Source organism: Dromiciops gliroides, chromosome 2 (assembly GCF_019393635.1).
Source record: "Dromiciops gliroides isolate mDroGli1 chromosome 2, mDroGli1.pri, whole genome shotgun sequence".
NCBI lineage: Eukaryota > Metazoa > Chordata > Mammalia > Microbiotheria > Microbiotheriidae > Dromiciops > Dromiciops gliroides.
The window spans coordinates 214,704,135-214,992,492 of NC_057862.1; the positions used below are offsets into that span (position 1 = coordinate 214,704,135).

General features: G+C 36.7%; 3 protein-coding genes and 1 pseudogene across 3 annotated transcripts in view; all 4 read left to right on the plus strand.

The window, feature by feature from the left end:
• The first annotated feature begins 10,013 nt into the window (after positions 1 to 10,013).
• On the plus strand, positions 10,014 to 230,744 carry RPS6KA5 (ribosomal protein S6 kinase A5). Its single transcript, XM_043982310.1, is given in 21 exon segments — positions 10,014 to 10,344; positions 56,852 to 56,923; positions 69,343 to 69,561; positions 116,057 to 116,172; positions 119,435 to 119,542; positions 145,617 to 145,700; positions 151,403 to 151,506; positions 169,669 to 169,819; positions 173,466 to 173,627; positions 174,985 to 175,110; positions 175,549 to 175,682; positions 177,251 to 177,344; positions 182,177 to 182,347; positions 204,526 to 204,571; positions 204,574 to 204,671; positions 204,673 to 204,695; positions 206,448 to 206,469; positions 213,506 to 213,529; positions 213,531 to 213,669; positions 223,334 to 223,497; positions 225,728 to 230,744. Coding segments are annotated over 21 exon segments (2,400 nt in total). The 5' UTR covers positions 10,014 to 10,238; the 3' UTR covers positions 225,965 to 230,744.
• LOC122741708 lies at positions 215,566 to 220,293 on the plus strand (annotated as a pseudogene).
• Positions 230,745 to 257,490: 26,746 nt separating the features above from the next.
• On the plus strand, positions 257,491 to 257,811 carry LOC122744275 (40S ribosomal protein S24-like). The gene has a single exon (XM_043989717.1). The coding sequence runs from the start codon at positions 257,491 to 257,493 to the stop codon at positions 257,809 to 257,811; it is 321 nt and encodes a 106-aa protein (XP_043845652.1).
• Positions 257,812 to 286,611: 28,800 nt separating this feature from the next.
• TTC7B (tetratricopeptide repeat domain 7B) overlaps positions 286,612 to 288,358 on the plus strand; it is a 334,803-nt gene continuing 333,056 nt past the window's right edge. The window contains 1 exon segment of the mRNA XM_043985520.1: positions 286,612 to 286,834. Within this exon segment, the coding sequence (XP_043841455.1) occupies positions 286,714 to 286,834 (121 nt within the window). The 5' untranslated portion in view covers positions 286,612 to 286,713.

The window sequence follows — 288,358 nt, forward strand, 5'->3', positions numbered from 1 at the left end:
GCCCAACTATATGTCAATAAAATTGTCACTCTAAATGAAAAGGATGAATATTTTTAAACAATATAAATTTCTCAGATTAACAGAAGAGGGAAAAGAATAGTTAAATAACCCTATCTTAGAAAAAAGAAATTGAACAAGACATAAATGAGCTCCCTAAGAAAAAACCCTAGGATCAGATATATTTACAAGTAAATTTTACCAAACATTTAAAGAACAATTAATTCCAACATTATATAAACTGTGGGAAGATAGGTAAAGGAGTGCTACCAAATTCCTTCTATGACACAAATCTGATGCTGATAAACTAAACCAAAGACAGGAAAATCAGAGAAAGAAAACTATACATCAATTTCCCTAATGAATCTTCATGTAAAAAATTGTAAATAAAACACTAAAACTGAAAGGAGATTTAGAATGGAAAATTATAAAAGGCAAAACATATAAGCTTATAACCAAGAATAACTTACCTTGGAAAGCTGAATATCATCCTACAAGGGAAAAATGGATCTTTGATGGAATAGTGGAATTTCAAGCATTCCTGATATAAATACCAGAACTGGGTAGAAAGAAACCTAGAAATATAAATTTATTTTTGGCAATTGGGAAATGCTGTATGGTGATCAATAGCTAGCATTCTAATATGGAACAAAGAACAAGTGTCCCTTCAGAACCTTAATGACTTCAAATAGAATTGAGGAGGTTAAATAAAAAAACCAGAGGTCCTGGGGGTGAGTTGGTTCTTATCTGAGGGTTTGAAGAAGAGAAAAAGAAGGAAGGGTAAAAAGAGGAATATACTAGTGTAGAAAGGAGGAAGAAAAGAGTGAAACTTGTTATCTCATAACTGTAGTATATGAGAAGAATATATAAATATGGAATAGATGAGGGGAGTGAGCACCAGATGAACCACACTTATATGAAGTGAACAAAGAAGGGTTGAACACATACATATACACACATAGTCTAATGTTGAAATAACACAAACTTAATAGGAAAAAAAGCAAGCAGGGAAGAGGTAATGTGTAAAAGGCAAAAGATGGGGTATTTTTTTCAATTAAAAAAATTACTTAAGATTTTGAGTTCCAAATTCTATTTCTCCTTTCTTTACCCCCTCCCTGAGATGGCAAGCAATCAGATATAGGTTATACATATGCAATTATCAAAACATTTCCATATTATTCATCTTAAACAAGAAGTCTCAAATAAAAGGGAAAAAATGAAAGAAAGTGAAAAATAGCATGCTTCAGTCTGTATTCAATCAGTATTAGTTCTTTCTCTGGAGGTGGATAGTACACTTCATCATTAGTTCTTTAGGAATGTCTTGGCTGATATTGCTGAGAATAGTGAAGTCATTCACAGTTTTTCATCAAACAGTATTGCTGTCACTGTGTACAATGTTATCCTGGTTCTGCTCACTTCACTATATGTAAATTCATATAAGTTTTTACAGGTTTTTCTGAAATCATCCTGCTTGTCATTTCTTATAGCATAAGAATATTCCATCACCATCATATACCACAGTTTATTTAGCCATTCCCTAATTGATGGGCATTCCTTTGATTTCAAATTCTTAGCCACTGAGAAAAGAGCTGCTATAAATATTTTTGTACAAATAGGTCTTTTTCTCTTTTTTGGATGTTTTTAGGATCTTAACCTAGCAGTGGTATTGCTGGATCAAAGGGTGTGCACAGTTGTATAGTCCTTTGGGCATAATTCCAAATTGCTCTCCAGAATGGTTGGATTAGTTCACAACTCTGTCAACAGTGCATTAATGTTCCAGTTCTCCCACATTCCCTTCAACATGCAACATTTCCTTTTTTTTTCTTGTCATATAATTCACTCTGATAGGTGTGAGGTGGTACCTCAGAATTGTTTTAATTTGCATTTCTCTGATCAATAGTGATTTAGAGCATTTTTTCAGGGGGCAGCTGGGTGGTGCAGTGGATAGAGCACTGGCCTGGAGTCAGGAGGACCTGAGTTCAAGTCCAGCCTCAGACACTTGACACTTACTAGCTGTGTGACCTTGGGCAAGTTACTTAACCCCAATTGCCTCACCAAAAAAAAAAAAAAAAGCATTTTTTCATATGACTGTAGATAGCTTTGATTTCTTTGTCTGAAAATAAGGCAAGAGAGAGTACCAGGCAAAACAAACTTCCTGATCAGGAAAGAATTAAGGTGGGGGTTTTGAGAAGAACAGAAAAGAACTAAGTTCTAAGGGGATTCCTTAGATTGACTCTTAGACAATATGTGAATAGTAGAACAAATTATACTATATAAATAAAGTGGAATATTGTTAAGCCATAGGAAAGGACAAGAGATGATTTCAAAGTATCCCAGGTAGTATGAACTAATGCTGAAAGAAGTGAATCAAAACAGAAGAACAATTTATAACAGGACAGCATCATGGTAAAGAAAATCAACTCAGAAAGACTGATCAAAGCAATAGCCAACTGTTGTTGCTGCTGCTGCTGCTGTTCATCCTTTGTTCATACAATGACATCAGGTGGGTGAAGTCTTGACTTGCAAGTGAATTGGATTTAAGTAAGGCAGAGCTGTGCAGTCATCAGTTTCACTCTCTCCTCCAGAGTCATTGGAGTCTAGTGGTAGCCAGTACAACTCACAGATTGTTGTTCCTCCTTCAAAGAGAATCAATGACATCAGGAAGGTGATGTCTTGACTTGCAAATGAATTGGATTAAGTGAGGCAGAGTTGTGCAAAGTCATAACCTTCACTCTCTCCTCCAGTCATTGGAGTTCAGTGACAGTCACTACTACTCACAGATTGTTGTTTGTCCTTGAAAGAGAACCAATGACATCAGGAGGGTGATGTGTTGACTTGCAAATGAATTGTATTTTAATAACCAACCTATGATGAAGCATATTGCCAAACTCTGGACAAAGAGATGATGTTCTCAAGGTGCAGAGATATACATTTTTGGTTAAGGCTCTTTTGTAGATTCATTTTGTTTGACTATGCTTATTTATTGCAAGAGTTTCCCCAGCCCACCCCACTTCCCCTTAGTCAATTTGCAAGAGGAGAAGGAGAGGTCATGAGGAAGAGAAACTTAGCAATAGGGATGCCAAAAAAAGAAGGCTATTAAAAAAATTAATGCATGGAGGAGAACAGAAGAAAGTTGAGAAAGAAGCACAAACAAGTAGGACAGCCTTGAAAGTATCATGAAGAGGGGCAGCTAGGTGGCGCAGTGGATAGAGCACCGGCCCTGGAGTCAGGAGTACCTGAGTTCAAATCCGGCCTCAGACACTTAACACTTACTAGCCGTGTGACCCTGGGCAAGTCACTTAACCCCAATTGCCTCGCTTAAAAAAAAACAAATAAAAAAAAAAGTATCATGAAGAACTTATCATGTATTTTTAAAAAAGCAATTGGTGTGAAGATGAGATTTATGTTTTTGTATATAATTCTGATTTTGTGTTCTACTGTTTGGGAAACTCTTTTTTTGATATATAAGTTCAAAATAATATAATAAAATATTAAAAAATGTACCCCCACAGGCTCTTTTACAACAAGATATATCCATCTTTATATCAAGATCATTTAAGATTATTTGAAAATTGTGACAATAGAAATAAACATGTTAAATCACCCTCTGGTAATAATCATCAGTGGAAGTATAAAATGGAGATGTTCACTAAAAGTTTTCACCTCTATAGAGAGCAATGGGAACAAGCATTTATATAGTACTTTCTATGTGTCAGGCACTGTGTTAAGCACTTTGGAGTTCCAGAACAGAGTTGAGGTCAAGGAATAATTCTCTGTGGATAGTGAAGTCCTCCATCTACTACTAATTTCTAATTACATGGTACTGATTGCACTACTCCTCAAGACACTGCAGGATCTCCTGGAAGAGATCTATAATCATTCACTGGAGTTTGACCTATCAATCCACATAGAAGACCAAATGGATGAAGAATGTCTATTACCCAGGTTTTAATATATTCCTGAATGGACAACCTATAGAGCTCATGTAACTATGTATATGTGAGACAGACTACAGATGGAGGAGTTGGGTCCAGAGTTAAAAGAAGAATGAGGTAGATGGTATTTGGAAAATTGTAAAGGTCTTTTCCCATGACAGCAAAGGCGATCTTTTTAACACAAACATTTTGCTGATGTTGCTGTATGGCAGCAAGCCTTGAAATACCACTATTTCTAAAGAACTAAAGATGGCAAAATGTATAGGTGGTGTAAGTAGACCATAACATAATAAATGAAGAACTCTGAAGATCAGGAATAAAGGAAGCCATCAAGGAATTGTAGGACAGAAAGATAAAATGGTTGCTAATGTGGTGAGTGACAGATGACAGGTGATGGGCGAATGGTGAGAGTGCTCCTTCATGATGTTGGGAGAAATCAAGGAAAGCCTGCAGCATAGAGGGAAGCCCCTTTGATGACTATTTGGTAAGACATGGAGGAGAGCTGTAGAGAATGGTCAGGTATGAATGAGTTGCAATCTGCATCAATTCCTGAATCAATGATATCACAGATCCATTTGAGCATTTTCAACTGGGGCTGTCACTTGTTGCATACTAATTCTTTTATGCATCCTGAATTAAATTTTTTTCCATTCCCTTCAGTTTATTCCTTTAATCCTCTATCCCTAATTTTTATGTCTTTTTTCTACTTGCTTCTTATAAAAATGGCCAGATCTCCCTTATCCTAAGAAAACAAAATGAAACTTCACTTGGTTCTACCATTCTCTCAAGCTACCATTCTATAGCTTTCTTCCCTTTCATAGCCACACTCCTAGAAAAACCTTTCTGTATTTGCCTACATTTATTTTTCCCAAACATATTTGTCAAACCCTTGTGATCTGGTTTTTGACTTTACCACCCAACTGAAATTATTCTCTCAAAGATTACCTGAATCTATTAATTGGCAGGTCTGATGGGGGATTTTTACAGTACTCATTCTTCTTGACCTCTCTGCAGAATTTCACTCTATTTGACACCCTTTCTTCTGAGACACCACCTCTTCCCTGGGTTTTCACAATTTTGTTCTCTCCTGGTTCTCCCCTGTCTGGCCACAGTTTCTCAGTCTCCTTTGCAGAATCATCATCTTGTCCCCACCCAGACCTATGTATATGGGTATTCCAAGACTTTGTCTTAAGTCCTTTTCTATTCTCTAAACTCTTTTCTTGGTAATGTTATCAGATCCCAGAGATTCAACTCTCTATTCTGGATTTATATAGCCTACTCCAGGATCTCTCTTAAACTCTAGCACTACATCAACATTGTCTAGTTGACATTTCTGCCTGGATGTCCCATAAACATCGATTTTGCTTTATTTTGCCTGTAACCTAAACACCACAACTCTTTCCAGACATTTCCTTCCTTGCACTCTGACCACTCTACTCTTACCCCCTCCCACCAGGACTTGGACTCTTGTCTCTGGGACCCTGGGCTCTATTAGTTGAACTTTCACCTGGCCATTTTCAACCTCCCCCCGCCCCCCCCCCCCAGCTCTTCTTCATGGTGTCTCCCTGAAGCTGTTAAACTGTTATTCCTAAAGCAAAGTTTTTACCACTGCTCCCTTGCTCAAGAGATTCTGGTGGCTCCTTCATGCCCCTTAATATAAAAAACAACAACATTATTTTATTTGGTGTTTAAAACCCTTCACAATCCGGCTCCGGCCTTACTTTGAGGATTATTCCTTAATAATTGTCCTTCGTGCACAATACATTCCTGACAACATGGCCTATTGTGCCTAACATTCCATATAGGTTTCTCTGTCTTTACACAAGCAGTCCCTCATGCTTGAATCGCACTTTCTAACCATCTCTGTTTCAGAGAATTCACAAATTCCTGTAAAGATTAGCTTAAATGCCACTTCCTACAGGAAGTCTATCGTAATGCTCCTAGTAACTATTGCCCTTTTCTTGGAAATTACTTTGCATACATTTTGTTTTTAATTTTCTATGCATATGCCTCCCTTCCTCTCCCAATAGAGTGTAAGCTCCTTGATTGTAGAAACTGTTTTATATCTGCCTGTGTATCCTTAGTGCCTAGCACAGTGCCTGGCATATAGTAGATGTTTGATAAAAACTTGTTGAATTAAAAACATAATAGTAGAAAAATTCTAAACAACCTATATGTACAGCAGTTGTGTAATAGCTGAATAAATTATAGTTTATTAATATAATGGAACATTACTATGCCATAAAAAGTGATAAGTAAAAAGATTCCAGAGAAATATGGGAAGACAAATGAAATGACACAGAAGAAAGCCAATTCAGAACAAAATATAAATACTATGACTACATAAAAAAATAACAGCAACAAAACCATATACATATAAAGAAGGAAAAGATATTAGAAAAATAAGATGCTATTTTGTAAAAATGTATATTTTTTATAAACATTTAAATAGTTTTAGAGTTTATGCTTTTATTTTTCATCCGGCTTGTTTGATTGCTCATTTTTGTTAGGATCATTAACATTCATAATTTTTTAAAGGAAAACCTCCAGTGGCTCCCATTGCTTATAGAATAAAATACAAATTCCTTATCCAAACATTCAAGATTTCCTAGCATCTGGTTCCAATTTACTTCTCATATCTTATCTCATACCATTCCCTTTAACTCTCCATTCTAGCCTATCTGGATCACAAACTACTACTACTAACAATTATATAGTGCCTACTATGTGCCAAGTACTGTGCTAAGCATTTTGCAAATATTATCTCATTTGATCCTTACAACAACCCTGGGAGGTAGATATGATTATTTTAACGAGGAGGAGACTGAAGTAAACAGAAGCTAAATGACTTGCCTAGGGTCACATGGCTAGTTAGTGTCTGAGGTCAGATTTGAATTCAGTTCTTCTTGACCTTAGACTTGGAGCTCTATCCACTGTGCCACCTAGCTGCCCCTAATTTCATTATGCTTTTTTCCACTTCTATTCATTTGTACATTCCATCTTCATTTGTATTCTCCTTCCTCCCCATCTGCACCTATTGAAATCCATTTATTTCCTCCTTCAGTATCCAGTTCAGTTACAACTTCCTCCCTTAAGACTGCCCTGATACTCTTAGCTAGAAGTGATCCCTTCCCACCTAGTCTTTCATCATTCTTCTGGCCTTCCGTGCATTTATCACATTCTAACCTGTATAAGAATTTTTGGGGAGTAAATCTTACCCCCTGCTACATTAGGATTGGGATTATGCTGTTTTTAGCTTTGTTTAACATTCATTTTATCGATGAGGAAACTATGACCCAGAGAGGTTATGAAGTATCAAAGCTTGAACAGGCAGAAGTAGCAGAGTCCAGATTTTAATCCATCCTGATTCCAAAGCCTCTTTCCTCTTTCTTTCTGTACTTTTATTTCTACTGTCCTTTTGTCAGCAGTCAATCAATCAATATTTATTAAGTGACTACTATGCACCTGCTAATATCCAGGTCTGTCATTGCCACTTCTGTACATCTATCTGTCCGATGGTTTAGCACCTTTGATTACTACATATCCTTTAAGCCTCCCTTCCAGAATTCCATATGATTTGCTACATTATTTGAAGTTGGGCTTCAGGGTGGTCTCATCCATTTGTTGTGTCCATTCTTCTTGGTTGTCTCATGTCAATTTCCCTTATGGCAGTGAGTAAAGAATCTACCTTCAGAACAAGTCTGAGTTAGAAAAACTGTTAGAAAGTTGCGTCAAAAATCATCAATGATGGCAATTCTATATAATTTAATGTAAGTATAACTTGTAGGCGACATTCATGAAATCAAATAAGGAGGCAGATAAATCTCACAGCCATAAAATTGGACTGTTCTATGATCTACTTTTCTATAAACCATTAAGCAGTAATATTCGTCCATTGAACAAATAATAATTGCCTAACACTTTAAAGTTTGCAAAAACCTTTAAATAAACTATCTTCTTTGATTCTCACATTTGTTAACTATTTATTATGTACAAGGCATTTTATTAGGTAATGGGTTGGCAAATGATTAGACATGGGAATGGAAGGGTTGGGGCAGAGTGATCAAGAAAAAACAGAGATGGCCAAGATATGAAGTATGTAGTCTTTAGTTTGATAGCCATTTGATTCTCCATAACTTTTATGTTTAACTTGATTAACAGGTTATGAGGTAGGTTTCTATAGTTTGTTCCCTTTATCTCCTACCAAATAGAATTCAAGCTTCCAGAGAGCAAGAACTATTTTATTTTAGTCTTTGTAAGCACTTAATAATTTGTCAGTGTCATAAGAAATTTTGGAATATTGACAATGAGAATTGCTTTTTTGACACTAGCTCTTTGGTATGTCATTTTTATCTAACCAATTGTGTACTGACTTCCAATGATACTTCCAAATGTTGGGGCCTTAAGCTTGTTTTTTATTTTAAAAAAATTTTTATGAAAAGGGTAAGGTCTCCTCCTCTTTTTATCAAATAGTTAAAAGCTTTTCTGTCAACATATTAGTGAAAAGTCATTATTTGAAAAGTTAGATTAACCCACATATTACTGGCATATATAGAGCCCAAGTTACTTCTCTTTGGGCAATGGAGAACTATAGAAAGGGAAACCAAATTTTGACCACATAGGAACTAGCACTGATAGAAAAGGAACAAGACTAGAAATCACAGAACAGATGGCCATTCTGGTTTGGGTCACAATCACATAGGGTGATTTGTTGTTGAACAAAACGTGTAGGCTACATCCTTGTACAATTTAGTTTTTTGTCTCCCCATTTGTGAGTTTTATTATAAACTATAATATTTCCTAACTAAAGAGGTAGAGAAATAAGCATATGATGAAATAAAATTTGAAATACCTAATATTTTATATATAAAGTACTCCTTGGGTCAATTTGAACATATGCACAAATTTTGAGCTTCAACATACATGTTTGAGGGTCAGTGACTGAAAAAACTCACAAAGGAAAGGGACATGCTTAACTATTTTCAGTTTTCATATTTTGCCCTTTGGGCCTGTTGTGAACTAATACAGCAAAAATAGGCAGTATTTGAATATATCTAGTAGTTGTATATTTCTTTACTCTTTTTTTTTTTTGGTCAGGCAATGGGGGTTAAGTGACTTGCCCAGGGTCACACAGCTAGTAAGTGTTAAGTGTCTGAAGCCGGATTTGAACTCAGGTACTCCTGACTCCAGGGCCGGTGCTCTATCCACTGCCACCTAGCTGCACCTAGTAGTATATTTCTAATAGTTATTTCTAGTCGGTAGGGAAGGCCCAGTTCTACTGTATCTTTGTTTTGTTGTTTTTTTCATTTTCGATCTCATTTATTAAATATTCAGTAAATAATGTTACCCACTCTGGGCTCAACATTTTTACTTAGGATTTTGAGCGGGCTTCAGGCCAAAGATAAACTGTATCTACGTGTGTCAACCAAAGCTAATTCGTTTACACTGCTTAATCGTTTCCGCTTTGCCTGTTTACTTAAAAGAAGTTAACACTTTTCGGCAGTGAAATACCTTCTTCCAGCAGTTCACTTAGGACATGTGAATTTGGAACCTTTTTGCTAAAAGGGCACACACGTGGGCCAGGGGTGCTGGTTTTGTGAGTCTTTCCCGCCTTATAGTGATTGACAGGCCATACACTCCAATCAGTTTTCATCGTACCTCCCCAACAAAGACCAATCGTAAAACCCGAACGCCTCCAGTTAACAGTACTAGAGAATGTTTACTAACAGAGCCGGGTGGGGGAAGTTGGGGAGGTGTGGCCTGGGAGGGGTGATGGGCGGGGGAAGAGCAAGATGTAGGTACGCCTGCGCACCAGGAAAAAGGAGGCTTGGGCGAGAGCGGGGTTGAATCTCTCAGCTCGCTTATCCAAGTGGTGGAGCTCCTCCCTTCTTCGCCTCCCCGCGAAGCAACAACAATTTGCGGAGCAGGGCGGGGCGTCTGATGCGATTGTCCAATACAGGCTCGCCTTGGCGGACGCGCGCGCCCCGAGCCCAATGGGCGACGGTGGTTCCAGCGGCTTCCCTACCTTGCTGGCTGGGGGGGGAGGGGAGAGGGAAGCTGGAGACTATGCTTTGAGGGAGGAGGCGGAGGGGACGGGGTGAGTTTGGTTGCGCCGTACTCGCAGTGCCCTCGGTAGGGGGAGGAGGCAGAGGAGGGAGTCGAACGGACAGAGCGGGAAGAGCCCGGTCTCTCCGTCCAAGTTCAGGAGCTGACACGCGGCGTCGGCCTGAGCTGTCAGCTTTCTGGGTGTTCTGTGTCGCCCGAGGTTCTCCACGTAAACGTCCCCGGGAGAACGAGAAAGAGAAAATGGAGGAGGGTGGCGGCGGCGGCGGCAGTGGCGGTGTCAGCGCCGCGGGCACCAGTGCGGACGCAGGGGACCAGCTCTTAACTGTCAAACACGAGCTGCGGACCGGTGAGTGACCCCGCCCTCCGCCGGCTCGGGCGCTGTGGGGAGGCCGGGGGGCGGGGGCTCGAGTTGCGGGGAGGCTGGGGGGGAGAGGAGGAGGAGGGAGGAATGGGACGCCGCGCGACGCTGGGCAAGGAGGAGAGAGGGGGAGGGGGAGGAGGCTGCAGCGGCGGCGGCTGAACAGAGCCGCGCAGCACTGGTCGGAGTGCGACCGTTCGGTCCGGGCGGAGGGCGGGGGAGGGGGGAGAGAGAAAGCCCCGGCGGGTTCCGAACGCCGGGCGCGAGGGGTGGGAGGAGAGAGGAGAGGAGGGGGCGGGGGATAGAGGAGGAGGCGGGGCCTAGGGCGGAGCCCCGCGGGAGATTGGTGGAGAGATCCGAGAATGGGGTCGAAGGCAGTAGAAAGTGGTCCTCTTGGGGAGGGGCTGCGGGGGCCTGGGATCAGGTGTTCTGGTGGAAGTTTTTGGGAGCAGTCTCTCGTTAAAACGCCTCTAAAGTGTCTTAAATGTCTTTATCTTCCTCTTTCTACGTGTTTTCCGTAGTTGACATGTGTTGGAGCTCCTTGTAGTCTTTCCACTGTGGTGACACTTGTGTCACAATGTCTTACCTAGAGTGAAGGGGACATTTTAAAATAATAATACAAAAGTTAAATTGTCACATGGCATTTTAATGCGTCTCTTCAAAAACACCTTGCGACTGTGTTTGTGGTCACGAGGTGCTGTGGTCCAGAGAAAAGATGATGGGTACTCTCTCCTTCCTCCTCCCTCTAGTTTTAATAAGGCAGAGAGACTAGTCCCTAGGAGTGACCTGATTTTGTTTACGATTAAAATAAAACCCTATACTTAGATCTTGAGTAATTTAACTAAGACTTTTAAGCTTCTATAAATTATAAGAGCTGTGTAAGGCAATTAAAACAGCAAGATTTAGTGGCAAAATGCCATTAAGCTTCTTGCTTACAACTTCATGTCAGTGGTTACTCTAGGATTTGTCCTGGCTACTGCATTTTCTTATCTGCCGAGAATCTCCATTTTTAAAAACATCCGAATTGAATAATTATTAAATAGTGGCAATTTGGATTTATGAGTTTGAAGATAATCTCTGGTCATATTGCAGAAACACAAAATAATTGCAACCAGTAATTTTTATTAGAATATTTGCTAGTGGTGTTTAAGTGTCTATGGAGCTTCCTATTTAGCACGTTGGGCTGTTCCTTATGTAGCTGCAGAAGCTATGTATTAGGTTTTTGGTGTATTGCAATAAGCAGTATAAAGCTATTGTTTCGTTTCTGTTTTTGTTTTCCCCTAACAGGTCATAGAGTTAACTATGTCTCCCTGCTTGTTAGTTTCTGATTGTTTCTATGACACTTTGTTCAAGGTGTTTGGGTCAGTATTCAACCTAGTGCCAGGTGTGGTAACAGAATAATGCCTATATTCCTCTCTCATTTCCATTGAATCCCAATTATGGTGCTTTTCATTGTAATTGCTTTGGGTTACTATTAGACTAAAATGTATTTCTTGAATTAATTACTCTATTATTTTGGGTTCTAAAGTCAACCTATATTTAATCTTAATGCTTGTTCTATGTATCAGTTCTAGTATATGAATAGTGTATTTATCAGTTCTAGTATATAAATACAAATGGCATTTCAAAAAGGCTACAGTAGGTTTTAAGAGTATATTGATTTTATCTTTCAATATTTTAATCCTTCTGTGTTTTTATGTGAAACATAGATGGTATGCTGCAAATGCTACTTGAGTGAAGTTAAGATCATCAGATATTTACCATGACAAAAGTCAGGAAGAAGTTTTGTGCTAAATGACTAAAGAATAACCCACTTATTTGTATTCAAAAAATTGCTCGGTTTTATTTCTTGCAAACAATGTTAGTTTTGTAGAAAACGAAGACTGCCTTTTTTTTTTTTGGCCTTACTAGCAGCATATGAATCTTTTGCTGGAATTTTATATTGTAGAAATATTTTTGACTGATGGTGTAGATTATAATGAACTCACTAGTACTACTAGCTGTGAAAGGAAATGAGCATTCACCTTGAGCTCTGGTTGAAAGAACAACTAGTCAGAAAATGTAGTAAAAAACACTACTGAAATCTAACTTACAAGAATTATTCATTTTAAGCCTATGTAGTATGGTACTGTAAAAGATGCTAGAGCAGGAATTCTTTTTTTCTTTTCTTTTTTTTTGGGGGGGGGGCTGTGAGGCAATTGGGGTTAAGTGACTTGCCTAGGGTCTCACAGCTAATAAGTGTTAAGTGTCTGAGGCCGGATTTAAACTCAGGTCCTCCTGAATCCAGGACTGGTGCTGTATTCACTGCGCCACCTAGCTGCCCCTAGAGCAGGAATTCTTAATCCCCCAAGGATAAATTTCAGAAGATGAGAGAACTTGGACAGCAAAAAATTACCTATTTATTTTCACTATGCTCTAATTGAAATTTAGCTTTCACTTCACTTATTAATGTGGGCAACAAAACATTCTAGGAAGGGATCCATAGATTTTACCAGATTGCCAAAGGGGCTCATGACACACAGAAAGGTAAGTCTCCCTTCACCAGAGTAATTCAGTTAGATGTGGTCCCTTTTCTTATTAATGTAGACATTATGTATGGTATTTGTCTGCATTTAATGATTGTTTACTTGTTGTTGAGTACTATATATTAGGTGCTACAGGAATGAAAGGGCAGCTGGGTGGTGCAGTGCCTGGAGTCAAATTGGCCTCAGACACTTACTAGCCTGTGATCAAGGGCAAGTCACTTATCCCTGTTTACCTCAGTTTCCTCATCTTTAAAATGGAGAAGGAAATGGCAAACCACTCCAGTATCTTTTCCAAGAAAACCTCAAATGAGGTCAGAGTCCGATGAAACAAATGGGAGTGAAATGAATCAGAAACAAGCATTTATTAAGTGCCAGGTATTATAAGTACTTGAGGGGGAAAAAAGTCATACTATCCTTGTCCTTGAGGAAATTAAAATCTTGTAGTTGAAAAGACAGAATACTCCTGAAAACTACTTAAGAATAATAAGAAAACAGTATATTTTAAGGTGCCAAAAAACCTTCAACCTTTAGTGTCTATATACTCATTTGGCATTTAGTATATGCTATCTTCTATTATTATCTTTTTTATGTTTATGCTCAGCCTAAACAACTAGATTTTACACTCCTTGAGAGCTGGGATTTTACTTCTTTTTCTAGTTCCAGTACCTGTATATAGTAGACACTTAATATATGTATGCTGATGGTGACTATATAATCTGAAGGAATGAAGAGAATAAAGAAGCAATAAGAATTAGAGAGATTGATGAATACAGTGTTTGTATTATTAATGTTGTCCATACATTGATCCATTTCTTAACTAACTTGTCTCCTGTCTCTACTCCTCTGTTCTGATTCTGAAGTTAAAAGTAATTTATCTTCTATCATTGTTTTGTATACATAGTAGATAAAAACAAGATAAATGTACTTCTAAATTTAAGAATTTTTTTCCACTAAATAGCATTTCATTTTCCCCAATTACGTGTAAAGATGAACTTAAGAACTTTTAAAAGTTTTTAGTAGATTTCATTTCTGTTTTTTGGTTTTTTTTAGTGAGGCAATTGGGGTTAAGTGACTTGCCCAGGGTCACACAGCTAGTAAGTGTTAAGGTCTGAGGCCAGATTTGAACTCAGGTACTCCTGACTCCAGGGCCAGTGCTCTATCCACTGCGCCACCTAGCTGCCCCATAGATTTCATTTCTAAAGCAGCATATCAGATAAGGTGGCCCTTTTTGATTAGTATATAGATTTACCTTAGACATATCTATAGTGTAGTGGAAATAATACTGGATAAAGATTTAGGATACATGGATTCTAGTCCCACTGTCTTTTGTGTTCTTGCACAAGTCATTTCACTTCTATGGGCTTTCTGTTCCTTGTTGATAATGTCAGACAGTTGGACTGATTAACTTCTAAGATTATGAAAGTATAGATTTATGTAAAAGATAAATTCAGGAGTGGTTTTGCTGTACAAAAGAATTCATAAGTTCATCCTTTGAATAAGAGCAATTTCTTTAGGGCATTTAAATAGGATTCCATTTGCAGTAAAACAACAGTATTCTTATCTTAATCTAAAATTTTATTAGCAGAAAAACTTATTAGTTAATTAATAAACTTTGGGTACCATAACAGCTTCTTTCTTAGCAAAGATTGTCTTGAAGCTTAAGCTTTTGGCTGTGTAAAAATACCTGTTATCTTATAATTCCTTACTTTTATGGAAGCAGGTAGAATTTTTTTCTTTTTCTATGTAAAGGCCTATTGGCCATGGTTGACAAAGATCTAAGAAGTATACATGGATAGTTGCCCTGTTTAAAAAAACAGATGATATATTTTTGGTAGAAATTTAATTTAGTTTCTGTAGGCCTCATACCTTCTTGCAATTACGAGCTTTTTTCACACTGTACTACTAGTTGTTGCTTAATTTTGTTCTGCCTCTTGTTTCACCCTCCATTTTCTAAAGCTTTCCTCTATATCTGGTACATTTACACCTTTAAAATCCTTCTTTCTGTAAGGTTTCCCTTATATAGCACTTTATCCATGAAGGTTTCCCTGATTTTCCCTCCCTCTTAAATTTTGATACATTTTGTTAACTAGTTTATACTTATTATATTTCAGAACTGCCTTGTCCTTATTACATTTAACTTTTATTACACTTATTTGTGTATGTGTATTATCTCTTTTATTAGACTGTAAGCATCTTGAAGGTGGAGAATATGTTTTTCAACTTTGTATGCCCAATTTAGTGCCTTGATCTACTCAGAACTTAACTATTGAATTGAATTAAATTGCTCCTTTAATATCTTTCCACCTCCCCCTTTCCTCATCCAAGGCCCACTAATGAAAATCGTACAAATCTGAAATTACTATGATGGACCTGTTTGGTTTTCAGTGCTACTTGAAAAGGTATATGAACTTTAGAGAACCAGTAAACTTTACATTGAACATAGACCCTTTCAGTCAGGGAGAGAGAGAAGAGGAAGCACAAGCAAATCACTCTCTACTCTCTGGTATCAATTCTCCAGAATGGAAATTTAGCAACCCAGACACTCTATCAGAGACTTATGCCAAGAGTCCTGCTTACCTCCATCCTCTCAGTATTTTTGTAGGCCAGATATCTGAGCCACCCAATGGCCTATGCACATCTGGCCTCTTAAGAAACTTCACTTCCAGGGGAAGGGATAGGTAACCATGTCTTCTTAAGGCATAGTATCTCTTTAGTCAGTGGTTCAAAAACAAACTGAAGGTTTCTGTTCTCTCCTGTCCAGCAGGCTTCACTACAGCTACTCTAAATGCTTTGTTAGAGGGGGTACTAGATTCCAAATAGTTGAGTAGTAAAAACACACCAGTTTTTAATGGAGTTTTACATTATTTTATGCAGTAGCTCATCCCGAAAATTTGTATATAAGTAGAATTTTTCTGCTGTAATATCACAGGATTTGTAGTCTTATTGATATAGAAATTCTTTCAATCATAAAGATTCCAACTTATTCATGCCCTGCCTGTCATCATCAGTGACTCTTGACTATATCTTTCTGTAAGTCCTTCATTTGCAATCCACAACATTCTGAGGCCTTCCTCTAGATCTTTTGACATAATGTCTCTACAAATGGAACACATAGGCAATCTGGCAATACTTTTCTTGCCAAGTGACTGGCTCATCTTTTTTTTTTCCTGGTTATATCACATCATATATCCTAGCAAGCCTGTGAGCTAGTTAACAACAAAGATTATTATGCCCATTTTATAGTTGAGAAATTGAGATCCAAAATATTTAAGTGACTTGCTGAAGTTCACATATCTAGTTAGTGGAAGAGCTGAGATTTGAATCCAGGTCTTCTGACTTTAAGTCTCATGATCTGTATACTACACCATGCTGCCTTTAATCCCACTACTCATCACCTTCTTGCAACTTATTATTTCTTAACTCTTTCAAGTAATTTTGGTAATACTACGTATTTCCTGCTTTACTTGAAATATCAGCTAGAACTACTGTTCTATCTGCCTTAAGAGCCATGCTCCGTTGAGAGTTCAGAAAAAGCAAAGGTATTCAGAAGTTAAAAGACAGAGATATTGAAAGGTAAAGGATAGAATCTTCAGATGGAAAATAGAGATTTCTCACTTTAGAAACAGTAGGCTTTTGGGGTAGCTAGATGGCGCAGTGGATAGAGCACCGGCCCTGGAGTCAGGAGTACCTGAGTTCAAATCCGGCCTCAGACACTTAACACTTATTAGCTGTGTGACCCTGGGCAAGTCACTTAACCCCAATTGCCTCACTAAAAAAAAAAAAAAAGAAAGAAACAGTAGGCTTTTGTGACTATGAAGAGGCTAGCAAGGCAGTGAATGAGTCTTCAGGGGAAAGACTGCCTTCACACCTTTGTTTCTAGCTACTCGTCTATACGACAGTTCCAAAGGAGTATGGTATTTGAAAACTGACTAATCATACTAAGATTACCATGGAATGGCTTAAAGAAGGAAGAGACTTTTGAGTAAGTAAAAATTTGTCAAAAACTTGTCAAAAAGCTTGCCCTATATGAAAGAGTTTAATAACACTCCAGCTGAATAAAGCATAATTCCTACCCTGCATCCCCCTCTCTCTGCCAGCCCAGTCAGTAACTGAAGGTGGAAAAAAAGACTGCAACTACTCATTGAGGAGGGAGCCCAGGAGACCAACAGATCAACCTGTGTAGTACAGAAGCAGTAGAGCCTTGTGAACAGCAGCACAGCCACCAAGTGACCTGTTCCACCCAGCTAGGCAACAGATCGACTCTTCTAGCTATTACACTGCTTCCTAGGAAGAATAAGTATAGCTGAGACACTGCTCTAATGGAGACACCATGTCCAGCAAAAAGCCAGCCCAGCTGAAAAGTAGAGACTCTTATAATGAACTTTGTGAGAACGGGAGAGAGAAAGAAAGTTCATCAAGCCTCTGTAGTTTCTAGAGTAGTAAGTTGCTTTGGCCATGTGTATCTCCTACATTGAGGCAGCTAGGTGGAGGAGCAGATAGTGTGCTGGGCCTGGAGTCAAGAAGACTCATTTTCCTGAGTTCAAATCTGACCTTAGACACTCACTAGCTGTGTGACCCTAGACAAGTCACTTAATCCTGTTGGCCTCATTTTACTCATCTGTAAAATGAACTAACTGGAGAAGGAAATGGCAAATCACTCCAAATGAGATCACAAAAAATCTTACACAACTGAAAAAGGACTGAATAACAAAGTCCCCTACCTCACTACCATTATACTTCAAATTAATGCGTACTTCACCCTTTTTTGGATTGTGTGTGTGTTTATGAAAGAGTGAGCCCCTGTTTAGGGGCTTATCTCCTTGCTATGTCATTTGAGTGCCTTTGCTAAAGAACTAATAGAGTCAACTGGCTGATTGAGGTGAAGCACACTGGTGGGGGCTTGTGCATTAGTATTTCCAAGGATAGCTAGTTGACAAGGTTACCTCTAAAATCCTGGAGGTAGTAACAGCTACCGCTCTGGGCACTCAACTTGCCAAGAAGTGTGTTTGTACTTGTCTTGAATGAGAGGAGTGATTATTCCCACTGTGTGTTTATAAGGAAGTGTGGATTCCCATAGCTCTTTGTAAAACCCTGACTTTTTTTTCATTGTCCTCTTCTAGTTTTCTTCCTATCTGCCTTAAATCTTCTCAGTCTTCTTTGGTGGTTCATCTTTTACTTCCTGTCTTAATTGTATGAGTATATATTAGGGCTTTACCCTGGGCCTTTTTTGTCTTCTACAATCTCTGTTATCTCAACAAATTCAATCATTGCCTTGATGCATATGACACCTAAGTTTACATATCCAGCCTTCATCTGAGTGGCAGAGTTACAAGTTGGCACCTCTTCCTGTTCCTGAACAAGTTTAGGCATCTCTGTGCTGGATTTGGGACCTCTTCTTGCCCTGATACATAGTCTTTCCCTGTACTGGAATGCTCCTTTCTGCTACTCCTGGCTAGTTCTCAAGCTCATTGTCAACAGACCCTTATCTCTATCTCCCTTTCCTGACCTGGTTTGGAAAAACAACTCATGGTGACTTTTCTTGGATTTTCTCAATCAGGTGTAGTACAAAATACACTAGACTAATATCTTTTTGGAGGATTTGTGGGGTAGAACTTGGCTGTATTTCCTTCTGGTACTTTACCATCTTGACTGCTAAAACTCATTCCTTCCTCTGAAATCTACTTCTTTTCCCAACTTCCATATTTCTATTGAAGGTATTGTAATTCTTCTAGTTGCCCAGGTTCATAACTTTAGGACAATGTTAAACTCTTCACTTTGTCTTACTAGGCCTCATATTTAATCAGTTCTTACACCTTATCAATTGTATCTGTGTGCTTAAGTCCTGTATTACTACTTGCCTGAATTATTGCAATAGTCTCCTTTTTGAGGGAAGTGTGAGTGGAATAAGTAGCCACTGAAGGCTTTTAAAAGAAAAAAACAAAACAAAACTATTATTTTCTCTCCATCCTACCTCTACCTCAATTTAAAGGAAAAAGAAAAAAAAAACAGACACTTGGCAAATAAGCATATTCAGTTGAAACAAATTCCTACATTGTCCATGTCCAATGTATATGACATTCTGAGTCTTGACCATCACCTCTTTGTCAGTAGGTGGGTAGCATAGTTCATTATTACATAATTCATCTGGAATCATGGTTGGTCTTTGAGTTGATAAGAGTTTTTAAGTCTTTCTAAATTGTTTGTCTTTATAATGTTGTTACTATTGTGTAAATTCTTCTCCTGGTACTATACACCTTATTCTTTTTAGGTCTATATCTTCCCAGGTTTCTCCAAATCCAGCCTAACCCTTTTCATTTCTTATAGCACAATATTATTCTATTACATTGATATACCATAATTTGCTCAGCCATTTTGCAGTTTATGGGCATCCCCTTAGTTTCTACTTCTTTGTGACTACAAAAAAAGCTACTATAAATATTTTTATACACATGGGTCCTTTCTTTGATTACTTTGGGATATATGACTATTAGATCTTTCACTGGGTCAAAGACTCTGCACATTTTATTGATTTTTTTTTTGTACAGTTCCAAGTTGCTTTCCACAGTGAATGAACCATTTTATAGTTCCACCCATAGTGCATCATTATGCCTGTTTCCCACAGCCCCTTATAGTATTTGCTGTTTTCCTCTTTTTGTTGTCTGCTAATCTGATGGGTGTGATGTGGAACCTCAAAGTAGCTTTAATTTTCATTTCTCTAATTATTAGTAATTTGGGGCATTTTTTTATATAGCTTTTGATGGCAGCAGTGTCTTTGAAAACTTTGTGTTCATATCTTTTATCTATTTATGACTTGAGGAATAGCTTTTATTCTTATAAATTTGAATCAGTTCCTTGAAATATCTTGAAAATGAGACCTTTATCAAAGAAACTTTTTATAGTATCCTCCTAATGTCCTTGCCTCCAGTCTCTCCTAATTAATCCATATTTCAAATAACTGTTATGTATGAACCGCATCATTTCCCTGCCCAACTTGTGAAGCTTTAGGTTCCATATTGTCTCTAGAATAAACTAATGTGACACTTAAAGCCTTTCACAATCTGACTATAACTTATCTTTTCAGATTGTTTTCACATGATCCCCCCACCCCTTTATATACCCTGTATTTTAGCCAAACTGGCCTACTTGTTATTCCCATTACTTGGCATTCTGTCTCTCACCTTTGTGCAGAGTCCTCCATTCCTGAAATACTCTCCCTCTTCACATCTACCCCTTGGAACTCAGCTCAGATGCCACCTCCTCCAATTGAGGCCTTTCCCAATATCTTCCTCCATTCATTGTTGCTACTCCCCTTCCTGTTGAGATATGTGTGTGTGTGTGTGTGTGTGTGTGTTTATGTATTGTTTATTGCCTTACCTCTATTAATGTTGCTTTCCCCACTAAAATGTAACAAGAACAAGAGCTGTTTTTATTTTTATCTTTGAATGCATGTCATATAGTAAATACTTACTAAAGTCTTTTTGACTTAATCTTTTCAAATTAGAGAAATTCTTAATTTTAGAACTAATAGAAAGCTTAGAAGCTATCTAGTCCAACCCTTACCTGATAGACGAGGAAATTAATGATTTGCCCAAAGTCACAGTTACTACATGACAGAAGGAGGAATTTGGATTCTTTTTTTTTTTTAATCTCTTGCCTAATTTCTTTTTTTTTTATTTGTTTGTTTGTTTTTGCAGGGCAATGGGGGTTAAGTGACTTGCCCAGGGTCACAGAGCTAGTAAGTGTCAAGTGTCTGAGGCTGGATTTGAATTCAGGTCCTCCTGAATCCAGGGCCAGTGCATTATCCACTGAGCCATCTAGCTGCCCCAGGAATTTGGATTCTTTAAATGAAAATATACTTCTTTCTTCTGTATCATACTATTCCTTCCCATTTCTTTAGTTATTCAGCAAACATATATTTCAGTGCCTATTATATACTAGGCCCTTGAGATACAAAGAAAAAAAAAGAAACTGACCCTGTCGTCTTGGAGCTTACATTCATTTTGAGGAAATCAGCATGTATACGGATAAGTAAATACTTGACATAAACAGAATAATTTCCTGGGAGGGATAGCATTAAAAATTGTGAGGACTAGGTTAGGCTCCAAATATAGGAAATGGCACTTGAGCTATGCCATGAAGGAAATTAGGGATTTTCCAAGGTGAGGAGGAAATGCATTTCAGGTAGGGGAAAAAACTTGCAGAAACACATTGACAAAGGCATGAAACACCATATATGGGGAACAAATGTAGGTCACTTTAACTGGAATATAGATTGTGTGAAAGAAAGATGTGCATTTAAGCTTAGAAAGTCTCCACTTTACATCTGTTACCCGGCCTGGTTTCAACTCCATGGAACATGATGCCCCTCCCAGGATGTAGATCACTTCTAAACTCCCCTCTATGCTGCTAACTCAAGCCTTGATTGACACTCTCGGCTTTCTCTTCTCTTTGCTTGAAGGGCTGGAGAGCAGAGTACCAAACTCCTCTCAACGGATTCTTTTAGAGAGGGCAGAAGCTAGACTCAGCTCCCTCCACTTTGCATCTGCTGCCCTGCCTGTTGTCAGTCATATAGAACAATATGCCCTTGTGAGGTACTCCCTGATATCTCCTTCCTCTCTACCTTTCCTGTCTTTTTTTGTGTGTTGTTTCCCCCTTTAGATTGTAAGCTCCTTGAGAGCCAGAACTAGCTTTCTTTTTAATTGTATCCACACCTTAGCACAGTTCCCTAGTACATAGTAGGCACTTAATAAATGTTTATTAGAAAGTAGTCCAGAGCCAGACTGTGAAAGGCTTTCAGTGCCCCATAGAACAGTTTTTATTTAATCCCAGAGGCAATAGGGTACCATTGGAGTTTCTTGAGCAGGAGAAGGATATAGGCAGATCTGTGATTTAGAAATATCACTTATATAGTTGTGTGAGCAGATAAAAAATTGGAGAAAGGAGAGACTGGTAGTAGGGAAACTAATTAGGATGCTGTTGTAGTTTAGACAAAAGGCAATGAGGATTGTGGCTATGTGAGGGAAGAGAAAGGGATGAATATAAGAGATCCTGAACCAGAATAAAAAACAAATGTTAAATATAATGTGAAATAATGCAAGGAGCACTAGATTTGGAGTCAGAAGACCTGGGTTTGAATCCTGGTTCTGCTGCTGACTACCATTGTGACCTGAGACAAGTCATTAAATTTCTCTGTAAGCCTTAGTTTTCTCACCAGCAAAATAACAGTTAGACTAGTTAATGTCTAAGAGTTCTTCCAGTTATAGATCCTGTGAAATAGCTAAGATTATTTCTCCATTCTAGCAGTTTTACAGCTTCTTTCTGAACTTGGATCTTTTTTTCTCAAGGGTACTAAGTTCTTTTTTCTTTATATTACTTATCTTAAAATATAGATAAGTGGAATATGCTTAAAATACATAAAAGCAAATTTGTTTTCTTTTTTGTGAATCTATATCTTTGAATATTTGATGCATAAATCAGAGGGTACCATTTTTGGAGTTTAATTTGATGGCTACTTGAATGTCCAGGTTTAGAAATGATTTTGCAGGGTCTTTATAAACATACACATTGACAATGGATAGTGTATATGAATAATTAAATGCAAAAGAGGGTAACTCAGTACTCTAGTCTCAAACTTGGTGAAATTGTTAAAAGATGCTTGTAAGAACATTTGCCACATATAACAACACTTTCTCTGTAAAATTAAAGATGTTGATTTTTAATATGTGTATGTTCAATTTGGAAATGATAGAATTAGGTGTTACTGTATTTTTACTTTTAAATCATAATATAGTTCCAGTGATTAAAATCTTTAAGTAAATAATATCTTTTTGCACACATCTTTGGTACTTCGGCAAATTTGTGATTTTATCAGTGTAGGCATTCCATGCCTCCCCATCCTGTGCAATACTTGAATGTGTATTTTTATCTTCCATAAAGAATCAAACTAACACAATGGAAACCTTTTGCTCCTTCTTTTAATGTCTGGGGATAGGAATGAACGATATAAAAAGACATAAATATAACATTTTCCACATTCCCTATATTGGAACTCTTACCAAAGCAGACTGACAACTGGTCTGTGATGTATCTACAAAGTTGCCTGGTGACACTGAAAGATGAAATGACTTGCCTTCATAGTATCATAGCCAGTATGAGTCAAGACTTGAGGGTCAGCTAGGTGGCACAGTAGATAAAGTACTGGCCCTGGATTCAGGAGGACCTGAATTCAAATCCAGCCTCAGGCACTTGACACTTAGTAGCTGTGTGACCCTGGGCAAGTCACTTAACCCTCATTGCTCCACAAATGAAAAAGAAAAGAAAGAAGACTTGAACCCAAGTCCAGTTCTTTATGACACAGAGGATAATCTTCTATTCACTATATCATGTATTTTTTATTAATATATTTTCAAAAAAGAGAAGTTTTCCTTGAGAATTATTTTATTACATATCTTATATTTTGGTGTTATTACCATTATTCTCTTTAAGATATTAATTTTTTTATTTCTAAGATTTATTCTTGAAGTCACTTGAAGTCACTTATTTAGGCTAGTGTTGGTAGGCCACAATTTAGCTTTACTACTATTATTGTATTGTGATCTGTAAGGGATTAGAGGAACATGTTACGAACTTAGAAAAATCAATATTGATTAGGGACATCAGTCCCTTGTTTTCTTCCTCCATTTTTTAGACCATATTTGTTTCATGAAAAGTGTTTGGTAGTTATAACTGTTAAATGTGAGTTTTCTTCAATAAAATTCTCTTATATTAAAATATTTCTCTCAAGTCAGCACTAAGTCTTTTGGACTTGTTTTGATTTCTGTTCTTATTTCAGTCTGACTCAGATTGTCCGCTGGTTCAGTCTAGTAATTGAAATAAAATGAGACACTCAAATATCCCACTACCTTTAAAAAAAGGAAATTGACTCGAAAATACTTTGCAAAGAATATTCAGCAAAGATATACTGTTAATTCACTGGGTTCAGTTCTCTTTGTCTTGATATTTACCATAGTGCTGCACTTTCTCAAAAGGGTATGTTCACTTAGTTGGCGCTGGGAAGACTCAAACTTGAGGAATGCCAACTGCTCTGTACTTGGACTTTTATTCCTTAGATCAGTATCAGTCATCTTCAAAATGGAGGGAGGTGATGGCATGATCCCAAAGGTTATGTGATAGATAGCCAACTGAAGGGTAGAAAAATGGACTCTCCCTTTGTTACCTAATGAGGGAGTTGTCTCCAACACAATTATAGTGCCCCTTTCACTCTTTTTTATTCAACATCCAGCAAATCTCTTTTACATCATTGGTTTCCTGTGGCTATTCCAGGCATAGACCCTTCAGGACTCTTAGGAAGTAAACAGTCAGTCAGTAAACATTCATTAGAACCTACTATGTGCTAAGCACTGTGCTAAGGCCCTCACTGAAGTACCTGTAGGGATTATGAAGGCAAATTATTATACTCTACCCTCCCAGTGTAAGATACTTCTTCCTACACACAATCTACACTGTTCATTTTTAGCAGGAATCAGTGAATAGCATAGCATAAGCTGGACAGGTTACAATTTGCATTGCAAATCTTATTATTTTACCTTTCTCTTCAAATCTACCTTTCTTCAAAACTTCCCTGTTTCTGCCAAGGGTACCACCATCCTAGTCTCTCAGGTTCTCAGCCTCTTCATTATCATTGACTACTCACTCAACTGAAACTGCTTCTTTCAAAGTTGCCAGTGATTTCTTTCTTTTTTTAAAAAGGTAATAAATAATTTTATTTATAGTTTTGAGTTCCAATTTTTATTCCTCCCTCCCCTGATCCCTCCCTGAGGTGGCAAGCAATCAGACATGGGTTATACGTGTATGATTATTTAAAACATTACCATATTTGTCATTTTGTACAAAAAACATGAATAAAAGAAAAAATGAAAAGTGAAAAATATCATGCTTCAGTCTGTTCCATCAATATCAGTTCTTTCTTTGGAGGTAGATAGTATGCTTCATCAATAGTCCTTTGGGGTTGTCTTGAATCATTGTATTGTTGAGAATAGTTGCCATTCACAATTCTTCATCAAGAAATATTGCTGTCTCTGTACACAATGTTCTCTCTCTCTCTCTTTTTTTTTTTTTTTTAGTGAGGCAAGGGTCACACAGCTAGTAAGTGTTAAGTGTCTGAGACCGGATTTGAACTCAGGTACTCCTGAATCCAGGGTCGGTGCTCTATCTACTGCGCCACCTAGGTGCCCCTCACAATGTTCTCTTGATTCATAAGTCCTTCAGGCCTTTCTGAAATCATCCTGCTTGTCATTTCTTATAGCACAATAGCTAATGATTTCTTCATTGCCAAATTTGATGCTCTTTTCTATGTCTTCATCCTTTTTGCCCTCTCTGCAATAGCATTTAACACTATTGGCCATTTTCCCTTCCTGGATACTTAGAGCAACCCATAGAAGAAGGAATAAGTGTGTCACTTAACAGAACTTTCATATATTCACACTTAAGGGAAAAGCTTGGAAATGGAATTTTCTAACCTGTTTAAAAATCTAAATGGTTTTGGTGGGTTTTCAAGATTATTTGCTAAAAATATAAAAATTCAACACTTCCAATTAATTTGTAAGAACAACTTATTGACATTGGGGAAGAAGGAAATTTACTGACTGAATTTAAATGAAAACCTTCACATAATTGATGGGTGGGATTAAAAAACAATAAATGCAATAATTTATTAAGTACAGCCAATGATGGACTTTTCCCATTTGGATCAGTATCTCTTTGTGAACTAATTTTTTTCAAGTAAGATAGCTATTAAAACCAAATTATGAGGGGGCAGCTAGGTGGCATAATGGATAAAGCACTGGTCTTGGATTCAGGACATGAGTTCAAATCTGGTTTCAGACACTTTACACTTATTAGCTGTGTGACCCTGGGCAAGTCACAACCCTCATTGCCCTGCTGTCCCCCCCCCCAGAACCCCCAAACAAACCAAGTATTAAAATAAACTAAACTTGGAACCAGACCTTCAAATCACTGAATCACAAAGTGTTAAAGAGGATTTAAAAAAATAATAAAGCAGGGGGCGGCTAGGTGGCGCAGTGGATAAAGCACTGGCCCTGGATTCAGAAGGACCTGAGTTCAAATCCGGCCTCAGACACTTGACACTTACTGGCTGTGTGACCTTGGGCAAGTCACTTAACCCCCATTGCCCTGCCCCCCCCCCAAAAATAATAATAAAGCATACTTGATTGCATTGTTCGCTTCCACATATTTTCTCTTAATTTTTAATTTATATTTTATTTGTTTTATAATGTGTATATTATTAGTATAATCATATATATGTGGTATTTTAAAATTAAGTAAATATACATATTTTAGGAGTACAAAAAAAAATGGTAGTCTCGGCCTTAGGCAAGCATGAAGCTATGTTGTTGGTTTGAGCTATAGTCCCATGGACCAGTTGAGTCAGGATGACAGTTTCATTGCCTTTTTTTTGTTTTGTTTTGTTTTGTTTTGTTTTGTTTTGTTTTGTTTTTGTTTTTTTTTGTTTTGTTTTTTTCGGTAAGGCAATTGGGGTTAAGTGACTTGCCCAGGGTCACACAGCTAGTAAGTGTTAAGTGTCTGAGGCCGGATTTGAACTCAGGTACTCCTGAATCCAGGGCCGGTGCTTTATCCACTGCGCCACCTAGCTGCCCCTCATTACCTTTTTAGGGAAAAACTAGCCTAAGAGGAAAGGACCTTTCAGTTGTACTGCCCTGCACCCCAACAAGATAAGTCGTAGATCTTGGTTACTTGCAAGATTTGTTGTTTGACTTCGGAATTTTGTAATTTAACTATATTTCAAGGGCTGTTGTACTAAGAATTTCTGTCAGACAATTTTGAATTCTAGAAAGCTCCCCTTCTCCCTTTGTTTCCAACACTTTGGGGCAATTTTCTTGTATGATTTCTGGAAGTAATCTATTTAAGTTTTTTATTTCATTGTGTTTTTTCTGGAAGATCAATTATTCTCAGATTTTTCTACCACACGTTGTCTTCAAGATCAGTTTCTTTGGGTTGTAAAGGACTCACATGTTCTTCCAATCTTGCCATTAAAAAATTTTTTTTTCATTTCCTCTTTGACAATTCCTTAATCTGAAGTTTTGGGTTTTTTGACTGTTTTTATCTCTATATTTTTCAGTTTCATAGCTGTCAATCTTTTTTCTCCCAGACAATTCAGTTTTAGAGAAATTTTAAACTATGTGTTTCTTGCTCCATGTTTTTATTTGCATATTTCAGTTATTCGTTGAGATCCCAAATTTCTTTCCTGATCTCCTTTCTTATTGCTTTTTCAAAAATTGATTTAAAAAAAGAGAGTGGCAGCTAGGTGGCACAGTGGATAAAGCACCAGCCCTGGATTCAGGAGTACCTGAGTTCAAATCCGGCCCCAGACACTTGACACTTACTAGCTGTGTGACCCTGGGCAAGTCACTTAACCCCAATTACTTCACCAAAAAAAAAAAGAGAGAGAGAGAGACTGACAGACAGACAGATGGACACTGGGTCTCTATATTGTCCAGGCTGGAAGTGATATTTTTCTCATTGCAGTATCTTCCCTTTTACATATTTTGAAAATTCTTGTGTTAAAAATGTAATTGCTTCTTGCACATATTTTTGCTGAACTTGATCTAGTCCAGTTGTTCTACCCAACATAATTTTTTTAATTTTAATTTTAAATTTTTTATTTTTTTGGTGGGGCAATGAGAGTCAAGTGACTTGCCCAGGATCACACAGCTAGTAAATGTCAAGTATCTGAGGCCAGATTTGAACTCGGGCTTCCTAAATTCAGGTCCGGTGCTTTATCCACTGTGCCACCTAGCTGCCCCCCAACATCATTTTCTTAAGTACAATCAGACATTAAGTTCTTAGAGTTCAAATGTGGATCCCCTATCATCAGTAATGAAAATAGTCTTGCAGTTTAAATTTGTTCCATTTTTTTCCCCCGTTACCTACTTTTCCAATTTCATCACCTATTCTTGGCATGGCCTGGATTAGATGGATCTCATTCTTTTAGCTTTACTTTATTCTCTACTGCTTTTCTTTATTTTGTTAGGTGATACTCTTTGTAATATTATACTGTCTTCTTCTGCAGAGCTCTGCAAACATCTTCATGTTCTAAACCAGTGTCTCTTGATTGACATGTTCTGCTTAACAAAGAAGATAGATATTTTCAGGCTGAAGCCATTTGGGGGACCTTGGCCTCCTTGTTGTAGTGATTATTTTGACATAGATTATCACCATTTCCTATTGTTTACCTAATATTTTTCTTTTTTCATTTCCTGTTTTTCAACTTAAGTACTTTATCTGAATAGATTAGGTTGGAGCCCTAATAATTAGATACACTATCATCTTTATTTGGTCCCCTTCTTAGTCTTCCTGTCTTGATACTTTGACTCTTGATGAACTCATTTGTTCCCACAGCTTCATTTATCCCTTCAATGATTTTACTTGAAGTTCAGGTTTCAATATTTTCCCCCAGCTTCAGGTAATGTTTTCATTTGTCTCTGAATATCTGTATCTAGATGCCCCACTTGCACTTCAAACACAACATAACCAAAACTGAATTAATTATTTTCTTCCCAGACCTGCGAAATAGGGAATGTGTTGCTGACTTTCGGGTTCAGAATAAAGACCTCATTGAGAGCATGTCACATAAATGGATTTATAGAGAAAAGAGAACCACAAAAATGTTTTTTGATGAAAATTTTTAAAAACGCAAAAAAGGGATTCCCCCCCTCCCTTTACCACATAATTTTCACCTTCTGACTGAATCTAAATTAGCTCAAGAAGCTCATATTTTAGAATGCCAAGTAAAGGCAAGGTTTCATGAGAAAAGTTATTTTATAACTTTAATGATTAGGTTAGTTCCAGTAAATGAGATGCCAACCACATATTCCTAGGTTAGAGTTTTTAGGGGGAAAACATGCTGAATAAAAGTGATTGTGTCCAATTTCTTAAAGACAAATATATACTTTACAAAGTTTGCATTTAGTTGGTATTTGCATCATCTGCTCTGAATCAATTTGAATTTTTCTTGTGCATCTTTTTTTTTTTTTTGGTGAGGCAATTGGGGTTAAGTGACTTGCCCAGGGTCACACAGCTAGTAAGTGTTAAGTGTCTAAGGCCAGATTTGAACTCAGGTCCTTCTGAATCCAGAGCCGGTGCTCTATCCACTGTGCCAACTAGCTGCCCCTTCTTGTGCATCTTAGTGAGATATACTCGTTCTATGTTTTGTTTAGCTTTCTTCTAGTTGTATTGAGTAAATTAAATTGAATTTTTGAATAGTACCTAAGTTTTCATTAAGAGGATTAAAGGTCATTTCTCCCCATGGTATAAGTTGCATAACATTCTTTTTTCTTAAAATTTAAAAAATTGAATACTATATTCATATATCATTTTTATATTATTGAGTAATCTTAACTTCTGAATATTGGAATGAGTCATGATTTTTTCCTACATCACCTTGACTGTGAAAGGGCTCTATAAAAATACAGTTTTTAATTGAGGAAGTTAAGTATACAATTAAGATTTTATGTATTTATTCTACTGCTATATTGAAAACTGATTCCCCACATTATCTTACCTTGCATGTAGATAAAATTCCAACCATGTACATTACAAAGTTATATTCTTTAGTACACAATTTTTGAAGATACTTAGAGTAGGTGATTGGTTTCATATGTGCCTGTGCTATATATTCCTTTTTATATTAGTAATTTTGTTTTTCAGTGTCCTGGAGATGTCACATCTGTGCTTTTCTTTAACTAGTTTTGGAATAAAGCAGTTGAAGATAAAGGTATATTTCTTTTTTTTAATTCAATACATGGAAATTCAAATATAAATCAGATAATTTTGGTGGTGGTTATTTGCTTTACAAAGGAATTTTTCACATTGTTAAGGATCCAAGTCATTACCGTATAAAAAATTAAGAATAATTATATTTGAAGAAAAAAGTTTCTCACAGATTTCCAGTATTGTATATTAAGAGCCACATGGTATAGTGGGACACATTCAAATAGGAGTGAAGAGAACATAACATGCCTTTTAGTCTTAGCTTGTCCACTAATGGGTTGTGTGATCCTGGATCTCACCTCTGTGCCTCAGTTTCTTTGTGTCTAAAATAAGGGAGTTGAATTAGATGATTTCTGAGCTTCCCCCTGCCCCCAATGATTATCTGGCTCCCTAAGGTGAGGTTCACCTGTATACATACTGATAGAGAGATAAGCTTACTACTTTTTGTGTATATGGTGTTTTTTCAGTCGCCTGTGGTGATATTCACATACACAGAGGTCAGAATTTTGGTATGTTGAAAGAAATGTATATAGGAGATTTTTTTTTTCACAATACAGGAAACTTTTAAAATGAAATTGCTCACTTTTTAGCCAGATCTTAAACATTTCTTAAGTACCTGCTATATGCCAGGGACAGTGTTAAGTATTAGTATCGCTAACTTTTTATATTTAGAATTCAGTGTTATATCAATTTAAAAAATTTTTAGATCCCATTATTTTACTACATTGAAGCCATCTCTGACTGATTCACACATGCAGGTGATTATTCAGAAGATGAACTTTAGTAAAGAAAACTTGTCAGCTTTTTGCATATAATAATGTGCAAAAATCCCTAATCCCATTTTATTTAAATCTCTACAAGGACCCAGAATGAAGGTGCGTTTGATTTTTGACTGTTATATAATTTTTAATGAAGATGGACTTTCATAATTTCTATTATTTTATTATTGGTTATTACAAACGTCATCTTAAAAATATTTTTTTGAAGAATTCTCCAAATCTTTGATCTTTGTGCGTTTCATGCTTTTATAGTCAAATGAAACCAGATGAAATGGGCAGTTTGTGTGAAGATGTTTTACCTCTACATATACAATATATCTGAGAATGGTATTTATTCTTTATATTTGGCACCATATATGTAATTTACATAGTTACTCTATTACCATGCCTGTAGTCTAAGCCCTTTTAGGTTTGATTTTTGTGTTGTAGTAGAATAAATAATAACTTTGCAGTTTTTGAAAAGGGATGGGATCCATGTATTCTTTTTAAATTATAAAAATATTTCATTATTTTCCAGTTACATGTAGAGATAGTTTTCAACATTTGTTTTTACGAGATTTCTAATTCCCAATTTTTCCCTCTCCCTTCCTTCCCTCCTCTTCCCCAAAACAGTAAGCAATGTAATATAGGTTATATATGTACAGTCACATTAAACATTTCTGCATTAGTCCTGTTGTGAAAGACGAATCAGAACAAAAGGAAAAAACCTCAAAAAAGAAAAAAAAAACAGTAGAACCAGTATGGTTCAATCTGCATCCAGATTCCACAGTTCTTTTTTCTGGATTTGGAGAGCATTTTCCTTCATGAATCCTTTGGAATTATCTTGGATCATTGTATTGCTGAGAAGAGTTAAGTTTATCACAATTGAGGATCCATGTATTTTTTTTAAAAGCCTTGAAAAAATTATAATGAATGAAGAAAATTTAGACATTCATTTGATATATTAAAAATATTTCTTAATATCACGAACTTGACAAACATTAACATGTGGACATTTTCCTATAGAAAGAATACAAAAAAAGAGAACTCTACTATTTAAGTTTTCATTCAATATTGATGTAAAAGTGTTTTCTCTTTCCTGAGCTCATTTATTCTCAATGCCATATTGTTTCAACCCCATATTTTCTACTAGAATTCTATTCTATATTAGATGTTATTTTATATATTATAATAATTATCCTAACTATCATAAGTTCTATTAATTTAGCCAAAATAGTGTTCTGTCTGTAGATTTTTTCACTTACAAACATAATGGATAATGTTTGCCATTCTTTCTGTCAGAAAAAAAAAAAGCTTCCCCTTATGGAGAGGATATGGGTGGAGGGAGATGAGTATCTTCTTTTGTCTATACTCTTCTTACCATCTTGAACTTTAGAGTCATTACCCTTGAGTTAAATAAACCACAAAACTGGTTAAATTGAGAACATTTTATAAGAGAGAGGAGATAACTTCAGGGGTTAGCCAGATTTACCCATTACTTTATAGCTGAGGAAATTTCTTTGCTGTAAAAGGAAAGTAATTGCCCAGAGGTAGCAGATTCAGAATTCACACAAAGGAATTCCAAATCCATTGTTATTTCTAGTACTCCATGTAGCTAGTAGCAGAGCCGAACTTTGAGTCAGAGAAGTTCATATCCTTCCTTCAGGCCCTTAGTCACCCTGCCTGCTCCAGTTTCTCATTCTGTAAAATGGGAATAACAATAACACCTACCTCCCAGGGTTGTTGTGAGGATCAATAGAAGTCTTTGTAAAGAACTTTGCAAACCTTAAAATACTGTATGAATGATAGTTATAGTTGTTATTATTTGATAATACGTATTCATTGTGCTTCAGTTAAAGAAGGGTTTTTGGATTTGCTGATTAAAGTAACCCCTACCAAAGGGGAAGTTCTCATTTGAGCAATGGAAAACTAGAATATCACTGTGCCTCTGGAAGAATATGAACAAGAATATGGATTGGAGATAGAGAATACCAGTCTGGGTCGGGTATTAGCACAAATTAACATAAAGGGAAAAGTCATAGTCAATATATTGGGTCTGAAAAAAATTAACCAAGTGTATGTTATATTTTTTAAACGTGTGACAAAATTTTGAAACAAGAGTTGTAGTCTATATAGTAAAACATTTACCAGTCTTGAAAAATTCAAGTACAGTATGTTTCTGGTATCTTCAGGAGGCAATATGAGATATTCTACATAAGAAATGTTTTCCAATTAAATGGGTTTTGTTCTTCTGGCTAGATTTTTTTAAAGAGACTGCTCAAAATTTATTAGTTTCTATTGAGTACAAATTAAAGAAAGTTACTGAGCCTGCTGGAAAGCACATAGGTGACTTGGATAGGTATTTCAAAGTGTAGTTTCTTGTCTTCACTTTTAGTGTTTTGCTTTTATTTTCCTTTAAAACAACACACAACACAAATTACTTCTACCTTAAGCAGCCTGCCTTATCTAAGGGTAAGAGTGGGGAAAGAGAGGGTATGGGGGAAATGGGGTGCACTGATGCACTGATTGCCATTGCACTTCAGAAGGAGGAAAGCCCCAGGGACAGTAAGTAGAGTACTCCTGATCTGGCAGAAGGCCCAGTCTGGTTTTGCTGGACTGGCTGACAGGCTGCTTCCTCATGGGCTTCTGAGACAGGTCACAGGTGATTGTGCCATGAACAACCTGGAAAGTCCCTGAGTGTTCTGGAGATTCCAATACAGCTGTCATGAATGGGTGACTCAACTTCCCAAAGAAGCGTGCCTACTAAAGGCCTGGATCAGATTCTGGAGGACTAGGAGGGTAGGCGATCACTTCCTCAGGGTACTTGGTACTTCCACAGAAGCTGTCCTTGGAAGTGGAACTTTGGTTGTAGTCATGGATTGCTACAAGTGAACCATAGTGTGGGACTGCTACAATTTGCTTATCATTTTGTAATGATGCAAATCTTAGATTAGGTGCAAAGTAGCTCCTGACTTCCCTGTCAGAAAGTGGGGAATGTGGCTGATGATCACTGGTGACCTGGCCATCACTGGGATCCTAAGAGACCATTTGTACTGGAAATCATTGGAAGATACTTCACAGCAATGGGAAATGTGGGAATTCTTTGGCTATCTTCACTTAGAAATTTAATAAAACTTTTATTTTAAATATTGTTGATAACATTTTGATCTTCTTAAACCAAATTTACAGAACTTAATTTAATATTTTCTTGATGACTCAGTTAGCATTAGTTATAATAGTCTCTGCCCAAATCTTTGTTTCTTTTGTAATGCCTAGCATAGTACTTTGCACACATTAAGTATTTAATATATTTGAATGAGTGAATCATTATTATCAGTCATTGTGTTGTACAGTAAGATAGTCATAGCCTCATGTACTGTTGAAGATATATAGCTGTTTGCCTTTATGCTAAATGGTCCTGGATGATCGTGTTTTTTATAGTTTACTGTGGGATAAGCTTTTTTTTTTTTTTTTTTGGAGGGGGGCCCTTTAGTCAGCAAGTATTTGTTCATTGCCTGTTATGTTGCAGGCATTCTTTTAGGTGTTGAGAATAGAAACACAAATGTGAGAGTCCCTATCTTTAAAGAGCTTCCACTGTATTAGAGAGATGCAGAATGTCCACAGTTAAGTAAGCAGAAAATATGTACAAAACAAATACAAAGTGAATACTTTAGCTGCAGATGGCAGAAATTTTAATAAATTAAAGTGACATGTTGAAAGGAAAGGGTACATGCATAAGAGGTTGGTGAGATGGTAATTTTTCCTGAGAAAATTAGATATTTTTAATAAGCAAAAAGGCATTTTAAAAACCCAAACCCGTCTATGACATGAAGATTACTGAGTTGCCAAGTGTAAAAATCCTCATTGGATAAGAGAATCATTGGTGCCACCTGTAGCCATTGATATGGTTGAAAACAATGCTTGGTGAATCACATGCAAAATAGCTTCAAATAGTGAAAGAGAATTGTTCATTTAAGATCCCAGATCTCAAGATATATGGTATTCCAGAGGCCATCCAGTGCATCCCTCTCACTTTACAGATGAAGAAATTGAGGCCTAAACTTGAGTCACTCAAGTATTAAGGATTAGAAGAAGAATGTGGGCTCAGGTTTTCTGACTCCAGAGCCAGTGCTCTTTCTGCTTTACCATGCTGCCTTTTCTTTGAGTTTATTGAGAAACTAAACTCTTGAATTGTAAGTGGATTAACAGTAGGTATCATTTAAAAGACAATCACTTGATTATATATTTAGGATATGCCATTGAGACTCATATTAGTGAAGATTTATTGATAACAGTGTCACATTATAAAATCTTCCATTTCAATGAAAATTATATAATGTGGGTAAATTATATTGATGGAACTTTTTAATGTCAGAACTAAACATGTCTACAGCCAGTAGTTAAAAATATGCTTTTAGTGCAGTTTGGATATGTTGCAAGCTTGAGAGTCACTTATATCAAGAAATATGAGTAAGGAGTTACATATACTTTTCCAAGTTGTGTTATAAGAGTAATCAGCTTTATGTAAAAAAACCCCAAAACAACAACAACAAAAACCCAGTCCGTTAAAAGAAAGGATCTTTGAAAAATTGTGTGACAAAGTGGAGACAGAGCCCAGGACACTTCACTATTATTTTGAAATATGCTGGCTTTCTAATGCCAAAGTACTTCAAAGGATATTTGAGCTGAAAGAATAAATTGCAATTTTTCTTAGTGGATAATATTAAAGATCAAGGAAGTACATTTTCTAATAAAAATTTCCTCCTGAAACTTGAATATTTGTTGGATAATTGTGAAAAACTAAGTAGTACTATATAAAGAAATGCAAGATGTTCAAATTCATACCCTGATCCAAGAAGATAAAGTGATTGCATTTATGAAAAAGTTAAAGCTTTAGACACCAAATTTATCATTTAACATTTTATTTGTTTTCTGACTTAAAAAATTTGCCCTTCAGGGGCAGCTAGGTGGCACAGTGGATAGAGCACCAGCCCTGGATTCAGGAGGACCTGAGTTCAAATCCGGCCTCAGACACTTAACACTTACTAGCTGTGTGACCCTGGGCAAGTCACTTAACCCCATTTCACTCACACACACACACACACACACACAATTTGCCCTTCAAAAATTAAATTTTAAAAATGTCTATTAGTTACTTAAATGGCTTGCAAAAACAGTTCTCTCTTTTATTTTGAAGACCTACATGCTTCTAAATATGAATAGATAAGGAACCCATTTACCAGGGACAAATATGATTATTTGGTCTTGATCTGTCTGATCAAAAGTGGTTCATAGACTTATCTTGTGGTGTTAGGTTGAATGAAACATTTGAACCTGAAAATCATTAATTTTATTTGAAAAAAAGTGCTTTGAACATTATTGTATAAGCTATTTTATGAAAATTATACAGAACTAAGTATTTTGTTTGAAAAAGGAAAGGAGCATATTACTATAAAATTTGGAAGCTACTTTATTTTAAAGTGCTTTTTCTTTTTCTTTTTTTTAAAGTATTTTTTTCTGATAAGCTTGTACAAAATATATATGCAACTAATGTATACTTTACAATTTCAGGGGCAGTATGGCAAAGTCTGAAAGAGTACTAGTCCTGAAGTTAGAATTGTGTTTGTATCTGTCACAGTACTATGTGGCTCCAGACAAGTCATTTAACCTCTCTGAGCCTTTATTTCCTCATCTATAGGATGGGAATGATAATTCTTGCACTATTTACTTCAAAGCATTACTGGGAGGAATGCACTTTGTAAATCTTCACATACTATATAAATGCAAGCTGAGTTCAGGTCATAGCTATTTCATTTACTAGTTTGTGATCTTTGGCAGATTATTTAACTGCTCTTGTACTCTTCAGCCTGGAGGTGTATTAGTTGATCTCAGAGGTCCCTGTTCAAAAATTATGTGACTGGATAATTTGTAGGATATATCATTTTTAGAAATATCTGTGGGGGCGGAGCTAAGATGACAGAGGAAAGGCTGTAACTTTCCGAGGTCTCCACACCATCCATCTACATACTCCAAATAATGTCTTAAGACAATTCTTGAAGCAGCAGAACCCACAAAAGAACAGAGTGAGATCATTTTTCCATCCAAAGATGGCTTAAAAGGGTAGCAGGGGAAGTCTGCTATACCAGGCTGAGAGGGGGCACAGCCATGCCACACAGATCCAGCCTCAGGCAGGCCACACCTCCAGAGCCTCAGAATCATCAGTGTTAGCAGCTACTTCTGGAACTCAACTCACAGATCGGTGAAAGGGTCCAGCAGCTGACCAGGGGAGATAGCAGGGATCTCTGCTGGAGCTGAGGTGGAGCATTGCTGTGTTGCCCAGGAAGCAGACTTGAGTGGTAGTGGCCCAGTCAGGGTGGGGCACAGGCATGCCAAGCTTGCTACCACAGTGAATCAGATTTCTACTTCTGGGTTAAAGAGTAAGCAGACCTGTGGTTACTTACAGAACAGAGCACAGGCCAGGTGAGCTGAGAATGTGCCTCTCATTAAATCATACCACCTGGGAACCCTTGAAGCTTGGGACAATGTTTCCTAGAAGCAGTTCCCCACTTTAAGAAGGAGTTAAAAGCCAAGAAATAGGCCGGCAAAATGAACAGGCAGAAAAAGATGTGGACCATCGAAAGTTTGTTTGGTGACAAGGTAGATCAGAAATATTTGTAGGGGCAGCTAGGTGGCACAGTGGATAAAGCCCCAGCCCTGGATTCAGGAGTTCAAATACGGCCTCAAACACTTGACATTTACTAGCTATGTGACAAAAATACAGTTCAGCATAGATAATGTTAATTTGTGGTTTTCTAAGTCAGAAGTAACAGGGTCTGTTTCTTTTTGAGTTTGACACAACTGGCCTAGAGTAATGCAATAGCCTTCTAATTGGTCCCTCTGTCTAATGTCTTCTTATACTTTATTCCCTCAATTTGCTTTGTGATAGATACAGCAACACTGGCCTACTTGCAGTTCCTTAGACATGGCCCTTTATCTCCAGTCTCTGTGCCATTCCATTGATTGTCCCTCATGCCTGAAGTGCTCTGCCCACTCACTTCTGCTTCTTAGTTTCCCTGGCTTCCCTCAAGACCTTATGACTTTCAAATCCTTTCCCAAATTATCTTCTATCTACTGTCTATATGTACATAGTTATTTTCATGTTATCTACCCCATTAGAATGTAAACTTTTAAAAGACAGGATGTTTTTTGCCTTTCTTTTGTAATAAAATAATTTCTAGCTTAACTTTGTTAACATCATTTACTTAGGATGAGCAAGTCACATAACTAGCTAGAATCTGCAAAAACAAGCTGAGATATCAACTATAGCCTGGGTGTTAACTGGTTAGTTTCTGCTATGTCTGCAAATTTATAGGTTGAGTTATCAGCTATAGTTCCAGTGTTCATCAGCTAGTTTTCTATTTTACCTGATAATCTTCCCCTTCTCTCATCTCTTCTTTGGTCTGTAAATACTGTTCTTTTATTGACTCTTTGAAATTCCATTGTTCTCATCCTGCTTATGTAACCTATATAGAGTTGCTAAAACTGCTGTGTAGGGATTGCTGATTTTTGTATGTAGTGATGCTTATGCTCTAAACAAAATACACTGGTTTCTCCATATGTCATTTATTGGTGTGATTGACAGCAGTACCTGCCAACGGATCATCAGACAATTTTCATCACATTGTAATCCATAGTGCTTGGTGTAATGCCTGTCTTGTAGCAAGGGTTTAATAAATGCTTATTAACTGATGGACTGATCCTTTAATGCTATGATTTTCATTATTCTCTACTTTTCCCTACCTAATGAAGTGCAGACACTTTAGCCTGGTATTCAGGGTAAATTTCTCAGTGCTCCTTTTTGTATACTCTGTACATCAACTAAATTATTTTATTTGCTATTTCCTTGTCATTATGCTCTTTTCTGCTTGTACATGCTATTTCTCATGGCAGAAACAGACTCTTTTTCTCCTATCTTAGGAGATTCTCATTAATGAGATCCTTTAAGGTACTACTTATTCTGTAAAGTCTTCCCTTTTTCCCCCAGGAAGAAGTGAATCCTCCCACCCTCCTGTATTCTTTCAAGCTACTCTCACCTTTTCTAACTGGTATTATAGTTATTTGTGTATCTCTCTGATTTTCCAATTCAATTATAAGCTCCTTGAGGGAAGCAGCATTTCATCTACTATAGCAGATATATAGCATTTTCATTTTTGTATTACTAATACCTAAAGCAACACTTTTTGTACATAATAGGTGCTTAACATTTATTGATTTGAATTATGTTTTTTAATTAAATTATTGTACATATCCTGCCTTATTAAACTCATTTCACTAAGGAAATAAGTATTTTTTTCCTTACTAAAAACCAATGTATTTTTCAAAGGTAGATTTAAAATTATTTCACTTAGTAACAAATCAAGAACCATTGTGATTCTTTTCCAAGTGTTTGTAGTAAATGTCTTACTCAATATAAAGGGAATTAAGTTAAAAATTTTAACGGAACTTATTTTTAATGCCTCTTTAGACAATACTTAATACTCCCCATATAACTGAACATGTTGAACCTTTGGAAAGGAGGTTGGATATGCTTTACTTCATGGCAAATAGTTTGTAACTGAGAGTTTTTTTTAAAGTTGTTTGCATTTTGAGAAATAGTAGATGTTCATAAGCTCCTTGGCCTCTGTGGTCTAGGGACAAGATGTATAGTGTCAATTAAGCATTTATTAAGAAGCTACTATGTGCCAAGCATTCTGTTAGATACTAGGAATCTGATGAAATAAATGAAATAGTCCCAGGTCAAAAAACTTAACATTCTATTGGAGGTGGGGGGGCAGCTAGGTAGCACAGTGGATAAAGCCCCAGCCCTGGATTCAGGAGTACCTGAGTTCAAATACGGCCTCAGACACTTGACACTTACTAGCTGTGTGACCGTGGGCAAGTCACTTAACCCTCATTGCTCTGCAAAAAAACAACAAAAAAACAACAAAAACCCCATTCTATTGGGGGAGGCAACATGTGCATATTAAAATACAGTCTGAAAAAAAGAAAAAGAAAAAAGAAAAAAATACAGTCCAAATTCTTTATATGATATATTGGGGATCCACCATACTATATCCATCTTTGAATGTATATTGTACTTAACCTATCTTCACTGTAATCTTCCCCATTTGCAAAATGAGAGTGACCTGATGTGATGGTTAATAACATGATGATATTTTTTCCTTTTGCAAAACCTTTTCCTTGGGAAATAGACATTTTCAGGAAACTTTGTTAACTCTTCTGAGTTTCTAAGTGTTCTGAAATAGTAAATGACTAGCTAAAAAAGTGGCTGAATGGAATTAAAGACTTTTAGTCTAGCTTCCCAGCCTTTTTGATTACATAAGTTGAATGCTAAAATCCTGTAATTTTGGAAGTGAGCCATTTTTGCACAAACTTGATACCTTAGTAAATGGAAGGAGTGGGCAGAGGCAGCCAGTTGGGGGTGGTGGGTAATATTTTCCATAGAAACCAAATCTGGGTTCTGGAAATGAGCATTATGATGAGGTTTGCCTTTTTCTTGGAGCCCTCTAGGGATGAGTAGATGGTAATGAAGTTTTGCCTACTTGTAAGAAAGTAAAATGTACCTGTTAATTCTGGGGGACTCTAAAAACTGGATGTTTCTTCAAAATGATTAGAAACCTCTGTTAAGTATTTGTGCAAAACTTTGAATTCCTCAACATGGCTGTGGAGAGGTACAAATAACTTCCTAAGCACAGTATATACTTTCCAAGGCTTGATTTAATTTGATTTAGTGTCTCCTTGAAACTTACTTTAACAAAGATTGAGTTCAGGTGCTACTAGAGATACCTTCCCCAGACCACCAAGCTGACATTGTGACAAAGCTACAGGTCTTTTTCTAAGAAATTTAGGTAGTGACCGTACCAACCTTATCTTGGTGAGAGAGTTTTTCATAATTATTATTTGAGGTGAAGAAGAACAAAGGGAACAATGGAACAATCCTTACAGTATACTTATTTTGCCTTCCTTTTCTTCTTTCTCCAAAGCCTAAGTTTCTTTGTTGATAGGAGAACGTGGTATTGGTGGAGAGAACATGATTCATGTTAGGAGAAGTGGGAAGGGTGGGACAAGACTGTGCTATGTTCTTTTTACCCTCAAGATATACTGAGCATTTAAGTTTGGTGTATATTAAACAAGTATTGTTATTGAACTATTTACCACTTGTAATGCATTGGAAAGATTCTTTCATGTGACCCTAGTGGATAGAAAATTTGGAGGAAATGGATAAAATGAACCTAGCCTTCTAGGTATTTTCTTTCTGCAAGTTTGGACAGGGAAGCTGGAATAGAGAGGTATGAATAAGAGAATAATCCAGTTAGGTGCATTCAGAGCTAGTTGAATGGCAGGCCCCAAAGAGTAGGCATTAATGATTTAATGTCAGTTGGGAAGGAATTCTCTAGTGTAATGCCTGGGGCATTTTTATAAATTATTATTTTTAAAAGATATAGATATCATGGTTATCAAATTAGCCAATGATATAAAGCCAGAAAGGACAGTTAAGACATTGAATCATGTTAGAAATCTGATAATGTTGGGCCAATTAAGTAAGATGAAATTTAATTAAGTTAAATTTAAAGTCTTATGTCGGTTCAAAAAATCAATTCCACAAATATATGTTGGGAGAACTGTTGCTGGATAACAGTTCACCTGAAAAAGAACTCAAGATTAATTAATATGGGGCAGCTAGGTGGCACAGTGGATAGAGCACCAGCCTTGGAGTCAGGAGGACCTGAGTTCAAATCCGGCCTCAGAAACTTAAAACTTACTAGTCGTGTGACCCTGGGCAAGTCACCTAAATCAAATTGCCCCCCCCAAAAGATTAATTAATATAAGTCAATGGCAAAGGTAATGTGATCTTTGGCTTGAGTAAGAAAAGCATAGGACCCAAGAATAGGAAGGAGATAGTTCTGCTATATTCTGCCCTGGTCAGACCACATTAGGAATATTGTTTTTAGTTCTATGTGCATCAGTTTAGGAAGGAATTGAGCATCCATAGGAAGTCAGCCATAATGATAGAGCCTTGAGATCATGCCATAATGAGGATTGGTTGAAGCAACTAGGGGTATATAGCCTGGATAGAAGTAGAATGGTGAGGAGGGCAAGAAGGAGAGGTTGGAAGATGACAGTTATTTTGAAGTGCTTGAGAGGTTGTTGTATGGAAGAAGACTTGCACTTGTTCAGCTTGACCTTACAGGGTAGGCTAGGATTTCTGGAAAAACAAATTGTACTTATTTGGTAACATCTTTTGAATACTTGGACCTAGCCAACCATAGAATGTTACCATGGGAAATGGTTTTTTTCTCACTAGAAAAGCAATGGCTGGAATACTTCTTGTAAGGTATAGTGTTAGTGTGGGGATTCTTGCTCAGGTACAGCTTGTACTGGACAGTTAAGTGGTACAGTGGATAGAGCACTGGCCCTGAAGTTGGGAGGATCTGAGTTTAAATCTCACTTCAGACTTACTAGCTGTGTGACCCTGGGCAAGTCACTTATCATCAATTGCCTTAAAACATCTGGGGCCATCTCTAGTCACACTGATATATATATATATATATATATATATCTTGCTACTGGACCCAGATAGCACCATAGGAGAGAGTGAGGTTGGTGACTCTGCACAGCCCTCCCTCAATTAAATTCAAGTCATTGCAAGTCATGACATCACTTTGGTGTCATGGTCCTCTTCAAGAATGAAGGACAGGGGCAGCTAGGTGGCGCAGTGGATAGAGCATTGGCCCTGGAGTTAGGAGGACCTGAGTTCAAATCCGGATTCAGACATTTAACACTTACTAGCTGTGTGACCCTGGGCAAGTCACTTAACCCCAATTGCCTCACCAAAAATAAAAAGAATGGGGGCAGCTAGATGGCGCAGTGAATAGAGCACCGGCCCCGGAGTCAGGAGTACCTGAGTTCAAATCCGGCCTCAAACACTTAACACTTACTAGCTGTGTGACCCTGGACAAGTCACTTAACCCCAACTGCCTCACTAAAAAAAAAAAAATAAAATAAAATAAAAAGAATGAAGGACAAAAACAACTACAACAAAAACAACAGGTTGTATTAGATGACTTCTCACTTTCCTCCTAACTTTTAGGTTCTGTGACCTTGTAAAAGTTTGCAGGCAAAGGAACAAGTTATCACAGAGTGATGTTTGAATGAAGGCAGTTATGTCTATGATAATGAAACCAAATTAGCAGTGTAACTATATGCATTTTTTAAAAAATAAAAAGAAAGGGTGTTAATAAAATACATTCTCAAAATAAGTGTAGTGGTGACAATAGCTTTTGAGGTGAAAAAAATGAAGCTAGTGCCTAGGAAAAACAAAGCTTTGATGTATTTTTTCACATTAAGCTGAAATCTGATGCTCAAAATGTTACTTTTGACTTTTAATGTATTCTATTTAAAATTTTGTACCTTATATTAAATGTGTGGTTTTTTTCTTGAACACCTACTGACAAGTAGCAAAAGCACTGAGGTAACACTTAGGAAGCTGAAAAGTTTGCCTTGCCAATAATGGCTTAAAAATTTTTTTTAATGTCTTATTTTTTTCTTGATCTAGATCTGTGATTTCATTGGTCTAGGGACCTATGATTGGGAAACACCTTCTGGTGCAGATCAGCTATAACTTAGAGTTCTAGAGAGTTGTGTACTCCATGTAAGAGACTTGCCCAGTGTCAAATAGTTATTATGTGTCAGAAGCTGGATTTGAATCCAAGGCTTCCTGACTCCAAAAATGGCCCTCTGTCTAATATGCCATAATGTCTTTTTATATTTTAACTTGACAATCTTAACCTAACTTGTTAATTAATAGCATGTATTTTGATTACATGTAAAACCATATGTTGCCAATTATCCACTGGACATACTGAACTATAATTTCCATAGGCATCTAAAATTCGGCATTTCTAAAACAAAATTAATTGTTTTCTCCCCCAAACCCATCTATCATCTGAAATTACCTATTGTTGTCACAGACTTGACCATCCTTCCAGTGATCCTAGGTTTGCAACTTTTTTGTGTCATCCATAACTCCTCATGCTCAATCACTCCAAATATCCTATCAGTTGCCAAATCTTGTTTCTATCTCTACAATATCTCCTACAAACTTTTAACAGTACAGCTACCACCCTAAATTCAGACCTTTATCACCTCTTATTTGGATGGTTGCATTAAGCTCCTAATGGATTTCCCTTCAAGTCTGTCCTCACCCCGATCAATCTTCTACACAATGGAATCTTCTACATTGGCACACATTGCCAAAATGATTTTCTTAGAGTCTGGGTTCAACCATGTCACTACCTTACTTAGTAAACTATAGTGACTTCTCATTACCCCTAAGATCCCAAATACAAATTTTACAGTTTGATATATTTAGAGATCTCCCCACCTTGCTCCATCCTACCTATTCAACCTCATTACACATTAATCCCTTCCATGAAATCCAAGGTTCAGCCATACTGATAACTTATTTATTATTGTTGTTGTTATTGCTATCTTGCATGAAGCCTTTCCTTCTTTGCTCCACTGGTCTGTCTTCTTTCTAAGGTTACCTTGTATCTGATTTGTATGTCTTTTTAATATACTTTATATGCATGCTTTTTCTCATCCTTTAGAATGTAAGTTCCTTGAGGATTTAGACAGTTTCACTTTTGTTTTTGTATTCCCCTCATCTCATACAGTGCTTTACATAGTAGGTACTAAATAAATGCTCTTCAACTTATTTTTTAAATGCTTCCACAAAGTTCTAGTCCAATATCTCACTGTGTTATGGAAGTTGCCATGGGGTCTTGCATGTTATGTCAGCATGTTTTAAGTTTTGGCAGGTTCTGCCACATTGCAAAGGTTTCAAGTATAGCCTTTCCTTCTGAGGACTAGCTTTAGTTAAGTACAGGGAGATTTATCACCAGATCACTTGGTAATGAATTCTTTAACCAAAGCAACCTCCAAAACAAAGAAAAATACAAAATGCCCTTCAAATTGTGGTGTTTCTCTTCACTTTCTGCAGTGATGATGGCAGAGTTATAGAAAGGGGGCCAGAATGCTAAGAATCATATCATTATGTGACTAAACTTTAACAGTTAGCTTCTAAGATCCTTTTCTTTATTTCCAAAAAATTGTCAGGGAAAATTGCCCTGATATTCTAGAAGCAGATGGTAAAATAGACATTGAAAGAATCCATTGATCACCTCCTGAAAGAGATACAAAAATGAAAAGTTCCAAAAATATTATAGCCAAATTCCAGAGCTCCCAGGTCAAGGAGAAAATACTGCAAGCAGCCAGAAAGAAACAATTCAAGTGTTGTGGAGCCACAGTCAGGATAACACAAGATCTTGCAGCTTTTGCATTAAAAGATCAGAGGGCTTAGAATATATTATTCCAGAGAGCAAAGGAACTGGGATTACAACCAAGAATGACCTACCCAGAAAAACTTTCCTTCAGAGGAAAAAAATGGAAATTCAATGAAAGAGAGGACTTTTGGGTATTCTTGATGAAAAGACCTGAGCTGAATAGAAAATTTGACTTTCAAAAACAAGACCCTAGAGAAACATAAAAAGGTGAACAGGAAAAGGAAATCATATGGGATATTAAAAGATTAAACTGTTTACATTCCTACATGGGAAGATGATAATTGTCACTTATAAGAACTTTCTCATTATTAGGGTAGCTGGGTGAAGTATATTTAGACAGAAGGCACAGGTGTGAGTTGAATATGAAGGGATGATGTCTTTAAAAAATAAAATTAAAGGGTGAGGGGAGTGCACTATGAGAAAGAGAAAGTATCTCACATAAAAGAAACAAAAAAGAGTTTATACAGTGGAGGGGAAGATGAGGGAGGTGCTGGGGAATGAGTGAACCTTACTCAAAAGAATTGACTCAAAGAGGGAATAACATACAAACTCAATTGGGTATAGTAATCTATCTTACCCTGCAGGAAAGTAGGAGGGGAAGGGGCTAGGGCGGGGGGGTGGTGGTGAAAGAAAAGGGAGGGCAGATTTTGGGAAGGGGAGGCAGTCAGAAGCAAAACACTGGGGGCAGCTAGGTGGCGCAGTGGATAGATCACTGGCCCTGGATTCAGGAGGACCTGAGTTCAAATCTGGCCTCAGACACTTAACACTTACTAGCTGTGTGACCCTAGGCAAGTCACGTAACCCCAATTACCTCACCAAAAAAAAAGAATCAAAACACTTTTGAGGAGGGGTAGGGTAAATGAAGATAGAAAATAGAGTAAATGTCATGGAGAGAGAATAGGAGGGAGGGAAATACAGTTAGCAGTAGTAACTGTGAAAAAAATTTGAAGCAAGTTTGTCTGACAGGCCCCATTTCTCAAACACATAGATAACTGAGTCAAATTTGTTAAAATAAGAGTAATTTCCCAGTTGATAGATGATCAAAAGATATGGAGTTTTCAGATGAAATAATCAAAGCTACCTATAGTCATATGAAAAAAAATGTTCTAACTCACTATTGATTGGAGAGATACAGGTCAAAACAATTCATACCTATTGGATTGGATAATAAGACAGCAGAGGAAAATGACAAATGTTGTAGGGAACATGGGGGAAATGAAACATTAATACACTCTTGGTAAAGTTATAAACTGATCGAAACATTCTGTAAAGCAATTTGGAACTATGGCCAAAGAGCTCTAAAACCATGCATACTTTTTGACCTAGTAATGCCACTAATTGGTTGGTATCCAAAAAGAGATATTTTTTTTAAAGTTGATTCGAAATTGAGGAGATGCCCATCAATTGGGGAATGGCTGAACAAATTGTGGAATGAGATTATGATGGAATACTGTTGTGCTATAAGAAATGTTGAGTAGGATGCTATCAGAAAAACTTAAATGAGCTGATGCAAAGTGAAATGTACTGTATACAAAATAACAGCAATATTATAAGATGATCAATGCATTGTTGGTGGAGCTGTGAACTGATCCAACCATTCTGGAGAGCAATTTGGAATTATGCCCAAAGGGCTATAAAGCTGTGCATACACATTGACCCAGCAATACCACTATTGGGTCTTTTCCCCAAAGAGATCATAAAAAAGGGAAAAGGACCTACATGTACAAAAATGTTTATAGCTGCTCTTTTTTGTGGTGGCAAGGAATTGGAAATTGAAGGGCTGCCCATCAATTGGGGAATGGCTGAACAAGTTGTGGTTTATGAATGTAATGGAATTCTATTGTGCTGTAAGAAATGATGAGCAGGCAGATTTCAGAGAAACCTGGAAGGACTTGCATGAACTGATGATGGGTGAGATGAGCAGAACCAGAAGAACATTGTGCAAAGTATCATAAACATTATGTGTTGATCAACTATGATAGACTTGATTCTTCTCAGCAATACAATGGTATAAGATAGTTCCAAAGGACTCATGATGGAAAAAGCTCTCCAAATCCAGGAAAACAAAAACAACTGTGGAATATGGATGCAGATTGAACCATACTATTTCTTTTTTTTTTTTTTTGGTGAGGCAATTGGGGTTAAGTGACTTGCCTAAGGTCATACTATTTCTTTTGTTTTTGGTGCTGTTTTTCTTTTTTGAGGTTTTTTCCTTTTTCCTCTGATTCTTCTCTTAAAATATGACTAATGCAGAAATATGTTTAGTGTTATTGTACATATACAACCTATATCAGATTACTTGCTGTCTTGGGGAGGGGAAGGAGGGAGAAAAATTGGAAACTAGAAATCTTATAAAAACAAATGTTGAAAACTATCTCTACATGTAACTGGAAAATAATAAAATACTTTTATAATTAAAAATATATTATATGACGATCAGCTATGAATGGTTGAGCTATTTTCAGAAATACAGTGATCCAAGACAACTCTGAAGAACTTAGGAAAAATGTGGTCCATCTCCAGGGAAAGAACTGATGGTGTCTGAATACAGATTGAAGCATATTTTCTTTAGTTCCTTTTTCTTAAGGTGTTTTTTTTTTGTCAGTTTTCTTTCACAACCTGGCTAAGGTGGAAATGTTTTGCATGACTACACATATGTAACTTATATTAAATTGTTTGTATTCTTAATGGGGTATGGAGAGGGAGGGAGGAAGAGAATTTGGAACACAGAGTTTTAAAAATTGATATTAAAATGGTTTTTACATGTAATTTGGGGAAAAATAAAATTCTAAAGAAAAAAGACAGTTTTCAAAAGAGCAAAAAAATTTTCTTCAAAGGACAAATGATCGCAATGGAAGAAAGAAATGAGAAGAATATAAAGCCTTACTGAATAAACTCCTTGAAAATTGGATTTGGCCAAATGGAAGCAAATGATTCTGTGAAACATCAAGAAATAATAAAACAAAGTTAAAAGCCTAGAAAAATAGAAGAAAATGTGAATATTTCATAGGAAAAAAAACTGACCTGGGAAACTAATTGAGGAGAGATAATTTAAGAATCATTAAGAAGTTATGAACAAAAAAAGAGCCTAGGCATCATATTTCCAAAAAAATAATAAAAGAAAACTTCCTAATTGTCTTAGAATCAGAGGGCAAAGTATAAATGGAAAAAATTCACTGTTCACCTCCTGAAAGAAACCCCAAAATGAGAACTCTCAGGAATATCATATATAAAATCCAAAGCTCTCAGGTGAAGGGAAAAAATACCTGTAAGCAGCCGGAAAGAAAGAATTCAAGTACCAGGGAGCCACAGTCAGGTTCACACTAAGAGAGTTTGGGATAATGATATTTCAGAAGGCAAAGGATATGGACTTGGAATCAAGAACAACCTATGAATGGGGTAGGTAGGTGGCACAGTGGATAGAACACCGGCCCTGGATTTAGGAGGACCTGAGTTCAAATTCGACCTCAGACACTTAACACTTACTAGCTGTGTGACCCTGGGCAAATCACTTAACCGCAATTGCCTCACCAAAAAACAAAACAAACAAAAAAAACCAAAAAGAGTAACCTATGGGAAAAAACTGAATATAGTACTACAGGAGAAGAAATGGATATTTCATCAAAAAGAGAAATTCCAAACATTCCTAATGAAAGTACAAAATTTGACAGAAACATAGGAAGCATAAAAAGGTAAACATGAGTGAGAAGTCATAAAGGACTAAATAAGATTGAAATGTTTATATTTTTATAGGGCAAAATGATACATATAACCTCTTGTAACTTTATCATCGCCCGGCATCATAGAAAGAGTCTAATTCTAAGGTTTGAGTGTGATTCCATTATTTTAAATCATCTTAAGAGAAGAATAGAAAAGAAGGGAAGAAGAATGCACTTTGAGGAGAGGAAGAGTGGAGAAAATTATCTTCCATAAATGAGGTGCTCAAGGAGGTGTTTATGCACCTGCAACAGAGAGGGGGGGGGAGTGGAAAACACTTGAATTTTATTCTCATATGAACTAGTTAAAGGAATCAAGAGTATACAAACACACATAACTCAGTACAGAAAATTCATCTTACCTAGTAGGGGGAAGTAGGACAGAAAAAGGTTATGGGAAAGGAAGTGGGGAGAAGTAGGGTAGATTAAGGCAGGCCATGATCAAAAGTCAAATAGATTTTTGAAAAGGGCAAGTAAAAAAAAAGAGAGAAGGTTATATGGAAGAGAATAGGATGGAGGGAAATATACATTTATCAGTCATAATTGTGATTGGAAATGGGATTAACTCACCCACAAAACAGAAGAGGATAGCAGAGTGGATTAGAAACCAGCATCCAATACTATGTTCCTTACAAGAAACACACTTGAAAACAAAAGACACACACAAAGTTAAAATAAAGGATTGGAGGAGAATTACATACTTTAGCTATAACAAAAAAAGGCAGGGGTGACAATCATGATCAGAGACAAAGCAAAAGCAAAAATAGACCTAATTAAAAGAAATAATTGGGGGCAGCTAGGTGGCACAGTGGATACAGTACTGGCCCTGGATTCAAGAGGACCTGAGTTCAAATCCGGCCTCAGACACTTGACACTAACTAGCTGTGTGACCCTGGGCAAGTCGCTTAACCCTCATTGCCCACAAAATTTTTAATTAAATTTTAAAAAGGGGGAGGGGGCAGCTAGGTGGCACAGTGGATAAAGCACTGGCCCTGGATTCAGGAGGACCTGACACTTGACACTTACTAGCTGTATGACCCTGGGCAAGTCACTTAACCCTCATTGCCCTGCAAAAAAAAAAGAGAGAGAGAGAGAGAGAGAGATAATCATGGAAACTACACTTATACATCAAATGTCTTGTCATCAGTTATAGGAAGAAATAGTAAAATTATAATACCAGGAAACTTCACTTTACCCCTCTTAGACATAGATAAATCTAACCTTAAAAAAAAAACAAGAGAAGTTGAGGAGAAGAATAGAATTTAGGGAAATTAGATATGATAGACCTCTGGAGAATATTAAATGGAAATAGGGGTATACCTATTTTTCTCACTTGTGCATGGCACCACCAAAATTCATCATGTGTTAGGACCCCAAAACCTTACAAAGAAATGCAGAAAGGTAGAAATACTAAATGCAATGAAAATTACATTTAATAAATGACCTTTGAAGGAAAGACAAAACAATAATTGGTAACTAAATATCTTAATCTTACAGAATGGATAGGCCAAAGAACGAGTTATAGAATCAGTCGATAATTTCATTAAAGATGACAACCATGAGACAATATACCAAAATTGTGGGATGTACTCAAAGCAGTACATATGGGAAATTTTATATCTCTAAACACATCAATAAAAACAAGAAAGAGCAGATCAATGAATTGGGCATGCAACTAAAAAAAAATTTTAAGAACTCCAATTAATAGAAATCTCCCAAAATCAGAGGAAAGATTAATAAAATTTAAAGTAGAAAAAGCCATTGAAATATTAAATAAAACTAGGACTTTGGGTGGGGAGTGTGGAGGAGAAACAGAATAAATAATCCATTTGCTAATTTGATTTAAGAAAAAAAAATTGCCAGTATCAAAAATGAAAAGGGTAACTACATAACCAGTGAAGAAGAAATAAGAGCAATTATTAGGAGCTATTTTGCCCAAGTATATGCCAATAAAACTGACATTCTAGATGCAATGGATCTATATTTAGAAATATACAAGTTGTCCAAATTAGTAAAATAAGCAATAGAATACTTAAATAATCCTATCTAAGAAAAATGAAATTGAACAAGCCATAAATGAACTCCTGAAGAAAAATCCCCAAGACCAGATGGGTTTACAATTGAATTCTACCAAACATTTAAATAAATCATTTCAATACTATAGAAACTGTTTGAAAAAAAATAGGTTAAAAAGGGGTCCCATCAGATTATTTCTGTCACAAATGTACTTTTGATACCTAAACCAGTGAGAGTCAAAACAGGAGGAAAACTATAGACCAACTTCCCTAATGACTATTAATGCAAAAATTTTAAATACAATACTGTTAAGGAATGGTAGCTTAAAAAATTTACAAGAAGGTATCTATTCCCATATGGAAAAATGCTCTAAATCTCTAATGATTAGAGAGATGCAAATTAAAACAACTCTGAGGTACCACCTGACACCTATCAGATTGACTAAAATGACAAAAAAGGAAAATAATAAATGTTGGAGAAGCTGTGGGAAAATTGGAACACTAATCCATTGTTGGTGGAGCTGTGAACTGATCCAACCATTCTGGAGAGGAATTTGGAATTATGCCCAAAGGGCGATAAAGCTATGCATACCCTTTGACCCAGCAATACCACTTTTGGGTCTTTTTCCCAAAGAAATCATGGAAAGGGGAAAGGGACCCACATGTACAAAAATATTTATAGCTGCTCTTTACGTGGTAGCAAGGAATTGGAAGTTGAGGGGGTGCCCATCAATTGGGGAATGGCTGGACAAGTTGTGGTATATGAATACAATGGAATACTATTGTGCTGTAAGAAATGATGAGCAGGAGGAGTTCAGAGAAACCTGGAGGGTCTTGCGTGAGCTGATGATGAGTGAGATGAGCAGAACCAGAAGAACATTGTACACAGTATCATCAACATTGAATGTTGATCTACTGTGATGGACTATATTCTTCTCACCAATGCAATGGCACAGAAGAGTTCCAGGGAACTCGTGATGGAAGAGGATCTCCAAATCCAAGGGAAAAAAAACACAAAAAACTGCGGAGTATAGATGCTGAATGAACCATACTATTTCTTTTGTTTTTGATGCTGTTGTTTTTTTCTATTTTGAGGTTTTTCATCATTGCTCTGAGTTTTTCTCTTATAACATGACTAATGCAGAAATAGGATTAATGTTATTATGTGTATATATAGACATATAGATAGATATATAGATAGATATAACCTATATCAGATTACCTGCTGTCTGGGGGAGGGGGGAGGGAGGGGAGGGAGGGAGAAAAATCTGAAATTGTAAAGCTTGTATAAACAAAAGTCGAGAACTATATTTACATGTAACGAAATAAAATAAAATACTTTATTAATGAAAAAAATTTACAAGATTAGCATTGATGAAAGGAAACAAAGCTATCACTTTTTGCAGGTGATATGATGGTTTACTTAGGCAATTAAGCTAGTTGAAATAATGAATAATTTCAGCAAAATTGCAGAATATAAAATAAACTCATCCAAAACATCTATGTTTCTGTTTACCACCATCAAGTAGAGATAAATTCCATTTAAAATAAACCTCTTCAGATAATATAAAATAAGTGGGAGTCTACATGCCAAGACACACAGAAGAACTTTATAAACACAAATTACAAAGTAGTCTTTACACAAATAAAGGAGATCTAAATAATTGGAGAAATATTAATTGTTTGTGGGCAAGTCAAGGCTATAATGCCTTGTTTTTATTATAATATAAATATGACCATACCACCTAAATCAGTTTACATATTCAGTTCCCTACCACTCCAGTTGCCAAAAAGACTACTTTATAAAGCTATAAAAAATAATAACTAAATTCATATGGAGGAACAAAAGGTCAGGAGTATCAAGAGAATAAAAAAAATGGAAAGGAAATGGACCTACCAGTACTTGATGTCATACTCTACTACAAAGTGATAATTGTAAAAACAGTTTTTATTGGGCAAGAAATATTAGGCACACAGTAAACAAAAGCATATGAGCACAATAAACTAGTATTTGATAAACTCAAAAGATGCCCACTACTAGGGCAAGAACTCACTATTTAACAAAACTGTTGGGAAAACTGGAAAACAGTCTAGCAGAAACATGTAGACCAACATCTCACAACATACACTAAGATAAGCACTAAATTGATACACAATTTAGACCAAAAAACATGGTATCATAAATAAAATAGGGGAGCATGGAAGAAATTACCTGTCAGATCTATGGCTAGAGGAAGGGTTCATGACCAAACAAAATAAATGTTTATTGACTGACTGACCAAATGATATAGAGAAATAAAATGATAATTTTGATTACATAAAATTAAAGGTTTTGTACAAAGAAAATGAATGCAACTAAAGTTAGAAGAGAAACAGGAAATTGGGAGCAATTTTTTGCAATGTTTCTCTGATAAAGATCTCATTTCCAAGATATACAGTGAACAGAGTCTAATATTTAAGAATAAGAGCCATTCTCTAATTAGTAAATGATCAAAGGATATGAATAGGTAATTTTCTTTTTTTTTTTTTTGTGAGGCAATTGGAGTTAAGTGACTTGCCCAGGGTCACACAGCTAGTAAATGTTAAGTGTCTGAGGCCGGATTTGAACTCAGGTACTCCTAACTCCAGGGCCGGTGCTCTATCCACTGTGCTACCTAGCTGCCCCTGAATAGGTAATTTTCAAAGGAAGAAATCTATGTTAAAATAACTTTGAAGTAGCAGCTCACACCCATCATATTGGTTGTGGTGGTTGTTGAGCTTTCATTTTCATGTTTTTTTTTTGTTGTTTGCTTTTTTCAAGACAGTGAGGGTTAAGTGACTTGCCCAGGGTCACACAGCTAGTAAGTGTCAAGTGTCTGAGACCACATTTGAACTCAGGTTCTCCTGAATCCAAGGCTGGTGCTTTATCTACTGTGCCACCTAGCTGCCCCATAGCTTTCATTTTCAAAGAGAACCAGTGGCATCACAGGGTGATGAACTTACATATGAATTATATTTAAGTGAAACAGTTATACAAAGTTGTCAGCCTTATTCTTTCTTCCAGAGTCATCAAAGTCCAGTGGCAAGGCAAAAGGCAAGATGACAAGATGACTGATGATGACCCAGGATACAGGGGGATGACCTTAGCTTTTTTGATGCCTGACTAAGCCCTAAGTGCTCCACAGTGCCTGCTTCAGCTGCCTTCATGGCCATTGGAACAAACTGTTCTCATCCACTCATTCCACTGTGGGGGAAGTCTTCATGTGCTTGGGGTAGATATCTCCCCAACTCACTGATGAGTTTGAGGGCCTGTGAGGTTACCCTCAATCTGGTTTAACCCATCTGTTGAGATAGTTTACCAGAGTGTGGCTGCTATACATGCTACTATTGGGTAGCACAGTGGATGAAGTACCAGCCTTGGAATCAGGAGGACCTAAGTTCAAATCCAGCCTCAGCTACTTTTTAGCGGTGTGACCCTGAGCAAGTCGCTTAATGCTCTTTGCCTTAGTTTCCTCATCTGTAAAATGAGCTGGAGAAGGAAATGGCAAATCACTCTAGTACTTTTTGGGGAGGGGGGTTAGCAGTTGGGGTTAAGTGACTTGCCCAGGGTCACACAGCTAGTAAGTGTCAAGTGTCTGAGGCCAGATTTGAACTCAGGTCCTCCTGAATTCAGGGCCGGTGCTTTATCCACTGTGCTACCTAGCTGCCCCAACTCTAGTATTTTTGCCAAGAAAATCCCAAATGGGGTCACAAAGAGTCAGACATGACTAACCAAAAAACCCCAACAAAACTCAGATTGGTAATATTCACAGAAGTGGAAAATTACTACCCAGACTGCTGAGGAAAAACAGGTACACTACGGCACTGTTAGTAGAATTGTAAACCAATTCAACCATTATAGAAAGAAATTTGGAACTGTGTCCTCCAAACTATTGAACTGTGCGTACCTTTTTACCCAGCAATACTGCTACTAGGAATATACTCCCAAAGAAATTAAAGAAAGAGGAAAAGGACCTATATGTGCAAAAATATTTATGACAGCTTTTTTTTTTTTTTTTGTAGTAGCAAAGATTCAGAAACTGAGGGATGCTTGTCTTTGTTGGTGCTAAGTAGCTGATATATTTTGCCATTATTATTTCCTTATGTTCTTCATAGATGTGAGTAGTAATATAGACATGCTGATTTTTTTTGTGAGTTTATCTTATGTCCTGCTCCTTTTCTGAAGACATTTCTTACCTCAGTTTAATTTTTTGTTGTTGGCTAGCTGGAATTTTCTGGTTACAATTGTATATTAGCATGGACATTCCTAGAGTATGTCGGTAACTTAAGACTATGTGTGTATGTATATATATATATGTATGTATGTATGTATGTATATATGTATGTATGTATGTATATATGCACATATATGTATATAAGATCTATGTATATGTTATTTGACCTAAATTTTTTTTTTTAGTGAGGCAATTGGGGTTAAGTGACTTGCCCAGGGTCACACAGCTAGTAAGTGTTAAGTGTCTGAGGCCGGATTTGAACTCAGGTCCTCTTGAATCCAGGGCCAGTGCTATATCTACTGAGCCATCTAGCAGCCCCAAGGGTTTTTTAAAAACAGAATTTCACTAGCCATCATTTTAGAGTTATCTTGATGTCTAGTAAACTTCTGAGGTTTTTTTCAGTTATAAATCTATGATCCTATAAACCCCTAGACAGGAAAGCTATGTGCTCTGCACACAGTGCAGTCTCAATAACTATACTTGTTTTCTGCCCAACAAAGCATATGTTAGCAGCTGAACTATGCAAAGCCACTTAAGAACTAGTTTTTCCTTAAAAGACATAGTTTTGAGAACTTTTCTGAGAACATAGTTTTTGGAACATTTAGGATCAAATGCTTTGTTAAAATTAATTTATAGTTATAGGAACTAATTAATAGTTATGTAGGCATAGATGGAGACATCTGTAGGAGTTAGGAATTTATTAATAGTTATAGGAATATGTTATTGTTACAACATGACTAACGTGAAAATATGTTTAACATGATTGCATATATGTGTGTGTTTGTGTATCTCCTCTATCAGATTGCTTGCCATCTTTGGGGGGTGGTATCAAAATCTTATAAAAAATGAATGTTGAAAACTATCTTTACGTGTAATTAGAAAAATAAAATTCTGTTTACTAGGGAAAAAAAAAGAAAACATAAGTTGCAGAGAAAGGTGTCAACATGCAATGGTAGCGTAAGTTTCTCACTCTAACCCAATGAAGTCACAGATTCAGTGCAGAGAAAAATAGCAGCAGAGTGTGCATATACATAAATTTAGCAAAATATAGAATGATATACGATACAAGTAAAAAGAGAAATCCAGGACTGATACTTTAAAAAATGTATACCAGAAAATATATTTTCTCATGACGTAGGCTGGTATTATAATGAAGGTTTAGCACCACGCAAAAACATAGTTATAGGAAACTTTTAGCAGGTTTGTGTGGTTTTTTGGTTTGTTTGTTTGGTTAGTTCTGGTTTGTTTGTTGTTGTTGGGGTTTTTTTGGTGAGGCAGTTGAGGTTAAGTGACTTGCCCAGGGTCACACAGCTAGTAAGTGTTAAGTGTCTGAAGTCAAATTTGAACTCAGGTCCTCCTGACTCCAGGGCTGCTGCTCTATCCACTGCGCCATCTAGCTGCCCCGGTTTGTGGTTTTTTTTTTTTTTTAATAGAACATTTGACTGGATCACGGTGTTTAAGAACAGCAATAACGTGCAATGAGACTGAAGAAGTACCCTCTATTCTCTGAGACTTCTCCCTCCTATTTAAACGATTTAAGTCTAGCAAGTCTGAAGTAGCAAGAAATATTTTAAAAGTACTTATCCAAAATAAGTGAGTTCATATAGGTTATTTTTAAAATAGTCTTTAGTGCCTTTTTTCATAGGATTTTAGAAACTGAAAAGGACCTTAGAGATCACATAGTTCAACTCTGGCATAATTTTACAATTAAAGAAATGAAATCCCATCATTAACATGTCACAAATTAAATAACTTGTTAAGGTCACACAGCAAATTATTAGTAAAATTGGGACTAGAATTTAGGAATCCTAGTCCAGTGTCTTATTTATTTTTGTATTTACCCCTATGTTAAAATACATTTTAAAATATTTAAAAGTTTCAGATAAGAGTAACCAGTTTAAATGTTTTTATGTATTTATGTTAAAATCAACAGACTTTTGATATCTGGTTGTTAAAAGCTTAATTTGCTAAATCAAGATTTTTAACATTTTTTTTTCTTGATTTTATATTTTAGCTAATTTAACAGGACATGCGGAGAAAGTGGGAATTGAAAATTTTGAACTTCTCAAGGTTCTAGGAACGGGAGGTAAGATTTTTAGGTTGCTTTTTCAGAATGATACTTTTTTGTATATATTTTTCCTGCATTAGATAGCCAAGTTATCAATGAATAGACATTTATTAAGTTTCTGGTAGGTTCCAGGGACTTTTCTAGTCATTGGGGATAATAGTACAAAAAAATGAAACAATCCCTACTGTCAAGAAGTTTACATTGAAACAGGAGAGACAAGAAAAACATAGCTGTATATACAGAATAAATATAAATAAACACAAAGTAGTTTGTAAAGAGAGCACTGGGAATTGTAGAGGGTAGGCTTCATATAGATGATTGTGTTTAACAATGAGTCTTGAAGGAAGAGAGATATTCTATAAGGAAGGTGTACATGGTGGATGGCCAGTGCAAAGGCATTGATGGAGACATGAAATTGAGTATTTTTTTATGAGGAACCCATGTTCCTTCTCTCTAGAAGGACACTGCCTGGATCTCAGTGTGTATAGTTTTGTTTTGGTGCGTTTTTTTTTTTCCTAAATGCTTTAAGTCTAGGAACTTCTGAGATAACAAGGAATATTTAAAGCATTAATGCAAAAGTATTTTTTGTGGATGCATTAAAAAAAATTTTACCTTATATATACAAAAAAGAGCACATATATACAACATAACACGGAAAGAGAATTGTGAATCTCCATTTCATGCTGCTTATTTTTTAAAGCATATAGTAAATTCCATATATTACTTTTTAAAATGTCCTGCTTGCAGGTCAGCTAGGTGGTGCAGTGGATAGAGCACCAGCTCTGGATTTAGGAGAACCTGAGTTCAAATTTGGCCTCAGACACTTGATACTTACTAGCTGTGTAACCCTGGGCATGTCACTTAATCCTCATTGCCCTGCCCCCCCCCCCAAAGTCCTACTTGTCTTTGCTTCCTTCTGACTTTCTTAATATTCTCTTCTGTGTATTTTTATAAGTGTTTCAGTGGCCTTCTCTTAGTTTTTTTTAAATCAGTATTGATAACTTTCCTTCTCCCCGAATGTCAAGAGAAAGAGAAGAAAAAACCCTTACAACAAATAAACATAGTTAAGCAAAACAAATTTACATAGTAGCCGTGTCCCAGAATATGACTCTTTATAGATTTTGTCTCTCTAATTTCTCTGTTAGTGAGGGGTAACATGTTTCATCATAGGTCATTGCATTGATGAGAGTTCTTAAGTCTTTCAAAGTTGTTTTTCTTTATAATCTTGTTTTCCTTATATAAATTGTTTTCCTGATTCTCATCTCTTCGCTTTTTTGGGGGGTGGAGGGTAGGACAATGAGGGTTAAGTGATTTGTCCAGGGTCACACAGCTAATAAGCGTCATAGTATTTATGTAAATATAAGATAATTAAAATAATTTAAAATATAATAATTAATAATAAATAAAAGTGCTCCATTACATATATCTGAATTTAATTCATATATTTAATGGCTAGATAAGGTAAGAACTTTTAAACAATAAATATAATGAAGGCTAAATTTATATTAAAAATTTTAACTATTTATCTTTATTTTTTCCTCAGCAAACATTTATTTTATTTTCCATTTACATGTAAGGGTAGTTTTCAACATTTATTTTCATAAGATTTAGAGTTCCAAATTTTTCTCCCTCCCTCCCTCCCTTTCCTCCCCCCTCCACAAGATCACAATCAGGTTATATATGTACAATCCACAAGTGTTCTTTTTATCAGTTTTTTCTATAGCAGTGCATACATAGTATGCTTCCTCATTAGTTCCTTGGGATTGTCTTGGATCATTGCACTGCTGAGAGTAGCTAAGTCATTCACAATTACTCATTGAACAATACTGCTGTCACTGTGCACAATGTCCTCTCAGCTCTGCTCACTTCACCATACATCGATGTTCATTAGTCTTTCAAGGTTTTTTGGGGATCATCCTGTTTGTCATTTCCTGTAAGTCCATTCCACTACAATCATATAACATAGCTTTTTTCATCATTCCTCAACTGATGGACATTCCGTCGATTCTCAATTCTTAGCCTCCACCAAGAGTTGCTATAAATATTTTTTGTACAGCTTTTCTGATGAGTGTAAAATTCATTTACTGCCCTGCTCCTCTCCCATCTCTTCCATCACTCCATAAGCCTTTTCCTGTTACTTTCATGTAGGCCTTCTAGACCACAAAACTTGGTGGTGTCCATTTTTTCTGTTTTTCATCCCCTTTATTTAATTCCTCTCTTATGGAAATAATGTCTCCCATTCTTCTTCCCTTCTTAAGTAAAGTCTTGGGGGATAGAGGAGAGTTCATTAGATCTCATGAGTTTTATCTCAGGTTTTGTGGGCCAACTTCCATTGCCATTCACAATCTACCTGTAGTGGCTATCATTCTTTAGTTAAGATTTTTTTTTTTAAGTCAGGCAATTGGGGTTAAGTGACTTGCCCAGGGTCACACATCTAGTAAGTGTTAAGTGTCTGAGGCTGGATTTGAACTCAGGTGCTCCTGACTCTAGGGCCGGTGCTCTATCCACCGCGCCACCTTGCTGGCCCCTTTAGTTAAGATTAATGCAGAATCTGGTCTTCTTGCCCTTAGCCAGAGCCTCGTCCATATTGTCCCTTTCCATTGTTTCCCATCTCCTGCTGTCAGTCTAGTTCTCTCAAAATATAATTTGCAACATGTTATTCCCTTACTAACAAACTTAGCATAATTCCATACCTAAACTCTAGGAGAGTGGTATAATCTAGGGTTCCCTGCCTCTAACAGTGTCTAATGAACACTTCATTTTCAGGTGCCTTCATGGGAAGATCTCCATTCCCTTGCCATTATTCATTTAGATTATATATATAGCCTTATAATTGATCTTACTATTTCCAGGCCCTTCCCTCTCCAATCCTTTTATCACCCAGCCCCAAAATTGATATTTCACTCCTTTATTCAAAATCTTTTTTTTTTCAGGGCAGTGAGGATTAAGTGATTTGCCCAGGGTCACACAGCTAGTAAGTATCAAGTGTCTGAGGCTGGATTTGAACTCAGGTCTTCCTGAATCCAGGGCCGGTGCTTTATCCACTGTGCTACCTAGCTGCCCCCTTTATCAAAAATCTTCCAAGATTCTCTGTTGCCTCTAGGATAAAACACAAACTTCCCAATCTAGTAATAAGACATTCTGGTCTTATGTCACATTATTTACTACCTTTATTAAAATTGGATTTTATTTAATTTTCAATTCTAAATTCTCTTCCTTAACCTTTTCCTCCCCAACTCATTGAAAAGAAAAGCAAAGCTCAGTACAAATATGTATAGTCATACAAAACAAATTCTCTCATTAACAATGTCCAAAAAAAAGGAAAAAAACCGAAAAGAAACTATGCTTCAATCTATTTTTGAGTCTATCAGCTCTATATTTGGAAGTGGATAGCATGTTTCGTCACAATTCCTTTAGAATTGTAGTTGGTTATTATGATGATCACAGTTACTAAGTCTTTTATAGTTGATTATCTTTATACTATTATTATTACATATTCTCCTGATTTTACTCTCTTTATTTGCACTAGTTCATATGAGTCATCTCAGGTTTTTCTGAAATCATTTTCTTTATCATTTTTACAGCACAATAGTATCCCATCACAATCATACCGTAACTTGTTCAGTCATTCTCCAATTGATGAGCATCCCCTCAGTTTTCAATTATTTGTTACCACAAAAAGAGCTGCTATCAGTATTTTATATATGGGTCCTTTTCCTATTTTTAACTTTTTGGGATATAGATCTAGTGGCAGAATTGCTGGTCAGATTGTATGCATAGTTTAATAGAGCTTTTGGCACAATTCCAAATTGCTTTCCAGAATGGTTAGATTAAATCACAGTTCTACCAACAGGCCATTAATATACCTGTTTTCTCACAACTTCTCCAGCATTTGCCATTTTCCTTTTTTGTCATCTTAGCCAAACTGATGCATGTGAGGTCATACCTCAGAGTTTCCGTTTATCTTCTGGGGAATGGCTTTTAGTTTTGTGCATTGGAATGTATATCATAGAAATGAGACTTTTATCAGAGAAACTTGCTGCAAAAAAAGATTTTTTTCCCATGTGCCTGTTTCTCTTCTAATTTTAGCTGCATTGGCTTTGTGCAAAATCTTTTTTAATTTTGTGATCAAAATGATCCATTTTGGATTACTATCCAAGGGATAATATCTATTTGGTCATGGACTCTTGCCCTATTCTTATATATGACATTATGCTGCCTTATTAAAGTTTTTGAGCAGTTCACTTTTCTTTCTAGTCTTATATTCCTAAATATGATTCTCAGTATACTTTGAGGCTAGGCTTTTTATGGGAACTCACCTCAGAAATTATAATGAAAACACAATGGAAAAATTAGATATGATTTATAAGAATTTATGTTTTAGGCAAATTTGGAGTCCTTTGGTAAAAAAAAAAAGTATAAAGTAAACAGTATATGAATAGGGAGCTCTCAAAATCCCAGGGAACTTCCTTGACTACCATTTTTCTCTTCTAGGTAGGGTCTTTGTGTTTATCAAACACCAGGCTAATGTGTTCATTTTCTTCTGGTTTGTTGTGGCCCTGATCTGTTCCCCCCTCCTCCCCATCAATCTCTTCATTACTTAACTAATAACAAATTATTTTAATGATTACTGCTTTGTAGTGTAATTTGAGATCTGTTACTGTTAGACCCCCTTCCTTGCCATTTATGTCATTAATTCTTGTGAGGCCCTTTAATTTTTGTTCCACTATAAAAATTTGGCTCATTTTTTCTAGCTCCATTACTTGCTTTTTTGGTAATTTGATTGTTATGGCACTCTAGGTAGTAATATAAATTTTATTATCTTAGCTTGGCCTATTCATGAACAATTAATATGTCTCTAGTTATTTGGGTCTGTAGTTATGTAAAGTATATTTTACAGTTCTAGTCATATAGTTCCAAGTATACTGGCATGTACTCCTCAGTATTTAATACATTCTGTAATTATTTTAAATGGGATTTTTCTTTCTATTTCTTCATACTGAATTTTTTTGGCTAATATAAAGTAACAATGATTTATATAGATTTATTTCATATCCTATAACTTTGCTGAAATTATTTGAATTAATTTTAGTTGCTGTTATCATGCATTTATATAGTGCTTATTATATGTCAGGCACTGTGCTTAGCAGTTCACAAATATCTCATTTTGTCCTCACAACTATGCAAGGTAGGGTTATTCTCCATTTACAATTGAAGAGACTGAGGCAAATAAAGATTTAGTGACTTGCCCAAGGTCATACAGCTAGTGTCTTAGGCCAGATTTGAACTCTTGTCTTTCTGACTCCAGGCGTAGTACTTACTTAGCTGCTGCACCACCTAGCTGCCTTCCAACTCTCTGTTGTTCTCTAAGCAAATTAGATTGTCTGCAAAAAAAAAATTGATAATTTTATTTCTTTGTTTTCTCTGCTTATTCCCTCAATTTCTCTTTCTTGCCTCTTATTATGGGTAATTTTTTAAGCTCTACATCAAAGAGTTGTGATAATGTACATCTTTACTTTATACCTAATCTTATTGGAAAGGCTCTACTTTATCCCCATTATTTATAATAATGGCTCTTGGTTTTAGTTAGGCACTTACTGTATTAAGGAAAAATCTGCTTATTTCTGTGTTTTCTAGGGTTTTGGGTGTGTGTTTAACAAGAAGGGGGGGGGGCAGCTAGGTGGCTCAATGGATAGAGCACCGGCCCTGGATTCAGAAGGACCCGAGTTCAAAGCCAGCTTCAGACGCTTAACACTTACTGACTGTGTGACCCTTGGCAAGTCAACCCCTAATTGCCTCTCAAAAAACAAAAAACAACACACTGTTGCTTTTTTGCATTATTATAAAGGCACCATGAAGAGTTGAGAAATATGTAAACTCTTTATTTTCTCCTCGCTTTTGGGGGTGGGGATATCTCTAATGCATATCCTGATAACATTCCCTCCAAGTCCCCCAGTCAAACAAGGTAAGGAAAGGAATGAAAAATCTTCTAACAAATAAGCCCTCTCAAGCTGAATGAAATCATACAGTGGCCATGTCAAAATTTTTTTTTATCTCTTTCTGTCCCTGTGTTTATTCCTGTCAGAAAGTGGGTAACATGCTTCATCATAGGTTCTTTAGAGCCTAGCTTCTTAAACTGTGGGTTGCAACCCCACATGGAGTTGCATAACTTGGGGGGGGGTCATGAAAAATTTGGCAACAGTAAAAAAAAAAGTTAATGTATACCTATTTTATATACTATATAACTGGGGTCATGTAAAAATTTCTTGGGTGAAAAGGAGTTGTGAGTGGAAAAAGTTTAAGAAGCCCTGCTCTATAGCAAGGTTGGTTATTGCTTTTATCAGAGTTCTTAAGTCTTTCAAGGTTGTTTTCACTATAATATTGCTGATCTTGTATCCTTTTCCCCCCTAGGATCTGTTTACCTTACTGTGCATCAATTCCTGTTATCCAGGATTATGTGAAACTATCTCATGATAGTATTCCCTTATATTTATATACTTCAGTTTAATTAGCCACTCCTCAGTTGCCTAAGAAGCAATCTAAGGGACTTCCTTAGATTGTAGGGTTTTTTTTCCCTCTTTTCTCTCCTTTTCATTTTCTTTCTTTTTCTTTTCTTTAACTTTTTTTCTTTCCCCTTTTAATCTTCCCTTCAGGATCAGGATGTTTATTTTGCTTGCAACTCTTCCCTCCCCAGCATTATCTTCCCTCTTCTCCTCTTTCATTTCCTTGTTGAGTTTATTGTATATTTACAACAATCTGTTCATGTGTGTAAGAGTGCCCACTCAACCACCACTTCCTTCTTATTTTATATTTTCACATACACTAATTAGGAAAAATAGTGAGTGATAAAATAATTATTAATAATGGATTTCTTGGGGGGACTCAGAGATCAGTTTCAGTCCCCTCTCCCCCCTAGAAAGTTCAGCTCTTGTGTGGGACAAACCCAAGAGAAAAAAAAAAAATGGAGGTTGATTCTTTTGTCTAGGTCAATGAACTTGATGGGTCAAACCAGACCTAGATACTGGACTTTTGCATACCCTTCCCTTATTTCATCTATAGAATTCATTTTAATTTAGACCACCCTCAAGTCATGTCAACAAATGGAACTGAATGATGCTAACCAATTAGCTTTGATCAATGTATAATGACCCACCTCTATCTAAGGAGGATAAAATCCTTGGCCATGACAGGGTCACGCTCTCTTTACCCGCTCCCTTGACTTGGAATGCTTTCTCTTGGTGCAGGTCTTCCTCTTAGGACAATGGAAGTCTGAAGGCCTGAGACCATGAAAAGTTAGGGAGACGCATGGTCAAATACTTTACTGATATACAATATTAATTAGTAATAAATGCTTACTGCCAAAACTGGTATAATAGCCATTAATATATAAATAGCAAGCAATTAATTTATAAAGTACAGTAGTAATAATAATTAAAAAAAACACTCATGGGACTGTTCATACTCTTTGACCCAGTAATACCACTACTGGGTCTGTATCCCAAAGAGATGATAGAAGAGAGAAAAAGATCCACACGTACAAAAATATTTATAGCAGCTCTCTTTGTGGTGGCAAAGAATTGGAAATCGAGGGAATGCCCATCAATTGGGGAATGGCTGAAGAAGATGTGGTATATGAATGTAATGGAATACTATTATGCTATAAGAAACAAGGAGCAGGAGGATTTCAGAGAAACCTGCAAGGACTTACATGAAGTGATGCTGAGTGAGATGAGCAGAACCAGGAGAACATTGTACACAGTAACAGCAACATTGTGTGATGATCAACTGTGGTAGACCTGGCTCTTCTCAGCAGTGCAGTGATCCAAAACAATTTCAAAGTACTCATGATAGAAAATGTTCTCCACATCCAGAAAAAAAGAATTGTGGATTTTGAATGCAGAATGAATCATATGGTTTCTACTTTTTTGTTTTTTTTTTCTTTTTTCAGGTTTTTCCCTTTTGTTCTGATTCTTCTTTCTCAATCTAACTAATGTAGAAATATGTTTAATGAGATTGTACATATATAACCTATATCAGATTGCTTTCCGTCTTTGGGAAGGGGGAGGGGAGGGGAGGGAGAGAAAAATTTGGAACTAAAAATCCTATGAAAACAAATTTTGAAAGCTATCTTTACATGTAACTGGAAAATAATAAAATACTTTTAAAAACCATACTCCTCCCATTCTTCCCTTCTACACTAGGGTATTCTTTTCATCCCCTGTCCCCTTCTGTCATCACTTCATTCTGGTTCTAAAAAATATAGTCAGTTTTCATTTGGCTTTTTAAAATATAGTGTACAGGATTTAAAAAAAATGTTTTTCAGGGAGTCCAGTAATTCTTAAATTATATATTCTTAAACTGTTTTTGAGGTCAGTTTATTTTTTATCTTATGTTTTCTTTTTTGGGGGGATGGGGTCTTTTGATTCTGTTCTAGTGTTTCTTCCTTTCCCTTGAAATGATTGGTTTTATTTGATTTAATTTACCCTAGTTTTCAGGAATTCCAGGAGGGATAAGGTACAACACAATACAATAAACATTTATTAAGCATGTATAATGTGTCAGGCACTGTTTATATAAATAAGAAAAATATAGTCCCTGCCCTTAAGGATCTTACAATCTAATGAAGGAAGATAACATACAAAATGAAGCTGAAAAGGGGGAGGGGGAGAGTAGAAGGTACCCAAAATGAGGGTGATGATAGTGTAGTTAAATCTAAAGAGTGTGGGAAATGAAGAGTTAGCTGGCCTTCTGAGCATTCTTTAAGTGGAGGCTTTGGAAGTTTTTAGCTCTGTCTTCCAGCCCATCAATTGCAGAGGTAGAGGCAGCTGAGTGTACTGATGAGGTGAGTACCAAAGCTGATAAATTTTCTGATGATGTTTCTTGGTGATGAGCTTTTCCAGGAGAGGGGAGGATGTGGGGTTGGGGATGGTGGAGTCAAAGCCAAAGGGTGTAGCTGGTGGGAAGATGAGGTAATGTTTACCACTCTCTCTTTAAATGACTTATTCTTCCAGTTCTTTCCTTTTCTTTATCTCACACTACTCAGAGACCTTCCATACAATAGATGCCCATCCTCCTTCACCTTTGTCTTAGATGAGGTGGTGGTATCCCATCTCCTTCTCAAGGAAAATTCCTGTCTCTGTATGAATAAATGATTCCCATTGCATCCTGTGCCCTCTTGGTCATTTCTAATATCTCATTAATCTTCAGTCTCTCCTTGTTTGTTGGCTGCTTCTCTTATGGCTATAAATATGCCCTTGGCTCCCCTTTCCTTAGAATGCTCTCACTTGATCTGTCTGTCCTCATCAGCTACTGTTATATGTCTCTTTTCCCTTTTGTTGCTAAATTCCTTGAGAAGGCCCTCTATATTGGGTTCTTTTACTTCATCCTCAACTTGTCACTTTCTTTCATCCCTTCATATCCAATCTGTTGGCAAGTCCTGTTGATTATACCCTCACAACATTTCTCATATACATTTCCTTATTTCTTCTAGCACTGCAACCACCCTGGTACAGACCTTTATCAGTCTCACATCTGGACTATTATAGTAGCCCTTCTGCTTGGTCTCCCTGCCTCAACTCTCTTCCCTTTCCATTTCATCCTTTTAGCTGTTAAATTGATCTTCCTAAGGTACAGGTATGACTACATCCCTCCCTATTCAATAAACTTTATTGGTTCCTTTTTGCCCTAGGATCAAATATTAAATCCTCTGTTTTGCTTTTGATGCCTTTTCATACTCCTTCCTACCTTTTCAAACTTATACCATACTCTCCTCCTCATTGGAAGTGATCTGGTGACATTGACCACTGCTTTTTTTCTTTTACAAGACATTCCATCTTCCAACTCTACATTTTCACTGGCTGACCCCACGCCTGGTATTTTCTACACCTTTTGGTTTCCTTCAGTCTTACTTTCTGCAAGAAGCCTTTCTCAGTCTCCCTTAATGCTAGTATCTTCCCCCTTAGATTGTCTACAGTTTACTCTGTATATATCTTATTTGTACATAGTTGTTTTCATATTGTCTTTCCCACTGGAGGTTATGTCAGTACTTTTAGCCTTAGTCTCCTGGTCTAGTTAAAACTATATGACAGTTTTTTGGCTTTCTAAGGAAACTTAGAACATGCATGGAAAATTTTCAGTTGTGAAATGGGTCCTACTCTCATGATTCCCAGTCACATTTTTTGGTTACCTTTTTTTTTTTGGGTGGGGCAATGAGGGTTAAGTGACTTGCCCAGGGTCACACAGCCAGTAAGTGTCAAGAATCTGAGGTCGTATTTGAACTCAGGTCCTCCTGAATCCAGGGCTGGTGCTTTATTATCCACTGCGCCACCTAGCTGCCTCCTCCCATTCACATTAATAGTAGAAGTTTTTCTTAATACACATGTGTAAAGTATCAAAAGTGAAATCGAGTTCTGAGAGAGTGCCTTTCTTATATGTTCTGTTACAAATAGTTACTAAACTGACTCCAGGTGGTCACAGTTAAAAATTAGATGGAAGGTATGGTTGGAAAGACACATCATAGACTTTGAGTTAGATGGAATATCAGTGGTCATTCTGTGTAGTATGTATATTACATTCTATACAAGTGGTCAAACAGCCTTTGTTTTGTGAATATCTCTAATGCTGCAGAACCATTACCTTTTGTACATTCTATTCCACTTTTAGATAGATACAATTCTTATTTGTTTCTTTACAGTTTCCCTCCATTGTTCCTACTTTTCCTCTTTTAGGCCACATTGAGTCTCTTGTACATGAAAGCCCTCCATACACTTGAAGATAGCTCTAAATTTTCTAAATTTTCTCTTATGTCCAAGCTAAAGACCCCCAAGAAAATGCTGCTTTAAATTTTAATGTTCCTTTTTATCTGCCTCTCTATTTAAATCTGTCAAAATAATTGGGGAAGGAGTCAAGACAGTGACATGAATTTATTTCTTTTTTCCCCCAAATTAAAAAAAATGTCATTAATTTAATTTCCATCAACAAAGACACATAAACATAAGATTTTTATAACACTATTAGTATTTAATAGAAAAATCAAATTAACAGTAAACAAAAACAATTTGCTCTGTATTCCATTATAAGCCTGAAGTTCTATTATATTTGACTGTTTTCTTCATTTATCAATTTAAGACATTACATATGCAATTCTGGTTCTTCTGGTCTTACTTTCTATCACTTAATATTCTTTGTATGTATACTCATTGGATCTTAAGTAAATAAATGTAAGGAACTCAAATAGCACTTCCATTCCAGCATTGGGTACCAATAGGGCATAATATAGCTCAGAGTCTATGTGGTGGAGAAGTTCATGTAGCCTACAAAATTTAATATTAGTCTATGATGGGTAGAAAAATAAAACTATCATGACAGTTATGATCTATATGTTTCATATTTACTATTATAATTCTAAATCACCCTTCTAGCATTGAACGTATATTCTATTTCATTATGATATATTCTTAACTTCATTATGACAGTTTTGGATAATGTTTCTAAACATATTTTTTCTCTTCAGTGGGGGGTTGAGATAGCAGTTTTTATGGTTTTCATTTTTTTAGCTCACTTTTAACTTGCAAATGCTTCAACTTATAATTGTCTTATTTACAAGGTCAATAATAATATTTCAACCAAATAAAATGCCAGTCTTTCGTTAGCTTTTTTTTTCTATTTCCCAGAATATTCTCAGTATGTTATTGATATTTCTTTTGATAAACTGCTGCAGATCTTTGGCATTCATGAAAGAGTTTAGCAGGTGCTTGAATACAGAAATTTCATAAATATTATACCATACTGATGGTTAAAAGGGAAGAAAAATATAGTGTCTGTAATATATGTAATATGTATATACTTCCAATTCCTTTTCCTCTTCTGCTCTCCTTTTCCTCATAAAAGAGGAAGACAAAGGTTGTTTAGAGAAATAAGATCTTGAACTGAGTGGTTTACTTATTTCTTAGCTGTTCCTCATATTTTACATCAGGTGTCAATATGTGGCAACATCTTCAATATATATAAACTTCTTTGGAAGGCCATATATTTCATCTATCTGTTATTTACTGATGATAATGGATGGATGCCATGAGATTTTATGTGAATCTAAAATGTCCAAGTTCCAGGAATGAGTTGTGGTTAGTTCACCATAATAACTGTGGCTGTTTACCTCTAGCTGAAAATAATTGAGGTGAGAATAATAAAACAGAAGAGTGCAGGCATAACTTTCCCTGTCAGCTGTAGTTAAATGTGTCAACACTAAAAGTTCTAGGTAGAAATAGATCTATTGTCAAGTTGAAGGAAGTTATTAAAGAACCTTTTTTAATAGTATTGAAGTTGATTTTCCTACAGATCTATACAGAATACATATGGGATGATGATTGTGTTTTCCCGGCTATTGACTTATGCTTGTATTGAATTTTTATTTCCTTTTTACCTCTCTTTGATTCCAGCCTATGGAAAGGTATTCCTGGTTCGTAAAATAAGTGGTCATGATGCAGGAAAGCTGTATGCTATGAAAGTTCTGAAGAAAGCCACAATTGTTCAGAAAGCCAAGACAGCAGAGCACACAAAGACAGAGCGGCAGGTGCTGGAGCACATCAGGCTCTCACCTTTTCTGGTTACACTGCATTATGCTTTCCAGACAGAGACCAAGCTTCATCTCATTCTAGGTGAGTATTAGCAGTTTCAACCTTCCTATGAAAACAACACTTTTTTCTTCTCAGAGAACACTGTAAGTTTTTGGTGTCATTGTGTAAAGTGTAAAGTGACTTTACATTTTTGAATTAGAAGGAATATGTTGACCTGTTATCATTTCTGCCTTCTTGGTGAGTCTGTCTAGAACAGTATAACTTTTTAGGACTTTGGGCATATAACATTCTAACCTGAAAAAAAATGCATGACAAAATTCTATACTGATTTATTGTTCTTAAGAAATAATATAATATGTCTGAGGTATTTTTAAAAGGTGACTTTCATAGTTAGCAGAGGAAAAATATTGGAGGAAGAAGCAAAGTTACTAAAATGGTATAGTGGATAGAGAGTTGGCTGCAGAGCCAAGACCATTTCTGACACGTGCTATCTATGACTTGGACAAATCATTTAACCTCTCAGTGTTCTAGACAACTCCATAAGATTACATATTGCAGGGGATTTGCTGACCTGCATTGGTAGAAGGAATTTCCTCACTTGGAAGTTCCTTATCCTAATGAAATCATAGGTCCAATCACTGTCTTACCCTTGCTTGTTCCTTGATTTCTTTCTCTTAGGATACAGTTTCTGATCCCTACCTAGTCAAAGAGTGATTACTTAGATGGTTTGCTACCCATCCGATATTTTAACTGGAGGAAGCATTATAGATCACTACTGAGCTTAGAATCAGAAGATGGATATAAGAATCACTTTTGTCACTGAACCTTGGTTTTTTAATTTATGAAACAGGGCAAATGTTGTTTATCCCTGAGTACCTCACAAGTTTTTATAATAGCAAATGAGATATGCATTTTATAAACTGTATAAAGTTTTAAATAAATGCCAACTATTATTGTTGTAGTGATTATTATGAATTATTAAAGGTATACATTTGTCTGTGGCTGTGGTCAGGACTGCCTTAGAATTTAGAGTAGTGAAGCAAGTTTTAAGCTTTTATTCCTGTAATGCATACATACATCCTACCTAACTGGAGAATGCAGCAGAAGACATAAATATGTATTGCTTTTTCAATAGGTCTTATAAGTTTTGCTTCTAAAATGTGGTCTTGGTGTGATCTTGACCATCATCAGTGATGGTCACTAAAACAAGGAAATGGAAACAATTTGTTTCTGAGTTAAAAATTATAAAAAGATAGCTGAGGACATCAAACTACTGTTCCCTGAATTATTATTTCTTATTATAACTGATAACGTCAGCCCCAAAAGTACTTTCATCATTTGCTTTTAGCATGAAACATATGAAAGTTTGGATTTGGCCTATAGCTATTAGTAAGGGGAAAAGTCATAGGACCCAGTGGCAATCAAGTGAATAAAAACTTTTACATCTACTCCTGGGGAATACTTAGCTTAGCCTCCTCTCACTGAAAAGCTTTATACCATTGATATCCCACCTCTTCCTGTCAACCCCTTTTTTCTCTCTCTATTCTTTCCTCCTAGCCTCCGTCTTCCTTTTACCTCACAGACATATAGACAATCCTTTACTTGTTTTCTGATATATATGTATATACACATATATAGATTTTATATATCTATCTATCTATATGTGTGTATGTATACACACACACACACACACACACACATATATGTTCTAGAATTCCTTGGTTGATTTTAGGAGATTGTAGTTAATGAGTACAGTATAGTTGTTATATATTCTAAGAAATGAAAGGCTTTTATTTAATATTGATCATGAAATGTTAGAGCTAGTAGAAACCTTCCATTATAAACCTCTTGTTTTATAGGTAAAAGAACTAAAGCCTTGAAAAGTAGAGTTATTTGCCTAAAGTCATAGAGCTAGTTCATATCAGAGTGAGGACTAAAATTTAATTTTCCCAATTCTTGGTCTAGGAATCTTTCTTTAAAAATTTTTTTTATTTTAATTTTATTTTTCATTATAAAAGTATTTTATTATTTTCTAGTTACATGTAGAGATAATTTTCATCTTTTTTTTTTTTGGCGGGGCAATGAGGGTCAAGTGACTTGCCCAGGGTCACTTAGCTAGCAAGTGTGTGAGGCTGGATTTGAATTCAGGTCCTCTTGAATTTAGGGCCAGTGCTTTATCCACTGTGCCACCTAGCTGCCCCCTTTACATTTGTTTTCATACTATTTCTAATTCCAAATTTTTCTCCCTTCTTCCCTTCCTTCCCCCCTCCCCAAGACAGCAAGCAATATGATATAGGTTTTACATGTACAACCACATTAAACATTTCTGCATTAGTCATGGTGTGAAAGAAGAATCAGAACAAAAGGGGAAAACCTCAAAAAAGAAAAAACAAAAACAAAAAAATTAGAAACAGTATCCTTTAATCTGCATCTAGATTCCACAGTTATTTTTTCTGGATTTGGAGAGCATTTTCCATCATGAGTCTCTAGGAATTTTTCGAATGTGATTCAGTTTGACTTGGGTAAAAATCACTTTGTCTGTGAGCCTTAGTTTCCCCATACACAAGTAGAAAGAATCAGTATAAGATACACAGTATAAGTCTCCCAAAGATATATATCAAAAACAAAGAGTATGCATGATAGGTGCAACCACATAAGGTTCATTAATCATCTGAGTAGCAAAAGCAGCAGAGAATAAAACAGGAATGTGTATTTGCCAACAATGATCACCAGTGGCATGAAGGATGTCCTACCCCAAAGTTCAAATGAAATTCCTTTATACATGATGAAGTTATCCAAATGCTCCTGTTTGCAGATAATCTTATTTTCCTTGCACTGAACCCTGGCACACTACAGGGCCATTCCAGGAAGATCCATGGTCATTTAGAAGAGGTCAGTCTGGCAAAATCATACAGAAAAAACCAAATGGATAAAGAATGTATATTGTAGGGGGGCAGCTAGGTGGCACAGTGGATAGAGCACCAGCCTTAGATTCAGGAGGACCTGAGTTCAAATTTGACCTCAGACACTTGACACTTAGGAAAGGAATCTTCCTGATAGTGAATAATTTCCCTCAAGGAAGAAGCAATGATGATAGTTTCTTTTCTCTCACCTATGACTTGTTTAATGACATGATGCTGACTGGTCCCTAGAACACAGTAGTAAGATTTGTTTATCTGTAAATGAGGCTTCTATTTTATTTAAATTGTTGCTACAATATAGTAGAAGCATCAGTTTTCCTTTATTCCTACCAAGGAACAACTTGTAAGCTTACAGTTTTCACATATTTCAACTGTATCCTTATATGTGCTTAAGTTTTTCCCTTTATTTTCTCTTGGAAATCCCAGATTTCATACCATAGAGACAGATCTTTGATAGCCTTTTCTACAACTGTTGATTGCTACAACAAAAAATTACATGTAAACATTATGATGTGGTTTGAATGCATGAATTGTTCAATTCAGTTGTCAAGTGGGAGGGAATTCTACATGGAAATAACTTTGTTAGGAATTTTTCTTTTTAATATTCTTTGTTCGTTAGTGGTGATTGTTTCAAAATAGCTAGAGAGATAAGACTATATAAACTGTCAGATTAATCAGTGGAATTCATCATGCTAAAGAAGCAAATCACAAAGGCACTTATGAAGGTAATACCAGTGAGTAGTCTCAGTAATGAATGCCACCCCAGCCTTTTAGAAAGTTCAGTCATGAGTCATCTCCATGAGAGTTAAAAAGCAACTAAGTTTTAAGACATTAAAGCCTCATTTGCTAATATTTATTTAAACTAAATAATTATAATACTGAAAACACTTGCTGACATAATACTTTCCAGGAGGCAGAATCTCAAAACAAATGCCAAGACCAGTGCCTGAAGAAGCTTAAGTTTTGAAATACACAGATAATGTTTTTGAAACTATGCTTTTTCTGTAGGTCAGATGCATTCTTATAAGGTGACTATTGGAAAGATCAGCTTAAGTTGGCATGGTATTAAACAGTGTCTTCATCAGAGTATCATGAAGAAAAAGTACTAAGTTCAAGAGAAGAAAACAAGGCAACAATAGAAAGATTTAAATGGAGAAGAGGGTAAGAGAATGTAGATAGAAATAAGCAGAGAGGGGCAGTTAGGTGGCGCAGTGGATAGAGCCCCAGCCCTGGAGTCAGGAGTACCTGAGTTCAAATCCAGCCTCAGACACTTAACACTTACTAGCTGTGTGACCCTGGGCAAGTCACTTAACCCCAATTGCCTCACTTTAAAAAAAAAAAAAAAGAAAGAAAGAAGCAGAGAAATGGGTGGGTGCTGAGACATGTGAGCCATTTCTGAAGGAAGAAAGGAAATTTATACCTTGTCCTTTTTGATGCTGATCTTGGTTCCTTTTCTTTTCCCTAAAAGAGACTTCACAGAATGTTAGAGCTAGAAAGGACCTTAGGCATCTTGTGGTCCAAACACATATAAGGAAACTGATGCCAAGAAAGGTGAAATGAGACTTGATCAAAGTCACATTTGTAGCAAGTTTAGAGCCAGATTTCTAGCTCCAATCCCAATCTTTTCTGCCATATCATGCTATATCATGAAACCTCTATCATGGTCAAAATGCAGTGAAAAATTGGGGAATCTTTAGTAATTAGGAGTTTGGGAAGTATTACTGAGAGAAAGAGAAATTCTGAAAAATGAGTTGATTAGTTGCAGTAAGAGTCAAAAGAGTTGGGAAGACCTAAACTCGTCCCATTTCTGACACATACTGGCTGTATGACTCAGGTAAATCTGTGCAACAGTTGCTGATCTGAATTGGTAAACAAAAGTTTCCTCATGAGGAATTCTGTGCATCAATGAAATCGTAGTTATAGAACAGACCAAAACCAAGACCAAATCCTTGGAAGTTGGATTACCCACCTGCACACACAAAAAGCAGAGGTTAGGGCGAATGAACAGAACCTCAGCTTACCCTTAATTGTATTATAGCCATAAGAGAGTAAAATGTTGAATATTTTTTCTTGATTAAGCAGGAGCTATGTTATTTAGCTAGGGCAGCTAGGTGGCGAAGTGGATAGAGTGCTGGGCCTGGAGTCAGGAAGACTCATTTTTCTGAGTTCAATTTTACTAGCTATGTGACCCTGAGCAAGACACTATTTGCCTCAATTACTTCATCCATAAGATGATGTGGAGAAGGAAATGGCAGACCACTTTAGTATATTTTCCAAGAAAGTTCCAAATGGGATCACAGAGAATCAGACATGACTGTAAAATGATTGAACAACAAAAATATTATTTAGCCAATAAGATTTCTATGTATTTAAACATCCATGAAAAACAGTCAAGCAAAAAAGCATTTATTCAAGGTGGTTTTATTAGCCAGGCCCTGTGCTAGTTGCTAGGAGGGGCGGGGGTAGGGGGGGAATGAGGAGGTAGGGAACAGTGCTATCCTCCTGATATACAGATCTGACCATATTGGTTCCATGCTCAAAAACTTTCAGGGGTTTCTTAGTGCTGCTAAGATAAATCAAACTTCTTAATCTAGCTCCTTTACAATTTGGTAGCCTCCTGTGTAGTTCATTTTATTCCCTTCAATTGCTACTATTCTCTAGCTAAGATAAATTCTTCTGATCCTTGGTTCCATTCTGCCCTCTCCTACCTCTGTATAATAATCTGCCATGCCTGGAATACAATCTTTCCATGTCTCTCTTGAAATTCTTCTCTTGCTTCAAGCACCATCTTAGTTGCTAGTACCTCCATATAGACTTCCTTGATTCTTGTGTCACCCACTTTCTCTGCCCTTTGTTGAAAGCGATAATTTCTTTCTTTCTTTCTTTTTTTTTTTTTTTGGGCAGGGCAATGAGGGTTAAGTGACTTGCCCAGGGTCACACAACTAGTAAGTGTCAAGTGTCTGAGGCTGGATTTGAACTCAGGTACTCCTGATTCCAGGGCCGGGGCTCTATCCACTGCGCCACCTAGCTGCCCCAGTTGCATGGATTTTTAAAAGAATATAACTGATACTTAAAAGGATTTGAATTCCTAGGCATACACTTTGAAATATACCTAACCAAATTAGATTGTACTAGTCCTTAGAAAAATATGCATAATCTTAAAAGGATTTGTGACCTCATCCAATAGGAAGTCAGTTCATCCATGCCTGCCTATTCTGAGCAATTCTTTCCCATGTCTACCCAACATATTAGAGGCCTTCCTTACTTTCTTTTAATATTGTAAGGGTACCTCCAGGACACACTGATTGTCCACTTGTGATCCCTCATTCTTGCCATATGACCACCCTATCTCTTCTTCCTATCTTTAAAATTCCTTGATGATATCCTTTACTTCTGTTCTTCAGAATTTCTCATTAATTATATGCTGCAGCCTGTTCACACCTACCATACTGCTTTCCATTGCCCTCTGTATGGTACTCAAATTTAGTTCTTCAGAGACAGTTGTATTCTATGTTTTGGACCACATGGCAGCACTAATAAGTGCTCAAAAGATGGGCTTTTACTTTCATGGGCAGCTAGGGGATCAGCATAAGAGTTTTCCAATTTTCTTAAGGCAGTCTATCTTATCTCTTTCTATTCAACTCAGGGAACAACTTGTCCATTTTTATTGTCTATCCCACATATACATACTGATGGACAAACTCTATAAGATATTTATCTAAATGTATGTTGAAATGTTCAGGCACGTGGGGCTCATCAGCCTTGGCAGGCAACCTGCCATGGGGACGGAAACCCTGATTTTAAACCTCCGCTGCCTTGCAGCTATACCCATATATGAGTAAGGCTTCGGGAGTTAACCCCAAGGGAAAATCAGGAGTTGGAGTCCCTTAGGCAGTTGGATGCTGGACATCACATCCCTCTGGTAACTCCTGCGGCAGCACTGGTGCTAAACTGTACTGGCTCTGCCTCTCCTTTGGATCCACCAATGTCACAGAGAGGGAAGACCTGCTGCATGGGCAACAGTTTGTTTTCCATATTGATCCGCCCAGGCCAGTGCCCTGGAGAGGACACTCCAGCTACTCCTCATGGGGTAGATACAACACAGCATGCGCAGTTACCAGTTATAAGTTACTTGCCAGATTGGCAGGAGCTACGGCTCCCGTATCGGACTGCACAGCCACACTGTGACCTGTGGCTCTTCAAGGCGCTGATCCATGGTCGTACGTGACTGGTGGAAGCCTACTACTATGTTGAAATATACATAATAAACATTCTTTGTGCACTTGTAATATCCTTGTGTGGATTCAAAGAAAATCACTTCTTTGAGTAATTTACATATATCTTTCAGGAAGCTCTGCAGTATTCTGGAGCTTGATTGAATCAATATAATGTCATCCTCAAATGGGAGCATATGGAGGACTTGAACAGGTCCTTCTCTTACCTGGATTCTGCTCCGAATTTTGTCCTCAAAATAGTGAACACCTTTGGTGAATATTCATCTTCCTATTTGAAGTCCTCACTTAATGTTTTTATTATCAGAGGGCCATAGAATGGGGTTATGTCCTCTCAAAAATCTTGAATGATTTGATGAATGGATGATAGAGACCTTAAAAGCCTATTAGGTGGTTTGTTTTACAGTCAACCACTTTTTTCATAATTATCAGACAATAAGTACAAAGAATCATATACTCTATGTCTCCGCTTTAATTATGGAATGAGAAATATGTGGTCTGTTGTTGAATATTGTTAAATATTGGTCTGTTTTAAAGTTACACTTGAGAAATTTTACTTGTTCTCCACTGATCCGCTTGATACGGTTCATTTGATTTATGTATAGATGACTGATAGAGGTTTTGTATAGTTAGAAGATTAGACATATATATTGTTATTGATATTTTTTCCCTTGCCTTTTTCTTAATATCTGAATTTTTTTGTATGCCTTTGGTATCTTCCTCTTTCACATATTGCATTTCAGTTCCTCAGAGCCCCAACAATTTTGTCTTTCCCAGCACAGATCTTTATATATACTTAGTTCATGTAACTTGTTTTTATCATCCTTGTCCTCTTAAGAACCATTTATAACTTTTCTATATTCCAGTCCAAGACTGTGATGTTAGAGTTCTGGTGTGGTAGTTCCTCATTCTTTAGATGGAGAAAAGAGTATTGGTACCATGATTTTTGCAAAACTTTTCTAATTTTCCTTTGTAGTTGTCTTTCCATTTTCATCCTCGAATTCACTTTTGATGTTTTTTCTTAGTTGGAAAATTTGTCAAGCTTTCTTTAAATTTGTTTTATCTTTAAATGTTTCTCACTGCGTTGTGAGACAGTACTGCTTATAATCATCCATCATTGTTTTTAAGATTTTACAAATGAGTTTACAGTATAATCTGTTGTTGCTTTTGGCAATCTTCCCTTTCTGTTTGGCACATAAGTTGGATGTTTGCTGGCTGAGATATTTTCTGAGCTTTTTTGGTGTCTTGTGATGGCAATTAATTTATTTTTCTTAAATATCTGAATTAATATTCTATTAAGTATGGATATATTTTCTGTTTTTCATTTCCTATTTTTGATGGTTATTTGTTTACATAATTCATTGTTAAGTTGTTCCAGTTATACAGTATTTTTTTCTCATTTTAATTTTTGGGGGGTTTTTCTTTCCTTTTTCTAATCTTTAACTGAAACACATTAATAGCCTCTTACTGTGCATAGACAGTTAACTCAAGGATAACTCCCACATCAATAACAAGTCTTTCTTGTCTCTTAACATAGTATATCTGTTAACATAATCTTTTTAATTCTTTGCTGTGTTATTTGCTACTTGCCATATCCAGCATCTACTAATTCTTTTTTCATATAAAGGATCTATGATATAAATGTGGGAGGCTTATGTGTAATCTACAAGTTTTTGGCTTCTCTCTTTACTTGTTCCTAAAACATGGTTTCCCATCCTCAATTTTTGCTGCATTTGTATTGCAGTCACCAGGTGTCAAAGTATATATTGATTTAATTTGTTTGTAGTGTCTCATCAAGTTGTTTATAAAATTTCTCAACCACTTTATCTTCAGTAACTGATACTAATATGCATAATACAATTATTTTATGGTGGGCTTTCAAAATGCTTATTATTAGAACTGCATTTCATGATGATCAGATATCCCATTAAATACTGTTTTTGTTGCCTTTGGATTTATGATAAAACTTACTCCACCAGCTTCTTTCTTTGCTTCTCTCAGGAGTATCTATGAGTCTTTTCATTTAGCTGCAACTTCCTTCTTTCTTCATATTTTCCTTATAGGAACAATGTCAAGATTATTGATACAATTTAGCACCTCCAGAAATATCTCCAGAAATATTGGAAAAGGATCTCAGGATATAGGGAGTCAAATTAAAATTTATAAACAGTCTAAAAACTGTATGATTCAGAAAAGTTTGTTTACTTTCCTTATACTCTGATACCATAGAAGGAGAAGGAGAAGCAGAAGATGACTGCACAAGTATAAGGGTCATTTATTCTTTTTTTCCCATGGGTTGGGTAGCTATAAAAAAAAAAATTCAGCACAAAGTGGTCAGTGTACTGGTAATGTGCTCTCCACTTTTAGTTGGCTTGGACCTTAAAAATATATTTAGACTGTTTCTATCATGATAGAACCTGCTAGAACTAATACTCCAACCTTTGAGAACTCAGGTTTATTACACATCACAATGAGGCATCAGAGTGAGACTCTGATCAGTATTTACTATCCTCTAGATATAGCTTGCAAAGACCTTAGTACTAAGTTCAAATACACTCTGAGAGTTTAGAGATATGACAAGTTTATGAAGACATTCAGGTCAAGCTTCCACAATTATTTCAGTGATTTTCCAAAACAAATTTATAAAGAATAATTCTTCTCTAACCACTGCCCCAATCCCAAATACACACATTAGTCAACTGTAGTATATATAGAAAAGTTGTATCATTTTTAAAAAAGAGAAATTCCACTTCTAATAGCCAAGATGGCAGAGTAAGCAGTAAATTGTTATAACTCTCCTATATTCACCTCCAAACAGCCATAAAATAGCACCCCAAAACAAATCCTGGAACAGCAGAACCAGCAAAAAGATGGGATAAAACAACCTTTTAGGCCAAGAAACTTGAAAGATCAGCAAGAAAAGTCTTTCTCACCCAGGTAAAGGGGAAATACAAACCAGGAAATAAAGCATCCCAGCAAACCATCAGCAAGCCTCACCTTAGCAAAGCAGGAGATCTTGATTTGATGTGGTGGAGCAGGCAAACACCAACACCAGGACCCCCCCACTGGTGCCACCCCCATGTGTCTCAGCATAGCCAGGGGAACTGTCATACTTCAGCTCTGAGAAAAGCATACTTTAGCTGAGCCCCAGGCAAACAGGCAGCCTCCAGTGGCCAGATTTCCAGGTGCTTCAGTGTGGCCCAGGGGAAACACAGAAAGACCCTTCAGCATATGCCAGACACCAGCAGTAGGACTCCAACTCATCACCAGGTAAGCTGCCACACCTCAATGGCTTCCAGTAATGCTATCCACCCCACACACAATTCCCTCAGCATAGCACCAGACATGAGAGTGCCCCATGGGCCTCAAGGCAACATCAGTGCAGCACCAGGTAAACAGTGAGGGGCTGCAGTCCCTGGCACAAGAATCCTGAGACAGTGCCCCTTTCACCCAGGAGCAGAGTTGAAATTTAAAAGAAAGAGAAAAGGCAAAAAAAGATGAAAAAAAAGCAACAAAATCTGACCATAGAAAGTTATTATGGTGACAGGGAAGAACAACAAAAACCTCAGAAGAGAACAACAATATCAAAATACCTATGGGCGAAACACCAAAGAAAAATGGGAAGGATTCTCAAGCCCAGAAAGAACTCACGGGGAACTTAAAAAGGAGGTTAAAAATCATATGAGAGGTAGAAAGAAAATTGGGAAAAGAAATGAGAATGATGAAAGAATTATAAAAAAAGTCAACAGCTTAGAAAAAGAAAACAACTGCTTAAAAAGTACACTTGGCCAAATGGAAAAGGAAGTACAAAAACTAACTGATGAAAACAATTCCTTAAAAGTTAGAATGGGTGGGCAGCTAGGTGGTGCAGTGGATAGAGCACTGGCCCTGAATTCAGGAGGACCTGAGTTCAAATCTGGCCTCAGACATTTAACACTTAACTAGCTGTGTGACCCTGGGCAAGTTACTTAACCCCAATTGCCTCACCAAAAAAAAAAAAAAGAAAAGAAAAAAAAAGTTAGAATGGGCATGTGAAAGCTAATGACTCTACAAGACATCAAGAATCAATCAAACAAATTCAGAAGAATGAAAAAAATAGAAGAAAATGTAAAATACCTCTTTGGAAAAACAACTGACTTGGAAAATAGATCCAGAAGAGACAATGTCAGAATCATTGGACTACTTGAAAGCCATAATCAAAAGGAGAACCTGGACAGGATCTTTCAAGAAATTATCAAGGAAAACTGCCCTTATATCCTGGAACCAGAGAACAAAATAGGCATTGAAAGAACTCACTGGTCACCTCAGGAAAGAGATCCTAAAATAAAAACTCCAAGGAACATTGTCGCCAAATTATAGAACTGTCAGGTCAATTTAAAAAAAGAATCAGTTGTATAAATTAGACTCTATTGAAATGAAATGTAGGGGAAACTAGGTGGCATAGTGGATAAATCACTGGCCCTGGATTTAGGAGGACCTGAGTTCAAATCCAGCCTCAGACACTTGACACTTACTAGCCGTGTGACCCTGGGCAAGTCACTTAACTCTCATTGCACCACAAAAAAAGAAGAAATGAAATGTAAAATTACATCCACAATAACATAATGTGGCATACTAAAAGATATTATATTTCTTTAGTAATTGGATATTCTTGGTAAATGAGAAAGACAATGTTTATTTAAAGAGAGCTCAAGAGAATTGGGCATTGTAGAAGTACAGAATTTAAAATCCTGTCTATTGCTTTCTCCAAAGAAAATTAAAGTAATAAAGTATTTTAAAGAACTTTGAAAATGTGCAATAGTATTAGTTTTATTCATATTGGCTATTTCTCTCAAGTCGGAGGTAATTTCATCTTGCTACTTGACCAAACTAGGGTTTAATTCCTTTTTTTGCTTTGATGTATCCTGGTGCTTTCTTCTCCTAGGTCCAGAATACTGAATTAGTTCCTGAACATGAAAGGTTCTTGCTATCTCTTCCATTGGGGAAAAAGCTGAGAGTTGCTCCATAGATGAGAGAAAGGGGTCAGTAGTTCTGGGTTTTCTATTATATGAATTTGACAGTGGGTCTAACTACTTCATAAATAGTGCCTTTATGTGCTTACTAAAATGCCAGGCAATAAAAGAAGATGGTCCCTACTCTCAAGAAGCTTCCGTTCTGTGTTTAATGCTATTGTACATATATAACCTATATCAGATTGCTTTGTGTTTTGGGGAGGAGGGAGGGAAGGGAGGGTGGGAGAAAAATGTGGAACTAAAGATCCTATGAAAACAAATGTTGAAAACTTTGCCAAGATGGCAAAGGAAAGGCAGTGAGCTCTTGAAAACTATCTTTACATGTAACTGGAAAATAATAAAATACTTTTATTAAAAGTTTTTTTAATCAGCAGTATGAACAGAGACAGAAAAGGAAATATAGGCAAATGAACAGACTAATAAACAAGTATACCACATTTAAAAATTTTGCATTTCTCTAATTAGTAGTGATTTGGAGCATTTTTTCGTATGGCTGTGGAATAGTATAGTGAAATAGAAAGAATTCATCAATTGTCAATTCATCAGTCACCTCCTAAAAGAAGTCCCGAAGTAAAAATTTCCAGAAACATTATAGCTCAAATCTACTGTTTCCAGGCCAAAGAAAAAAACTCTTGTAAGCTGCCCAAAAGAAAGAATTCAAGGACCAAGGAGTCACAGTCAGTATCATACAAGATTTAGCAGCCACTACAATAAGAGTGAAGAGTTTGAAAAACAATATTCCAGAAGGCAAAAGATACAGGTTTACAATTAAAAAATAACTTATCCAGCAAAATGAAATTCTATAGGGTAAAAATGGATCTTTCATCAAAAAGAGAACTTCCAAGTATTTTTAGGGAAATAACTAGAGCTGAGTAGAAATTTTGAAATATAAATGCAATAGCCAAAAGAAATGTAAAAAAGATAAATATGAGTAAGCAGTCAATAAGAAGCTAAAAACAAGTATAAACTGTTTACATTGTAATAAAGAAAGATGATGCTTGTGTCTCCTCAGAATCCTTTCATTATCTGGGGTTATAGAGGGAGACTAATTAGAATACCTAGACAGGTTTATTTTTGTTTTATGGTGGGGTTTTTTGGGGTTTTTTTTGGCCAAGCAATGAGGGTTAAGTGACTTGCCCAGGGTCACACGGCTAGTAAGTGTCAAGTGTCTGAGGCTGGATTTGAACTCAGGTCTTCCTGAATCCAGGGCTGGTGCTTTTATCCACTGCTCCACCTAGCTGCCCCTTGTTTTATGTTTTAATGATCTTAAAAGAAGAATAGAAAAGGGGCGGGAGAAAGGAATCCAGTAGCATGAAGACAGAAAGGAAGGGTGAAGAGAATTATCTCTCATAATTGAGGTGCCCATATAGAAGACTGTACAAACAATGAGGAAGTGGATAGGGGAATCATAGGACACTTGAACCTCATTCTCATATGAACTGGTCAAAAGAGTGAAGAATATACATACACGCAGACAGAGTTAGGTATAGAAATATACCTACATTCAGTAGGAATATAAGGGAGAAGAGTGAATAAGAGAAACTGTAAGGAAGGTGGATCTGGTATAAAAGGAAAGAAAGGATAAGAACCTGAGATTGGGCTCTGAATAAGTTAAAAATAAAAAGGGACAGATGAGCAGAAACTAGAGCATTAAAGCTGAGCTAAGTCTTCTCTCACCACCCTCCTTATAAAGAAAAGACAGTAAACAAAGCTAAAGAAAAGTAAAAGACAATAGGATGGAGAGAAATGCACAATTACTGATAATATATGTGAATAGAAAGAACTCACCCTCAAAAGATAGGAGAACAGATAGCAGTAGAAAGCAGTATTCAGTAACGTTGTTTATAGGAACACACTTGAAATGTAAAGATTTAATTCAAATTAAAATAAGGCCCTGGAACAAAATTGATTATGTATTAGATAAATCCAACAAAACAGGTAGCAATGATCATCTTAGAAAAGAAGATAGTAAAAATAGATTTTATTCAAAGAAATTAATAAGGAAATTATAATTTTCTAAAAGGTACTATAGACAATAAATTAATATGCAGATTAAATGTATATACACCACATGGCCTAGAATCTTAAAGGAAAAGTCAAATGAGTTATATGTAGATAGGTAATAAAGTTATAAAAATGGGGAAATTCATTTTGACCCACTTAGACCCAAATAAACCTAACCAAAAACAAGCAAGGAATTGACCTGAATATAATTTTTTAAAGTTAATTATGATAGATGTCTGGAGATTATTGAATGGAAATAGAAAGGCATATATATGAAAGGAATATGCATATATGTATATATCAATTGTGCTTATGGCACCTATATAAAAACTGATCATATATTAGGGTATTAAAAACCCCTCACAATTGTAGGAAAGCAGAAGTATTAAACATTCATTTTACTAAACATAATACTGTTGAAAATTAAATATCGTTTTTATCTGCCTGTCTCCTATAAAAATAATAAACAGATCATAGGAATTAAGTTTATAATATCTCCTACAAAAATTAATAATAATAAACATACATGTCTTCCACAGAACAAAACCAGATCAGAGAACATATCTCCTACGGGGTAAACCAGATCAGAGATAGACAGAAAAAAACAATACCAATTTATTTTGTCCCAAGAAGAAATATAACATGATCATGCTGGAGACCCCCTTCTAAGAAGGGAGCTCAGAGACCCCCTCTTTCTGAGGGTATATATGGGTTTTTTGTCCACTGGTTACAGAGTGTTATTAGTTTCAGTAGTATTATAAATTCAACCCAGAAGAAAAAGCAGTTTAATAATTTCAGTTATAACAAGATGGAAGAAATACAGAAGCATCATGATAAGATTACAGGATTTCAAAAAAGGGTTTGGCAAGGATGAGGACACTCAGATTTCCCCATAAGATAGGGACTTACTATCCTGAGAAAAGAAGTCACCAGGTAGAGACTTTTATCATCTAGCTACCTGGGTTCAGTTTGGAGTTCAATTGAAGGACATTTTGCTCCTATTAACCTAGGGTTTCATAAGAAAATACTTTCGGATAAGAAGGCACCTCCAGCAAATCCAGGTGATCCATACATTCATATTAACAATACAATATACTATAACTTAATTCTAAAGAATATGTGTCACAGAAAAAAATCATAGAAACAAATGATAATTTCATTAAAGATAATGACAACATACGAATAATTTTGGGATGCAGTAAAAGAAAAAAAGAATAGATCAGTGAATTGGGTATGTAACAAAAACCACTAGGAAACCAACATAAATTTCCAATTAAACACCAAAATAGAAATCCTGAAAATTGGGCAGAGATTAACAAAATTGAAAGCTAAAAAAAATTTGACTTAAAACTAGGAGCTTGGAATGGAGCCAAGATGGCACAGGAAAGGCTGTGACTCTCCCGCGCTCCCAACAAATCTGTCTACATACCTCCAAAAAAAAAAATGCCACAAGATAACTCCTGGAGCAGCACAACCCAAAAAAGAACAGAGTGAGACTATTTTCCAGCCAAAGACGGCTTAATTAGGCAACTGGGATCATCTGCTGTTCAGGGTGATAGAGGAGCTTAGTGCATGGCACAGATCCAGCCCCAGGCAGGCCATGCTTCCAGAGCCTCAGAATTTTTAGTGGCTTCTTCTGAAACTCAGCTCACAGACCGGTGAGGGAGTCCAGTGGTTGGCTGGGGGGAAATATCTGTGGTCTCTGCTAGAGCTAAGGCAAAGCACCCATATTCTGAACCAGTAAGCAGACTCAAGTGGCAGCAGCCCAGTGGGGGAGGGGCACAGGCACACCAAGCTTGTGACCATAGAGAATCAGATTTCAATCAGACTTCTGCTTCCAGGTTAAAGAGGAAGTGGCCTGTGGTTACTTATAGGCCAGGCAGGCTGAAAACCAGTCTAATCGTACCCCCCTGGGATTCCCTCTAGCTTGGGTCAGTGAGTCTTGAAAGCAGTGCTACATGTTAAAAAGGAGTTAAAAGCCAAGAAATAGACAGTCAAGAGGAGCAGGCAGAGAAAGCAGCAGACCATCAAAAGCTTCTTTGGTGGAGAGGTAGATCAAAATACACCCTCAGAAGAAGATAGTAACAAAGTCAAAGCTTCCAAGAAAAATATGAATTGGTCTCAGGCCATAGAAGTGCTCAAAAAGGACTTTGAAGATGAAGTAAGAGAAAGTAGAGGGAAAAAAATGGAAAGAGAAATGAGTGATGCAGGAGGGTCATGAAAAACCAAATTGGCCAAATGGAAAAGGAGATACATAAACTCTCTGAAGAAAATCATTGCTTAAGAATTAGGATAGAACAAATAGAAGCTAATGACTTTATGAGAAATCAAGACACAATAAAGCAAATTGAAATGAATGAAAAAATAGAGGGCAATATGAAATATCTCCTTGGAAAAACAGCTGACCTGGAAAATAGATCCAGAAGAGATAATTTGAAAATCATTGGACTACCTGAAAACCATGATCAAAATAAGAGCTTAGACATCATCTTCCCAAAAAATGGTCAGGGAAAATTGCCCTGATATTCTAGAAGCAGATGGTAAAATAGAAGGAATCCACCAAACACCTCCAGAAAGAGATCCCAGGAAAACCTCTAGGAACATTATAGCCAAATTCCAGAGCTCCCAGGTCAAAGAGTAAATATTGTAAGCAGCTAGAAAAAAAGGGAATTCAGATACTGTGGAGCTACAGCCAGGATAACACAAGGTCTAGCAGCTTCTACATTAAAGGCCCGGAGAGCATGGAATATGATATTCTAGAGGGCAAAGGAACTGGGACTACAACCAAAAATCACCTACCCAGAAAAATTGAGTATAATATTTCCAGGGGGGGGGGAATGGGACTTCAATGAAAAAGGGGACTTCCTAGCATTAGTGATGAAAAAACCTGAACTGAATAGAAAAATTGACTTTCAAATATAAGACCCTAGAGAAGCATAAAAAGGTAAACAGGAAAAAGAAATCATGGAGGCAGCTAGGTGGTACAGTGGATAAAGCACCAGTCCTGGATTCAGGAGGACCTGAGTTCAAATCCAGACTCAGACACTTGACATTTACTAGCCGTGTGTGACCCTGGGCAAGTCACTTAACCCTCATTGCCCTGGGGGGTGGGGGAGACTTTACATTCCTACATGGGAAGATAATATTTCCAACTTAGAAGAACTTTCTCAGTATTGGGGCAACTGCAAGGAATATACTTAGAGGGCAAAATTGAATATGAAGGGATGATGTCTATAAAGCATTTATTTTTGTTTATCTTTGTTTGGGGGGGCAGGCAGGGTGGGGTAGCTTATATCTGGGGCTGGATTTGGGCTCGGGACCTCCTGGGTACAGGGCTGGTGCTTTGTCCACTGTGTCACCTAGCTGACCCATGATGACATCTTTAAATGAAAGTTAAAGGGTAAGAGGAATGCACTGGAAGAAAGGGAAAGGGAGAGGTGGAAGGTGGTAAAGTATCTCACATAAAAGAAACAAGAAAAAGCTTATGGAGTTGAGGGGAATATGAGGAAGAAGCAGGGTAATGAGTGAGCCTTACTCATCAGAATTGGCTCAAAGACATCTTTGGGGTAAAATTGAGGGGGAGGAGGAATACACTGGGGGTGGGGATAGGGGAATGGCAGAGTGGGGTGAAATCTTACATGAAAGAAACAGGAAAGGGTATATGGAGTGGGGGGAGAGATGGGGGAGGTATGGGGAAGTAAAGGATCTTTATACACATCAGAATTAGCTCAAAGACCTTAATCTCACCAGAGTTGGCTCAAGAAGGGAATAACATACACACCCAGTTGGGTGGAGTAATCTGTCTAACCCTGAAGGGAAAGTAGGATGGGAAGAGGATAAGGAGGGAAGGGTGAAAGACGGGAGGGCAGAGCAGGGAGGGGGCAGTCAGAAGCAAAACACTTTTGAGGAGGAATAGGGTAAAAGAAGATAGAAAATAAAGATTATGGTAAGGGAATAGGATGGAGGGAAACAGTTATGATGATTGATTATAATGGCAAAACGTATGGCACTTACTTTGCTGGGCTGTTTTGAAGAAAATTCTTTGTCAGATTTAAGGCACTATATAAAAGTTATAGTGAGCAGGATGCTATCAAAAAAAATTGGGAAAAGCTACATGAATTGAAGCAGAGTAAAGTGTACTGTATGCAAAATAACAGCAATAGTGTATGATGATCTTCTGTGAAGGACATGGTTGTTTTCAGCAAGGCAGTGATCCAATATGACTCTGGAGGACTTATGAAAATTGCAATCCATCTACAGAGAAAGAACTGATGGTATCTGAAAACAGATTAAAACATATATTTTTTGATAGTTCTTTAATCTAAAGTTTTGTTTTTGTCTGTTTTCTTTCACAACCTGGCTAATGTGGAGATATTTTGCATGGCTATTCATGTATAACTTATATTGAATTGTTTGAGTTCTTGTGGGTAGAGGGTGGAAAGGGAGGGAGGAAGAGACGTTGGAACACAAAGGTTTTAAAAATTGATGTCAAAATTTATTTTTACATGTAATTTGGAAAATAAAATTCTAAACAGGAAAAAAAAAGAATTGGCTCAAAGAGGAAATAGCATACATACTCAAGTGGGTATAGTAATATATTTTGCCCTGAGGGAAAGTGGGAGGGAGGGAGATAAGGGGGGGAGAAGTGAAGGAAGAGAGGGTAGAAGGAAGGGACAGTAAAAAGCAAAACACTTTCAAGGAGGGATACAGTGAAAGAAGATAGAAAATAGAGTAAATATCAAGGGGAGGGAATAGGATGGAGGGTAATACAGTTAGCAATAGTAAATGAAAGAAATGATGAGGGGCAGCTAGGTGGTGCAGTGGATAAGCACCGGCCCTGGAGTCAGGAGTACTGAGTTCAAATCTGGCCTCAGACACTTAACACTTACTAGCTGTGTGACCCTGGGCAAGTCACTTAACCCCAATTGCCTCACTAAAAAAAAGAAATGATGAGCAGGATGCTATCAGAAGGTCATATGAAAAATGCAAACCATCAACAGAGAAAGAACTGATGGTATCTGAATACATATTGAAGTATAATTTTATTTGTTAGTTCCTCTTTCTAAAGTTATTTTGTCTATTTTCTTTCATGACCAGACTAACGTGAAGATGCTTTGTATGACTGCACATGTATGACTTATATTGAATTGCTTGATTTCTTAGGGAGGGTTGAGGAGAGAGGGAGGAAGAAAATTTGGAACACAAAGTTTTAAAAAATCAATGTGAAAAAATTTGTGTTTTTTTACATGTAACTTGGGGAAAATTCTAAATAATTTTTTTTAAAGCTAGGAGCTTTTTTTAAATGGGAAAAGAATAAAGTAGATAAACTATTAGGTAATTTAATTTTTAAGAAACCACATTACCAGTATCAAAATGAAAATACTGAATTCACAATCAAATGTAAATAAAAGAAATTGTTAGAAACTATTTTGCCCAACTATAGATCAATGAAATTGATAATCCACATGAAATAGAAGAATATTTTTAAAAAATATAAAATGTTCAGATTAGCAGAATAAGAAATTAAAGATTTAACCTATTCTCAGAAAAAGAAATTGAACAAGTCATTAATGAGCTCCCAAAGGAAAAAACCCAGGACCAGATGTATTTACAAGTAAATTCCATCAAGTATTTAAAGTATAAAACATCCCCATACTACAAAAGCTATTTTAGAAAGTGAGAAAATACTTTTAAACCCCATGAACAACAAGGTGGGATACTCTTTCAAACCTCTTCAAAACAGAAACTATGTGCCAAAGATAAAGCAACTTTATGTCTCAATGGTCTAGGACACCCAGAATCCAAAAGAAAGTTTTTAAAAATCTCATGAACTTATATGCTTACTGATTCTGAGATCACTGAGCACCCCTCCTCAAGCTTCTACATTACCAGCATCAAGGCTTCACTATTAGACTCAAGGACCCAAACACGGGCCAACAAAATCCAAGTCCATACTCCATGCCCTTCCCTCTTTCCAAGTGCTTTGGAGCCCCTGGCTTCAGATTATAGAAGTTTGCTTAGGCTCTGATAAACAGCATCACCATAGCCTCTTGGGAGCAAAAGCCTACTGGGGGCTGCAGCCTCATAGCACCATTGAGGAAACGCCCTAAACAGATAGAAAGCATCATGACTATTCTCTGAACTACCTGTGGTTGGCCAGAGAACTGAGAAACAGGAAGTGGGACAGGTCATTAGGACAGGATATTGCGTGTGAATGGGGCTGTGTAGTACTCCACTAAGCCTGTGGAAAAATTCTCCCTACCAATTCTGACCACCCAAAAATCAGTTGGGGTAGAAATCTAAACTAGTGAATTGTGAATTGCCCAGAGTAGGAAAAGGCTAAGATGCTTTGAGATCTAGTCTCCAATGAAACATCCTCAGAGGGGACACAGTGAATATAGAAAAATCAGAAGAAGAGGAGAGAGAAGACAAATTATCAAGATCTCAGGAAGAAGAAAACTTAAACAGATAAACATAGAACTTAAACAGAAAACATAAACAGATAAATCAACAGAGAAGACATTAACAAAAGGAAATATGCCCATAAGCTCTAGTAAATTAGTTCAGGCATCTCTCAATAAATATTACAAAACAAAGGAAATAAAGGAAAATGATCCAATGAGTTTTATGAAATATAAAAGTTTGTGGAATGTGAGGAAAACATGGAACCATAGTATGCTGTTTCTGAGTACTTCAAAATAGAAATGAGAATTATGAGAGCAGAATTTATGACCTATACAATAAAAATAATAGGCAGAATAGAAAAACAGGAATGCGCAATGATAAGTCTCACCAAAGAAGTAAAAAAAAAAAAGAGAACAATAGCTTTGGAATGCTAATTTAAAGAATTAATAGGTAATCTAGAAGCAAAAAACCCAACAACATTGAAGTAAAATATACTCACTATATAAGCCAAATATACTGATCTTAGAGGCAGGATGCATAAAAACAACATGGGGATCATAGGCCTTCCAGAAGAACATGACAGAATAAAAAGAAAAAAAAATCTTAACACTGTAATATGGAAAATAATAGAAGAGAACTACCCTGAACATAGAAAATGATATACCAAAGGAAAAAACTCCAGATCCCCTCCAGAAAAAAACACCTGCCCTTTAAATATGAGCTTAGCCATTGTGGGGGTGGGGGGGGGTGGATGTTCAATAATAAAGAAGTGTTGGAGACATTTTTAGAGAAAAAACACCTAAAGAGATTATTTGCTTTTTGTATATCCTGAATAGCAGAAATTAAGGAGGCATGAATAATCACAATTAAGGATAGCAACAGCAATAGAGTGACTGCACAATGACCAAAAACTTCTTTCTAAATGAACACAAGAAGATTGGGGTTAAGGGGAAAGTCTGGAGGAAGTAATAGTGAAGAAACAGGCATGAGACAATAATGTCCATAAGGACAGAATCTGATGACACCCAGGTAAATTGGTATTTTTTATGGGACTACATTGAAATTTGGGAGGGTTATGTGAAAGGGAAGAAGAGAAGAGCAGAGAGATAGATAGGAACCTATGATGTGCCAGTGCTGAATCAAGACCTATTAGTGGGGGAAAGTTAACCCCTATAGTCTAAAAAAGAGAAGAAATTAGGGGGGAACCATATAAATAATGGATAAAACTAAGGATGTTTTTTTGAAGACACCAATGAAATTAATAAACTCTTAGCTAATCTTATTTTAAAAAATTTTTTTTGCTAATCTTACTTAAAAGAGCCAAAAAACAAACGAACAAGGTAAAATCACAGCAATACCAGAAGAAATCAAAATTATGATCTGAATATATTATGCATAGCTATATGCTAACAAAACTGAGAATGCAAAAGAAATAGAGGGAAAACTTCAAAAATATAAAATACCGAAACTACCAGAAGACCAGATAGAGTCCAATAGTCCAATCTGAGAAAAGGAAATAGATCTAGTCATAAAGGAACTACTAAAGGAAAACCAGACCAAATCCTAGTCCTAATGAATTCACAGAATTCTATCAAATTTTTTAAAGAACAATTTGTACCTATTCTTCACAGATTATTTTCAAAAATTGAAAAAGAAAGTACCCTTTCAGAATCCTTTTATGAGGCAAATGTGCTTCTAATACCTAAACAGAGAAAGATAGAATGGAAGGAAGGAAGGGAGAGAGAGAGAAAGAGAGAGAGAGAGAACTGTAGGCCAGTATCACTGACATTGGCTCAAAATTTTTAAACAAAATCTTATCAAAAAGACTACAGCAATTTATCCAAGAAAGCATTCATTATAATCAAGTAGGACTTGTACCAGGGTTCTAGGAATGGTTCAACATTTAAAAAAAATAAACATAATTAATCATATTAAAAACCAAAATATCCAAAGTCACATGCTCCTCTCAATAGATGTAGAAAAATCCTTAAATTCTTAAAAAAAACAAACTTACAAAATACTGACATGGAGGGACATTTTTAGTATGAACAAGCATCTAAAATCAAAGGAAACCATACACCAAAGTAAAGTCAAAATGGGTACAAGATCTAGACATAAAGGGTGATACCTTAGGCAAATTAGAAAAGGAAGGAATAGTTTACTTGTCAGAACTGTGGAGAGGGGAAGAATTTATGATCAAAGATGAGATAGAGAACATTATGAAATGCAGAGTGGATCATTTTGACTACATTAAATTAAAAAGGTTTTGCACAAACAAAACCAATGCAAACAAGATTAGAAGGAAAGCAGAAAGCTGGGAAACTATTTTTATAGACAGTATTTGTGATAATGTGATAAAGGCCTCATATTTAAATGTATAGAGAACTGAATCAAATATACAAGTATACAGGTCATTCCCCAATTGAGAAATGGATAGGAACAGGCAGTTTTCAGATGATGAAATTAAAACTATCTATAGCCATATGAAAAAATGTTTTCAGTCACTACTGATTAGAGAAATGCAAATTAAGACTGCTCTGAGGTACCACTTCACACCTATCCAATTGGCTAATATGACAAAAAAGGAAAATGATAAATGTTGGAAAAGATGTGGGAAAATTGGAACACTAATGCACTGTTGGTGGATCTGTGAACTGATCCAACAATTTTGGAGAGCAGTTCCGAACCATGCCCAAAAAGGCTTTAAAACTGTGCATACCCTTTAACCCAGCAATGACACTACTAGGTCTGTATCCCAAAAAGATCATGGAAAAGGGAAAAGGACCCACATGTACAAAAATATTTATAGCTGCTCTTTTTGTGGTAGCAAAGAATTGGAGATTGAAGGGATGCCCGTCAATTGGGGAATGGCTAAACAAGTTGTGGTATATGACTGTAATGGAATACTGTTGTGCAGATGGATTTCAAAAAAAACCGGAAGACTTACATGAATTGAAGCTGAGTGAAATGATAGAAACAAGATAACATAGTACATGGTATGAGTAACATTTTTAGATGATAAACTATGATGGACTTAAGTCTTCTCAGCAAGACAACGATCCAAGACAATGCCAAAAAACTTATGGTGGAAAATACTCTCCACATTCAGAAAAAGACCGATGGGGTCTGAATACAGACTGAAGCATACTATTTTCACTTTTGTTGTTGCTTTTTGGTTATTGTTCTTGTTAATTCTTTCTTGTATTTTTTCCTTTTGTTCTAATTAATGTAGAAATATGTTTAACATGATATTAATGTATAACCTACATCAAATTGCTTGCTGGCCTCGGGAGTGGGGAGGAAAGAGAAGGTGGGAGAAAAATTTGGAACTCAAAAGATATCTACATGTAATTTAAAAAATCAAATTGAATTAAAGGAAAATGTCATTCACAATGGGGATACTCTAGAACCTTTTCCAATAAATACAGGAATGAAGCAAGGATACCCATTTTCCCCACTACAATTTGATATAGTTCTAGAATTACTAGCAACAGCAATAATAATAATAATAAAAGAGAATGAAATTAAAGGCATAAAAATAGATACAGAAAGACAAAATTATCCCTAATTGCTGATAATATTGTTTACTTGGAAAATCCTTGGGAATCAGCAAAGATATTAACTGAGATAATAGTTTTAGTCAAGTTGCTGTATACAAAACAAATCTTCAAAAATCAACCACATTTCTATACAAACAAATTTTAAAACAGAAGAAGAAATAATAGAAAGGAAAATCTCACTCTAAATAACTACAAAATATCTGAGAATTAACCTACCAAAGCACACATTAAATCTATACAAGATTCAATTACCAAGTGCTCCTTATAAAAATAAAGAATAATTTAAATAGCCATGGGAATAGTCTAGTGTTCATAGCTAGGACATGCCAGGGTAATAAAAAGAATACTACTAAAATTAATTTATACTTTTAATGCTATAACAATTAAATTGTCACGAGGATACTTTTGAGAACTCGAGAAAAAATAACAAAATTAATTAAAAATCACCACCACCACCACCAAAAGATATAGACTATCTAGGGAAATGATGAAAAGAGAAAATAACACTCAGACTTCAAACTATATTAGAAAGTAGTGGTCTTCCATCTAGTTTGTTTTGTTTTGTTTTTTTTTTTGCAGGGCAATGAGGGTTAAGTGACTTGCCCAGGGTCACACAGCTAGTTAAGTGTCAAGTGTCTGAGGCTGGATTTGAACTCGGGTACTCCTGAATCCAAGGCCAGTTCTTTATCCACTGCGCCACCTAGCTGCCCCCATCCATCTAGTTGTTTTTTGGTTTTGGGTTTTTTTTTTTTAAGTGAGCCAATTGGGGTTGTGACTTGTCCTGGGTCACACAGCTAGTAAGTGTTAAGTGTCTCAGGCTGGATTTGAACTCAGGTACTCCTGAATCCAGGGCCGGTGCTTTATCCCCTGCACCACCTAGCTGCCCCATCTAGTTTTGATTAGAAAAATAAAGATCGGTGAAAGAAACTAAAGAAAGGAGAATCAGAAACAATAGAACTCAATAACCCATTGTTTGGCAAACTGGAAAGCATAAGTTACCTTGGGGAATAATTATGGATAAAAACTGCTGGGAAAACCAGAAAGTAGACTGGCAGAAGTTAAACTTAGACTGTCAGTTTATACCATATTCCACAACACATTCTAAGTAGATATGTAACCTGAATGTTAAAGACCAGAATTTCTTTAAAAAAAAATACAAAAGAGGGGGCAGCTAGGTGGCACCGTGGATAAAGTACCAGCCTTGGATTCAGGAGGACCTGAGTTTAAATCCTGCCTCAGAGACTTGATACTTGCTGGCTGTGTGTGTCCCTGGGCAAATCCCTTAACCCTCATTGCCCTGCCAAAAAAACCAAACCAAAACAAAAAAGAGATCTTATACCTGTCCCAGCCATGAATAGATGTATTCTTAACTAAAGAGGAGCAATTATAAAAGATAAAATAGATAATTTTGTTTATGTGAAACTGGAAAAATTAAGAGTTTTTAAAGTTGTTTTTATAAACAAAAATGAGAATGCTGGAGGAAAAAAATTTAAAAGAAATAAGATTTATGGGAGCGTGGCACAATGGATAAAGCACCAGCCCTGGATTCAGAAGGACCTGAGTTCAAATCCAGCCTCAGACGCTTGCTACTTACTAGCTGTATGACCCTGGGCAAGTCACTTAACCCTCATTCCCCCCCCAAAAAAAAACCAAAAGAAAAGAAATAAGATTTATGAAAGAAGTGAAAACAATATTAATAGTTTGCCATGAAAGGTATTAAGCCTTACTTAAACAATAAACTCTTTGAAAATTAGAATAGACCAAATTGAACCCATCGATTTCATGAAACAACAAGAAATATTAGAAGTCAAAAGCCTGAATAGAAGAAAATCTAAGATATATTATAGCAAAAAACAGTAACCTATAAAATAGATCAAAGACAGATAGTTTAAGAATCATTGGATTAAAAAAAAAAAGTAAAAAAAAGGGGGGGGGGGCGGCTAGGTGGCGCAGTGGATAAAAGCACCAACCCTGGATTCAGGAGTACCTGAGTTCAAATGCGGCCTCAGACACTTGACACTTACTAGCTGTGTGACCCTGAGCAAGTCACTTAACCCCCATTGCCCCGCAAAAAAAAAAAAAAAGTTAAGAATCATTGGATTATCTAAAAGCTATGACCAATAAAAGACTCATGGTATTTCAAGAAATCTTAAAAGAAAATTGCCTAGATTACATAGAAATAGAAGACAGGCAGGAGTGGGCAAGGCCAGCCCATGAAAGATGGTATCCCTGACGATGCTTAGCCAAGGGTAGTCAGTCTTCTGCAGGTCGTCCACCTTTGCACTTACCATCACCATGGGCATCTTGTTCTTCCAGCGAGCCTTCAACCAGGGTGGTGACGCCATCTACAACAGCATCAACCAATGAAAGTTCTGGTTGCACCTAAAGCACACGTATGAGGAGGAATAGCTGCCAGCACCAGACTTGGGCTTGAGACTGAGGGGATCTGATCCATGCTCTCCATGGACAGCAGCCCTCAGTGGGGAGAAGGCCCAGTCACATGCTGCATGTGACATGTTCGTGGCATTCTATAATCGACTTTGGCTACATCTGTTCTGAGAACATGCAAATAAATAGGATGTGAATTGTATGTGGAGGACAAAGTGAAAGTGGAAATAATCAGTTGGCTATCTCTTGAAACAAATATGGTTTCAGTAGAAAAACCCATACAGAGATAAAATGAAGGAGTTGAATAAACATTATTATGCTTTGGTTGAATTAAAAAAGTAGACATTACATTTATGATTTTGAATGTCAACAGTAACATTTCTGTCAAGTATCCATAGATAGATCCCCAGTATGTCTAAAACAATCATCTTTTCTCCTAAACTCACCTCTTTTCCAAACTTCATTCATCATCATCCTTCCATTTACCTAGGTTAACCATCTCAGAGCTGCCCTTAAATCTTCCATCTTTCTCAACTCTTACATCTAATTAGTTGCCAAGAGTTGTCAAATTCTACATAAACGATATACTCTTGAATGAATCTTATTCTGCTAGTCATAGGCCGTTATCACCTTACACCTAGACTATTTTAAAATACTCCTAATTGGTCTCCTTTTTCCTATAGTTTTCCCTTACTAATCCCTTTCTTATTTCACTTCCAAAGTAATTTTCTAAGAAATAAGTCTGACTACTCACCAAGAGCTTTCTTCCTCAGGAATCTTTAGAAAGTCCCAATTATCACTATTGATTAGAGAAATGCAGATTAATACAACTCTGAGGTACCACCTTTCACCTATCAGGTTAGCTAATATGATAAATAAAGGAAAATGATGGATGCAGGCAGGGATGTGGGAAAACTGGTACACTAATGCACTGTTGGTAAAGTTGTAAACTGATCCAAACATTCTGGAGAGCAATTTGGAACTATGCCCATACCCTTTGATCCAACAATACTCTCTTCTGTCTATATTCCAAAGACCTCCAAAAAAGGGAAAAGGAACTATTTGTACATAAATATTTATAACAGTGCTTTTTGTGATGGCTAAGAATTGGAAATCAAAGGGATGCCTGTCAATTGGGGAATGGCTAAACAAGTTTTTATATTATTGTAATGGAATATTATTGTGCTATAAAAAAGGACAAACAGGATGGATTCAGAAAAACCTGGAGGACATTATACACAATAATAGCAATATTGTACAATGAAGAACTGAATGACTTAGCTATTCTCAGTAACACAGTGATCCAAGAAAATACCAAAGGACTAATGATGAAGCCTACTATCAGCCTCTAGGGAAAGAAGTGATACTGTTTGAATACAGACTGAAGCATGCCATTTTTCACTTTCACTTTCTTTTTTTCTTTTATTTGAGTCTTCATGTAAAAAAATGACTAATGTGGAAATGTAATTAATTGCACATAACCTATATCTGATCACTTATCATCTCAGGGAAGGGACAGGGAAGAGGGGAGGATAGAATTTGGAACTCAAAACTTAAAACCCACATGTTTAAAAATTGTTTTAACATGTAATTGGAGGAATATATATATATATATGTATGTATATGTGTTGTGTATATATAATTTACATATATTTATTTATATGTGTATGTACAGTTTATATGTGTGTAGAGAGACAGATAAATAGTCCCAATTGTCCCTAGGTTAAAATACAAACCACCCAGCCTGGCCTTAAACCTTTTCTCATTGTGAATCTTTCATCTACTTTTCTACTTATATGCTTTATATTCTTATTTCATATATCCCCTTCATATTCTCTAAGACCCAACCAATATAGCCTACCAGTCACTCTGAACCTGACCCTCCTCTCCACTGGCTCATTGAATGAATACTTAAATTTTCTTTAAGGTCATCTTAGAGTTTACCTCGTAAGTGAAGCCTTTCCTGATACCCACAGTTGTTAGTTTTCTCTCTCTCCACATTATCTAATTTTATTTCTGTATATATTTTTTCCCACAATAAAATATAATCTTGAAGATAAGGACTGTTACATTTTTTTGTTCTCATATTCCCTACTGCACAATATCTTACACTATGTAGCATAATGCACTTAAAATAGTTACTTAATAAATATTAATTAAATTAATTTGAGAGAGAAACAGGAAAGTCCCATTATGCTCTTTTGGCGGGGGGGCAGGACAATGGGGGTTAAGTGACTTGCCCAGGGTCACACAGCTAGTAAGTGTCAAGTGTCTGAGGCCGGATTTGAACTCAGGTACTCCTGAATCCAGGGCTGGTGCTTTATCCACTGCGCCACCTAGCTGCCCCTCCCATTATGCTTAAAAATAACATATATAATTAAACAATGTGAATATTACAGTCATTTGTACCAAGCATTTTGTTGTTCAGTTTTTCAGTCATGTCCAACTCTTTGTGACCTCATAGACCCTAGTATTCCAGGTCCTTCAATTTTTCACTATTCCCTGAAGTCTTTCCAAGTTCATGTTCATTGCTTCCATGACACTGCCTTTGCATCTCATCCTCTGATATCCCTTTCTCCTTTTCCCTTCTGTGGAAATTTATTTTGATTTGGGGATCCTGCCTTTGGGCTGAGATTAAAAACTCTTGGGCTCATGGGCAGCTAGATGGTACAGTGGATAGAGCACCGGCCCTGGAGTCAGGAGTACCTGAGTTCAAATCCGGCCTCAGACACTTAACACTTACTAGCTGTGTGACCCTGGGCAAGTCACTTAACCCCAATTGCCTCACTAAAAAAAAAAAAACTCTTGGGCTCTCAGGGTTTTTTTCTGTGTGGGAGGGGCTGATGCCCCTCCCCCTCTACTTCAGCTGACCCAAAAAGCCCCGTGGGCTTTTTCCGGACTCCAGGCCAGATGGCTGGGAGGAAAAAAGCCCCAGCTCCCTATGCCCTGAGGGGAGCTGCCCTGGAGATCCCAGGCTTGTCCTGCCAGGCCCTAGCATAGCCCGTCAGGAGGTCCCAGGCACCACAACAAGGGGCACAGGCCCCTTGAGCCCTGCTGGGCACAGCCCTAGTGTGGCCAGTGGATTAACTGGGGGGGGGCACACAGGGCCGGAGGTTTGAGGGGGAGGCTGGAAGATTAAGAGAACAAGGGGGAGACGATACAAGGAAGTTGGAGAAGACAGTAAGAGAGGAGACAGACAGAGGAAGGAGTGGTTAAGGAGTAAGGGGCTTTTCAGAGGTTCATCACTATGGTAGTAAGAGAGAACTTAAATAGTGAAGCAGGGGCAGCTAGGTGGTGCAGTGGATAGAGCACCGGCCCTGGAGTCAGGAGAACCCGAGTTCAAATTCGGCCTCAGACATTTAACAGTTACTAGCTGTGTAACCCTGGGCAAGTCACTTAACCCCAATTGCCTCACCAAAAAAAAAAAAAAAAGTGAAGCAAAGGGGGGATGCTGGAGGACGAGGAGGGCACATGGAGATGCCAGAAGATTAAGAGAACAGGAGACGGTATAGGAGGTTGGAGAAAGCAAGGCTATGATACAGAGACAACTAGAGATGTCAGGGGGTTGGCAACAGAGGTGAGGATGCTAAGGGGCTTTTCAGGAGAGTCAACAAAGTGAAAGGGGCTTGGAGTTAGAAGAGAGCAGCTGAGCAGTGAAAGCACAGGGAAGCTGGAGTGAAGGAGAAAAAGAGTGAAAGTTGGAGAAAGCTGGAGCATACCCTAAGGCAAGAGGCGGCAATGCCCTTATTATATTAAAAGCAGACAGGTTGTATAATTTGCATTTCTTTACCCTTATCTTTTACATTGATTTTTATAAATAAATTCTGCTTTGATTATTTGATTAAGAGGCTTCTTATTCTTTTGCTTATCAATTTGGGAGCTGTGTGGAGAAGATAATAGCAGTCAGATAGCCAGCCAGTCAAAAGTCCCCAGATTAGCTCCCCAGTCAGATTAGTCCCCCCAGATTAGGCCTAGTCAGTTAAAATATTTGCACACTTCCATCTTTCCCAGCATCAGGGTCTTTTCCAGTGAGTCCTGTCTTTTCATTATGTGGTCAAAGTATTTAAGCTTCAGCTTCATTATTTGTCCTTTTAATGAACAGTAAGAGTTAATTTCTTTAAATATTGACTGATTTGATCTCCTTGCTGTAAGGGACTCTCAGAAGTCTTCTGCAGCACATAATTCGAAAACATTGATTTTGTAGCATTCTGGTTTTCATAGCCATACATTACTGGTGAAAAAACAACAACATAGCTTTGGCTATATGGACCTTTGTCAGAAAGATGATGTTTCTACTTTTTGGTATGCTTTCCAGATTTGCCATAGCTTTCTTTCCAAGGAGCAATGTCTTTTAATTTCATGGTTGCAGTTGTCATCTGCAGTAATCTTTGAGCCCAAGAATGTAAAATCTGACACGCTTATATTTCTTCTCCTTCTGTTTGCTAGAAAGTGATGGGATCAGTTGCCATGATCTTAGTGGCATAGCATGTCTATATTTAACAGAAAAATTAATTGAACTGCAAAAAGACATAGTAGCAGAAAAATTAATACAGATGACAAAAATACTTTTAAAATTTGACTAATCAGGTAAGGAAGAAGGAAATTATGAATCTGAATAGAACTTTGAAAAAACTAGATTTGATAAACGTATGCCAATTAAGGAATGGAAAAACTAAATTTTTTTCAGCATTACGAGTCAGAGGCATGGAAATATTAAACTTCCTTTTACAGAACTGAACAGAAAATTGTAACTAACAGAGTAAACACAAACAAAAATACATAAATCTTTATAAGTCACAAAATGATGTTTTCCTTCAGGTAAGGAATTATTAGGTCAAAGAACAAATCATTGAAATGGATAATTATAGGAAAACGAATAACAGTGAGATAGTACGCTAAAATTTTTGTTATTCAACTAATGCAATCTTTGGAGGAAAATCAATATGTAAGACTATTTAGAGAAAGAGAAGATTATTTAGCATATAATTTTAAAATGAGAAATCAAAAAATAACATTCAAGCATAAAAATCTAAATTTTAAAAATCAAAGGAAAAAGAAAAAAAAGATGAATGAAATAAAAGACTAACAAAATCAATAGAATATTAGCTAATTTGATTTCCCTGAAAAAATAGATAAAAGCCAAATTACCATGACTTAAAAATGAGAATTAGGCATTCATTATAAATTGAAAGGAGAGGGTGGAGCCAAGATGGCGGAGAGGAAGCAGCAAGCTGCCTGAACTCTCCTTCTGTTCCCTCAAAACGAACATTAAATCAAGCCTCTGGACGGATTCTGAAACTACAGAACCTGCAAAGAGACAGAGAGACACAGTCCTCCAACCAGAGATAATTTAGAAGACTTCAGGAAAAGGTCGGTCTGACTCGGGCAAAAGGGAGGCCCAGCGCAGGGCAGAAACCCAGCGCCGAGGGGGTCGGGGCAAGTCAGCAGGAGCTGTGGGCCACAGCCGAACAACTGAGGCCCCTGGAACCTGGTTCAAAAATCTGGTGGTCAAGAAGGACATTGGAAAAACCTACCTGCACCGGCCGAGAGGGCCACGAACGGGTCAGGCGGGATCAGACTCCGGGGTCCGGCGCCTGGCTGGCCGAGCACAATCAGACAGGAAGTTCAGGGCAGGGGATCTCCACACACCATAAAGGCCTCAGAGTAAAAACCTGGTCACACAGCACCTATACCCCTGCACAAGAATCCAAAAACAGGGACCCTGGTGCCCCCAGAGCAGACCTCAACTTAAAAAATAAATAAATAAACTGCAATAATAAGTAAGAAGCAAAAAAGAGCTCTCTCCATTGAGAGCTTCTGTATCAATAGGGAAGAAGCCAACACAAACTCAGATGAGGACAATAGCCTCAAATTGCTTACATGTGAAGCCTCACAAGGGAAGGTGAATTGGTCTCAAGAACAAAAAGCCTTCCTGGAAGAGCTCGAAAAGGATTTAAAAAATCAATTGTGAGAGGTAGAAGAAAAAATGGGGACAGTAATGAAAGCAAAACAAGAAAACTATGAAAAAAGAATCAGCAGCTTGGAAAAGGAAGCACATAATTTCACTGAAGAAAACAAAGCCTTAAAAAATTCATTTGGCCAAATGGAAAAAAAGGTGCACAATCTCACTGAAGAAAACAATACCTTAAAAAATTCATCTGGCCAAATGGAAAAAAAGGTGCATAATCTCATTGAAGAAAACACTGCCTTAAAAAATTCACTTGGCCAAATGGAAAAAAAGGTGCATAATCTCACTGAAGAAAACAATGCCTTAAAAATTAAAGTGGGACAGTTGGAAAATAAGGAATCCATGAGACACCAGGAATCAGTCAAGCAGAATCAAAAAAATGAAAAAATAGAAGAAAATGTGAAATACCTCATTGGAAAGACAACTGATCTGAAAAACAGACCGAGGAGAGACAATTTGAGAATCGTTGGACTGCCTGAAAACCATGACCAGAAAAAGAATCTAGACACCATATTCCAGGAAATTATTAAGGAGAACTGCCCTGATATCATAGAATCAGAGGATAAAATCATCATTGAAAGAATCCACCGATCACCTCCTGAAAGAGACCCCAAAAGGAAAACTCCAAGGAATATTGTAGCCAAATTCCAGAATTATCAGGTGAAGGAGAAAATACTCCAAGCAGCCAGAAAGAAGCAATTTAAATATCATGGAGCCACAGTCAGGATTGCTCAGGACCTGGCAGCTTCAACATTAAAGGACCACAAGGCTTGGAATATGATATTCCAGAAGGCAAAGGAGTTTGGATTGCAGCCGAGAATCTATTACCCAGCAAAAATGTGCATTTTCTTTCAGGGGAAAAGATGGACATTTAATGACATTGGGGACTTTCAATCTTTCCTGGTGAAAAGACCAGAACTGAATAGAAAATTCGATCTCAACATACAAGACTCAAGAGAAGTTTAAAAAGGTAAACAGAGGGGGAAAAAAAAAGGTTACCCTATTAGGTTAAACTGTTTATATCCCTACACAGGAAGATAATACTCATAACTCTTACGAACTGTAAATGTATTTGGGCAGAGAGAAGGACTTTATATAGAGGGTATAAATATAAATTGTCTTTGATGTGATGATACAAAAGAATTAAGGGGTTAAAAAGGGAGTCTATGGGGAGGAGAGGAAAGGGGAGGTGGAATGGGATGAATTCTATCATATGAAGAGGTGGAAAAAAAACCCTATTACAATAGAGGGAAAGAAAGGAGGGGGGAACATTGTGTCAACCCTATTCTCATTAGATCTGACTCAAAGAGGGAATAACATATATGTTCATTGGGATAAAGAAACTTAACTCATTCTTTAGGGAAGCAAAAGGGGAAGGGAAAGGGGGAGACTGATAGAAGGGAGGACAAAAGCAAGGGAGAAAAGGGTAAAGAAAAGAGAGGGGTGATAAAAAGGGAGGGCAGATCGGGGGAGGCAGGGGCAAGAAGGGAAACGTCGGTGAGGAGGAATAGGGTGAAAGAAGGGGGGGAAAGTACAAAGGGGGTAAATAGAATGGAGGGGAATAGACAGTCAGTAATAATAACTGTGAATGTGAATGGGATGAACTCTGCTATAAAACGGAAGCGAATTGCAGAGTGGATTAAAAACCAGAACCCTACAATATGCTGTTTACAAGAAACACATTTGAAGCAGAGAGATAAACACAGAGTAAAGGTAAAAGGCTGGAGCAGAATATATTATGCCTCAGCTAAAGTAAAAAAGGCAGGGGTAGTAATCCTTATCTCAGACAAAGTGCAGGCAAAAATAGATCTCATTAAAAGAGATAAAGAAGGAAATTACATCTTACTTAAAGGTACTATAGATAATGAAGTAATATCAATATTAAATATGTATGCGCCAAGTGGTATAGCATCCAAGTTCTTAGAGGAGAAGTTAAGTGAGTTACAAGAGGAATTAGACAGTAATACTATACTAGTGGGGGATCTGAATCTCCCCCTCTCAGAATTAGATAAATCTAGCCAAAAAATAAATAAGAAAGAAGTGAAAGAGGTGAATAGATTACTAGAAAAGTTAGACATGATAGATGTCTGGAGAAAATTGAATGGGGATAGAAAGGAATATACCTTTTTCTCAGCAGTACATGGCACATTTTCAAAAATTGACCATGTATTAGGGCACAAAAACATCATAGTCAAATATAGAAAGGCAGAAATAGTAAATGCATCCTTCTCAGATCATGATGCAATAAAAATTACATGTAAGAAAGAGCCAGGGAAAAGTAGAATGAAAATCAATTGGAAAGTAAATAATTTCATTCTAAAGAATGAATGGGCCAAACAAGAAATCATAGAAACAATCAATAACTTTATCTAAGAAAATGACAATAATGAGACAACATACCAAAATCTATGGGATGCAGCCAAAGCAGTGCTTAGGGGAAAATTTATAGCTCTAAATGCTTACATGAATAAAAAAGAGAAAGAGGAGATTAATGAATTGGGCATGCAACTTAAAAAGCTAGAAAAAGAACAAATTAGAAATCCCCAATTAGACACTAAATTAGAGATCCTGAAAATTAAAGGAGAAATTAATAAGATTGAAAGCAAAAAACTATAGAATTAATCAATAAAACTAAGAGCTGGTTTTATGAAAAAACCAATAAAATAGATAAAATATTGGTTAATTTGATTAAAAAAAAGAAAGAAGAAAACCAAATTACCAGTATCAAAAATGAAAAGGGTGATGTTACCACCAATGAAGTGGAAATTAAATCAATAATTAGGAATTATTTTGCCCAACTGTATGCCAATAAATTTGACAATCTAAATGAAATGGATGAATATTTACAAAAATACAAACTGCCCAGGTTAACTGAAGAAGAAATAAAATCCTTAAATAAACCCATATTAGAAAAAGAAATTGAACAAGCCAGTAATGAACTCCCTAAGAAAAAATCCCCAGGGCCAGATGGGTTTACGGGTGAATTTTATCAAACACTTAAAGAACAATTAATTCCAATATTATACAAATTATTTGGAAAAATAGGTGAAGAAGGAGTTCTACCAAATTCGTTTTATGACACAAATATGGTGGTGATACCAAAACCAGGCAAAGCAAAAACAGAGAAAGAAAATTATAGACCAATTTCCCTAATGAATATTGATGCTAAAATTTTAAATAAGATATTAGCAAGGAGATTACAGCAAGTGATCACTAGGATAATACACTACGACCAGGTGGGATTTATACCAGGAATGCAGGACTGGTTCAACATTAGAAAAACTATTAACATAATCAACCATATCAATAAGAAAACCAACCAAAATCATATGATTATCTCAATAGATGCAGGAAAAGCTTTTGACAAAGTACAACACCCATTCCTAATAAAAACACTAGAGTTTAGCAATAGATGGAGCTTTCCTTAGAATAATAAACAGTATCTACCTAAAGCCATCAGCAAGTATTATATGCAATGGAGATAAATTAGAGGCCTTCCCAGTAAGATCAGGGGTGAAACAGGGATGTCCATTATCACCCCTATTATTTAATATTGTCCTAGAAATGTTAGCTTTAGCAATCAGAGAAGAGAAAGGAATTAAAGGAATTAGAATAGGCAAGGAGGAAACAAAACTATCCCTCTTTGCAGATGATATGATGGTATACTTAAAGAATCCTAGAGAATCAACTCAAAAATTACTTGAAACAATTAACAACTTTAGCAAAGTAGCAGGATATAAAATAAATCCACATAAATCATCAGCATTTCTATACAAGACCAACAAAGTCCAGCAGCAAGAGATAGAAAGAGAAATTCCATTTAAAGTAACGGTAGATAATATAAAATACTTGGGAGTCTACTTGCCAAGACAAACCCAGGAACTCTACAAACACAACTACCAAACACTCTTCACACAAATCAAATCAAATCTAAATAATTGGAAAGATATCAATTGCTCATGGATAGGCAGAGCTAATATAGTAAAAATGACAATACTGCCTAAATTAATTTACTTATTCAGTGCCATACCAATCAGACTACCTAAAAATTATTTTATACAGCTAGAAAAAATAATAACAAAATTCATCTGGAAAAACAAAAAATCAAGAATATCCAGGGAAATAATGAAAAAAAAATTCACAGGAAGGTGGGTTAGTGGTACCAAACCTGGAGCTTTACTATAAAGCGGCAGTCATCAAAACTATCTGGTACTGGCTAAAAAATAGAGTAGTAGATCAATGGAATAGGCTAGGCTCAGGAAATGCAGTAGTAAATGACACTAGTAATGTAGTGTTTGATAAACCCAAAGACTCCAGCTTCTGGGATAGGAACTCAGTATTTGACAAAAACTGCTGGGAAAACTGGAAGATAGTATGGCAGAAATTAGGCATAGACCAACATCTTACACCTTATACTAAAATAAGGTCAAAATGGATACACGATTTAGACATAAGAGGTGATAACATAGGTAAATTAGGAGAGAAAGGAATAGTCTACCTATCAGATCTTTGGAAAGGAAAACAGTTTTTGACCAAATAAGAGATAGAGTATATATATTATAAAATGCAAAATGGATGATTTTGATTATATTAAATTAAAAAATTTCTGTACAAACAGAAGCAATGCATCCAAAATTAGAAGGGAGGCAGAAAGCTGGGAAACAATTTTGAGGCCAGTACTTCTGATAAAGGCCTCATCTCTAAAATATATAGGGAACTAAATCAAATTTATAAGAATCCAAGTCATTCCCCAATTGAGAAATGGTCGAAGGATATGAACACCGGTTTTCTGATGAAGAAACCAAAACTATCTATTCCCATATGAAAAAATGCTCTAAATCTCATTAGAGAGATGCAAATTAAAACAACTCTGAGGTACCACCTGACACCTATCAGATTGGCTAAAATGACAAAAAAGGAAGATAATAAATGTTGGAGAAGCTGTGGGAAAATTGGAACACTAATCCATTGTTGGTGGAGCTGTGAACTGATCCAACCATTCTGGAGAGCAATTTGGAATTATGCCCAAAGGGCGATAAAGCTGTGCATACCCTTTAACCCAGCAATTCCACTTTTAGGTCTTTTTCCCAAACAAATCATGGAAAGGGGAAAGGGACCCACATGTACAAAAATATTTATAGCTGCTCTTTACGTGGTAGCAAGGAATTGGAAGTTGAGGGGGTGCCCATCAATTGGGGAATGGCTGGACAAGTTGTGGTATATGAATACAATGGAATACTATTGTGCTGTAAGAAATGATGAGCAGGAGGAGTTCAGAGAAACCTGGAGGGTCTTGCGTGAGCTGATGATGAGTGAGATGAGCAGAACCAGAAGAACATTGTACACAGTATCATCAACATTGAGTGTTGACCTACTGTGATGGACTATATTCTTCTCACCAATGCAATGGTATAGAAGAGTTCCAGGGAACTCATGGTGGAAGAGGATCTCCAAATCCAAGGGAAAAAAAAAAAAAAGAACTGTGGAGTATGGATGCTGATTGAACCATACTATTTCTTTTGTTTTGGGTGCTGTTTTGTTTTTTTCTATTTTGAGGTTTTGCATTACTGCTCTGATTTTTTCTCTTATAACGGGATTAATGCAGAAGTGGGATTAATGTTATTATGTGTATATATATATATGTGTGTGTGTATAGATATATATCTATATCTATATAGATATATAGATATAACCTATATCAGATTACCTGCTGTCTGGGGGAGGGGGGAGGGAGGGAGAAAAATCTGAAATTGTAAAGCTTGTATGGACAAAAGTTGAGAACTATCTTTATATGTAACGGAAAAAATAAAATACCTTATATGTAAAAAAATAATAAATTGAAAGGAAATAAAGGAAATTATTGGAAACTACTATGCCCAATTATATGACAACAGAACTGAAAAGTTAAATAAAATAGATAACTATCTACAAAATATAAGGTAATTTACAAATTAAATCTAAAAACATAGAATAAAACCTGGTATAGATTGATTTCCTAGTAAATTTATTACTAGGGGAAAAAACCTAGTAAACATTTAAAGAACAAAACATTCCATACCTCATAACTTGTTCTGGAGGGCATGGTTCTACCTCTGTGATTGGCAGTTATCTGTTGAACAAATTGTTCTACCTCTCTGGGCTCTGGCTTTTTGTTTTTCCATCTGTGAAATACTAGAAACTTGTTGATCTTTAAATTCTCTTCCAGTTCTGTAATCGTCTTCTAGTCTTTATTCAGAATGTGAAAGCATATATCATAATAGAATCATGTGGGAGTAACACATCTAGGATTTTCAGGTGAAAAGTTTTTTAACTACTTATACATTGCTCCTCAAGATAGGTTTTTATATATATATATGTACAATCACATTAAACATTTTTGCATTAGTCATGTTGTGAAAGAAGAATCAGAACAAAAGGGAAAAACCTCAAAAAACAAAACAAAACAAGAAGTAGAAACAATATGGTTCAGTCTACATTCAGATTCCACAGTTCTTTTTTCTGGATGTGGAGAGCATTTTCCATCATGAGTCCTTTGGAATTGTCTTGGATCATTGGATTGCTGAGAAGAGCTAAGTCTCTCACAGTTGATCATCATACAGTGTTTCTGTAACTGTATACAATGTTGCTATTACTGTGTACAATGTTCTCCTGGTTCTGCTCATTTCACTCAGCATTAGTCCCCTTAAGTTTTTCCAGGCTTTTCTGAAATCTGCCTGCTCATCACTTCTTATATCACAGTAGTATTCCATTGCATTCATATACCACAACTTGTTCAGCCATTCCCCAATTAACGGGCAATTTCCAGTTCTTTGCCATCTCAAAGAGAGCTGTTATAAATATTTTTGTACATGTGGGTCCTTTTCCCTTGTTTATGATCTCTTTGGGATACAGACCTTTACTGGGTCAAAGGATATGTACAACCCCATAACCCTTTGGGCATAGTTCCAAATTGCTCTCCAGAATAGTTGGATCAGTTCACAACTGCACCAACAATGCATTAGTGTTCCAATTTTTCCACAGCTTCTCCAACATTTATTATTTTCTTTTTTTGTCATATTAGCCAATCTGATAGGTGTGAGGTGGTACCTCAGAGTTGTTTTAATTTGAATTTCACTAATCAATAGTGATTTAGAGCATCTTTTCATATGGCAATAGATAACTTTGATTTCTTCACCTGAAATTAATTTTTAGTTTATCTTTCCGAGGCTCTTTATTGCATGTAATTTTTTATTGTATCATAATCTGAAAAGGATTTTACCTTTTTACATTTGACCGTGAGGTTGTTTTGCACTAATACATGGTCAATTTTTGTGTATATGCGATGTACCACTAAGAAAACGGTATATTCTGTTCTATCCCCATTCAGTTTTCTCCAAAGGTCTATTATATCTAAGTTTTCTGAAATGCTATTCACCTCTTTAACTTCTTTCTTATTTATTTTGTGGTTAGATTTGTCTAGTTCTGAGAGGGGAAGGTTAAGATCCCCTCCTAGTGTAGTTTTGCTGTCTGTTTTCTCTTGTAACTCATTTAACTTCTCTCATTCATATAAATTTGATTTAGTTCCCTATATATTTTAGAAATGAGACCTTTATCAGAAACACTGGTTATAAAAATTTATTTCCAGCTGTCTGCTTCCCTTTTAATTTTGGCTGCATTGCTTCTATTTGTACAACTCCTTTTTTTTTTTTTCCTTTTTTTTTTTAGTGAGGCAATTGGGGTTAAGTGACTTGCCCAGGGTCACACAGCTAGTAAGTGTTAAGTGTCTGAGGCCGGATTTGAACTCAGGTCCTCCTGACTCCAGAACCGGTGCTCTATCTACTTCGCCATCTAGCTGCCCCTGTACAACTCCTTTTTAATTTAATGGAATCAAAATTATGTATTTTACATTTCATAACATTCTCTATTTCTTGTTTGGTCATAAATTCTTCTCCTCTCCATAGAACTGGAGGTAATTTACCTATGGTATCGCCCTTTATGTCTAAATCATGCACCTATTTTGACTTTATTTTAGTATATGGTATGAGATGATGGTCTTTGCCTAGTTTCTGCCGTACTATCTTCCAGTTTTTCCAGGAGTTTTTTGTCAAATAGTGAGTTTTTATCCCAGAAGCTGGAGTCTTTGGGTTTATCAAAAGTAGATCACTGTAGTCATTTACTGTCCCCTATACCTAACTATAGTCATTTACTGTCATTTACTGTTCCCTGTACGTAACCTATTCCACTGATCCACCACTCTATTTCTTAGCCAGTAGCAAATAGTTTTGATGACTGCCACTTTATAGTATAGCTTCAGATTTGGTATGGCTAGCCCACCTTCCTGTGCATTTTTCCCCACTAATTTCCTTGATATTCTTGACCTTTTGTTCTTCCAGATGAATTTTGTTATTATTTTTTCTAGTTGTATAAAATAATTTTAAGTAGTATGAATGGTATGGCACTGAATAAGTAAATTAATTTAGGTAGAATTGTCATTTTTTATTATTTTAGCTTGGCCTATCCATGAGCAATTGATACTTTCCCAATTATTTAGATCTGATTTTATCTGTGTGAAAAGTGTTTTGTAATTGTGTTCATAGAATTCCTGGGTTCGTCCTTGCAGGTAGACTCCCAAATATTTTATATTGTCTTCAGTTATTTTATGGGTTTTGTTTGTTTGTTTGTTTGTTTTGGGTGGGGCAATGAGGGTTAAGTGACTTGCCCAGGGTCACACAGCTAGTAAGCCTCAAGTGTCTAAAGCTGGATTTGAACTCAGGTACTCCTGAATATGGGGCCGGCACTTTATTCACTATGCCACCTAGCTGCTTCTACAATTATTTTAAATGGAATTTCTCTTTCTATCTCTTGCTGCTGAGCTTTGTTGGTCATGTATAGAAATGCTGATAATTATGTGGATTTATTTTATTCCTGCAACTTTGCTAAAGTTAATTGTTTCAAGTAGTTTTTTAGTTGATTCTTTAGGATTCTCTAAGTATATACCATCATATCATCTGCAAAGAGTGATAGTTTTGTTTCCTCTTGGACTATTCTAATTCCTTTAATTCCTTTTTCTTCTCTTATTGCTAAAGCTAACATTTCTAGTACAATATTAAATAATAGAGGTGATAATGAACATCCCTGTTTCACCCCTGATCTTATTGGGAATGCCTCTAACTTATTTCCATTACGCATAATACTTGCTGATGGTTTTAGGTAGATACTGCTTATCATTTTAAGGAAAGCTCCATTTATTCCTATGCTCTCTAGTGTTTTTTTTTGTTTTTTTTTTTAGGCAATGGGGGTTAAGTGACTTGCCCAGAGTCACACAGCTAGTAAGTGTCAAGTGTCTGAGGCCGGATTTGAACTCAGGTACTCCTGAATCCAGGGCCGGTGCTTTAACCACTGCGCCATCTAGCTGCCCCCTCTAGTGTTTTTCATAGGAATAAGTGCTGTATTTTGTCAAAAGCTTTTCCTGCATCTATTGAGATAATCATATGATTGTGGTTAGTTTTGTTATTGATGTGGTTGATTATGTTGATAGTTTTCCTAATGTTGAACCAGCCCTGCATTCCTGGTATAAATACCACCTGGTCATAGGGTATTATCCTGGTGATAAAGTGATGTAATCTCTTGCTAATATTTTATTTAAAATTTTTGCATCGATATTCATTAGGGAAATTGGTCTATAATTTTCTTTCCCTGTTTTGGCTCTGCCTGGTTTAGGTATCAGCACCATATTTGTGTCATAAAAAGAATTTGGTTGAACTCCTTTTTCACCTATTTATCCAAATAATTTATACAGTATGGGAATTAATTGTTCTTTAAATGTTTGGTAGAATTCACTGGTAAACCCATCTGGCCCTAGAGAGTTTTCCTTAGGGAGTTCATTGATGGCCTGTTTAATTTCTTTTTCTAAAATGGAGCTATTTTATTTCTTCTTCTGTTAATCTGGGTAATTTATATTTTTGTAAATATTCATCCATTTCATTTAGATGATCAAATCTATTGGAATACAGTTAGGCCAAATAGCTCCTAATTAGTGCTTTGATTTCCACTTCATTGGTGGTGAAGTCACCCCTTTCATTTTTGATACTGGCAATTTGGTTTTCTTCTTTCTTTTTTAAAATCAAATTAACCAAAGGTTTATCTGTTTTATTGATTTTTTTTCCATAAAACCAGCTCTTAGTTTTATTGATTAATTCTATAGTTTTCTTACTTTCAATTTTATTGTCTCCTTTGATTTTCAGAATTTCTAATTTAGTGTTTATTTGGGGATTTTTAATTTGTTCTTTTTCTATTTTTTTTAGTTGCATGTCCAATTCATTCATCTCCTCTTTCTGTATTTTATTCATGTAAACATTTAGAGATATAAAATTTTCCCTAAGAACTGCTTTGGCTGCATCCCATATGTTTTGGTATGTTGTCTCACTGTTGTCATTCTCTTCGATGAAGTTATTCATTGTTTCTATGATTTGCTGTTTGACCCACTCATTATTTAGGATGAGATTTGTTTCCAATTAATTTTTAGTTTATCTTTCCGAGGCTCTTTATTGCATGTAATTTTTTATTGTATCATGATCTGAAAAGGATTTTACCTTTTTACATTTGACTGTGAGGTTGTTGTGCCCTAATACATGGTCAGTTTTTGTGTATGTGCCATGTACCACTAAGAAAACGGTATATTCCATTCTATCCCCATTCAGTTTTCTCCAGAGGTCTATTATATCTAAGTTTTCTGAAATTCTATTTACCTCTTTAACTTCTTTCTTATTTATTTTATGGTTAGATTTGTCTAGTTCTGAGAGGGGAAGGTTAAGATCCCCTCCTAGTGTATTGTTGCTGTCTGTTTTCTCTTGTAACTCATTTAACTTCTCTCAGAATTTGGATGCTATACCACTTGGTCCATATATGTTTAATATTGATATTACTTTATTGTCTATGGTACCTTTTGGCAAGATGTAGTTTCCTTCCTTATTCCTTTTAATTAGATCTATTTTTGCTTTTGTTTTGTCTGAGATAAGGTTTGGTACCCCTACTTTTTTTTACTTCAGCTAAAGCATAATATATTCTGCTCCACCCTTTTACCTTTACTCTGTGTGTATCTCTCTGCTTCAGATGTGTTTCTTATAAACAACATATTGTAGCATTCTGGTTTTTAATTCACTCTGCTGTTCACTTCCATTTTATGGGAGAGTTCCTCCAATTCACATTCATATTTATGATTACTAATTGTCTATTTTCCTTTTATCCTATTTCCTTTTTTTGTTCCTACTTTTTTCATCTTCAACCCTATTCCTCCTCAACAGTGTTTTTTTTCTCACTACTGCCTCCCTCAATTTGTCCTCCCTTTTATCATCCCTTTTCTTTCCCCTTTCCTTCCCTGCTTCTGCCTTCCCTTCTATCAGTGCTCCCCCCTTTCCCTCTTATTCTCTCACTTCCCAAAGGGCAAGCTAAATTTCTTTATCCAAAGAGTATATATGTTATTTCCTCTTTCAACCAAATTTGATGAAAGTAAGGTTGAAACAATGCTCAACCCTCCTTTCTTTCCCTCTATTGTAATCGGGTTTTTGCGCCTCTTCATGTGATGTGATTTACCACATTCCAGCTCCCCTTTCCTCTTTTCTCCATATATTGCGGTTTTTTACCTCTTGATTTTCTTTTTATCATCATCATATCAAAGTCAATTTATACCTATATCCTTTATGTATACTCCTTCTATCTGTCCAACTAGGGATACAGTTCTCAAAAGCTGCAAGTATTATCTTCTTGTATAAGGATATAAACAGTTTAATCTTATTGAATAACCTTTTTTCCTCTTTACCGTTTTATATTTCTCTTGAGTCTTGTATTTGAAGATCAAATTTTCTATTCAGTTCTGGTCTTTTTATCAGAAAACCTTGAAAGTCCCCTATTTCATTAAATGTCCATCTTTTCCCCTGAATGAAAATGATCAGTTTGACTGAATAGTTGATTCTTGGTTGCAATTCAAGCTCCTTTGCCTTCTGGAATATCATATTCTAAGTGTTCTCATCCTTTAACCTTGAAGCTGCCAGGTCCCATGTAATCCTGACTGTGGCTCCATGATGTTTAAATTTTTTCTTTCTAACTGCTTGCAATTTTTTCTCCTTCACCTGTTAATTCTGGAATTTGGCTACAATATACCTGGGAGTTTTCCATTTGGGGTCTCTTTCAGGAGGTGATCAACGGATTCTTTCAATGACTATTTTATCCCCTGATTCTACAATATCAGGGCAGTTCTCCTTCATAATTTCTGAGAATATGGTGTCTAGACTCTTATTTTGATTATGGCTTTCAGGTAGTCCAATAATTCTTAAATTATCTCTCCTGGATCTATTTTCCAGGTCAGTTGTCTTTCTGATGAAGTATTTCACATTTTCTTCTTCTTTTTTTCATTCTTTTGATTCTGATTGCTTGTTTGATTGATTCCTGGTGTCTCATGGAGTTATTAGCTTCCATCTGCCCAATTCTGATTTTTTTTTTTTTTTGTAAGGCAATTGGGGTTAAGTGACTTGCCTGGGGTCACACAGCTAGTAAATGTTAAGTGTCTGAGGCCGGATTTGAACTCAGGTACTCCTGAATCCAGGGCCGGTGCTTTATCCACTGCGCCACCTAGCTGCCACTCAGTTCTGATTTTTAAGGCATTTTCTTCAGTACACTTTTGCACCTCCTTTTCCATTTGGCCAATTTTACTTTTGAAGGAGTTGGTTTCTTCAGTGGATTTTTTCCCCATTTAGCCAATTGTATTTTTTAAGGAATTGTTTTCTTCAGTCAATTTTGTGCTTCCTTTTCTAAGCTGTTGACTCTTTTTTCCTATTTTTCTTGCATAAGTTTCATTTCTCTCATTTCTTTTCCCATCTTTCCTCCTACCTCTCTTATTTGATTTTTAAAATCCTTTTTGAGCTCTTCCAAGAAGGCTTTTTGGAAGATTGGTTTTGAGACCAATTCAACTTCCCCCTTGAGGCTTCACATGTAGGCATTTTGACAATATTGTCCACATCAGAGTTTATATTTTGATCTTCCCTATTGCCATAGAAGCTCTCAATGATAAGGGCCCTCTTCTCTTTCTTACTCATATTTTAGACTAATTTTGACTTTTAAAGTTGAGGTCTGCTCCTAGGGCACAGAAGCCACTTTTGCAAGCTTCTCATCCTGGTTGATAGTGTCCTGGTCACTGGCTTTCTGCTCTGAGGTCTCTTGTGGCTTGCGGATTTGTCACTGCCCTAGGCTTGCTCCCAGTGCTGGGATGGCTTGGCCTAGTCGTACCTGTCCTGTGGGTGGTTCTCTAGCTGACAGTTTGCCCTCTCAGTCGGGGCTAGGGGGAATCTCACAACCGACCTGCTGAGCCCAGGACCAAGGGGCCTCAACCAATGATCTGTGCTTTGGCTAAGAGCCTCCTGCTGACTTGCCCAGACACTCTCCATGCAGCGCTCCCCTTTCACCCAAGTAAGACAGACCTTTCCTGAAGTCTTCTAAATTATCTCATTGGAAGAATGTGTCTTTCTATCTTTTTGTATGTTCTGTAGCTTCAGAATCTGTTTAGAGGCTTGATTTAATGTTGTTTCTGAGGGCAACTCGGGAGAGCTCAGGCAACTTCCTGGCTTCTCTCTACCATCTTGGCCCTGAAGTGTTACTTTCATAAATTTTTACAATAATAATATTAGAGCACTGCAAGTTTGGGGATCTCTTCTCATCACCAATGCCTCATTTTAGATGTCAGTTATTCAAGATCACTGAGTTGTTTTTAGGTAATTTCAAACATAGAAAAAGAACAGTTGAAATGTTGTTGGTTTTTTTGTTTTATTTCTTTGTTTTTGGTGGGGCAGTGAGGGTTAAGTGACTTGCCCAGGGTCACACAGCCAGTAAGTGTCAAGTGTCTGAGGTCAGATTTGAATTCAGGTTCTCCTGAATCCAAGGCCAGTGCTTTATCCACTGCACCATCTAGCTGCCCAAACAACTGAAATGTAAAAATAAATAAGTACAATCTCTGAATTGTCCTTGATCAAGAGCAGAAAGAAAAGGAAACATTCTCTTTACTTTTTGAGTATGAGTTAAAGAACAAAAAAACCCAAAACATATATTTTGTTTTTAGATTACATAAATGGTGGAGAACTTTTTACTCACCTTTCTCAAAGAGAACGTTTCACAGAAAATGAAGTGCAGATATACATTGGGGAAATCGTGCTTGCCCTTGAACACCTCCATAAGGTAAGATACTTAATTTCCCTAGCATCTTTTTCAAAATGGCCCTCATATTGTTTCTATATTTTAGACACATGTTGAGCCTGTTTCTTGAGTGTGTTACTAGTATCATTCATTGTAAATGTATTTTTTACATTTTTATTTTTTCCCTCTTGTATTACCTATGCCCCAAATTAAGAGATAGGTTCTAAGGAATTAGAAATAACGGTTTATTAATTTCTACCTCCCTTCCCCTCTCTACCCTCAAGAAGAATAGCACTGTGGTTTTTATTTTTCTGTAAAGAACACAAGAAGTTTAGCATAGAAAACATCCTATTTAATGTGGAACCATAATTCCTATTATGTATTTCCCAAAGTAAGCCTTCTTCCATATCTGAGCAAGCACTGGGTTAAGGAGTAAAAATTGATTTATTCTTGTTGGTTCAAAGTCTCCACACTTAATTTTTTCTATTTCCATTCTGATTTTTCAGTCTGACATTTTTAGTTTCCTTTTCCCACCTCTGGAGACTCATCTCAGCTACTGAAACAAAATATTCAATACTTGTCCATAATTTGTAATTCATGCTGCAAAAATAGATGTTAAGGCCTTTCTCATTTTAATGAAAAGTCATTTATCTAGATATGAGAAATTTTAATTAGTCATATTTCTGACTCAGATTTAAGGAGTTTTTGTGACTTATTGAACTAGTATTATATGTGGAAACCATATTATTAGTTTAGAACCTTAGTTGTAACAAGATGTTAAAATTATAAAAGGAATATGAGTATTTTTAAAAGATCTACCTATAAAAATACCAGCATAATTTATGAGAGCCATGTTAGAAAAAAACTTGCCACACACACAAACAGGGATATTATGGTTATGTGTTTTATAATTGTGCTTAGCTCTGTGTTTCTTGCTTGTAATTTTATTTAGACATTGTCATATACTAACAAAATTAGACCCAGGAGCCAGTTGAAAGGAATGTCAAAAGTTTCATCCTCAAGAACACAAATTGTGATCTTTTACTTTGTATAAACTATAGTGAAATGACCAAAAGCAATCTAGTAAGAGTAAGAAACCAGAAAAAGTATATTAAAAATATAGTACTTACCATCTTATGTTAAAGCATCAATTCCATTTATGAAAAAAGGATAAAAATATATACTACAGTAATAATTGGGTTAAAATTCGCCTGCTTTACTATGTATATCAGTGACAAAAAATGTCATTCAAATGTTGCTGACAAATTTGTGATGAAAGTCAATCATGTGACAAAAAAATTTCCTCACAGTATCATTCATTTAATGTGTCCAGTAATATATAGTATATAATCAATTGGTTGTACTGGCAGACTGTGGGTAAAATTAAAGCTACAAAATTATATATCTTTAATTATGTATATATTTTTATAAATGTTACATTTGTAAGTGGGTACATTAACCTATGCAAATTTAGGTACTTGTTTTTTGTTTTCCATTTCTTTTATGTTCCCATTTGTTGTACAGTCATTTAGTTGTGTCTGACTATTCATGACACCCTAAACCACATAGCACACCAGCACTGACCGTGGGGTTTTCTTGGCAAGGATACTGGAATGATATGCCATTTTCTTCCCCATTGGAATAAAGCAAATAGAGCTTAAATGACTTGCCTAGGGTCACACAGCTAGTAAGTGTCTGAGGCCAGATTTGAGTTCAGCTCTTCCTGACTCTAGGCTTGTCATTCTCTCCTCTGATCCACCTAGCTGCCTCTGTATAAGAATCTAGTAAATGCTTCTAAATTTTAAATATTTAATATAAAGTATTTCTGGTCTTTAGGTCTAAATAAGTAAAGCAAAAAAAAATTGTTATATGTCTAGACTCTAGGGTAAAAAAAATTGCCTATATAAAGATTTAAATCATGGTACAAAAGCCCATTTCTTTGTTCTTGGGGATTTTTTTAACTCCCTAGTCCAAAAGAGACATTTGGAGTGGGATGGAAGGGGGATAACTGCTTATTGCTAAATATGTTTTTTAGTGTTTGGCAAAATAACTCAAAAATCTAGAGATTTTTATTTCATCTTATTATTAGTATTTTTTTTTTTTACTTCTCCCTCAGTTATCTTTGAATGGCACTCAGCCTGTGACTTAGGCATATAAATCAAATTGATTGATATCACACCTTATCAAGCAGAAAAAGTTGTTTCTTGGAAATAATTGTCTTGTATTTCCTATATTTAAATTAATTTGTCTTTTAAGAAATTATCAAAGATTTCATACTCTTAATATTGGGAAAAAAAGGTTTCCTTTGCTTAGAACATTTATTTGAGGCCAAGAATTCCTTTTAAGACTAAATATGGGATTTAACACTGAGAAACTGGCAATGATGCAGCTTCTGTAAGAGATGAGGCAGTTATTTGTAGTTTGTTGATGAGCGGTTATACACAGAATGAAATAGTTATAAAATATTGAATTGGTTTACTTTAGCTTACTTTTATTGAATTGGTTTACTTTACTAAGAATTAACTAAAATGAAATTATTTTAAATATTTAAATTTAGAAATAAGTTCATTTAAAAGACATTTTGGGGGCAGCTAGGTGGCGCAGTGGATAAAGCACTGGCCCTGAATTCAGGAGGACCTGAGTTCAAATCTGGCCTTAGACATTTGATACTTACTGGCTGTGAGACCCTTGGGCAAGTCACTTAACCATCATTGCCCCGCAAAAAAACCAAAAACGAAAATACGACATTTTTAATTACCTGTCGCATACATAGCACTTTACTAGACACTGAAAACACAAAATAAATGGAAAATCAAGAAATCACCAATTTAATTGTCAGACAAACATACAGGAAAAACCAAAGAAGGTGTGATTTATAGACAAATGTAGTGTAGTACAAATTATATATAAGTGGTGTGAAGCTCTAATAAAGAAATGAACTTTGTGGGCTCGTTAATCAGGAAAGGCTTCTCTTAGAAGGGTATATTCAAGGAAGATCTCAATTTGGACAAAGTGGAAGTTTTCCCTGATGGGGAACAGCATTAACAAGGGCATTAAAGCAGGGACAAATATGATGTAAGTAAAGGTAAGAAAACTGGCCTTGCCAGATTGAATGGTCACAATAGGGAATACTGAGAAATTACATTGGCTAGTAGACTTTCTTGAAGAAATTAGAATCAGTCTGGTGATAGAAATTTGATTCTTGAACAGTAGAGGGATATGATTTTTATTAAATGTTATTTAAGACTTTTTATTGCTATTAAGAAATTGTCATTTAAAATATTTATTTGCTTATTTTTCACAGTTGGGTATTATATACCGTGACATTAAACTAGAGAATATTCTACTTGATAATAATGGCCATGTGGTGCTGACAGATTTTGGCCTAAGTAAGGAGTTCCTTGCTGATGAAGTGAGTATTATATATCTTTTAAAATTATCAATATGTTTATAAATAGAAAATAAGTTTTATGGGTTCCTGAAGAAGTTGATTCGTTTGAGAATTTTTTGTGTATTGCTTTCAGTACCAGATTTCTATAGCATGTATATGCCATTTTTAAGAAGTAAACATAACAGATGTTAGGAATAACTGCTCGTATTTTGTGGCTTTTTTACTTATAAGCATACAAAATCAAAAAAGTTTAGAGCCCATTAATCTAGTCCAACACTAGATTAAGTAATATTTTTGCATTGAAACTAAGTATTGTTATAACAGTTTCTTTGAGATTTCTTTGCTGAAGTTCTTAGACCTTATTCTCCTACATGAACTCAACAATATAGTAATACTGGCCTCCTTGCTGTTCCTCATATACAGTTTACCATCTCCTTTTTTATACATTTTCATTGACTATCATACCATGCCTGGAATTCTCTCTCTCATGTTCACCTCCTGCCTTCCTTCTAGTCTCAGCTAAAATCCCAACTGCTACAAGAAAGCTATCTTCAATTTATCCTGTATATATTTTATTCATCCGTATTTCTTTGCATGTTTTTTTTTTCCTATCAGATTGTGGGTTCCTTGAGAGCAGAGACTCTTTTGTTTGGCATTTTGGTTTGGTTTTTGCCTACCTTTGTATTTGTATTACTACAATGCCTGGCACACAGTAGGCACTTAATAAATACTTATTGACTTGACTTACTGTCACAGAAATAGTATTAAAATACTACCTGAAAATGGAAAATTACTTTTTCCTAAATAACTTTGAGTTTCAGTTGATTTCTTCTAAGCAGTTTAGTTCATATAGGATAGAATCAGTATATGTTTCAAATTCTACATGATTTACTTCTACTTTTGGCTTTGTTGACGTTTTCCAAAGAAAGAAGCTGTACCATTGACTGTTTCCAAACAAGTATATATATTTACTAAAAGGCCTTCATAGGGAAAATTCTAAAGTAACAAAACAATAAATAATTAAAAGTTGGAGAAGCAGTGTAATACAATTACAAGAGCACTGGCACTGCCCAGGTGGTCTAGGTTCAGATTCTGGTTCTGTCTCATAACATATATGGGATATTATGAGGGACAGCAATTGTATAGTGAGCATGTGATATGGGATAATTACTTAGCCTCTATGGGCCTTTGTTTCCTTATCTATAAGATGTGAAGGTTCAACTAGAGAGTTTCTAAATTCCCTTTACCTCTATACCTGTTATTTTATTGCCATAAAATAAATAAGTCAATTAGATAATTCTTGAAGGTTAAAAGAAAGTCAGTGGGGTATATATAGAATATTATATTAATTTTGAGAAATTTCTAAATTTTATGTGACTTTTATTACTTTATCCCTTGTGAGTATTATAAATTTCAAATGAGTAAAGATCATTCCTTATTTAATTTTTGTATCTTTCCCTGACTCCTAGTTCTTTATTTAGTAAATGTGAGTGCATAGATCTGGAAGGGACTATAGTGATGAATCCCATCATTTTGCAGTAAGAAAATTGAAGCTTAGAAAAGTTGAGTCAAGTTAACTCCTACAGAGCATAGACACAGAAAGACATTTGTTTAAAAGGATAAAAAGAATCTATCTAAAACCCAGTGGGGAAACACTAAAAGCTTTCCCAGTAAATATAGGAGTAAATCAAGGAACATTTTTCCTACATAGTTTAAGAAATGTAAACAGTAGCAATAAAGAAAAAAATAAAGATATAAATATAACCAGTGAGGAGACAAAACTCTTCTTATTTGCAGATGTCATAATGGTTTACTTCCAAGAGAATCAGCAAAGAAACTAATTAAAACAGTAGTTTCTGTAATGTAGCAAGATTCTAAATAAACCTCTCAAAATCAACACCATTTCTATATATTTTTTTGTTTTTAAAATTTCTATGTAGTATTAAGGAATCCAGGAAAGAATAATAGAAAAGGGAGTCCTATTCCACATAACTTCAAAATATAGAACATACCCAAGACCCGACCCTGCTGGGTACAGCATGTCCCCTGAGGGAAGGCTGCGTGGGGCCAGGCCAGAAATCTGCCTCAAAGCAATTCTTCCATCTGTACCAGCACAAGACATCTTCCTCCTTCTATCAGCTCAAGTTCCTAACTGGGATGTGGAGAAACCCCAAGGCAAAGAGCAATCCTCCCTTAAATTTCAAGCCTCTCATCTCCTGCTGTGCCTGTCCTTTGAGACCAGAAGAGTGATGCTTCCCACTCAGTGTTGAACATTTTCATACTTGGTCATACTCTTCATATCCCAGTGACCAAACTCCTATAGATCATTATCAAAACTCCATTCCACTCCCCCTACCTCACTCCCATTCTCCTCAAACCTCCTACCCCAAAGTTTCATTGTAACTCCACCCAGCTCTTCCACTGTGACCTCCAAAATACCTGTTCCACAGGCAGCAAATTTTCCTTCATTATAAATCTTTTCCTCTCCCACTGCTTCCATCTACTAGTTATTACTGAAACCTGGCTTCCTCCTATGACACAACCTCCCTTAGCCACCCTTTCTAGTACTAGCTGTACCTTTACATCTTTTCCTCAGTTGAAGTTCCTTCCTGGTTGAAGTCAGAGGTATTGGACTCCTTGCTCCTCATTGCCAGTTCCAGGTTTTCCCCCTACCCCCTCATAGTAACTCTCTTCCTTTGAGGTTAATGATATTAACATGTACCTCCCAATTAAAATGCTGGTAGCTGTCGTCTGCAGACTCCCAGGTCACTCCCCTTCCTTCCTCAATGAATTTGATACCTGGCTTACAATTTTTTTCTCCTCCCTAATTCTTGCCCTAATACTAAGGGACTTCAACATAGTTATTGATTGAACCACTTAGTCCCTCAGTCTACTCACTTCCCATGAGCTACTCTTTTACTCTACCTCAGCCACACACAAATATGGTCATACTTTTAATCTTGCCATAAGTAAGCTTCCACCAGTCGCAGACGACCATGGATCAGTGCCTTGAAAAGCCACAGGCCACAGTGTGGCTGTGCAGTCCGATACGGGAGCCTCAGCTCCTGCTGCATGAGGACATCGGAAAACTGCGCTCTCTGTTGCCCGTCAGTTCCTGCGTCTCATTCATTTTTCTTCCTCCAGAGCTTGGAGGCCCATCTTAGCTGCGCACAGGCTGCTCCTGAGTACTGAACTCCATCAGGCGCCGTCCTTGGCCATCTCCTCCCAGCTACCGATGTCTATTCCCAGAGCCCTCAAGTCTTGCTTGCATACATCTCTGTAGCAAAGCTGGGGTCGTCCAGCCGGTCTTTGGCCTGAGGCTAACTCGTCATAGAGTAGGTCTTTAGGAATGTGCCCGTCTTGCATGCGGTGCACATGACTGAGCCAGCACAGCCGTCTTTGTTTCAGTAGCGTGTAGATGCTTGGAAGTTGCGCACATTGGAGCACTTCTGTGTTGGTGATTCTATCTGACCAAGATATGCCAAGGATGCGCCGAAGGTAGCACATGTGAAAACTGTTAAGCTTCTTTTCTTGTCTAATGTATGTAGTCCATGTTTTGCGCCTATACAGTAAGGTACTCAGGACGCATGCTCTATAGATGGCAAATTTGGTTCATTTTGTCAGTTTACTGTTTGCCCAGACATGCTTGGCAAGCTTAGACATGTTTGAAGTAGCTTTCCCAATCCTCTGATTGATCTCAGAATCGAGTGACAAATTGTCACTGACAATAAAGCCAATATACGAGAACTGGCTTACAATATCCAACTGGTAGCTACCAATGTGTATCAGTGGAGGCAACATAGCACTCTGGCATATGACTTTCATCTTTTTAAGATTAATGGTAAGGCCAAAGTCCATACAAGCTTGGGAGAAGCGATCCATCGAGGTCTGCAATTCACGCTCTAAGTGACAGGCAGGTGTGGCATCATCGGCGAAAAGCAGGTCTCTAAGGGTGCTACCTCTCACTCTGGTTTTGGATCTCAGATGTGAAACATTGAACAGGCCTCCGTCTGACCGAGAATGCAGATAGATGCCATCAATTGATGAATCAAAAGCATGATGTAACAACATGGAAAAGAAAATTCCAAACAGCGTGGGAACTAGCACGCATCCTTGCTTGACTCTGCTGTTTATGCTGAATGCTTCAGAGGTGTTGCCTTTGAACTGTATGACACCCTGCATGTTGCAATGAAAGGAGCGAATCAGGCTATGGAGTTTAGGAGGGCAACTAATTCTCAAGAGAATTTCGAAAAGACCTCTGTTAACCATATCAGACACTTTGGTCAAGTCTATGAAGGCAATGAAGAGGGGTTTTCTTTGTTCTCTGCACTTTTCTTGCAGTTGACGAAGCGAGAAAATCATATCAATAGTTGACCTCCCTGGTCGAAAGCCGCATTGGAAGGCTGGAGGAAAAGGATTACACATTCTTCTGGAAGGGCAAAACTTCGACAGAACCACAGGAACATTGTGTGGGCTTTGCTGTGAAAAGCACGTTGCTGAAAATGATTGAATTGATCTGCGACAGCACTGAGAGACTGCTCACACTTTGTCTGAACACAGTTGAAGGCCCCGGGAACCTTATCAGCGTATACACTCCAACATTAACAGCTTCACAACAGACCAAAGTTGAGTTCTATGATAAGCTGAAAGCAGCGCTAGGAGCTCTATCCCCAGATATGAATTCATCATTCTTCTGGGTGATTTTAATGCAAGAGTTGGCTCTGACTATGTGTCCTGGCCAACATGCTTCAGGCCATATGGCATTGGAAAGATTAATGAAAATGGGCAAAGACTATTGGAATTTTGTGCTTACCATGATTTGTGTGTATCCAACTCATTTTATAAGTCCAAGCCACAGCAGAAAGTATCATGGAGACATCCCAGATCACAACATTGGCACCAATTGGACTTAATAATAACCAGGCAGTCTGCTCTCAAGTGCATTCTTAACACGCAGTCATACCACAGTGCCGACTGTGACACTGATCACTCGTTAGTTTGTTGTAAAATGTGGCTCCGGCCCAAAATATTGCATCACCTTAAACCAACAGGGTGATCTCGTATTGACACTAGCAAAACCATGAATCTCAGCAAGGTGGATCAATTTTTGAGATCTCTCAAGAATGCATTGATCGTGCCTTCTCCTGCTACATCAGCTGCTGAAAAATGGAAACAGATACATGAGAGTGTCCACAGACTTGCTCTTGATGTCTTCAGGAAGAGGACCAGCAAAACGAATGACTGGTTTGAAGCCAAGTGCAGTGAGATGAATCCCATTGTTGAGGCCAAGCACAGCGCACTCATTGGATACAAATGCTCCCTGAATGAAAATCTTTCCATTACCCACAAATATATTACCTCCATTTTCAAGAATTTGGAAATCCTCTTATCCAGTCATAATCTATTGGGTTTTTTACCTCTCCCTTTTCTTACATGACCCTATTATTCATCTCCACTGTGACCTCTAATCACTTGACCACTTAGTTCTTTCCCAAGCCTTCTCCCCTGCACTAACCACTCTTTCCTCTTCTCCCCCTCTTGACTCTTTAGTGAATCAATTCAACTCCATTCTGTTTTCCTCTCTTGAATCCCTAGTCCCCTTATCATATTGTGGATTACAATTACAGACAACCCTCAGTCCTGGATGTCTCCCACCATTCATCTTCATTCCAGCATATGTAGTTCTGAACAAAGGTAGAAAAAATCACGCAATTTTTCTGACTGGGTCCACTAAAATTTTTCCTTACATAACCTCAATTGGACCCTCACTACTACTAGGCAATCCTACTATACCTCCTTTATCAACTCACTATCCCACTCTCCACAGTGGCTTTTTTAATCCCTCCTATAAGCCTCCATGGGTCTCCCTTTCCCCACTCTCTTGACTGAGAACCCTGACTCATATTTTACAGAAAAAAAATTGATTCCACCATGAAATCCCTTTTCTTTCCTCGTCCTCATCTCCTACTTCTTAGATACCTTCTGCCACTTTCTGCTTCACTCCTGTCTGACATGATGATGAAGTGGTCTTATTCCTGACCAAGGCTAACCCCTCTCTACTTGTCCAAGTGATTTCACCTATCTTATTTCCTCCAACAGACTGTACCCTCTGTCATCCCCACTTTATCACTTATATTGTTTTTCCCTCTACTGGTTCATTCACTATTGTTTACAAACATTCCCATGTCTCCTCTATCCTAGAAAAAACCCAACTCACTTGCTCCTTCGAAGATTTAATCCTTGCTGCTGTTATTCTATATGTCTTCTGACCTTTGTAGCTAACTTCCTCAAAAAGACCCTCTATAATAGGTACCTCCACTTTCTCTCCTCTCATTCTCTTCTTAACCTTTTACAATCTGGCCTCCAACCTTAGTATTCTCCTAAAATGGCTCTCTCCAAAGTTACTCATCATCTTAGTTGCTAAATCCAATATTCTTTTCTCGATCTTCATTCTACTTGACCTTTCTGCAGCCTGTGACACTGTTGATTGCTCTCTCCTTTATACTCTCAAGTTTTTGGGACACCACTTTGTCCTGGTTCTCCTACCAATCTGACTGCTCCTTCTTTGGCTCCTTTGCTGGATACTCTTTAAGATCACACCCTCTAACTGTAGATGTCCCTCAGGGTTCTGTCCTGGACCCTCTTTTCATCTTCCTCTATACTACTTCCCTTAGTGATCTCATCAGCTTCCATGGATCTAATTACCATCTCTCTGATGATGATGACTCTCAAAACGACCTTTCCTGCTCCAAACTCTCTGCTAGCCTTCAGTCTTGTATCTCCAATTGCCTTTTAGATATCTCAAACTGGATGTCTAGTACACATCTTAAACTCAGTATATCCAAAAAAGAACTCGTTATCTTTCCCCCTAAATTTTATCCACCGCCTACATTCCCTGTTATTGTAGAAGGCAACACCAGGCTCACAACCTAAGAGTCTTCCTAGATTCTTCACTATCTCTTACACCACCACCATCCCATATCCGATCTGTTGTCAAGGCCTGTTGATTTTACCTTTACAACATTTCTTGAATACACCCCATTCTCTCCTCTGATACTGCCACCACTCTAGTACAGTCCCTCATCACCTTATACCTAGATTATTGCGGTAGCCTGAGTGTGGGTCTGTTTACCTTAAGTCTCTCCTCACTACAATCCATTATCCATTTAGTCACTGAAATGATTTTCCTAAAGTGTAGGTCCAATCATGTCACCCCCCTCTACCCAATAAACTCCAGCAGCTTCCTGTTGCCATGAAGATCAAATACAAAATACTTTATTTGGTGTTCAAAACCCTTTATAACCTACCTCACCTTCTGTGTTTTCAGGCTGCTTATACCTTACTCCTCAAAACATACTCTTCGGGGTAGCTAGGTGGCATAATGGATAAAGCACCGGCCCTGCATTCAGGAGGACCTGAGTTCAAATCCGACCTCAGACACTTGACACTTGCTAGCTGTGTGACCCTGGGAAAATCACTTAACCCTCATTGCCTCACAAAAAAACAAAAACAAAAACATACTCTTCAATACAGTGACCCAGGCCTCCTGGCTTTTCTACAAGCAAGACATTCCATCTGTCTGCTCTGTTTTCTCTATCTATCCCCCATGCCTGGAATGCTTTCCCTCCTCAACTCCACCAGCTGATTCCCCCTGGCTTCCTTTAAGTCCCAACTAAAATCCTACCTCCTGCTGGAAGCCTTTCTTAAGCCTTCTAAATTCTGGTGCTTTCCCTCTTTTATTTATTTCCTATTTATCCTGTAGATATCTCAATTTTTATATATTTATACATGTTGTTTCCCCCATTAGATTGTGAGTTCCTTGAGGGTAGGGACTGTCTTTTCTTTTTTTTGTATCCCCAATGCTTAGTATATAATGCTATACTTAGCTACAATGTTGACACCTTGTAGGTATTAATAAGTCTTTATTTATTGATCTCTGTGTGTATATAAATATATATTGTGTATACATATGTGTGCATGTGTGTATGTGTGTGTGTGTATGAAAATAAAATTACATACTGTTCAGACCTGAAAAAAGACAAATAATAGGAGGGATATTCAGTGCTCATGGCTATGTCATGCCAATATGATAAAAATGACAATGCTACCAATTATTTATAGAATTAGAGCTATAACAACCAGACTACTAAGGCTAGACAAAATAATAAAAACCTTAATTTATAAAAATAAAAGATCTAAAATGGCAAGAGAAAGAATGGGAATAAAAGTAGGAATAAGGAAAAATACCTCATTACCTCAAATTATATTATAAAACTAAATCATCAAAAATATTGATATTGATTAGGAAATAGAAAGGAGATACAGGCTAAACAAGAAAGACATAGAAATAATTTATCTCATATACTCTGTGTTCAACAAATCTGAAAACATAAATTACCTAGGAGAGAACTCTATTTAACAAGAATTGCTGGGACACCTAGATAGTAACTGGACATAAATTAGGCTGAAACTAACAAATACCATGGTAAACTCAAAATGTATATGTACTATAAACAGTAAAAAACAACTTAGAAGTGTACCAGATGAGGTTCCTCCCATAGCTATGACTAGGATTGTTAATTTTTTTAAATGATCAATCACAAAGAATAAAATAGATAATTTCAATTACATGAAATTGAAAATAAGGGAAGTGGAGGCAGCTAGGTGGTGCAGTGGATAAAGCACCGGCCCTGGATTCAGGGGGACCTGAGTTCAAATCCAGCCTCAGGCACTTTATGCTTACTAGCTGTGTGACCCTGGACAAGTCACTTACCTCTCATTGCCCTGGGGAAAAAACAAGAAAGAAAAAGAAAAGAATGGAAGTGGTTGATGGAGGAAAGAGAAATCTATATCAAAGATCTTTGAGAAAAGGATCTGGGGCAGCTAGGTGGTGCAGTGGATAGAGCACCAGCCCTGGAGTCAGGAGGACCTGAGTTCAAATCTGGCCTCAGACACTTAACACTTATTAGCTGTGTGACCCTGGGCAAGTCACTTAACCCCAGTTGCCTCACCCAAAAAGAGAGAGAGAGAGAGAGAGAGAAGGATCTGATATCTAAGCTATAAAGGTAACGAAGAGAAATAATCCATTCTTGAATAAACAAATTGCATAGATAATTGGACCTCAGAAGAATTGCAAGCTATAAAAGCTATGAGAAAAATGCCCCAAATCAAAACAAAAACAAAAGAAATGCAAATCAAAACAACCCAGTTTTCTGACTCACTGTCCTCAAATTGGCAAAAATAGAAAAAGATGGTAATAATCTTATTGGAGGGGTTGTGGAAAGACACACTGATATACTGTTAATTGAACTATGAATTGGTGCAGTAATTCTAGAAAGCAGTTTCAAAATATGCTAAGAAAACGACTGTTAATAACTTTTGATCCAGATAATCCATTGCTAATTATATGCTTCCAAAAGGTCAATAATAAAAGAAAGTGTCTGCATAGGACAAGATTATAGAATAGGAGGAAATAGTATAGCTAATATCTCCTTGAAAACTATTCCATGAAGTCTAGAAAATATATCTGACCAAGTTTTGAATGAGAAACACAAGGGAAAAAAAACACAGATTAATTTTTTTCTAGTCCAGATAGTCATAGGGAGATAGAGAGTTCTACAGATACTGGGTGTGGAGTCTAACCAAGAAAAGATGTACAGAACACAGTGCAGGAACTGGGTGAGGACTGGCCTGCAACAGTTCATCAAGGCATGAAGAAGTCTCAGATCTAGAAGAGGGGCCTGACCTTGGGATCAGAAACAGGTGCCACATGAAAGCTCTGTTGCTTACTGCCTACTGCTGGCTGGAGAGACTTTGCACCCAGGGCTAGTGGTCCAGAATGAGGAGCCTGTGTACTGAGCAAGGCAAAGTGCAGAAACAAGCAAAAGCAATGTCTCTGATCCTAGGAGTGGAGTGGGATAGAGTTTCAGATTCCAGCCGCTAGCCAGGTCTGAAACCTGTAGCAGAATACCAGGGTGAGAAACCCAAACCAAAAGGGAGCCTGTAGTTCTATCATTGTAATCCTGCAAAGCTTTTCAGCTGACTAATTATGACTGAGTCCAGCAAAAGTCCCCTGGACCTCCGGTCAAGGGTAAGCCCATGGTTGTGTTGCTTAGACCCAAACCCAGGTCTCAGCTGAGAACCTTGTCTCATATTTTGCAGGAAAAAATTGAGGCCATGTGCTGAGAGCTTCCTCTTCTCTCCTTCTCACCTCCCATCTTCCAGATGCCTTCTGACACTTTCTCCATCTTGTCTCATTTGAAGAGATAATCATGCTCCTTATAAAGGCAAACCCTTGTACATACACAAGTGATCTCATTCCATGCTGACCTCTCTAAAAGATTGCTCACTCTGTCATTTTCATTCTCATTTATCTTAAGTCTCTCTTTCTCCTGGCTACAAACATGCCCATGACTCCCACATCCTCAAAAAATTTGACTTCTTTCTTTGTGTTAGGACCAGGGTCCATTACTTCTATTGGAAATGGCTGGACTGTGCTTGGTCTTGTTTGGTCTCACTTGGGTTCTGAGTCTTTTTTTTTCTTGCTGTAATGGGTATAATATTATTCTAATATTTGGGACAGCTCAGGCTGCAAACCTGTTAGTTTCCAGGGTTCCCACAGTGGTCTGATCCAAGGTCAGTCAAGTTGATAAATATTTATTAAGTGCCTTCTATGTGCCAGGCTCTGTGCTAAGGGTTGAGATTCAAATAAGAAAAAGAAAGACATCACCTACCTTCAGGGAGCTTACAATCTCATAGAGGAAAACAGCACTCAAAAGGAGGATAGAAAGCAGGGGGCAGGGGGACACAGAAAGAAGGGATACACTATGGGATACATCTGTATGCTTCCCTCTAATAGGAGGGGAGAGGAGTTCTGTAAGAGTTGGGAATGTGTTGAGTATCCAAGACTGAGTAAGCAGCATGGAGTTGAAACCAAAAAGAGCAGCAGATGGAAAGTGGACTGAGCCAGAAAGACCAACTCCTGATCTCTATAAAGGAAAGCTATGGGAGGAATTCAGTCCTCTACCTTCCAACCCTCTAATCATAGGGGAGAGAAGGCCAAGGAAGTTGGGAAGATAATAAGTATCCAAGACTGAATTGGCAGCATGGTTAGAAGTGCTCAGCTTATCCTGGGAGGAGCATCATTCAGTTCAAAATGGCTCACCTCTAGAAAAATCCCTGAAATACCCTGTCCACGGGAACTTTATAGCTAAAATCCAGACCTTCCAGACCAAAGAAAAAGTATTGCAAGCCGCTAGAAACAAGAATTCAAGTACTGAAGAGCTGTAGTCAGTCACAATATTTAGTAGCTACCACTTTAAAGAAGCAGGGAGCTTGGAATATAGTATTCTAGAAGGTAAAAGATAGAGGCTCAAACCAAGAATCATCTGCCCAGAAAAACTGAATTTAATTCTATGGGAGGAAAAAAATAGATCTTTAATGAAATAAAGGACTTCAAAGCATTCTGAAGAAAAGACCAGAGATGAGTAGAAACTTTGAAATATAAACAACAGGATTCAAAAGAGACATAAAAAGGTAAATATGAGTGAGTTATAATAAAGAACTAAATAAGGATAAACTTTTTACATTCTGATATGAGGAAATAATATAATCCCCTCAGAACCTTTTATCCTCAGTATTCATAGACATAATCTAATAACATAGAGGTCAAGAAAGGGTTTTTTTTTTTTTCAGTTCTTTTTTTTTTTTTTTTTTTTTTTGGTGAGGCAATTGGGGTTAAGTGACTTGCCCAGGGTCACACAGCTAGTAAGTGTTAAGTGTCTGAGGCCGGATTCGAACTTAGGTACTCCTGAATCCAGGGCCGGTGCTCTATCCACTGCGCCATCTAGCTGCCCCCTAAGAAAGGGTTTGTTTTAATGTTTTGATGATCTTAAAAGAAAAATGGAAATGTAAAAGAAAAAATATACTAGGGGGTGAATGAAGAGAAAGGGTGGAGAAAATTATCTCATATTATTTCTGTGGACATGTAGAAGAATTGTACTAGACAAATAGTGAAGGATAAGGGGAATGGGAAACACTTGAACTTCATTCTCATCTGATCTAGTCAAAGGAAGGGAAAATATATAAAAACACACAACTGAGAACAGAAATACATTTATTTAATAGGGAAATAAGAGGGAATTGAAAAGAGGAAGGAAGGTAGATAAAGGGTGGGGGGAATTCATCCTAAGCAAACCACACACTAATAAAAGAAGCTGAATCAGGGGCCTAAAATGAAAGAAAGGATTAGGACCTAGTGGTTAGGTTCTAGGTAAGAGAGAGAGGAGAGAAACTGGAGCAGAAGGATATTACATCAATCCTAAAGCCCTGGTGCTGGGTACATGCCTCACCACCCTTGTCATTGATAGGAAACTGACCAGTATAATGGCCAACATGATTCCAGAGGATTCATGATGCTGCTCACCTTTTGACAGAAAGGTGATGGACTCAGGGTGCAGATTGAAGCATTTGGGGGAACTACCTGTGCCAAGATGGCCAAGTGAGGAAGCAACCCACTGAAGCTCTCCTACATTTCCCCTCTAAACCAATATAAAACTGCCTCTACATTGTCCCAGGTTCAGGGAAGCAACCTACCAGCCCAACAGGAAAGGTCTGTCTTGACTGGGTAGAAGGAAAGTGAGGTCCAGGAGCAGCAGCAGCTTCTGGGCTCACAGCAGGGGGCCTGAAGCAGGGCTCTGAGCCTGGGGCAATCCACCAGTGAGGCTCCACCCACCTGCAAACCAGCAGCTCCCTGGGCAGGTGAGCAGTCTGGGCAGCATAGCAGGTACCCCCACCAGGCACCCCAAAGCTTTCACAGACCACCAGGGAGACTTTGATCCTACTGCTGACCAGTAGTAAAGCCCTGCCCAAGATTGGTCAACAGCAAGTTCCCACTCCTGCAACGTCCCAGCAGAGAGACTGTTTCTAGGGCAAACCAGCTGCAGGAACTCAGCAAATGACAATAAAATTACCCTTCCAGGGCCTGCTAGCAGAGAGGCCCTGCTAACAGAGTAACCCAGCAGCAAGGCACCACCCCTGGGGCAGACCAACAACATAATCACTCCTCCATGGCCCGACACTAGAAAAACTGTTAACTTTAGCAACCCAGCAAAAGCAAGCGGCCAAGCCCTGAAGTCCAATGAAAACCACCAATAAGACCCAGAGCCTCGGCACAATTTAGGAAGAAAGCCCAACTCGAATAAAAATATGAAGACACAAAAATGAGCAAAAACAACAAGAAAAGTTCGACTATTGACAGTTGCTATGGTGATAGGGAAAATCAAGGCATAAACATAGAAGACAATAGTAACAAAATGGCTACAGGTGAAGCTTCAAAGATAAATGCAAATTGGTCTCAAGCCCAAAAAAGAATTCCTGGAAGAGCTTTAAAAGGACTTTAAAAAGCAAATTAGAGAAGGGGCAGCAGTGGATAAAGCCCTGGATTCAGGAGGACCTGAGTTCAAATCCGGCCTCAGATACTTAATATTTACTAGCTGTATGACCCTGGGCAAGTCACTTAACCCTCATTGCCCCACAGAAAACCAAAAACAAACAAAAGCAAATTAGAGAAGTAGAAGAAAAATTGGGGAAAGAAATAAAAATAATGCAAGAGTACCATGAAAAAGAAAGACAACAATTTGCTGAGGAAAATAACTCCCTAAAAAACAGATTTAGCTAAATGGAAAAGGAAGTACAAAAGGTCACTGAAAAAAGTAATTCTTTAATAATTAGGACAGAATGAAGCATTTTTTTTAACATGTCTAATGTGGAAATTTGTTTGACTATACAAAGTAGAGAAGAATACAAAAGCATAGGGGCAAAGATCAGTGGAGACAGAAATAGAAGAGGTATTTTCATTAAAATATATTACATATCACCTGGGCAGAAAGGGGAAATAGATGAGGAGTTAAGGAAGCATATCACAAACTTGACATGGAAGCATGCAATAAGGATAATGGGGGATTTCAGTTATCCAGACCTATTGAAGCTAGCTCTGTCTTTCTGTCTACTGTCCAAGTCTCTGCTCTCCTCCTTCTCCCCTCCTCCTTTCAGTATCAGAGTAGCTAATAGCTTCTTGGCTTGGCTTGAAAAAAAAAGTAGAGAAACAAGGAAGAAAGCATGTTTTAGTTCCATGGACAGGAGAATAGTTCATGACTAAATAGGGGATAGAGAGGATCACAGAAGATAAAATGGTCAGTTTTAATATATAAAATTTAAAAGTTGTTTATAAACAAATTCAGTGCAACTAAGATTAGAAGGGAAACAAAAAAAAAAGTTTCTATTATAAAGGCTTCATTTCCAGAACATTAAGGAACTGATTCAAATTTATAGAAATAAGAGCCATTTCCCAGCTGATAAATGATAAAGAATATAAGCAGGTATTTCTCAAGGGAAAAAAAAAAATCTAAGATATCTGTTGTTCCAAATCATTAATAATTAAATAAATTCAAATTAAAGGAACTCTAAGGTTCTACTTCATACCCATCAGATTGGCAAATTTGACAAAAAAGGAAAATGACAAATGTTACAGGGTTTGGGGGAAAACTGGTACCTTAATGTACTGTTGTTGGAACTGTAAATTAGTATAGCCGTTCTGGAAAATAATTTGGAATTATGCCCCAAAAGTTACTCAATTGTGAAAATACGGTGACCCAGTAATACTTAGCCATTACCACAGAAAGATCAAAGAAAATGAGGGAGGTCCTATACGTCCAGCTCTTTTTGGGGTAGCAAAGAATGGGAAATTTAAGGGAGTGCCCATTATTTGGTGGCTCAGTGAACAAAATTTGGTATATTGTGCTATAAGAAATGAGGAAAGCAATGGTTTTGGGGAAACCTAGGAAGACTTGTATAGATTGATTCAGAGTAAAGTGAACAAAACCAAGAAAATAATTTATATTACAACATGAACACTGTAAAAATGAATAGTTTTGAAATACTGAATTCTGATTTATTCATTTATCAATTTGGTTGTAGAAGATTGATGATGAATAATACTATTCATCGCCTGATGCAGAAATAATGCACATATTAGGAGAAATAATGCACATATTAGTACAAAATAAGATGTATATCTTTGGACATTGTCGATATAGGACTTTATTTTACTTGACTGTCTTTATCAGTATTTTCCTCATCTTTTTCCCGTCCATGAGAAGGGAGAAAAAGAAATACTTGATCATTTTTTAAAATAAAATTTAATTTAAAATATACAAAAGACATCAGAAGGAAGTTCAAAAGGGGGAGACACAGACAAACAGGACAAATTTGTTATTCTTATGTTAAATTCAACTTATACTTTAAAGATCTGTATGTGATAGTAATGTGTTTCATATACCATCTTTTTCTGTTCTTTCTATATCAATATGTCCCTGTTTGTTCAGTTCATAATTAAACATGGAGGGGGGGCAAAGTAGTACATCTTAGTAGAGCATTTAACTGTCCTTGCTGAATTAAAGTCACATGAGCCAAACGAACTACATCTTTGTATACTAAAAAACAAAACAAAATACAAAAAAACCCCTGCTAGATGTACTTGCTGAGCTGTAATATTTCTAAGTTCATGGAGAATGAGCAAGGTACTCCAGGACCAGAAAAAGGTAAATGTCACAATCAAAAAAGGGGGGAAGGAGTGGAATCTTGCAATGATACCCCAAGAGTTTGTTTTAAATTCTTTGTAAAATTATAGAAACGTGTAAAAATTAAAGGAATGTTTAGTAAACGTCTAGAAAAGGAAACAGTACCGAAGAGGCTGTATGACTTCATGATGAATAGATCATGCTAAATCACATTTCCCCTTTTTTTGACATCTAAAGTTTTAGATGAAGAAAATAGTAATTAACCTAAATTTTAGCAAATCATTTGGCAAAGAATCCTATGCTTTTGTGGGGAAAAAAAATGATGGTTGATAGATGATAGTGTAGGTAAGCTGATTACCAGCTGTTTTAATGGCCAAAGTCATTAATAGTTTTTGTTGTTTTAGAACAAGTTCTCCAACAGAATCCCCAAGGAGCTGTTGTGCTAAAAGCATCTTTGACTTAGATGAAGAAATAAATGTCATGCTTATCAACTTTGTAGATGACAGAAAGGGATAGAATATGGTGCTATATGACAGTCATATTTCAAAAAAGTCTCAACAAGCTAAATTGGGCCAAATATAAGATAAATTTTAATGGTGACAAACATTAAGGCTTACTTTGGAGTTTAAAAAAAATCAGCTTCACAAGGGCAGGATGAAGGTTTGGCTAGATAGCAATTTGAAAAAGATCTGGGATTTTGGTTGTCTATAAGCTCATATGAATCAATATTTAGTTAATAAGCACTTATTTAAATACTTATAGTATATCAAGCACTGTACGGTGCTGGAAATACAAACAAATTAAAAAACATGGTCCTTGCTCTCAAGGAGTTCTCATTCTTATATTAGAGGAGATAATATATAAATATGTACATGTAAGATATACAGAATGTAGATGGAAGGTAATCTCAAAGGGGAAGGCACTAGCATTTGAAGGAACCTAGAAAGACCTTGTGCTAAAGGTAGAGTTTGAGATTTTATAACAGAGAGGAAGAATCAATATGGTAAAGTAAGAGCTTAGCAACTTTGCCACAGCAAAACCACATGACCTAAAAAAAAGTGCCAAACTGAATTCTAAATGGAAAAGCCAAGAAAAATTCACGAGTCATTTTTCCAGCTCGGAGCAGCTTAGGAGGAGAGAGAGTTTTGTGGGATAGGTGCCAGCTAGCAGCACAGCAGAGGTGATACCAGGATGTGGTGGAGACAACAGTGGCAACAGCCTAGCATCTAGTGACAGTAAGGGAACTGAACACCTGAACAAAAGAAGATCCCAGGGGACCCATGTACTAGTACTGGGAACAGGAAGAAGTGCCATTTGGAAGCTCTGTTATTGATTGTCACCATTTCAGTGCAGAGAGGAGCAGTCATGTTCACAGAGTAGCAAGGGCCCTATCTGTGTAAGGAGCAGAGCACAGAACAGGAGGTTAGTGAACAGACATCTACTTGGGTAGATCATACCACATTAGAAACACTAAAAACTTATAGGCCTCAAGAATGAGGTGTGAAACCAGCAGGAGGACATAAAAGACAGAAGCTCATGCTAGTTACTCTCCCTGCCCCCAGCCCCATAGAAGAGCAGAGCCAAACTCTTACATAAAGTCTACAGTCAAGAAACTGGGGAAATGAGCAAACAACAAAAAAAAGAACTTGACCATAAAAAGCAGCTACGCTGTACAATGGATAGAATGCTGGGCCTGAAGTCAAGAAGACTCATCTTTCCCAAGTTCAAATCTGGGCTCAGACACTTTGTAGCTGTGTGACCCTGGGCAAGTCACTTAACCCTGTTTGGCTCATTTCCTCATCTGTAAAATGAACTGGAGAAGGAAATAACAAAGCACTCCAGTATCTCTGCCAAGAAAATCCCAAATGGAATTACAAAGAGTTGGACATTGCTGAAATAACTGAACAACAAAATAAAAAGATATTGTGGTGACAGGGAAGCTCAAGACATAAACTCAGAAGAAGATAATGATTAAATCATCTACAAGCAAAACCACAAAGAAAAATGCAGATTGGACACAAACCTAACAAAATTCCTAGAAGAGCTAAAGAAAGAAATTTTTAAAAGAGCCCAAAAAAAGATTTTAAAAGTTAAATAAGAGCAGTAGAGCAAAAACAAGACAATTTTAAAAAGAATTAACAGCTTGGTAAAAGAGACAAAAAAAAATACTGAAGAAAATAACTTCTTAAAAATTAGATTTGGCCAAGTGAAGCTAATGACTTCATGAGACATCAAGAACCAATAAAACAAAGTCAAAAGTCTGAAAAAGTAAAATGTGAAATATCTCAGAGGAAAAATGACTGACCTGGAAAATAGATTGGGGAGAGACAATTTGAGTCATTGGACTACCTGACAACCATGAACAAAAAAAAAGAATCTAGACATCATATTTCAAGAAATTATGGAGGGAAACTGCCTCAATAACTTAAAACCAGGGGACAAAATTGAAAGACCTCACCAATCACCTCCTGAAAGAAATCCCAAAATGAAAACTCCCAAGAATAATATAGCCAAAATCCAGAACTGCCTGGTCAAGGAAAAAATAATGCAATCAGCAAGAGAGAAAGAAATCAAATACTGGGGAGTCAGAGTTAGGACCACACAAGATTTAGCAGCTACCATTACAAAGTAAAAGAGGACTTGGAAGATGAAATCCTGAAAACTGTGTTTTTAAAAAATAATTACTATTGCTATAGATACCAGTTTGGGGCAAGCATATTTTAATTTATTAATATTATATACTGGGGGCGGCTAGGTGGCGCAGTGGATATAGCACCGACCCTGGATTCAGGAGGACCTGAGTTCAAATCCAGCCTCAGACACTTGACACTTACTGGTGTGTGATCCTGGGCAAGTCACGTAACCCCCGTTGCCCCGCAAACAAAACAAAACAAAACAAAAATATTATATACCAGTAAAGAATTGACCAGATGTCTCCTTAACTTCTCATGGACTCAGGCTGCATAGTAGAGAAAGCAAGGAGAGAGTTTCTGCATGGCAGTTAGCTTGAGCAGGAGAAAAGCACTCAAAGACCCGGAGAGCTAAGCCAGGGGTGTCTCTAAAACTCAAAAAAGAAAAAAAGGCTCTTATGGTGGCTTCTGAGGGCTTTTCTCCTCCTTTACTAGAGACAGGTCATTACACATTGACCAAAGCTAATTGGTTAGCATCATTCAATTCCATTGGTTGATATCATTTGAAGATGGTCTTCATTAAAATGAATTCTACAGATGACATCAGGGAAAAAGAACCTCAAGTTGCTTAAGGCAAAGTCCATTATCTAGGTGTAGTTTGATTCCATCAATTCTTCACTGAGTTAGGCAAAAACAAGTATCTCCATTTCTTTCTTTTTTTTTTTTTTTTTTGGTGAGGAAATTGGGGTTAAGTGACTTGCCCAGGGTCACACAGCTAGTAAGTGTCAAGTGTCTGAGGCCGGATTTGAACTCAGGTCCTCCTGAATCCAGGGCCAGTGCTTTATCCACTGGCTTCTCAATAAGATTTGCTGAAGCTTCTCAAGAACTGAACTTTCTGGAGGGAGTGGGGGGAGAAAGCACTGAGAAACTGATCTCTGGTTTCCCCCCCAAAAATCCATTATTAATTATTATTTTCTCATAAAGGCAGAGGAACTATAATTACAACCAAGAATAGTATACCCAGTAAAACTGAGTGCAATCCTATAGAGAAAAAATGAATATTTAATGAAATAGAGAACTTTAAAGCATTTCTGATGACAAAACTAGAACTGAATAGAAAATTTGACATTGAAACAAAAGACTCAAAAGAAGCATAATAAGGTAAATATGAGTGAGAAATCATAAGGGACTAAACAAGGTTAAACTGTTTACATTCCTGTGTAGGGAGTTGATACATGAAACCCCTAAGAACTTCATCATCACTGGGGTATTTAGAGTGTACTTAGAGAGCACGGGTATGAGTCTATTATTCTGGTATGATCTCAAAGAAGGGTAAGAAAGAAGGATACACTGGGAAAGTGGGGAAGGGAGAGGAAGAAGAGAAAACTATCTCATTTAAGTGAGGCACCTAAGAAAGAGTTTATACAGGATGGGCCAAAAGTCACAAATATTTAATAACTTCTTTTTTGTTGTTTTTAAATATACAATGTCATAGCATCATATATACTATATACAGGAAATGAATTTACATTTCATGTGAAAAATCAAATCTTGTAAATGGTAAAAATAAAGAAAAAATAATTTTCAAAAATTTATTAAAACATCAGACCCTTTGTGACTTTTGGCCCACCCTGTACAATGAAGGGGAGAAGGGGCATAGAAAATGGGCAGTGTTTGAACATCACTCTTATTTGAACTTGTTCAAAGAGGGAAGAATATACATACACACACAGGTAAAGAAATTCATCTTACCCAGTAGAGAAGTAGGATGGAAAGAGGCTAAGCTGAAAGTAGGATTTGAGCTAATTATTGAAGGAAACCAGGGAAAATAAAAGGAGGAAAAGGCTACATACTCTTAGACTTTGAACTTGTTTTACTTGTCTAAACTAAACTAAAATCAATTAATGGAAATTGAAGGAAAGCAGATTTTAGCTTATATAAGCCATAAGGCTTATTTAAGGCACTCTGATGGCTTCAGTCTGAGATTGGAACAAAATGAGACACTCATAATCCATCTAATAGTTAGCAAAAAGAAGTTTACATAATCATAGGAGGGAAAAATATTCAGAGCAGAAAAAAGATACTCATCAAGAATACAGCCTTGATATCAAGCTAAGTATAGTTCTCCTATAATAGTGTTACTTGTGTCCCTGGTCTTTGGTCAGAAGCTTGTGGAAAGAACTCCAGTCTCTTGTCCTAGTTTTGTGTTCAGACGACCAAATATTTTTTCCTCTGAGCCAACTAAAACCCAAGGACAGTTTCAATACCTTCTAAGCAAAAACTGGCCTACCTACATGGAGCAGGACCTTAAGCTATTGGTGACACCACAGATTAGTATAAAGAAAAACTTCCTAACAATTAGAGCTGTCCAAAAATTAAGTTACCTCAAGTACAGTGAGTTCCCCAGCATTTGAAGGTTCTAAACAGAATCCAGATAATTTTTAGATAATTAATTGTTGATGATGTTGTAGAGGGGATTCATGCTCAGTTATGGGCGTCCTTGAACTCTGAGGTTCATTTTAGTTTCAAGATTCTATGATTTTCATGTCAAATATTGAAAAGCAACTGATGCACCAGGCCATATCTGCAGTCTGAATCTATCACATATCATCGGGTGGTGGGTAGTATGTTTCATCATAAGTCCTCTGAAATTGTGGTTGATCACGTGTTGATCAGAGTTCCTAAATCTTTCAAAGATTTGCTTGTCTTTTCAGTGTTTTTATTGTATAGATTGTTGTCTTGGTTTTATTCACTTCATGGTTCATTATTTTATACAAGTCTTCCCAGGTTTCTCTGAAACCATCCTAGGGGGAGAATTCTTAACCAAATAAGAAATAAGGGTGATCACAAAAGATAAAATAAATTATTTTGATTATATGAAATTCAAAAACTTTTACATGAACAGAATCAACATGAGAATGAGAATGAAAGCTGTGTAAAGTGGGGAAGGTTGTATCATTGATGTCTGGGCAGTGGGGCATATTGGTTTGAAAGGTGGCCAGGGAGTCAAGAAGACCTGGGTTGAAGTTCCACCTCTAAAACATACTAGCTATAAAATTATAAGTTGAGGAGAAGGAGATATTCAAGATATCAAGACCTAAGGAATACATAAAACTAGGGGCTATTTCCCAGTGAATAAATTGGTTAAAGGATATGAACAGTTTTCAAAAGAACTTCAAACTAAATATCACCACAGTAAAGGTTGTTCAACCTTATTCAACATAGGAAAAGTTGCTCCAAATCAGTAATAATAAAAGAAATGCAAATCAAAACAATTTATATTTTACTTACACCCATCAATGATGAAAATAATTAATTTTGGAGGTTCTGGTGGAAGACAGCCACTTAGTAAAACCGGAAAGCATTTTTAAATTATCCTAAGAAAGGAACTAAAATGTCCATAACCTTTGACCTAAGATCCTTCTTTTAGATATATATCCCAAGGAAATCAAACATAAAAATAAAGATCCCACATACATTAATATAGTTATAGCAACACTTTTTGGCAGTAACAAAGAACTGGTAATAGATACTCACTTTTGGTGAATGGGTTTTCTGGAATATTTGGAAATAAAGATAATGTAAAAACAAGACATTGATAAAAGTTTAAAAATAAATTGTAAACATTGATATTTTTCTTTTCTGAGTTATTGAAAAGATGATAGCTTGGTGACAGGTACTTTTCCTTCAAATATTCTCAGCAAAGGAAGAAAAATCAATAAAACTTAGATCAAAATAAATTTTACCTAAATTTGTCTTTTTGATAGATTGCAACAAATTCACCACATGCATTTAGTACTGCAATTTTGAAAGATAACAGTAATGTTATATGATATTTATCTTAACCATTCAAACAAATATCTTGTCAGTTAAAAACGCAAACCAAAGTAGGCAGCTAGGTGGCACAGTGGATAAATCACCAGCCCTGGATTCAGGTGTACCTGAGTTCAAATCCAGCCTCAGACACTTGACACTAGCTGTGTGATCCTGAGCAAGTCACTTAACCCTCATTGCTCCATTCCCCAAAAAATGCAAATCAAAAAATAACATAAGGGACTTTATGTAGTTTTCCCAGAAAATTCTAATCTTCAAAGTATATGTGCTATCTGAAAAAAGATGAATCATATGCCAAATTAATTTTAGAACTAGTAAGGTTTTCTTGTAACTAAATTTTACTATATTACTAGCATTATTTTCTGATTTCATTGTTTATTATTAAGTAAGTGGAAGCAAGATTCCAGTAATTGTTTAGTTTGGCATAGATTATAGCAGTATATTTAATTAAAAGACATTTTTTAAAACAGTGATTCTTTTTCTTTAAAGCTTTCTGATTTTATTTAGGCTATTAAAGAAGAGTGAAGTTTAGAAAATTAAATCCCAAATATTTATTTTATGAAGTATTTGGATTTTAATGGAGCCAAAGTACTTTTGAAAGTCTTAGATCTTAAAAGTATATTGCTCTGGGGCAGCTAGGTGGCACAGTGGATAAAGCACTGGCCCTGGATTCAGGAGGACCTGAGTTCAAATCTGGCCTCAGACACTTGACACTTACTAGCTGTGTGACTCTGGGCAAGTCACTTAACCCCAATTGCCTCCCCCCCCCCCCAAAAAAAAGCATATTGCTCCAACTGTTCTGTATATTTTGCAGAGAAAAGAAAAACTTTAGAGAGAGGAGAAGGAATATACTGACATTCAATAAATCCAATCCAACAAACATTTATTAAGCACTGATGACATGTCAGGCTAAGCCTTGGGAATACACTTAACAAAAAGAAAGATGGTTGCTACTCTCGATAATCTTACAATCTGAAGGGAGAGATAACACACAAAGGGATACTGGAAATGGGAGGGAGGAACAGGACACCAGTGGGGTACCTTGTTTCTTAGAATTCAAGCAAGGCAGGGCAACAGATGCAAAGAGGTATAATCTAAGAGTCCAGTTACTGCCTTCTATAAAAGAAGGCATTGGGAGGAAAGGGGAGAAGAAGCTAAGAAGAGATGAAGTTAATCAGGGCTTGAATTAACTGCATGATGGTGAGTTAAGAAATGATGAGGAAAAAAAAGGGGGCAGCTAGGTGATGCAGTGGATAGAGCACCGGCCCTGGAATCAGGAGGACCTGAGTTCAAATCTGGCCTCAGACACTTAACACTAGCTGTGTGACCCTGGGCAAGTCACTTAATCCCAATTGCCTCACACCCCCCCCCAAAAAAGAAAAGAAATGATGACTTTGGGGAGCAGCTAGGTGGCACAGTAGATAAAGCACCAGCCCTGGATTCAGGAGGACCTGAGTTCAAATCTGGCCTCAGACACTTGACACTTATTAGCGGTGTGTCCTTTATAACAAATGTACATTGTTAAGCAGAAAAAATTCCAATATTGGCCATATGTAAAAGTGTCTTATTCTGCATTTTAATCCGTTACCCCCCCCCTTTCGGGGGATGAGTAGCATTCTTTATCTAATGTATATCCTTTTTTTTTTAAAGCCAGTTTCACTTCTTTTTGATGATTACTGCTTTGTGGTATAGTTTGATATCTGGCACTGCTAGTCTCCCTTCTCAATTTTTTTTCAATTATGTCCCTTGAGATTCTTGACCTTTTGTCCTTTCTTTTGGATGGAGTCTGAATGCAGATCGAAGCATACTATTTTCACTTTATTTTTATTTTGTCATGATTCTTTCCTTTTGTTCTGTTTCTTCTTTCACAACATAACTAATATGGAAATACGTTTAACATGATTGCACATGTATAACATAGATCAGATTGCTTACCATCTTGCAGGTGGGAGGGAAGGAAGGAGAACAATTTGAAACTCAAAATCTTATTTAAAAATGAATGTTGAAGGGACAGCTAGGGTGGCGCACTGGATAAAGCACTGGCCCTGGATTCAGGAGGAACTGAGTTCAAATCTGCCCTCAGATACTTGACACTTACTAGCTGTGTGACCCTGGGCAAGTCACTTAACCCTCATTGCCCCTCAAAAAAAAAATGTTGAAAACTATCCTTACATGTAATTAGAAAAAATACTATTTCCATAAAAAAAAAGAGAGATTCTTGACCTTTTGCTCCTCCATATAACAAAGTAATTTTCCTAAAGTACAGGTCTGATTTTGTCATTCTCCTACTAAAACTCTAGCAGCAACCTAATTCATCAAGGTTCAAATTTCACATCTAATATTAAAAACTATTCACAACAGGCCCCATTTTGTCTTTCTTGCCTTCTTTCATGACCATTCTGGCCTCCTTGCCGTTCCTCACACATGACACTCTATCTCTTATCTCTGTGCCTTTGCACTGGCTGCCTTCTATATCTAGAATGTACTTCTTCCTTACCTCCACTTCTTGGAATCCCTTTCCTTCAAGATTCTGTTCAAATAAAACCTCCTTTGTAAAGCTTTTCCTGCTCCTCCCAGGTACTAGTTTTTTCCTCTCCTAAGGTACTTTATATGTATATCTACTTTACTTGTTATATACATACATATTGTCTTCCATGTTAGAATTTAGTTCCTTGATGGCAGGGACTGTCTCACTCTTGTTATTTGTATCCTTCTTACCTAGTACAGAACTTCATAGTAGACACTTAATAAATGCTTAATTCTTGATACCATAAATCACATAGTTGCACTCTTAAAGCTGTGTCTAAGTAGCACTCTACAGCTGAGAAGTTTCTTTTCATGTCGCAAATACCTTCCTTCATGCCCTTCAACCTCCAACTCACACTTTCCATTTTTCCCCTCTGGGTAGAAAGAGATGTAATAAATGAATCTACATTAAAGTTATAAAGCTGGGGGCAGCTAGATGGTACAGTGGATAGAGCACTGGCCCTGGATTCAGGAGTACCTGAGTTCAAATCCGGCCTCAGACACTTAATACTTACTAGCCGTGTGACCCTGGGCAAGTCACTTAACCCCAATTGCCTTACTAAAAAAACAAAACAAACAAAAAAAAGTTATAAAGCTGGATTTAGAACTGGAAGAAACTTAAGAGATTATCTCACCCAACCCCTTTATTTGATAGTTGAAGGAACTAGGGCCAAAGAGGTTGAGTGACCATCCCAAGGTCATAAATTCTGCAGGGAAAGATTTGGAATTATGTTGTATGACCAGAAGTCCAATATTCTTCATAGCAGCACACTTCTTCACTCCTAGACAATGTTTAGACTCCTAGAAATGTCTATTCTCCTTATATTTATATGTACATATATATGCATATGTATCCGTATATAGATATATATCCATGTATATATCTATATTTTATAACTATAGTTATAGATATATGTAGCACTGTCTATATGCAAGTTTTACATATTTTAATAATATTTGTATACACATATTAAATTATTTTCCATATTAGATTATAAACTTTTAAAAATAGACATTGATTTATTGTATTCAGGGCCTAACCTGACACATAGTAATTACTTAATAAAAACTTGTTGCTTATTTGATTGATTGATAAGAAGATGCCTGAAAGGGTGCAGTTACAAAGAAATGACATGGTATGGGATTTCAAAGATTAGGAATGATATTTTTTGAAAGCTAGAGAGAGAGAACTTTCTTGGTATTCTTCCTTCTACCATGTATACAGAGGCGTCCAACAGGTGGCCCCCAATACTCTTTACCAAACTAGATTAAAATATAATTGGGAAGTATTTAATAAGATAAATGAAAATACAGTAGAATATAATATTGCTATGTGGTATTATCTTAGTTAACATATAGCTGAAGTGATCTTTAAGTAGTTTAGTAGCTTCATTTCTGTTTGAACTGGACACCACTGATATAGATGATTGCCTATTTCACCTAAGTATAAGACTAGTTCTAACCATTTCATGTTGTATTTTTCATTAAATTTTGCTACCATATAATGAGAAGACATTTTTTTTCCAGACTGAAAGAGCATATTCCTTCTGTGGAACTATAGAATACATGGCACCCGATATTGTTAGAGGAGGAGATGCAGGACATGATAAGGTATTTTTTATTTTGAACTTCCTTTTATTGTTCTTTGTATAAAGGTTTAATAATAAAAGTTTTAGCTAAGTAAGTTGTCTCTCTGAAAGTCATTTAATTTAATTCATATGCCTGTATTGACATTCTTATCTTTGATACCCTTCTTTACTTAGTGTGCCAGAAGACTGAGTAGTGAGATAGAATGCTAGGCCTGGAGTCAGGAAGGCATGAATTCTTACCAGCCTCACATTTTTACTATCTATGTGACTATAGGCAAATCTCTGAACCTCTTTGCTTCAGTTTCCTCATTTGTAAAATGGGAATAGTAATAGCAACTACTTCCCAGGGCTGCCACAAGTGAATTAATGATTATAAAGTGCTTAGCACAGCACCTGGCAGTTAGCTATTGTCATTGTCATCATCATCATAATTATTATTGTAATTATTAAAGTTATCTAATGCTTTGTTGGATAAATGTATCATGTATATGAGCTTGTTCATTTCTTGTTGATCATGTTTTATAATTCAGTGATATTAGGCATTCACTATTATAAATTTACCTCTGAGAAGCACTACATTGTCAGGGGTATGTTGGAACAAGCTCATACTGACTTGAGAGAGCTGATTGTTAAATTTTCAGTGTGAGCATTTATACCTTGAAAATAGGCAAATGCAACACATCAGGGGTTGATTTATTGTTTTGTTTATTGTCTATACTTTTTAAATTATGGAGAAAATTTTAATGATGGAAATTAAACTTAAAAGTGTATCATGGGGGCAGCTAGGTGGCGCAGTGGATAGAGCATCAGCCCTGGATTCAGGAGTACCTGAGTTCAAATCTGGCCTCAGACACTTGACACTTACTAGCTGTGTGACCTTGGGCAAGTCACTTAACCCTCATTGCCCCGCAAAAAAACCCAAAAAACAAACAAAAACAAAAACAAAACAAAAAAAAAAGTGTATCATGTATACATTTTTTTTTTTTGCAGAGAGCTACTTGTTAAATTATCTGTATTACCTGCATGTTTTCCCCAGATGTTATGTCATTATATTTTTCATCTTTTAAATCATCTCTTATTGATCAGTCTAAAAAGTAATACATATAAATTATTATTTTGTATTACCAAGAGCTTCTTTGTTCTTGTATTTATAAATTTTTGTGAGATCTTTGTGTAATTGAAAAAAAAAATTCTTTATTTGATCATTCCCTTTAGTTCTCTCCAGAGATCTTATCATTTCAGGTTGTTAAATAAACTGTTTGGGCTTGTTGTTTAGTTTTTTTTGTTTCTTTTACAGATTTTTTTCTAATTACATGTAAAAATAATTTTTAACATTTGTTTTTTAAAAGTTTGAGTTGGGGGCAGCTAGGTGGCACAGTGGATAGAGCAGCAGCCCTGGATTCAGGAGGACCTGAGTTCAAAGCCAGCCTCAGACACTTGACACTAGCTGTGTGACCCTGGGCAAGTCACTTAGCTCTCATTGCCCTACAAAAAAACAAAAACAACAGCAACGACAACAAAGTTTGAGTTCAAAATTCTCTCCCTTGCCTACCTCTCCCCTCTTTGAGATGTCAAGTAATTGGTTGTACATGTGCAGTCATGAAAAATGTATTTTCATATTAGTCTTGTTAAAAAAACAGCAAAAAATACCCAAGAAACAAGAAAAATAAAGTTTTTTAAAATGTGCTTCATTCTGCATTCTCAATCCTTCAGTGGGAAGTGAATAGCATTTTTCATCATAGGCCTTTTAGAATTATCTTGGGTCATGGTATTGCTGAGAAGAGCTAAGTCTCTCACAGTTGATCATTGCACTAAGTTCCTGTTACTTACTGTGTATACTATTCTCCTGGTTCTTCTCACTTCACTTTATTTCAATTCATGTAAGTCTTTCCAGGTTTTTTCTGAAAGCATACTGCTCATCATTTCTTATAGCATAATAGTGCAGAACCCACAAAAGGAGAGGGTGAGATAATTTTCCAGCCAAAGATGGCTTAAAAGGTCAGCAGGAAAGTTCTGATGTACCGGGTGAAAGTGGAGTGCAGATCCAAGCCACACCGCTCAGACCCAGCCCTAGCCCTAGAGAATCAGGCCTCCAGAGCCTTGGAATCAGGTGAAGCAGTGGCTATTTCTGGAACTCAGCTCACAGACCAGTGAGGGGGTCAATTGGTTGGCCAGGGGGAGATTTCAGGGGTCTCTACTGGTGTTGAGGTGGAATTCTGTTGTGTTGCTCGTGCTCAGAACCAAGAAGCAATCTTGAGTGGTGACCCAAGTGGGGGAGGGGTGCAGGCACACCAGAGCTTGCAACCACAGTGAAACAGAATTCTGTTCCCAGCTTAAAGAGCAAGCAGGTCTGTGGTTATTTACAAACCAGAACACAGGCCAGGAGAGTGTAGAACATGCCTCTCCTTAAATAGTATCACCTGGGGCCCCCTGAAGCTTGGAACAGTGTACCCTGGAAGCCGTGCCCCACTTTAAGAAGGAATGAAAAGTCAAGAAATAGTCTGACAAAATGAGCAGACAGAAAAAATGTGAACCCTGGAAAGTTTCTTGGTGACAGGGAAGAGCAAAATATACCCTCAAAAGATGATAACAAGGTCAAAGATTCCAAGAAAAATATTAATTGGTCTCAGGCCATGGAAGCATTTAAAAAGGACTTTGAAGATAAGGTGAGAGAGGTAGAGGAAAAAATGGAAAGAGAAATGAGAGTGATGCAGGAGTGTCATAAAAAAACAAAGGCAACAGCTTGAAAAGCCAAATGGAAAAGAAGATATAAAAACTCTCTGAAGAAATTAATTGCTTAAGAATTAGGATTATGGGGCAGCTAGGTGGCACAGTAGATAAAGCACCAGCCCTAGATTCATGAGGACCTGAGTTCAAATCTGGCCTCAGACACTTGACACTTATTAGCTGTGTGACCCTGGGCAAGTCACTTAACCCCCATTGCCCCACCAAAAAACAAAACAAGAATTAGGATTGAGAAAATGGAAGCTAATGACTTTATGAGAAATCAAAACACAATAAAGCAAAACCAAAAGAATGAAAAAATACAGGGCAGTGTGAAATATCTCCTTGGAAAAACAGCTGACCTGGAAAATAGATCTAGGAGAGATAATTTGGAAATTATTGAACTACCTGAAAGCCATGATCAAAAAAAGATCCTAAACATAATCTTCCAAGAAATTGTCAGGGAAAATTGCCCTGATATTCTAGAACCAGAAGGTAAAATAGAAATTGAAAGAATCCACTGATCACCTCCTAAAAGAGTTCCCAAAATGAAAACCTCAAGGAATATTATAGCCAAATTCCCCAACTTCCAGATCAAGGAGAAACTATTACAAGCAGCCAGAAAGAAACAATTCGAGTACTGTGGAGCCATAGTCAGGATAACCCAAGATCTAGCGGCTTCTACATTAAAGGATCAGAGAGCATGGAATATGATATTCTAGAGAGCAAAGGAAGTGGGATTACAACCAAGAATCAGCTACCCAGCAAAACTGAGTTAAATCTTTCAAGGAAAAAAATGGGAATTCAATTCATTATGAAAAGACCTGAGCTGAATAGAAAATTTGACTTTCAAATATAAGACCCTAGAGAAGCATTAAAGGTAAACAGAAAAAAGAAATCATAAGGGATATTAAACGGGTAAACTGTTTACATTCCTACGTGAGAAGATGATACTTGTAACTCATAAGAACTTTCTCATATATTAGGGCAGGTGGATGGAATATATTTAGAGGGCACAGGTGTCAGTTGAATATGAAGGGATGATATCTTTTAAAAAATAAAATTAAGGGGTGAGAGAGGAATGCACTGGGAGAAAGGGAAAGGGAGAGGTGGAATGGGGTAAAGTATCTTACATAAGAGAAGCAAGAAAAAGCATATACAGTGGAGGGGAAGATGGGGGAGGTGCGGGGGAGTGAGTGAGCCTTACTCTCATCAGATTTGTCTCAAAGAGGGAATAATATACACATTCAGTTAGGTATAGTAATCTATCTTACCCTGCAGAAAAATAAGAGGGGAAGGAGATATGGAGACAGGAGTTGAAAGAAGGGAGGGCAGATTGGGGAACTGGCAGTCAGAAGCAAAACACTTTTGAAGAGGGTGGAAGAAGAATAAATATCATGGGGAGGTAATAGGATGGAGGGAAACACAGTTAGCCATAGTAACTGTGAAAAAAAAGTTGAAGCAGAAGCAAGAGCAATGTAAAATGATGATGATGAGATGATTGATTGATTGATTGACTAATTGATTGATTAACTAATTAACTGATGGATGGATTGATTGATTGGTTAATGGATTGATGAGGATTGATTGAATGGTACTTTGCTGGGCTATTGTGAAGAAAATTCTTTGTCAGGTATAAGATACTATGTAAATGTTATCTATTACTGTTGTTGCAGTAATCAGCTTCATGGGTTTATTGTAAGGAAATCCCCCTTTAAAGTACTATATAAATGTAGTTTACTATTTTTAAAATGATGAGCAAAAATAAATAAATCAAATAAAAATAAAATAAAATAAAAAAATGATGAGCAGGATGCTATCAGAAAAACTTGGAAAGGCTTACATGAGCTGATGCAAAATGAAATGTACTATATACAAAATAACAGCAATATTGTAAGATGATCTGCTTGGATGACTTAGTTACTTTTAGCAATACAATGATCCAAGATAATTCTGAAGGACTTTTAAAAAATGCATTCCATCTACAAAGAAAGAACAGAGGGCATCTGAATACAGATTGAAGCATAATTTTTTTGTTAGTTCCTTTATTTGAAGTTTTGTTTTTCTCTGTTTTCTTTTACAACCTGGCTAATGTGGAAATGTTTTGCATGACTACACGCGTATAACTTATATTGAATTGCTTGTGTTCTAAAGGGGGGGTTGGGGAGGGAGGAAGGAAGAGAATTTGGAACACAAAGTTTTCAAAAATTGATGTAAAGATTTGTTTATTACACGCAATTTGGGAAAATAAAATTCTAAATAAAAAAGAAAGAAAATGGATTTAGAGAGTTCAGATCAATCAATTAATCAATAACAAGCATCTTAAGCACATACTATGTGCCAGGCTCAAAGACCCTGGGGATGATAACAATAATCCTTAACATAAATTTCCACCCACTTTTGTTGACCTAATTAAGAGACTTGATTTGTGGGGAATAGTTTGTTTGCATTTAAGGGCATGTTGACAAATGAAAACTTTGTGTTATTCTGTCACTAGTTGATCATTACTAATAAATTCTTCAAAAGTCATGAGTCCCAGAATTAACTGGGGAGAGCAAATGAAGATATTAATTTAATTATATTGTTATTTTTACTACTGCCTAATTCTTGTGGAAAATAAACTACCTTGGTAGTATTCTTTTTTTTTTTTTTTTTGCGGGGCAATTGGGGTTAAGTGACTTGCCCAGGGTCACACAGCTAGTAAGTGTTAACTGTCTGAGGCCGGATTTGAACTCAGGTACTCCTGAATCCAGGGCCAGTGCTCTATCCACTGTGCCATCTAGCTGCCCCGGTAGTATTTATCTAATTTTTTTGTGAATTTGGTCATTTAATCTTCCTTAATTTTGTGTTCACATCTTTGTGTGTATATGTGTAAATAGTACAAAATTTTGTGTTAAAATATTTACTAAAATTATTAAATTTTCATTATGGGAATAATTATGTCATTTTTAATCTTATTGGTTAATAATTGTATAAAATGCAATGATTATTGTTTTATAGGCAGTCGACTGGTGGAGTCTAGGCGTTCTTATGTATGAGTTATTAACTGGAGCATCTCCGTTTACTGTTGATGGAGAGAAAAACTCCCAAGCTGAAATATCTAGGTAAATATAATAAAATAAATGTTTTGTTTTTCATTGAAACTGATTTAAGTACCACAAGAAACAGATTAAAACATAAATCTTCAAATTTGTTGGAAAAGCTTATTTGAAGAATTTCCATATAGTTAGCACCATTGTATTCAGAAAGAAATGTGGTAATGATTTCAGTTTACAAAGACAGTGTAGTAAGAGTTTCAGATTGATTTACAAGGAATGACCAGAACCAAATGACATAAAAATCAAAATTTAAGTCAGATAAAATTTACATGGTTGCTTTCTCACTATAAAGACTTTATTGTTAATTGCGGAAATATATTTTAAAGTTCTTCAATAGAGAAGGTAAGTAACCTGAAAATTGCAAAACTGTCAGTGTGTTTTAAAAATTAATCTTGCAACTTGAATTGTACGATCCAGAATGACAAACTGACATTAACTTAAAGTCTTTTAAATATTATCAGTACTTTTTTTCAAATATAAGTATTGTGACTAGATATAGTTACCAATCAGTTTTGCTCAATTTTCCTCTTTATATGCTACATACATTCAAGTATTATATTAGTATGGTCAAGGATATAACTTGGCTTAATATTAAAATGTAGCCATGTACTATAGATAAATAAAATTTAAAGTTTTATTTTTCTATTTAGAGAGTCCCAAAGTTAAATTTGAAATCTCAGAGAATTAGAGAATTTTGTGGCCAAATATATTTAATAGTCAGAGGATTGTTCTTGTTTTAAATGGGAAAAAAGATCTAGTATTTCTAAAAGTGATATAATCTAGAAGAAAGTTCTCCACATTTGGTCAGTGAAGTTGTACCTAACAAATCACTCGTAACTACATAGATCATAGGCCTTGCATTCCCAAAGACTTAAAGACAAGTTCAAGTGGTCATGTTTACCCTACCGTGGGCCTGCCTACCCAGTCCATGCTCTATGAACATCTGTTGTTTCATTATCTATGAATGGTCAGCAGAATATAACCTTTTGCTCTTTACCATATTTCCTTTGTGCTCCAAAACCCAAAAGTGAATTACATGTCTTTTGAGCAGCCAAAGATAGTAAGCTTTGAAAGAAACTGCATTGTAAAGGATTTCTTTTCTCTCTTTTTAAAAAGTATGGATATGACTTTATTTTCATATGAATATACTGCTAGAAATCACAAGTCTTAAATCTTAATTACAGAATTAGCACTAACTCATTAAATGATTAAATTACTGTTTTAAATTGAAGTTTTCTCATTTAAAAAGGTGGTGTTATTTTATGTTCACTAAATTATGTGAGAAAACAAGATGATTTATTTAAATTTAGAGTGTTATTTTTAATTTATGGAAACATGGCATGAATAGTTTTTTAAATTATATTTATACCACATAACCTTAGAATAATACCAATTTGTTTTAGTTTTTAAGAATTTTATAATTGAATGTTCTTCTTTATTACTTCTGCAATGGCCTAACTTATAAAAACTAATAAACTTTAAAAAAAAACACAAAAATCCCACTCCCATTTAGTAGATCTCTATTGTTAATATCATAAATATAAATGCTTATATTGCTATTAACATTCTATACTAATAGGAACAAGTGTTCCTTAGCTTTAGACTTTTAAATTCAAAACATTGTGTTCAGTTCTCCCTTCTAAATCCTCCATAATGTATTCAATTCAAAAAATATTTATTAAGCCAGTAAGTCTGGCTGACTCCTAGTCTATTGTACCTAGTACACTTAGATGAGTGCTGAGGGAATTATGAAGTTTAGATAAGACATGGTCACTACCCACACGAAGCTTAATATCATTGAGTTGATTGACTTGATGACTTGATTGAGATTATTGACTTGACTTATTATAGACATTTTGTTGTTGTCTTTCCTTTGTTCTTGAAGAGGACCATGACATTGGGGTGATGTCATGACTTTTAGTGAATTGGACTTAAGTGAAGGAGGGCTGTGTAGGGTCACCAGCTTTATTCTCTCCTCCAAAGCCATCTTGGTTCAGTGGCAAGCCATATATCAAGATAACTAGAGATGACCTCGGATGTTTTTTTAAGACAGTTGGTATTAAATGACTTGTCTAGGGTCATACAGCTAGTAGGTGTCTGAGATTAGATTCAAACTCAGGCCCTCCCAACTTCAGGGCCAGTGCTTTCTACACACTGTAACACCTAGTTGCCCGGTGGGTACAACATGAACAAAAATGCATAGGCACAAGTATGGACTACAGATAAGAAATGGGGCACATCTAGTTTGACTTAATACACAAGGTCCTAACGTAGTCTATTCAGTTTCTGCATATTTATTCACTTAAAATAAGGAAAGAATAAATACAAGAGACAAAAGAACCAAAAGCATCATGAATTCATGCACACATAGTAGCCAGGTGGAAGATAAGGCTAAATGTCCCTTACTGACCCAGATACCACAAACATTTTTTCTTCTTCACTCATAAGCTTCAGTGATAGTATTTTTCCAAAGGTCTTATATGCACACTCGTTTCCAGTTCAGTAGCCAATTAAAAGACATCATGATAAGCTGTCAAAAAACAGGAAATATCTGCATATTATTGGAGTGGGAAAGGACCTTCTATTACATGTCTGGAAACAGTCTCATCAAGCCTCCAAATGTTTCAGAACTGAGCACGGCTTATTATGCATATTCTAAGGCTCTTACCTATTACATCAAAATGAAAGAAAATTTGTTAACTATGGAATGGCAGTTCCAAAGAATATACAGTGGAATGGGTGGGAAGGGCTAGAGTGGGACACAGAAAGAAAAGGATTCAGGTGAGTGAGGATGAGAGAATAAGAAATTGGGGTTAGGGAAGAGCATGCCAATTATTTCTAGCTTCAAAAATTACTTTTTACTAAAAGTAGGCTTAATTTCTATTTGAAAATATTGTGATAAGCTTCCTTTTATCCACATTGAGTTATCCAAAATCTGAAAACTAGAGAAAATAATGAGATTAAATAAGATTTTTTGATGCTTCAGTTATCCATTATATATTTGTCATTTTTATGTAATTTTAAAAATCCGTTCTAAATTTTTGTTGCAATTTATAAACATAGCTAAGATGAATTTTCCTCTCAAGCTTATAACTCTCATTATAAAGTTTTCCCAACTTAAACTATACTGAAATCCTGTAAATTCCCTACCATGAACAATTAAAATTATTTATTTCTCCCCTTCTATGTGGGAAATTCAAAATAATGAAAACTTCTTCCATTCATGCATATAAGCAATTTATTTTTAACTTATAGTATTACAGAGTTTGATGTATACAAAAAATTTTAGTGATTTGCCTATGGTTACATAGCTTGTATTTGTCAGATATAGACCTTGAAAGCAGGTCTTGGTGACTCCAAGAACAAATTTCTTTAGATACTGTATCAAGCTTCTAGAAGTCAACAATTATAAATGCAGTGTGTGTTAAGTATTTTATGCATATCTTTAATCACTGAAATAAAACAACTTTATCAAAAATTTCTATTTAAAGATAGAAACATGTTATATAAATATATATAATAAAATTGCAGAATTTGAAATAATCAATATTATTATTGTTTTTCTCACAAATTTTCTTTTAAATATTTTTTGCTTTTATATCAGCTTCATTTCCCAATTTATCCCTCCTTCTTGCCCTACCCATTTAATAAAGAATAAAAAAATAAAGAAAAATAAAGCAGTTTATCAAAGCTAACTAACAAAACAGAGTCTGATGGCATATGCAATGTTTCACTCTCATAGCAATCCATCTCCAATATGACAAGAGAGAGGTTTTTTCTTAACGCTACTTCTGAATCATTTGAACATCCCAATTGTACAGCATTCGTTTTCTTTTTGTTTTAAATTCCCATTTACATTATTAAAGTTGTGTATATTTATTTCTCAATCCTTCATATTTCACTTTTCATTAGTTCATCTTTTTCCATACTTTTCTGAATTATTCACACTTAGCATTCTTTGTTTAACCTGAGATTTCATTGGTAAAGAGAGTTTCAAGCCTAGAAATTCCTCTCTCCATACAAACTGGTATCTGTCCTACAATTTAGAGTCTATGGAGAGGGGCAGCTAGGTGGCGCAGTGGATGAAGCACCGTTCAAATCCGGCCTCAGACACTTGACACTTACTAGATGTGTGACCCTGGGCAAGTCACTTAAACCTCATTGCCTGCAAAAAAAAAAAATATATATATATATATATATAGTCTATGGAGAGTTGCCATTGTTTCTTCATGTACCACAATTTGTTTAGGTTGTCTTTTGTTTCCATTTTCTTCCTGCCACAAAAAGTACTGCTATTTCAATAATAAGTCAGTCACCAAGTATTTATTAAGCACCTGTGGTGTGTCAGGCAGCATGTTTAGCCTTGGGGATATAAGTACAAATAATGAAACAATTCCTACTCAGAATGAGCTTACATAATTCACACTTTCTAATTTCCAATTCTTATTGTTAAAAATAGAACTATAAGAATTAGAGCAGGGCCAGCTGCCTCTTTACTAATAATTATTTGAAAAGCAATTACAAATGATTTTCAATTAATAAAGCATTTTAAAGAGCTCTTTTGATACTTTATTTTCAGAGATTTTGTTCAAAATGCTTTATTTCTCATTTTTCTTTTTCTTTTGTGTTTTGTCTTCAGATATGGAGAAAACTATTTTGGTTTCATATTTTCATTTGACACAATATTGTTGCAAATCACAAACTGGAATTTTGATTTTGAAAATTTGTTTACTTTGACAGATCAACCACTGAACCCCTTTTTAAAATAAATTAGTATTATGCTTATGATAGTTATGGGGAAATGAGTAATTATGATTTGAAATAGTTGCACACGTCCTAAAAAGCAAAATGATGTGCTTAAACAAAATAGCTTGATTGACATTTTCAGAGAAAGCATTATCTTATGAATTTATTCCATCCATTTATATCATTCCTACATATTCTTTTTTGTTGTAATTTACTGTCCTCCAATTTAATCATATTGTCTTCTATGGGAGTCTTTGTACTTCCAGACTCCTAGAAAAAAATGGTCTATTTTTGCTGCCTTTACTTCTCTTGCTCTTGCAATCTGATTTCCAGCACCACCAGTCTATTGAAATTCTCACAAGCTAATAAATCCTTTCATATTTTCTCAGTTATAATCTTCAGCCTTTTTGCAGTTTTTGACATCAGTCTCTTCCTCCTCCTAGATATTTCATCCTCTAACATTGTGCCCCTCTGTCATTCCTACTTTATCACTGATTTTCAGTACTTCTCATATACAGATTCATTCCCTACTGCCGACAAAAATGCTTATGTCTTTCTCATCATGAAAAAAAAACCCTCGCGGCAGCTAGGTGGCACAGTGGATAAAACACAGGCCCTGGATTCAGGAGTACCTGAGTTCAAATGTGGCCTCAGACACTTGACACTTACTAGCTGTGCGACCCTGGGCAAGTCACTTGACCCTCATTGCCCCACCAAAAACAACAAAACAAAACAAAACAAAAAACCCTCCTTTGATCCTTTCATTCCCACTATTGTCCTGTATCTCTTCTGCCCCTTATGAAAGCTAAACTTCTCAAAAAGTCTGTCTCCATAGATGCTCTGCTTTCTCTCCACCCACTCTCTTCTTAACCCCTCACAATCTAACTTCCAACCTTATCATTCCATTCTAACTGCTCTTTTCAAATGAGCTCTTATGTCAAATCCAGTGGGTTTTTTCTCAATCCTCATTCTCCTTGACCTCTGTGCAGCTGTGGACACTGTTAATCACTCTCTCCTCCTTAATGCTCTCTTCTCTCTAGGTTTTTGGGACACCATTCTTTCCTTACCCTCCTCCTATATATTTGAACACTTTTGCATCCTTTGTTGATTCCTCATCCAGATTACGCTCTCTAACCACAGATGTCCTTCAGGGTTCTGTGCTGGACCCTCATTTCTTCTCCTCTATACTACTTGATAATCTCATCAGATACCATGGATTTAATTACCATCTCTATGCAGATTGAAGAATACTTTTTTCACTTTATTTTTCTTTTTTTGCAAAATGATTAATAGAGAAATATGTTTCACATGTATAATTGATATCATATTGCTTGCTTTCTCAGTGGATGGGGGAGGAATGTCAAGGAGGGAGAAAATTTGCAACTCAGAATTTTAAAAACTAACATTAAAAATAAAGTTCTTTTTACAATTATCATCTCTTGATACTCAAAACTACCTATCCTGTCCTAACCTCTCTGCTGATGTCCAGTCTCACATCTCTACCTGCCTTTCAGATATCTCAATTTAGACGCCCAGTAGACATCTTAAACTCAATATGTCCACAACGAACTCATCATTATCTTTCCTCCTAAATTCTCTACCTGTCCTGCTTTCCCTATTAACTATGGAGGGCAACACCATCCTCCTAGTGACACTGACCTGACTATTCCACAAAAAAGACTCCATCTCCCAGGCATTTTCTCTGGCTATCTCCAATGCCTGGAATTTTCTCTCCCTCCTCATCTCTGCCTACTGACTTCCCTGGCTTCCTTTTATTCCCAACTCAAATCTCATCTTCTACAAGTAGCTTTCCCTAACCTCTCTTAATTCTAGTGCCTTCCCTCTGTTAATTATTTTTTGTTTATTCTGTACATAACTTACTTTTCTATATGTTTGTATGTTGTCTCACCCACTATATTATAAGTTATTTTAGGACAGGAAATGTCTTTTACCTCTTTTTATTCCCAGGGCTTAGCGTGGAATCTGGCACATAATAGACAATTATTAAATATTTTATTGGATTGATTGATCTTCTGCTCTTACGTGACTTTTATATGAAATTGTATCCTAATAGTTCCCCTACTTGTCTGTTCCTGGATCTTTTTATCCTTTGTTTCCTTAGGATAGAATTCCCTAAATGCCCAGTCTTGGGCCCTGTTCTCTGCCTATACTCTTTCCTTGGTGATGTCATCAATCCTCATGGGTTCAGTTCTAATTTCTGCACTGATATGTCCCAAATCTGTACATCAGGCCTTAATCTCAATCTCAGTCTCTCTCTCTCTCTCTCTCTCTCTCTCTCTCTCTCTCTACGTCTCTCCCCCCTCCCCTTCCCTTCCCTCCCCTCCCCTCCCCTCCCCCCAGTCATCCAACTGCCAGCTATATATTTCCATTTGAATATTCCACCAACAGCTCACACTCATACTCAAAACTGAACTAATTATACTCTTCCCCAAACCTGATCCTTCTCCAAACATCTCTATTTCTTTTGAGGTCACTACTAACCTTAGTCAATCAGGATTATCAGAATCATTCCTGACCATTCACACACCCTGCCTTCACACATCTAATCATTTGCTAAGTCTGGTCTGTTTTACTTCAACAAGATCACTTTCATTCACATAACACCACTTTGTTTCAGACCCTCACCTTTACCTGAACTATTATATCAGCCTCCTATTTGATCTGCTTATTTCCAGTCTCTCCTCTTTCTAATCCATCCTCATACAACTGTCAAATTGATCTTTCTTAAGCAAAAAAGCTGATTATGTCATTGTTCTACTCAAAAACTTTGAGGGGCTCCCCATTGCTTCTAGAACAAAATATCTGAGATTCTTCCACTTGGCATTCAAAACCACCTACAATATGTTTCCAATCTACCTTTATAATATGTCATTATATTATTAATAACTATAACCTGGAAAATTGTAATAACTGTACTTATGAAAAATAACTATATGAAAAATGATAAGTTTAGAAAAATTATAATTCAGGTCACAAGTCCTGCCGTGGTCGCCATTCACATGTAAGAATATTTTGAATGACTAGTGCTGATTTGGGGGGACTAATTTGATTGGGGTACTTAATCTGGGATTTTTGATTCACTGGCTATCTGACTGGCTATCTGACTGCTATTAACTTAGCATGGGCCATTTATAAACTTCCACCACACTGCTCCACTCCCAAATTGATAAGCAAAATATTAAGAAGCCTCTTAACTAAATAATCAAAACAGTTTATTTATGAGATACTATTTAAACTTAAGAATACGGAGAAATAAAATATACAACCTGACTTCATTGCGGTGCATCTCTTTCCACTGCATCTCTTTCCTACCTGCTGTGCCTAGAATTTTTTTTTAATACAATAAGGGCCTTAGCCACCTCTTGCCTTAGGGCACTCAGGTCCTTTATTCTAACTCCGAGCCCCTTTTACTTTGTAAATTCCCCTACTTCTAACTTTCCTTTCCTTACTGCCACCGCTGAACCCCTGTGTTTCTCTCTCACCAACCTTCTGTCTGTCTCTCTGTCTGTCTGCTCCGTCAGTCTGCCCTTCGGCCTCTCTTTTCTCTGTTCCCATTCCTTCTTGTCTGCCGGCCTTTCCTCCTTGCTCCTAGTCCTTTAGCCTTCTCCTGCGTCCTTGTCTCTCATCTGCCTCCCTCCTGATCTTGCCAGCCAGCCTCCAGTCCTCTTCTCAGTCCCCCTGAGTCCAACCCCCAGGTCTCTATATATCTTTCCTATCTCTACTCAAATCTCAGGGCTTTTTGTACCCACACACCAAGCCAATCCGCCAGTCAGGGCTGCGGCTGGGGCTGGGGGGATGCTCGAGCATCCCGTGCCTCAGCACAGGCTATGCCAGAGCCCAGCCTGGACGAGTCCAGGATCTCTCAGATAGCTCTGCTCAGATTGGAGGGAGCTGGGGGCTTTTTTTCCCCCACAGGACTTTTTGGCTCAGCTGAAGCGGAGGGGAAGGGGCACCAGCACCTCCCACACAGAAGAGACCCTGAGTGCCTAAGGCTTTCTAATCTCAGCCCAAAGGTAGGGTCCCCAAATCAAAATATATTTCCACAATACATTCTGTATTCCAGGCAAACAGAACTACTAGCTATTCCTTAATTTGACTTTGCACATGACTAGAATGCATTACCTCCACAATTGCCCTTTATCTCCATTCAAGGCTCTGCTGAGTGGCCACCTCCTTTGGGTTTTTGGGTTTTGGTTTTAAATTTTTGCCCTGCCAACTTAACAGAGCTTTTTAGTTTTTTTTTTATTTTTTGGTGAGGCAATTGGGGTTAAGTGACTTGCCCAAGATCACACAGCTAGTAAGTGTCAAGGGTCTGAGGCCAGATTTGAACTCAGGTCCTTCTGACTCCAAGACCAGTGATCTATCCACTGTGCCACCTAGCTGCCCCGACCACCTTCTTTGTTAAATAAACTCCAGTAGACAGTTGCTGCCACTAGTCCCTGTCAGCTGGTTAGAACACATTGCAATTTGGCTCAAAGAGGAAATAACACATGTACTCATTTGGATAAAGAAATTTAGCTTACCCTTTAGGGGAGTAAAAGGGTAAGGGAAACAAGAGGGTAATGATAGAAAGGAGGGCAGAAACAGGGGAGGAAAGTAGAAAAAAAGTGGGGCTGATAAAAGGGAGGGCAGATTGAGGGAGACAGTGGTCAGAAACAAAACACTGGTGAAGAGGATTAGGGTGAAAGAAGAAAAAAAGTACAAAGGGGAAAATAGGATGGAGGGAAATACACAGTTACTAATTGTAACTGTGAATGTGAATGGGATGAACTCTCCCATAAAATGGAAGCAAATAGCAGAGTGAATTAAAAACCAGAATCCCACAGTATGATGTTTACAAGAAACACATTGGAAGCATAGAGATACACACAGAATAAAGGTAAAAGGTTGGAGCAGAATATATTATGCCTGAGCTGAAGTAAAAAAAAACAGGGGTAGCAATCCTTATCTCAGACAAAACAAAAGCAAAAATAGATCTAATTAAAAGAGATAAAGAAGGAAAATACATCTTGCTAGAAGGTACCAAAGATAATGAAGTAATATGAGTAGTAAACATATATGTACCAAGTGGTACAGCATCCAAATTCTTAAAGAAGCTGAGTTACAAGAGGAAATAGACAGCAAAACTATACTAGTGCGGGATCTTAATCTTCCCCTCTCAGAACTAGATAAATCTAACCACAAAATAAATAAGAAAAAAGTTAAAGAGGTGAATAGAATTTTAGAAAAGTTAGATATGATAGACCTCTGAAGAAAATTGAATGGGGATAGTAAGGAATATACCTTTTTCTCAGAGGAACATGGCACATACACAAAAATTGACCATGTATTAGGGCACAACAACCTCACAGTGAAATGTAGAAAAACAGAAATACTAAATGCAACCTTTTCAGATTATGATGCAATAAAAATTACATGCATTAAAGAGCCACAGAAAGATAGACTGAAAATTAATTGGAAACTAAATAATCTCATCCTAAATAATGAGTGGGTCAAACAACAAATCATAGAAACAATGAATAACTTCATCATGACAACAGTGAGACAACATACCAAAAATTTGGGAAGCAGCCAAGCAGTTCTTAGGGAAAATTTTATATCTCTAAATGGTTTAGCATGAATAAAATAGAGAAAGAAGAGATGAATGAAGTTGGACATGCATACTAAAAAAAAAATAGAAAAAGAACAAATTAAAAATCCCCAAATAAAATACTAAATTAGAAATTCTGAAAATCAAAGGGGAGATTAATATAATTAAAAGTAAGAAAACTATAGAAGTAATCAATAAAACTAAGAGCTGGTTTCATGAAAAAAGATCAGTAAAATAGATAAACCTTTGGTTAATTTGATTTTAAAAAAGAAAAGATGAAAACCAAATTGCCAGTATCAAAAATGAAAGGGGTGACTTCACCACCAATGAAGTGGAAATCAAAGCAACTAATTAGGAGCTATGTTGGCCTAACTGTATTCCAATAGATTTGATCATCTAAATGAAATGGATGAATATTACAAAAATATAAATTACCCAGATTAACCAGAGAGAAGAAATAAAATAGGCTCCATTTTAGAAAAAGAAATTGAACAAGCCATCAATGAACTCCCTAAGGGAAAACTCTCTAGGGGCCAGATGGATTTACCAGTGAATTCTACCAAACATTAAAGAACAATTAATTCCCATACTGTATAAATTATTTGGATAAATAGGTGAAAAAGGAGTTCAACCAAATTCTTTTTATGACACAAATATGTGCGATACCTAAACCAGGCAGAGCCAAAACAGGGAAAGAAAATTATAGACCAATTTTCCCTAATGAATATCGATGCAAAAATTTTAAATAAAATATTAGCAAGAGATTACATCACTTTATCATCAGGATAATACCCTATGACCAGGTGGTATTTATACCAGGAATGCAGGGCTGGTTCAACATTAGGAAAACTATCAACATAATCAACCACATCAATAACAAAACTAACCACAATCATGATTATCTCAATAGATGCAGGAAAAGCTTTTGACAAAATACAGCACTTATTCCTATGAAAAACACTAGAGAGCATAGGAATAAATGGAGCTTTCCTTAAAATGATAAGCAGTATCTACCTAAAACCATCAGCAAGTATTATATGTAATGGAGATAAGTTAGAGGCATTCCCAATAAGATCAGGGGTGAAACAGGGATGTTCATTATCACCTCTATTATTTAATATTGTACTAGAAATGTTAGCTTTAGCAATAAGAGAAGAAAAAGGAATTAAAGGAATTAGAATAATCCAAGAGGAAACAAAACTATCACTCTTTGCAGATGATATGATGGTATATACTTAGAGAATCCTAAAGAATCAACTAAAAAACTACTTGAAACAATTAACTTTAGCAAAGTTGCAGGAATAAAATAAATCCACATAATTATCAGCATTTCTATACATGACCAACAAAGCTCAGCAGCAAAAGATAGAAAGAGAAATTCCATTTAAAGTAACTGTAGAAGCAGCTAGGTGGCATAGTGAATAAAGTGCCGGCCCCATATTCAGGAATACCTGAGCTCAAATCCAGCCTTAGACACTTGAGGCTTACTAGCTGTGTGACCCTGGGCAAGTCACTTAACCCTCATTGCCCCGCCCCCCCCAAATACACAGAAAAAAAATAAAATAACTGTAAACAATATAAAATATTTGGGAGTCTACCTGCCAAGACAAACCCAGGAACTCTATGAACAAAATTACAAAACACAAATAAAATCAGATCTAAATAATTGGGAAAGTATCAATTGCTCATGGATAGGCCAAGCTAAAATAATAAAAAATGACAATTCTACCTAAATTAATTTGCTTATTCAGTGCCATACCAATCAGACTGCCTAAAATTATTTTGTAGAGCTAGAAAAAAATAATAACAATTCATCTGGAAAAACAAAAGGTCAAGAATATCAAGGAAATTAGTGGGGAAAAATGCACAGGAAGGTGGACTAGCCATACCAAATCTGAAACTATACTATGAAGTGGCAGTCATCAAAACTATTTGGTACTGGCTAAGAAATAGAGTGTTGGATCAATGAAATAGGTTAGTAAATGACTACAGTGATCTACTTTTGATAAACCCAAAGACTCCAGCTTCTGAGATAAGAACTCATTTTTTGACAAAAACTTCTGGGAATACTGGAAGATAGTATGACAGAAACTAGGCATAGACCAACATCTTACACCATATGCCAAAATAAGTGAGTACATGATTTAAACATAAAGGGTGATACCATAGGTGAATTGGGAGAGGAAGGAATAGTTTACCTCTAGATCTATGGAAAGGAGAAGAATTTTTGACCAAACAAGAGATAAGGAATATTATGAAATGTAAAATGGATAATTTTGATTACATTAAATTAAAAAGGTTTTGTACAAACAGAAGCAATGCAGCCAAAATTAGAAAGGAAGCAGAAAGCTGAGAAACCATTTTTACAGCCAGTGTTTCTGATAAAGACTTCATTTCTAAAATATATAAGGAACTAAATCAAATTTATAAGAATGCAAGTCATTCCCCAGTTGAGAAATGGTCAAAGCTTATGAACAAGCAATTTTCAGTTGAAATCAAAGCTATCTATTGTCATATGAAAAAATGCTCCAAATCACTATTGAGTAAAGAAAGGCAAATTAAAACAACTCTAAGATATCACCTCACACCTATCAAATAGGCTAATATGACAGAAAAGGAAAATAATAAACAGCCAGAAGCCTTGTGTGTTCTTTCCTTTTATCCTCTTTTGATAGAGGCATGTCACTACACACTGATCAAAGCTAATTGGCTAGTATCATTCAATTCAATTGGTTGATGTGACTTGAGGGTGGCCCATATTAAAATGAGCTCTACCATGATCTAGTTGCCTACTGGAAGAGGCCCCCATGAGGATCAAAGTCAAAGTCCAGATAGGCATGGCTTAATCCCATCAATTCACTGAGCTCATCAAAGAGTCTGTTTTCCATTTCTTTTATACTGGCTGAACAGGACTAAGCCCTGAAAGAGATAAGAACTCTATCAAGCATGGGACTTTCTAGAAGTGGGACATAGAAAGGCTAAAACTTGGTCTCTGGGTCCCCCCCCCCAAGAAATCCATTATTAATAATCATTTTCTCACATGTGGGAAAATTGAAACACTAATGCGTTGTTGGTGGAGTTGTGAACTGATCTAACCATTCTGGAGAGCAATTTGAAACTGCCCAAAGGACTATGGAGCTGTGCACACCTTTTGACCAAGCAATACCACTATTAGGTCTTTTTCCCAAAGAGATCATAAAAAAAGGGAAAAGCACCCACATGTACAAAAATATTTATAGCAGCTCTCTTTGTGGTGGCAAAGAATTGGAAATGGAGGGAATGCCCATCAGTTGTGGAATGGCTGAACAAGTTGTGGTATATGAATGTAATGGAATACTATTGTGTTATAAGAAATGAAGAGCAGGCAGATTTCAGAAAAACTTGGAAAGACTTAATTGGACTGATGCTGAGTGAAGTGAGCAGAACCAGGAGAACACTGTACACAGTATTAACACATTGTGTGATGATCAACTGTGATAGACTTAGCTCTTCTCAGCCATACAACGATCCAAGACAATTCCAAAGGACTCATGAGGGAAAATGCTCTCCACATCCAGAAAAAAGAACTGTGGAATCTGAATGCAGATTGAGCCATACTTTTTCTACTTGTTTTGTTTTTGTTTTTTCTTTTTTGAGGTGTTTCCCTTTTGTTCTGATCCTTCTTTTACAATATGACTAATGCAGAAATATATTTAATATGATTGTACGTATATAACCTATATCAGATTGCTTTCTGTCTTGTGGAGGGGAGAGGGAAGGGAGGGAGGGAGAAGAATTTGAAACTCAAAATCTTATAAAAACAAATGTTGAAAACCATCTTTACATATAACTGGAAAATAATAAAATACTTTTAAGTTAAAAAAAAAAAAGAACACTGCAGGTCAACAGTGACAGAACTGCAGGCTTACACTTGGTCAGAATTCCTTTCCTGGGTTGTACTCATCTGCAGACCTCAATCCAAGGACCATTAGTCAAAGTGTATGTGTCAAATGCCAGTCAATCTGCAAGTACTTATTAAATGCCTGTTATTGTGCCAGGCACTTTGCTAGAGGATAGAGATAAAAATACAAAGAATTAAATAATCCCTACTCACAATGAGTTTATGTTCTGATGGTGATGAAATAAGTACAAATAAAAATACATGCAACATAAATATCAATTGATAAATACAAATATATAAAAAGGAGTTAAGGGGCAGCTCGGTGGCATAGTGGATAGAGCACTGGCCTTGAAGTCAGGAGGACCTGAGTTCAAATCCGGCCTCAGACACTTAACACTTACTAGCTGTGTGACCTTGGGCAAGTCACTTAACCCCAATTGCCTCATTCCCCCCCAAAAAACAAAAAAAACAAACAAACAAACCCAAAAAAAGGAGTTAAATACAATGTAATTTGGCAGAGAACTCACTAGTACTTGGGAGAATAGTGGATAGCCTCAAGGCTTCAAGTAAAATATGCTGCCTTTGCTGCATCTTATAAAATGTGATTTGTGAGGAATAAAAGAAATCCACTTTGTCTGTATCCAGAGACCTAGAGCGGCAATAAAGTCCAATGAGGCTGGACAAAGGAGTTGCAATCAGATTGTAGAGAGTTGTGAAAGTTAAACAGAGGACTTTATATTTGATACCAAAGCCAGTTGGAAACCACTGGAATAGGTTGAATAGGGAGATCATATAATCATATTTGAGTTTAAAGCAAATGATTTTGGCAGCAATTTGTAGAATAAAGTGGTGAAAGATTTGAAGTAGAGAAACCAGTTAGGATCTGCTTCTTTCCATGAATAGAGAGCTAAGATATCCCCTACAAAGACACAACCCAGGTCCAAGGTTCCATCTATTCAGCTACAGGCTGGTTCGTGTTCCTGTTCCTTGCAAGGTATCTTCACTTGTTCTGTTGTTGGGTCCATTACTTGGACCCATTCCTTGTCCCGTTACACAATCCTGGAAGCCTGAGTTCTGATCCCATCTTGAAGACTTGCACAAGCCTTCTAAGATGGATATTCTGTCAGTGTTCATAGGCCTCTGGCTTTCTCCCTGTAATGATGCAGGCTGGAAAAACGACTTACTGTGCTTTCTCCTTGAATTTCTTCATTATTACTTGGTCTGGTGCTCTTCTTTGAACTTTACTGGAATAGTTGTGGGGAAGAATGAAGTTCTACTTATTTTTTGTATTCTACCATCTTTGCCAGTCTTCTCTTTGTACTATTAAGATTTGGTCTTCATTCTAAAGAACATATGACTAAAAGTGGAATCATCTTACTTGTAGAAGAGCTATAGCTAATCCTTCAAAGGAATAACATTACTGAAATATCTAGTCAAAATTTATAATGCCATTAATAATGCTTACTGCTTGCTTGAAGCAAGTAGGGGAGTTTAGTTTCACTGTGTGCCTATTTGGAAATAGCTAATTGTGGCATTAAAATAGAATAGTTATATGATATGATTTAATTCTCTAACAAACATTAAGAAATTTTCACCCATCTAGGGGAATTTTTTTCATCTAACCAAAGAGAGTAAACAATCTGTTATTTACTTTGTGTGCTAATTTTATGCCTTATTTCTTATACCTTGAAGTTTTAAATAATTCCTCCTACTTGCTTTTTTTTTTTTGGTTAAGGCAGTTAGGGTTAAGTGACTTGCCCAGGGTCACACAGCTAGTAAGTGTTAAGTGTCTGAGGCCGGATTTGAACTCAGGTACTCCTGACTCCAGGGCCGGTGCTCTATCCATGGTGCCATCTAGCTGCCCCCCTACTTGCTTTTTAAATGTAATTTCATAGCTTTTTTATTGTTTGTTTTTTTTGTTTTTTGTGGGGCAATAAGGGTTAAGTGACTTGCCCAGGGTCACACAGCTAGTAGGTGTCAAGTTTTTGAGATCACATTTGAACTCAGGTCCTCCTGCATCCAGGGCTGGTGCTGTATCCACTCTATCACCTAGCTACCCCTATGTTGTTTTAACCTGAACCTGTGATTTCAGCAATTTAGAACTTTTCGTTTATAAATTCCCTCTACTGATACATTCTTTGGTTTGCAGTCTTAAAAGAGTTATTTAGTCTTGAAGAATTTATTGACTTGCCTATATATACAGCTGGTGTTAGTATACCTGATTCTGAGCTAGTCCAATTCTGACCAAGTCTCTCTCATTCTAAGATAGGCCTTCTTTGTCTTATGCCACATTTTCTCTTTTGTCTTTAAAGCTATGCGTAATAATGCATCTTTGTTATAGTCATCAGTCCATAAATCATATAGAAAAATGTTTTATGGCCCTTCATGCTATAGAAGAGACAAAGCCTATATATGTATGTGTATATGTATATATCTAGATATACATACACATAGGGACAGCTAGGCGGCACACTATCCACAGATAGAGCACAGGCCCTGAAGTTGGGAGGTCCTGAGTTCAAACATCACCTCAGACACTTACTAGCATATTGTGACCCTGGACAAGTCACTTGACCCCAGTTGCCTTAAAACATCCAAGGCCATCCCCAGTTGTCCTGATGTATATCTTGCCACTGTACTCAGATGGCTCTGGAGGAGAGAGTGAGGTTGGTGACCTTGCACAGCCCTCCCTCACTTAAATCCAATTCAGTGCAAGTTATGACATCAATCCAGTGTCATGGTCCTCTTTGAGAACAAAGGACAAACAACAACAACAATATACATATACAGAGAAAGACAGAGAGACCCTCTGCTGCATCTTGGGTTTTTTTGTTGTTTTTTTTTTTTTGCGGGGCAATGGGGGTTAAGTGACTTGCCCAGGGTCACACAGCTAGTAAGTGTCAAGTGTCTGAGGCCGGATTTGAACTCAGGTACTCCTGAATCCAGGGCCGGTGCTTTATCCACTGTGCCACCTAGCCGTCCCCCCCTCTGCTGCATCTTAAAAGATGGGATTTCATAAGTGAAGAATAAAAGAAGTTCAGTTCAATTGGATTCAGAGTCCTGGAGGGGAAATAATATCCAATGAGGCTGGACAAATGAATCAAGATCAGATTTCATAGGCCTGTAAAAGTAAAGCAGAAGATACATAATATGTATATGTGTGTATATAAAACATAGGCATTGCCCCTTTTATAGCATTAAAGGCCATAAAACATTTTCTCTATATGAAAGGCTTTAATGATTCTTTTCTAGTATCAGAAGAGTTGTATATGAGAATGATTCTGACTGCATTCTCCTTTACTACCTCCTACATTCCTGCTAACCCTGATATATGGTGGCATACCGGTTAAAAAAATATTGGAAAATGGGTATGGTTTGGCTTTTTTTCCTACATATTTAAAAATTAAACCCTAATATTAGTTGTGATGTATGCTCTGATATTTTTTAACTGAAAGGGATCTTAAACTTGGGCAAGTCAGTTCTTTACCTTATGTTACTATTTATTTTAACCCAATAAATGTTTGTTGTTAAGAAGTGAATGAATGGTAAGAAAATGAAGACAACAGACAATTGCAGACACCTTTAAGCATTCTAAGTACAAGACAAGAGATTTTGCACAGTTAGCTTGAAGGGATGACAATATCAAGGGAAAGTATGGGTATTTTTGTTTTTCATGAATGGGGAAACTTGGGAATGATCATAGAAAGCAGGGATGGAATCAATAGAAGGGAAAAATCAAAGTGTATTTAATTTTTTCTTGAAGGGTGATGCCTTAATTTTCTTTCTTGATTAAACTTGGTTTTAAGTAAAATTATTCAAGGTCTTATTCAATTCTAAAGTATCTTACATTAATGTTTGTTTTCTTAAGGAAATATTTAATTTAGCCATCTACTATGGATACTATATTTTAATAGCAAATATTTATCTACAGGAGAATATTAAAAAGTGAACCTCCATATCCCCAAGAAATGAGTGCTTTAGCTAAAGATATAATTCAGCATCTCTTGGTGAAAGATCCTAAGAAAAGATTGGGTTGTGGTCCACGAGATGCAGATGAAATCAAAGAGCATCCCTTCTTTCAGGTGAAATTAATTCAGTTAATATTTATTGCATCTACTGTATGTATAATACTATATAAAGTGATTGTTCATAATCCTTCCCCTGAGTAATTTTTATTATTATTTTCTTCTAATGACACTACTAGCCTCATATCATGTGAAAATATGATGCTATTTTACCACAGTGGTTGAAGTCTCCAGAAATTCATTTCATTCTCATATATGTGTGTATGTATGTGTATGTATATATATGTATGTATATTCTAAATGGAAAAGGGTTTATATTTTTATGTCACCTCCAGTTTATGAGTTATTCTTATTACTTTGTCAACTTTTATGCAAGTAAGTTTTTTCTTTTACAAAGAGGCCACAGGTATGGGGGGGGGTTTCTAGAAAAAATGTCTTCGTTAATTCAGAATCTATATATTTCTTAGTGGTTTATCTGTAGTAGTATAGGATTGTTTTTTACTTGTGAGGTTTTTATCTATGCTTTTTAAAGATTGATGACTGTCTGTAGCCACCAATTTAGTTGTTAACTTTGATCAGTATTGTCCAGAAAAATTCCAGAGGATTGTCATTGGGTTATGAAATCGACAGAAGCACCAAACTTTAAGGTCCCTCTGAAGGTACAGCTAAGCTTTTTGTTTCAAAGCTGTAACTATCATATTAATGAAGAGACAGATTAGGTGGTTCAGTAGATAGTGTGCTGGGCCGGAAGTCAGGAAGACTTATCTTCATTATGAGTTCAAATCTGGTCTCAGACACTTACTTACTAGCTGTGTGACCCTGGGTAAATCACTTAACCCTGTTTGCTTCAGTTTCTTCATCTGTAAAACAAGCTGAAGAAGGAAATGGCAAACCACTCATTTATCTTTGCCAAGAAAATCCCAAATGGGGCCACAGAGTCGGACATGACTGGAATACCTGAACAACAATGAAATATGACCTGATGATGTTTATAATGAAAAGTCACTATCAGTTTTTGGGTTTTCTTTTTCTAAGAAAAATCTTTGCATGACATTTACCCAAAAGACATGAAAAAAAATAATTCAAACCAAGAATTTTTGAGTATAAAAAACCTCAATTACCATTTTTCAGCTTCCAAAATAAATGCCTTGACAAAGAATGAGTATTTTCTTTCTCTTCAAAAGAAAACACATGCTCTAAATTAATTTCACTGTACATCACAGACTTAAAGAAATTTTATACTTAAAGAAATTAAGTACATTTGACATTACTATTAGGATTACAAAAAATAAAAATAAAAGTGTGATTCTTAGAATAAACTGGATAGCTAATATCAAAATTTTGAAAAGGACTACTTAGTTTTAAAGACAAACCTACATTCTATGATAGTGAATTTCTGAGCACTTTAAAAATAAAGTGAATTTCTCAGGATATAACTGTAATCTCTAATGTCATATACCTAGAAAAAATAGTATTTGGCAATAGCATCTCTCTTTTAAAAGATACAATTTAGCAGTTTGGTTTAAATATTAACCTAAGTCATTAAAATTCATACAATTTCAGAATTGGATGGTATCTCAGTAGCCTTCTAGTCCAACCCATATCTGAAAAAGGATGAATTCCCTCTTTGTCATTCTTAACAAATAAATGTCCAGGCTTTGAAGATTTCTAATAAAGAAGATCAGCCATTACATCCTAAAGCATACTGTCATAGATTTAGAGCTAGGAAAAGCCTCAGAGGCCATCAAATCCAACTCCCTCATTTTACAAATGAGAACACTGAGAGTGAGATAAATGACTTAAGTGACTTGTCCAGCATGACCCAGCTATTAAGTTGGGTGTTTGAGACAAGACACTGGCCCTGGAGTCAGGAAGACCTGCATTTAAATCCAGCCTCAGATACTTAACTAAAGTAACTTAACCTCTGTTTGCCTGAATCTACTGGAGAAAGAAGTGGCAAACCACTCAAGCATCCTTGCCAAGAAAACCCCATAGACAGTATTGATGTGCTATGGCTCCACGGAGTCATGAAGAGTCAGAAATGACTGAAAAACAGTAACTTCTTGATTCCAAACCCATTCAGTCTTTCTACATACAGCCTAGGCTGCCTAAGCAGCTCATTCTGCCTAATTGTTAAGAAGTTTTTCCTTCCTTTTTTTTTTTTTTTCCTTTCAGTTTCTACCTACAATTCATAATTCTTCCCTCTGGGCCTGAACAAAAAGATTCTTCCACTCTTCCAGGTGACAGCACTTAAGTACTTAAAAATACTGATCATGTCCCTTCTATATCTTTTCTTCCCCAAACTAAGCATCCCCACATCCTTCAACTGATCATGAACTCAAAACCTTTCAATATCCAGGTTGCCCTCCTAGATACTCTCCAACTTTTCAAGGCTCCAGGGGAAGATTTATTTTGAATGGAAATCATTACTGTCTTAGTGAAAACAGCACTAAACTGCGGGGCTAGATAGACTACAGGTAGTTGATCTGGACAAGTCACTTTCCTCTCTAGATTTTAATATAATTTCTAGAACTGGAGGGTTTGGACTAGAATGATCTTTAAGGTCCCTTCAAATTTGAAAATTCTATGACCAGGTTTATTCCCACTTCTCCCACAAGAGGGCAGAAGGAAAACACTTTGTATTAAATGATTGAATTTAATAGAACAATGTCTATAGGATTATATAGGTTCATCAGATTTTTTTATTCCTCTCCATGCTATTAATTTCTGTCACATAGTCACTATTGGTTACTAGCCATTACTACCTCACACTATGTATTCAGAATCATTTAAAATGAGATTCTGAAATAAACATTTAGAGGAATGTATTGAGACTATGAGTTTGTTTGTTTTTTGAGGTTTCAAAGACTACTTTGTTAAAGTACTAGAAACAATAAATAAGGACATATGTCAGGTTGTAACTTTAATCTAGTGACATCCAATATGTTTTATCACCAATGGAAATATTACAATGGAAAATAGAATTAAGGGGAATTGAGAAAAATTTGAATGAGGTGCTTATCTGTTATCATATTTTTAGTATTTAAAAACTCAAACCCTCTATAGGATCATACAATCCTTCTTCCTCCAAATACCATTTTCCTCTCAAACAACCTATATAAGGCGATTAGAGAACTACTAACAGAAAAGGAAAAGCATCAGGGAACATACCTTCAGCTCTGAAAAGGAAAGGAGGCAGGAGCAGGGGGAGTGTGGGGGAAATGTCAGCTGAGGCTGGAGAGGAGGTGACAGCTTTGTGCCTGTTGGAAATGAAGAATGAAGTTTAGGGGCAAGAGGAGAACTTCTCAGAACCCTAATTGCATCAGAAAAGAACAAATGAATAGCAACTGATCTGCCTCTTCGGGGAGAATTTTTAATTTTGTACTTTTGCTTTAGCCTGCTACCTTTCAAGAAACTTCTGGATAATATTTTTTTTTCATTTTTTGTTGGCTGTTGAATTTGCTGGGTAGAATATTGCAGTACCCCCTGGAGGATACCACAATATTCTAAAATATTCAGAAGTGGCATTCTGAATGACTTGTGTGATAGGTGTTTGCATTTTTTTAATGTTACTGAATTAAACTCTTAATTGCCTTTATTTCAATTTGTTGAAATTTAGTGATTCTATTCAAAATCTTTTTTCTTTTAATCACTGTATTATTTTATTAATTACAATTAATTTTTATTTTATTTCTTGATTTAGAAAATAAATTGGGAAGATTTAGCTGCCAAAAAAGTGCCAGCACCATTTAAACCAGTAATCCGAGATGAATTAGATGTCAGTAATTTTGCAGAGGAGTTTACAGAAATGGATCCCACATATTCTCCTGCAGCTCTGCCTCAGAGTTCAGAGAGGCTATTTCAGGTAATCTCTAAAAACATCTCTCTAAATACATTTATATATCCAGTGTATAAATGTCTAGAAAATAGATCATTAGTTTTTCATTTCTTTACATGATTTTAACAGACTTTTAAGAAAATGTTCTTTAAATTCTGCATAATTTAGTGCAAGGGGGTGTTGTATAAAGCTACAGCTATAAATTACATTTGCTAGATGTTGTAGTTTACTTAACACAAGATATTTTAAATCTTTATTTTTGCTATATAAGAGACTGCATGGTGTAGTAAATAGAGAGCCACTTTTGGAGTCCAGAAGACCTGGATTTAAGTCCTACCTCTGACACTTAGATTGTGGCTCTCAGTAACCCATTTAAGTTCTCTGTGTCTCCAGGCAACTCTGTAAATTGTTGGTAAGAGACTAATCTACATTGGCAGAGAGTGTTCTACCAATGTCATAGGTGTTCTCTACATTGATGGAATCTCAAGTCCCCCAGCTAAAAAAAAAGGAAAAACAATGTTTGATATATAAAAGGAATTTGTAGTTATACATGGAAGCTTTTATTTCTTGAAACTCTTATAGAAAATGTGCTGAATTATTTTACTTCTGTGTAGAATGAAATATTGATCATTACAATTGTTGGTTTCATTTATCATGTTGTTCAATAATTAATCTTAACTACTTTCCACTTGTTAGGCATTTTTTTAAAAAGATTTTGCAATTTTAAAAGAATCTCTATTGACTAATAGGCTTTATTTCTTTAAGTTTTTATAAATGCTAGTAAATATATTATTTGGTAATCATATATATATATATCTATTGATATATCATTGCATTGGTGTACTATATTATGTTTGTAAATTTTATGAAACTTTGATTTTATATTTAATTGGGTTAAGGTAATCCAGTAATAGGATCAAATGAACACAAATTGTAAACTTTTTATGATGAAACTCACTTTTCCAATTTAAAAAAGCACTTGTTATAATATCAACTCAGTTTGTTTTTAAATACCCTAACTATATGTTTCTTTGGAATTTAGCCACTTTGAAATGTGTGCTTTTGTCACCAATGTAAAGAACTAAAGTTAGGAATCATTCTTTTTTTTTTTTTATGATGACAAGGAAAGCATTTTTTTTAAGTTTCTTAATTTTAAACTAATTTAACTACACCAGAAGGTGGCATGTTTTTCTTTTAGAAAATATCTATCTACCTTTTGATTTGTAACAAAATGCATCTTAAACGCATTAAGTGTTTTTCTCTCTTTCCTCAAAAATTCTAGAGTCCTAAGAGTTACCCTAAGCTTAATACTTTCAGTCTATACAATCTAAACTTTTATCTTATTTTTTTTTCTTATCTTATTTTTATTTCTCTCCACCCCCAGGGATATTCTTTTGTTGCTCCTTCTATCTTATTTAAACGCAATGCAGCTGTCATAGATCCTCTTCAGTTTCACATGGGAATTGAACGTCCAGGAGTGACAAATGTTGCCAGGAGTGCAATGATGAAGGTAGACAGTTTTGGTTTTTTTAAAGCTAAGTAATGTATTTGTGGTTTGCATGAATTCTGATATGAACACTCTAATAGCAATATTTATTTCTTAAGAGGTTTATGATATACTAAAGTCCGAATGTGAGAAAAAATACCCTGAATATTTGAGATTTTTACCTTTTGTTCTAGAGAACTGCTAAATGCTGGTATAAGCTTTTAAAAACATTTTAACAGGATTCCATAATTAATGAATTTTGTCACTTAACCCCCATTGCCCCGCCAAAAAAACCCAAACAAATAAATGAATTTTAACAAGGATAAAAGAAATAAAAATAAAATCTATTTTAGAACTTTGTTTTTAATTAATATCAAATGTTAATCAGTAGTCTAAGATTGTCTTACCTTTCAGTATTATATATTAATGTTATTTAAGTTATACATTGTTGATTATTTCTAGGACTCTCCATTTTATCAGCACTATGACCTAGATCTTAAAGACAAGCCATTGGGAGAAGGAAGTTTTTCAATTTGTCGAAAATGCTTACACAGGAAAAGCAACCAAGAATATGCAGTCAAAATAATAAGCAAAAGGTATGAATGTTTTTAAAGTATCTTTTTTTGCTTTTTACCCATACCATCTAATTTCATAAGTGAACTTGCTTTTCAAAAAAAATCATAGGTCTAAACATTTTTAGGATTGTACTCAGAGATTCAGTCCTTTGATTCATAATAATATACACTTATTTAGTACTTTACATCAAAATTTAACATACATTATTTCATTTCTCAAATAACTCTGAAAACCAGCTTGCACACATATTATTATTTCTAATTCTACAGATGAGGAAAACAGACTCAGAGAAGTTAAGCAACTTAACCAAGGTCATACAGCTCATAAGTAGATGAGTTATAATTTTAACATATTTCTTTTAATTCCATATTTAGTACTCTTTCCACTATAATATGCTATCTCAATAATATTTTACATTAGATATTGTGCAGCATACATCCTTATAATGCATTTTTTTTTTTTAGTGAGGCAATTGGGGTTAAGTGACTTGCCCAGGGTCACACAGCTAGTAAGTGTTAAGTGTCTGGGGCCGGATTTGAACTCAGGTACTCCTGAATCCAGGACCAGTGCTCCATCCTCTTTGACACCTAGCTGCCCCTTTATAATGCATTTTTTTGTTTGTTTGTTTTGGTTTGGTTTGGTTTTTTGTGAGGCAATTGGGGTTAAGTGACTTGCCCAGGGTCACACAGCTAGTGTTAAGTGTCTGAGGCCGGATTTGAACTCAGGTACGCCTGAATCCAGGGCCGGTACTCTATCCACTACACCATCTAGCTGCCCCTATAATGCTTTTTTTTTTTTTTTTTTGCGGGGCAATGGGGGTTAAGTGACTTGCCCAGGGCCACACAGCTAGTAAGTGTTAAGTGTCTGAGGCTGGATTTGAACTCAGGTACTCCTGAATCCAGGGCCAGCGCTTTAACCACTGCGCCATCTAGCTGCCCCTATAATGCATTTTTAATAGAAAGGTTCTTTGCTTCTGACAGGGACATTTAACTGAGATAGTTTTATAAAGTGTTACTGCTAATCGGATTTGCCCAGGGTTTATTTTAGACGCTATTGAATATATGCAGTTACTTTTCTCTGGAAATTAATCTAGCATTGCTAGAGTGTATTGATTTGTGCTACCTAACTGAACTTTTTTTACAAATGAGGGTTCTTTTGAGGAGTAAAATGGGGAGAGAATCATTGAGGTGTGAAAACAATATTTTTTAAGTCATCAATAAAAATTTCCAAAATAAAAAAGTTATTAGGTTATCAAGGGATATTAGCAAGGAGATATGTTTGTTTGGGTAAATGATTATTCTGATTTCTATGATTGTACTGTATAATACCAAATTATGAGACATAGGGAGTATTGTCATTTGACTTGGTTTTGGGGGGCTTGAGACAGTGATTTTCTCCAAGATAAATGGATTACTTATCCCAAATGAACTGTAAAAGTCATTGCTTTCACAGAACTTTTGTTCTTCTTCCCTGACACTGATTTTAATTCTTGGTACACATTAAATAAAAACAAAATTAGATTTAGGGTAGTATTGAATTGGAAATATGCTTGAATAGATTGGTACAATATGGCTGCTTCATTTTACAGAATGGAAGCCAACACTCAGAAAGAAATAACAGCTTTGAAACTCTGTGAAGGACACCCCAATATAGTGAAGTTGTATGAAGTTTATCATGATCAGGTATTTCACTGCTAAACATAAAAATTATTGTTTCTTCTCCTACCATTAACTTATTGACAGGATGGTTTGATATAAGCATATACCATGTATCATAATAGAAACATATCCTAATATTAGACACATGAATCTTTTCTCTTATGTACTGTTACTCTCCAAAATCAGTGAATATAGGGGGTATGTGTCCTTTATTTTTCCAATATCCCTCCTTTTAACTCTCAAAATGTTGAGAAGTACATTTCCTTGATCATGTAATTAACTTGACTAAGCGTTTATTTTGTATTTGGTCCATATTCCTCCTTTTGGGGGGCGGGTGGGACAGTTGGTTCCTTTAATTCTAGGGAAATAACTTTAAAAAAAAATTGGTTACTTCCAATATTGACAGAAATTAATTATTCATTCACTGTAGGTCTTTTTTTTTTTTTTTTTTTGCGGGACAGTGAGAGTTAAGTGACTTGCCCAGGGTCACACAGCTAGTAAGGCCAGATTTGAATTCAGGTCCTCCTGAATCCAAGGCAGGTGCTTTATCCAAGGTCATTTATTTTTAATTTGGGACAGTACCATTGGCAAAATGAAAACTTATAGCTCATTTGGCAGACTTTTGTAACGTTTTTGTAACTTTTTGTAACCTGAGTGCCACTATAGGTCATGGTAGGAAAGAAATTTCACATGCCTTTGAAGCAACATCTACTCCCTCCCCAACAACTTTATATCAGATTCATATACCTGTGCAAACTAGGTATGTGGTTATGTGCAATTTGCACATAAAATTAAAGAAGATCTATAATAAATATTTCATCTTTATTTACCTATTAAATAATATGGTGCCTAGCTCATACAATAATAACCCTTGAAAAATGTTTATTGAAATGAATCAAATTGCACTCAACTAAAGGAAGGAAGGGCTGATTGTGATACAAGGGTTAAATGTTGGTGGGACCTGGACAATGTTATCACTGCTACTAGCTACTTTTTCTTTTTTTGATGATTCAACTACCATAGCCATAACCTAATTCCTAAGAGACCTCTCTGCCCCAGCCCTGGATAGATAGTTACTCAGCAATCCCTTCTTTCCTAGAGGGGTTCTTAAAGTCTTATATTCTAGCCTCTTTGGGCAAAAAGTAAAGGAGACAACAAAAAGTATAAATTTATTCTTATTTACCCTGTTTCATATAATAACACCAGCTTAAACCAGAGGCCAAGTCTCTTTCCTGTTTTTCCTTTTTTCTCAGCGTTTTTGCTTGTGGTCCTTCCACTAGGAACCATGGCATTATTGACCCAGGACAGCTCTAGTGTGATACCCTGATTCACTGAAATCTCTCATAGTAACTGACCAAAATATAACTGACCAGGAATTATAGTGAGGTCAAGAAGCAGATTAGTGTGATCAAGCTGACAGTGAGAAGAGAAGTTGCACTGAAATATAGCTAATCTTATGGAGAAAATAATGTTTTGAAGACCCCAGGTGATTTTGAAGACCCCAGGTGATTGCATTTGGATGCAGTGTCCCTAAGCCTTCTGTTCTGATCAAGGGTCAGAGAATTAGCTTAATTGAAGGCATTTGGGGCTGAGGAATAACTTATCAGGGCCCATGCTTTGAGAACCAGGCTGAAGTTTTGCAGAAGATGTAACCAGCGGCAGCAGCAACATTTTTCAGACTTAGCTCCCATACCAGTTCCTATTACTGGCTTTTCCTTTCCTTCCTCCCTCCCTCCTGCTTATTCCTACTTTTAGATGTTGTTTATATGCTGAATCATAAGGGGTACTGTATCTTCCTGTCACTATATCACCACCTGAGATGTCAAAGGGCATCTGAAACCTATTTCCAACCTAAAAGTCAGAGGTAAGATTTGCCCACTAGAGATCTGACACTACTATGCATTAAAAAATCTCAGATTAATCTCCAAGCAGATGGCATCAGAGGGGATTGGCCCCTGATTGACAGGTTGGCAGCAGCTCTCAGGTACCAGATTCCAAATGCCTACTTTATATTTATATAGTCAAGAGTAATTATTTATGTTTGTATTCATTTTGAGCTATTTCTTCCTTTTTATACAGAGTAGCCATCAGAACAAAAATTGCTTCTCGTGTGATCCAATCCCATCCTTTCTTTTATAGATGTGTATTCTTCCTATGTGGAGGCTCTATTAACCCATCATCAGAAGGACTTGTGTTTAAAATTGTTTTCTTAGTTCCTTGAATTTAGGGATTTTATCATTTTTGTATTTATGTACCCACTACCTACCACAGTATATAGGCACTTAATAAATCGTTGTTAGTTGGTTGATTTTCCAGTAGTGTTGCTGGATTTTCTTGAGCCATCCTCTCATACCATCCTTTCTTTATAACTAACAATAGCAGCTGAATGAGAAGTATGGCTTCAGACTCTAAATGTGGAATTGTATTCTCATTATGAAGTCAACTGACTCACATGTATATTAAATGTTTTACTTTGACCTTCTTTACCCTGTGAAAAAATATTTCAAATTAGCTTGGCCTCTGATAGCCTAAGAGTCACTCTCTTAGAGAGGTAACAATTCACTTTTATAACTTGTTAATTATATACTGGAATAATTCGCTTAATTTAATAGATTTTTCATTTTTTTTACTAAGTAAAAAAGACACATGCTATATTCAGATAATGTTAGATGACAGTCAATTTCCTGTAACGATTGGAATGATGCCACCTGCTGGAGACTTACTGTAGAAGAGTTCCGCCCATGAAGCGAAGGTCTTTGAGGGCAAGACCAGGAGTCTTTTCTTTGGTGTCAGGAAGTGACACGGGCTAGTGGGAGGAGGATGGGAGAGACTGGCGCTCGGTCTCACTCTCTTTCCTTTGGACTCTGGAGAGCAGAGCTAGAAATGTGCTCTCCCTTTAAAAGATAGGAATCTAGGCCTTTCTCTCTCTCTTTACCAAATTCTTATTCTCCTTAATAAATGCCTAAAAGTCTAACTCTTGCTAAAGCTTATAATTTATTGGCGACCACTCATTAGATATTTTAGACAGTTTAGCTAGAATTTTAGCCCTTAACATTCCGCTCGAGTCCTATTCTTATTTGTTATCATGAAATGGAGGTGTTCTTGGGAGTCTCAGAGTTAGTGCTAGTATAGTGCAAAGTCCTACCAAGTTGGAATGGTTTGGAAGATGGCCTAGCAACAGATCTTTTCATCATTCTAGAAGTAGCCTAGTTAAATTTGAAGATGCTTTTCAGCAGTTTCGATAAAAATTGACAAAAATTTTTGCCATAGCAACTTTTAAACTAACTTCCAAGTTGTGATAGGGTAAAATTATCTGTCACAGCAAAGGAAATATCTACCCAGAGAAAACCACAGATCCTTGAATTATTGAAGAAGATAACAGTGCAGTTATGCTTAGGGCTTATAATCTGAATATTCAATCTTGCCTTTTGTAAACTTGAGAGTTCTTTAAGATTTAATTTTAAAACTGATTTTCAATAGCTCCTACGTTAATATTCTACAACAAAACACATGCAAGAATTATATAATTTAGGAAAGAAATGTAATTAATCATGGCAAACTGTTAGTATCTGAACTTTCTTGAATTTGGGAACAAAGGTAAGGTGTAGAGATATAGACTGTCACCTATAAATTTCTATAATTATATACTGGTAGCTTGATACAAATGTATTTGTCATAGGTGTTCACAGAAACTCTGAAATCGATTACTTGACTAACACTAAGACCAGGTGATAGAATAACATATTTAAATGCTTGTTTCATGCTTGCAGTCAGGGAAGAGAATCCAAAGTAATCATTGATCTTCTTTATTTTTAAGAACATACAGACCAGACTATAGTGGTGCTGTTTCTACTTCTTAGTCAAAAGAAACTAGATTGGAAGGGGTTAAGTAGATCTTTCCTTAGAGCAGTTATACCTAATTTATAATGTCATTGACTCCTTTGACAGTCTCATGAACCTGTAGACCCCTTCTCAGAATAATGTTTTGTTTCCTACATGTGAGTCAGCCACGGAGGCTTGAATTTCAGCATTATTTCTATTGTATAACACTGTTATACAATAGAAATGGAATGGATGGAATTCCCAGGAAATCATTAAGAAAAAAGATATCCAAATATTTTACTATGGTATTTTAGATTTTCCATCATCACCTAAATGAAATTCTAAAGTGCCATAGTTTTCCCATTTTTCCTTTATTTTGTTACTTTGAACATATATTATTTTATCAGGGAGATTATGTATTCTGAAATACATACAAGTGAAGGTGTTTCACTGATTGGGTAGAGAGGTAGCCTTAATAGGAGGGGCTGAATTCAAGTCTCACTTCTGACAGATACTAGCTGTATTACCCAGGGACAGTCATTTAACATCTCACTGATGCTGACAACTCTTTAATAAGATTTTAAGTTGCAAAACAGTTGCTGATATGTATTGGTAGAGTTTACTTTCCAGGAGCTTCCTATACCATATCTGAACCAAAAAATTAAAAATTAAAATTAATAATATTTTTAACATTTCATGAATCCCCAATTATTTAGTGAAAATAAGGAGCAATGGACGGACAAGTCAAGAGTTGCATGGCACCCCAGAGAAGTTCTTCAGAAGACTAGGTAGATCCTATATGAATGGTTGATGGAAAAACATGGATTCAGATAGCAGAAAATGGGAACATTTGATGGGATCATGAACTGCATCAGCGGAAGATGAACCCTCACTGATTAAACCTTTGACTCATCAAAATGTAAACACAATTGATAATGCTCATAATAAATTATCTAAAATGTTATAAATATTTGTCATTAACACAGACTTACCAGTATTAAGGATTCCATACACAATTGTATTTTTTTTTCTAGCTTCACACATTTCTGGTGATGGAACTTCTGAACGGGGGAGAGCTCTTTGAACGGATTAAGAAAAAGAAACACTTCAGTGAGACCGAAGCCAGTTATATCATGCGGAAGCTTGTTTCAGCTGTAAGCCACATGCATGATGTGGGAGTGGTACATAGAGATCTGAAGCCTGAGGTATAGAATAGTATGATCTTAAATAGCATCATTACTGCTTATTCAATGATTGTTTCTGTCCTTTCTACTTCTAGGGTATTCTTCTTAAATAGAAAAAAAACCTAAAAGCATGCTTCTTGGGTTTTTTTCCCTTTCTATTTTAATCTCAGAGGAAACTATCCTTTTTTGTCAGTTGATCATCTTGAAGTTATACTTGTATGGGTGAGATATCCTTTTATGGAATGAATACTTTATGCAACAGTTGTGAACTAAAATTAGCAGTGGAAATTTTATAATAAAGAAAATCAGGAAATATTGTCATGCACCAATAGTATATTAGGGTTTTTTTAATGATGCATTTAGAAAGTGTATTTTTTACCTTTCTAATTTAATTATTGCTCTGTGAATAGAAATGTAAAGAGTTGCATTGCTAGTATCCAAATATAATTTCCTTAGTTTATTTAACTGTATTGTATGTAGATTTTAAAATGCTATGGTGGTATAATTTATATTAACTATGCAATCACTTCTGTAAATGTAGCATCGTTTGTGCGTTTCTCATTTCTAGTAGCTCAGTCTCTCAGATAGATCTTTTTTAAATAGTAAAATTGTGAATTATAAGCCATCTTTAGAAAACTAGTGAGAAAAAGAGTAATTTTACTGTTTTTGAATGAACCAATTATTCCTATGTTATTGTGTAACTGATCATTTTATACTAATGAATTCCCATTAGTCTAGTCATATTCTTCTTTTTTAAAACAGTTTTTAAAATGTTCTTTGATTATAATATGCCCTAAGTAGCATTTAAAATAATAATTTATTTGAAGCTTATTTCCACGTGAGTAAGGCCATAAAAAATACTTCTCTAGAAACAGAATCCGTGCCTTTAATTTAAATAACTTAGGTTTTTTTAACACAGACATCTTTGGATCATGAAAATATAACTGATTAACATATTTAAAATTTAGCTTTCAGTGGCTATAATTGCTCATATACTTATATTAATATTATAGGTAATTGCCTGAAAGGATGTCTTTCATGAATCTTCAGCTCTCAAAGCAGCCTCTGTGCTTCCTTCATTGCAGTTCTCACTCTCCTACTTTCCTCCCACTGAAAATATGGTGCTCTATGTTAGAGATTAGTCATCTATTTTTAAATATGAAAGCATACTACTTAAATGTTTTCCTGATAGACAAGGAACAAGCTCAATTTTTTTTAATTGGAAAGTGTTGAAAGAACTGCATTATGTCTATATAGAACCACAAGTTTTCACATATTTCATTCTTTAATGATTGACCATATACGTGTGAGTAAATGTATTCCCTAAATCTGACCTCTGATGGTATTTAATTAATGAAAAATATTATACTCTTTTCATTCATCTAACTTGTAAAGGTTTATATACATATATATATATATATATATAAATTTGAATTGAGCTCTACTGTTAACTTATTTGATACATTCTTGGGCAACTTTCCAACAATTTGTAATCAAATTAGGTTTTGGAATAATAAAAAGGCATACTTTTAGTTTTTTTATAGAATGTCTTTCACTTTGTATTTTAAATATTAGAATATTATTCTGAAACTAAAGTGTTTCTCCTATCTTTACATTTTATTCTGTACTTCATTAAATCTTAAGACTTAATAAGACTATAGACTACTTCATTAAGTGGTCGATTATGTAGCATTCATTGCTGGTTTCTTGTCTAGGTCAAATCATTGCCACTATGTGAGATCACTAAACATTTTAATAAGGTGCTACATGTTTTTAAAATTATCATTTACTAATTTAGAATTTCAAAATTAGTTACTAATGCCAAAGTTGGTTTCATACTTGAGGTAGAAAACATAGAAACTATAAGTGCTTATTCCCCACTACGTCTGACTGTATACATCACCAAACCCAATAACTTCCTCTAAAAATTTATTCAATCTCTATACTTTGAGCTTTGGGGAAGGAGGGAAGAAAAATTAGGAGGGGGCCTCTAGTTTGGTGTGTAGATGTTCAGAACAGGTTAGAATGGCATTAGAGTCACTGAAATAAGAACAGTAGCCATTTGCATTTAATCAATCAAACAAATTAGCATTTATTAAGTTGCTCTTGTGTGCTGAACACTGTGCTAGGCACTTTACTCCATCTGCCTTTTGCGCAATGGTTTTAGGAGCATCATAGTTCAATCACAATACAGAATAACATTAGGTCCTTCTCTAAGATATTTGTGATATCTCTTCATTTCCATTTTAATAAAAGATCGTTAATCTATTTTCTCCTTGCATCCTCATCTTTTCAGTGATTACACAATATTTAGACTTAACTTAAATGTACTGTGAAGCTTCTACACAACTTAAAGAATCCTACTTCTTACTTTTTCAGCCTTTAGTAGATAATGAAGTTCTTAATTATGGTGAATGATAGTGCATGTAATCATAGTATATTTGAGATCATATATCTAGATTTGAATATTATAAAATCTAATATGTCTTTAAAAACTTTGTAATGAGTAGTTTTTAGCTTTCTTTATTTCTTTATTATTCCTCCTGATTTCAGGAGGAGATCTTTGACAATTATATTTAATGACAACGGAGCTGTTTTTAATTGTAATCTCTTCCTGTTCACTGCTTCCTTTCTTGCTAGACCTCCAAACATGCCCAGGTCTCCCCATCTTTAAAAAAAAAACAAAAACAAAAAAATAACTTTTTACTAGGCTCTACCAACTAATGCCAACTAGCTATTATCCTGTATCTCTCCTGCCTTTCTCTGCCAATCTCTTTTTAAAAACTATCTCTCCATTCTTTGCCAATAGTTCTCTGACTTCTGACCTCAACCTCCAACTGAATCTGCTCTGTTGAAAGTTACCAGTGATCCCTTAAGTTGCCAAATCTTTTAGTCTTTTCTTAGTCTTCATCCTTCTTAATCTTTGCTGAGTTTGACCCTTTCTTTTTGAACACTCTCTCCTCTCTTAGTTCTTGTGACACTACTCCAGTTCGATGCCCCAAGGTTCTGCCCTACATCCGCTTCCATTTTCTCTATATAGTCTCTCTCACATTGTGATCCTATTACTTTCCATAGGTTCAATTTTCCTCTTTATTAAGATGAATAACATCAAGCCCAAGTCTCTCTTCTCAGCTCTATACCTATCACTACTTGCCTACTAAATAATTCAAATTGGATGTCCTATAGGCATCATATCACCCAAACTTGTCGAAAACAGAACTCATTATCTTTTCCAAAAAAACCAGCTCCTCCTCCATGAATTTCCATATTACTATCAAGGTCATCACATTCTTTCTAGTCACTCAGTTTTATAATCTTAACATTATCCTCTACCCCTCCCTCTATCTAATCTGTTGCAAAATATTGTATTTACGTTCACTGTATTGCCCCTATTTTCCTTTATCTCTACTCTCATAACCTGGAAAATATAGTGTCAAGTAAATGTACTCCCTAAAATTTGACAATCTGATCATATTTAATTTTAAAATTACACTCTTTTTATTTATCTAACTTGTAAAGATTTTAAAAAATATTTGCCAAGGTAAGCTTATCCGCAGCATTCAGAATTTCTTCATTTGTTGTAACTCAAAACCACCACCGTGGTTCAAGCCTTTGTCACCTCTCACCTGCAATACCTTCCTAATTGGACTCTGATTCAAGCCTTTCTCCCTCCAATCCTTCCACACCAAAGTATGTTATCACAGGAAATTATATTTCCCTTTAAAACTTGAAAAAATAGTATAAAAAGTGAATAAATTAAATCATGTTGATGAGGTTGAGATAATTTTGATAAAATATGAAAAAATACCAGAATATATTGAGTCAAAGAGACCCAACTGGTTCATGGGACCTTGTTCATAAGGGCTGTACCACAGATTCAGCAATCACTGCAAAAGACACCTCATTCCAGTCATGGGAGACAGAATATTCAAAGACAGATAGAAGGAATGGCGTATATAAGAACAGCAAAAAGGCCAGTTTGCCTGGACTGCAAAATATATTGAGGGAGATAATATGTAATAAAGCTAGAAAAATAAGTTTGAGCCAGGTTATGAAGGGTTTTAAAAGATAATCGGGGTGGGGGAGCAGCTAGGTGGTACAGTGGATAAAGCACCAGCCCTGGATTCAGGAGGACCTGAGTTCAAATCTGGCCTCAGACACTTGACACTTACTAGCTGTGTGACCCTGGGCAAGTCACTTAACCCCCATTGCCCCGCAAAAAAGCAAAAAAAAAATAATAATAATAATAATCAGGGGGGAGCTAAGTGGTGCAGTGGATGAAGCACTGGCCCTGGATTCAGGAGGACCTAAGTTCAAATCTGGCCTCAGACACTTGACACTATCTGTGTGACCCTGAGCAAGTCATTTAACCCCAATTGCCTCACAAAAAAAAAAAGACAATCAGAAGCATGTTATCGTAGGGACAATAGGGAATTACTGGAATTCATTGAGCAGAGGAATAGCTACTTGTATTTCAGAAATTTTACTGTAGCAGCTGTTTAGCAGATGGACTGGTAAGGAGACACTTAAGTCAAGGAGACCAATACAGTATAAATACAGGATAATTTGGGGTGGGGAAGTGCTAGCAGTTTGTAGAACCAAGAAATGATTGGTGTCAAAAGGTGGTACCAAAAAAAAAAAAAAAGAAAGGAAAATAGGAGCAGCTAGGTGGTGCAGTGGATAGAGCACCGGCCCTGAAGTCAGGAGTGCTTGAGTTCAAATCCGGCCTCTAGCTGTGTGACCCTGGGCAAAGTCACTTAACCCCAACTGCCTCACTAAAAAAAAAAAAAAAAAAAAAAAAAAAAGGTGGTACCAGAGCTGATTCTCAAGGAAATTAGGATGTCATTAAGGAAGTATTCCAGGTTTGTAGAATGACCATTTACAAGGACAAAGAGATGGGAGATGGAATGCCAGCCAGTACATGGAACAGCAAGAAGGCCAATTTGGCTAAACAGAATAAAGTATGAGGGTAAGGTGGTCCATACTTATATGTTTAGAGGGACAGGGATGAATAGGAGAGATTTTGTAGAGAAATTATAAGAGTTAGCAATTGAGTGGATATTTGGTGTAAGTAAGAGTAGAGAGTCAATGATAACAATGAGTTTGTGAACCTGAATGACAGGGAGGATGATAGAATGGTGCCCTTAACAAAAATCAGGAAATTCATAAGAACACTAGGTATGAGGAGAGAAATAAAGAGTGCAATTGTAGACCTGTTGAGTTTGAAACACTTACAGTAGATCAAGTTCAAAATGTCAAATAGGTAATTAGTAACCTAGAACTCAAAAGAGAGACTGGGAATGGGTCTATAGATCTGGGGGTCATCTTTATAGAGATCATAATTAAGCCCCTGAAAGCTAATGAATTTACCAAGAGCATAAAGAGAGCCAGAAGTGAGCCCAACGCAAAGTCTTAAGTAAAACTCACAATCTCAGCATTTTCATTTCTTTTAAATGACCTTCTTAAAGTATGGTGTCCAGTCCCTTCAGTATTTTGACTGCACTCTTTTGTATAGACCGTTGTTTGCCAATGTTCTTTGTAAAATATGACACCTAGAGCTTGTTGGTCAGTGTTCTTTGTAAAATATGACACCTAAAGCAATGGTTCACAATTATATGAGAACTTGTAGTTTATAAAGCGCTTTCCTGAATGGAGTATATTTAATGTAGTCTGACCAGATCAGAGTACAGTAGGACTATCACTTCTGGATGCCATGTCTTTATTAATGTAGCCTAAGGTCACATTAGGTATTTTGGCTACCATGTTACATTGTTGGCTTGTATTAATTTTACAGAGCACTAGGACTAGATATTCCTTTCCTTCCACTCTCTGTCCCACCTGAACTCTTGTCTAGCTCCTTCAGTTTTCTAGCATTCATACAGACCTGGCTGCTCTCATAAGACACTGAATCCCTGACTGTCTTTTCAAAAACTGGATGTTATCGTCTCTCATGCTCCACTCCCACCCTTCAAATTGCAGTGTACTAGAAGATCAGTTGGGATGTTCCTCACTCTCCATTGTTACTTCCAGATCTTCCCTTTGCTACCATTACTCAACAATTTCTTTCTCTGAGATTCATACTATCCTGATATATCACTCTATCAAAATCCTAGTGATTTGGGGTTTGGGGGGGAGATTTTTTGGCCTCCAAGCCATCCCCCTTCTTTTCTCCAGGAGTTCAGTTTCTAGCTCACAATCTTCCTCTCCTGGATACTCTCTCTTCTCTGGGTTTTGCTAACACTGTACTCACTTGGTCCTTTCCCAATCTGACCACTCCTCAGTCTCCTTCACAGATGTCCACAAGATTATCTGGCATGACTTCTGAGTCTGTTTGGCAAAACCATGACACTTCTCTGGTAGTCACTAATTCTCTTTTCTAAGTGTTCAAAACTATTCAGCTAATATGTTCTAGAATTTTTCTGGGGATGGTCATCAAGTTTAAGGAATCTGTCTTCTTTACCTTTTTTTTAAAGAAAGAGACAAAATTTTCCCATCTCCATCAATACTTGTTCCCTCAATAGGCAAGCATTATTGAAGTACTTTCTATGAGCCAGGCACCAGAGTAAAAAGATGAGAATTAAACAGCATAGAAACAGGTATAAGTAAATACAAAATTTATATAAAGTGTATACAAATTGTTTTCTAGTAGAAGAGCAATAACAAGATCAAGATGGGTTTCCCAAAGGTGGTAGTATTTTAATTGAGCTTTGAAGGAAACTAGGTAAGCACAGGGAATGCATTTCAGGCATGGAAGTTAGTCTGTGTAAAGGCATCAATACAGAAAATGGAATATCATAAATAGGAAACACAAAAAAGTCTTTTTTTTATTAGAATATAGTGTTAGTGAATGAGGGTAATGTGCAGTAAGCTTGGTGCCAGATTGTAAAGGACTTTAAAAGTCCTAGTGTAATCTACTCTAGAACAATTGTAATTTCTAGTTTGACATTTGTATTATAAGGTCTTTATAAGATTTTAATACAGTATTTAATGTTTTATTTTCAAATGTTTGTACCTTAATATCATTTAGCATTTTTATATGTCTACTATTTGAAAGGTGCTGTGCCAGGCACTTCATAGACTCAAGTCATACAAAACATGGTTTCTGCCCTCTTGGAACTTAGAGTCCATCTTAACAAATATGCAAGATGCACTAGACCCTGGTTTCACTGGAAAAGTTACAGATACATGTTAGTAGAAGAAATTTCCGTACTCTCTCTGAGTTTTGCATACCTACAGAATCTCAGGTCTGGATAAAAGAGAACTAATTAGAAAGTATAGTTAGGTGGTAATTACAGAGTAGTGTTGCAAAAATTTCTAAGTCACAATTAGATGAAGAAAAAAACAATATCTCTTAGCCAAAAGAAAATAGGTTTATTGAGAGAGGGATCCTGTCTCACAATAAAGCCGGTCTCAGGTCTAGGACCCAAAGACCTAGAGCCTCAGGAGTCCCAGATATTTATACTCATATAATCCCAAGATTAAAGTATTATAAATGCAGTTAGATATGTCTACAATAAGCAAATATGTAGCTGTGTCTTCTCATCTATTGGTCCCCAATATCATGGTTGCTAAGTAACATAGCTCAAAAAAATACCGAATTGCAATATCATATCACATTGTGGAAATAAAAAACCAATCTGAGGATTTAAAAGTGGCCATCTGTGATGATATATACCACATTTGTGACAGTTTTAGGACATTTGATAGGCTTGAGATGGAGTAATCAGGTCAATCTTGTTGCTTTGCATCTTATTTGAACAATTCTGATTGGTCTGTAACAAGTCCAGAGTAGCTACTTTGGGTATCTGACCTTTATCCCAGTTGGTCCATCCTAACCACAAACTTGTATAGGAGGATACTGTAATGTGTGAGATGTGTTGATCCAAGCATTTTCTTTCTTTTTTTTTTTTTTTTTGCAGGGCAATGAGGGTTAAGTGACTTGCTCAGGGTCATACAGCTAGTAAGTGTCAAGTGTCTGAGGCCCGATTTGAACTCAAGTCCTCCTGAATCCAGGGCCAGTGCTTTATCCACTGTGCCATCTAGCTACCCTGATCCAAGCATTTTTAATTTGTCTTAATTCATTATCATGAACTGAAGCTTGAATTGCATATATTGGTATCATGTAGAGAAATAAGGAAGGGGGGAAATCTCACTCACAGTAAGACTTATGAACCAGAGATAAAACAATTTCAGCTGTCTCCACAGTCTGAAACACTAAGAACTCAAAGTAAAAAGTAAATGAACTAACAGCAGAAAGGATCAATATTCCCTAACCCCTAAGAGCCAATCAGCACCCCTGCCCCACTGCTCACATTCCTGACAGTACAGCTGCTACACAAGCTGACCTATGGCTTATAACAGAAGTCAACTCCACATTCTACTCAAAGCAACAGAAATTTGCACAGGTCTTGATAGCCATGTGGCAGCATTCTGTGATATAGCAAAGCACAACCTGAGTGAAGAAACAAAGGGAATGGGGCTGAACATGTCTACTGGTAATAGAACTCAACTCTTCACCATGATACCCCTCTCCTTCCAGTACCTCAGAGAGCCAAATTCCAAATGGCAAAAATTTGCTCAAGGCTGTAATAGTAGTATGGCAGCTATCTGGCCAGTTGACCAAAAAACTGAGTATCAGAAAAAAGTAGGCATTATATATGTATTGGGACACTGTGTGACGTTCCACTAAGCCTGAAGGAAAGAGGCTATCGTCCACCTGGAGCTAATTGTATCTTGCCAGAAGTTACTTGTCACTAGGCTTCTGGACTGTGAATTTTTCAGTGTGTGAGAAGACTAAGACACTTTGAGATCTGGGCACCAGGGAACCAAAAGGGAGTTAGTAAGCAAGAGAGGAAAATAAAGGGAGAAAATGCCAAAATTACCAAAGATCTCAGGAGGAAGAAATTCGAAGACCTTGAACATAAACAGATACACCAGCAAGAAAACCATTAACAGCAGAAAGAAATATGGTTTCCAGATAGAGTAAAAGACTTCAGAAATCTATAAGTAAATGTTTCAAAACAAAGGAAAATTATTCAATACCTAATAAGACAGAGGACCCTGTAAATTTTGAAGAGAGCATGAACCATAGCACACTGTTCCTGAATGGTCTAAAGAGAAATAAAAATTGAGAAAAGAATGTATGGCCTATACAGGAGAAACAGTTGGCAGAATAAAAAAATAATTCCACAATGGCAACTCTCACTAAAGTAACAAAAGAGAGGATAACTGATTGGGAATGCAAACACATGGAAGTGAAGAACAATATGGAAGAAGAGAAGCAAAAAGCAATAACTTTAAAAGAAAACATACTTGGGGCAACTAGATGGCGCAGTAGATAGAGCACTGGCCCTGGATTCAGGAGGACCTGAGTTCAAATCTGACCTCAGACACTTGACACTTACTAGCTGGGCAAGTCACTTAACCCCAACTGCCCTGCACGCACACACTCACACACACACAAAACCTGCTTTACAAACGAACAAAACATATTGATCTTGAAGACAGAATGCATAGAGACAACTTAAGGATGCTGTCTTCCAGAAGAATAAGCCAAAAAAAAGAAAAACCTGAACACCATAATACAAGAGGTGGCAGCTAGGTGGCGCGGTGGACAAAGCACCAGCCCTGGATTCAGGAGGACCTGAGTTCAAATCTGGCCTCAGACACTTGACACTTACTAGCTGTGTGACCCTGGGCAAGTCACTTAATCCTCATTGCCCCGCAAAAGAAAGAAGTAATAATAATACAAGAAACCTTTCCAAAATGTCTTAACACGGAAAACAAAGTGCCAATCAAAATAATATAAATCACCTCCAGGAAAAAAAAATTTTAAAACTGAGGCTGCAAACTGTAAGCCATGTGGTAATAATTAAATTTAGCAATTCCATTGAGTAAAATTTTTCATAAACAACCAGAAGAAAGACCTTCAAATATAAAGGAAAGGAAAATTTAATAACCCAAGACTGTTCTGCACCCAACAGGTAATGCAGGAGGAAATAGTATAATGTGTTTTGACAAGCAGTAGAGCTCAAGATGGAGACCAAGGTGGCCTACTCTGAAATCTGAGCATAATTATGAATAAAAAATGAATATTCAATAATAAAGAAGCATTCAAAACATTCTTAGGAAGAAAACCAAACCTGAAGAGATTATTTGCTTTTTTAAATATCCCAGACAACAGAAGCATCAATCAAGAACAACAATGGCAACAACATTAACAGAATAACAAAAGAAAGATGAGCAAGAGACCACTTTCTAAATATTCACAAGTAGAAGTCAATGGAAGCAATGGTAGAGAAGCAGCCTGGACAATTCATAGACTAAATCTTATGGCATCCTGCCCATGAGTGAATAAATGTTTTTGTGGAACAATATTAGAACATGAGAGGGTGTTTTTTGTTTTTTGTTTTTTAGTGAGGCAATTGGGGTTTAAGTGACTTGCCCAGGGTCACACAGCTAGTAAGTGTTAAAATGTCTGAATCCGGATTTGAACTCAGGTACTCCTGACTCCAGGGCCAGTCCTCTATCCACTGTACCACCTAGCTGCCCCATGAGAGGGTTTTTAAAAAGGAAAAGAAGAGGAAGATAAGAGGGAATATATATGTACTCTTTTTTTTTTTGGAATAAAGTATTTTATTTTTTTTCCTGTTACATGTAAAGATAGTTCTCAACTTTTGTTTATACAAGCTTTCCAATTTCAGATTTTCTCCCTCCCTCCCCCTCCCCTAGACAGCAGGTAATCTGATATAGGTTATGTATGTGTATATGTACATATATACATATATATATATATATATACACACACATAATAACATTAAACCTATTTCTGCATTAGTCATGTTATAAGAGAAAAATCAGAGCAATGATGAAAAACCTCAAAATAGAAAAACAACAGCACCAAAGACAAAAGAAATAGTATGGTTCATTCAGCATCTATACTCCACAGTTATTTTTTTTTTCCTGGATTTGGAGATCCTCTTCTATCATGAGTTCCCTGGAACTCTTCTGTACCATTGCATTGGTGAGAAGAATATAGTCCATCTCAGTAGATCAACACACAATGTTGATGATACTGTGTACAATGTTCTTCTGGTTCTAGTCATCTCACTCATCATCAGCTCACACAGGACCCTCCAGGTTTCTCTGAACTCCTTCTGCTCATCGTTTCTTACAGCACAATAGTATTCCATTACATTCATATACCACAACTTGTCCAGCCATTCCCCAATTGATGGGCATCCCCTCAACTTCGAATTCCTTGCCACCACGTAATGTACTCTTTCAAGTCAAAGGCTAACAGTGAGGCAAAATAAATTCTTCTAGTCTCTCAAGAAGAAGAAAGCCTGAGGGAAAATGGGTAAGGAAGCAAAGGGAGGGATTGAAAAGGAGAATACCTAGGTATAAACCGACATACTACACCTTATATCAAGGTACGGTCAAAATGGATACATGAATTAGACATAAAGGATGATACCATAAGCAAATTGGGAAAACAAGGAATAGTTTACCTGTCAAATCTATGAAGAAGGGAAGAATTCATGATCAAACAAGAGATAGAGAGCATTATGAGATGGAGAATGGATAAGTTTGATTATATTAAATTTTCAAGATTTTGCACAAACAAAACCAATGCAACCAAGACTAGAAAGAAAGCAGAAAGCTGGAAAACTTTTTACAGCAAATGTCTCTGATAAAGGCCTCATTCTAAATATATAGAAAACTAATAAAATTTATAAGAATGCGAGTCATTCCCCAATTGAGAAATGGTCAAAGGCATTTTTCAGATGAAGAAATCAAAGCTATCTATTGCCATATGAAAAAAAATGCTCCTAATCACTATTAATTAAAGAAATGCACATTAAAACAACTCTGAAGTACCATCTCACACCTATGAGATTGGCTAATGAAAAATGTTGGAGAAAATGTGAGAAAATTGGGACATTAATGCATTGTTGGTGGAGTTCTGAACTCCACCATTCTAAAGAAAAATTTGAAACTATATCCAAAGGGCTTATTATAAAACCATGTATACCTTTTGATCCAGCAATACCACAACTAGTTCTATATGCCCAAAAGATCCAAAAAAAAGTGGAAAAGGGCCTAATTATACAAAAATATGTATAGCAGTTTTTGTGGTGGCAAAGAATTAGAACTTTAGGAGATACCCAACAATTGGGGAATGACTGAGCAAGTTGTGCTATATGACTGTTATGGAATGTTATTGTGCTATAAGAAATGATGAGCAGGATAATTTCAGAAAACTCCGGAAAGATTTACATGAACTGATGCAAAGTGAAGTGAGCAGAATCAGGAGAACATTGTACACAGTAACAGCAACATTGTGCAGTGATCAACTCTGAATAACTTAGCTGTTCTTAGCAATACAATGATACAACACAATTCCAAAGCACTCGTGATGAAAAATGCTGTCCACATCCAGAGAAAGGACTGAGGGAGTCTGAATAAGGAACAAAGCATACTATTTTTCACTTTATTTTTTGTGACCTTTTTTTTTTTTTTTGCTGTTTCTTTCACAACAAAACGAATATGGAAATATGTTTTACATGATTTCTCATATATAATCTATATCAAATTGCTTACCATCTTAGTGAAGGGGGGAGGAGATGAGGGAAGAAGAAAATTTGGAACTAATTTTTAAATGAATGTTGAAAATAGTCCTTACATACAACTGGGGAAAATAATATAATATTTTTAAAAGGGAAAAAAAGAAGGGAAAACCTTGTGGTGAGAGGGGGGTATTACTGATGAATATTCTTATGAAGGAAGAGAGATATTCTATAAAGGGAGATGTGGGCCTTATAGTGAATATTAGCTACAGGAATTCATTGCTTAGACTACCCCTCTTGCTTCAGGAAAAGGGGAATCAGAACTCCTGGGAACAACTGACACCCTGAAAAGTGGAAGAGTATAGATCCAGGGAAAAATTTTGAGGCAAATGATTAGCAAAAAAATGACAGAGGACCAAGGTCAGTAATGAACTGCACAATCAAATACATGGGAAGAATCCTACTGTAGACAATATATCTTCTCTATCAGCTGTAGAAATTACTATTTCCAAGAATGAGGCACAACAGAAAAAAAAGCGGGGGAAGGGACCAGGAGGTACAGGATCTACAAGGCAGTAATAGAAACTCTTTTGAAGAGAGAACTCAAAATAGGTACTTCATAATTTTAATTCAGTGAGGAATACAAGAGAATTTAAAAGCACTAAAAACAGCCATGAGACACAGAATAAAAGTCTATAACAAACTGAAAGAGAAAGTAAACAATAAAGAGAATGAAGGAAAGAAATCCTTTTTAAAAAAGGCACAACAATGAAAATTTTAAAACCAATGAACATAATAAATTGAAGGGAAGGCAAGTAAGAGGAATTTTACTTGGTTATGTAATTGAAAGTGGAAAAAAGAGGGGGAAAGCAAGCAAGAAAAAGGAACTAATAAGCAAAACTTCAAAACCACAGGGGTAACAATGAGAGAAAGAAAGGCTGGAGAGTGAGGGGAGGACAGCTAGTAGGAATAGGACTATTTTTTTAAAAAGATTTAGCTAAAATAACTGAGGAAAAGAGAATGGAAGAGAGAAAAAATCATAACTTGGGAAAAAACAAAATTAGAGACAAATGGAGGAAATATAAACCTCATAACTTTAAATGTGAATTAAACATTCAATAAAAGGAAATAACAGATTGAATAAGAAAACAAAACTTCACAATCTGTTGCTTACAAGAAATATAATTAAAAGTAAAGATGTATACAGAATAAAAACAAAGAGCTAGAAAAAATTTCACTATGCACTAAGTTAATTCAAAAAAGCAGGAGTTGTAATCATGCTGCCAGATAAAGCAAAAAATAAACATTCAAAACCTAAAAAGGGATAAATAAGGAAAGTACATTATACTGAAAAGAACTGTAGACAACAAACCAATATCAATATTAAATGTTCATGCTTCCAAACTTATGTGCCATAGTATCTAAATTCATAAAGAGAACAACAGTGCTAAAAGAATACATGGATGTATGCATGGATTATATACATAAACAGTGATAGGAGATTTTAGTGTCCCTCTCTCAGTTGTAGATGTCTTAACAGAAAGATATATAAAAGACAAAGATTAGAACTGAACAAATTGCTGGAAAAACTAGAGGTAAAAGATTTATAGTGTCTTCTAAATGAAACTACCAGAGAATAAGTGATTTTCTCAGCACCGCATGGCATTTTCATAACAATTTATTTGATATTAGGGCACAGAGATTTTGCAAACAAATGTGAAAAGGCAGAAATAGTTAATAATATCATTTATAGGCCATAACACAATAAAAATAGCAATTAGTTCAAAGATCACAAACAAAAGATAGCCCAAAGTGGAGACTCAACAAGAAAATCTTAAATAATGAATGAATCAAAGAACAAATCATAGAAGGCAACAATTATGTGAAAGAAATGTGAAACATCATGATAAATTTCTGGGGATATGGATAAAGCAGTTCTCAAAGGGAAAATGATATTCTTATAAACATAGATTAACAAAATAGAGAGAGGCAGAGCCAAGATAGAAGAGAAAAGGCAAGGACTTGCCTGAGCTCTCCTCCAAACCTCTCCAAACATCTTTAAATAATGCCTCAAAATAAAATCTGGAGTGGCAGAATGCACAAAAGGACAGGGTGAAACAATTTTCTAGCCCATGACAATTTAGAAGGGTGGCAGGAAAAGTATGATGCACTGGGGTGAAAGAGGAACGCAGTCCAGTTGAGGCCTCAATGGTGCAAGGCCACCCCTAGCAAACCAGCAACAGGCCTTGGGAGCAACTGAATCAGTAGCCACAACAGCTGCTTCTGGAGCTCTCAGCACACAGAAGATAAGAGGGTCAAACATCTAGTCAGAAGGAGATTACAGGGATCCCTTTGCGGGCACTTGGGGCAGTACTCCGTTTCATTGCCCATACTCAGATCCAGTCACAGTCCTGAGTGGTGGTCCCAGAGCAAGAAGGAGTACGAGCACAGCAGAGCTTGCTGTTGCAAGAAAGTGGGGATCCTGGTCACAATTCCAGGGCCAAATAGTGCTTGTGGTCACTAACAGACTAGTGCAAAGTACAGAAGTGTTGTAAATGAATGTCTCTTTAGATCATACCTCTTTGGAAGAACTGAAACCTTATAGAACCCCAGAACTAGCTCTAAAACCAACTACAGAGAAATATTGAAGCTTGGGAAAATGAAATCTTCACCCCAGAAGCAGAGCCTCACTTTAATATAGAGTTAAAAGTTAAGAAACAGGCTGAGAAAATGAGCAAGTAACAAAAAAAAAAAATTCTGACTATGGTGTCAAGATCAAAACACACTCAGAAGAAGACATCAAAGTCAAAATCTCAAAGAAAAATATTAATTCCATGGTCAGAGGCCATGGAAGAGCTCAAAAAGATTTTTTAAATCAAGTAAGGAGAGGTAAAGTACAAATTGGGAAGAGAAATGAAAGAGATGCAAGAAAAACAATTTTAAGTTGATAGCTTGGTTAATGGGACACACCAAAAAAATACTGAAGAAAATAACACCTTAAAAACAGAATAGGGGCAGCTAGGTGGTGCAGTGGATAGAGCACCAGCCCTGGATTCAGGAGGACCTGAGTTCAAATCCAGCCTCAGACACTTAAAACTTACTAGCTGTGTGACCCTGGGCAAGTCACTTAACCCCAATTGCCTCACCAAAAAAAAAAAAAGAATAGGCCAAGTGGTAAAAGATATCTAAAATTCCATTAAGGAGAAGAATGCCTTCAAAAGCAGAATTGGCCAAATGGAAAAAGATACGCAAAAATCCACTGACAAGAACTCCTTAAAAAATAAAATTGGCTAAATGGAAAAGTAGGTACAAAAGCTAAATGAAAATAATTCCTTAAAAATTAGAATTGGATGAGTGGAAGCTAATGAGTCTATGAGACATCAATAAACAATAAAACAAAATTTTAAATGAACAAGTAGAAGAAAATGTGAAATATCTCATTGGAAAAAACAACTGAGGGGTAGCTAGGTGGCACAGTGGATAGGAGCACTGGCCCTGGATTCAGGAGGACCTGAGTTCATTCCGGCCTCAGACACTTAACACTTACTAGCTGTGTGACCCTGAGCAAGTCACTTATCCCCATTGGCCTCACCAAAAAAAGAAAAGAAAAGAAAAAGAGAAAAAACTGAGCTGGAAAATAGATCCAAGAGATCATTTAAAAATAACTGAATTACCAGAAAGCCATGATTTTTTTAAAAGCCCAGACATAATTTTTCAAGAAATTATCAAGGAAAACTGCTCTGATATTTTGTAGCCAGAGGGTAAAATAGAAATTGGAAAGAAAAATCCACCTGTCACTTCCTGCAGGTAATGGCAAAATGAAAATTCCTGGGAATGTTAAAGCCAAATTTCAGAGCTCCCAGATCAAGGAAAAATTATTGCAAGCAGCTAGAAAGAAAATGATTCAAATATCATCAAATCACAGTCAGAATAACACTAAGATTTAGCCAGTTTCTACATTAAAAGATTGGAGGACTGAGAATATGATAAGCAAGGGAGCTAGGATTACAACCAAGAATGCCCTACCCAGAAAAATTGAGTATAATCCTTCAGGAGAAAAGAATGGATATTCTGGGCAGCTAGGTGGCACAGTGGATTCAGGAGGACCTGAGTTCAAATCTGACCTCAGACACTTGACACTAGCTGTAGAACCCTGGGCAAGTCACTTAACCCTCATTGCCCTGAAAACAAACAAACAAACAAAAAACTATCAGCACCACATAAAACAACTTTTTGGGGCAGCTAGGTAGTGCAATGGATGGAGCACCAGCCCTGGAATCAGAAGGACCTGAGTTCAAATCCGCCCTCAGACACTTAGTAGCTGAGTGAACCTGGGCAAGTTACTTAACTCCAACTGCCTCGCCAAAAAAAAAAAAAAAAGGAAAAAGATTGGGTATTCAATAAAATAGAAAGCTTTCAAACATTCCTGATGGAAAAACCAAAGCTGAATAGAAATTTTGAGTTTTAGATACAAACTCAAAAGAAGGAAAGAGAAGTCGTAAAGGTTTCAATAATGTTAAACTGTTTACATTCCTACATGGGAAAATAATGTTTGTAACTCCTAAAAGCTTTCTCATTACTAGGGCAGTTAGAAGGAGTATATGTAAATAGAGGGCATGGGTATGAGTAGAACATGATGAAATGATTATATGGGGTAGAAAAGAGCAATTAACTGGGAAAAGAGGAAAGGAATAGGTAGTAGAATGGGTAAATTATCTGAAAGACAAGAGGCATGAAAGAGATTTTACAGTGGAGGGGAGGAGTGGGAGTGCATGAACCTTACTCTCATTGGAATTGGCTCAAAGAGAGAATAACATAAACACTCACTTGGGTATTGAAATTTTTCTTACTACAGGAAAGTAGGAAGAGAAGGAGATAAGAGAAATAGAAGGGGAGGGTAAATTGGAGTAGAGTAAAAGACAGAAGCAAAATTCTTGGTGATGAACAGGGTAAAGGAAAGAGAGAGAAGGATAAACAGGAATATAGGATGAGTAAATCATGTCTGAAAAAAAAAAGTTAGGAGCAAGTTCCTCTTGAAAAGGACTGCATTTCAAATATATAGAGAACTGAGTCAAAATTTGTGAAAATAAGAGTCATTCCTCAATAAAATAGATAATGGTCAAAGGATATAAATAGGCAGGTTTCAGACAAAGAGCTCTCTATATATAGTCATATGAAAAATGTTTTAAATCACTATTGATTAAAGAAACAAAACACATTAAAATAACTGAGCCACACCTATCAAATTGGCTAATACGACAGAAAAGGGAAAAGGGCAAATTTTGGAGTGGATGTGGAAAGATTGGAAACACTAATGCAACTGTTGGTAAGAAGTTGTATACTGATTCACCCATTCTGGAAAGCAATTTGTAACTATACCCAAGATGCTATAAAACCATGCATACCCTTTGACTAAGTAATACTACTACTAGATCTGTCTCCTAAAGAGATAAAAAAGAAAAAGAAAATACTTTTTTTTTACAAAAATATTTTAGCAACTTTTTTAATGGTAGCAAAGAATTAGAACTTGAGGGTATGTCCATCAATTGGAGGGATGACTGAAACAAGTCATTATATGTGATTGTGAATAGAAGATTATTGTGCTGTAAGAAATGATGAGCAGGATGCTCTCAGGAGAAACCTGAAAGACTTCTATAAGCTGGTGCAAAGGGAAATGAGCAGGACCAGGAGAACACTGTAAACAGTAATAGCAATATTATATTGATGATCAACTGTGAAGGACTTAGTGATTCTCAGCAATACAGTGATCCAGTACAATTCTGAAGGGACTTATGATGAAAAATGCTATCCATCTCCAGAGAGAAAACTGAAGTCAGAATGCAAATTGAAGCATACTTTTTCTTTCCCTTCTTTCTTTTTCTTTGGTTGTTACTGGTTTTGGTTTGGGCTTTTTATTATAGGTCTCTGTTTTCTTTCACAAACATGACTAATGTGGAAAATGTGTTTTGCATGACTGCATATATATATAAACTATATCAAATTGCTTGCCTTCTCAATGAGGGAGAGAATGGAAGGAGGGAGTAAGTTTTGAAACTCAAAAATATTTTATAAACATAATTGTTAAAAATTGCTTTTACATGTAATTGAGGGAATATAAAGTATTTTTAAACTTTTTTTTAAAAAAGAGCTTAATGGGCAGCTAGGTAGCGCAGTGGATAAAGCACCGGCCCTGGATTCAGGACTCCCTGAGTTCAAATCCGGCCTCAGACACTTGACACTTAACTAGCTGTGTAACCCTGGGCAAGTCACTTAACCCTCATTGCCCTGCAAAAAATAAAAATAAAAAGAGCTTAATGAATTAAATAAACACTTTTAAAATTAGAAAGCTGTCAAATAAACCTAAAATCAACAGAAAATAGGTGATATTAAAATTTTAGGAAAAATAAGATAAACTTGAAACCAAAAAAAAAAGCCATAGACATAAATTAAAGCCTGGTTCTTTGAAAAGATCAATAAAATTAATAAACCTTTAGCCAGTTCACATTGGGGGGAAGCCAGAAAATCAAATCAACAAAGTAACAAATGAGGCATGGTAAAGTCACAGCAAAACCAGAATAAAAAAAGAATTATCAGAACCTATTATGCACAATTTTATGCTAACTGAGAACACAAAACAAGTAGAGGAATACCTTCAAAAATATAAAATACTCAAACTGACAGAAAATCAGATAACGATCTTAAATAACCCATGTTCAGAAGAGGAAATACAACTAGCTGTAAAATGGACCACCAAGAGGAAAACTCCTAGTCCTATGGATTCACAAAGATAATCAAACTTTAAAACAAATAACTAGTATTCTTACTGAACAAATTATTCTCAAAAATTGAGAAAGCACCTTACCACAAATCCTGTAATGAGATATAGTCCTAATACCTAAATTAGGGAAGGATAAAACACAGGAACTACAAATCAATATCATTAAATGAATATCGATTCAAAATTATTAAAATCCTGTCAAAGAATACACTATTTTATATAGAAATCATTCATCATGACCAAGATGAAATTTCTCTACCAAGAATGGCAAGGTTCCAAGGAAATAACAGCATAATTAATCATTAAAAACTAGCAGGGGGCGGCTAGTAGTACAGTGGATAGAGCACCGCCCTGGATTCAGGAGGGAGCCTGAGTTGCAAATATGAAATCAGACACTTGACACTTACTGGCTGTGTGATCCTGGGCAAGTCACTTAACCCTCATTTGCCTGCCAAAAAAATTTTTAAATAATTTTTTTAAACTACACACATCCAACTTGATTTTCTCAATAGGGTGCAGAAAAGCCTTTAATAAGGCACAACACTTATTTTTGCTAAAAAAATGTTATAAAGGTAATAAGCAATAGAGGGACCTTTTTAATATCATTTAAAAAGTATTTATCTAAAAGCCAAAAGGTAAACATCCCATGCAATAAGAATACACTAGAACCAGGGGTGGCTAGGTGGCGCAGTGAATAAAGCACCAGCCCTGGATTCAGGAGTACCTGAGTTCAAATCTGGACTCAGACACTTGACACTTACTAGCTGTGTGACCCTGGGCAAGTCACTTAACCCCCATTGCCCCGCAAAAAAAAAAAAAAGAATACACTAGAACCTTTTCCAGTAAATGCAAGAATAAAACAAGGGTGACCATTCTCCCCACTATTGCTGACAGCAATAAGTCAAGAATGAAATTAATGTCATAAAGATAAAAAGGAGATAAAACTATCCCTATTTGCTGATGATATAATGGCATACTTTGAATATCTTAGTAATTCAGTAAAACCTAATTGAGATAATAGTTTCACCAAAGTTGTAAAATTACAAAGAACAACATGGCTTGAATAAAGATATGGGAGGGCACCCCTTTGTGGAGGTGAGGGGTACACTAGCACTGAACATTGCACGTGTTTTTAGACTTTTTCAATGAATTGATCAGTTGTGCTGATCAGTTTTCTTTTTCTTTTTGTCATAAGAAAATACTATTTTTATATGGGATGGCTTTCTGCAAAGGGAAAGGATATTATGTAAATTGTAAATGTAAAAAGCAAAAATATCATAAAGGCTTATTTTATTTTAAAAAGGAAATCATAATTAAAATACTAACAGTATTTCTTTTCTTTAACTGAGAACTTCTTTCCTTTTGCCAGTTACATAGAATCACTATAAAATAAAAATTATGACTATATTCAAATGACAATACATTTTCCACATTTTAAATGCAATTTCAAAAAACACAAACTGCCAACTTAAACACAGCATAAAGATGTGTCTCTCTAGTTGCCAGAATCTAAAGATAAACACATTAAATTGATCATTTATAATATATATATTTATAATTATAATTAATTATTTATATTATAATTAAAATAATATAATTTATAATATAATGTAAAGGATATTAGATATCATCTAGTCTTATCCCCTCATTTTAATAGTGAGACAGTGAGAGACTGGTCAGAATTAAATAGGTAACAAAATGAGAACTAGGATCCAGGACTCCTGACTCCTAATCAAGTTCTCTTTCCCAGAGGACAATTATACAACATAAAATACCAAAGTCATGATAGCAATTTAATTCTAATGCTTTCTCTGAGATTTCCTAAGAATTTGTTTGTCACATAAATCCGGAAACTTGAAATTCTGTTACAAGATTGGGAGAGTTGAGGATTGTTCTCTAAATTGGTCTATTTCCCATGCACCAGTATTATAGTAAATTCTAGCAGAAATATATATTATACACAGTCCTACCAGTCTATTCCATAGCATTTTTTTGGTGAGGTAATTGGGGTTAAATGAATTTGCCCAGGGTCACACAGCTGGTAAGTGTTGAGTGTCTGAGGCTGGATTTGAACTCAGGTCCTCCTGACTTCAGGGCCAGTGCTCTATCCACTGTAGCCACCTAGATGCCCCCCCCCATAGCATTTTTAAGGTAGCCTATTGGACATTCAATGCAGATTTCAAATAAGACTTATGTAAGTTTTCTTAGTCCATGTGTAACATGGACTACATATGCTGTTAAGTAGAGCTGAGCTTCTATTATTACTGAATTCCTAAACAATCAGGAACATCTTACTTGTTTTATGCATTTTGCATTATGCGTTAATGATCTAAAGCCACAGTTCAGAATATTTTTTAATCCTTATGATAACTGGCTTTAGACATAGAAATCCTATTATTCCTGTTGTGCCAGATGACAAGCTTGAGCATAAAAAAAATCATGTGTTTTTGCCCATTGTCAAAGTTTTGGTATTTATCACAAAGTTAGAAGTAGTAATCCACTTAATCCAACATCCATCTGCTCCTGAGTTCCTATACTATGCTACTTCTCTAGATTATAACTAGAATAGCATATATTCAAGGATCTTTTCTACTGGGGAGGAAGTATGATACAGTGGAAAGAACAGTGACCTTGGAGTAAGCAGTGGTTTACTAGCCATATGATGATCTTCCCTTTTCTTATCTGTAAGGTAAGGGTAATAATATCTATAGGGGCCTATCTCATAGAAATTGTTGTGAAGAACAAGTGAGATAATATGTAAAAGTATTTGTAAATTTAAAAGCACTACACAAAGGCATCTGTTATTGGAGAATACTAATCATTAATCTAACTTTCATGTTTTTATCTTACAGAATTTATTGTTCACTGATGAAAATGATAATTTGGAAATTAAGGTAATTGATTTGGATTTGCTCGTTTAAAGCCACCTGATAATCAGCCTCTTAAGACGCCATGCTTTACCCTTCATTATGCTGCTCCAGAGCTCTTAAATCATAATGGGCTATGATGAATCTTGTGATCTGTGAGCTTGGGAGTCATTTTGGTGAGTTTCTTTCAATGTGATAAACTTGTTCAGTTATTTGAGCATATTGAATTGATATCTTGCTGCTATCATATTGTTGATTTGGGAATACCACTGGATTAATTATCCAAAATACATAGATGATTAGATGTCTGAAAATCACAAAATCTAAAAGATAAAAGGAACCTCAACCTGTGCCTGTCCAAAAGTCTCTTCTAAGCATCCTAAAGTATGGGTCCGTCCAGCTTTGCTCAAAGCAGTGACGGGAACCCACTGATTCCAGAGACAGCCTAGTTCACTTTAGCACAGCTTCCAGTTCTTAGAAGTTTTTCCTTACTTTGGGCCTAAATCTTCTTGTCTGTACCTTCTACCAGTTGTTCCTAGTTCCTGGCCCTCTGGTACAAACAGAACATATCTAATTCCTCTTCCAACTTCAGCTATTTGAAGATAGCTATCAAAGTCACCCCTAAGTCTTCTTTTCCTCCAGTCTCCTTTAATCAGTCATTGTATGGGATATTCTCCAGTCCCCTCACCATTCTGATCATCCTCTTCTGGCATGTATTTACTACTTATTTGTGCCTTTTCTTTTATTTAACCTTGTAATTTTTCTGAGTTCTTTCTTAACTTATTTGAATATGTCATTCATCTAGAGATATTTCTTAGCTATTATAGTTTCTTTTTACATTTCCTTTGTTATTTATACTTCAGATGATTTGTTTGCTAATATGTTTTAAATGTATTAGTACTGTTGTTTGTTCATTTTAATTTGGGGGGCTTATACATTTGAATTAAATATTATGCCTTTTATTTGCAAAAAATATTTGCTGAGCAGCTTTGTTTTATTGTATGAATAAACACAAATGAGTTCTGTTTGAAGAAGCCGACTATATATCAAAATAAATTAACAGCATGTTTTGTCTAATATGAAAGAATAATAAAGAGATGGTATTATTTAGCTTTTCATTAAAACATAAAATTGTAAAAAATTTCTGAGAAGCTACATAAACTTGAAAACTCAAATCCAAGAATTATTTGGTTAAATTAATAATTGATTTATTATAAGTTTTTATAAGAACAATCAGGAATGTTTGAGGTACCATTGGACATATTTCATGGGCATGTAGTGTCACAAAATATCATTTGGTGCCACTTTCAGAAACAGGATACTGGACTGAATAAGCAATACTGTGTCCCCAAATGCCATTTCCTGTCATTATTTATTCTTCCATTCAGAAGACATATATTAAGTGGCCTATCATACATAGTATGGGAAATATAAATGTGAGTAAGACTTGGCCCCTGCTCTCAAGGAGCTTACCATCTAGTAGTAAAAATAAGACATGTATCTACATAAGTGTAATATACATTAGAATATAATTAGAATTTATTAGAAGGGAGTTACAAAGTGTTATGAGAGAAAATTGAGAAGAGATCACTTCAGTCAGTATATTATTTAAGGTCTGTCTCCACTGATTTCTTATCATAGCATAGTTCTTAAAAAGTCATAGCATGGAGGTGGGCAGCTAGGTGGCACAGTGGATAAAGCACTGACCCTGGAGTCAGGAGACCTGAGTTCAAAATCCGACCTCAGATACTTGACACTTACTAGCTGTGTGGCCCTGGGCAAGTCACTTAACCCTCATTGCCCCACCCCCACCCCCAAAAAGAAAAGAAAATCATAACATGGAGGTACTTGGCTCTTGAGCTATGCTAATAGACTGTGAGTTCTGACAAGGGCTTAACTAACGCTAGGAAGACGTAAGGGGTGGTCCTAGTTATGGACTACAGAATTTAAAGAGGTTGTTAACCAGAAATTGTACTAGATATGGAGGGGTTGCAGTCTATGTTGAATAGAGAAGTTCATCCATATGGATGAAATTGTAGGTAATTTTGTATTTAATCAGTATTAAGCCTTAATTGTAAAGCTAGTGCTATAATTGGAAAAAATGCTTTGAGTTACTAATAATTAGAGAAATAAAAATTAAAGACACTCTAAAGGTTCCATCTCACACCTATCAGATTGGCAAAGTTGACAAGGGGAAAGTGACAATTGTTGGAGGGACTGTGGGAAGCGACACTGTTAATGCACTGTTTATAGAGATGTGAATTGGCACAGCCAAGTCATTTGGAACTATGCCCCACAAGTCACTATACTAATGCATACCCATTGACTCAGTCTTGCCAGTACTTGGCCAAACACCAAAAAGATCAAAGAAAGAGGGAAAGACCCATTTGTTCAAAAGTATATATAGCATATCTTTTTGTAGTAGCAAATAACTGGAAACTAAGGGATGCCCATTATTTGAAGAATAGCTAAACAAATTAGACTACATAAATATAATTGGAATAGCCTTAAGAGGAAAGAAATGGTTTCATTGAAATTTGAAAAGGTTTCTGTGAATGGATATAGAGTCAAAGTGAGCAGAAAGAGCATTTTTTACATAACAATATGTTTGTTTAAAAAATCTTTAAAAGTCTTACAACTCTGATAAATGCAATAATTGCCTAATATTCTAGAGAACCAATGATAAAACTTGTTGCCCATCTCCTGACAGAAAAGTGATGATTCAGGTACACGTAAACAATTTTTTGGATATGTCTGGTGTGATGATTATTTTGATTGAACAGGCATATTCTCACTAGGGTTTTCTTTTCCCATAATTGGTGGAGGGGAAGGGGAGAGAAAGATATTAGATTTTGTTCATTGAAAATGTTTACTTAATGTTTAAAAAAAAACCAAGTACTTAAATATAAGATATTTTGGAAGGAAGGACATTAGTACTTGAGGTACTCAGGAAAGGCTTCATGCAGATGTCTTAAAGCAAGAGAAGATTCTGCAGTGGATTACAAAGGCATAGAGACAAGAACTATAGTATCATGTCTGAAGGAACAAAGAGGAGACAAGTTTGGCTAGATCTCAGAGTGTAAGGGGTACCATAATGCCCGGTGATGCTGGAAAGGTAGGAACTAACCAGAGTTCACATTTTATCCTAGATGCAATAAGAAGTAACTGTAGGTGATTGAGTAGAGAAGTCACAAAGTTATATCTGTACTTAAAATTACTTTGGCAGCAATGAGTAGAGATAGTCTGAAGTGGTGGAAGGCTTGAAGCAAGAAAACCTTTCAGAGATCTTTGCAATTAATCTAGGCAAGAAGTGATGAGAGACTGAAGGAAGGTGATAGCTGTGTGAATGGAGAGAAGTTATACAGTTTGCTTTCTTGTGTGTATTAAATTTTAAAAGGCTTTGTATTTTTAAAGGTTCTAACAAAATTGTCCTATTTGTGTGCTCTTCTGAAATTTTGTTTTCTTCTGCAAATTTAAAAATGTTTATGTTCTTTTATTTTTTAATCTCTATGAGTACCCCCTAACTCCCCCCAGACAAAAAATGGTAACAAGTTAGTATTGTCAAACAAAGTAGATAATCATATTAGCCATGTCTGAAAATATGTGCCTCATTCCACATTTCTAGTTCATCTTTATGCCAAGAGGTGGGAAACATGATTTATCTTCAGTTTTCTGAAGTCATGTTTGGTCCACTGCATTGATCAGAGTTCTTAATTCTTTCAGCATTGTTGTCCTTTACATTATTGTGATTGTTGCATAAATTGTTCTTCATGTTCTGCTTTCAGTCTACATAAGATCATACAAGATTTCACTGGTTTCTTTGAATGTGTTATGTTCATTATTTCTTCTAGAACAAGAATGTGCCATTACAGTCATATGCCACAATTTGTTTAATCACTCCTCAATTGTTGAACACCCCACTTAGTTTCCAATTCTCTGTACATCAAAAAAATGTTGCTATAATATGTTTGTATTTATGGGTCTTTCTTCATGTCTTTGACCTCTTTGGATATTTTGCTAAATAGTAGTATTACAGATCAACAGAGCATATATAGTTTGGGGTATAGTTTTGGGTTATTTTCCAAAAATTCCAATTGGGTTGACCTAATTTGGTAGTTTCACTAACTGTACATTAGAATGCTTTTCTTTTCACTGTCTTTCCAAAAATTGAGTTTTCCATTTTTTGTCATTTTTGCCCATCTGCTCATTGTAAAGTAGAACCTCATAGTTTTAATTTTTTTCATTTTTCTTAATAATAGTGCTTTAGGGCATTTTTTCTTTTTGGTGCTCATCTTCTGCTTCTTAGAAACCATGAGATTATCTAGTGCAACCTCACTTTAATTACAAAGAAATTGAAGACCTAAAAGTGATTGATCAAGTATCTCATAAATTAATTACTTGAACTGAGCCTTGATTAATACTTATATACAAATCTCCTAACTCCCAATCTAGTACTCTCTTTAATGTATCATGATGTTTATAATAGCCTTCCAAATTTGAAAATCATTCTCCTTGATAGAGCAGATAGAAGAAAAATAGGAATTCAGTAGATATACCTTGTTTTTTCACTTCTTAATACTATACCAACAATGAATTCTTTCTCAGAACATAACTTAAAAAAAATTTTTTTTAAATCTTTTGGTCTATTTAAGATTGTTAATGTATAAGCAAGGGTCTTTGATGATTTAGTGGCATGAGTTGTCATCTCAGTTGGGAGGAGTAAGGAAGATTTAAATGGCATGCATATGCTTTCCTTTTTTTCTAACATGCCTAACCAGGCTCATTTGTTATCATTTATCTGCCATCTATTACATTTCAGATGTAAAATCTCCAGATAATTTTGTTGATGTTTTTATTGTATTTTATTACCAAACATCATAATTAAATTGAAACTGCTATCTTCAAAGTTATCCATGATTTCCCAATTGCCAGATCTAATGGCCTTTTCTCAGTCCTGATCCTTGCTGACCTTTCTATAGCTTTGACACTGTCATTAACTCTCTGTCCTTAAGATTATTTTTTCTCTAGGTTTTTGTGGTGCTGTTATCCCCTGCTTCTCTTTCTAACTCTCTAACTGCTCTCATTTTTTTTCTGGATCTTCAACAAGATTGTACCTGCTTGTTACTGATATCATCTCTGCAGAATGAATTCCTCACTTCTTTCATCAGCATCATCTCTCTTGACCTCTGGTTTAACATCTCCAACTACCTGGTGGACTCTCAAATTAGAGTTTCGATATATCTTAAAAACTAATCGTATCTAGAACTGAACTCATCTTTCCCTTTTTCCCAACTTACCTATACTATCAGGGGTACCACCATCCTCCACCCATCTACAGCCACAACCTAAGTGTCATCTTCACTCTTCACTCACTCTTTCACACACACACACCCATCTAATATGTTGCCAATTCCTCTTGATGTTACCATTGTAACTCACATGTGTCCCCATCTCTCAACTGAAACTACCACCATGCTGGTGCATACCCAACCTCATCACTCGTGCTTACACCCTTGCAATTTTTTTCTTGTTGATTTCCTGCCTCTAGTCTCTTCCTACTCTGATCCATCCTGGATTTAGCTTCCAAAGTATTCTTCTTAAAGTAAAGATCTTAGAACATTGTACACATATCGACACATTGTGGATGATCACTGTGATAAAACTTAGCTTTTCTCAGCAATACAGTGATCCAAGACAATGCCAAAAGACTTATGGCACATTCAAGAAAAAGAACTATGGCGTCTGAATGCAGACTCAAGCATACTATTTTCACTTTGTTGTGCTTTTTTATTATTGTTCTTGTTTATTCTTTCTTGCATTTTTGACCTTTTGTTTTGATTAATGTGAAAATATGTCTAACATGATAGTAACGTATAACCTGTATCAAATTGCTTGCTGGCCTCAGGATGGGGGAGGGAAGGGAAGGTGTGGAGAAAAATTTGGAACTCAAAGAATATCTTTACATGTAATTGAGAAAAATTAAAATAAAAAAAAGTAAAGATCTGACTATATCACACACACCCAATTCAAGTAAATTCCCATGGCTGCCTATTGCCTCTAGGACCAAATATAAAACTCGTTCTGTTTGGTTTTTTAAATATCTTGATAACCTGGCCCCCTTCTTATTGTTCGCTCTTCTTATAACTTATTCCTCTCTACATACTTTGTGATCTAGTGACACTGGATTCCTTGTTGCTGGACATTCTTATCTCCTGACTATGCATGTTTCCTGTCCTGTCTCCATGCCTGGAATACTCTCTCTCCTTATCTCTATGTCAGGCTTCCCTCGCTTCCTTTAAGTCTTAGCTTAAATCCCATCTTCTGCCAGAAAGAAGCCTTTCTCATTTCCTTAATGCTAATAATGTCCTTCCCACTGCAATTAGCTCTAACTTGTACTATCTGTATCTTGTTTGTACTTAGTTATTTGCATGGTTTCTCTTCCATTGGATTGTAAAACTCCTTGGAGGCAAAGACAACCTTTTGCCTTTCTTTAGGTACATAGTTAGCACAGTGGCCTGTCAATAAGTGCTTATTAATAAATGCTGTTGGCTTGATCTGTTGTGCTTATTTTGTCTGTAGTGGATGAATGATGGAATACTTTTATTATAGAAGATAGAGTATATATAAACAAATAGACATTGCTAGGGAAGGTTTAATGAGCAAAAATTTTGTAATAGTTTGAGGGAAGCATTATTTGAAGACATAGAGCAAAAAAGTTGTCTATAAAATATACCCTGTTGCTACAAGGAAAAAAAGCAACAATAATAAAATGAAAAGTCTCATTAAATACTTCCTATCAGAATTTGATATAGGCTTTAAAAAAGGCAGTAAATGTTAACATGCTCTTGGAAACAAAGTAAACTCACTTGGCATCAAATGTTCCTTCTCATTTGCTTTAACCTGCTCCCTCACCCCTCCCCCCAAAAAGAACTCATTTCTCTCATCTTTTTACCTAAACTTGGGGAAAAGAAGGTAGAAGGAGTACATGTGGAAAAATCTGTTGGGATAGGAGATTTCTGAGTGGGTGTGGATTGAATTCTCCAGTGAGGTCCTCCAGCTCTGGAAGCTGGTTATACCTGTAAGATGCCACAGTCTGCTAAAAAAGAAATAAACAAAAACAAAAACAAAAAAAATTTCAGTACTAACCATGAAGAGTCTAGCCCAATGTCTGAACTTAGAGTTCAGTTGGAAAGGGCTGAATTGAGAAGTTCAGCTCTTTTTAAATGACTCCATATAAGGGCTAGGTCCAAAGGAACTCTAAGGATCCTTTTGACTTTATTAATCCATGATTCAGTATAGTGCAGTATGACATTTAAAAAAAAACATCCCTCCTCTGCAAAATGATAGAAGTGGTTCCTGAAGCGGAACCAGAGAGCAGTGCCTTGATCTACATGAAAACTGCAACTTTTTATATAGGCTTTAGATGTTTATCTGGCTCATCCTAAATGCACCTGCGTTTGAACTAGCATGACATGTGGGCTGTTGTTTCCTATAGAGAATGAGTGACTGACAAACATTTTTGAATGCCCGTACTGTGTAAAGGTGTGGATAAGTAAAGAGCAAAGAAGTTCTATAACAATATGTTTCTGCTCTTAAGGAGTTTAGAATCTAGTTGATGAAGAAAAAAAATATAAAAATAATGCATAAAGAGATACAAGATATGTGCTTGTTTAAGTGTTTCCCTCATTTGCTTGTCCATCTTTTGAGAGAGAAAATGATCATTAAATCGAGTCACTTAATGTGGTGCTATAGAATAAGCAGAGGACCTAAGCTTGAATCTCTGCTCTGATCCTCACTACTTGTATGGTCTTGGGTAATGTCTTATAAATATAAAAGCATATACATTATCATATGTAGCAAATATGAAAATAATATAATATATAATGTAATGCATATATATATGATCATATAACTTTTGATCAATAATAAAATAAATGTTGGTTAAATTCATCAGCTAGCTTTTTTAAGTGCCTACTATGTACAGGTACCTTATAGGCACTGAGGTCACAAGACAAAAGCAAAACAATCTATGCCTTTACAAATTTACATTCTAATGGGGCAGACAAAATATACGTATATTGGAAATATATAAAACAGATGCAAAATAACCTGGGGGAAAAGCACTAAGTAGCTGGAGCAGAAAAAAAACTCATGCCAAAGGTGGTGCTGAAGCTGAGTCCTGAAGGAGTACTAGGATTCCGAAAGGTAGATGATGAGAAAGGAGGATACACTAGGCGTCGGGGACATAGAGTGCAAAGGCATGAAGGTAGGAGATGGAGGGCAATGTGTGAGAGAACAGCAGGTAGGCCGATTTGATCAAACTGAAGTGGACAAAATAGAATCATGTAATGAGGCAGGAAAGGTAAGATGAGCTAGTATGATAAAGAGCTTGACATGCCAGACAAAAGTTATATTTCATTCTAGAGTTCATAGTTAGAGTCACTGGATTTTTTTAAGCAGGGGAAGGTGACATGGTTTAGACCTATACCATAGGAAAATCACTTGGTGATCATATGGAAGCTTTGTATTAAATTTGACTTCTCTAGGCTCTGGTTTCTCATTTGGAAATTAAGGGATTGGACTGCATAAATTATGAAGAACCTTCCAGCTCAAAAGTGTACTGTCATCTTGTTAACAATTTCATTTACAAGAAAAATTTTTTGATAAATTTTAATTTTCAGTGGTATATACAAGAATTCAGATCAAGAACGAAAAGAAAGGAAAGAGAAGCAAAGGCAAGAACAAACAACAAAAAAAACTACCAAGCTGTTTCAATGTGAGGGGATACTTGGGGATCTGTAAATAAAAGAATTGTTAATTCAGTGATGCTGTTTGCTTAATATTTGAACAGCAATTTTCACTAATAAGATTGTCACCATTATCAGTAGTATCCTTACACATCAGGAGTAACTTTAGAATAATTCTGTGATCTTAATTTAATGTTCCTTTCTTTTTCTCTTAATAGTATACAATGCTGTCAGGACAGGTTTCCATTCCAATCTCATGACAAAAGTTTAACATGTACCAGTGCTTGTAGAAATCATGAAAAAAAATTTAAAAAAAGGTGATTTCTCTTTCGAAGGGAAGCCTGGAAGAATGTATCCCAGGAAGCCAAAGATTTGATTCCAAGTAAATAGGTTTTGATTTTTTAATATTTTATTAGCCTCAATGATTATAAGTACATATATATAATGCACACATATACACATATGCCACACATATATGATCTTTCAATTCTCAAGACTATATTCACTTAAAGTATACAGTGTGATCTTTTTGTTATTATTTTTAGAAAAAGAGTATCAGTGGAACAGACAATTAGAAAGAATCAGCAATATCAAGTTCATTAACAAAGTATTGGATCATTTTGGAAAACTAAATTACCTAGGAGAGAATTCTCCATGTTGATGATAGTTTCTGGGGAAAGTGGAAAGAATTCTGACAAAATTAGATACTAGAGATAAAATCATAAAATAAACTCAAAATGCATATGTGAACTGAATATTAAGAACATATGGTAAAAAAGAGAACCAGGTCAAGTACCTTTCACAGCTGTGGCTAGGATGTGAATGATTAAGCAAACAAGAAATAAAAATAGTTTCAAAAGATAGAATGGATAATTTTGATTACATTAAATTGAAATGTTTTTGTATGAATAAAGTAATGTAACTAGAAGAAGGGTTGACTGGGGAGAAAACTTTTATAACAAACATATCTGATAAGGTCAGCTTCTAACAAAATCTAGATCATAGGAAACATGAGACCAAAAGCTATTCCCTGAGCAATAAGTTGGTCAGAGAATATGAACAAATCATTCCCCCCCCCCCCAAAAGAATTGCTAACTATTACAGTCCTGTGATAGGGATACTCCAAATCACTATAATAGTAGAAATGCAAATCAAAAACACTTGAAGTTTTCAACTCAAACCCAGCAAACTGGCAAAGGGGATCAGAATAGTCAGTGTTGGAGAAACTGTAGAAAGCCAGGCTCTCTTGGTAAGGAGCTATGAAATTGATCAGCCCATTCTGAGGATTTGAGAGAACAGCAAAAGATAGATAGAGTGAAGGAGGAACACAGGACAGCACAGCTCTTTTTCCACAGCTACTTAGACAAAGATTGAGAAAGATGCATCAAATTGAGTAAGTGATTGGGAAATCCAGGAGAAAACCTCAGGGCACCATTCTTCCAGGGAGATTCAACCCCACAGGCAAGTAACTAGGGCAAGGAATACAGACCAAAGGGTGAATATGTTATATATCTGTTGTTATGACCCTGGAGCAAAAAACCTGGATTCATCCAATAGGCAAAGGGCCTGGATGAGTGTTCAGTATGGTCACTGCCTACCTAGTCTCTGAGGTTTGTAGGCTCCTGACCCTGTTTTGGGTTCAGGCAAAAAAGGCTGTAGGCTTTACCTGTGAATGCAGTTTCAGAAGACAGTTGCAGGCCTCATTCCCTTTCAGGTACCTGGAAGTGCAACAGAGCTAATGGCCAACCCCTGGTCCATTTTCCCTGTTTTGGTTACTAGCCTATGGGGTTGAATCCTCTCTTGGGATTTCAAATTGTTATTGGATCAAGGATCAGCCACAGAGCTTATGGGCTACCCACCCTGTTCCTAAATCTTTTAACTCTACCTGCTCAAAGTTTGTAGCTTGAGCCCCTCATAAGACCCTTGAAAAAAGCAGCACTCAAAAACCCAACAGGAGGAACCCATAAAATACAGATCAAGGGGCGGCTAGGTGGCACAGTGGATAAAGCACCGGCCCTGGATTCAGGAGTACCTGAGTTCAAATCCAGCCTCAGACACTTGACACTTACTAGCTGTGTGACCCTGGGCAAGTCACTTAACCCCCATTGCCCCGCCCCCCCCAAAAAATACAGATCAAGAGGGACCATATAAAACCTTGTATTATCTACAGCAGTGCGCAAAGCCTGGCCCTAACTCAAATTCCCAAATTGGGAATTAAGGCTGGAAAATTAGTAAATAAAAACACCAGCAGCAATAAAGAATTATGATGGGGCCAAGGATGCCCAAGACACAAACCCATAAAAAGACTTACTCCAAACCTATAAGTAAAGCCTCAAAACACACACACAGAGTTTGGGAAGACTGGAAGAAATGAAGCAAAATTTTTTAAGATTTAAAAATTATATTATCAAATGTAAGGGAGCTCTAGAAGAAAACGAAAAGAAATGAGAGTTCTAGAGAAACACCTTCAAGAGAGAATTAACAATTTAATATGAGGCACAAAATGTTACTCTAGCAACAGAGTCCCTGAAAATTAGAATAGAACAAACAGAAGTTAATGACTCCATAAAACACGAAGAAATATTTTTTAAAATAAGTCAGGGAAAAAAAATCTAAGAATCACTGGATTACTTGAAAGTTATAACCAAAAACAGAGCCTAGATATTGTATTTCAAGAAATCATAAATTATTCTAATATCAACGAGAACCAGAGAAAAAAGTGAAAATTGAAATAATCAGTCACTTCCTGAAAGAAACCCGAAAACGAAAATTCCAAAGAACATCAGAACCAAAATCTAGGTCCTTTAGGTCAAAGAAAAAATACTGTAAGCAGCAGGAAGAAAGAATTCAAGTGCTAAAGAATCACAGTAAGGATCACATATGATTTAGTAGCCTCTGCTATAAAGGAGTGGAAAGGTTGGAATATGATATTCCAAAAAGCAAAAGATACAGGCTGATAAACACAAATAAGCTACTCAGCTGAACTGAAGATAATCCTATACATGAATTAAAAGGCTTCCAAACATTACTGATAAAAAAGACAAGAGTTAAGTAGATAACTTTGAAATACAAACACAGGCATCAAGAGAAACATAAAAAGGCAAATTATGAGTAAAAAAACAAGAGAGACAGATGATACAAGAATGAAGTATTTAGATTCTAAGGGGGATATAATCCAAATGTCCACTAAGAACACTAAATATCATCAGAGGTCATAGAGGGAGTTAAATAAGACAGAGGTCCTGAAAGTGTTTTTGTTACACTTTGTTATTTTTTAAGGAAAGGTAAAAGGAATACAGTGGGAAAGAAAAAGGGAGGAATCAGGGGAGAATTATCTTATATAATCTGGGTGTGCTGGTAGAAGACTATACAAAGAGTAAGGGATGAGGAAGGAGCTGGTACTATTTAAATGTCATTTTCATCTGAACTGTTCAAAGAATGATGTAACACACGTGTGAACTTACACACATACAAAGAGAGTTGTATAAAAAATATATTCAACTCAGGGGCAGCTAGGTAGCACAGTGGATAGAGCACCGGCCCTGGAGTCAGGAGGACCTGAGTTCAAATCCGGCCTCAGACACTTAACACTTACTAGCTGTGTGACCCTGGGCAAGTCACTTAACCCCAATTGCCTCACAAAAAAAAAAAAGAAAAAGAAATATATATTCAACTCAGTAGGAAAGCAGGAGTTAGCTGGGAGAGGAATAATAGGAAGAGACTAAATTAAGAGAGAAGTCTATTTTTTTAGTCCCTTGTTCCCCATTTGGGGTTTTCTTGGAAAAATACTGGATTGGTTTGCCATTTCCTTCTCCAACTCTTTTTACAGATGAGGAAATTGAGACAAACAGAGTTAAGTGACTTGCCCAGGATCACACAGCTAGTAAGTGTCTGAGGCTGGATTTGAAAGTACCAGATCTCAAAATTTATTATAAAGTGGTAATCATCAAAATAGTCTGGTACTAGCTAAGAAATAGGGTAGTGCGTCAGGGGAGTAGATTAGTTATACAATATATTGTAGTAAATGGCTATAGTAATCTAGTGTTTAATAAACCTAAGGATCCAAGCTACTATTGTTTAGAAAAATGCAAATTAAAACCGTTCTGAGGTTACCGTCTCACACCTATCAGATAGGCTAATATGACAGAAAAGGAAAATGATAAATGTTGGAGAGGATATGGGAAAATTGGAATACTAATGCACTATTGGTAGAGCTGTAAACTGACCCAACCATTCTGGAGAGTAATTTAGAACTATATCCAAAGGGCTATAAAACTGTGCATACTATTTGATCCAGCAATACCACTACTAGGTCTATATACTAAAGACATCCAAAAAAGGGAAAAGGACCTAATTGTACAAAAATTTTTGTAACAGCTCTTTTTGTGGTGGCAAAAAATTGGAACTTGAGGGATGCCCAACAATTGGGGAATGACTGAACAAATTGTGGTATATGACTGTAATGGAATTCTATTGTGCTATAAGAAATGATGAGCAGGATAATTTCAGAAGACTTACATGAACTTATTCAGAGTGAAGTGAGCAGAACCAGGAGAACATTGTGCAGAGTAACAGCAATATTGTACAATGATCAAACTATGATTAACTTAGCTATTCTCAGTAATACTTATCCAATTCTCAGTAATAATTATCCAAGATAATTTCAAAGGATTCATGATGAAATATGCTACCTACATCCATAGAAAGAACTGATGGAATCTGAATACAGACCAAAGCATGCTATTTTTCACTTTCTTTTATTTTTCATTCAAGTTTTTCTTCCACAAAATGACTAATATAGAAATATGTTTTACATGATTGTACATGTATGGCCTATATCAGACTTCTTATTATCTCAGGGAGCAGGGAGAGGGGAAGAAGGGAGAGAATTTGGAACTCAGAATTTTTTAAATTAATGTTAAAATTGTTTTCCCATGTAACTGGGGGGAAACAAAATATTATTTTTAAAAATAAGCAAGAAAAAAGTTAAGGACCTGAATAGAACTCTTAAAAAGTTAGCAATGATGGATTTCTGCCAGTTACTGATTGTGAATAGAAAGGAATATACATATATCTCTGTTGTATGTGGCATTTTTACAAAACTGACCATTTACAAGGGCATAATAATAAAAATAATAATAGCTAGCTTTTAATAACACCTACTGTGTGCTGGACACTGTGCTGAGCCCTTTACAAATATTAATTCATTTAGTTTTCACAACAACTCTGTGAGGTAGGCACTATTATTATCCCCATTTTACAGTTGAGGAAATTGAGACGAAGATAAAGTGATTTTCCCAGGATTACATAGCTAGTGAGTGGCTGAGGCTGGATTTGAATTTGAGTCTTCCTGACTCCAAGTCCAGCACTCTATCTACTGCACAAACAAAAGGTAAAAGAAATATTAAACATATGCTTTAATTATCACAATGAACTAAAAATAATATTCAATAAAGGGCTATTAAAATATTATAACATAATTGGAGATTAAAATAACCTAATCATGGGGCAGCTAGGTGACACAGTGGATAGAGCACCGGCCCTGGAGTCAGGAGGACCTGAGTTCAAATCCAGCCTCAGACCTTGACACTAGCTGTGTGACCCTTGGCAAGTCACTTAACCCCAATTGCCTCACCAAAAACAAAAAACCTAATCATAAAGAATTAGTGGATCAAAGAACAAATCTAGATATTAATTAAAGATAAATTATACCAATGAGACAGCATGACATCATTTGTGGGATAATTTACATCTCCAGACAACTTCATCAGCAAAAGATATAAATAATAAATCAATGAATTGGTCTTGTGGCAAAATAAATAACTAGAAAACCAACAAATTTTTTAAACCCAATTAAACTACAAAATAGGAAATATTGAAAACCAGAGAAAATGTTAACAAAATTGAAAGCAAAAAAGACATTGAATTAAACAAAAGTAGGAATTGTTTTTAAGAAAAACCAATAAAATGGATAAATCATTAGCTAACAATTAAAAAAAAAAGAAAACCAAATTACCAATAATTACTAATGAGAATTCACAATAAATTCAAAAGAAATAAACTATTTTGCCTGATTATATGTCAGGAAAACTAACAACCTAAATAAAGTTGGTGGATGTTTACAAAAATACAAAGTTCAGGTAAACTGAACTAGAAAGAGGATTTAAATAGCCAATACTCATGAAAAGAAATTGAACAAGCCACAAATGTACTGCCAAAAGTAACAACAACAAACCAGGCACCAGATGGATTTTCCAAAAAATTCTGTCTTACAAAGAACAATTAGTTCTAACGTTATATAATTGTTTGCAAAATAAAAAAGAAAGGTCCTACCAAATTCCTTTTATAACACACATATGGTCTTGATACCTAAATGGAAGAGCCAAAACAGAGAAGGAAAACTATACTCCAAATCCCTTCTGAATATTGACAAAATTTTTTTTATATTGGCAAAGATACCACAGAAATATATTTTTTAAAATTATACACTATGACTAGGTTGGATTTATCCTAGAAAGGAGGGTTGGTTGAATATTAGGAAAATTTAATATAATAGGTTCTGTTATTATCAAGAACAAAAAAATGCCACGTTAAGAAAAGGGTGGAAGTGGAAAGATGATGACATCAGTCAGAAAGATATGTATAATATTATTAAGATTCACAATCAGAATAATGAATAAGCTTGGAAGGAGATTTTAAAATGGGAAGCTCTTCATGCTGCTGAGTGCCCATGTGGCCCAACACTGATCCGATTTGGAGTAAAGCTAAGGACTATTCACCAAGAGCTAAAATTCGCTCATGGATGGGATATGAATTACCATTTGACAGACATGACTGCATTGTTAATCGTTGTGGAACAGAAGTTAGATATATTATTGATTATTATGATGGTGGAAAAGTAAATAAGGACTATCAATTTACCATCTTGGATGTCCATCCTGCTTTTGACTTTCTTAGAGCTGTTTGGGACAGAATGAAGGTAGCTTGGTGGCACTGGGCTTCATAACAATTCTTTTGTTTTACTTTTTAAAAGAAAACTGTTATTTCCTTTAAAGAGACCCTTTAAAATATTTTCTAAAAAAAAGGAAGGGGGCGGCTAGATGACACAGTGGATAGAGCACAGGCCCTGGAGTCAGGAGTACCTGAGTTCAAATCCGGCCTCAGACACTTAACACTTACTAGCTGTGTGACCCTGGGCAAGTCACTTAACCCCAATTGCCTCACTTAAAAAAAATAAATTATTCTATCAATAAAGGAAAGTTTTTGTCAAAATGTGATACACATTTCTACTTTAAAAATAAAAATAAAAACTAGAGCTAATCAGAATAAATAGACCTTTCCTTAATGTAGTAAATAGCATCTATCTAAAACAGAAAGCCAGCATTGTTGGTAATGGGAATAAACTAAACGTTTTCAAAAAGTCAAGGATGTCTGTTATCACCACTACTAATTGGTAAAGTACTAGAAGTATTAACTATAAACAGTAGCTTAAACAAAGTTGCAGGATATAAAATAAATCCACACAAATCACCAGTATTTTTGTATATTGCTAACAAAACCCAGCAGGAAGAGCTAAGAAGAACCCCTTTCAAAATAACTGCAAAAAATAGCTAGGGGGCTACCTACCAAGAGACACAGGAACTATATGAAAACAACTACCCAAAAAAAACCCTATTTTTAAATTGTATTTTTCTGTTAATAAGCATTTATTTTCTTGCCTTTTTCACTTCTGTTCTCACTTGAGAAAAAATAAATAAAAACAAAACACATAACTAAAATGTATAGTCAGGCAAAACAAATTGCCACAGAAGTCATGTCCAAAAATGCATGTCCCAGGGGCAGCCAAGTGGTACACTGGATAAAGCACTGGCCCTGAATTCAGGAGGACCTGAGCTCAAATCCAGCCTCCGATATTTGACACTTACTAGCTATGTGACCCTGGGCAAGTCACTTAACCCTCATTGCCCTGTAAAAAAAAGAAAAGAATAAAAAATATGTCTCATTCTGCGTTTTAAATCAATCATCTCTGTCAGGAAGTAGATAGAATGCTTCATCACTAGTCCTTTGTAATCCTTGTTGTTCATTGCATTTATCAGAACTCTTAAGTTTTTCAGAGTTATTAAAAATACTTCTTACATAAATAAACACCTAGGGGCAGCTACATGGCGCAGTGGATAGAGCACCGGCCTCAGACACTTAACACTTACTAGCTGTGTGACCCTGGGCAAGTCACTTAACCCCAATTGCCTCACTAAAAAATTTAAAAATAAATAAACAAACAAATAAATAATAAACACCTAAATAATTTGAGAAATATTCATTGGTCATGAGTGGGCTGAATCAATAACAATGTGTGGTAAAAAGTTTTAACAGTCGGTTAGATAATGGAGAGACGCCAGTTTTTTTTAGGACCACCCTTTCGGGGAGGAGACCAATGGCATGAGCTACGCACACCAGTCCACCTGCTGCGCACATCAGACTGCCTGCTAGCACTCCACTTCCAGGGTGCGAGCTTAAAAGGCAAGGAGAGAACGGAAGTGGGGCCTTTTTTTCCTGCTCCGCTGTCTCCTGGCTGCGCTGCACAGACAGACGCTGACTGAGTTTGACTCGGCCCGGCTCTCGTTAACAGCACGCACTTGACTCGGTCTCTCTCCCCAAAGGTGGCCTTGGGTTTTGGTGAGTTTTATACGGAATATAGACTAAGCCTAGACTTAAGACGATTTGTATTGTATTTCTACTTTCCTATCCTTCTAATCAACATCACCTTGTGACTACCATACAATAAAAGCTCTAACTAGAAAACCAGAAGCGTCTTCCATTTATTATCTGGGAGATAAATTAAGGAAAGGTTAAGTAGGGGAGATTTATGATCTAATATCCAATTTTAATCCCACAAATGATAATACTACCCAAATGAATTTTGCTTATTCAGTGGCAGACCAAGTGAGGTACAAAAATATTTTTACAGAACAATAAAAGTAATGAAATGCAGGGGGCAGGTAGGTGGCACTGTGGATAAAACAACGGCCCTGGATTCAGGAGGACCTGAGTTCAAATCCGGCCTCAGACACTTGACACTTACTAGCTGTGTGACCCTGGGCAAGTCATTTAACCCTCATTACCCTGCAAAAAGAAAGAAAGAAATGATTACTATGATAAAGAAAGACAATAGTAGATGCAAAATGCTGTAAGAAGAACTAGAAAAACAATATCCACAAAGACTATAGCAATGGAAATGGAAATAAAAACAGTGAAACAATTAAACTGAATGCTATGAAATTATAATGATCAAGCTTGGCCCCGGAGAAGAGTTGGAAAAATGTATCCCTTCCATCTTTACAGAGGTATGGGGAATATTGGTGTGAAATAATGCATACATGTCAGACATAGGTTAATAGTTTATTGATTTTGCTAAACTTTTTTCCTGAATATATTAAGAAATTAAGGTTATGTAAAATTAAAAGATATTGTTTAAAATGTTTTAGTGATTTTATGATAGTTGAAAATTCATTTAGTCTTTTGGCATTTTTTAGGTAACTATCACTATATAGTGTTAAAAGAAGGATTAATTTCAAATTAAAATGTGGTGTTTCAGGGTTGAGGACTTGTAGACTCCCTCATGTTACATATCATTCAGATATATGTCTAGTCTTAATATTTACACATTTCACATGTCTTAGAAATCTTCCTTGGGGACAGCTAGATGGCGCAGTGGTAAAGCACCGGCCCTGGATTCAGGAGTACCTGAGTTCAAATCCGTCCTCAGACACTTGACACTTAACTAGCTGTGACCCTGGGCAAGTCATTTAACCCTCATTGCCCTGCACAAAAAAGAAAGAAAGAAAGAAAGAAATCTTCCTTAACATTAAATATTTGGATTTTTTGTTTTGTCTTATCAACCCAACTAGACTGTAAGTTCCTTGAGGACAGAACTTATGTTATTTACTTTTGTATCCCTCACAGTATTGGGCACAATACTTTGCACAAACTCACCACTCTCTTTGTTGAACTGTATAAAATAAAAATACCTCATATATTTCTATCAGGACTCCTTACAGTGGATCCCAATAAGAGACTTAAAATGTCTGGTTTGAGGTACAATGAATGGCTTCAAGATGGCAGTCAACTGTCTTCAAATCCTTTGATGACTCCAGATATACTAGGATCTTCAGGAGCTGCTGTGCATACCTGTGTAAAAGCAACCTTTCATGTAAGAGCAAATATGCTTTGGAAGCAAACTAAAGCTTGGAATAAGATTATAAACTGGTTTTACTTTTAATGTTATGAATAGAATTCTCATATGAATGCAGTTTTAGGTAGTTTATGCCCTATTTTTAAGATATTGGATTTATAAATAGCTAAAATTTGTGTGGTCACTTCAATATATGCTAACATATGTAGAAAATAGTATGTGTTTAATGGATTAGATTCACTACTGGGTCCACATAGCTCTTTATTTGAACATGAAAAGGAATTTCAAAGTTTGTAAAAGCTGGGTGTTTTACTGAACAGTCCCATAATTTTAGGTAGTAAATTTAAGCTATTTATAATATGACTTGCCCCAATAGAAAAAAATTCCACACTGTTTCCTTTAAAAAAATAAATATTTGTGTTGAAACCACTAAAATAAAGCCATTCCTTCAGTAAGTAGTTATTATGTATGTAACATTTTATAATATGCCAACATAAATACAAAGGAAGTAGAAAATAAAGTACCTACCCTCAACTAATTTGCTGTCTAGTTGGGGAGATAAGATATACTGTATGACTGTGTGTGTCCGTGTATCTATCTTGTTTCTGTGTATGTATTGTAGATGGTACAGTGAATAGAGTGTTGGACCAGGAGTCAGGATAACCTGAGTTCAAATGTAGCCACATGGGTCACACACTAGCAGTATGACCCTGGACAAGACACATAGCCTTCTGTTTGCCTCAGTTCCCTCATCTGTAAAATGGAGATAGAATAGCACCTACCTCACAGGGTTGTTGTAAACATCAAAAGAGATATTTAAAAAGCGTTTATCACAGTGCCTGGCAAACCTAGTAAGCACCATGTAATTGTTAGCTGTCATCACCATCACCATCATCATCATATGTTAAGAAACTAGATAAACTTTCAGTTTAACACAAAATGCATGTTAATATGGTAACTGATCATATACAAAAGTGCTGAGCAAATGCCAGTAATTCAGGAAAAATAAGTGTTGTATGGGAATAGTCAGGAACAAGAAAAAAGAATCTAAAGAGGTTCTCTAAAAAAGGAAGAGGACTGTTTCCTTTGAGACTGAAGAGAATGAGAGAATAAAGGTCAGCATAGGAATATGTATATTGAAGAAAAGAGAAATGCTACTAGGAGAGCTTTATATAGGTGGCCTAGATCTTCTAGTGAGGTACAGGATTCACAGAAATAATAGCCACAAAATAAGTATAGGGGTGACAGCTAGATGTCACAATAGATAGAGCACTGAGTCTCAGACACTTCATAGCTATGTGACCCTGGGCAAGTCATTTAAACCTATTCTTAGTTTCCTCATCTGTAAAATAATCTGGGGAAGGAAGTGGCAAACCATTTCAATCTCTGTGCCAAGAAAACCTCAAAGGGGGTCACAAAAAGTCAGACATGACTGAAAACAACTGAACAAAAAAGCAGGGGCCTGAGACTTGAGAATAGTTTCAACATAGCTATGGTGAAGAATTAGCCAAGGAATCAGTGAGGAACTTTTTGTAGTAACCAGGAACAAGTTACTGGGCAGAGTAAGCACTAAATAAACATCTAAATTAAATTGAACTGTAATGAAGCTTAGCTGCTCATTTGGCGTACTTGGTGATAAAAATTTCAAAGACCAAACCTGGTACCAGTAAAATAGTGATATTCTGAATTATTAGCATTCCTCAGATATTTCCACTTAACCAAGTTTGCTAAATTGAGTCTAATTGATTTCTTCCAAGGATAATAGAACCATTGGCCTGCACATAGCATTTCAAAGGGGGCAATTTTGTTATGCTGAACAACTTTTAGAAATAGTCCTCCCATGGTCTACTTTACCATCCTAAATAATATGGAGGTGGTATTTAAAGGGGCTTCTCCCTAACATAATAGGAGGGTTGTTGTTCAGTCATTTCCAACTCTTCATGACCCCATTTAGGGTTATTCTTGGCAGAAAATACTGGAGTGGTTTGCCATTTCCTTCTCCAGCTCATTTTACAGATCAAGAAACTGAGGCAAACAGTTAAGTGACTTGCCCAGGGTCACACAGCTAGAAAGTGTCTGAAGCAGAATTTGAACTCAGGTCTTACAGCTTCTAGGCCCATTGCCCGTCCCATCTACCTGCCAGGAGTGGAATGAGAATGTTCATACTATAGTAAGTCATGATTTATTAGTGGAATTTAAAACATTAAGATATTCTTACTCTAACATGTATAATTTTTATTCCCATTAGGCCTTTAACAAGTACAAGAGGGAGGGATTCTGCCTCCAGAATGTTGATAAGGCTCCTCTTGCCAAGAGAAGGAAGATGAAGAAAACCAGCACAAGTACGGAGACACGCAGCAGTTCAAGTGAAAGTTCTCATTCTTCTTCCTCTCATTCTCATGGTAAAACCACACCAACAAAGACATTGCAGCCAAGTAATCCTGATAGCAATAATCCAGAAACCATCTTCCAGTTTTCTGACTGAAGAATAGAGCAGTAGTGCGAATGGAATTGGTGATACACTGCACCTTTACTTTCTCTGGTTTAGTACTGAGAGATGTTTATTGATTTAAAACAAAGAAAAGAACACCTGCCATGTGCTCTTGCTCTCATGTGAATTCTGCCTTTTAACAGATTTCTTCTAAATAACTTGTTTGGTTTGTCCTTGTCCAGTTATTCTGGACACAATATATTACTGTGAATAGAGCTACTGTTAACACTGTTTGGAAATCAAGAATAATATCAGCAGTACTTTTCTTAAAAGAGCAAAGGTTTCAGTAAATTTAATCAGAGATTTTCCCCAGCTATTTAGCTTTGAGCTGCTTATAAAATATGTCTTAGGTTTTTTAGATGCCTGCTAACAGGAATTGGCCTGTGCTAAGATGACCATTTGTTTCCACTTTGGATGACAGGGGTTTAAAAGAAAACTTTGCACCCTTCACTCAATGACTTACCAATGAAGATGTCTGGCTTTTCATAAGGATTTTGTGATGAATTTAATGTGTTAAATTTTTTTGAGAGAAGGTTTTAACTTATTGTTTCTAGTTCATGGTTACAGATGATGATAACCTACAAATGTACATCTTTTTCTAAAAAGGATTAAAAAAAATAAGATCCCGTAGTATGTATTTGGGATCCATATGAAATGCATGTTAAGCTATATATGTTTTTAATTACACACTTCTCTTTTCTAGCAATTTGTTTTAATGGTTATTGCAAAACATTAGGGTACATTTATCTCTTTTCTAAGTCATATTGCACTTTATGAAGGGGTGTGACAAAAGAAAGCAGACTTTTATAAAGTGCACAGCTTATAGCACATGTACTGTATTTTAACCATTTTTTCCATTATCTACTTTAAATTACTCCTCACATCCCTCTTCTACTTTGTATGCAACAAATAGAATAGGCCTGGCTATATGGTGAAATTGTAAGCCACTTATGCACTGATGTGAGGACAAACTAAAGGGAAATTTTACTAAACACTGTGCTTCATAACTGTACACTGTGTTGTGCTGCAGGGAGGGATTTCCACCTGTGGTAGTTTATTATGTATATAATTATTTTAGCATCATAAATGTGATTTGTTTTGAAACATTTCAGTAGTTAACTTTTAAATATGAAAAATATTTTATAAACTTATGCAGAGCACTTTTATTGCTCAAGTTCTGAACTTACATGGAAATCTCAAGTGCTAACTTTTTGTCTGAGAAGTTTCATTAAGAGCTTGCTGCATTTTAAAGTAAAAAAAATCCACTCCCTATGCAAAACAAAAACAAAAAGGTTATGGGGATTGTAGTTAGATTTTATTGTACAGAAATCACAGGGAGCTGTAAAGACTCTGAAAACCAAGATTAACCATGTTTACAGGAATCATGTGGAACAAAACCAAGACTGATGTTTGTTTTGTGCTTTTTAATCAATGATAACCTTTTGAGTATTTGGGAAAGGATTTGGGCATGAATTTACTTTATTTATTACTTTCTTGATGGTAACATCAAAGATAATAGCAGCATTAACTTTAGCCTGATGTGAATACTGAAATATTGCACTGTTTATGTAGTAATATATTTAATATTAAATAAATATGTAATTGATGTCACTTGGAATTGAATGGCCAACAATGATATTTTCAAAATATTGATATAAATTTTATTCACATTTTCTTCTTAATGATGATTAAGAGTAATTTTTGTCTATTTTTGAAAGAGCCCAATGGTTTCATAATTCTTATTGAGTCAGGGATTGTTATTTGTGCACTAGGTATTCAAGGTAATGATGGGAAAGCCTAGAATGAATTACTACAACCCCCAAACAGTTCACAGAATATGCAAATGAAACAAATTTTTAATACTAATTAAAATTTCCATTAATAGTAAATGTTATTCTATAAGCAGTGGTTTTTTTAACTGTACAGAAAAGTAGTAAATGATGCAATTGCTGTACAGACCTAAAGGGATTTTCTTACATAAAGAAAATAGTTAAGAAAAATTTTCAAACAATATTCTCTTGGAGGTGTGCTTAATGCTAGCTTAAAGTGAACACTGGAAAATTGATAGATGTAATTTTCTTTTCTTCTTTCCCTGTCTTCCTCTAATGGAAGAGCCTATAAGAGATAAATAAGCAAAAGAAGTAGACAAAATTAATGAGGAAGGAAAAATTAAGTCAAACCACAAATTAATAATCCATCTCTTAATCAAGAATCAATTCCGAGAAGGCTTCAAATTAAGTCCATAGTGATGCCCCCCCATTTCAAAATTCTCCTTCCCCTAATCATAACAAACAAAAGGTCACTATTTAATGTAGTATGTTCTTGTAATTAGCACCATTCAAATTTGGATTCAGGCTGTTTGTAATATACAACAAATTACATTTTGAAATTCATACTTTCAGGTTATTAAAATAGAAAACAGTGTTCCTGCATGCAAAATGTTAAGATGAAATGATTGTCTTCTTTTCAATAGATAATGAAAATGCATATGAACAAACCCAAAAGAGATATATGAATACCTTTATACCATCAAGGTGGCAGATAGTACTGAATGTACCACACTGTAATTCCACCCAAATCCACCACTGCCATCTACCACAGCATTTTTACTATATGAATGTACTTGTTTGGAGAATATGTGACTTGACCCATTATAAGTTCTAGTTAATGGGGCTCCATTTTCTTTTGAATCTTAATATCGGTGATTGAGATATGAATAAAGATGATACTAGACAAAAGAAACTGAGAAAAGAAAGATAATTTTTTTAACTTTATAGAAATAATGACTCTCCAGCATCCATCATTATCCAAAAAGATGAGATCGTTTTAGGTGAGTAAATATATAGTAAATATTCAGAAATGCATTAACTCCTTCAGTTATCTAAGAAATATGGGTCACACCTCTGACAGAGTAAGTTAGTAAATCATATACCATTTTTCTGAAACAATTAATGCACATCCCAGTATGCCTATCTTGAATTCCAGTATAAGATCTATTTCCCCTTGAAATTTGTCTTAATTTTAATGTTCCTAATGTCTCTAAAGTGATTATATAATGAATGAATTTAATTGTATGAAAAATTATTTTAAGAGACTAATAGAATTGCAATAACTTTATTTATAGGGGACTTAAAATCTATTTTGAATGTCACATTACTTTTAAATATATTCACAAGTATTATTTTATGAGAACATAACTTCAATTTAATGTGTTCTAGTTCACCTCTCTCAGTTGTTTTAGACATTCACTAGGAAACAGGTTTTTATTGGGGGACCATTTCTAATTTATTGTTTATTTCTGTTACCCAGGATATGCTAATTAGTCAGTGTAAGTCTTCTCTTGGCAAGTAATAAGAGGTTTGTTTATGTAATCAAATTCCTAATAATTATTAATGGCTAAATAGCTAAGTTTATTTATGGTAAGCCACTTAAATTATGGCAGATATAATTGTCTTTTAGATTAATTCTATTATAGTGTTATTAAACGTATTTTCATTTTAAATAATTTTTTTATAAATTTGGAAAAGTTATATTAACAAATCAAATTATATTTCCTTATGATAATTAAACATATCCTTCACATGTATATCCTCTTCTTTAGGGAACTGGCTCATTAAAAAATTTAATATAGTAGGAAATTATTGAATCAAGAATTTTAATGGGAGGCAATTTTTAAATTGTAAAGGATTAGGAAAGGAAAAATTAACATATGGAAAGAAATGTTTATCAAGTAAAATACTGTAAATATCCTTAACCCAAAGGAAAAAAGTCTCTGCAACTACCTTGTAGGTTTTTTGCAGCTGTTCATTTTCCTAATCAAGTTCACCTCAAACTGTGACATTCCTTAGAAATAAAGGCTCTGTTCCCAAAAAGATAGCTTCTTTATAAAGTGCTTTTAGATATGGATTTCAAGTAGAATGGAGCAACTTTTTTTTACCACAAGAGCACTTTACAAGCCTGATTTCAATCTTGATCAGTAGTATTTTTGTCTTTTCAGCTTTAGCTGGTGATTCCTACTGGCCTATTTCCTTCTTTCCATTTCTTTGCTCCCAGTTGTATTTTTTAACTAGGTGCTTGCCACTGTAATTTGTTTACTTGTCTAAAGTTGTTTGTCCATCCTGTTTCACGAGTCTGGAAATTGGCCATCTCTCATTGATCTGTATATTGCTTCTGTTAGACTTGAGGTGAACATATTTTTTGAATTGAAAACTTAAATCATGTGATAAAGTATAATCCTTTCATAAAACCTCAGTTTTTAAAAGTACACTTTTTCCCTTGAATTTGGTACTGTCACAGAAAACCTGGGACATGTGGTTAGGCTATAAGAAGTACAGTTAATTTCTTCCTACCTATGAAAAGCAGGTGAAGATATTAACAAAAATAGTTGATCCCTGAGATTTTGCTTCTAATTTTGACATAACATGTGAAAGAACCCAGATTTTTATGTGTAAGCAACATGTATTTTAAAAAGAAGGTTGTTATTGCTAAAGATTGAACACTTCTGGTTTTTCATAACTGAAAGAAAATGTTAAAGATTTGAACATGTTAGTGGAATGCTTATATTTTAAAGGCAATTGACTGCTATAGAATAGGTCAAATTTGTTTCATTTGTTTCTACATCTCTGGACACTGTGGCAATGGTATTTTACATTTTGTTAATTTTCTTCTTGTTATTAAGGATCCTCTCTTTGTACTGTATTTGATTTTTACAAAGCCTGTCAACTCACCAAAAATATATTTTCTTTATAGATCATTCCCTAAGAGTATTCATTTTTCTTTTTTAAAATTCATATTCATTTTTAAGTCATCTTAGACTCAGACCTTAAATATATTTTGAAATTGCTTGACTGAAGAAGTAAAACTTGACTTTCATAAATAGTATTCAAAATTTTTGATTTTCCACAGTAAGAGGTTGAACTTCAGTTGTTTGCTGCAGAGGTTGTCTCAATTTTTTTCAAAAATAGTATTTGCTTTGTAGTGTTATCAATAGTTTTTTTTAACACTCCATAAAGCTTTAATAAAACATTTTCTCCAAAGATTTTCAAGTGACCTGTTTCATAATTACTTTTCATCCCACTAAGGAATACTTGCGTACTTTTGACATTTCTGACTATTTTATTTCAAGGAAAAAATTGGTTTAGTGGTCATTTAGATTTTTAGTGGTTAATTGTATGAATGCTTTTATCATTATTATTATTATTATTTTCATTGTAACTTGTGACATTTTAATTTTCTAAGTAGTAATAGAAATTTTGAACTTTGAAAACAGTCATTTCCCATCCTAATTGACACTTTGATATTCATGTTTGTTCAGGTTCCACAGATAATTTGGATAGATTATTTTTACATGTATCATAAACATAAAATCTAGTGAAATTAAAGTATAGAATAGTTTTTGTTTTGATAAATAAGCAGAGAAAATATATAGGTGCTATTTTGTTGAAAAGGTTGCAATCCCCAAATTTAGGAAGTCTTTTTTCTTAAAATATTGCTTATTGTGTGAATTTAAGAAAAAGGGTGTGATAGAAAACCAAATGAGCAGACATAGGAATTTTAAGTCATTTAAAAATTTAATTTGATAAAACCAGTGCCTTTAAACTTCTATTTAAAGCTCTATATTTTCTTAAACATTACTTTTTAAAATTAATTTTAAAAGACTACATTTTAAATTACTAGAATTTTATTCTATGTAACTATGTAAATTCTCCTTACGACCTTAAGCAAGGATGAGATGTGATTTTAAATAAACTTTTCCATTCATTGTCTTAGCAAGATTGTTAGAAATGGCTGGATGAAGGCATTTTTTGTGCCCCTTCCACTTCATTGATAATTAAGAGTAAACATATCCATTGTCATTTTTACCACATTTATTACTTGGTTTTTTTCCACATTTATGAGTACATTTTCTTTTTTCTCCCAACTACTTGTCTGCTCCCCATACACATTTTAAATTTGTGCCACACACACATTAACTTGACTGTCCTGATATTTCACTGTCTTGATATTTTCCCCTCATTGCTACCTCTCTAGATTGAATTACAATGCAAGATCTTGAAGAGGGCATCTTTCTTGAGTTATGGAAATTAAAATCTTGGAATAGAAATTATAATTTATGGACAAGTAAATAATGTTAGACAGAAAAATTGGCATGAATTTAAAGATGGCAGCTTTCCAAAATAGTTTTTATTATCCTAGTCTGGAGCCTCTAGTTAGCTGTTGCCCAAAAATCATGATAATAAATTTAATTTAAAAAAAAAGACCTAAGTATGGAAGGGTTCCTTAGAGTTTCTATAAAGGCCCAATAAAGAGATTATCTTCTGAGTAGAGACAGGCAACCCTTCTTCCCATTCACCTATAATCAATGCAAATCAAATCAGGAGTTCTACAGATCATTTTATCTAGGGACAGTCATTTTTAGCATCATGATTAACATGCCAGATATCACTTTTGTTTTAAGACACTATAAGAAATAGTCATTGCAACTTTTTTTACATCTTTTAGGAAAGCACTATTTACTAAGTGCAGTTATTTCAAAAAGGTTACTTGGTGCTATCTGTGTAGAACTGTTTGTTCTAATGGAACGTTGCTATCATTTGGGATTTTACACATCAACACATTCAGGAAGTACCAACGGAAAAATCTTGCCTTTATTCATGTAATTATGTTATACGACTCCAAATTACAAAACAAGTAGCCTAGGAATGCCTGAATTCATTGTTACATGGATGACCACAAAGCTTTTGTTGTTTGGAGTATAGTATGATCCATTAGCGACTAAAATATATTATTCCTTGCCACTTGAGTGAGGATTGTATAATCACTTGTCAAGAATGTTGTAGAAAGGATTCATTATGTAGCTTTGGAGGTAAATGAAATTATTTCTGAGTTTCCTTCCAATTCAAGATTCTGTGCTACTAAGATGAATAAGGTTTATGATGAGAAGCTTAGCTCCCCAAGTGTGGACATCTACATCATAAAAGTATCTCATTCTGTAGCATTTTATTTGACTTTCTGAAATCAAATACCAAAGACTGAAAGGATAAATAAGAAATTTAACACCTTTCTCAGAAGCAAATGTAATATATGTCCAACCCCAAGCCCACAAGTTAATATATATATTCTGACTCTGGCTTCCATTTTTATTTCAGTCTGTAACTTGATACCTTTTTCATAAACTATGAAACCACTTAGAAAATGCTTTAAAAGACTGAAATGGCTTACTATTGCTTAGTATTCCAGAATTTGAAAATTGCTAGTGATTAGGAAAAAAATATATAATTTAAGGATTTATAATTATTACACTCTTAGCAGGTTAGAATTATTTTTCCCTTGATCATTGTTCCTTTCTAATTAAAAAACGTTATCCAGTGGATTAATTATATTTTCAAAGGGCAAAACAGGTTCTAATTTTGTAGTTTATTTGTAGTCCTGTTTCACAAAATCTGTTAGTAATAGTATTAGGAGGGTGGAAAATTTTCTCAATTGGTTTTTTTCTAAAGGTACCTTAAAAATTCTCAGCCACCTGTTGCTAACACTTCCTAAAGTAGTTCCCATTTAACAGTTAAAAGCTACACTGTGGGTGAAGTTATAACTATTAGAGATTGTAATCAATTTCAGTACATACTATTCAAGGAATAGCCACCTCCCACCACACTGCTTTCTTTGGGGCACGACATCAACTCTGTTTTAAAAATACTGCTGCCAACATTGGGGAAATCCTCTCTACAGGCAGAATTCAGGGTGGTTTTGGTTTTTGTTTTTTAAAATGAAAATGTACATTTCTCTCCCTTGCAAAAACCATTTGAGTGAAAATCTGAAAAATATTTGAGCAATATTCAAAGTGAGGTATATACTTTAAAGGGGCTAACTCTAGTTTAGGAAGACTCTTATCTCTATTGTCAGGATAAATCATTCTTGTTGTTCTCTAACGAAGAGACACTAAGATGATTTCCTAGATTCCAAGCATATTTTATTGTTTCTTTTCTCAAATTTTTCTTCTCCTACATTAGCTTTTTCTTATAAAACATGTTCTTGTGTATGTTATGTCAATATCTCTGAAATGTTATTTCATTCATCTAAGTCATCTGCAACAGGTTTGTTTATATCAAACGTAATGCAAGTGAAATAAAAGATAATGTTGGATTTATTTAGAAATTCTTGAAACACTGCTATTCACGAGTTTTATAATTTTGCCCCTTTTATAATATTTTCTTTCTTTATTCCAAGGTTCTATCTAATAAATTTTTTATCTTCTTTGTCCTAAAATTTTATGTATCCACTAGGTACAATTTTAGTTATATCAGTATTTCAGTAAAAATATTGAAATTATTTTGTCAACTGATTGAGATAACAAATGAAATCTGGCTTTGTTAATGAAAAAGCTATAACTATTTGAAGAAAAGTATTTAGGTCTTATTTATACTTCAAATGATTTTATAAAAAATATTCATCGTTTTATATAAAAATATTTGCTCATGTAGGGTATAAAATTCAGAATATTTAAATGGTAAATGTTTTAAAACATTTAATGTTAAATGTATAATATATTTCCTTAAAACGTTTAAAATAAAGTAAGCCTATTATTTATGGGACAGCATAAATATATTGTTGCATCATTAGTAGAATCATAATTAGATTTATTACAAAATTATGAACTAAAAGAGATTTCTTTGTACTTATACAATTTTGTTTATTGAATCACCATTTCTGATATGTAAACATACAACTTTTACATATGTGTGTGTGTGTACACACACACACATATATTTAGTTGTATGTTTGTGTGAAAATAATCAAGTATGAGTTTTCTGGATTTTAATTCAGAAATTATTACCTATCCCCCTCTCCCTCTCCCTTTCCCTCCCTTTCTTTCCTTCCATCTCTTCCCTCCCTCTCTCTCTGTTTTTTTCTTGAACTCAGTATTGCTCTTCTGCTGTCAGAATCATTGTAGATATATGAACTTGGAGAAATGCTCAAGATTTTAATGATAAACAGTGGAAAAACATTAAAAAAATGTTGGTTTAGGCATATGTATATTTAAAGATCTAATAAGTCTATGTATACATTTCAGGCTGAATGCATGTTTTGTGTTATATAAGAAGAAATCTTTGGTCATTAACATTTATAATAATCTCATGCTAAGTTCAGGAAAATAATACATAACCTTTCATGTGCCCTTTCCTTTTCCATCTGAATATCAGATGTTTTCTTTAAAATGTAGATACACATTTAGGAATTTTTTTACATTTAAGGGACTATGTTAAGGCTATTAAATTCTGATAACCTGTACCTCATTTGTGAAGAATCCTATATTTTTAAAAGTATTCAGGTTATCGGTTGGGGCCTACATCACCTAATTAACTACCAAGAAATATTCCTGAATTTTGCTAGCATACACTGACATATCTTTTAGTACAAATGATCTTTGAATGAAAATATTTTAGGCAGTCAGCCATTTAAACTTTGACTTTTAAAAATATACACTGCAGAGTAAAATTATATTTCACCAAAGGAAGGAGACTAAATCTGTAAATTGGATGATTTCCAGTAGGCTATAAAGAGATTACAAATGATAAACATCTCACCAGGAGTTTCCCACATAGATGAAATCACAAGTGTTAACCCTGAAAAGAAATAAATTAATTTAAAATTTTAAATCCCCTTGTAATTTATAAATGATTTTTAAATACATTTCATTCATCTTTATTTGGTTCTTTTTTTAAAACATAATTAACTTTCTCCAAATATTATTTTACCATGAGTAGCATTCTTCACTAACATCTACACTATTTAAGTCCTAATGGAACTAACTTTTTAAAATCCATACGCCCTTCATCCTGTTGGTGAAGCAGTCAGAAATATCTGATAGATACAATGTCATAAAAATAGCAAGGACAAAGCATTATTTTGAGGAAGTGGTGCAAATATCTATTGGAAAAAAATCTTGAAGTCACATTCACTCAGAATAGATTCACATTTGCTTACCTGGTTAGGAATAACTCATTCATTTGATTCTCTCAGATTGACCTGCTAAGACTGAAATGAAGGGATGGTATCTATAAAGCCCCTTCCAGCTCTAACAGTCCATGAATATACCACATCAAAAATGGCACAGATTTTTCATTTGTGTATAAAATAAATATTTCCTGAGCTGTTCTGAAAAGAAACAAATACAATAGGCTATGCTATACTTATACGTGCACACACACATGTCATTTTTTTTTTTCATTTTTTAGCCCTTATGCCATCATATAATTACAATACTTTTTTTAATTACTGGAGAAAAATATTTATTTTTACTTTGCAGAAAGCCTCACGCTCATTTTCTCAAGTATAATTAGAAGATATTTCTAACAGTCTTTCAGAATCTAATCATATCAGTAAGATTATTTTCATTGTGAATATTTTTTTTTAAGTGAGGCAATTGGGGTTAAGTGACTTGCCCAGGGTCACACAGCTGGTAAGTGTTATGTGTCTGAGGCCAAATTTGAACTCAGGTACTCCTAACTCCAGGGCCAGTGCTCTATCCCATTGTGAATACTTTTAATGAAGAATTTGATCAACAGCATGGTAACTATTTAGAACACAGAAATAGTATATAACTAATGCTCCCTAATTAGAAGACTATTGGAATTTACTTTTGTTAAGATACATTTCTTTCTGTGGAGAACCAGTAGTCTTAGCCTTCTGATACTGCAGTATACACCCACCATACCAAGGGCAAATAAAAATATGATCAGATTAATCTGGCACTTTATGTTTGCAAAATGCTTTAAAACTACTTGTTACTTAAGTGGATTTCCATTTTAATGGGCATCTGAATGTGTGTGTCTGTGTAAAACACAGCTTCTTTATAAGGCCCAGTATACTATACACTAGTTGATTATCCATAAATCTGGTTATATCTCATAAGTCTAATAAACAATTTTGATTGAAACTCCAACAGAGGCGTCATCTCCTAATAAGATGCTATTGATGTTTCTTAAACTTCAGTTTCACATTTCTAAGTGTAACAAAAATGAATAATTACTCTGTATGTTTCTAGAATCACCCAATGTGTTGTGTTCTTTGTTTATTTTTTTGTTTTTTGTTTTTTTGCAGGACAATGAGGGTTAAGTGACTTGCCCAGGGTCACACAGCTAGTAAGTGTCAAGTGTCTGAGGCCCCATTTGAACTCAGGTACTCCTGAATCCAGGGCCAGTGCTTTACCACTGTGCTATCTAGCTGCCCCTCTTTGTTTATTTTTAAAAGAACACTGAGAAAATGGGGGCACTACTTGTTTTAAAGGTGAAAGGTAGAGTTTAGTAGCAAGCCTGTCATAAAGCCACAAATTTTGATAAAATGGAGATTATGTTATTTCCAGTTCATTAATAAAAAAATCTGTGCCTTTGTACAGATTTTAAATATTTTGCTGATTTAATTAAAGGTGATTAGCAGCACCCACTTTCCCTTTTAAAGAAAAAGTTTGTCTTTTTAAAAAGGACAAAAGGTTACCCCCCAGAAAATGTTTTCTTCATTAATTCTTTCTTCACTGTTGCCTGGCTTAAGCTAGAACCAGAGTAACAATATGTGATAGCTTACTGTGACAATTCTTTGAATATTCCTGATAATTTCATGATGTAAAAGCAGGGTGATCTAGTGCTTAGCATTTTAGGCTGAGTATAAGGAGAAACTCTTTTGTATTCCTTGTTGTGCCATTAACATTGTGACCTTTGGCAAGTCCCTTACCCAGTCTGTGCTTCAGTTTCCTTATCTGCAAAATGAAGATAATTATATTTGCCCTTCCCTACCTCACAAGTATATGAGGGGATCATCAGCCAAAAAAGATATGGTATTATTTACTTTGTTTTAAATAGCGGCTTATTTAAGAGTTTTACTTAAAAAATAAAAAATAAGAAAAATAAACAAGAAAGAGTTTTACTGAGGTGAGTTACCAGCTAAATCGATGAGCAATTTCAGACAGATACCAAAAGGGTGATATTCAAAATTAAATAAGTATTTAATATTTGTGGACACCAAATATGTTTAAATTATAATCTGTAGTAAATTTTGTTCTTTGGGTGTTTATAGTCAGTTTGTTGAACATGACCTTTTAAATTTGTTTTTAAAAGACATTTTTAAAGTTAAGTGATTTTATTTCAGAGGACCATATGAATGATCTAATTAATAACCTTACTGACAGTATTTGTAGCATACTTTGCATTCAAGAAATTCCTTTAAAAATTTAAGCTGGTCTTTTGTTATTATGGGAGATTTAAACAAAATGTAGAGGTTGGACTGGTTGGCTCTAAGATCCTTACTAGCTCTAAACCACTAAAACTAGAAAATTATAAAATCTTTTACATCTTTACTAGTTTTTACTGAAATATTTTTCTTCTATGATTGGCCTAAAATATAAGGTGTTCCAAGTCTTAGTGCAGTTTTGAGCTTTAATTTGGAGGGGGGGGGCAGGGCAATGAGGGTTAAGTGACTTGCCCAGGGTCACACAGCTAATGTCAAGTGTCTGGGGCTGGATTTGAACTCAGGTCCTCCTAAATGCATGGCCAGTGCTTTATTCACTGCGCCACCTAGCTGCCCCCATGAGCTTTAATATCTTAAAATTGCACTAAGACTGTTGAAATACCCTGTATATACTTTTCCCCAGACATTACTAAGTGGAGGTTTTTTTAGTTGGATTGCCTGATCTACCTTCTTTATAATTTTGAAACTGTATTTCCTGACTTGTTTTATCATTTTTCACTTGGAACATGTGGAAATTTTGTTTCTTTTTTTTATCAGTACTGATAATGTTGTTAAAACCAACATTTCAATTCTTATATCCTACATATAGGAACCAGGTTGGAAAGTTTTTATGAAAAGGTCTTTGGATCCACGTAGAATGAGACCATCATACATCCATGCCTAACTTTTGTTGTTTTGATTTTCTGGGAGCAGAAGCAGCAGCAGATCCCAGAATCAGGATGCCAAATCATTAGACCTTTAGAAAGATACGTTGTTGAGCCCTAGAATCCAGAACTAGAAGCCATACATAGAAAGTGCAGAGAGACAAATTTAGACTTGATGTTGGGAAGATCTAACAATTAGAACTACCTGTAAGTGGAATGGCTGCCTTTAAGGTTGATGGGTTTCACATCATGCGAGGGCTTCAAGCATTCCACTTTTTGAGGAAATTATAAAGGTGATTCATACTTTTCATAAATTCATAAAAGTCAGTTCATAGTCTCTTTCAACTCTGATTCTGACAGCCTCTCTATACAGACTCCTTAAATCAATATGATGATGATGACTGTCACCAAAGTACAAATGTTGGACTTGAGGATACCTTGATCAGCACCATCAAAAGTTTCTTCATTTGTTAAAATGAGGTTAGACTGGGGCAGCTAGGTGGCTCAGTGGATAGAGCACCGGCCCTGGAGTCAGGAGGACCTGAGTTCGAATCCGGCCTCAGACACTTAACACTTACTAGCTGTGTGACCCTGGGCAAGTCACTTAACCCCAATTGCCTCACCCCCCCCCCCAAAAAAATGAGGTTAGACTAAATTATCTCTTAGGTCTATCTCCTCAAAAGGTCATGAAAAAGTGGACTTGACCCCTTTTCAGAGTGTAGATAAGTACCATGTCATATAATCACATATTCTTCCCAAAAACATGCTTTGGGAAATAAGAACATCCTGGGACAGGAATGGTAAAGTCATCAGAAAAGAAAGGCAACAAATAACTTGTATATGTCCCTTTAGCAAGACAGGGAGTTCATTTCAATAGATAGTCCATTACAGGTTTCAGAGATGACTTTGACGAGGTCAGCTTGGGCAATTGGACTCTTAATGATTCAAAAGGTACCAGAGATATGGAAGCAAGGAGTCTATCTCCAACTACCTTTCTGACCTTGAGTAATTAAGTGTCCCTTTTGGTTATAATTTGTATTATCTTGTGTTATATTGGCACTTGCATTATTGACTTCTGTCATCCTTCATTAGTGGGGATCTATTCAGGCAGAGGTTTTTACCCATAGAGAATGCAAATCTTCTGGTACAAATAATGTGGAATACAGATATCTTAAGAAAAACAGGTATCACTTGGGAGGAGACCCAAAGACTAAAGCTTCAAAAGCTTAATAGATTTTCAATTCTGCCTCAAACTACCTAAGACCTTAGGACAGTTAGGTGGTACAGTGGATAGAGCACTGGCCCTGGAGTCAAGAGGATTTGAGTTCAAATCTGGTTTCAAATATTTTTACTACCTATGTCACCCTGGGCAAGTCACTTAACCCTGATTGCCTCCAAAATTTTTTTAAACTACATAAGACATGTCTACTAGCTGGAGTAGAAGAGGGAAGGTGATAAAGAAGACTACCCAACATAGGCTATCCCATCACCAAAAGAAACCCATTTTGTCATCTTTAGGGAATCATGGTATGCTCAATTGCTACAGATTTGGTCCTGGGTGAAAGAAACCACTTTATTTTTTCTCATTTCATTTGAGTCATAAAAATAATGAACTCCTTATTTATCCCAATAACATCTTAGGAATGGTATAATTAATCCTGCTAAAAAACCAGACATCCTTTTCTACTTTGTAGTTTTCATGTTAAGACAGATTAGAATCTTCCTAACGATGATAGACGATTGTCCATTTTTCAGTCTTTCCCCCCCCCCTCCTTTTTACTGTCTTAACTAGCTAATTATTGTACAGTTGGTTCAAATCTGCAACATCTCAATATGGTCATTCAGACAGCACAGCAACTAGAAAGAGCACCAAACTTAAGACTCAAGTAATCTGAGCAGTAGTACAATTCTTCCACTTAGCAGCTATCAATCTTGGGCAAGCCTCTCTGAGCCAATACTTATGAGTAAACAGAGCTAGATAATGTCTAAGATTCCTTCTGTCTCTGAAATCTATAATTCTGCACAGTAAAAAGCAAAATATGTTTAAATACCCCTTTTTTTTTTCAGACATTGATCTATTCCCATATCCATCCTTGTTCCCAGTTTGAGGTCTATAGCTTGGGTACTTGTCTTCTTGATGGCCTGAATAGCTGTCTTCAACTTTCTATCAAAATTATAGAAACATCTGTTTTAGCCAGCTTATTACTTGGTCTGTACATGTTCTACTGGTTAAGATGGATTGCTCAGCAGCTATCATGGTGATTCACAGATTCTTTGTGTTTGCATTTTCTTGTTGACTCTGGACTTCTGATTTTTTCACCTTAATACTATGCCTCCTCCATTTCTTCCACCTCCTCTCATTAATGTAGCCCCTTCCCTCAGCTCTCCCTATGAACTGCTTTCAGATTCGAGATGGGTTAAAAAAAAAAAATAAAGAGCTTAGTTCAGTAGCCTAAAATGATACAATTGAGCTCCTGAATTGGAAATTGCTTTAGGTCTTGCTGATTTTTCCTTGTTTAGAGCCTAATGGAGGAGACTTTATGTAAACATCCATTTGAATAGTATTTATAATGGCTCTTCTTTAATAAGGACTTGGGGTAAACCTGATAAGATCACTAGCATGTAATTAATATTTCAGCATGTTTGTTCTATGTCATAACTTTTGCAGAACCCAAGACTGTTTATGCAATGAATGAAATTATTCTATATATCAAAGATCAATTTCAGTTTATATCTCCATCCTGTAGAGGAGAGCATTTTATTATAATCATTTAATATTTGTATAGTGATTCTTCTCCAAGGGAGTAATTTAAACATTTAGTCATGGTCTTTACTCATCTCTTGACCTGAGACTTAACATTTATACCCTTTATATGCAAATCTTTAGCTATGGTAAATCACTTTTTAGGACTGATGATTTCTAGCAGGGCTAGAATTTTTAGGTATTAATTTATTGTGTAACATTGAACTTCACTTCTTCTGGAATTATTTGGAAAAAAAACTTCCAACTCATGTCTGATTTTCTTTTGTTGATGTACATATGCTCAGCTATATTAGTGTTCTTTGATTGTTTTATTATGGTGATATTGGCACTGCCATTAATTTAAATTATACAGAGTTAAGGATTTTTATACTATGGGTTATTTATTGACAAATTTAAAGAGTTCAACTGATACTTATCTTGGTTGTGAAAAGCATGTATTTTTCCCCTCATGTCTTGAAGTTTGTTTTTTCTTTGTATAGGCAAGTACTGGATAAGTTGTATCAACTTGACAACACATGTATCAAAAAGTACAACACGTATTGTGGAGATAAATATGTTTTATTGCTTTGGGAGTTCTGCTGAAAAGCTTTATATGTGGGTTTTATTTTTAACAAAGAAGTAAGGGCTTACTTTTAACCAACCTCTTGTATGTTGAGGTGTATTTGTTCTAGCTTTAAGAAAAATAATAAACTTGTCCATTCCAAATACCTGAAATCTCCCTTTTCCTTTATTATATCACTTTCATTATAGTTCAATAATTTGATTTATTATAGAGACCAGGGAAGACAGTTAAAACTTTTTCCTCTTGAAAGATTTAGCAAACTACCTTTCATTTAGAACTATAATTATAGTTATGGCTGATTTAAATTTTACTAGGTTGTCTGTCATTGGCACCAACTGAGTGTGCTTTTCAGGCCTATGCACTATAACACATCTGCTTTGCTCTGCTCTGCTGGTGGCAGTGGAAGCTGATATGTTAGAGCAGAGAAGAACACTTGAGAGTTGGATTTGACTTTCAGCTCTAACACCTACTAGTTGTGTGACCATCAGCAAGAAAATGTCTCTGAGCCTCAGTTTCCTCATATATAAAATATGAATGATAATAATAATAATATTTCTATTACACTAAAGACATTTTCTTAATAATCATAGCAAAGAATTGTATGAAATGTTATGGTTAGTAAATCACTTTACATATATTATCTCATTTTATCCTTGCAACACCCCTGGGAAGTAGGTATTATAGGCATTATTATCCCTATTTTAAAGATGAAGAACCCAAAACTCAAAAGAGGTTAAGTGAGTTGCCCACATTCAAATAGCTAGTAAATATGGTGAATGAGATTGGAACTTAAGCTTTCCTAATACCAAGTATATTGCTCTTTCTACTGCTAACTTCAGGGCCAAGTAGAATGGGTGTGATCCATCTTCCACATAATAGCATTTCAGTTACTTGAAGACAGATATAATGTCCGGATTGTTTCAAAAAGAACAATGTGGTACGGTCAAGCATGTTTCCATTTAATACCTTGTGGCCTTGACTAAGTCACAACCTCTAGGACCTCAGTTTCCCCATCTATAAAATAAGGGGTTGAACTAAAATCAAATCCTTATTGTTGTTCACACAATTCAGTCGTGTCTAATTCTTCGTGACCCCATTTGGAGTTTTCTTGACAAAAATACTGGAGTGGTTTGACATTTCTTTTGCTAGCTCATTTTACAAATGAGTTAAATCATCTGTAACCCCAAGGTTAAGTGACTTGCTCAGGGTCACATGGCTAGTGTCTAAGGCCAGATTTTTTGAACTAAGGAAAATGAGTCTTCCCAACTCTAGGCCCTGTACTCTATCCACTGCTCTTCAAAAAAAAAAAAAAATGTGTTTTTCAGGTTAACTACACTATTTCTTTCAATCACCTCTACCCTATCTGGTCTGTTGAAACTTACCAGTGGAAAGTCTCATTTACTTAGAACCAGGTTCTTAGTACCTTTCAAAGTGGCTATCAGCTAATCTGATTATCTGATATAATAGGTGCTAAATAAGGAGCCTAGTACCAGCAGGTAGTTTAAAGATAATTCATTGAGGGGCAGCTAAGTGGCACAGTGGATAGAGCACCAGCCCTGGATTCAGGAGGACCTGAGTTCAAATCTGGCCTCAGGCACTTGGCACTTACTAGCTGTGTGACCCTGGGCAAGTCACTTAACTCCAGTTACCTCACAAAAGAAAGAAAGAAAGAAAGAAAGAAAGAAAGAAAGAAAGAAAGAAAGAAAGAAAGAAAGAAAGAAAGAAAGAAAATTCATTGAAACCAATTTTCCACTAAATTCCTACTCCGAATATGGAGGTGACACTAGGGTTCTCAGAAGCTTTGCCAACAGAAAATTAGTTGACCAATAAAATGTAAGTTTTTAAAGAATATGATTTATTTTTATCTTTGTATTCCCCAGTACCAATTCCTTGATAAAAAAAATTAAGTGTTTGGGAGAGTGCGTCTTGCTATGATTAGGATATGCAGTTTTACAGAAAGCACATTGCACTAGGTCCATGCATAGGTTCACATACTTTGATTAAGCATTTCAGGTGGATTATGAGCTGAGCCAAGAATAGGAGGGTATGATTTCTGAACTGATTAAAAGAAAAGAGAATACACACATACATGCATACAGAAAGACATTTCATTCGACAGGGAAATAGGAAAGAAAAGGGAGAGGGGAAATTAGAGGGAAGGCAGATTGAGAGGGATTATTCCTAAACAAACAAAAAAAACCCTCTAATGATGTACAAAAATATTAATACCTCTTTTTAAAATGGCAAAGAATAGGATTCTGAGGGAGATGCCAATAAATTGGGGAATGGACATCATGATGTATGAATGTGATAAAAGTCTACTATGCAATAAGAAGTGTTGAAAGGGATAGTTTCAGAGAAACCTGGGAAGATCTGTGTGTACGGATGCAGAGCAAAGTGAGCAGAACCAGGAGAACAAGTTATACCATGACAGCAATATGATCAAGGCCAACAACTCTGAAAGAATTGAGTTCTTACCAGCTTGATGACCAACCACGATTCCAGAGGACCAAAAATGAGACATGACCTCTGCCTTCTCTCTCTCTCTCTCTCTCTCTCTCTCTCTCTCTCTCTCTCTCTCTCTCTCCTTTTTTTTTTTTTTGTGTGAGGCAATTGGGGTTAAGTGACTTGCCCAGGGTCACACAGCTAGTAAGTGTCAAGTGTCTGAGGCCAGATTTGAACTCAGGTCCTCCTGAATCCAAGGCTGGTGTTCTATCCACTGCACCACCTAGCTGCCCCTTGCCTACTCTCTAAGAGAGATGAAGGACACAGTCATTGTGGACACTTCTTTTGATGGACTATACATGTTTGTAACAGGGCTTTCTTTTCTATTTATCAATTGGGGGGAGGTTAAGAAGAAGGATTTTTGCTAATTGAAAAAACAATAAAGTATGGGGGACATCTCGGTGGTGCAGTGGATAGAGCACCAGCCCTGGATTCAGGAGGACCTGAGTTCAAATCCAGCCTCAGACACTTGACACTTACTAGCTGTGTGACCCTGGGCAAGTCACTTAACCCTCATTGCCCCCCCCAAAAAAAACCCCACATAATAGGAGACATTACATCACATTTTAGAAGTTATATAGTGCTTTCAATGTTCTCAAGCTTCTACTTATTGCAATAAGCCCTTTTATTAATTATTTATTTTTAAGATACATATATTGATTTTATATCATAGTCATTTCTGGATATAACCTTCTACCCATAGCCTCCCTACAGAATCAAACCCTCCCATGTTACTCTCTTCCCAAAATAGTTAAAAATAACTGATAAATGATTATGTCTTGGGCTGTTTGCAGCATTCTGTCCCAGCCTATTATGAGAAAGTAATTGGCTGAGTAAAACAAAAATACAACTTCTCTCCAACAAGTCATTTCTCATGCAGATGTTAAGATTACACAGGGTTCCTTTACACAGGGTTCCTTGATAGATGCAACCAAAAAACATATTGAAGGCAATTTTCCACTAAATTCCTACTCCTAATATGGAGGGGACCCTGGAGTTCTCAAAGACTAAGCCAGCAGAGAATAATAAGGTCCTACCAGTAGAATGTAAGTTCTTAAAGAAAACAAATTGTTTTATTTTTATCTTTGTTTTCCAAGCATCATTTCTGGTACCAGTAGTTATTTGCTAAAATAGACAGGTAGGTAGGTAGATAGATAGATAGATAGATAGATAGATAGATAGATAGATAGATAGATAGATAGATAGATAGATAGATGATAGATAGATAGATAGATAGATAGATAGATAGATAGATAGATAGATAGATAGATAGATAGATAGATAGATAGGTGAATGAATGAAGTTCATGCAGAATGCCTTTAAGCTTATCATGACCATTATAAGATGATGTGTCCAAGTGTTCCTTGAAATGGTTCTTTTTAATAATAATAATACAATAAAAATAATTCAAAGCAGAATAGCACTAGATTTTTTAACATCTTCTTATTTCTCTTTTTGACTTCCTATTTTGGGCCCTTCATGAGCAGATTACTAAGGAAGGGCCCAACACGCACTATATCATTGAAAGTCACTCTAGAGGTCTAGCCAAAGTACCTGTTTTTACACTGAGAACATTGAGACCCATAGAGAGGAAATTAAAATTGCCTAGGGTCCTATATTAAGTAATCAATGTATTAAACTATAAATACTAACTATATTAACCATATGCTATGTATGCATATAAATTACATGCTATATGTGAATATATTAACTGGTTAATTACCTAATTAACTAATGGCAGAAGAAACTACAGGACCTCAATTCAGCCTTCTTTCCAGTGTGTGATGTCAGACTAATGTAGCTAATCACAGATCAGCTGTGATTATGGAATAACACACAATTTGAGCTAAGAAAAGCAGCTAAGGTGTTCTATCCATTTTAACATCCACATAAGACCTACAAGATAGGATTCTGACTTTGTGGTTTGCCTTTTTTAGTTCTGTGACTGATCAGATGGAGTTCTTTTGGGGCCATGGAGTCTGTCACGTTGGCAAAATCACAGACAGGATTGTCGCAAACATTGCAAAGTTGGCCCTGTGGTTTAGCAGCTAAAAAAGGCAAGTGTGGAGCTATTTATAAAGACACTGAAGTAATTATCCTGCAAGGCTGAGCCAGGGAATATCATTGCCCCTCAGCCAAGTTTTGGGTTTTCAACTATTCAAGGGAGACATACCTTGATATGCCTTGAAATTAATGTCTAACCTCTAGCTTGTTGTATATGACAGTTGTCCAGTCGTATATGGCATATATAGCTATTTCTTTAAGTAATCCCCTGGAATACTCAAGAACATGTATCAGGATCAGAAAAACCTCATTTAAAAGGCTTTACAAATTCATATTCATTAATAAATAATCCAAAATTCACCAGTATTCATTCCTAGGAAGTATGACTATAGGAGGGTAGCTAGATAGCACAGTGGATAGAGCTCTTGGCCTGGAGACAGGAAGACTCATCTTCTTGAGTTCAAATATGACCTTAGACACTTACTAGGTGTATGACTCTGGGTAAGTCACTTGTCCTGTCTGCCTCAGTTTCCTCATCTGTAAAATGAGCTGAAGAAGGAAATGGCAAACCACTCTGCTATGTTTGCCATGAAAACCCCTAACAGGGTCATGAAGAATCAGATATGACTAAAGAACACAATGACAGTGCTTGTTTATTCTGACATTCACATGAAAGGATGATACCAATGACAATGTTTACTCTCCTTCATGAAAGCCCACCTGAAAATTTCATCAGTCCTTTCTGAGTGGAGCATTCAAGTTGCTGCTTGATTAGAAGTGGCAGCTGGTCCTGCAGAGCCTGTCTGGTACTAAAGAAGTGCAGTTTGAAGGCCTCTTTGGACCACACCTTCAAACAATGAGGCACAGCTCTGGATGACTAAGAAATAGCAACAGTGGCAGGCAAAATAGCCAAGCAAAAAGCCAAGGCCAGTGGTATATTCTGAGGGGGCACTGCCTTCTCTGGAATAATTTTTTTTTCTATCAGCCTGAAGTTCCACATTAAGATTCATTCTTTCCTTCAGGATTGAAGCATTATCCCCAGTTTAAACACTCTTCTCCCTGGAGAGAAGTACTCATTATTTATCATTCATACTTTTGCATGAATTAATCAAGAGACTCTGTACTCATTTCACTGACAGACCAGAGTACATTGTTCAAAGTACCGGACATTGCCAGGATAGAGAAAAGATGGTTAAGGGACTCTTGGTGGAGGGAAAGAAGCTGAAGGGGGAATATGACAATCCAGCCTGGGTCAGGCTGTGGGCCTTGCTAAGCTCTGTCAGGTTCCCAAAGCACCAAGCTCTTCTTCAAAACCTATCCTAGGGACCTTTGCTCCAGAACTTTCACCTTTAATGATTTACTAAATTTTACTATCTCTAACCCCCAACATGAGGCATTAAAGCCCCTAGCTCCTTAGTCCTTGAACTTGCTTCACTCTCTGGATTCAGAGATCTACCACACTGATCCCTGATGACATTTTCCTTATGCTCTGCTGCTGATGGATGCCCAGTTCTGGGATCTGCCTTTTCTTTCCCTATTATTACTTATTGCCATGTATTCCAGATGACAATGACAATTCCTAGCATTGATTTACAAGGGGAAAGTATATACAAATCCCGAATAATATTTTTGGGTAAGGTAATGGGGAGCAAGGGGGTATGTGAATATTTTTTCACTACCTAGGGCAAAATTGGGAGTCTATGGATATAGAATGTCATATATATACTGTCTGACATGGGTGCTATTTTGACTAGTTTTCCTGAACTTTTTTTTTTCTTTCATTTCAAATCTTCATTACAAGACAAGGCTTGTTGGATAAGAGAGGTGGAAGGGAAATATTCATAAATGAATGTAATATAAAAATAAAGGATAGGGGGCAGCTAGGTGGCGCAGTGGATAAAGCACTGGCCCTGGATTCAGGAGTTCCTGAGTTCGAATCCGGCCTCAGACACTAGCTGTGTGACCCTGGGCAAGTCACTTAACCCCCATTGCCCCGCAAAAAAAATAAATTAAAACAAACAAACAAAAAACTTATAAAATAAATAAATAAATAAATAGAAATAAAGGATAAAAATAAGACTTTTAAAAAGCCCTGCATAGGGGGCAACTAGGTGGCACAGTGGATAAAGCACTGGCCCTAGAGTCAGGAGGACCTGAGTTCAAATGTGACCTCAGACACCAGACACTTGACACTTACTAGCTGTGTGACCCTGGGCAAGAGGACCTGAGTTCAAATGTGACCTCAGACACCAGACACTTGACACTTACTAGCTGTGTGACCCTGGGCAAGTCACATAACCCCCACTGCCCCACCAAAAAAATAGCCCTGCATAAAAAATAAATTAAATAAATTAAAAGGGGGCAGCTAGGTGGTACAATGGATAAAGTACCGGCTCTGGATTCAGGAGGACCTGAGTTCAAATCTGGCCTTAGACACTTGACAACTTGACACTTACTAGATGTATGACCCTGGGCAAGTCACTTAACCCTCATTGCCCCCCCCCAAAAAAAAAAGCCCTGCTCAAGCCCTAAAATTTCTAAGCAGATAAGTTGTGAGTTTTCTTATTTCTACAAAAGGTATGATTATGTGATGGTGCACAACAAAATGAGCTTGCAACAAGATAAGTCAAATTTACATTGTTCCTGGAGTCATGAAACCTAGGCCATGTTTCAAGATGAGCTATTTTGGATGGGGGAAAAAATTAGGTTATAGGAATAAAAATTAAGTTAAAGGGGCAGCTAGGTGGTACAGTGGATAAAGCACCGACCCCAGATTCAGGAGGACCTGAGTTCAAATTTGGCCTCAGACACTTGACATTTATTAGCTGTGACCCTAAGCAAGTCACTTAACCTTCATTGCCCCCCCCAAATTAAGTTCAAGAGATTTATCAAACACTGAACCACCAATTTCCCCTCTCCATCTTATGTAGTCTAACAGTAGGATATAAACAATATATAATGCATTCTGGTGAAACTCAAAGGGAAAAAGGGAATGAATACAGTAATAATAGTGCTAATAATAATAGTAATAATAATCTCTAACATTTATATAGCACTTTAAGATTTGTAAAGTGCTTGAGATATAGTATCTTATTTGACCCTTGCAACAACCCTGTCAAATAGGTACTATTGTTATCTCTATTTTACACGAGGAAACTGAGGCTAAGGGAGCTTAAGTAACTAGCCCAGGACACACAGTGATTGTTTAAAGCAGGATTTGAACCCAGGCAAAGTCAAGTCAAGTCAGCAAGTATTTGTTAAATGCCTACTATGTGCAAGACACTGTGCTAAACCCAGGCCTTCCTCATTCCTAGTCTAGCAACTCTCCACTGCACCACATAAAAATAGCTAGAATGACCAAGTATATTAAGAGCAACCACAGGTTGCCAAGGGAATTTTACCAACATCTTTGGCTACCTTACTTATAAGTGGTAAATTCAAAAATGTCTAGGATCTCCTTAGCCTAGACTAATGTATTTGTAAAGGGCATCAGCTCCCTTTCTCCTCTAGAGTGTAAAAGCATGAACCAAACCCTACCTTCAAAGGCCATTCGAGTCAGTTTGTATCCTGGTGAAGCCAACTGGTTGCTAAGGAGACTTCACATGTTCAATGAGCATGTCCCAGATTGAGATAAAAGGGACCTTGGGTGTCTTTATTACAAGCCATGCCTTTGGGCTATGGGGCTGTGCATACCCCTTCCCCCAACAATATTACTACTGGATCTGTATCCCAAAGAGATCATAAAAAAGGGGAAAGGACCCACATGTACAAAAGTATTTATAGCTGCTCTCTTTGTGGTGGCAAAGAATTGAAAATAGAGGAGATACCAATCAATTGGGAAATGGCTGAACAAGTTGTGGTATATGAATGTAATGGAATACTATTATGCTGTAAGAAATGATGAGCAGGCAGATTTCAGAAAAATCTGGAAAGACTTAAGTAGACTGATGCTGAGTGAAGTGAGCAGAACCAGGAGAACCTGGTACAGAGTAACAACAACATTGTGTGATGATCAACTGTGATAGACTTAGCGCTTTTCAGTAATACAATGATCCAAGACAATTCCAAAGGACTCATGATGGAAAATACTCTCTACATCCAGAAAAAGAACTGTGGAATCTGAATGCAGATTGAATCATACTATTTCTACTTTTTTTTTTCTTTTTTGAGGTTTTCCCCTTTTGTTCTGATTCTTCATTCACAACATGACTAATGAAGAAATATGTTTAATGTGATTATACATATATAACCTATATCTGATTGCTTTCTGTCTTGTGGAGGGGGAGGGAAGGGAGGGAGGGAGAAAAATTTGCAACTCAGAACCTTACAAAAATGAATGTTGAAAACAATCCTTATAATAAACTGGGGAAAAAATACTATTAAGGACAAAAAAAAAACAATAAGCCATGCCTTTGTTGTATCTTTTAACTTTAATAAATTACATCTATGTTAATTTCCTAGGAACCTGGGCATTCTCTCTTCTATCTGAAAAGACCCGTTTCAGTATACATTAAATAATATATGTAAAGGGCTTTGTACACCAGTAAGGTGATATAAAAAGCCACGGTCTCTCAGCTTCAGCACAAGTCGCTCAAGTCCTCACTGCTGGTGAAAGACTGCCTGCCACCCCCAAAATCAAAATCATGATCATCTTGGAGGTCTTAAAACTCATGAGGAAAAAAGAAAGAACTTATTCCTTTGATCACATTTGTGGGTATTGCTGGATGTAGAGCAGCCTACATGTCCGTGTATTCCCTTTTCAAATCTGATGTGATTGTTGACAGATGGAACAATCCAGAACCATGGGATAATGTGAATCCTTCCCAGCCTTCAAAGCTTGTCACAATTAAGCAAAAGTGGGAACCTGTTGAAGAGATGCAGGCTGTCAAAAAGTTGACCAAATGAAGAATCCTTCCAAAACACACTCTATCAATCTAGCAGAAACATCTCTACACAAATTAGGCTACTGAAACCAGTGTGTGGAAGTGCTTCTGCTACATTTTTAGGGGCTCCCTGAATTTGGGGGCAAGCTAAGCAATATCCATCTGCACATTCCAAAAATAAAGTTTTCATATTTGCTGGAAAAAAAAAAGCTACAGTCAGCATGGAACAGCTTTTAAGTGGCGTAAGGAGCTAAAATTCTAGCTATACTGTCTAAAATATCTAATGAGTGGTTGCCAATAAATTATAAGCTTTAGCAAGAAGAGTTTAGATTTTTAAGCATTTATTAAGGAGAATAAGAATTTGGTGAAGAGAGAGAGAAAGGCCTAGATTCAGCTGTCTATCTCGGGGAGTCAACGTCTCCTGCTCCGCTCCCGGCCTGAGGTCTGCCCAAAAGAGAGAGAGAGAGAGAATGAGCCTTGTCCCTTCTTCGTCCCACAAGCCTCCTGTGCAACTGGGAACATCCCATCCACATGCACACAGCTCCAAGCTAATTGGCTGGTAGCTTTGATAGACAGTACCCACAAACAAACGTCACTTCCTGATGCCAAGGAACTGACCGCATGGCTTGCCCTCAGATGCCTTCTCCTCATGGTGGATCTTTCCTACAGTAACTCTCCAGCAGGTGGTGTCACTCTAATCGTTACAGTGGTGAGAGTACAGGTAAAGGGGCAGCTAGGTGGCACAGTGGATAGAGCACCCGCCCTGGATTCAGGAGGACCTGAGTTCAGATCTGACCTCAGACACTTAACACTTACTAGCTGTGTGACCCTGGGCAAATCACAACACCAGTTGCCTCACCAAAAAAAAAAAAGAGAGAGAGAGAGAGTAGAGGTAAGAAAACCTCCTTAGAAAGCCCCACAGAGACCAAATAACCTTTAAGGTTAAAAGGCCTTTAATGCCATCTCTGACCCTTGAAGAGTCCCATCTGTGCCAGGACCTTGGGTTCCTAAGCAATCAGAAATCCCATTTTACCAAGGACTCAGGAAATCCTCTGTCTAAGCCTCTAGAGAGCCATCCTGTGGAGTGAGGCTCTTTCCTGAGAGTTTACCCAAATTCTCTTTCTGGTCAGGGCTACAAAAGAGCTAGCACCTCTGACCCAAAACTGCCCAAGGTACTCTCTGCTAAAGCACAGCTGACAGCCTCTTGAGGCTTCTGGGACTGTTTCAAACAATAGTTAACTCTGGAGTAGGATAGTGAACCAGAAGATGAAAATCAAGAAAATGAGATGAGGCAGATGTGAATCAGTGCTGGGATGCAACAAAAACAAATATACCCAGGCCCTGGAGAGTACCAATCTCTACTTGCTCATTCTTTCAAGGAAAATCTAAGTGGGTCCAAGTTCAATTTGTAGGGTTCTTCTTGAAAGAATTATAAGATAAAATTAAACTGTAACTCAATAGTGCCCAGAGAGGCTTTTTTAGCCTCCCAAGCTAGAATGACAGAGTTGCTAAGGTAGAATGTTTGTGAAATACAAAAAACCCTCAGGACCATACACATTGTGCTTTCAACTAAAGACATACCCATCACAGACAATGGGAACAAATTCATTTATCAAAAGAGAATCAAACTGCTGGGAAAACTGGAAGATAGTATGGCAGAAATTAGGCATAGACCAACATCTTACACCTTAAACTAAAATAAGGTCAAAATGGATACATGATTTAGACATAAGAGGTGATACCATAGGTAAATTAGGAGAGAAAGGAATAGTCTACCTATCAGATCTTTGGAAAGGAAAACAGTTTTTGACCAAACAAGAGATAGAGTATATTATAAAATGCAAAATGGATGATTTTGATTATATTAAATTAAAAAAATTTTGTACAAACAGAAGCAATGCATCCAAAATTAGAAGGGAGGCAGAAAGCTGGGAAACAATTTTTGAGGCCAGTACTTCTGATAAAGGCCTCATCTCTAAAATATATAGGGAACTAAATCAAATTTATAAGAACCCAAGTCATTCCCCAATTGAGGAATGGTCAAAGTATATGAACAGGCAGTTTTCTGATGAAGAAATCAAAGCTATCTATTCCCATATGAAAAAATGCTCTAAATCTCTAATTATTAGAGAGATACAAATAAAAACAACTCTGAGGTACCACCTGACACCTATCAGATTGGCTAAAATGACAAAAAAGGAAAATAATAAATGTTGGAGAAGCTGTGGGAAAATTGGAACACTAATCCATTGTTGGTGGAGCTGTGAACTGATCCAACCATTCTGGAGAGCAATTTGGAATTATGCCCAAAGGGCGATAAAGCTGTGCATACCCTTTGACCCAGCAATACCACTTTTGGGTCTTTTTCCCAAAGAGATCATGGAAGGGGGAAAGGGACCCACATGTACAAAAATATTTATAGCTGCTCCTTACGTGGTGGCAAAGAATTGGAAGTTGAGGGGGTGCCCATCAATTGGGGAATGGCTGGACAAGTTGTGGTATAGGAATACAATGGAATACTATTGTGCTATAAGAAACGATGAGCAGGAGGAGTTCAGAGAAACCTGGAGGGTCTTGCGTGGGCTGATGATGAGTGAGATGAGCAGAACTAGAAGAACATTGTACACAGTAACATCAACATTGAGTGTTGATCTACTGTGATGGACTATATTCTTCTCACCAATGCAATGGCACAGAAGAGTTCCAGGGAACTCGTGATGGAAGAGGATCTCCAAATCCAGGAAAAAAAAAAAAAAGAACTGTGGAGTATAGATGCTAAATGAACCATACTATTTCTTTTGTTTTTTGATGCTGTTGTATTTTTTCTATTTTGAGGTTTTCCATCATTGCTCTGATTTTTTTTCTCTTATAACATGACTAATGCAGAAATAGGATTAATGTTATTATGTGTGTGTGTGTGTGTGTGTATATATATATATATATATATATATATATATATATATATATATATATATATATATAACCTATATCAGATTACCTGCTATCTAGGGGAGGGGGAGGGAGGGGAGGGAGGGAGAAAAATCTGAAATTGTAAAGCTTGTATAAACAAAGGTTGAGAACTATCTTTACATGTAACGGAAAAAAAAATACTTTATTAATTTAAAAAAAAAGAGAGAGAATCAAGGGGCAGCTAGGTGGCACAGTGGATAAAGCACCAGCCCTGGATTCAGGAATACCTGAGTTCAAATTCGGCCTCAGACACTTGACACTTACTAGCTGTGTGACCCTGGGCAAGTCACTTAACCCCCACTGCCCTGCAAAAAAAAAAAGAGAGAGAGAAAGAGAGAGAGAGAGAATCAGGCTTACAAAATACCAAGCAGCAGCAGTAATGGATAGCAAAATGGGACATATATAGAAGAAAGGAGAAGACAGGAGAGGAAATGGCAGGAGAAAGAAAAGGAAGAGATGAAAAGCAGAAAGGAAAGAAAAGACATGCCATTTAGTCATTTGCTTCACACTCCAGGAAAGAAATTCTACTAGGCTTTTTCCAATCTCAATCCAATTGAGATGCTACAGTCCCATATGCCTGGTTGCCCCAGGGAAAGATTTGTTGTTTTCCATGCAATTAAACAGAGTCTTGTCTTGCTTCCGGATATCTTCAGCTACTGCCGTGCTGTCTCCTGCCTATGCTCCTCTTGGAGTCCCAAACATCATGCTCCCACTATTATTCTGTTTCAACCAAAACCAATGGAGTCATGGTACAAAGCCCCTTCCCCCAGGGAGTTATTTCATTGGTTCATGGAAGATTGTAGGTGGGGCTACATTTGTAAAATGAGGTTAGACCAGATAATCTCTATGAGAATTTCCAGCTCTATAATTCTGTGATACTTAATCTCCTTGTGTTGGCTTCCTCACCAATAAAATCCATCTTAGAGAATTATTGTAAAAATCAAAAGAAACAATGAATGTGAAAAGCTAAAGGTAAACAATATGATGAGAATTTATTATTTTTTTAAAACAGCAAATTTTATGCATGAGAGATTTGAAATTTTCTTTTTTTCTGTTTTTTATATGTAGAAATGTTCATGTTGGTCAATTTCTGAATAACAAGTAATAAAAATTATTTTTAAAAGGATAGACCAGAAAAAGCTCCAAAAGGATAAATGACCTAAATAATCACTCCCAGGAATGAGCATATATTCTAATAGTGGAGGCAACAAGTACTTATAAAAATATATACAACTTAGATATAAGGTTAATAAAGATGCCTACATATATGTATTTACTAGTATTTTATTTATTTATATATGTGTATTTATTAGCCTTAAATTTGTATGTTATTTGTACATATATGTATTTATTATCATTGTATTTATTTATATATACACATTCGTAAACATGTATTAACTAACCTCATATTTAACTATTTATATGTATTTACCAACCTTATTATGTTTCTTTATTTGTTCATATATGTATATAGCAGCTAGGCACAGTGGATAGAACTCAGGCCTAGAGTCAGGAAAACCTGAGTTCAAATCTGCCTCAGATTCCTTATCAGGTTTACATCATAAAAAAATTAAAAGGGAATTGAAAGCAGTAGCTTATACAACTAAAGGCAGGTAAAGAATTCTTAATTAACAAAGAATAGAGAAGCTTGTAGGAGACAAAATGGACAACTTTGAGTGTGTAAAATTGAAAAGATAAACAAAATCAATGCAGTTAGAATTAGAAAGGAAATTATGAATTGAGGGAAATGTTTGCAGCAAATATCTCTGATCAAGATTTATAGGAAATTGACACAAATTCAGATAAGTGACCAAAGCATATGAACAGACAGTTTTCAAAAGAAATAATGTAAGCTATCAGCAACTATATAGGAGAATAATTCAAATAAATGATGATAAGGTAAATGCACATTAAAACAACTCAAGTTTTACTTTGCACCAACAGATTGGGAAAGATGAGAAAAGTAAAAAATGTTGAATTTTGGAGGAAATAGAATAATATAAATATACTAATGTACTGATAGTTGAGGTGTGAATGAAATATGATTCTGGAAAACAATCTGGAAGTATATCCCCAAAGTCACTAAGTGGTACATACCATTTTACCTAGTGATAACATTACAAGGGATATATCACCAAAGAAGTAACAAAACAAAACAAATTGAGGCAAAGATCCCATATATACAAAAAGAGTTCTATTATTATTCAGCCATTTGACTCTTTGTAACCCCTTTTGAGGGTTTTCTTTGCAAAAAGATACTGGAATGGTTCACCAGTCCTTCTCCAGTCCATTTTACAAAAGAGAAACTGAGGCAAACAGGGTTAATGACTTGCCTAGAGTCACACAGCTAGAAAATGTCTGAGGCTGTATTTGAACCCAGGTCTTCCAGACTCCAGGCCCTAGCTCTATCTGCTGTGCCACCTAGTGCCAAAAAAAGTCATAGCAGGGGGCAGCTAGGTGGTGTAGTGGATAAAGCACTGGCCCTGGATTCAGGAGTACCTGAGTTCAAATCCAGCCTCAGACACTTGACACTTAATAGCTCTGTGACCCTGGGCAAGTCATTTAGCCCCATTGCCCCACAAAACAAAAACAAAAAAAAACAAAAAACAAAGTCATAGCAGAACTTTTTTGGTAGCAAAATACAATAAAGTGAGAATCAATTGGGACATGTTGGAAAAAATTGTGACATAGAAATAGAATGGAATTTTATTGTGTTACAAGAAATAAAGTATATAACAGACTCAGAGAAGCTTCAGAATCAATCAGTACTTATTAAAAACCTACTATGTGCCAGGAACTGTACCAGACAATGGGGATACAAGTACAAAGAACTAAACAATCTCTCCTAGCAACGAGCATATATTCTAATAGGGGAGGCAACAAGTACTTATACAAATATATACTACTACCCTTTCCCTCTCCTGCTGCTCGAAGAGCCGGCCACCACCATGAATGACCCTGTAACCATCAGAACCAGGAAGTTCATGACAAACAGACTTCTTCAGTGTAAACAGATGGTTATAGATGTCCTTCATCCTGGAAAGGCCACAGTGCCCAAGACTGAAATTCGAGAAAAACTGACCAAGATGGACAAGACAACTCCAGATGTCATTTTTGTCTCTGGATTCAGAACCCATTTTGGTGGTGGCAAAACAACAGGCTTTGGCATGATTTATGATTCCCTTGACTATGCAAAGAAAAATGAACCAAAGCACAGACTTGCAAGGCATGGCCTGTATGAGAAGAAAAAGACGTCAAGAAAGCAGTGAAAAGAACACAAGAACAGAATGAAGAAAGTCAGGGGTACTACAAAGGCAAATGTTGGTGCTGGCCAAAAGAAGGAATAAAAGGTGCTATAGAGGATGTTTATCCATGAAGATTTTTCATGAGAGCATAAATGAACTATGTAAAAACTTTTTAAAATATATGCATATTTTATATTATATACATACAACTAGGGGCAGCTAGGTGGCACAGTGGATAAAGCACTGGCCCTGGATTTAGAAGGACCTGAGTTCAAATTTGACCTCAGACACTTGACACTTACTAGCTGTATGACCCTGGGCAAGTCACTTATCCCGCATTGCCCTGCCCCCCCCCAATAGATATGTACACACACACGCAACTTAAATATGAGGTTAGTAAAGATGCCTACATATATGTATTTACTAGTCTTTTATTTATTTACATGTCCATATTTGTGTATTTCTTAGCCTTATATTTGCATGTTATATGTATTTACTAACATTGTATTTATTTACATGTACACATATGTAAATATGTATTAACTAAGCTTTTTTTTTGCAGGGCCGGTGCTTTATCCACTGCGCCACCTAGCTGCCCCCTTAACTAACCTTATGTTTAACTATTTATATGTCTATATGTATTTATTAACTTTATACATCCATATATGTATATAGCAGCTAGGTGGCACAATGAATAGAGCTCAGGCCTAGAGTCAGGAAGACCTGAGTGAAAATCTGGCTTCAGGCACTTACCAGCTGTGGGACCCTGGGAAGTCACTCTGTTTGCCTCAGGCTCCTCATTTGAAAAATGAACTGGGGGGCAGCTAGGTGGCACAGTGGATAAAGCACCGGCCCTGGATTCAAGAGGACCCGAGTTCAAAGCCAGCCTCAGACACTTGACATTTACTAGCTGTGTGACCCTGGGCAAGTCATTTAACCCTCATTGCCCCGCAAATAAAAAGAAAAAGAAAAAGAAAAATGAACTGGAGAAGGAAACAGCAAACCACTCCCAGTATCTCTGCCAAGAAAACGTGAGACAATTAAAAATATGAGAGACATGGTATCTGGGTAATTTAATTATTTTATTAATAAGGATGGCAGGTTATTAATAAAATGAGGTCTATGGCCGTCTCTCTCAGACCAAAGACCCCTTCCTTGAGGTCAGGTCTGGTTCATATACCTTTCCCACTGTAAGAAGTCCATCACACAGCAATCGAATCTAATTAGATAGTGTCATTTGGAGGTGGATTATATTAAAATGAAGTCTGGATACATGACTCAAGTAAAGATAACATCTGGGAGAAATGTAGAGACCCCCAGCCAAGCTAATGGAGCACAATGGTTTCCACCTAAAACTGGTTCATGCAGGCCAAATCTCACCAGTAAAGTCCTTCAGCTTATCTAGACAAAAGAATCTGTTACCCCCTAAGGCTCCTTTTGTTAGCTTCCTTTGGGATGGGGTTAACCTAGATGAGATTTGATGAAATCTCTCAATGAGACCTTGCCTTTTGAGTGGGGGAAAGGGCTTGAGAGAGATCACTGGGCCCCCAATATATTGATTATTAATAATTATTTCTCACAAACCCCAAATGGGGTCACAGGAATTGGACATGACTGAACAACAACCATATATGTGTGTGTGTATGTATGTATATATGTATGTATATATACTAGCCTTATATTAAGTTATTTAAATGTATTTTATATTATATGCATATAGATTTTACTAATCTTATGTTCATATGTATATTACTAACCTTACATTTAGTTACATGTACATACATGTATATGTATATTTGCTAATATATTTATTTATATGTCCATATATGTGTATATGTACTTACTAACTTGATAGTTAGCTATATGTCCATATGTGTATATATCTACTAACTTTATATTTATATGTACACATGTATTTACCTTATGTTATTTATGTGTATGTACATATATGTAGATATGCATTGACTAACCATATATTTATGTCTATATATGTATTTACTAACCTTATATTTAAATTGGTATATATATGTGTATATATATATATATATATATTTTTTTTTTTGCAGGGCAATGGGGGTTAAGTGACTTGCCCAGGGTCACATGGCTAGTAAGTGTCAAGTGTCTGAGGCCAGATTTGAACTCAAGTACTCCTGAATCCAGGGCTGGTGCTTTATCCACCGTGCCGCCTAGCTGCCCCCTAAGTTGTATATATTTTTATAAGTACTTGTTGACTCCCTTATTAGAATATAAGCTCATTGCTAGGAAAGATTTAGTTCTTTGTACTTGTATCCCTGTTGCCTGGTACAGTTCCTGGCACATAGTAGGTGTTTAATAAATGCTAGTTAATTCCTAAGCTTCTCTGAATCTGTCATATTCTTTATTTCTTGCAGAACAATAATATTCCATATTTATATGTCACAGTTACATGTTTACAGACAAAAATGTATGCATAAAGACAAGGTAGTTTGCAGGCAGGGAGGGCATTTGTCCTTTGGGTGATCAGGAGAGGCTTCATGCAGAAGATGGTACCTTACTAGCTGTGTGACCTTGGGCAAGTCACTTAACCCCAATTGCCTCACTAAAAAATAAAACAAAACAAAACAAAAAAGAAGATGGTACCTAAACTGCACCTTAAAAAGAAGAGGGGGATTCTCTGAAGTGCAGCTGAGGAGGGACTGCATTCTAGGCCCCAGGGTTGGCCCCAGAAAAAGAACAGAGATGGAAGATGGAGTCTCAGGAATGAGGAAGAGAAGGAAGGACAGCTTGTCTAGATCAGAGTGCAGAAGGGGTCGTAATGTCCAGTGAGGAGTGAGAGATAGGGCCAGGGTCATATAAGATTTAAAAAGTTAAGCAGAGGAGGGGGGCGGCTGGGTGGCGCAGTGGATAAAGCACCAGCCCTGGATTCAGGAGTTCCTGAGTTCAGGTCCGGCCTCAGACACTTGACACTTGCTGGCTGTGTGACCCTGGGCAAGTCACTTAACCCCCATTGCCCTGCAAAAAAAAAAAAAAAGTTAAGCAGAGGAGTTCCTATGGGGAGTTCACAAAATCTTAGTGAAGCTCGTGGCACTAAGACTTTTGGGACATCCTGTATTTTATTCTAGAAGCAATACAAAGTCACTGGAGTTGGTTTAATAAGGGAGTCCTACACTCAGACTTGTGCTTAAGGAAAATCACTTTGGCAGCAATGTATAAAATGGAGCAGAGTGGTGAAAAGATTGAGGAAGGGAGGGTTAGGTTGTGAGAAAAGTAATTCTCTCTCTTTTTTGGGGGGGGTGGGGAAGCAATGAGAATTAAGTGACTTGCCCAGGGTCACACAGCTAGTGTAAAGTGTCTGATGCTGGATTTGAACTCAGGTCCTCCTGAATCCAGGGCTGGTGCTTTATCCACTGCACTACTTAGCTGCCCCATGAGAAGTAATTCTCTCTCTTTCATATCAATAGCTAATTATTAAAATAGGGAAGACCCCAGCTTTTTTTCCCCCAAAACTACCGTGTCCTATTTCTTTGTCTAATCTCTCAAGGACCAGGCTGATGAAAGATAAGATTAACATTCTCCTCATTCTGGATAGTGCTATTCCACCCAACCAGATCAGATCTAAGGTGAAAGTCCCTTCTCCTCAGGCTAGATTGGGGATAAATTCTTTGAATAGATCACTCATGGCTGGGGTTAACTAAAGAAGTAAGTGAGAAATCAAAGTCAGCTCTAGCCCCTCATTATAATATTCATTCTCTCATTAATTGTTAAGTGGATCACCACCCTTGGGAACACCTCTTTTGTTTTTGGTTTTTTTGGTTTTTTGAGGGGCAATTGGGTTAAGTGACTTGCCCAGGGTCACACAGCTAGTAAGTGTTAAGTGTCTGAGGCCGGATTTGAACTCAGGTACTCCTGAATCCAGGGCCGGTGCTCTATCCACTGCGCCATCTAGCTGCCCCTTGGTTTTTGTTTTTGTTTTTGTTTTTTGGTTGGAACACCTCTTTTCCAATGGGCCCTGGCTGCCATGATTGTCTAAAATTCTGGCATTATTAATAAAATGATTAAATTACCCATTATGTCTCTCGAAACCTTTTTAATTGTCACAGTTGCAATAATCTAGGCATGAGGTGATGAAGGAGGCTTTGGCTAAAAGGGTTGCTGCTTGAATGGATGTGAGGGTTAGATGTGAGGTATGTCCTCAAGGCACAAACAGCAAGATCTGGGAATTGATTATATGTGTGAAGGATAGAGAATAAGGAATCCAGACAATGCAGATTCTAAAACTGAGACATGTGGGAGGATGGTAATACCTTTGACAGATATAGAGAAGTTTGGAAGAGGGGATATTTTAAGGGGAAAGAGAATTCTATTGTAGATATGCTGAGTTTAAGTGGAAAGACTTGTGTGAACTGATGCAGAAATAACCAAAATCAGAAGAACAATTTGCATGATAACCTATTCCTTATAATGTAAAGGAAAAAAATGTTGACATACTTCAGAATTCTGATCAATACAATGACTGATCATCACTTCAGAAGACTGATGGATGGCTGGGTGCCTCCTACCTCTTGGTAGACAGGTGTAGAATCAGGGGTATAGAGGCAACTAGGTGCCACAGTGGATAGTTAGGCTTGGTGTAAGGGAGACAGGTTCAAATTCTGCCTCAGATACTTGTTAGCTGTGTGATCCTGGGCAAGTCACTTTGTAATTGTGTTTTTTAAAATCTAAATTGTTGGTTCTAATCTGCACCGCCCCCCCCCAAGTCTTGGGGGAAGCTGGCTAAAATCACTGATAAATTCAGCAAGAGTTTAGCCTCTTAAAGATTTATTAAAATATATATTATAAGTTAGTGAAGAGAGAGAGATTGGGAACAGATTCCTTATAGCATGGAAATTCTAGCTCAGATCTAATTTGGTATAGCTAGAGAGAAAGAAAGCAATTTCCTTTCCTAGCAGCCCATGGGAAATCTCTCACCACCAAGCCAGTGTGTGAACGACTAAGAGGGCCCCCCCCCCCGAAACCCCTCTTCTCCATCTGCTGCCACGCTCCTCCCTCCTCCCAAAAAAGAGAGTTCTTCTATGAGCGAGTGTCCATTTCCTAGTTCCTCTCTCCCTCCCACAAAGGGGAGGTCCTTCAAGATGGTTGGTTGAGAGTGGTCTCTTGCTGATGTCAGTAGTACACCAACATGTCACTCAGGGCCGGCCAGGTGTGGCCTCCATCCAATCATCCTTAAGTAGGTACTTAGTCAGTTTCTCATTCTCACCCAATTCAAACAATACTAAATCAATCAGGTGGGGCCCCTGGGCATCCCAAGTTCCATTTTTTTTATCACATTCTGTTTGTCTCAGTTTCTTCAACTGTAAAATGGAGACAGTAATAGTATTCCTCAAAGAGTTGTTGTGAGGATCCAGTGAGCTAATGTTTGTAATGAAGTGATTAGTACACTGGTTAACATAAATGTTACCTATGATGATGATGCATATATTTCCGGGCATGACTCACATGTTGAGACTTTTTCCTTGACAATACTTCCTAGTTATAAGGAAACAAAGACAGGGGCAGCTAGGTGGCGCAGTGGATAAAGCACCAGCCCTGGATTCAGGAAGACCTTAGTTCAAATCCAGCCTCAAACACTTGACACTTACTACTTACTAGCTGTGTGACCCTGGGCAAGTCACTTAACCCTCATTGCCCCACAAAAAATAAAAGAGGAATGAAAGACTATGGAGGGAGAATGTGAAGTGGCAAATGTAATAATAATAAAGACCCTATTAATGAATGTAAATAAGGGATTTACTTTTATATTTTCATTTCAACTGATTTTCTGAAAGATGTAGGCCAGTCTAGGAGTCAGTTAGTCAATAAACATTTATTAAGCACTGTGACATATAAAAAGTTTGAGAGATATAATTTCTGGGTAATTAATCATTGTATTAATTGTGGCTAGTGAATAATAAAAGGATGGTCATTTGGCTGTCTCTCATAAATCAAAAATGGCTGACAGCAACCTCTTGACACATATGCCCATGGAAGAGTGGGTGTTCCCAATAGGTGACAATCAACTCTGATTGATTAACAATTATTGAGAAGAATGAATATTATAATGAGAGGTGGACCTACTCTAATGAAGGGCTAGGGATCTTGACTTTGATTATGTAACTCTTACTCCCAAACTAACCCCCACCCCCATGTAGACAAAGGATCTTTCCTGCCCCCTCAAGCATAAGTAGAACACAATGGGCCACACAATGGGAGAATGAAAGAAAAACAAAATCCTTGTTGAAAACATGGGTGGTCAAGCAAAAAAATTTTCATAATGGCTGTGTCCAAAAAAGAAAAGGGACTATGTTCTATTAGTCTTTGTGTCTCTAGGACTGAGCATGATGCTTTGATCATTGTAGGTACTTAATAACAATTTGTTGAATGAATGAAGAATGAATCTGTCTTATTGTTTAGTCCTCTACCCCACCCCAACTCTTTTCTTCCCCTGAAGTCTTCCCACCTCAGTTTGAGAGTCTGATACAAAGTAGGGATATAGAATAGATTACAGAAATATCAGAGAAGGTGGCAGCTAGGTGGCACAGTGGATAAAGCAACGGCCCTGGATTCAGGAGGACCCCGAGTTCAAATCTGGCCTCAGACACTTGACACTTGCTAGCTGTGTGACCCTAGGCAAGTCATTTAACCTTCATTGCCCTGCAAAAAAATAAAGAAAGAAAGAAAGAAAGAAAGAAAGAAAGAAAGAAAGAAAGAAAGAAAGAAAGAAAGAAAGAAAGAAAGAAAGAAAAAGGAAAAAGAAACAAATAGCCAATTGTTAATGTTGGGGAGATCCAGGGTTTTTTTTCCTTCCTATTTCCTTATTCTCAACTGGGTCAAATCAGACTCTAAAGAATAGGCCGACAATGATATTGGATTTTAACACTCTCCTGAGTCTTGTTCAGACCCTACCCAAGAGGAGTAGCTTAGTTCTGATTCAAGAGCACCATGATATCACAGGGAGATATCTTGACTGGTGCGTGAATTGTATTTAAGTGAGGCAGAGTTGTGCCAAGTCTCCAGCCTAATTTTCTCTTCCCGAGTCATTGAAGGCCAGTGACAGGACAAAAATCAGGACAACTGGCGATAGCCTGGGAGGCAATGGATGACCTTGGCATCTTTGATGTCTGACTAAGTTCTAAGTGCTCCACAGCAGCCTTCATAGCCATTGGATCAGATTGTTCTCATGTGCCCATTCTGCTGGGTGGAAGTCTTCACATACTTGGGGTAGACATCCCCCTAACTCACCAATGGGTTTGAGGCCTTTTGGTTACCCTCACTCTGGTTTAGCACGTCTGTTGAGATGGTTTAACCAGTGTGTGGGCACTGTACATGCTATAGCTTTAGGAATCCACAGGTGAGAGTTTAGTGACAGATGGACACCAAAGGTGGAAGAGCAGCCCTACAAAGGGCCTGGTGAGCCCTCACAGCAGAGCCACTAGTCTTCCCTGAGCAGTCCATACCCCCCACCTAGGACTCTCTCCCCTACTGGGTTATCAACTACCTGAGAACAAAGATGGTCTTAGCTAAATTTGGTACCTTCCCCAGCATCTGCTAATATGCTTGTCAAATGAAACAAGGAGTTTTCTAGAGAGGAGAATTCTCTAGCCCTGGTTCTATCATTACTTTGCAATGCTAGGCTAGGATGTTAGGCAAGTTTGTTTGGTCAGTCAATTAAGAGCTTATATTGCTGAGGGGCAGCTAGGTGGTGCGGTGGATAGAGCACCCGCTCTGGATTCAGGAAGACCCGAGTTCAAATCCGGCCTCAAACACTTGACACTTACTAGCTGTGTGACCCTGGGACAATCACTTAACCCCAATTGCCTCACCAAAAAATAAAAAAGAGCTTTTATTATTATTATTATTATTATTACTTTGCTAAGCACAGGAAATACACATAAGAGCACAAAGAAAGGTTTCCCTAAGAAGAGGAATGGGGAATAAGACAGAATTGGGGGAGGGGGTGGGGAGGATGGTAGAGAAATATTGTAGTGCTAAAGCCTAGAGAGGAAAGAGACAGTTGGCCCAGGTACCTCCTTAAAAGAAGGCTCTAGAAGGAGCCATCCAATCAGAGGATGAAGCCCAGGGGTATATGGTACTCTCATTGTGTGAATTTGAGAACCTTGAGAATAAGCTTCCAGGGTGTAGAGCTTTCTGGGGCATGGTAGAGAGAGTCAATGAGGGGGGCAGCTGGGTGGCACAGTGGATAAAGCACTGGCCCTGGATTCAGGAGGGCCTGAGTTCAAATCTAGCCTCAGACACTTGACACTTACTAGCTATGTGACTTTGGGCAAGTCATTTAACCATCATTGACCCACCAAAAAAAAAAAAGAGAGTGAATGAGTTCACTCCTCTTGTGCCTTAGTTTCTTTATTTCTAAAATGAGGGAATTGGTTTTAATCATCTTTTTTTTTTAATTTTTATTTTTTTTAGTGAGTCAATTGGGGTTAAGTGACTTGCCCAGGGTCACACAGCTAGTAAGTGTTAAGTGTCTGAGGCCAGATTTGAACTCAGATACTCTGATTCCAGGGCTGGTGCTCTATCCACTGCACCATCTAGCTGCCCCTGGTTTTAATCATCTTTAAGGTGCCTTCCAGCTCTCATGATCTTTCATCAATGTCTTCCTGATCATGTTCTTTAAATCATACCATCTAGGCCAGAGGTTCTTAACCCGAGATCCATCGATGGATGCTGTCAACAAAATCACAACTTCATGAAACTTACATGAAAATAAGGTTTATTTTAAGAAAAATGAACATGCATGTGGAACCCAAAGAGTTCACAATCCATACAGAAGTTTCCATATTTATAACAGTAGAACGAAGGGAAGAGGAGAAAATACAAATCCCCACCTAAAGGGGCGTGAAGTGAGAGGGGGGAAAGGCACAGTAAAGGTAGGAAAAGGATAAAACCCCTTTTGAAGGGAAGGAGCAAGGCCATGGGAAAAGCTGAATTCTTTTCTCCCGGGAACTATCAAGGATGGTCTGCTTATCTGCAAGGGTCTCGGCTACACAGGCTATTTCCCAATCTAACACAGATTGACTGGCACCTGTCTTGACTCCCAAGGACATACAGGAAGTCCAGGTTAGGATGCAAACAACAAATTATGTCAGCTAGGAGGCAGGGGTTTCTGTCCTTGACTCGGGGCTTCTTGCATATTCTGGGTCCAGTGTTTCTAAAAAAATATGGTAACCCAAAAAGACAAATTCAGAGAACTCCTTAACATTCCTCAACAATGTCAGAAGTCTGTGAATTTAAATATATGTGTGTGCATGTATATATGAAAGTAAATATATTAATATTTGATATATTAAATTAATTAATTAAATACACAGAGATAGATAGATGATAGATAGATAACTATAATTCATTATAATTGGTTACCTCTGTAATCTTGTCTATTCTATTTTTCACACTTAAAAACATGATGCCGAGGAGTCTATAGGCTTCGCCAGGCTGCCAAAGAGGGTGGTTAAGAACCAGTGATCTAGGCAGATGTCTAGCCTGCCACCTCATCTGTAGAATTTCATAATGTGCTCAAAGATTTGTTTCCAGCTGCACCATTGTTCAACTGGAAGTATTTTTAAAATCTGCCCTGGGCGAGTTCTGTGTAACGGGAATAGACACAAAGGACCACAGGAATCCTGACAGGCTCAAGCCAACACAGCTGCAGTCCTAAGATGGCCTGGTGAATGCCTGATATGAATCGATTACTCCACTGCTCTCTTTGCCCTTGGACAATTCAAGGGTTCCCTTTCAGTGCTGCCAATGATAGGGGCTCCAGAAGAGGAGAGAAATAACAGGTGAAACTTGCCAATCTGTATGTGTGTTGGATGCACTGCCTGTCCCAAAATGGGGGAAAGATCACAGTGATTGTTTAAATGAGACTTGAGGTTAACCCACCAGTGTCGATTATGCATAGCTAGCTCCAGCTCACTGAGAGCTGGAGACAAGAGTAATGGGTGCAGTCAGATGCTGCCTCTGATGCTGTTGTGTGACATCGGCTAAATATTCTAAGCTGTGGGGTCCTCATAGAGAAAATAGGGATAGTTATACTTTAGTGGGTTTTTTTTGGGGGGGGGGCAGGGCAATGAGGGTCAAGTGACTTGCCCAGGGTCACACAGCTAGTAAGTGTCAAGTGTCTGAGGCTGGATTTGAACTCAGGTTCTCCCGAATACAGGGTCTGTGCTTTATCCACTGTGCCACCTAGCTGCCCCTATACGTTAGTTCTAATACCAATCTCAATCAATTAAATAAAATAATGTCAATAATGCACTTTGCTAACTTTAAGGAGCTATATGAATGGTGAGTGGTTATTGTTATATATAAGTCTCTACCCTTCCCTGCCCTCAATCTACAACTGGCCTATGTCTTGGAGTCTCAGCGAGGGAATGGCCTGAGTTTATATTACACAGTAGAATGATTTGGATCCAGGAAACCTGGGTTTGAATTCTAGCTCTGCTTGTTACTAACTAAATTGTACTAACTGCTTGTTACTGCTACTTGTACCTACTAAGGAAACTGAGGCAGACAAAGGCGACTTTCCCAGGATCACACAGCTAACCTTGAGTAAGTCGCCTATCCTCTCTGTTTACCTATCAGTAGTAATAACAGCTAGTATTTATATAATGTTTTAAGGTTTGCAAAGTACTTTACATATATTAACTCATTTGATCCTCACAATGTCCCTGTGAAGTAGGGACTATTATTATCCCCATTTTATACACAAGGAACCTGAATCTAAGAGGGAGAGAGTGAACAAGAATTTATCAAGTGTCTAATATGTTTCAGGCACTGTGTTAAGAACTTTACAAATATTATCTCATTTGACCTTCACAACAACCCTGGGAGGTAGGTTCTATTTTTATAACCCATTTTACAGTCGAGGAAACTGAGGCAGAGAAAAGTTAAGCGACTTGCCCATGATCACACAGCTAATACATGTCAGGTTGTATTTGAACTTAGATCTTCCTGACCCCAGGCCCAGGGGGAAGTATACCCTTTGACTCCAAATCTACTTAGCTGCCTCTGGATGAGGTTTAAGTGACTTTCCCCCAGGGTCACACAGAAAAGTATCTGAGGTAGGATTCGAACTAAGGTTTTCCTGACTAAGTCCTACATTTAATCTACTGTGCCAGCTAGCTATCTAAATGAATGTAAAATGAAATGTAGGATTAGATCTCAAGGTCCATTTTAGCAATAAAGACTATGATTTGGTCCTTCCTGCTGGTTCTGGGGTGAAGTCGGGAATCATCTTCTCTCCCCTCTAGCCCTTTTAATCTTTAGACACCCAGTACTCTCAGCCCTAGCCCAGACTGCTCTGAGGAAGGGCCTTGTATTTTTGGTTTCAATACCATAATATTCTCTCTTAATTGGCTCAGCCCTCAACTGGGTAGAAAACAACAGCAAGAGAAAACTAGAGTTATGGACCAAGGTTCAAACTCTCCCAGTTTTATATCAATATATCACACATACACCACAAGACACGGACGTTCTTATTTCTCGTTTACAAATATGAAAATGCGCTAGCCATAAAGAAACGATGATTCATCATAATTTTATCTCTGAGTAAGACAGCTTTCTAAATACTCTGCAAAGCAGAAGTTATTCACTTAAAGATTGATTTGAAAGTAAATCTCTACCATCTGTAGGAAGAAAGAAGGGAGTTGATAAAAGCACATAATTGCCTTTCTGTCTCCCAGTCTTCTAGGAAAAAAACCACCAGGAAATAGTTAAAACCACACCCATCAGGCATTTAGCAATCTGAGTCAAGAGACAGGGGAATTGGAAAGAGGCTGGTCCCATTAGGTGCTTCCTCTCCCGGTTTGGGACCCTGATGGGTGTGGCCTTAATTCTTTGGTAATTTTCATCTAGCTTGATGGCTGAGTCAATTAAAAGTAAAGAGCATGAAGGGGCAGGTAGGTGGTGCAGTGGATTAAGCACCAGCCCTGGATACAGGAGGATCTGAGTTCAAATCCAGTCTTAGATGCTTGACACTTGTGTGTCCCTGAGCAAGTCACTTAACCTTCATTGCCCTGCCCCCCCCCCAAGAAAAGAGGTATGGTATGGATTTTTTAATAATTCTTATAAATTTCCTAGTAGCAGAGAAGATTAATCTGTGTGGGTATAGGTTCTCCATTTTGTTTACAGTCAGTGAACTAGCACCTACTATGTACCAGGCATTGTGCTCAGTACTGGAGATACAAAGAAGGGCAAAAGAGCCCTCAACCTCAAGGAGCTCACATCATGATGGGGGAGACAACTCACAAACAACTATGCACAAACAAGATAATCAACAATCGTGAATTGACAAGGGGGTTGGGTACTAGTGAGCCACAGTATCTTTCCAATTGTTGCTCCCTACACATACTCACTGAATAGAGGGTGGTGACAATATCAGCCAAGCAGAGGAGGAAGATAGGGTTTGTGAAGAGTGGCCACACCACATCCCGAAGGCCAAATGAGGCAAGGTGTACCTCTACCTTTCATTTTTGCTTTCTACCTTAAACCTCCAAACCTTGTCAGACAATACCACCACCTGATTGCATAGGTAACTTTTAGATCTATATATTCGGTCTTCATCTCACTTTTAAAGCTTAAATATAGTCTAATCTGGGAACATATATAAACAAAGCAATTTACAAAATAAAAATAGCCTAGTGAAGTTTAACTACATAATTATAATGAGGAAGTTAAAGATATAATCCAAATGGGACTCACAAACTTGCCATTTGAGGGTGCAGAGAAGGCTCCTAATTTAAAAATACCTCCCCCACTGAGGACTGAAATTCCATCATTAACTCAATTCCCTTAGGTTAATCCTTGACCGGTATTAGAATGAAAATAACCTTGAGAGGGTTAAGGCCTTAACAGGAGTTGATCAGACTCCTTTCCTCCCTCCAGTGAATGGCTGAGAGAATATGAAATCACTGGGCACACTCAGGAGGCTGGAGATTTGGAGAAGAAAAAGGATGGAGAAAGAAGGGATTTAAGTGAATCTTTGGTTTGGAGGAGAAGGGGGAAGTATACCCTTTGACTCCAATAAAGTCATAAGTTTCTCTAGTATTAACATTTTCCTTTGTACATCCCTCCTGTTAGCATCAAAAAAAAATGTTGTACTTATATTTGGGCTTCAGTCTCCCCACCCCCAAGCAGAGTCTTATGCTTAGGTTTGTTAGGGGGCTACATAACTCATAATCAATGAAAAATAATCATTTCGTAAGAGCCTATTTTGTGTCAGGGACTGTGATAAGTGCTGGAGACACAAAGACAAATTTAAATTTCCCTGCCTTCAAGGAGCTTATAAATCAACCAAAGAGATAACATGTATACATATAAATCTAACAATAGGAACTCCTACTAGGCCTAGGGGATTGGGATGCTTCTCCCTCTCTCTTCTTTGTCACTAAGGAACCATGCCCTGAACCAGGTTCAATTCCCAGGGAGCTTGAGCAACTGAAGAAGTGTCAGACCCCTACCCTGGGCAAAAATTGCTTAAGGTTTAGGTTTCGGCTCATTTTTTTTCTTTTAAATATTAAACATTTTTATTTACAGTTTTATGTTCCAAATTTTATCCCTCCTTCTCTTCCTCATCCCCCCCCCTCCCTGAGGTGGTAAGCAAACAGATATGGATTATATATGTACAATTATATAAAATGTTGTCTTATTAGTCATTTTTTTCTTTTCTTTTTTTTTTGGTGGGGCAATGAGGGTTAAGTGACTTGCCCAAGGTCACACAGCTAGTGTCAAGTGTCTGAGGTGGGATTTGAATTCAGGTCCTCCTGAATCCAAGGCCAGTGCTTTATCCACTGCACCACCTAGCTGCCCCTATTGACTAATAATACAAGAAAATTTGAATAAAAGAAAAAAATGAAAGAAAGTGAAAAATAGCATGCTTCAGTCTGTGTTCAATCAATATCAGTTCTTTCTCTGGAGGTGGATAGTATATTTCATCATTAGTCCTTTGTCTTGGATCATTGTATTGCTGAAAATAGTTAAGTCATTAACAATATTGCTATCTCTGTGCACAATGTTCTCTTGGTTCTGCTCACTTCACTACATATCCGTTCATACAAGTCTTTCCAGGCTTTACTGAAATCATCCTGCTTGTCATTTCTGATAGCGCACTAATATTCCATCACCATAATAAACCAGTTTAGCCATTCCTCAATTGATGGACATTCCTTCGATTTCCAATTCTTAATTACCACAAAGAGAGCTGCTATAAATATTTTTGTACTAATAGATCTTTTTCTCTTTTGGGGGATGTCTTTGGCATTTGGCTCATGTTTCAGGAAGGGCCTCTCAAAGGGAGAAGTATAAAGTTACCCAGGTACATGACTCAGGTATGACACAGGTATCTATTTCCTACCCTCAAAAGAAAATCTAAACACAAAACATTGACAAGCATGCATTTGATATCAACAAACTTAAACAAACATCAGTAATAACTTCTTATACTTCATCAGAAAGTTGATATCTGAACCTCATTTAAACATAATGTATTTTGTGAGACTTGTCTGCTAAGTGGGTGCCACAGGAGAAAATGTGGAGGTCCTTAGGTATTCCTCAATAAAGAATTACACTCTTGCACACAGTCCAATTAGAATTAAAATTTTTTTTTATTTGGCACTAAGGTATGTTACCGAGAGGGAAGGAGAGCTTAGAAACATTCTCCTCCCAGAACAGAAGGAAGGCAAATGCTTTTATAGAGGATAGATGGGGGTGTCCACCTGGAAAGTGGAAAATTCCTATTGAGGGTGGGATGGGGAAAGCCTGAATGCTTCTCATATTCGAGATTCAAGGGGGATTTTTTTTTTAATGATGGTCTTGACCTTTGGGGTTATCTCTGTCTCCCAGCTCCATCAGGTAATAGCCACACCTAACTGACTTTCCTGCTATAGAATTTTATCTCCCCTACTTACTTGTCTATACTGATAACTAGTTGGTCAATCTAAACTTTAATAGTCCCTTGATTCCTCAATATGTCTGTCCTGTTTTCTAGTCATCTTTGGTTCTGCTTCTCACAGGAGAAACTTCTGACTTATCCTAAGCTCCATATCAGTGGGTATTACATATTTCACTTTGGCTCTGCTATGTCCCCATCCTATTAGGTTTCTTCTGGCAAACCAGGTCAGAGCTTGAATTCAAGCTCCTTTTGGTGGCCACCTACTCCATGAACACTGTCAGGAATTCTTCCCCTTGCCACAAGTCAACTCCAATTAAAGGGCTTAGGACCACTGAACTTTGCAAGCTCACAAAATAAATCTTAAGCCTTAGATATGTCCCTCCTCTTGGGATTAATACCGGTTTACCTAAATTGAGAAAGAAAAAATACAAAGAAGCCCTAAACTAAATATCCCTTGCCTGGGCAGGATGTGGGCTTTAACTGCCATGTGCTTATGGGTGCTGGGGAGAGAGAGGCTTGGGGGTGTGTTGAGCTGATCTTCCCACACCGAACCCCACCCCCATCCCTCATTCATGGGCAGGGATGGAGTCACTCCTTATTTTTAAAGGTCTACTGTGTCACTGGCTTTTCCTGCTCAGGGGTCAATAAAGGGTTCGCCTTGTTATATCAAAGTTCCTTCAGTGCTGAGTCATGCACGGGGCTAACTGGAATCAGAAAGGGAAATTCTGGACACCCTCTATTCAAACCCACCTCCCTTCCCCAATTACATAAGTATAAATTAAATACAAGGTCAAGCAGCTGGGGGAGGGAGAGGGATGGGGAACAGGAAAGGATTCATGTAGGAAGTAGCATTTGAGCTGAAACCAAGTGGCCCACAATACGATCATCAGGAAGAGGCCTATGTGATATCTGTCCTTTGTCAACAGCTGACTCCAGCTAATCCCCCTCCCGGCCAGCCAACCCCCACCCTGATGAAGATGTTCCAGTAACATTTCCAAGGATGTAAACTGCTTCAAAGAGCCCTCACCCTCACATTACAAATGGCTTGGTGGAGAGAGGATGTGAAGCTATTAAAAAAAAAACAACAAACCCTCAAGTCCTCTCACAAATCCTAGTTTAATAAGTACAGAAGTTCTCCCACAAATCCTGAGAAGCACCAAAGAGGGCATACTTCACAGTCAACTCCACAGACATTACTAAAATATTTGCCATCTTTTACCTTGTATGGTATTGCTTTGAAATGCACTTAATATGTGGAAAAATATCCCCTCTTCCAAAATGGGGGCTGGGGGCTGGGAGGGATGCTATGGGAAAATCAAGGGATATATTCCCAGAAGTTGTAAATTGTTAGCATAACTTATATATTTGTAAATATGTTGATCTGATTTTTTAAAAAAATCCTATCTTTTATTTAAAAGGTCACAGAATATCAGCACAGAGAAATCATATTTATTGGGAGACTTACTAGGTGTTATGAAGGTTTTTATGCAGGAATTTTGTATTAATGGGAACCTAGAAATAGTTAAGTGGGGATGTGTAGGGGCTGGGGGAAGGCTTTTCCAATTAAGGTCCAGTAGTCTGCAGGGTGTTTCCTAAATCTGTTTGGGAGACTTCATTTCCTTTTCCTAGTCCTATCGACTAATTTCCCCTTTCCTAGTCTTCTACCTCTACCTCAGTAATCTTTCTTCCAAAACTGAGTAAAATGGTCTTTAGGACCCTCCAATGAGGTTCCAAGTGGGAGGCATTACATCATCAGGATTGATTCTCATTGGCTCATGCTACCCTGCAGGAACAGCCCCTTGGCTTGAGGCTTCTGAAAGCCACTTCTCTTTACCTAAGGTGAAGCTTTTTGGCTAGCACCTGCTTCTTAAGCATCCCGCAAATACCCAAAAGTTTTGCTTAGCAGAAGGCAAAACAACCAAGGTGCCAGGTGCCAGGCAAAACAACAAAGCCTCAAAATGGGACAGTTCTGTTTTGTTTTGTTTTAAACCCAGGGCAACTAGGTGGCACAGTGGATAAAGTACTGTCCTGGAGTCAGAAGGACCTGAGTTCAAATCTGGCCTCAGACACTTGTCACTTAATCCTCCAGGAAAACAACAACAACCAACCACCACCAACAACAAAAACAAGAAAAAGAAAAAAATTCCTGGGTGCATCAGTTTTCTGTACCTCACTAACCCCTCTTCCCAAATACTCAATGGTCCAGTGACATTGGTTTCCTTGCTGTTTCTCACATAAAGATGCCCCATCTTCTGGCTGCCTTCATTTTCACTAGCTGTCCCTCATGCCTGGAATGGGCTCCCTCCTAATCCCTGACTCCTGGCCTCCTTCAACCCCTAGCTAAAATCTTACCTTCGACAAGAAACCTATTCTATTCAGCAATACAATGATCCAAGACAACTCAAAAGGATTTATGAAAAATGCAATCCATCTACAGAGAAAGAACTGATGGTATCTGAATACAGATTGAAGCATAATTTTTTTTTGTTAGTTCCTTTTTCTAAAGCATTTTTTCCCTACTTTCTTTCACAACCTAACTAATGTGGAAATGTTTTGCATGACTACACATGTATAACTTATATTGAATTGCTTGAGTACTTAAGTGGGGTTGGGGAGGGAGGAAGAGAATTTGGAATACAAAGTTTTAAAAATCGATGTTAAAATGTGTTTTTACGTGTAATTTGGGAAAAAAAAAAGAATTCTAAATTTTAAAAAAAGAAACCTATCCTGATCCCCCTTAATGTCATCTCTCTGTGATCATCTCTGATTTATTCTATTTATACATTATTTGTACATAGCTGTTTGTAGGTCATCTCCTCCATAAGACTATGAGCTCCTTGAAAGCAGGGACTTTTTGCCTTTCTTTATAATCCCAGTGCTTAATACAGTGCCCAGCACATTGTAGGTTATGTATATCTAACAACTGTTCACCCTCACTAATTTTCCTCTTTTATGTAATCATATAAATCTAATAATAAGAGTCTGGAGCACTTATCTGTCTCCCATTTCCACCAAGAAGCCACTCTCCTCTGGCCTCAAGCAGACAGGCAGAACTGGGTTCAGACCTGGGGGGACCTGTTCACCTAGAAGAGGGAACAGTCTCCTTTTCTAACATTCTGGCTTTCTGCCTCGAGAGGCAGTACTGTTCAGTAGAAAGAACATTTGTTTTGGAGACAGAGGATCTGAGTTCAAATCCTATCAATGGATATTTAATAAAATCCTACCATGTAACAAAACAGATTATATCTAATATAGAACTAAAGGGCTCTTTTGTTGTGGGTTAAGTAAAATGGGAAGATTAGGAGAGTTACGTTTGCCCTGGTCTCCTACATTTAAATTTTGCACAGAATGATTTTGGAAGAAACATAATTCCATGGGAGGTGGTCTCTACTATGAAGTAAATAATGGATATGGGTTTCAGTGGGTGAAAGTTTTCAGTGCCCTATAAATATCCTCACCTATAGGTAAGGTGCTAAAAAAGGTGGTAAATTTCAGAGGATTAAAACAGGGACCTATGGTGCCCAGGAGAGCAAACCCCTTTCCCCTCCCTCTTTATCTAGAATTTCTGTTTAATATTATCTAATTTAAGTAAGTAATTCTCCTTGCATATTTTTTCTCCTGCTGATTACCTCAGGTGGGCTAAGGAAAACTGTTGTAGGCTGACCTCCAAATCATTACTGGGCCTGCCTCTCTGCTCCTCCTGAGGAGGTACTAGATAAGTCCACCAACTTTACCAAGATTCACCTTTTCCCAAGAGTCTCTGTAAAGAGTTAAGTAAAGCTGATCTAACCATTCTGGAGGGCAATTTGGTACTATTCCCAAAGGGCTATCAAATTGTGCATACCCTTTGACCCAGCAATACCACTACTAGGTCTGTATCTCAAAGAGATCATAAAAACAGGAAAAGGACTCACATGTACAAAAATATTTATAGCTGCTCTTTTTGTGATGGCAAAGAATTGGAACTTGAGGGAATGCCAATCAATTGGAGAATGGCTGAACAAGTAGTGGTATATGAATGTAATGGAATACTATTGTGCTATAAGAAATGATGAGCAGGCAGATTTCAGAAAAACCTGGAAAGACTTACATGAACTGATGCTGAATGAAGTGAGAAGAGCTAGGAGAACATTGTACACAGTAACAGCAGCATTGTGTGATGATCAGCTCTGAAAGACTTAGCTCTTCTCAGCAATACAATGATCCAAGACAATTCCAAAGGACTCATGATGGAAAAAGCTCTCCACATCAAGAAAAGAATTATGGAATCTGAATGCAGATCAAAGTATACTATTTTCACTGTATTTGTTGTTGTTATTTTTTCTTTCTTGTGGTTTTCCCCTTTTGTTCTGATTCTTCTTTTACAACATGACTAATATGGAAATATGTATTACATGATTGCATATATATATATATATATATATATATATATATATGATTGCTTGCCATCTTGGGGAGGGGGGAAGATAGGGAAGAAAGGAGAAAAATTTGAAACTCAAAATCTTTTTTTTTTTTAGTGAGGCAATTGGGGTAAGTGACTTGCCCAGGGTCACACAGCTAGTAAGTGTTAAGTGTCTGAAGCCAGATTTGAACTCAGGTACTCCTGACTCCCAGGCTGGTGCTCTATCCACTGTGCCACCTAGCTGCCCTGAAACTCAAAATCTTATAAAAATGAATGTTGAAAACAATCTTTACATTTAATTGGAAAATAAAAAATAAAATACTACACCCCCCCTCCAAAAAAAAGAGTTCAAGCAAGATTCTATGAGGCCCAGATGTTTCAAGATAGAGGATTGGCCCTAATCCTCTTGACATAGTTTCTTCAATCCCCTTATCCTGTGAGCAAGCCTAGAGTACTCCTAGTTCCATGATATAGATGGCTGGTGGTTTGAAGGAGAGAAAGATATATAGAAAAATGAATTTTTAAAGCATTTATTAAGGGCTTACTATGTGCTAAGCGTTAGGCACACAAATACAGAATCATGACAATCACTGCCCTCAAGGAGGACATTGTTGTTCAATTGTTTTTCAATCATGAACAGTTCTTCATGACCCCATTTGGGGTTTTCTTGGCAAAGATATTGGAATGGTTTGCCTTTTCCTTCTCCAGCTCATTTGACAGATGAGGAACTGAGACAGATAGAGTTAAGTGACTTGCCCAGGGTCACACAGCTATTATATGTCTGAGGTCAGATTCAAAGTCAGAAAGATGTCTTCCTGACTCTGGGCCCAGCACTCTACCTTATATGTATGTATAGGTATGTATACACATGCATACACGTGTATACATGTATTATGAGTATGTATGTACAGTGGTTAGGGAAGGGTATTTGGTAGACTGACACTCTATAAGTAACGGCAGAATATGAATGTGAAACAGTCTGGAAGAAAAGTAAGGCATGGTTGATGCCAAGTCTGAAATAGTGGGCCCTGGCAAGTTCTGACCAATCAGAGTAGTGGGACCCCTGGAGAGGAAATAATTAAATTTTTAGGGACACTATTTGAATGACTCAGAGCAGGTCCCAACCTCTTCAGCCCTCAGTTTCTTTATCTGTCAAAGCAGGAGGCTAGACTTCTGACTTTCACATTTGATTCCCAAGTTTCTCAGGTTGTTCCCTGGGTTTAAGAAGTATTACTTATGGAATGTGAAAAGTTAAACTCAGAACATACAAAGGGTTTCTGTGAGGAGCCTGGAGAGCTAGCTTGCAATAACAGGTGAGGCATAGATCCACCTGTGAACACCCTCAAGGCAAGTTTGTACCCCTTTCTGTTAGCTGGGGTTTGTTTACATTATAGTACTGTTTACTCATCATCTTGGCTCCCTCCCTTCCCCACTTTCTGATCAAGATCCACCTTTCCCTATTCCTAACTTTCCTAATACTGTAGACCAGAGGTGCAGTGGCTATGGGTGGAACCAGATTAAAATATAATTGGGAAGTAGTTAACAAGGTAAATAAAAATACAACAAAACATAGATAATACAAATGTGTGGTTTTCTAAGTCCAAATGCATCTGTCAGGGATCCTTATGTATGGTTTAGTGGCCAACCCCCCTCTCCCCAACTGATTCTATTTGAATTTGACACCACCACTATAGACCCATACCACTATCTTCCCAGTCACCCAGACTGACAACTGATGTGTAACCTCCACCCATTTTCTCACTCCACAGAGCCAGTCAGTTGCCAAGTGCTGTCAATTATACCATCACATCTATATAGGCCGCTTTCTCTCTGACACTGCCACCTCCCTAGTGCAGGCCCTTGTCCCCTCACATCTGGACTATTGTGGTAAACTATTGGTAGATTTCCCTGCCTCAAATCTTTTCCCCTTTCAATTCATGGATCGTGAGTGAAGGGAGCAGAACCAGAACATTGTACACAGTAACAGCACCATTGTGTGATGATCAACTGTGATAGACTTGGCTCTTCTCAGCAATACAATGATCCAAGATATTTCCAAAGAACTCATGATGGAAAATGCTCTCCACATCCAGAAAAAAAGAACTGTGGAATCTGAATGCCGATTGAACCATACTATTTTCACTTTTTTTTTTCTTTTTCGAAGTTTTCCCTTTTGTTCTGATTCTTCTTTCACAACATGACTAATGTGGAAATATGTTTAACATGACTGTACATATATAACCTATATCAGTTTGGTTGCTGTCTTGTGGAGGGGGAGGGAGAAACATTTGGAACTCAAAATCTTACAAAAATGAATGTTGAAAACTATCTTTACATGTAACTGGAAAAAATACTATTAAGGTTGAAAAGGATACATAGCAAGAAGAAAGCAAGGAGGAAACCTAAATCCCAAATCTCTATGATAAAAACTTTTAAAAAAGAAAAAGATTAGGGCTAAAGGTTTTCTTAAATTTCACAATCCCCTCTCCTCCCTTCCCTCCCAGCAGGTGTTCCAATTCAATGGATTAAAGAAACCTAAGAAAAGCATTCTGGGAGCCTGACTGGTTCTGCTCTATCTGGGTTTCTGTAGCTGGAGACTATTGGATTCAGGTGCAATCAGGGGAAAGCCCAAGTCTGGGCAGATGTGCTTACAGAGGGGTGCACAACTGAAGAATCATCATCAACCTGCACAGAAAACCTGCTTAAAATGAACCCGTGCCAGGCCTAACTTCTCAACCCTGCTTAGTCATCTTTCTGAATTACCCAACTATATTTCTGTAATTTATCTCACCATGGTGCATTCTACAGATAGTAAGCATATGACTCTCCTAAGTTCTTGAAATAGCTGACCCATGCAGCATGATAAAGGGATGGGGCCCTATCTTTCCTCCTTCTGAATTACTAACTTCCAAGTCTAAACTACTGTTTAAAATCTATTGGGGCAGCTAGGTGGCACAGGGGCAGCTAGGTGGCGCAGTGGATAGAGCACTGGCCCTGGAGTCAGGAGGACCTGAGTTCAAATCTGGCCTCAGACACTTAACACTTACTAGCTGTGTGATCCTGGGCAAGTCACTTAACCCCAATTGCCTCACTAAAAAAAAAAAATAAATAAAATCTATTGTTCTAATCATGCAGAACTCTCTTGGGTCCCTTAACTTTGCCAGATCTATTTCCATGCTTTTCCTTTCCCTCTTAAAACTGATCCACAGCTACTGGGTCCTAGTTTCTTTACTGATAACCTGCCAGAATACTCAGAGACTAAAAGCTTTTCTCCCAGTGTTCCTTCCTTTTGGCCCCTCGTTGCTTTCTCCTTCCCGCTATTCTCTCTCCCCCACCTCTACATTACATTAGACCCCTTTGTCTTTCCTCTATATCCTCTCTCCCTCTCCTTCTCTCTCTCTCTCTCTCCCCCTCTCCCTCCCTCCCCTTTCTCCTCATGTTCCTTCCTGTGCCCTTCCTTTTTTCCAGTGTGGTCACCCTTCCCATTCACCTGGTGCCTCTTTCTTCCGTCTTTTTTCTTTATATTGTTAATATTTTTTGATCCCATCTATATTCTTGGTGTTGTCTTCTCCTTTCTCCATGTTCCTTCCCTTCCCCATCCTTCCCTTCTATCTTTCAGCTCTTTCCCTGTTCCCTCCCCTCTCACCCATACACTTCTCCCTTCCTTTTCCCATTTTCTCCCCTCCCTTTTCCCTCTATATCTATCCCTTTCCTCTTTTTCTCTTCCTCTCTTATTCCTTTCCCCTTCCCCCCATGTTTCCTCTTTCTTCTTCCTCCTTCCCCTCCTTCTTACCACTTTTTCCCCTCCCCGTTTTGTTCTTGTGCCCCTTCATTCTCCTTTCCTCTTCCTTCTTTGCTCCTCCCCCTTCCTCAGGTGTTCCTTCTCTTCCCCCTCAAGATATTCCCAATTTCCTATCCCCCTGCTTTGCCTCCAAATTCCATTCATCCAGTAAAGGATCACTTACGCAGTCACACTTGAAGCGAGCAAACCAGGTTCATAGAGGACATGTACTCCCTTGGCATTATTAGCACTCCTCTTTTGTTAAGTACCCACAAGATCTTGTACCTGTGGTTGTCAAGTTGATGTCTTTCAAAATATTAGCTTGGGGACACCAAGCCTATGCACTCTCCAGCTTGGCTCCCTTCCTGCAAGGCATCCTGGGTTGGATTTGGCCCAAAGGCTATGATTTTCACATCCTTGTCAAACTCGTAAAACCTGAAAACCCAGAAATGAGATGCCAGCATAATTACTATTATTAACATTAAATACTTCCTACTTCTAAATTTATTGGCATGCTACCTACCGGTAATGTCACCTGCATTTAGGGAGTTGGTTTTTTTTTTTTTTACACACTCTTATTTATTTACTTGTCTCTAGGTTTTCACAGCAGCAACTTTTCTAGGGGCCTACTTAATGGATGCAGAACTACAGTATCCTAGGACTGGAAGAGAATTTGAGAGGTCAGGTGTTTAAGGCTACTGGTCCCATACAGGGAAACATTTAAACTATTCAGCTCATAGGGTTGGTTTGTTTTCTCTTCTCCAAATGCCTAGTGTATGCTCTTCTTAAATCTTAGTTATTTTCTATTCATTTCCATTCCCCTTTTGCTCGATTAAACCAGCAAGGTCAGCATCTTACAGCATTTCACTGGAAGGGTTATCTTTGTTAACTTCATCTTTGTTCATATGATATGCGTCCACTGTGGTCTCTGTTAATATTGGAACTCCAGGATTGCTTTGACATTCAAATGACGCTGGTATTTGGGGAGTGTGCCTGATACTTTGTGTTTACACGCTATTACTTGGGGCACCGCATGTGAGTTAGGCAGTGTAGACAGTCCAAATTAGTTTGTATGCTGCCTTCCATAAGCCAATAAAAAGGCGGTGTGCCACTATTGCAATTATCCATCAAAGTAGTGTAATATTTGAATTGTTCCCTTCCTAGCATTCTAGTCAAGCTTTCAGACAAATGGTCTCATCAGAGGGACTCTGATACTACTGACCCCCCTGGGGAGTTATGAATGGCAGTGCTGAGCAATTTAAAACCCACAGTGGCCAGGTTCAGAATTTAGCTACGTGGAACATTTCTCAGTATTATTTTAAAAAATAGGAGATCTGTGGCTCTGTCTTCATTTCACATTTGGGATTTTCTAACCCTGTCAAGTGGCCTTCCACATTCACCGGAGCAGTATACTGTGGACATATAGTTCATTGAATATTGTGAAAATGGAAGAGATGTTTAGGGTTCGTGATTGTACCTTCCTCATCAAAACATCTTCCCAAATTCCTCCCACTTGCCTTTCCAAATATGGGAGGGGGGTGTGCATTGATGGGAATAATTCAAAACCACTCATTCCTGTTCTTTTTTTTTCTTTTTTTACAGGGCAATGAGGGTTAAGTGACTTGCCCAGGGTTACACAGCTAGCAAGTGTCTGAGGCCAGATTTAAACTCAGGTCCTCCTGAATCCAGGGCTGGTGCTTTATCCACTGCACCATCTAGCTGTTCCCAAACCACTCATTCCTAAAAAAAGGATTAAAGAAGGGGTTGTATGTCTGGGGTTGGGTGGAGGAGAGAAGCTAGGTGGGGCATCGGATAGAGTGCCACACCTTGAGTCAGGAAGACTCATTTTCCAGAGTTCAAATCTAGCATCTAACACTTACTACTTGGGCAAGTGACCCTGGGCAAGTCGCTTAATCCTGTTTGCCTGGTTTCCTCATCTGCAAAATGAGCTGGAGAAGGAAATGGCAAACCACTCCAGTACCTTGCCCCCAAAAGCCCCGAATGGGGTCAACAAAGGGTTGAACATGACTGAAAAGACAGAACAATCTAGGACCCCTCTTAGGGTTGGGAATTATGTTTAAAGGGAAGTAGGGAGAAGGAAGCCCCAGTTGATGGGATTTTCAACAGCTGTCAATTCCTTTGACTCTAGATTCATCTCCATTGTGATGATTTTCATTGTCTTCTGTATGAAGAGAATTGTTGAAATGTGCCTGACCCTCCACCCCCTTCCCCAAGCTGGTCCTGACCATTGGCAAGATGAATCTCAGACCATGGTAGCAGTGTGAGCAGTAACCATCTCTGCCCAGTAGTTCCACTCTCAATTATCTCCATTTGATTGCTACAGCAACTCCCTGGTTTTGTCTAATACGGTGACCAGGAAGTCTTAAGGGTCATGCTGCTCCCATCTTGAGTTGGAGCAGCAAATGCAATCAGTGACTGCTAACACCCACATGGCTATCAGGAAGTATCTTTGAAAGGCAATGGAAAGGAAAAGGGAAGCCCCAAGAGCTATATACCCCCACACAGAGCTCATCACTTCCTGGTGTTTCACAATTTTGTGTCTACTTATGGAACTTCTGGGAGGCTCCTTGGTTTCTCACAGAGATGAAGTGTCCCCTGTATTCCAAACACTAAAGTCTTCCTGTAATGTATTTATTATTATGTTTTTTGGGTGGGCAGTTCAGAGAAGTATGGAGAGTAAAAAATAGTCGAGAAGGGAATGAAACAAGCATGGTTTGGTCACTTCATGAAGGTCCTGAACAGATGAGAGGACACAAGTTGGAGACATCTCTAGGGTGTGAAGGTCACTAGGAAGAGAAAGTTCCTATAGTTCTTTAGCATCATGTCTCTGGACATGGAAGGGAATCTGTTTTCTATAACAAGTTCATAGCATGTTTTGATTCTGGGTCCAGTGGTGTGACAGACTGTATGCATGTTGGCTAGAACCAAGCCTTGCTAAGTTTGGAAAGGTGTTCACCATCAGAGGGCTGGCCACCAGGCAATGAATTTTTCTGGTTCCAGCAACTCATAAAGGTCATCTACTAAAACAAGAAAGAGTTTGTAATCTGTCTCTAAAGAGCTAGCACCCATGCTGGTGAAATCACAAATCTTTTGAGGCATTAAAGTCACAGGAACATTTTGATCCTGATGGAAATAAAGAGATTTTCTGGTAAGAGTTCCAAGCACTGGAGATCTACTGTCTCTTTAATTAAGATCAGAATTACAAGGTTCAATCTGCATAAAATGTTGAGATTGGTATTAATCTCTTAATTAATGAAATATTGAGATTGGGACTCCTCTTGGGGCTAGAAATTATATTTAAAGGGAAGTTTTAGTTTTTCATCTGTAAAATGGGGACAATAACACCTGTCCTACCTATATTTTAGACTTTTTTTTTAGTGGGGCAATGAGGGTTAAGTGACTTGCCCAGGGTCACACAGCTAGTAAGTGTCAAGTGTCTGAGGTCAGATTTGAACTCAGGTCCTTCTGAATCCAAGGCTAGTGCTTTATCCACTGTGCCACCTAGCTGCCCCCTAGATTTATTGGACTAATAAGTATGGGAGGTGGGATCAGGGGGATACAATCCTTGTTCTCAAGGAATTCTTAGAGTTAAGGAAATACACTCTTATCAGGGGATCCACCACCATGTCAGAGAAGTGAGCACCAACCTGATAAGGAGCAGTGACCAGCATGGAATGTCTACCTCTTGAGACAGACACAGCCTACCATGCCTGCACCCTGTCCCAGATCTGCTAGAGTGGACTCATTTCTGCCACACCGACTGTTCCATGGATTTATCCTGCCCTTTACTGTACCTGAATCTTTCACAAGGCCATCTTTGTGGAATCTATCTCCCTCCCCACTATTTCCCTTTCCCCATCTCTGCCTCTTAAGATCCTTCAAGGTCCCAATTCAAGGACTCCCTCCTTTGTGAAACCTTCCCAGATTCCCCTAAGCCCAGAATTATTTCTCCTTTTCCCTTGGATAACAGATAATACTTTGTCCACACCATTTTACTATGTATTTGTGAAAACAAATTAACCAAATGTGCAGCTTGTATTTTAACAACTAACATTTATTTATTTATTTATCTATCTATCTATTTATTTGTTTGTTTATTTATTTATTTATTTATTTAAACAGGGCAGTGAGGGTTAAGTGACTTGCTCAGGGTCACACAGCTAGTGTCAAGTGTCTGAGGCCAGATTTGAACTCAGATACTCCTGAATCCAAGGCCAGTACTTTATCCACTGAGCCACCTAGCTGCCCCAACAACTAACATTTATAACATTTAAACCTGTGAGGAAGGTATTATTAACCCTGATTTCCCAGTTGAGGCAACTGAAGCACAGAGACATGGTGTTTCACATCTTTTAGGTGTCAGAGCCTGGACTGGAATTCATCTCTTGAGTCCTTTCTCCTTTCTCTGTAGAAGATGCATTTTATCTTACTTATCTGGGCTTTTAAAAAATGTCTTTTGGATCAGATTTAAGTTGGATTGGCACACCTATTTTCTCTCTTTCATCCAGAGGGCCAGGGATTAACACAGTGCCTTGTACCTAGTAGGCACTTAATAACTGATTTGATTGACTTCAGGACTGGGACCGACCTTATGAGCAACAAAGTAGGTGTCTTGCAAATAGCACAGTCTATTGATTTGAATTGAATTGTTGGAGGCTCGGTCCAATTCTTCTTTGTAGTTCCCAAGACAATTACCCTCAACCTGGTTTAGCCCAAGATGGTTTAATGGCCTCTGTGCATGCTTCAGTCACAGGGGAGACTTGGGTGACAGGAGGATACCAAAGGTGGATGAGCAGCCCCGAAAAGGGTTCAGCAAGCCCTCATAGCAGAGGTGCTAGTTCTCCCTGAACACCTCAAACACCCACTGGCACACAGTAGATGCTTAATAAATGTTTATTGAACTCAATTGAATTGTTGCCTCCCCCATTAGACAGTAAGTTCCTTGAGGGCAGGGGATTGTCTTTGGCCTCCTTTTGTATCCCCAGGACTTTGCACAGTGCTTGGTACACTGTTATTGTTCAGTCCTGTCTGACTCTTCATGACCCCTCACATCATACTGTCTGTTCATGCAGTTTTCTTGGCAAAGATATTGGTTTGCCATTTCCTTCTCCAGTGGATTGAGGCAAACAGTGGTTAAGTGACTTGCTCAGGGTCACTCAGGTAGTTAAGAGTCTGAGCTGAATTTGAACTCAGGTCTTCCTGACTCCAGTCTCAGTGCTTTATTCACTGAGTCACCTAGCTGCCTCCTGCTTGGTAAATACCAGGTGCTTAATAAATGTTGATTGATTATGTCATGGACCCCTTTGGCAGTTTGGTGAAACCTATGGATTCCTTCTCACAGGAATGTTTTTAAATGCATATATTAAAATACAGAGGAATAAAAAGGGAACGAATTTTACTGAAATAAATTTATCAAAATTTTTAAAACTAAACGCCATCCAAGTTCACGTACTCCCCATGACCTGTGAACTCCAGGTTAGGAACCTCTGGGACGTTTGCTATCACACCTTTGACCTCTCTCCTCGCCCCTCCCAGACCTCCTCCTTCTCCCCCCAGGCGCCCCGCCGGGTCTCGGGCCGGCGCTGCGGTCCCGCCCCTGGCCGGCAGGGGTCGCTGTCCGGGCCGGCGCCAGGGCCGCCGCTCTCCCCGCCCGCCCCCCGCCCCCTGCGCTCCGCTCCGCTACGCCGCGGAGCCGGGAGCCCGGAGCGGGAGCCGGGAGCCCGCGGCGGCGGCGGCGGCGGCGGCGGCGTCTGGGCCTGCGGGGCCGGGGCCGGGGAGCCCGGGGCCCGAGGCCCGACGCCCGAGATGGCGACCAAGAAGGCGGGCTCGCGGCTGGAGACGGAGATCGAGCGCTGCCGCTCCGAGTGCCAGTGGGAGCGGATCCCCGAGCTCTGCAAGCAGCTGTCGGCCAAGCTCATCGCCAACGGTGCGGCTGCGGGCGGGGGGCCGGGGCCGGGCCGGGCCGGGCGGGGAGGCCCCTCAGCCCAGGCCGGGCAGGGCCCCACAGCGCCCGAGGCTGGAGAGCGGGCGGGGACCGGAGGGGGGGGGGAGCAGCAGGGCCGGCGGGGGGAGGGGGGGTCGTGGGGGACTGGAAGTCTGTGCATGGGGGGGGGGGTCGTGGGGAGTGAGTGCATGGGGGGTCACATAGGGAGACCGGGAATGTGTGCTTGGGGAATAACAGGAGTTTGTGCATGGCGGCGGGGGGGGGGGTGTCACAGGAGTGTTTGCATGGGGGGGGTGATGGAGAGCATGCATGGGGAGGTCATAGGAGTGTGGTATGGGGGAGCGGTCACGGGATGTGTACATGGGAGGTCACAGGGGAGTAGGGAGTGTGTGTGCATACGGGGGTCACACAAGGGGAGACAGGGAGTGTGCATGTTCGGGTCCCATAGGAAGTGTGTGCATGGGGGGTAGGGGAGAAAGGGAGGGTGCATGGGAAGTTACACAGGGAGTGTGTGCATGATGGGGGTCACAGAGCATGGGGGGCACCAGGAGACAAGGAGTGTATATGTAGAAGGGTCACCCAGGGAGTAAGGGAATGTGTATGTGTGTGTGTGTGTTCGAGGGTCATACAGGGAGACAGGAAGTATGTGTGAATGGGAGGTCACACAGGGAGACATGGCCTTGTGCATGGGAGCATGAGCATCACACGAGAAGCATGAGCATGGAGGGGGTCACAGGGAAGTAGGGCTGTGTGCACAGCAGAGTCACTCAGGAAGACAGGGAGTGTGTACATCAAGGAGTGTTCATGGGGGTCATGGGCAGTGGGCTTGGGGGTCACTGGGAGTCAAGGGATGTGTAAGTGGAAAAGTATGCTTAGGGGATGGTCATAGGGATGCTGGGATTTTGAGCAAGAGTATTATGGGTGTGTGCATGAAAAGCACTGGGAGTCAAGGAGTGTTCAAGGGTGACAGGGAAACAAGGAGTGTGTTTTTGAGGGAATCACAGGAATGTATAGAAGAAGAGGTCACAGGGAGTCAGTGAGCAAGGGATCACAGGAAATAGCGGTGTGTATTTATTTGGGTGTCATAGGGAGTCTTTCATATTTTGATTCTGGGTACCATGTTTTAGAACAGATACTCACAAGCTGGTACCATAGATTTGCAGACAGGTTGGTAAAGGGATGAGAGAATATACCATAGGAGGATCCACTGAAGGAAGGAGGGAGGCTCAGCCTAAAGAAGAGAGGACTGGGGTGCAGTAGCTGGGAGAGAGACATGAAAGCTAGCTTCAGGTTTCTGAAGGGCCGTCATGTGGAAGAGCAGTCAGACTTGTTCTGCTTGGTCCCAGAAGGCAAAACTAGGAACATTGAAGGGGTAAGACACGTTATAGGTTGAGGTTTGATGCCTGAAAAAACTTTCCAATAATTTTTTTTTGTTGTTTTTTTGGTGAGGCAATTGGGGTTAAATGACTTGCCCAGGGTTATGCAGCTAGTAATTGTCAAGTGTCT

Bases quoted from the DNA above. Each gene is read 5' to 3' on its own strand.
- LOC122744275 (XM_043989717.1), top strand. From the start codon at position 257,491: ATGAATGACCCTGTAACCATCAGAACCAGGAAGTTCATGACAAACAGA.